Source organism: Ahaetulla prasina, chromosome 1 (genome assembly GCF_028640845.1).
Source record: "Ahaetulla prasina isolate Xishuangbanna chromosome 1, ASM2864084v1, whole genome shotgun sequence".
Taxonomy (NCBI): Eukaryota; Metazoa; Chordata; class Lepidosauria; order Squamata; family Colubridae; genus Ahaetulla; species Ahaetulla prasina.
Genome location: NC_080539.1, coordinates 156,548,795 through 156,806,735, shown reverse-complemented (window position 1 = coordinate 156,806,735; position 257,941 = coordinate 156,548,795). Strand labels below are relative to the sequence as shown.

At 37.1% G+C, this 257,941-nt stretch overlaps 2 protein-coding genes across 2 annotated transcripts; one reads left to right on the top strand and one right to left on the bottom strand.

Annotated features, from left to right (window-relative positions):
* Window positions 1-15,786: 15,786 nt before the first annotated feature.
* DDX1 (DEAD-box helicase 1) lies at window positions 15,787-39,082 on the bottom strand. Its single transcript, XM_058178809.1, has 26 exons — window positions 38,996-39,082; window positions 35,978-36,029; window positions 35,177-35,240; window positions 34,627-34,656; window positions 34,163-34,259; window positions 32,541-32,588; window positions 31,868-31,951; window positions 31,504-31,587; window positions 30,549-30,625; window positions 29,654-29,726; window positions 29,491-29,567; window positions 28,695-28,809; window positions 28,204-28,342; window positions 28,006-28,066; window positions 27,492-27,590; window positions 26,428-26,517; window positions 25,172-25,360; window positions 24,425-24,476; window positions 23,992-24,138; window positions 23,121-23,212; window positions 21,855-21,927; window positions 20,913-20,985; window positions 20,775-20,817; window positions 20,249-20,344; window positions 17,415-17,535; window positions 15,787-16,072 (listed from the first exon to the last, which is right to left on the bottom strand). The coding sequence occupies exons 1-26, from the start codon at window positions 39,009-39,011 to the stop codon at window positions 15,942-15,944; spliced, it is 2,223 nt and encodes a 740-aa protein (XP_058034792.1). The 5' UTR covers window positions 39,012-39,082; the 3' UTR covers window positions 15,787-15,941.
* A 3,167-nt stretch (window positions 39,083-42,249) lies between these two features.
* Window positions 42,250-210,039, top strand: NBAS (NBAS subunit of NRZ tethering complex). Its single transcript, XM_058178795.1, has 52 exons — window positions 42,250-42,421; window positions 44,821-44,875; window positions 46,134-46,167; window positions 48,049-48,126; window positions 49,034-49,081; window positions 51,130-51,173; window positions 52,942-53,075; window positions 54,030-54,163; window positions 54,248-54,346; window positions 58,670-58,814; window positions 60,140-60,205; window positions 63,201-63,329; window positions 68,849-68,912; window positions 71,331-71,524; window positions 74,945-75,202; window positions 76,180-76,305; window positions 78,131-78,282; window positions 82,493-82,630; window positions 83,208-83,286; window positions 83,492-83,596; window positions 85,003-85,139; window positions 99,231-99,314; window positions 102,460-102,613; window positions 104,553-104,738; window positions 106,746-106,919; window positions 108,038-108,171; window positions 108,994-109,056; window positions 110,117-110,239; window positions 110,546-110,648; window positions 123,045-123,265; window positions 126,249-126,361; window positions 128,369-128,482; window positions 138,715-138,828; window positions 139,675-139,832; window positions 141,221-141,325; window positions 147,262-147,429; window positions 147,737-147,850; window positions 148,063-148,186; window positions 153,457-153,533; window positions 155,239-155,376; window positions 157,325-157,554; window positions 164,432-164,542; window positions 168,356-168,606; window positions 170,693-171,027; window positions 176,465-176,686; window positions 178,211-178,413; window positions 181,032-181,121; window positions 187,303-187,498; window positions 192,626-192,765; window positions 195,294-195,438; window positions 201,132-201,260; window positions 209,464-210,039. Exons 1-52 carry the CDS (start codon window positions 42,284-42,286, stop codon window positions 209,737-209,739), a joined length of 7,152 nt encoding a protein of 2,383 aa, XP_058034778.1. The 5' UTR covers window positions 42,250-42,283; the 3' UTR covers window positions 209,740-210,039.
* The last annotated feature ends 47,902 nt before the right edge of the window (window positions 210,040-257,941 follow it).

Below are 257,941 nucleotides of genomic sequence, written 5' to 3'. Positions count from 1 at the left end.
GGAATGAAATGGAATGGAATGAAATAGAATAGAATATATGGAATGGAATGGAATGGAATGGAATGGAATGGAATGGAATGGAATGGAATAGAATAGAATAGAATAGAATAGAATAGAATAGAATATATGGAATGGAATGGAATGGAATGGAATGGAATGGAATGGAATGGAATAGAATAGAATAGAATAGAATAGAATAGAATAGAATAGAATAGAATAGAATAGAATAGAATAGAATAGAATCTGGAAGGGATCTTGGAGGTCTTCTAATCCAGCCCCCTGCTGAAGCAGGATTTACTCCAGCCCTAATGCTGTTGAGAGCAGAAATTATGCTGATCAGGTTTTTGTTTCTCTGGGACTGGAGCAGAGTTAGCTATGGAGCTGTTAACCATTTAGAGAAGTTTTTTGTTATTCATTTGGAAAGTTGAGTCTGACTCTTTGGGACCCCATGGACCATAGCATCCCCCCCACACCACAGACCACTATCTCCTGGAGTTTGCCCAAATTCATGTTCATTGCGTCAATGACACTACCTAACCCTCTGTCTTCCCCTTCTCCTTTTGCCTTCCATCTTTCCCAACCTCAGGGTCTTTTCCAAGGAGTCCTCTCTTCTCAATAGGTGGCCAAAGTATTTGAGCTTCAGCTTCAGTATCTGCCCTTCCAAAGAACAGTCAGGGTTCATTGAGGAGATTAGAGGAGAGCTAAATGAAGGTGGAGAATATAAGCCAAAGAATATAATTTATAATCTCATTTTTGACATTTACCTCTAAAGGTAAAGGTTCCCTCGCACATATGTGCTAGTCGTTCCCAACTCTAGGGGGCGGTGCTCATCTCCATTTCAAAGCCAGTGTTGCCCGAAGATGTCTCCATGGTCATGACTAAATGCCAAAGGTGCACGGAACGCTGGTACCTACCCACCAAAGATGGTTCCTATTTTTCTACTTGCATTTTTATGTGCTTTCGAACTGCTAGGTTGGCAGAAGCTGGGACAAGTAACGGGCACTCACCCCATTATGCGGCATTAGGGATTCAAACTGCTGAACTGCCAACCTTTCGACTGACAAGCGTCTTAGCCACAGAGCCACCGCATCCCATATTTACATTTATCTCTAGATGTTCATTAATCTGAAACCCAATTTAATCCCATAGGAGAGGAGAGCATAAACTGCATTCCTACAATCTCATTAATCTCAAGCTTTGCACAGGCCCCCCCAAATACCCGCACCAGTTTCTGCCCAATTGTAAACAGAAAGAGAATAGACTGTAAAGAATACTCATCCTTGCTGTGTTACATTAAGGGTAATTTAATTTTACAGGGAAGCACTGTTGGCTTTTTCTCTACTATTATTCTGTTTCACCATGGCTCCACCGTCTTTTCTGAGTTCACCTTCCCAGCACACTATTTGGATGCTAAATTTTTTACCAACAAAAACGAGAATGCACTATATTAAAGATTCAGAGGGGTGCAGCAACATCAGGCACTGTTCCCCCCACCCCAAAATGACCAGAAGATGGATTAATGTCCTGAAGATTTATAGGAAGAAGGGGGGAAAGAAAGCAGAGCAATGACAGCATTCAAAGCTACTTAAAATGGTTGGTTAGAAATGCAGTTATTTTAAGAGGCACTCCATTGTTATTTTATTTTTATCTGAGAAAGGAAAATGGTCTTATTAATCAAATCATTAGAATGGTTTATTCGGGAGGTTAAGTTAATGCTTTCCCTGCAAAGGCGGAAAGGGAAGAAGAATATAGAACTCTAATAAAAGTTGGGCATTGTTTTATCCTTTATGAAAAGAACATTGAGAAGGGGAATGTTTATTCTGTGCCCAAATATTTCACAGCAGTTTGCTGGGAAATGAAATCAAACTGTACTTTGAGATCTATCCAGGCATATGCAGTAACAAAAAAAAAGAACAAACTACCTAACAGTAAAGTTGCCGGAGTAGGTGGTGAATGAGCAACAATATATATATATATTGTTCAATATATATATTGAACAAGGTATGTTCCTTCCCACATTGGGACAAACCAGGTGCTTCGACAGAAAAACACTTAATCTCTCCCCCGGCTCAGCTGATAAAGGGAGGAGAACTTGTGGCTCAGAGGTTAATACAACTGCCTAATATGCAGGCAGCTGGAGTTCAAATCGGTGTAAGGGTATGGCTAGCTGATAAAAGCTTGAAATAGATCTATGCTATTCTCCCTTTATTTCTTTATCAGCAATATATATTTGATATATAAATAATTACTTATATATATAATAAAATAATAAATTAAAATAAATAATATATAATAAAATAAATATTATATATATATATATATATATATCGGTCTTTGGTTGTTCAGGTTTTCTCCCGTGTAAAATTGGAAGTGTCTTGGCAACGTTTCGACGAAGTCTCATTCGTCATCTTCAGGCTTCAGCTTCGTGCTTCTGGGAGCAATGTGTGATCGCAGCTGTTTCTTCCTTTTAACTGCTAGTGGGGGTTTGAACTGATTGGGTGGGAGCTTGGCTGTGCTCTGATTGGATGAAGGTTTTTTTGTGCTCTGATTGGCTGGGGGTGTGTCCTGTTTGGGTGGGGGCTTGGTTGTGCTCAATTTAGTCTGTGTTGCAGGGGGATTTGAGCTGGTGAGCTGCATAGCTGTTGTTTGGCTTTGTGGTGGTGCTACATCTTCATAGTGGGTGTCAGTCTGCTGCATGTATGGATTGGAGGGGTTTGAAATGGCTAATGTTGCAGCTGCGGTCTGGCTTCTGGTCCTTGGTCGTGCTTCTTGATCAGTGTGGGTTTGGGTCTGCTTTCTGGGTGGATGTGCGGTGGTGACATCCTGTGTGGACCTCGTGAGTGTGGGTCTGGTGTCATTCCTCGTGTTAGGGACTCGTTTGTCAATAAGGGCGGGTTTAACTCTAGCAGTTAAAAAGGAAGAAACAGCTGCAGTCACACATAGCTCCCAGAAGCACGAAGCTGAAGCCTGAAGATGACGAATGAGACTTCGTCGAAACGTCGCCAAGACACTTCCAATTTTACGCGGGAGAAAACCCGAATAACCAAAGACCTACATACCCGCGAAAACCTCAGAAAACAAATATATATATATATATATATATATATATATATATATATATATATATATATATATCTCGCTTAGCAAACCGGTTGTTAAACCGGTAGGATCCCACCCCTGACTTAAGGCCATTGCAACATCCCCATGGTCATGTGATCAAAATTTAGACACTTGGCAACCGACTCATATTAATGATGGTTGCAGGCTCCTGTGATCACCTTTTGTAATCTTCTGACAAACCAAGGCAATGGGGAAATCAGATTCACTTAAAGGTTACTAATTTAACAACTGCAGTAATTCACTTAATATCTGTGGCAAGAAAGGTCATAAAATGGGGCAAAACTCACTTAACAAATATCTCACTTAGCAACATAAATGTTAGGGTCAGTTGTGGCTGTAAATTGTGGATTACCTGTAACATGTTTTGAGAGTTCTATAAATATATTAGGCTATTAGCAATTGTTACTAGTAAGCAGCTATGTGTCTTTTAAATAATTGAGTATTTTCTTATAGACTTACAAATTCATACAGCAGTGCATGGAATATTAGTTCTATTCCACAGAAAACAATAAAACTCCATTTTTATGACCCTGTAGTCCTTTGTTTAAGGGTAGAGTCTGGGTGACTGGATGAAGCTGACCGTTTGCTGGCCAGAAGCCCTTCCTGACGCCTACATGGAGTTCGCAGCAGATATTTTTTCTTTGCACTTTAGGAGAAAAACATCTGCTGCTACCAAGGATTGAACTCTCAACCTTCCAAGTGAAAGCTGAGCATCTCTACCACTAGATCACCAAGACCCTCATGCCGTGGAAAAAATAATGTAATAAAGCATTGTAATATAATATTTAAAGTATGGCTGGTTCAGATCCAGCCTCAGCTAAGGAGATTTACTGAAATAGCCCAAACTACTACAGAACATTGCTGTGAGATATCTTCAGCTCCTGGAGGAAACGTAAAATATTAATTTAATGAAAAAGATGCTTCAAAGATATATATAATCCTCATTAATAATTGAAACTTAACTTCCGCTGATTCGAGGCCAAAATCTTTAATTCTATTTCCTCTATTTAGAGAATTTGAAAATCAAGAAACTCTAAACTAGATTCCTAATCTGAAAGGAAAAACAGCAAGCGTCTTTGTGTTGTTGTTGTTGTTGTTGTTTTAAAAAAATCCATGGTCAAAGCAAAAGAAAACCTTCTCTCAAGAACTGCCATGCAGTTATAAAACGTTTAGTTTACAGAAGAAAATACCTGGTCATGCTAAAAACAAGCGGCTTGTCCAGTTACTTTGAGCACAAGGCAGAGCTTTGAGACATCTTCTTCAACAAGTCACTCATGTTGTAGAATGAAATATTGGGAGAGAGGGAGAGGAAGAGAGGGAGGGAGAGAGGGAGGGAGAGAGAGGGAGAAGTCATTCACTTTATGGAAATAGAGGAAGGGAGGGGTGCTGGCCTATAAACCAGGAGACTATGATGTATAGTCCTATCTTAGATATGACTTTGAACCAGTCACTCTTTCTCAGCCCAGTTGTTCTTGTGATAAAAATAGGAAGCAGGAGGATTAAGTATGTTCACCATCTTGAGTTATTTATAAAAAAGAAGAAGAATAATAAATCCAGGATATAAATAAATAACTAAATAAAATCACTTCTCTCCGCCTAGATACACAAAGCACCTCCTAATTTTTTTTTTGAGGAAAAAGAATATAGCAAAATGTTGTTCACCATTCATGGAGCCCAAAAACGGATTGAATAAATGTTTTCTTTTTTTCTTTTTTAAAGCAGACTGGAGCCTGGAGGTTTCTTCCTGTGCCTTTCCTTCCTTCTTAATCTGCAGCCTGGGGAAAGAAAGAATCATGAACTTTATTGAAGGTGAAGACTGAACCCAAGATGATCAGAGATGAAATGTTTGAGTCAAGTCATACACATGGTTACATAAGCCAAGATTCAGTTGATGGAACATGGTTATGTAAGCCAAGACTCGTTTTGATGAAACATGGTTACGTAAGCCAAGACTCATTTTGATGGAACATGGTTACATAAGCCAAGACTGTTTTGATGGAACATGGTTACGTAAGCCAAGATTCAGTTGATGGAACATGGTTACACAAGCCAAGATTCAGTTGATGGAACATGGTTACATAAGCCAAGACTCGTTTTGATGGAACATGGTTACGTAAGTCAAGACTGTTTTGATGGAACATGGTTACGTAAGCCAAGATTCAGTTGATGGAACATGGTTACATAAGCCAAGATTCAGTTGATGGAACATGGTTACGTAAGCCAAGACTTGGTTTGATGGAACATGGTTATGTAAGCCAAGACTGTTTTGATGGAACATGGTTACGTAAGCCAAGATTCAGTTGATGGAACATGGTTACATAAGCCAAGATTCAGTTGATGGAACATGGTTACGTAAGCCAAGACTTGGTTTGATGGAACATGGTTATGTAAGCCAAGACTTGCTTTGATGGAACATGGTTACGTAAGCCAAGACACGTTTTGATGGAACATGGTTACGTAAGCCAAGACTCATTTTGATGAACATGGTTACGTAAGCCAAGACGCATTTTGATGGAACATGGTTACGTAAGCCAAGACGCGGTTTGATGGAACATGGTTACGTAAGCCAAGACTCGTTTTGATGGAACATGGTTACGTAAGCCAAGACTGTTTTGATGGAACATGGTTACGTAAGCCAAGACTGTTTTGATGGAACATGGTTACGTAAGCCAAGATTCAGTTGATGGAACATGGTTACATAAGCCAAGATTCAGTTGATGGAACATGGTTACGTAAGCCAAGACTTGGTTTGATGGAACATGGTTATGTAAGCCAAGACTTGCTTTGATGGAACATGGTTACGTAAGCCAAGACTCGTTTTGATGGAACATGGTTACGTAAGCCAAGACGCATTTTGATGGAACATGGTTACGTAAGCCAAGACGCGTTTTGATGGAACATGGTTACGTAAGCCAAGATTTGGTTTGATGGAACATGGTTACATAAGCCAAGACTGTTTTGATGGAACATGGTTACGTAAGCCAAGATTCAGTTGATGGAACATGGTTACATAAGCCAAGATTCAGTTGATGGAACATGGTTACGTAAGCCAAGACTTGGTTTGATGGAACATGGTTATGTAAGCCAAGACTGTTTTGATGGAACATGGTTACGTAAGCCAAGATTCAGTTGATGGAACATGGTTACATAAGCCAAGATTCAGTTGATGGAACATGGTTACGTAAGCCAAGACTTGGTTTGATGGAACATGGTTATGTAAGCCAAGACTTGCTTTGATGGAACATGGTTACGTAAGCCAAGACACGTTTTGATGGAACATGGTTACGTAAGCCAAGACTCATTTTGATGAACATGGTTACGTAAGCCAAGACGCATTTTGATGGAACATGGTTACGTAAGCCAAGACGCGGTTTGATGGAACATGGTTACGTAAGCCAAGACTCGTTTTGATGGAACATGGTTACGTAAGCCAAGACTGTTTTGATGGAACATGGTTACGTAAGCCAAGACTGTTTTGATGGAACATGGTTACGTAAGCCAAGATTCAGTTGATGGAACATGGTTACATAAGCCAAGATTCAGTTGATGGAACATGGTTACGTAAGCCAAGACTTGGTTTGATGGAACATGGTTATGTAAGCCAAGACTTGCTTTGATGGAACATGGTTACGTAAGCCAAGACTCGTTTTGATGGAACATGGTTACGTAAGCCAAGACGCATTTTGATGGAACATGGTTACGTAAGCCAAGACGCGTTTTGATGGAACATGGTTACGTAAGCCAAGATTTGGTTTGATGGAACATGGTTACATAAGCCAAGACTGTTTTGATGGAACATGGTTAGTTTAGCCAAGACGTAGTTAGATGGAACATGGTTACATAAGCCAAGACTTGGTTTGATGGAACATGGTTAGTTTAGCCAAGACTTGGTTTGATGGAACATGGTTATGTAAGCCAAAACTCGCACCTCACTTGGTTCTTCTGTTTACATCTTGCTGCAGCATTTTCATTTAATTATGGAAATTTCCTGGGAGGCTGGCAAAAAATGTTTTTGTCCTGCCAATAGAATTGATATTAATCGCACAATGAGGGCTTCCATGGCATTATTCAAGGGTTGATATTTCTGTCAAACACAACCAGAGGTTTCGCCTCCTTTTAGGTTACAGGTAGTCCTCGATTTACAAATGTTTATTTAGTGACCGAAGTTACAACGGCACTAAAAAAAGTGACTTAAGACCATTTTTCATACTTATGACTGTTGCAGCATCCCCATGGTCATGTGATTTACACTCGGATATTCATATTTGTGACAGTTGCATTATACCCAGTGACATATGATCCCCTTTTAGGGACCTTTTGAGAAATAAAGTCAACGGGGAAGCCTGTTTCACTTAATAACCTTGTTACTGGCTTGAAAGCGGCAGAGATTCATTTAACGAATGTGGCAAGAAAAGTCAAAAAATGGGACAAAACTCAGTTTAACAAATGCCGTACTTAACAACATAAATTTTTGACTCAGTTGTGGTCGTAAGCTGAAAACTACCTCTCCTGATAAAAAATAGATCTAACCTAATAGTGAAATCCAATTTTTTTTACTACCGGTTCTGTGGGAGTGGCTTTGTGGGCATGGTGTAGCTTGGTGGGTATGGCAGGGGAAAGATACTGCAAAATATCCATTCCCACCCCACTCCAGGGGAAGGATACTGCAAAATCCCCATTCCCTCCCCACTCCTGGGGGAAGGATATTGCAAAATCACCATTCCCACCCCACTCTGGGACCAGCCAGAGGTGGTATTTGCCAGTTCTCCGAACTACTCAAAATTTCCACTACCGGTTCTTCAGAACCTGTCAAAACCTGCTGGATTTCATCCCTGATCTAACCCATTTCCTTAGCCAAAAATGTCCACTTACAGTAACTCTTTTTCAAAATAAAAGCAGGGGAGAGCCCTCCGCTTCAACGTGCTTTCTGCAGAGAATTATGTAAACTTCCATTGTCAACACAAACTACAGAACATCGCCCGTAGACTTAACAAGCAGGGGTGACGAACAGCAGCATCTTTTGACAACTGAGTTGCAGGCATGTGAGCAAAGTTATGCCTTTGCTCTTGACAGAAGGAGATGCACATAGTGAAGTGGCCTGAACTAAAATTACACTTTGAAGTTCAGCAGGCATCTCTATTTGCATGCAAGATTCCATGAACATGAGAACATTGAAGTCATGTGCGGTATTGCCAGAAGCAAACATTCATGTATAGGCGCTTTTCCTCCCCCTTGCATAGCTTAAAACAAACCATACTTGAAACAAGGGAGATGACTGAACTCTTACTCCTGGAGTACATGAAAATCGACCCCCTCCCTACGGTTGAACAACCGAGTAGCAAACACCATCTGTATCCTTTTCCCGTTCATAAAGGCAGCCTTTGTTTCCCACTCGGAGAGAAAGCTAGTGGTAGTTGTCTCACGACTCAACGGGGTTGTTCTTCACGACCATCATTCTGCTCCTGTGCACGGGCGAAGTTTTTATTACATTCGTTCTTGTACTTTTGTCTTCACGTTTGTCCAATCAAGACTTGAGAGGAAACCGACTCCTTTTATTGCGTTGATCATCCTCGTGGCCATTGTCCTTTGCGTGGAGACAAACAATTATTCTGACCGGGATGTTTTAAAAGAACTCCTAAGTTACAGTGTGGTTAAGAATGGGGGGGGGAAATAATTTTTAAGACAGGACACAAATATATTGCACCCAGATGAATTTACATTTGCTTCCTGCAAAAAAGGGAACAAAGATGGTAAACCGGTTTGACAAGCATAGAGACCCATGAAATTTTTATTTCAGAATCACTCACCCACATGGACGCACACAGAGCTTTAGCAGCCCTGAGAAGTGACAGAGATAGATTCCTAGGATTTCCACTTATGATGTATGGTCAAGAGGAATGTAACCGGAGTCTCTTGCTCCCTGCAATGCTAAAAACCGCCTTATACCACGAATAGGAAAGCAAATTTCCTGAATATCTTCTTTCCTTTCGTATTTGCTGAAATGCCTTCAATCTTTTCAACTTTTGACTCCCAATGGGTTTTGCAATGAACCTTGCGATGGACAGGCCGTTCTTCTCTCATTGGGTGAGATAGGGACAGCTGTTCTACTGGTCCTCACTGTTAGGAAGTTTCTCCTTAACTCCAGGTTGCTTCTGTCCTTGATTAGTTTCCATCCATTGTTTCTTGTCTTGCCTTTCGGAAAATAAGTTGATCCCCTCCTCTTAATGGCAGCCCTTCAAATATTGGAACACTGATATGTCACCCCTAGTCCTTCTTTTCTCCAGAATAGCTATACCCAAATCCTGGAACCGTTCTTCATATGTTTTAGTCTCTAGGCCTTTAATCATCTTAGTTGTTGCATTTCTTCCAAAGTCTGGAAAACAACAACAATGGGGATGAGTAAGCGTGGAGAAGCAAATTTGGGGAAAGGAATCTGCAGATTCTGAGCATTCCCAGTTATTTTTTTTCAACCTCTACCATTCTTACCTTCCTTACAGAATCACAGACAAGTTAGTTCACACTGCCTAAACCAGTGGTTCTCAACCTTTATAGTGCTGTGACCCCTTTAATACAATTCCCCACGATGTGGAGACCCCTTTAATACAATTCCCCACGATGTGGAGACCCCTTTAATACAATTCTCCATGATGTGGCGACCCCAACCGTAAAATTATTTTCATTTTGAATTTATCGCGCCTGAAGCCATATTGGCTAGCGATCTGAACTGCTTGCGATTGCCTTGAGGACAGAGGCATTAAAGCGGAGACTCCTCCCCTATTAAGTTTATCGCGCCTGAAGCCAGATTAGGTTAGCGATTGGGAGTGATTGCAGCTGGCTTGAGAGGGAGACATCAGAGTAAAGATTTCTCTCTTTTTTAATTCATCGCGCCTGAAGCCGAATTCGGCTAGCGATTTGAAGAGCCTGCAGCTGGCTTGTGGAGTCAACCATTGGAGCACGATTCTTCGACTCGCAAGTATACTTCCCATATTTCTGATGGTCTTAGGCGACCCCTGGCAAATCGTCATTCGACCCCCAACGGGGTCCCGACCCACAGGTTAAAAACCGCTGGCCTAAACCAAGCTCTGCTGTACTACTGGTCTGTCGCAAAACTTTTCACTGCAAATGTCAGTCAATTCATACTGCTGGGATTTCTCTCTCCTTCTCTCCTTCTCTTCTGTAGCTCTTTATTTAATTAAGGTAAAAGAAAAACAGAAGAAAGTAAATATTATATACCTGTTGATTGCTATAGATATTAAAATCCTAGCCACTCTTTTAACTGACAGACTTCAGCAAGTGATTTTGTCCATGATCAAGAATGAGCAAAGCAGGATTATTAAAAACTAGAGCTGTTTTAGGTAATGTTTGGTTGATAGTGGATTTTATTGTCTGAATAAAGAGGGAAAAAAACAAGACATAATTCTGTCACTGGATGTGGAAAAAACTTCTCATAAAATCTCTAGGCCATGTACATCACCTTATCTAAATTCTGATTTCCCAAAGGATTTATAAAATGGGTCTAGATTCATTTATGCAGCCTCTAAATCTAAAGTCAGGATCAGTGTTTTTTCCTTCACCTTTCCCACTCTATAAAAGTACCACGCAAGGATGTTCACTTTCTTCTTTGGTTTTTATTTAGAACCTTTAGCCTATGCTGTTAAACGATGTCAGAATATATTTGATTCTTTATTACTGAACCATTATCCTCTGGACTTGAGGCATTTGATCAAAGTACTTCAGCTTCAATTGCAACAATACACGAGCACACAATAGATTTAAGCTTAATGTGAACCACTCCAATCTTGATTGCAGAAAATATGACTTCAGTAACAGAGTTGTTAATGCTTGGAACACACTACCTGACTCTGTGGTCTCTTCCCAAAATCCCCAAAGCTTCAACCAAAAACTGTCTACTATTGGCCTCACCCCATTCCTAAGAGGTCTGTAAGGGGCGTGCATAAGAGCACAAGCATACCTACCGTTCCTGTCCTATTGTTTCCTTTCATTATATCCAATTAATATAGTTATTACATACTCATACTCATATATATGCTTATATATTGTATAGTTATTTCATGCTTATGCTCATATATACTGTGTGACAAAATAAATAAATAAATAAATAAATAATAAATAAATAAATAAATAAAATAAAATAAAGTGCTTAGGTGAGCTACGGGTCACTTTTAACTGGTCTACATCAGAATGCATGTCAATAGGCAATGTTTATGTATCAGTGCATATTTGTTTTTCTCTATTTATTGAATTAACTTTTAAATACAGAAAGTTCTCAACTTACAGTTTGAAGCTCTAATGGTTTCAAAAAAGTTTTTCACACTTACGACCATTGCATCATTCCCATGGTCATGTGATCAAAATTCAGATGCTTGGCAACTGTCTCCTATTTATGACGGTTGCAGTCTCCCAGGGTCATGTGATCACCTTTTGGGACCTTCCAACAAGCAAAGTCAATGGGGAAGTCAGATTCACTTAACAACCGTGTTACTAATTTAGCAACTGTAGTGATTCACTGAACAATTGTGGCAAGCACGGTCGTAAGATGGGGCAAAACTCACTTAGCGACATAAATTTTGGGTTCAGTTGTGGTCATAAGTACCTGCAAAGTACCTTGAAAGTACCTTTCAAAGGAAATACCTGCATTTCCTTTGATATTTATCAAATGATTATATTAAATATCAATAAGAAATATGAAGAGATTCCCTTAGATCTTGACAGATTTGAGTCTTTACACATTATCTGGAATAGGCTGTATAATCTCGACATGAGTACAATTGCCAGAATAATTTTCTATGGAATTTCCATATATCTAGGGGAGACACTAAATAGTTTTGGAGATTTTCCTGAGGTTCTTCATTTCTGAAGATATACTTGAAATGATGCCTGTTTTCTAAGATTGGAGCTTTGGTTTTCCAGATCTTGAAGTATAATACTATGCATATTTTGTGATTACCCACAAATTTTCAAAGGTTTCACTTACTGTAAGTTTTCTTCCCGAGGCTCTTTCTTGCTATATTCAAATATAGTACTTTCGATTCATTGGAATGTTTTGAGCTCATAATATAAAGTACACTATATATAATTCATGTCACTATTAAATCAACTAGGGAATTGTGGCATAATATTTCCAAAAAATTCCAATTCAATCCATTCATTTCATGCTACACTGACTTTATGGAATAAACCGGATCTTACCACTGATGAAAGGCATGTTACATGGTAGATCTGGAAACATACAGGGATTTTTATTGTGGACCAGTTATAGTGATGAATTTGCTTACATTAAAGCATGAATATTCTTTTGCCATTCACTCCTATCTTATGATGTATCTCATAACATCTTGATTTGGATCAGTGGCATTTTCAACTTCACTCAGATGAAAATATAATTAGATACAATTATAAAAATCTTACTGGCAAAACATCAGTATGTGAGAGTTCATGAATTGGGATAGACATGGTAACAAGTCAGCCAATGGGGCAGTGGTGAAATCCAAATTTTTTTACTACCAGTTCTATGGGCGTGTCTTGGTGGGTGTGGAGTGCTTGGTGGGTGTGGCAGGGGAAGGATATTGCAAAATCCCCATTCCCACCCCACTCTGGGGCCAGCCAGAGGTGGTATTTGTCAGTTTTCCGAACTACTCAAAATTTCCGCTACCGGTTCTCCAGAACCTGTCAGAACCTGCTGGATTTGAACGGAGACTGTTTGATAACCCAGACGGACCAGAGCCTGGGTGTGGCTTAGGTTCTGATTTTAATATAGTTTTATCTGTTATTATTTTATTCTAGAATTTTTAACTAGATATTCCTTGAGTATTTTTATTTATTCTGGTCTCTGGTCTTTCACTGTAATAAACTTGATTTGATTTAATTTGATTTGAGCCAGCAGTGTGCAGCAGCAGCCAAAAAAGCTAATATAATCCTTGGTTGTATAAGCAGAGGTATAGAATCAAATCACTTGAAGTATTACTACCACTTTATAAATCCTTAGTAAGACCACACCTAGAATACTACACGCAGCTTTGGTTACCACATTACAAAAAAGATACTGAGACTTTGGAAAAAGTGCAAAGAACAGCAACTGAGATGATCTGGAGACAAAATCACGAACGGTTGCAGGAATTGGGTATGGCTAGTCTGGAGAAAAGGAGGACTAGGGGTGACATATTTGAAGGGTTGCCACAAAGAAGAGGGGATCAACTTATTTTCCAAAGTACTAGAAGGCAAGACAAGAAATCAAGGAGAGAAGCAACCTGGAATTAAGGAGAAACTTCCTAACAGAGAGGACAATTAACCAGTAGAACAGTTTGCCTTCAGAAGGTGTAGGTGCTTCATCACTGGAGGTTTTTAAGAAGAGACTGGACAGCCACCTATCTGAAATAGTATAGGAACTCCTGCTTGAGCAGGGAGTTGAACTAGAAGACCTCCCTTCCAGCTCTATTCTGATTAAGATTAATCCATTTTGTGGTTTCTCCTCCTCCACTTAAAAAATACATCCCTTATATGTCACTCTTGATACTCTATAATTTGTTATTATTGTTTTTTATTATAAAGAATCCTTATGGCCAATCTGTTACTTTCTCTCACAATCTATAAATTTGGATGGCGTAATTATGATGGAGTATTTTAAAGGTAGCTGCAAAGCAGCAATAACAATGGAAACTTTTGACACTAAGTGCAGCGATCAGCCAAGACATGTATGTTAATGTAACTATGTAAATGTTGAGAAAACATATCCAAAACAAATAAGCCAAGATACAGCTCTCACAAGAAAAATTGATTACAAAGATTGTGGTAGGTAGCTGTATTAGTTTTCAAGATTAAATTGCAGGCAACGACGACATGATTCAACATGTCAGTTATTAAATCCAAATTTTATTGTTAACATTGCGAATTTTTGCTTCATACATACAGGAACCTTTTTAATTAAAAAAATAGCTTGGAGCTACAATTTTAATATACATGGAAAAGCACCACACCACATGAGAAACTGCTACTAAATATAAGTAATCTCTCCCAACTAGAGAATGAACTCTTAGGGGGAGGAAAATGAAACACTTCCGCCACCAAGAGGCAGCCGATAGATTGCAAGATGACAGAAAATGGAAACTCATCAGATTGTGTGTAATTACCCCCCTACGGTAGGTTCTGACCATGGAACCAGCTCAAAAACATCAGATGACATATATTTTGATAAAATATTTTATTTAAAAAAGAACCATTTGAATTTTGGATAGTTTTCCTTTTGCTTTTATTCCAAATAGCTGTGACTGTCTGTAGTTATTATCAGTCATCACTGTTTTATTTTCTGAAGTTATATACGTGCATTTATGTTACCATGTTTAAAAAAACGATCATTCTTTTTTGTTCTTTTCTCCTTAAAGTTCTATTGCTTCCCCCCCAAACAGCTTAACAGCAATGAGAGTGCTACTCTTTGTTTTCCTCTCATTTTAAAATCACAATTCTTTTAAATTGTCCTGTTAAAGCTTGATCGTGTACCACTTTTGTTATATTTATTTATACCTTGCCTTGCTCCCAAAAGGGAGGGGGAAATGTGTTCACAGGAGCTAGGAATGGAAAAACAGAACAAATCAAACCTTATAAAAATGTACTCATGACCTCAAGCTTTAAAATTAAAAAAATTCTCTTCAGAGTTAAGTGTAAAAATAAAATTTATAATATTAAATAATTGCAAATTATAATTGAGAAGCTAATTTGGGTGCGCTTTCCAAAAGCAGGAAGAATAGGATCAAGTGAAGGTTCAGTCTGAAAGCATCTCTAGAGCAACCTATTTTGCAGGAACGCAACCAGGCTACAAGCTGATTTGGCCTTTAAAAGTTAAACTCAAGCACTTTGAACTGAATTAGAAAACAATTGGTAAGTAATGCAATTCCTTCAGTATAAATATGATCATCATGATAGTGTATTTCTTAGCTGTGTGACTTTATGAAATTTATATGTTGCCCATATCACATTATCAAATTGCTTTATTTGTCATAAACTGTAGAAAAAATGAGCAGGGTCGGTAGCAAAATTATGAATTTTAAACTTTATCTGTAACCTTAAAATGAGTAAGGAGTTGTCTTCTATTTTTTCTCTATTGGAGGATGGATGATTGAGAATTTAGGTCAATATAATCAATTGCCCCATAATTCATTTTTTGCTATTTCATACTGTTCTTCAATTTCACTTACAAAGTAAAAGCAAAAGTATGCTGGAACTATTCCGTTTGGGATCTCATGACTGCTGAAATATTTATGTAGTTGGATCACTGTGAGATTAGCATGTTAAAAAAAGCATCCAGAGATTGAAATGCTATTAATCGATTTGATTAATTTTATTATAAACTCAAAGTTTGTTATTAATATTGCTTGCCTTTTCAATACAGGTGTCTTCATTTTTTTTTCTACATGCATGTAGTGTTTATAACGTGAGTTGCCTTGTGTAGAATTTGAATCTCCCTGAATGTTTAGAATCAAGCTCATTTTAAAAACTCTCTGAAACACTGGGCAAACGTTTAATTTTTTCCCATCCCTCAAAGCCCAAATTTGATGATGACTGAAACAAATTCCGAAGTTTTAAACAATGTGTTAAGTGAGAATCACTATCCTTCTGACACATCTAAGGAAAAGAAAATATAAAACACCAATGTGATTATGAGCAACTCACTTTTATTGGGTCAATACTAGTAGCTAATTCATCAAAGTTTGTAAGGTTGGTGAACATGCAAGATTGACATAAAGTCAGCACAGCCGTAGCATCTTCTTCATACAGGCAGAACACCCAAGTTTCACCTGAGGCACAACTCAAAATGTTCTAAACAGCTGATTAGGAAGGTAACCAAGATGCAAGAAAGACGTCTGAGCTTCCTTCTCGAGGGTAGCCAGCTCTTGCACTGTGGGTGCCAGAATGTCCACGTGGCCTTTGTATGTTCCACCTGCAAAGATCCAAAGTCTGTTATCCATTTTCTCTATGGAAATACAATCATTCAGAACACTGATTATTCTTCTATATGGAATCTCTAATAAGAATTTGCCCCATCAAACATTACTAGTCAAAGATGAAGTGAGCCTCTTGTGGCCTGCATGTGGATCTCGGTCTATTTTTAAGCCTTGCCCAAAATAATATTCTCAAATTCAGCAGCAAATTATTGAACTATGGCAGATAATTGTCCATTTTAAAGATGTAGTTGTTTTTTTTTAAGGTATATTAAGCCTCTGATAAGTTCACTAAAGAAACTGCCCCAATAATCCATGTACTGTCCTCACAAAAGGACGCCAAATTTGGGGCCTTGCAACGGATGGCATTGCTATACCTGTGTGATTCAGGGGTGTTTGAAAACAAGCAAGCAAGCAAGAACATAAATGCCGTATTTATTTTTCTGGATTAAAAAAATGTGTTTTTGATCTAAAGAGCTATCTTAGATTTAAAATCTTTTTAAATAGCAAATATCCAATAACTGTATCAAAATTTCCATTCTGAATATGCAATCATTTTGACTGTAATTATACTGTATCCAGACCTAACAGATAATATTCTTTTAAAATATCATCATAATAAGTAAATCTTCTTTGTTTACAAAATAGATCCCCCCCCTTTTTTTTAGTTTGTAGAAAGAATTCCAGTCCTAGGGAGGCAAAGTTTAATTACAAGTATTTTAATTACAAAATACTTCATATAAGAAATTACATGCTAGATAGTATAATAGATATATTATCTAGATATAATTAAAATTAGCCTAACAGTCAAAATGATAATATTTTAAGGAATACTTACATACCTACTTTTCTATTTTGTTTCCATATTAATTTGCTATTTAAAAATATTTAACCAAAATAGGGGTTTATATTAACATATAATTCTTAGACAGAAAATGCACATGGAATGCCAAGTTAGTGAGAAAATAGCTGAGGAATGCTTTATTAAAAAATATAAGATCTGTTTGATAATTACATTTCTACACATTAAGTGGGGAGTTAAAATAAGCAATAGGCAGAAACTTCATTTTTCAAGCATCTTGAAGTATTTTACATGGAGGAATTTCCTTTCATAAAAAGAAGCCAACAAAAGAACACTAAACTGGTTTTGAAAGGAATCCTAATTTGTACTTTTAACCAGGAATTTCAGGGGAACTGAAATTGGAGAACAACACTGAAATTCCTGAAAAGTATTTTGCCTTGTTGAGTCATTTAGATAAGATATAATTATCAGATATAATAAAATTATCATTCACCAGAAAATTCAATTCTCTATTCCAAAATGTAGGCTTGTCCACTTACCACCAGCAGCTTTTCTTTTCCCATAGGCGACCTTGCCATCAAAATCATCTACTGGAACTTTAATATCTGGCTCAACCTGAGTAATGGTGCAATTCAGATGCTCTTCTATTTCACCTAAAAGCTGAATGCCATAAAATGAAAGAAACCCAGGCTGTAAAGTGATCTCTAATTCTCCATGTCAGACAACACAATGGATGGATTTAAATCGCAATAGCAATAGCACTTAAGACTTATATACCACTTTAAAGTACTTTACAGCATTCTCTAAGCAGTTTACAGTCAGCCTATTGCCCCCAACAATCTGGGTCCCCATTTTACCCACCCCGGAAGGATGGAAGGCTGAGTCAACCTTGAGCCCGGTGGGAATCGAACTGCCAAACTGCTGGCAGTCGGTGATCAGCAGAAGTAGCCTGCAGTACTGCATTCTAAGCCACATTGGCTTATTTATAAATAATACACTTTGCTTTTAGCTGTGGTTAGTTGAATAACACACACTGCCAAAGTTTATACATCTCACTAAGCATCAGCACCAAACAAACCATGATACTGTTTAGCACACTAAACTGGTCTCAGGAATTACTGAAATCAATGAATGAATAAACTTGAGAGATGTCAGTAATGTCTTAAGAGCAAACAGTATGATGAAGAAAGCAGATTTTATGGCTAGGCTGTATATATGACATATGCATGTATCTCCACAGTGCTGTAATTTATTTAAGGCAAACACAATATTCTGAAACAAATTAAAAACTTTGCAAATTATAAACTTTGCCATCAATGAGATTTAGAAGGTTAGTGTACTCATGATCTTCTAGGAGTCGCTAGGATTAAGAAATTTAGCAGAATTTTAACACTGAATTTGCAAAATAATAAATTTTTATCTGAAATTGAATTAATTTATACCAATTGTCATTTTGTTTGTGATACTTGGTCAAAAAAACCAAAATCTATTTTAGCATTACAGGCAATTAATGAGAAAAGAGATGAAATTCAATATTGTATTTCTGTGAAACGAAGATTTTTCTGCTTAAAAATCGTTTTCTGCAGAAATGTGGAGACTATCTCTCCAAAACCCTCCTAATCCAATTCCCCAAATTCCTCAACTCTCCTCAACCATTTTAAGGACATTCAGACAAAATATCACCTAGTTAGCCTGTAGTAATATGGGCGGCCAATAAATTTATATAACAACAGTTTAGTGCAAGAAGTAGGTATCTATATTTGAAACCATATCAGAAGTATAAAGCTAACAAATTGTTTAAAGGTATGTGGTTTAATTTTATTAACTTGAGGGTCAAACAACTATCTGGGAATTGTCAGTTGAAATCATCTAACATCCTCAGGTTTATGACTGGTTTACACATAACGGATACCACATAGTAATATAAAATATTTATTCCTCAATATTATATTTCATATCGATATAGCATAGTAATATAAACATATTTATGCCTCAATGTTATATTTCTCTTTAGAGTTATCTTGAAAACTTGCTTGATTAGCTTAAGGGGGGAAAGCTAGACTACCATAATTCTCCATAAGGGAAAGGTAACCCAATCTGTAAAATAGGTAATGAGACCATTATATATGAGAGAAATGCTGGATTATATTAGTATGTGTTCTTTGTTCTTTGCCCAAGTGAAATCAAATGTCAAGACTTTTTCTTCTGGTTTTAGGTTAGGGCTTGTTACTGGTAAGCACCACTCCAGCATACCTTAGCACAGTCATGAAAATATTGCTGGCTCGAAACAAATCTAAAGAGTTCCCAAAAATCACTACGTGTTTTCTACTGTAAATTTCTACTGAAAATGGACACAGTAACTGCATATCCATATCTCAAAGACCTCCCGAAATGGTTAATGCATCAATTCCTCTTCCTAAATCCATCAAGCAAGATGTGAGTCTATTCCTTGCTGTTAGCACAGAAGCTACAGCAGTTTTACCCAGGGGTGGGCTGTTGGGAGTTCGGGAGAACCTCTAGCTAAGATTCTGTGCAGTTCGGAGACCCCCCAAATCCCACTCCTGGCTGGCCCCGCTCACCCCGCCCAGAAGTCCCACGCGGACCATTTTGGATGCAAGTAAGTGCAGGGCACACACGGTGGCTTGGGGAGGATGAAAAATGGGCCTACTGGAAGTTCTGGAGCCTTGGGAGGCCTGTTTTGCCCTCCTGGAGGCTCGAGGAAAGCCTCCAGAGCCCGGGGAGCACAAAAACACCCCTCCCTCATGGTGTTGGGGGCTATCTAGGCCACACCCACCCAGCAACCAGGCAGAGAACCCCTTGCTAAAATTTTTGAAACCCACCCCTGGGTTTACTCCAGGTGTAGTGCTGTTCCCATGGTCATCATCTCCACAGTCAGCACAACTTCATCACTAAGAAGGTTCTTGTATACAATTTTTTTTCATTAAAGTTATAGATTACAAATAACATGTCCTAAAACATTAAACGTTAAATGATATTAGATATGAAGTTAAATGATATTAGATATGAAGTGCATTGTAGAAAAGACTGTGGACTTTAAAGAAAAGGCCTAACCTTTATTGAGTAATATGGGTAATCTTAACATGAATTACAACTTCAGTTTCACATCTTTACTGACTTACCCTTGGGAATTCTACTAGTTTCCAAGAAATTGCAAAATGGTCTAGCTATGAAAAAGTAGCTAGTCTTATGCCAGAACACCAGAACATTTTAATTAGAACCTTCCAGTGGATCAATGATTAGGGCTTGAATATTTTATATCCACTTTGAAAAACTGCATCCAAAAGGACCAGTCCGGCTCTTGAAATGCAAAGTTACATAGGACAGATTTTACTGGAACCAGTAAAAAGGTTACCTGCATCTCATTGTACCAAATAGTGCAACCACCTTCATCCTTCAGTCTAGTATTGTAGCAGTTCTTCCCACGACTGGGGCATGAATGATACCAAACCTAGAAGGAAATCTGAAGGTTAGAAGAAGAAAAAACACCAAACACTGGAATATAGTTAAAAGATTTATTTAGGGAGGAAAATTAAAATGCATAGCATTTTTGATGTACAAAAGCTAATTGTCATAACACTGAATTAAGTTCAAACTCTTAATGGTTATATGCAGAGATGTAGTCACATATTTTCCCCTATGTATTCTAAATGGTCTGTGGTTTATATACATACATACATATGCGTGTACATATATGTATGTATATGTACCCACACACACTTTTGAGAATGGGCATTTTTTTAAATGTGTGCTAGTGTGTTCACAGAAAAAAGTGGCAATAAATATTACTTTTTTTAAATAGACAGCAAACAACATGATTCTCAAGCAAAAGGTATCTTATTCTGCTGAATATCTTCATGTTTTAAGGAAACCGAACTTACTTTTTCCTTCTCTGCTGCCACCAGGGAAATTGCCAGGCCCATGCTGAAAAAAGCAAAACAAAACAAAATGGGAGATGATTCATTTCATCATCTCAAAAGTGATATAAGATGAAGGGCAAATAAGAGTTTCCGACATACCGTTCAGCTCGTCCCACTCTGCCAATCCGATGAACATAATTCTGTTTTTCATCCGGAAGTGTGACATTGATAACTGTTAAAAAAGAAAGGGTATTTATAGGTGTATCTCAATTAGTGGTTAAAACATTCCCCTCAAAGTGGTCACATTATTTGAATCTGAACTCTTCAAAGTGATATTTCTGGGGAAAATACGGTAATTTATTTCACCTTGACAGGATTAGGCAATGGAAAATATTAACCATAAAGTTTTATATGTATATTAATGAAGTATTACAGTAAAAGATTAAAAGAATGTATTTATTATTTAAATTTACGGGTTAACAAAATCACAAAGTAGTTATAAAAGCAAAATAAAACAAAAACATATATAGATTCAAGCATTTCAACATCTTATCCTACTAAAATATTGTTATGAACAAGTTCGTGTCATTCAATTTTATCATTTTTTCCTTTAATATAATAACGAGCCTCTTCTTTTTTTAATCTTGTACAGTTATCTCCTGTGCCAGAATCTTCCTTTCCTCCACTTTGCACAAAGATTAGCAGTGTCTAAAACCCCAATCGCATCTGCATATATTCTTAAGTCTCAACTGCAGACTTGCTAGCTTCACATTAACTGAATTTGGAAGTCACACTGAACACAACCTTGTTATCAATTTACAATTCACACTAAATTCAATGTTTCATTACTTGAACCCCCCCCCCACTAGTTCCAACCTAAGTGTATAATATACACTTAGCATGAGCATTTGCCAGGGCTAACGGGGACCTCAACAAAGTTCACTGGAATTGATATTTTATCTATCCCATCCTGGTTTCATATGTGCAGCTTACTTGATTCCCCAGCAACAGCATTTCTATTGCAACTGCCAACTCAACAACTTCATGCCTTCAGCTAAGGGTAGACTTTCTTGATGGTGGTAAAGTATTGACAATTCTTACCGTAAGGCACACCAGTGATATCAATTCCTCTGGCTGCTACATCTGTGCAGATCAAAAATCTGACCTCTCCTTTCTAAACAGAAAAGATGGATAAATTTAGATGTCTTCTAATTTCATTTTTATGTAATTGTTATAATTTAAATATAAGATATTAACTATAATTAAAGAAAGTTATAAAGCTGAATCCAGAGATAGCTTACCATAAAATGCCTTTGACCTATTCTTTTACTAATTCCTCCTACTCCTACATGCTTCACTTTCCCAAACATTTTATAGGAGGCTCACAATCTAAATGCTGCTGTTGACAAAATTCTCCTCATTCTTTTGCAGTGGCTACCACTGAGCAACTGGCTATCAGAGTAAGAGTGCTGCAGGACTGAAGATCCTGGATACAAGCTCAGATCAGCTGCAGAATTTTTTATTTATTTGATTTTTATCGCTTCTTTATTATTTTGATAAATAACTCAGGGTGGTGAACATATCCAATACTCCTTTCTCCTACTATTTAACCCACAACAACCACCCTGTGGGGTGGGTTGGATTGGATTTAGAGACAGTGACTGGCCCAAAATCACCCAGCAGGCTTTCATGGCCAAGTTGGAATTAGAACTCCAGTCTCCCAATTTCTAGGCCAGCCCCTTAACCCTTTTTTGTTAAGATATTCTTCTGTTTTACAGGTTTATTGTATAGATTTCAGTAGAATTTGGCTTCCTGTACCGGTAGGTAAGTTATATGCAGTCCCTTCTCTTAATATACTGGCTATGAAGAGTGGTGGTTTCAGTCCAGATAAGTCTGTGGGTCTAGCCCAGAGCTTGGTTATTTCATTCAAAAGGAAAATATCTTGGACTGGATGCAGATGTGTATTATATTTTAGGAATGATGCAAGAATGGCAAGAAGTTTATCCATTCTGCAACATCTCCACTCTCCATTGCTGTTCTGGACCCTCCAGAAGAATGTGGGCTCACATATGGTACTCCTGAGCTTGCATGAGGAATGGTGAATTGATGAAAAGGGCTATTCCTGCCTCTTCATCCACTGTTGGATTCCTGGTCACTCTGAGTGGGCTTAGAAAATAAGTGCCTCACCATTTGTGGAAGACTGTCTGGAGACATCTCCCTGACTCCTCAACAGACAAGGAAAATAGGGCACAATATTTTGATTTGGGCAATTATTAACGATTCATCAATTAAACTGAACTAAACGTCCAATTCTCAGCTCTCAATATGGAGGCCATTGACCTATTAATACATCAAAGTCATAATTACCTTAAAGCGCTCCAAATTCTGCTTTCTCTCATGAGGCTTTCGGTCTCCATGAAGGCACACACATGAGAATTGATGTCCCTTCCTATCTGGACCTTAAAAACAATCAGAAAGTATTAGAAACACCATATATTATGTTACTATATTCTCACAATCAGTGTGCATACGTGTGTTTGCATGTATCTCTCTGTGTGTATAATACATTAAAAATCCCTGCAGATGTGTACCCAGTGTCCATCAGTGGATGATGTAGCTCTCTTTACCCTTTCACTTCCTTGCTCAACTGCATTTGAAGAGAGACAATGTGTCAAAGCCCATCAACACAGTTTTGCAGTTAAAAACACTGAATTCAAATTTAGTTTCACATTGGGAAAAGTAGAGCGAGACTGAAACATTTGAATTGGGAGAGACCAACATTTAAGTAACTGATAAATGAGAAATGTGTGTATGTGAGATGCACACATGTGTGTACACAATTACTTTGAACATGTCCAATTTCTGCTTTCACCACAGCCCACAAGGTTGCATGCCCATGTCACTGGCCTTTGTAACCCTTGATATTTGCTTTACCGCCACAGAAGCTAAAGGAGGAGATTGTTTCACTTGTGGGATAGACAGCGGGACTAAAAAAAAATCAAAAATCAAAAGAGGATCCTTGAATTGCTGAAAAGAAATATTTTTTTTGTAGCAGTAATGCCTATGTGGATGCCAATTCCACCCTTTAAAATAGTGAAAAAAAGAACAATCCTACCAATTTGGAAAGTATCTTTTGTGAAAAGTTATCCTTTGTAAACAAAAAACAAACAAACAAAACCTATGGAAAAAAATAAATTCATAAAAGAAAGGAGTGAAGCAGTAACAGACACAGAAATACCTCCTCCTTGCTGTATAAAGTATTGTTCCATATTGTCACAATCTATCTTAGTTCTGCAGAAGACTATTGCTTGATCCATCTTGTGTTCCTTGATGGCACGAATAGCATATTCTCCTTTTAAAATCTTAATTGCTTCTGACCACATTTCTGTAAAAAAGAAAAGGATATTATTCCTACACGATACTTCAAATACATTACACACAGAAAACCCAGCAATTTATTCTGAAACTACCTTAATAAAGTATTATAGCAATTGTTTGGGAATAATATTGATAAGTTTTAACAATTTTTTTTGGTTTTATAAACCTCTTCTGATCAAGGAAAAAAACATGGATCTGAATTTTAAAGCAAAATATAATAAATTGGTTTAGACAAACTTTTCAGCATTATATCTATGACTAATATATAGCAGCTTGATCAATGCAGTCATTACCTGCAGAATTTGTACCAGGTCTTGTATTATCCTTTGCATGCACCTCATCCGTCTGCAAAGTTAAATTAAAACATAATTAAAACTGTGACTAAAGGTATTTCATAGCAAAATGACCTACAAGATGTCTTAAATCATGACACTGCCTTAAAATATAACAAATACTTTTATTGGGCAGAGTTCTGGGGATAATGCAGCACACAACAACAAATATACAAATATATATATTTATCCTTTCAGTCTAATGAATAATTCCCATCAACCAAAAGGTGTTAGTCTTTTTTTTTAAAAAAAAAAATCCAGATCTAAAAAATAAAAGTAAAATTGACAAGTTAGTTACTTCCACTAATATCTTTGGATAAATATGCCAACCCATACCTTCTAGAGTGCAACAGAATGATCATGAATTCTCCCATTCAATTATTTATTTAAGTAAATAAAATTATTTTGCTTTGTTCTCAGTTCAGCCCTGCAACCATCTAAGTGGAGATAAGGTTCTGCTCACTTTTCATGAATTAAATCAAGTCAGCTTGTAGGACACTGTAGCTATTTTTACGCATTAACATGTACAGACTGCCCTGCTTTAACTTTTTAGCCAATTATGATAAGTTAGACCAGTCTTTAAACCCCCCTCCACTCCATTTGAGATTTGAAATCTAACTTCACAACATTCCACTCTGACTTAAGCCATGTCTTGTTTGCCTTGAATTTTCAGCAAACTGAAAACCAAACACTCTGGTTTACACTTACTCTGATGTGATTTTTACCAAGCCTCTCCCAGAGTTTGTCAGTTTTGGGGTTCACAGGTACAACAACATGGTGCACAGTATCTGGGACAGAATCCTCGCCTTTCAAATCTACCCAAGTGGGGAAGTGCATAATCTTCTCAGATAACTTCTTTACATCAAAAGAATGCAGAGTGGCAGAACACACAATGACCTTAAAACACAAATAAATTCCGGTTAAGGCTGAAGTTTTAGAATGAGGGTGTCTGTTCCGAGTGCGCATTGTTATATACTTCATATCAGCCATTGAGCCTTTTATAACTGGCAATGATGAATGAAAGCATAGTCACATCTCAGTATTAAAATCTGAGTTGTAGTACAATTTGCTGAAAAACTCTATGCCTCTTGGACAGTTATTTATGAGAAATCAAGATGGGGAGATGGCACTGTTTTGCTAACAGAAACAAGGGTTGTGTGGGAGATATCTGATCTGAACCTCTAATTAAATTTCTTCCTGTTTCCCCCCACCCCCCCCTTGCTGATAGCATAAAATCCCACAAAGGCGTGGCTCAGAGGAAACTCTGGATTTTCCAGATTCAACCCCCATTTATTTTCCTTCAAAAATCTCCAGGATCAGGGCCTTTGTCCACATCCTTGAAGCAGAAGGAAAATGGTAGAGCTGCCCTCTCTCCTTTTGCTTTGGGAAACTGGCAGGATTCTGAAAATATCTGTCCCATCAGCCTTTCCTCCATTCCTCTTATTAGGACTGCTCTCTTTAATTGTAACAGTATGGCCCTAGAGCCCTGAGCATTTTGTTCTCTCAAAATGCCTTTAAAGAAATGGTTAAGTAGAAAACTCTTCTTATTGAATATGTACAATTTGTCACACATATAGTTTGAAATATTCTGTGATGTTAGATGTGCACACATAAAACAAAAACAAAAGAGCAGCCGGCCTCTTTCTTTGGTTAGCATGGCCAGTTCTCTCTAGTCTAGTGTCATTTTCACTTGCAAAAGAAATAACTATTACAGGTAGTTGGAAACACTGTTTTGGGAGATATAGAAGGCAAAGGTTTTTATTATTTTTCAGACCAATTTATAATGCAACTATCCCAATCAACAGATACAGAATAAAGTGTATCTGCCTATGATTTGCTAAAGCTCCACTGTCTAAAATTTACTTTCCCTTAAATAGAGTCAGATAACAGATCAACATTTGCTAGATTATTATATTAGCAAATTTTGGAAACATCGACGCAGAAATAGTAAGCAAACTTCATACCTGCAGCCTTTTCCCATCAGAAGTTATCTGGGGAATTTGAGAATGAATACGGTTGATGAAATCTGAATAACCTTGACTAAGGAGGCCATCCTGTGCGGGGAACAGAGATGTTAACAGTCTCATTAGATTGCCTAGATTCTAAAGTTAAGATGTGTGGCTATTAGTCGGATGATTCCATCAAATCCGGTTAACAAATTAGGACATGCCGTGAAAAAATCAGACAGATGAAAATGAGGACAGATGGCAGCCACTCTGAATAGTTATAATTTGTCTTGCTTATCTTACATTCGTGTCACGTCAGTGGGCCTGGAGACCCCAAAGGGAAATGGAGCCGATCAAGAGGTTAATTTGATTGGGTTGCTGCTGTCATGGGGGATGGGGGGTGTCAGATGGAGTTTTTAAAATGGATTTTGTTGTTGATTTTTTTCATATTGTAAGATGCGCGGAGTCACTTACGTGTGACTTAAGCAGCCATATAAATTGTTTAATAAATGAATTCAGGGTGAATTTGGGAAGTACACAAGAAGCTAACAAGAGAGTAGTAAGAGAGAAGAAGTTGGTCTAGTAGTTAAGGCACCAGGCTTCTGGCCAGGAGATTGTAAGTTTTAGTCCCATCTTAGGTACAAAAGTTGGCTGGGTGAACTTGGACCAGTTACTCTGTCTCATCCCAACCCACTTCAGAGGTTTGTTATGGTGTGGAACATAGAAACAAGAAAGAGTATTATATATGTCTGTCACCTTGAGTAATTTATAAAAATAATAAAAGTTGGATAAAAAATCTAATGAAGATTTTTTTAAAAATGGGGTGATACTTAAAACTTCAATGCAACCACTCTTCTGAGTCACCTTTCTGAAAAGACATTTGCTGATCATTTCTAACTGCAAAACCTAGCCAGGATTTGAGCAGCTCTTGCATGTCTCTTTTAGCTTCAGATCAAAGCAAAATCTCTGGCCATGCAATGCATGTCTGGGTCATGCATGGTACAGAATCAAGGGAATCATCACCAAAGCACTAATATGTATATTCATGTTATAGATCGCTTTAAAAAGTGCTTGATACTCACAGCCTCATCAAGAACTAGAAACCTGATTTGAGATAAAGCCAATTTTCCAGTCGAAACAAGATCATCCAGTCTTCCTGGAGTTCCAACAACTATGTCCACCTGTAAAATTAAAAATATATTTGACAAAATAAAATGGAAGCAGCAACACCATTTTTATGCCTTTCTTTAAAGAAGCTCTCTTTAAATATTTTTAAAGAGATGCTTAAAATGGGGTAAGAAAAAGCAATATTCAAAAAGCATTAACTGTACATACTGCTTTATAATCCTTTTTCTTTTTGATCTCAATTTGCATCCATACACATGCAAATTATTGAAGAATAATTTAAATTGTTATAAATTCATATTGTAGGCTTCACCCATCCCAGTGTTACTGGGGCAGGGGGAGGGATTGTATTTGCCTTTTTTTTGGGTTACAGTTATCTTTATAATTTAAAAGAAAAAAAGCTTTTCATCTGACTTGAACAACTAAATAAACCTGTATATTTAAAAATAAAATTAAGCAACTCTCACTTACCCCTTGCTCCAATACGGAGAGCTGCTCTCTCGCAGCAACACCACCAATAATCAGGAGTTCTCTAGAAGTAGAGCAGCAGATCACATATTGTGCTATTCAGTCATTCTCTCCAGAACGGAAGAAAAATGTGATGAATTCACACGGAAAAATGCAACTCTCCATTCATTCTCCCCTCTCAATTCACTCATTTGACCTTACCTTAATTTAGGATTTTCAACGTATTTTTTGAATTGTTTCACATTGTTCAGAGTTTGCTCTGCTAACTCTCTGGATGGCTCCACAATCAAAGCTTTGGGAGCGTTTGGTAAATTCTTGGACTGCGCTACTTGTGCACTTCCTTAAATAAAACAGGACAGAAGTGTTGGTTTTGATAGCCAAAAATAATTTTAAATACATTCACTTATAACGTAGGAAAGTCTAAAAGACAGTACTCTGGATTCACATAAAGCAGCAAGAAAAAAAAAAGATTCATAGAAATAAATGTGATTTATGCATTGGCCATTTGAGTTCATTTGATTTCAATGGGTCTGTTATAACTATGACTTATCTAAGATTCACATTCTTAATTCTTTTGCACTGATTTATTTATTTATTAAGAACATTTATATGGCTGTCCAACTCACATATGGTAACTCCAGGTGGCTTACAGAAATGGGTAATTCTTAAATTTGATGAGACTCCTAACATACCTGTGTGCTGGGACTTCGTAACATTACCCTCAGGAGCTTTATCAATAGCAATGAAACCATCTTTGGGTGGAAACTTAAAGTCCTCTTCACCAAAATTGAATTTTAATTCAGCATTCTGAGAAGGATGTGTAAAAGAAAAAAAAATATGTGAAGATTACCAAAACAGGAAAGACTAAATACTCAAAACATTTTTATCAATTGCTGCTGGTGCGCTAAAATCTGCATTCAAAAACCATTTTCAGAGTGAGGAAGACATTTTTTTAAACTGCTATTTCCCATACAACTTGGCATCTGATTTCCCCCTTGCAGCAACATTAAATTCTCTTGTTTTTATCTTAATTAGCATAATCTGCAACCAGAGGGTATTTGCGTGACTGATTTTTGAAGTGAATTGTGATACAGGATGATATCTTGCCATTTGAAAAGAACACAAATTCTAAAATAACATTACTAATGTCTTAAATGATTTTTGAGATTTACCCTATAAATTACCTTATTAGTATTCCTTTAGGGATAAAGCTGATTAATCATTTTTTTAATGCTATTACTCATGTCTCCAATTATTTATAAGATATACCCTTCAAACAACTCTATTAGTGTTTCCTTACAATAAAGCTGATTAACTATTTTCTTGGTTACGCTGTAACTAGGCACAGAAGTAAAATTACAACACTTGCTTGTCCTCCACTATCCCTATAAGACACAGCAGTTTTAATAATCATAAAAGAGGGACCGTGATGTGTTTTTAAATCTGATTAGCATAGCTCTTAACCCTTGTGAAGGAGAAAAAGATTACCTTTAGGACACAAGCTGGAAAGAGGGCCTGGTTTTTTAGGTGCTGTGGAATTTCAAATGCAAGTCCAAGATCTTTTCCTAGAAGAAAAGGAAAGGGTGGAAATATTTATCTCAACAGTACAATTAATTAATTGCTTAGTGGGGAAAAAACACAGACCACTTACCGTTTTTTGAAAATGAGATTTGACTTTTATCAGCATCTATATAACAACCTATTGTGTCGTGCATGGTGAATTCCTTGAAAAACAAAAGGGAGTTGTTATATCCTTGAAACTTGTCATATGAAGGCAAAAGATGAAAATCAAAGTTGACCTGACAGGAGGTCAAAGAACATTTTACAGACAAAATCACTTCTATCTGCTCAGAGTTGGATGCTAGATGGAAGAAGCATACAAGATGATGACAGATGTCTGCCCTTTGAGGTAGTCCAGATAAGAAAGAAAAAATCTGAATGCTAACACTACTTTTATTGTAAGGTTACCATAACAGAATCTGTTGAAAGGACTTCTCTCCTTCCTTGTCCACCATCCAGGGAATCAGGGAGGGTCTTTTCTGAGAAGCTTTCTCTGTTCCCATCCATTCTGTGGGCTGAGATATCTTTTATCTGACACTTGACCTAGTTACAGTTCTCCTTTCTTCTGTCTTTGATATTCTCATCCACTATTACTAGTAACATCCTCTAAATCTAATCCTGACATTATTTTTATTTATAAACTTCGAAGAATTTATGCTCACTTTAAATATTTTCTTTGGCTATATCATGATTCTCTCTTAACAAAATGCTGAAGCTCAAATCACCATAAATTAAAAAAAATGTGATTCTGACAAAAAAATGCAAGCATAGACCTCCAGAGAACACAATATTAAACCTAAACTTTTCCTGATGCTGAAGAAATATTTAATTTGGGTTTTTTAAAAAATAACTCTTTAAACTAATCCTACTTCCATACCCCTTCCTTTATGAGACCTCTGAAGCTGAATTATAAACTGAATTTACTTCCTCAGAATCAGTCTCAATTCCCTATAATATTTTGCTTAAAAATGGGAAAGAAAACTTACCTCCCCATAACTATCAAACTGTTTGTTATGAGATTTCTTTCCGGTTCCACCATAGCCAAAGCCAAATTTATCAGTACCTAAAGAATAATTAAGAAATCACAATTAAAAACCACACAGTTTTTGATTAAGATATGGAAGAAGAAAAGAGGGTAGTGATTTTGGTACTTTTTTTTCATCACTCTGCCTTTGTATCAGCCCAAAAAACTAACTGGAGGATTCAGGAAGAATATGAGAATTTATGCTGGCCTGTAGGGGAAGGAGAAATTCAATAAAAACGCCAATTTTCTCGATTATATACTCTCACTTGGACTTTCACTCTGTAAAAAGAGCAAGATCTTCCACTGGGTATAGGAAAAAATCGTGTATTTTAGTTTCTTAAACTTTTGAGACAAGAATGCCATATATTTTCATTCAGTAGAATGCTCATTAACTCTGCACTAAACCAATATGAGATTTGTGAGTATGTTGCCTCTGTGCAGAAATTGTTCTTCTCCATTGACATTCTGTACTCCTTCACATGGATGGATATTGACATAAGGAAAAGAATATACCTATTTTGGTGACATCATAATCAGTCCAGTTGCGTACTGTTAACCATTTGGAGAAGCATGAAGACGGAATATAAACTATTGTTCTAATACAATTAATCATTGTTAAGGCCAAAGTCTTGCCATGAAGTGCTGACACAAACAAAATTCTCAGTTGAGTGATTCAACTGCAAAGTCTTTATCTCAGTGGCTGATGGAGGCTATTATACATTATTAAAAACAGTTGCATATCAGATTTGCTGAAAATACACACACACACACACACACAAACCAATGCCTAGTTTTTCATGTTAGAACACTCTTAACAATCTTTAGCATTATGAACTTTCTTTAAAATGTGTGTCTTAACAATCCACAGTCGTCATTAAGGGTCAGTACTTAATCCTGATTGTAATGAAACTACTTACCCAAATCTAATGAAGCTTGCGAAGAGGACCATCCAACTCTGCACAAACCCTGGTCACGACAGGATACTTCATAATAATATTTTCCTAAAACAATTAAGAATACACACAACTGTTTTTGTCTTCAATACACTATGATCAAATCAACTGATACATTTAATCTGAATACAAAATATGGTAGTAAATAATTGTTATAGACTCCAAAATAGTAAGGTCATTCTCAGTTATACTGACCTATACTCACGGTGTGAATTGCTACCTTGTCTAAATCTTTAACCATTGGTTTGAAAGTAGAGAAAAACCTGAATATTTTGGCTCAAGTATTCCTAATTTTTTGCACATAAGCATAACCCCTGAAGTTTAGTACCTTTAGTTACACCTTTAGTTGATCGACATCCATGCCATTCTTTTATTTCTCTGCTTTGGCAACACAGACCATCAGCTCCAATAGCTAAAAAAGCAAAAGGAATTAAAAATACAAAGAACTCTTACAATTATTTTTGCAATGTCACCTCATATTCAAGCAACAAAATATATATGTAGTGCACATTGTTTTGTAAAAGATTTTTTAAAAAATAATTTACAATAGGCAAATGGGATTTATCTATGGAATAACAGCTCTTATAAAGAGTTATCACTTTCCCATGATTTTTGAGCAACACTAAAAACACAGTGGAAATAGTGAATTAAGCTAGTATTTATCTTAGTTCTGGATAAAAAAAATCTCAATAGACATTAGAGCCAATAGCCAGAGATGAGGTGATATGTTGTTCCAAAGGTTTTGCAGATCAGGCTGGGCCAAGCTGTATTAAACTATTATGGCTTCCCCAATTTCAATTCACATTAAAATAATAATACTCAATTTTATCCAGCGATATTAACAGGGGAAAAAACCCTGCTGGCATATTTATACTGTTTTCTTCATTTATGAAACTCAGCCTCCTGTTCGATCTCTCACCAAAGCCCAGGATTTCACATACATATATACAGTAGTTACCAAGTTACTGTATGATCTATAGAAAGATTTATAGAAGGCTTACCAAATGCATTTCCTCTGTCATAGGGATTCATTTGCCATTTGTTCAGCACTTGAGAAAAAAAGCAGAAAAAAGACCCTTTTCATCTGTAGAATGATAAGTTCCCACTTTCAAAAGTAGAAAATGATAATATTCTAACCAGTCGTTCTTTTTTTTTTCATCATGGACCCTCTTGAAATATATTTTGTGGCCACGGACCTCCAAGATTTAATCCAAGATTTAAATCATAACATTTCTTTAAGCCTTTGCGGAACCCCCTAACAACATCGCAGCCCCCCCAGGGATCCACGGACCACAGGTTGAGAATCACTGCTCTAGACAGCTAAAGTTCGATATACCAATGTAGATATATAAAGAAATCCACATCTAATTTAGAAATAAAAAATTTGAAGAAATATTCACAAAATTTGTGACTGCATATGTTCAGGTTCTTACACTTACATAACTTTTATAATTTTATTTTTAATATGTTTTGTAACTTTTGTAACTATTTTGTACCATTATATATACAGTACTTATATACTGAGATACAATGATATAATACATTTTACATCAGAAATCAGATGTAATACACTGAAATATATTTATATTTTAAATGCTTTTTTTAAAAAGAAAGCTGCAAAGTGTCATTTTTAGCAATAACCAATGTTTCTGAAAGGTATTTTATATTCTAGTTTTTAGGACATTTTATATTCCAGTGTACTATTAGATAGTATAAATAATAATACACCATGGCAGAAAATTGGAAAACTATAAAAACCCTGCCCATGCTGAATTTTAAGATAAGGCAAAACTGAAAAAAAAAATCAGCTTTAATATTGACAACCATCATCCTTCCACTTGTAGTCCCATGATCTAATGTTGTACATGATCCATCACTTTTTTTTTTTTTTGGTTATAAACCTTTCCCCCTTTGTTTCTCCTTACTGCATCACATCCTGACAGGAGAGGCATGTTACCAGTCACATCCATTATGGAATGTCAAATGGATGTTAGTCTTTTCTGCCATTGCATCTATCTTTTGGCATATCATTTCCCCAAGGGATCAGATTGACTGTGGCTTTCCTGGCCTTTTGCAAAGTCTAGAAGTAGCTGCATTCCTGGGCTTGGGGATTGGACTGTCAGAACTGATGAGATAGTCATATTCACTGTAATTGTATTGGGTCTTTCACCTGGGTTACCAGTTACGTATTTGATTTTCTTTGCTGGTTGTGTCTTTAACTATTGCCCAGACTCACCATGGCGAGATGGGTGGCCATATAAATTGATTAAAAATGTACAGAGTAACTATGAAGTAACCAACAGTTCTAAAAGCTATCAGACAGGTAAAAATAAAACCCTAAACCCTTAAAGTCAGTTATTCAGCTTATAAAATGATTGACATCACAAAATTATTTCACAATACCATAAGTCAAGTATGACACTAATGTCACACTTCCTTTTAGCCCAAGCTGAGTATATAACAGCTGCTTTTTATTAGATAATAGTTGAATTATTCTTAAGCATGTTATTTATGGACAGAGATTTGTAATTATAAATAAGCTATATATAGAAATTTCAATTCACATTAGGTTCCAGATAGACAGAATATATACATTTTAGCAAATCCTGGAGAAAAATCTTACCTCCTCCACCAGTTTTAATAGTAGTTTTACCCTTTTTTCCTTCCTGTTGATCTTTTAGTGTTTCATAAACAATTTGAATAACTGGGATGCTGAATGCCTGAAGTATAAAGTTATCTATTTTACTAATAATGTTATTCAAAGCCCGAGTTACAAAATAAATTTGACTAAAAAGAAATAAGACCAGAGTTTCTTTTTAAAATTAATAACTCAGCAATGTTGATACATTTATATAACATATTCTCACCTATGGAGAGAATATTTACCGATAAGATATCCGTGATTAAGTCTCTTGGAGTCACCCAGATCAAAACATGGGTATACTTTACCTATAGGCTAAACTTATTTATAGTACAAGAGGTTGAATAAACATGCTATCGCTTATTACTACTTTATATTTCCATAGAACTGCATACATTATGAGTATATAATTGCACATTACTTTGCAAAATACTAATTTTACTTACACCAGTTTTTCCACTCCCAGTTTCTGCAGCCTGTGCAAAAAATTTAATAAAACATGAAGATATAAATTATTTTTGGTAATGCAAGATTAAATAGTTTTGTGTTAACAGTATAAAAATTGTAAAGTCCAAGAACACCGATATCTTAGCTATTGATAACTATTTTATACTATCATTTGTAATAATTTCAAAACAAAAAAATTCAAAACAAAATTAGCTACGTTATTCTATTTTAAAAAGTCATTTAGAAAACATATATTAGAGTCTAGCTAGTCTTAGATGAATAAGGCATCAAAGATGCAGAATTACTGAATTTTTTTAAAAAAATATTAACTTACTCAATTTCATTGTGTGAATTACCTATTCAATTCATCCTGTCACAATCTCTAAATTGTGATTTTCCAATACATATGTAAGCAACTTTACCACAGTATACTAAAATGCTATATAAAATTTGAACTAACAGTGGAAATACAGTCTGACACAAAGCAAAATGAATAAACCACTATATCATGCAACATTATTCTATAAGACAGATTAGTGTAATATATACCATGAGTACATCGCCTCCTCCCAAAATCAATGGAATGGACTCCGCCTGGATATCTGTAGGCAGACTAATGGAAAACCATAATGAGTCTCTCACACTTTATTGAAAAACCAAAATCCAAACATCTTCAAGATATATTTTCAGATTATTTTGTTTATAAAATAATACACCCCACCGCATTTAGAGCAACCATTTGAAAATATGATAATAACAATAAATTCATTTTCCAGCCAATGCATGCTTATTTATTTTACTTTTTATTTATTAAATTAGTTTGTCACCCATCTCACTGCAATCATGGGCCTGACAACTAAAGCCTTAAGTGTGAAAATGATTAAGGTTTGATTTTCAGGCAGCAGGGGAAAACAGGCCTAGGGTTCTAATCAACTAATTAAGGTCACAGAGCTGAATTTATTAATTTGCAGTTAACACTTTTTAGGTAATAGTGTTTTCTTTGTCCTACTGAAGCTGAAGAAATAAGCAGGAAGCTTATTTAAGCAATCTCTCTGCCTTGTGCAGAGGATCATGCACAGGACATTGTACAAGAGAAATTTATCTGAATGAGATAGTGATCCTTTTGGATAAAATTTACTATACTGTAAAATCTAAATTGATTATAAGCTTAATTATTTTGCATACTTAGTTTTGAGAGGAGCCAAGTTTTTCTCCTAAATAAATGGTTAAATCACTGCCTTAAGTATCTTGCACTGAGTTGAAGCAAGATTTATAGAATCCTCAGTATCAGTGAACATTCCTTCCATCCCACAAGGAAAACTGGGGATAAAAGGAAATAATCATACTTACAGCCAGTCCATTTCTTCTACAGCTTGAGCGATTTCTGGCATAACTCCCATTTCTGCAACCAAAGAAGCAATAGGATTAACAAACTATACTACTACATTTGGAGGAAGAAAAACAAGTTTGCAAAAAATATGTTACAAATTTTAATACTGTAGTATTATACGCATGCTAGAATGCTGTATGAAGCACTAAAATCTGCATGAACCAAAAACATATATGCTCTCAGGGTTCATGGCTTCTGAACCTTCATATAATCAATTAATTCTTTGTTGTATTTCCCAACTCATTGACAATCAACCTTCTCAAAGAATCACCTAACTGCTTTTAAATAGTAAATAGACAGGTTATTTAGATATATGGTTAGAAGTTTTGTTTTCTTTTTTAGTTTTGGGATTCTACAAAGCAACAGCTCAGGCTATGATATTTCATTCCAGTACAATCAATATATCGTTTTTGGGTTGTAGAAACACTTACATCTCAGAGACGTAATGAATTAAAACCAAAGGTTTAATGAAAACAAATTTTGAGATCTGATTCGGCGCTCCTTTATTAAGTAAATAACTATAAGTTTCCTTTGGGCAAAATCTCCTGAATAAAATCATTGGTGCTGTAGTAGAGAAAGCCCTCTCCTACATATCCACCAATCTCATCTCTGATGGTAGAGCATAAAATAGTCAATTTTCAATAACATACTTAGGTTGGCAAGGCTGTGGGAGAAAAGACAAACCACCTTTAACCTTTCTGTTCTGGCAAGTATAAAACTAGTTTTAGAATTATTATATCTTGATAATCATACCTTGATGAATGTATCTTTTCTTTTATGTACACTGAGAGCATATGCACCAAGACAAATTCCTTGTGTGTCCAATCACACTTGGCCAATAAAAATTCTATTCTATTCTATTCTATTCTATTCTATTCTATTCTATTCTATTCTATTCTATTCTATTCTATTCTATTCTAGCATAATTCAAGCTGACAATGAGATTAGAATTAAATAAAGTAAATTTCTAATCTGGCTGTAATCCAGGGGTCAGCAACCTGCGGCTCTGCAGCCACATGTGGCTCTTTCATTGCTCTACTATGGCTCCCTGTCACACAAAATATGCGTCATAACCACCAATGTGCGATACCCGCCGGCATACGATTTATTGCGCTTTTCGACTCCCGGTAGGCCAACCATGGATAAATCCAAGAAAAGAAAAGTTTCAGAAGAAAACAATGTTTAATTCAACTACATATCTAGTTTTGTGGCCACTCAGGAAATAGTCAGGCACAGGAAAGGTTTTGTGGCTCCCGGTGTTTTCTTTTCTTTGGGAAAGGGGTTCAAATGGCTCTTTGAGTGTTTAAGGTTGCCAACCCCTGCTCTAATTTATCCATAGAGTGATATTTGAGCACATTACTATGTTCATGTAAACAAGGCATTTATTTCTGAGCCTTGCAAGATTTTCCTCCTGTGCCCGATGCATTCGATGCAGCAGCATAAGCATTCCAAAGAATCTCTGACTATATGCACAAACTACAAACCTTCCTCAAAAATGCAAATCCACTCAGATACGATTGATTCATATGACTCAAATTTGATTCGATTCAAATCAACACTGCTGTCCTGCCTAAGCTAAGCCGGTTCTCATTCTGAAAATCAATTTCTCTGATTCTCTTATTCCACTGCATACAAAATTATGAAATATTTCCACGTTCACAGATAGAACTCTGAAAAGACAAAGCCCATCCCTATACCAAACATAAAAAGGTCAAAATGTAAGATTGAATTGAATATATATATATCTTAATTTTAACAAGGGAAAAGCACTTTCCCAATGCTCAGAAACACTCTTTCCAGGTGAGGATGGGTGCTTGCCATTATGGGTGCTTGCCATTACCCAACATGGTACTATAAAACATAACATAGGCATAGTTCCAGAGCATTCCTAGATTCTCTGGTGTCAATTACATTATAATAAATTAGTCTTGCAGTCTGCAAACATCCAAAGAATTTGGAAAGTGAATTCTCTAATAAACTGGCTCCCGGAGTTTGATGACTGATCAGCTGAGCCACACATGGAACTGGCCTTTAAAAAGGAACTGGCTTCCCCTTTGAGAGCCCCTTCCTAAAGATTTCCAGGTATTTCTTGAGTTATGACCACAACTGAGCCCAACATTTATGAAACATTTGTTGAGCTTGTCCCATTTTATGACTTTTCTTGTCATGGTTGCTAAGCGAATCTTTGCATTTGTTAAGTTAGTGACACGGTTGTTAAGTGTCGGAGCTCCGACGCTCTGGAACGAACTTCCCCCTGGCTTACGCCAAGTGCCTGATCTTCGGACCTTTCGCTGTGAGCTAAAAACACACTTATTTATTCAAGCGGGACTGGCTTAATAGTTTTATTAAATTTTAAATTGGGTTTTTATTGTTTTAGGGTTTTAAATTTTCAAATTTTTTAATGTCGGCCTTTTTTGTAATTTGCTCTGTTTTAAATTTTGGTTTTAATTGTATATATATTGAGTTTTTATCCTTGGCTGTACACCGCCCTGAGTCCTTCGGGAAAAGGGCGGTATAAAAATCTAATAAATAAATAAAAATAAAATAAATAAAAATAAATAAATAAAAAGTGAATCGGGATTCCCCATTGATTTTGCTGGCTGGAAGATAAACAACAGATCATCACATGACCTCGGGACACAGCAACCATTAATAAATCGGAACCAGTTGCCAACCAAGGGAAATTTGATCATGTGACCATGGGAATGCTGCAATGGCTGTTAAGTGTGAAAAACGGTCATAAGTCGCTTTTTTTTCGGTGCCGTTGGAACTTGGAACGGTGACTAAAGGGACCGTCGTAAGTCGAGGACCACCCGTACTGGCACAGCTGGAGCACTGGCCGAAACTCGCCTTTACCTAAAATCTCGACACAAACCCTCTTCGCCAAAAGCGCACACTTGCAATACCCAGAATCACAGTTTAACGCCGTTGCTCCTTCCTCCGCCTCCATCCTAGGCGGCTTGGCAGGAGCCACGTACCTGAAAACGCCGCCATGCTTCCACTCTCCCAGACAACCGGGCCGACAATCCGTTAAGCCTCCTGCTCACGACCTTACAGCGCCTGCGCATTTGAAAGTCCTCTTCCCTTAATTCGCCGGTCTATAACAGCGGCCGTTTAGTTAAGGTTCCGGCGATTGCAATAAGCTCGGTCGATAGTCAGATGCGCTTCAGAATTCATTATTAAACCGCAGCGTTGTCTGATCAGCGCTGCAACAATCCGGACAAAGCTAAACTTTGCTGGAATCAGTTGCTAATTCGAATTTCTGTAGCTATAAGGGAAGAATTAATGTAGCTTTTCCAAACTAATGGTCTTCAGATTTGGTTCGGAATTTCTAATAATACCGAGACGGAACTAATTGGCAATTGCCATGCAAACACATCTGGAAGATTGAACTGACACGTGTAATGACCCATCTTCTAATATTAAGCATATTACGCTTTGATTCAGTGTGGGTATGTGTATACCTCTGCCAGCTAAAGCAAGGCTATCCTTTTTTAAATTCATTTTTCAAATATTAAAATTGCGAACTAAAAATAAAAACGAAGAAAAAGGAAAAAAAACCCAGTCTTACATTTTATACTTATCAATATCACTGGTTTACTAATGAACTCATTATAACATGAGTAATACAAGATGTTATAAGATATCACAAATCCTCTTCTATAGTATTGCTGGATTCTTTGATTTGTAGAAAATATTGCCTTTTGCAAAAGAGTAAGTGTATCCTAGTCTATTCTAAAGTGAACAAAATACATAACATGGATTTAGAATTGCTTATTATACTTCATACACTTGCCTTGAGTGTGGATTCAGTAGGACTTATTCAGTGGAATTTATTTCAGGCTTGGGGGGACATATACAGGATTTCACTGTTAAAAGTGCAATCACAATTACCATATTCATTCAATACCTAAAAGTTTAGTTGCTAAACCACAGATTTGCATTCTGCGCAGTAGAAAGCCACAAAAAAGAAAGCCTATTTTAATCTAATATGTTGCATGAATACAGAATGATTAATTACCTAATATTCCAAAATTAAACTCTACAAAAACAATGGAAACTTCCTGAAAATTATATATAAAATTCAAATCCTTTTTTTAAAAAAAGAGGTACATTTTTATAATGTATTTTCTTTCCAGGTGGTTATTACGGTAGATAAATCATTCGTAGATGTTTGAACTACATACAATGCTTTTTTTTCAGTTACAGAATTTGCTTGATTTGCAATCTAAGTTTTAGTTCAAATAACCTTTTGTTTCTTTAACACAGTTATTATTTGAGCTCTATATCTATTCAGACGATGCATTAAGGGACGCAGTGGCTATTAAGGGACACAGTGGCTCAGGGGCTAAGACAGCTGAGCTTGTCGATCGAAAGGTTGGCAGTTTAGTGGTTTGAATCCCTAGTGCTGCCTTGTAACGGGGTGAGTTCCCGTTACTAGTCCCAGCTTCTGCCAACCTAGCAGTTTTGAAAGCACTAAAAAATGCAAGTAGAAAAAATAGGGACCACCTTTGGTGGGAGGGTAGTGTGCCTGTGGTGTTGATTCATGCTGGCCACATGACCATGGAGACGTCTTCGGACAGCGCTGGCTCTTCGGCTTTGAAACGGAGATGAGCACCACCCCCTAGAATCAGCAACGACTAGCACATATGTGCGAGGGGAACCTTTACCTATCTATTCAGGAGTAACACCCACTGCTGTCATCACATAGAGGTCTGTGCTAAGCCTTTAAAATGTTTTACGTATTCCGAATATAAAACCTACTGAGAAATGTAGATTTTCCGGAAAGTTTTACCTTGATACCAGGTAGCTGTTTCAAGTCTACTACTTAAATCTGTACCTTTATCTGATCAATGACAATGGCATATAAGAGTTACTGATCCCTGTAACTGCAATACTTTTCCCCAGTGCTGCTTCTTTGTATTTGGAATAGCTTTCTCCTTGAAATTATTTCAGTTGGGTAGCACTGAACCAGGGCTATGATCGTGGGTGTTGACGATGAAAAATTTTCTTTGCAATATATTTCTTGGAATACTATATTTATTGCTGAATAATGATTTCCACCTATTTATAAAAGGTTACCAAAAATATCTTTCATAGCTTCTATAAGTGGATGATCATTAAACATGTGGGAAAAGCTTTATGTAAAACCCCCAATAAACAAGAACGAAGGCATGTCTGATTTTGTTTTGGTCCAATTATTCAGCTTCAGTCAAAGCATGTTTTTTAGGGGAAAAAACATTAGTTTATCCAAGAAAAACGTTGTTCCTCCCAGTCATGCTAAAAACGGACCTCTTGTTACTGCTCTACTGAAGAAATTCAGAGGGCCCCTAGAGGGCAGCAGAGATGGAGAACCTTCAATTTTCTATCTCCTAGAGCAGGGTTCTCCAACATTGGCAACTTTAAGACTTGTGGACTTCAGCTCCCAGAATTCCTCAGCCAGCAAAGCTTGCTGAGGAAAACAGGTAGTCCTCGATTTATAACCACAATTGAGCCTAATATTTGTTGTTATGTGAGACGTGTTGAGTTTTGACCCATTTTATGACCTTACTTGCCACAATTGTTAAATGAACCACTGCAGTTGATAACTTAGTAACTGAGCAGTTAAGTGAATCTGGCTTCTGGCTTCCCCATTGACTTTGCTTGTCAGAAAATCGCAAAAAAGTGATCACAAAACCCACCAGGACACAGCAGCAATCAAAAACATGAACCAGTTGCCAAACATCTGAACTTTGATCATGGTCAAAGGTCGTAATCGTAAAAAAAAACCCGGTCATAACAGTGCCGCTGTAACTTTGAACAGTTACTAAATGAACTGTTGTAAATTGAGGACTCCCTGTCTTACTACAGCGCTACATAATCTGATTCCAGAGGCACAAAATGACAGGCTGGATATCTGTTCTTAAGAGCCGTTGAGCATTTATATGCAACAGCAACTTCTGAGTTCTATCTATCTATCTATCTATCTATCTATCTATCTATCTATCTATCTATCTATCTATCTATCTATCTATCTATCTAGTCACACAGTATATAGAAGCATAAGCATGAAATAATTATACAATATATAAGTTCTTGATGACTTTCTGATCCACGTTGACCCTGGATTGCGCGATAATTGCGCTCGTGGATTTGAGAATCCCAGGATCGCGAGCATAGCCCAGAACAGTTCTGGGCAGGGAATGTAAAGCGTTAAGATAGGCGTCTTCGCTAAGCCTGGTTTGTCCGCTATAGGCCGCCGTAGCGGGGCCGGCTGCTGTACAGTCATGGCTGCTGCCCGGGGAAAAAAGGAGGAAAGCAGCGGCAGTAAGATGAGAGAGGAGGAGGAAGAGGAGGATGGAGAGGAGAACATCCTCTACGACTTGCTGATCAACACCGAGTGGCCGCCGGAGTTTGAGGTGCAGGTGAGTCTTTTCGCCGTTGTCGCACAGGCGTTGCTCGCCTGGTGGGCTGCGAGAGCAACCAGAGCAGCCGCCACGTAGGAAGGGAGAGGTCGGGTCGTGAGAAATGACCGCGTGTCATTGACTTTCTTATTTTTAAGGGCTGCCGCTTGTTTATGCCCGAATCTTGACTCTGTGGCCCTGTGGGACTTGGAGCAAGAATGCCCGCGTTGCAAAAACGTTTGGATCGCCTGATCTGATGGTAGAGAATAAGCCACCTTCTGTCCTTAACGATCATGTCAATCAAAAGTCTTTCAGACATCAGGATAAAGAGCCATTGTAGTATGGCAGACGCGTCAGTCGATTAATTATATTTTATTGGTGTCATACAAAAAAAAACTCTTAAAAAATCTGTGCATTGACAAAAATTTCCATTCGGTCAATTACAAAAAGCTAACGATGTTTCGATCCACACTTTACTCTGCCAATGCATTACAGCATTCTAGGTTCTTGGGAAGAACCTAATGACAGCTGTGACTTCATATGCTGGGGAACAGATGAAATACTTATTACATTTATATACCTCCAGCAGTTCTGGGTGGTTGTTGGATTGGTGTTGATTGGAACAACCAGCCACACAAAGGAATAGCCCACCTTTAAAGAGATGGTAAGGTGAGGGTGATCTTATCTAATTTTGGAAAAGATAGGTAGTTGCTTAGATGGGAGACCACCAGGGCTGTAGGCTAGAAGTTGGAAAAACATCCTGGAAAACAGTATATTTATCTATATAGAAGTATAAATAATATTAAAACGAAGTCTATGTGGTCAGTGCAAAAAGTTTTATTTGGAGCAGAAAAGTTATAATGTAATTTGTGATTAACTTTATAAGGTTTGTATATGTAGTAAGTATACAAACCTTATAAAGTTAATCATAAATTACATTATAACTTACATTATAAATCACATAACAGTAAGTGAGGGGGCGCAGTGGCTAAGACACTGAGCTTGTTGATCAAAAGGTCGGCAGTTCAGCAATTCGAATCCCTAGTGCCGTGTAACGGGGTGAGCTCCTGTTAGTTGTCCCAGCTTCTGCCAACCTAGCAGTTTGAAAGCACGTAAAAAATGCAAGTAGAAAAATAGGGACCACCTTTGGTGGGAAGTAAACAGCGTTCCGTGCACCTTTGGCATTTAGTCATGCCAACCTCATGACCATGGAGACGTCTTCAAACAGCGCTGGCTTTTCGGGTTTGAAACAGAGATGAGCACTGCCCCCTAGAGTCGGGAACAACTAGCACGTATGTGTGAGGGAACCTTTACCTATACCTATATGTAGTAAGTGTAGTACACACAGTCCTAGAAATGCATTGAATTGTGCAGATGTGGGCAGCAGGATAACGTTTGCTTCCAAAGTGGTTAAAAATTGTATTAGACATTAGATGGGCAGCAATGTGGCAGAAGGAATGAGATATTTATGTTACTGGCTGAAGAGCATATTCTTTTTGTTGCAGCTTATTGGTTTTTGGATTTTTTTATATTTCTGACGGACCCTGTCAAGTTTCCTTTCTGAGGTGTTGTCTAGGCATAGTACTACAAGGACATATTGTTTCTTATTGAAAAGAGGGATAATAATTTATGCCCTGTTTGTGGCATTATTAAAATGATAATTGTTTGCTATGAGACTGCACCTGATTTCTTTTTTGTTTATTCCTTCTTTTTATTTTTCTATAACTGGTATATCATTGCAGGGAATCATTGTTACTGGTTATTAGCTAGAGATTGTCTATGGCTTTTTATTTTCAATCATTCTGTCTTTATCAAAGTTTGTGATGTTAACTGATGATTTTACGGTTAGTGGCATTAGTAGAACCTTTCTGTCCTGAATCACATAACTTTTTACAAGAATAAGAATGTGAAGTGTTTTGAGCAGTGGAGCTTAATCAGCCTCTTAACTGATATTTATTAATCATTTTTAAAAATTCTTTGCTTGATTAAGGTAACTTACTGCATCTGCCCAATGACTCTTGCTAACTGAAGTTATCAATGTTCTTTTTATTTTCTTTTTGTTACATTGAAGACTACATAGCTAATTTATGCCATTAGGATTGCTTTTGTAATTTCCACTTAGTGACTGTAATATTATGTTTCTTATAGAAGAATATTCGCAAGAAAGAGATCCTTAACAGATAAAAAGGGGGCCTATTGCATGCATGGATTAATATGCAGCATTGCATTGTTTTGTGTCTTCTTACCTGGCTCTGGAGTTGAAGTAGTTCCTGAACATCTATCTTTCACAATTCTCTAAAAGAACATAGAAAGTAGCATTTTAAAGAGTTGCTTATACCAACAGTTAATTTACAATCTGCAACAGCTTAATGGCCTTGCAAATAAAGAACTTACTGAAAACTATCTTTTTGGTCTTACAGCCAAGAGGCAACCAGAAGCATTATGCATCATTTATCATCACAAGAGTGATTATGGGTAAATATCCATAGCTTCATTATTGAGTAGATTTTATGTGGCTAAAATTAATATAATGTGAACTAATTAATTAAATTAGTTAATTAACTGCTAGGTTGCCAGTATTTGTGGACTTAGCAGTTCGAAAGCATGTAAAAAATACAAGTAGTAAAATAGGGACCACCTTTGGTGGGAAGGTAACAGCGTTCCATACACCTTTAGCATTTAATTATGCCACATGACCACGGAGACATCTTTGGACAGCGCTGGCTCTTTGGCTTTGAAATGGAGATGAGCACCACCCCCTAGAGTCAGGAACAACTAGCACATATGTGCGAGGGGAACCTTTACCTTTTTATTAATTAATTAAAATAATGGATATGGCTGCCCATTTCATAGCTGGGGCTCTGAACAGCATGAAAAGATTTAAAAACGGTTACAAATTGTTCACTAAAGTTATAAACTTGTTATCTGATATTCTTATACTGCATTTAGAGCCTAGTGTAATAGGAATTGCATAATATTTAGAAATGACTGCCCTGCTTAACGATTGTTCAAAGTTATAACAATACTGAAAAAGGTAACTTTATAATCAGTCCTAGTATTTACACTCATTGCAATATCTCTGTGTGTTCACGTTATCAACATTTGGTCATTTCATAACCAGTAGGCATTTATGACTGTTCTACCATGTCACATGATCACAGTTTCTGTGCTTTGTAACCAGCTTCTGACAGAGTCAATGAAGAAGCCTGCAGTAAAATAGAAAGTTATGATCGTATGGACCTCACTTAATGACTGGGAAGTGACATCATAAATCCATTGTGGTCTATTGGCATTAATTTATTCATTATGAAAGTGTAGCATAGGCTTCTCAGGATATTTTTCCTATATTTGGATGCATTTCTGCATAGGTGCATGTATATGCCTGATTAGTTGTTTCTTGATTATGTTAAATAATCAAGTATGCAACACACTGTTAAGGATAGAAACTATTGCCACAGATTAATGTGTTACCATTAGCAGCCTTTTGCTTCTACCTCCAGGTACCAAGGTATTAGTGAGTAAGAATGTTAAGGATATGAGAATAATGAAAAAAAATGAACATCATGTTATTGTTTCCATGCCTAACCCCAAATACAGAGTTAAGTTTTGCAGACATTTTTTGGGGGGGGGACCCCCCCAAAATGTAACTTTTTTGTCTATTGACAGTTACAGAAAACAGCATCTTCTATTGGTCTTGCTTTCTTTCAAAGATAATTATATCCTTCTCTTTTAGGCCCTGCCTTATTTCTGCGTCACTTTTGGAGCAGGTAAGCCTCCTGCTGTAAACTCATGTTTACAGTTAAACACAATTGATTAAAGTTCTGTCTTAAGCTACTGCGAGCATGTGGCATTTTAAAAGTATTGTTTTATGCAGGGGTGAAATCTAAAAAATTTCCCTACTGGTTCTGTGGGCGTCGCTTAATTGGTGGGTGTAGCTTGGTGGTCAGATGACTGGGTGGGCGTGGCCGATAACAATATTGATACCAAAAACCAACTTTCACACTTTACACACACACACACCACAACAGATTCACACACAATGTAAAAGCAGCCAAAATTCACCCAAAATGGCCCCTGCAACAAGCAGGAATCTCACACAGCCACAAAAAGCTCAAAAACCAATTTTCACACTTTATACACACACAACACAACTGACTCTTCTCTCTCACACACAATGCCACATACAGCTTTGTGAGATTGTGTGTGTTTGTGTAGTTAGAGTGAAACACTACAGAAAAACACCAAATCTCAGAAAGCTGCACAAATATTTTATTATTTTATTTTATTTATATTTTTTAGATCAAGGGTCTCCAACCTTAGTAACTTTAAGGTTTGTGGACTTCAACTCAACTTCAAGCAAAGCTGGCTGAGGAACCCTGGGAGTTGAAGTCCACAAGCCTTAAAGTTGCTAAGGTTGGAGACCCCTGTTTTAGATAAAAGCAGCTAAATTTAAAACTTCCTTAACTTTAAATTGCTGTCTAAAAAAAACCACAACTGTTGTAAGCTGTTGTAAGAGGTTGTAAAAAAGTGATTTTAAAAGCCTGTGATGATCAGGCAACTCAGCTGGGATTGCCAGAGGAAAAAAATATTTTAAAAGGCTCCTATGACTATCCTAGCTGAAGTTGCCTGATCAACAGAACCTCTTAAAAGGATTGTTTTAACAACCTCCTCGGCCAAAGAGCTTGCAGAAAACATGTTTTTTAAAGGTTCTAGTGATCAGGCAACTCAGCTGGGATCTCCAAAGGAGCCTTTTAGTATCTTTTTTTTTTTTTTACAATTTCTTTGGCCAAGAGGTTGTTAAAAAAAAACTTTTAAAGCGTTCTGATGATCCCAGCTGAGCAGCACAATCATCAAAGCCTTTTTTTTTACTTTTAAAAGCATTTTTTCGGCTGAAGAAAAAATGCTTTTGAAAGTTAAAAAAAAAAACCCTCATGGCTTGGCTCAGCAGCGGCAGGGGCGGGGGCAGGGATTTTTGCTACCGGTTCTCTGAACCACCAGCCTCCATCGCTACCGGATCAGGCGATCTGGTCCGAATCGGGAGCATTTCACCCCTGGTTTTATGTCTTATAATAGCATTTGGAAGATGTTATGATTTTTGGTTCTGAAATGGTAATTTTCTATTCAATAAGATTCATCTTCTAAAAGGCACTTTTATTTTTTCAGGATACTGAATGTAAATTGTGTATGTGTGCACGCGCACTGTGCCTGTGTGTATGTACAGGTATATACTGTATACACACACATGCACACACAGCTCTTGAGAGCAAATATCTCTTGACAGCTTGTTTTTCATCAGTTTTTTTTTACACTTTGCTTTTGATCTTATTAATATTATAGTGATTTAGATCCTGCTTGCAAGAATATAAATCTTTGTCTTATACCAGCATAATATTAAATGTCAACAAAACATATGTATAAAAATAGGAAACCAAATAGCAATAACGGTAGTTCAGCTTCTTTTAATGTTTTAGATATTATGTTTGTTCTGTATTTAACAGAGCTATGTGAAAAAGTACAGGAGAAGTCTTTGGGGAGGAATTTGTAAACATTCCTACTTGCAGTTCATCTGTTTTCTAGCAACTGTCATGTAATTAAAATTCATAAGCATCACCTTTCTTGCTCTGACATAAACATATTTCTGCTTCCAGTAGCGCAACATTATCTCTCCCGGTTGAATTTGTCCGCCTGGTCAGTAAACAGATGAATTGGCATCTAGAACTTGCAAGGTTGGTGGCGAGGTTCCTTTTCCTTTGAAAATGGGACTTCACAATAATTGACTTTGGACTGCTTGCATTCAGATTAAATGCTTTAATATGTAATGTGCAACAAGGTAATTTTAACTTAATTAATTTGTTGTAAAATAACAGCCAGTGCAGAAATTGACATCCAGAGTTCAATTTATCACTTTTGAAATGAGATGGGAAATTTGAAGTATTTTTGCCTGAGTCCAGATTTGATAAAACCAATAGGGAATTTGAGTTTGTGAATAGTGGCAAAGAGAGCAGTAAGAATCCTGGTTTTGGTTTTTTATGTAGAGAGTTGTTTTTAAGCCATAGTTTTAGCCCCCAGGTTTTTCTCCCCAAATCCTGCTTCTGGCTGTTTATGTTTCTTTGCAGTTTCTGATTTGGGAGAAGTGTTTGAAATGGATGTGTTTTAGCAGTAGAAATGAATTTTGTGTTTTATGACAGCCATAGGATTTCTCGTCTTACCTGTGTTCTCAGTTTTTATTATATGCAATACGAAGATAGTATTAGATCCAGATTTAATCAGATTTACACTTGAGTTAACAACAGCTAACCCAAGTCCTACTATTTCCATTGTTAAACTCTTGATTAAATCCAGAACCAACTCAGCTTATATATTTACTAGAGATACTGTATATTCTCAGGGTAGTTTCATGTTCCTAATACTTCCTAAAACATCATATTCACCACAATTTAGTGGCATGTCTACAATTTAACCTCTGAATATAATTTGTTTACCCAAAAATAGAAAGGATTTGGGATGCTGTAAAATAATAAGACTACCTCACATTTGCCATGTATTTAAGACTCGACTATATAAAATGATTCCTGAGATGCCTTGGAAGCAATGATCGCCTATGATTTTCATTCAAACTTTTTATTTTTGTAGCAATGGAAAACTGTTAGCAGTTGTTCAAGACCAGGCTATAGAAATAAGGTAAGTGAAGAATAGCACAATTGTATACCTCAATTCAAATGAATTTAGTAAGGCTTATATTAACACAAATTGTCAAGCGTAGGAAATTAGGCAGTTCAAGTGAATATAGCACATATATATACTTTGATATATAGTTAGATATACTTAGATACACACACACACACACACACACACATGGTTTCAGGGTGCTTTACAACTCTCTTTACGCAGTTTACAGAGTCAGCCTATTGGCCTCAACAATCTGGGTCCTCATTTTTCTGACCTTGGAGGGATGGAAGGCTGAGTCAACCTTGAGCAGGACAAGATTGAACTGCTTGCAGTCAGCAGAATTAGCCTGCAATACTGCATTCTAACCACTGCACCACAACAGCTCTCTATATAGATTTATTGTATGCTAAAGTTCCCTACAAGAATCTGAACTACTAATGGTCAAAGCAAATTGGCGGCAGATAATAATCAAAGGAATTCAAGGTGGCCTGGATTTAGATCTCTTGTGAGTGGGAAGGGATTCGAGACTGGTAATGCATTTGACCCCTCCCTTGGGCTCAACCTGGTCAACCTCCTACACAAATACATTTATAGAATTGCAACCAAGATATAGAAGAAAATGTGTATCTTTTATCTCTTTTTACTCTCTTATCTGTTTGCCATGTATTTAAGTGTTGCTTTAGGAATAAGATAAATTCTGAATATGGACAGAGACTTTAATTTTCTTTCATTTTAAAAAGTCTTTCGTCTGAATAACTTTATATGTTAAACTAAATTAAAAAGTTAATATTTCTTCTACACAAAATGGGCTATAATTTATGAACATGATCATATCATCCTGTGGCAACTCTCAAAAGAAGCAGTGATTTGCATTGTTTATCTTGTAAGACAGTTGATCCAAAAATGATACAAACCCTCTCTTGCTGCTAAGTGTATATGCAGCCAGAGTAATATTATAGATGTCAGATGGGAAAATTTAGATAAAAGTTACTTTAAGCAACTGAATTCAGAGCTACCTTTTGCAGCTTCTGAAGCCACCTTTGATCGTACTATTAAAATGTGTTTATTTTTTTTCTTAGTACAAGCTTTCTGCCATTTAAAGTTAAAAATGCACAAAAGCTAAAATGTAAAGTTTAAATAGGTTTATTCATTTTTATAAACATTTTGATGAGTTATCTTTAAACCACCCAAATCCCAGTTCTTGCATCTGAGTGACGCAATTTCACCCATCATTCCACTCTTTATACAGCCCGTGGCCATCAAAATATAGCCTAACACAAACCAGCTTCCAAACTTGTCCATGGTCACATGATTGCCATTCACAATCTTTTCTGCTTACTTCCTAAGAAAGTCAATGAAGAAGCCAGCAAGGAAGGTCACAAATGACTGGAATAAGTCTCCCCCAGCCACCACCCCCTTCCCCAGTTCTTCTGTGCTTGCGGTAGCCAGTAGTGCATCCCCACACAACCCTGTGCATCTTCCCTGACCTGTGTCTCTGTCATCTCCTTGTACACTCTCCCCCATACTCTATTCCCCATACTCCCTTGCTTCCTTTCCCCACCTGGCAACAACCACTTACCTGTGTGTGGGCCTGGGACTTGCAACTTCCTCCTGGTTGCCCCATTGATTTTGGTTGTGGGAAGCTGGCAGGAAGTTTTTTCACTTCAAACTGAGGGATTCAGTGCTTAGTAATGGACATTCTAGTTCCAATTGCCTTTGTAAGTCAAGGACTGTCAATATAAGAGGCGGTTATTGAGAGCCTATTGTAGCATTCTTTTTTCTTTGTTAAACAGAGCTTCAAGTGACATATGAGGAGATGTGAATTATGGAAAGTGTGTCCATATTTTAAATTTTAATAGTGAAATACATTAGTTTAAAATGATGCTTATTGTTCACTTCCACTTACTTTGAAACCTTTTTAAAGGACCTACCTCCTTTTACAATGCACAATTTTTAAAGTGACATTCAAAGATTGTTGTAATGTCAGGCCTTGACAAAATAGTGTAGACAACAATCAAGATATTTGCAAAGAGTAAAATAATGCATTTTGAATGCTGCAGGTCTGCTAAGGATGAATTTGGGTCTGTCATTGGGAAATGTCAAGGTAAGTAATTTTTCACTTTTCAGTAAATTACAACTTATCCAGAAAAAAATACATAACAAGCCCTATCAAATGCAGTTCTAACCAAAAGTTCCAGTTTGGTTTCTAGCTACTGCATCCTATTTTCTCTTTGTTTCTTTACATTTCTCCTTTTCTACAAAAAGGTGATTAATGTTTTGGCTCCACTGAGCTTGCCATGACTTGATTCCCCCTTCTGTATAGTATTGGTCCCTTTCCACAAGGCTCTAGGATAATTCGCCACTGCCATTTTTTCACAGTTAGTTCATCACGGCCAACTTGGTATGGCCAATTCTCCATGGGACAAGAGTTACACTAATATCAAAGAAATAATAGAACAGAAACATTAAAGAAAGGATGCCAGAGGAGGGAGAAAATGAAATGTGAATGACAAAAATTAAAATGTTTTCATTATTTTAAATAATTAAATTGAATGGTTGAATTGTCCTGTGGTGAGTTGTCGCTTGGTGAATTGGCCGTGGCGAATTGGCTGTGGCAAGATGGCTGTGGCGAGTTGTTCCACAAAGCTTATGCTGCCAAGTTTACTTGAAGAACTAAAGCTACATTGGTTCAGTGAAGGTGATCATTTGGCGAAGGAGTGAATCGCTAGTCAGAATGATGTGGTTATTCCTTGGAAGGGTAGAGGACTTATATATCCTGTTTCCCCCCAAATAAGGCATCCCCTGATAATAAGCCCAATTGGGCTTCTGAGCGCATAGCAATAAGGCCAAGCGCTTATTTCAGGGTTCAGAAAAATATAAGACAAGGTCTTATTTTCAGGGAAACACGGTAATTGAGAGTATTTGTTTGCATTTATTCTTCAAACAGAGTTATTCTTCAAACAGAAGTTTGAACTTATTCTTCAAACAGAGTGTCTAAAACAGGAGGTCAGAATTAGTACAATCCCTAAAATAAGTTAGTCTAAGGTTTTGCCAGAGTTCACATAATTAGATCTGGACATGTCCTTTGATGAGAGAAGCACTTCCTGGATCCACAATCTGAACAAACCATAGCAATTCAAAAGCTCAGTGTGGCTGTTTCATGGTCCACCCAAGGTCTTCCTGGCAGGATATCTGGGCAACAACCATGCCAAGCCATTGAATGGTTGCTTGATGCTTTTGTACTATGAGATCAGAGTAAATGGCTTGTTTGTTGAGGAACCTACATTTGCAGGATTTTATCTCTGATTTTTAGGCAGACAGACCCAAAGAAATAGAAGAGAAACAGGTTGTATGAGCCCTGAAAAAAGGGAAGCCCAAATCAACAGGTAGAACATGTAATTGCTCTGTCCTACAGAAAGTAATCAATCAATCAATCAATCACACTTGCCCCTTAAAACATTTATGGATGTAAAATAGGCAGATGAAATAACATTGTCTCTTCCTCTTTTTTTTTTTAAACATAGTTTTCAGAGTGATTGTGGAGATGCCCTTATATAAGTGCAGCCCTGGTTTTTTTTCCTCCTTTCCCATAACTTTCAAGGGCTTTCATTATCATTCAGAGCGCTTGGTCTGTGATTGTGATTCATGAGGCCACTTCCACTCCATGGTTCATAGATTATCAAAACAACATTACGCTGTCCTTCAATGCAGAGATGCTATAAAACAAAGCGCAGTTATTTTTAGAATAAGCTTTGTCATAGGGAACATCGGAACATGTATCTGCTATGCAACTGTTTCAAAGTTGTAGTTTGGAAAAAGAGATTTTTTTTTTGCAATTTGGAGTTGATCTGCTCATCTTCTTTTCCATGTAGTCCCCAAAGATCCGAATCCCCAATGGAGATGCGTTGCATGGAGTCATGATTGCACTTTGCTTGCCTACGGTGAAAGCACAGGAACTGTTCGAGTATTTGACTTGGTTGGCAGCGAACTCTTCCTCATCCAACCGGTATTTTCTTTTCCTTTTTTACAAGCTTCACAGATCAGATTACCATGCAATGGAACCACCTTAGCCATTGCAGTTTTAATGTTTTAAGTTGAGAACTTGCATTGTTATATCCTTTATTGCTCATTTTGGTGGAGTAGCAATTTTGCCTGTGTGTTGGTAAACTTGCATTCTTTCTTTGCAGATATTTGAACAAGGTATATTTAATTTTATTTATGTCAAAAAGGCTGCTAGCGTTAGCCTAAAATTGTAGCTGCTCTCTAAAATAATACTTCTAAACAAAACATCATTTAGCACCAGTATTTTCATACTGGAAGACAGGCATCTGTCTGTCTGTCTAAGTAATTTAAGGTAGTGAATATACCTAATCCTCATTCTTCCTTTCATTTTCCTCACAACAAGTCTGAGGTGAATTAGGCTGAGAGAGAGAGTGACTGGCCCAATGTCACCCAGCTGCCTTTGTTGCCTAACATGGAACTAGAACTCACATCTCCTTGTGAGACAGCTAGCACATAAATCACCATACCATACTGGCTTTTTGTGGATTAGGAATCTAAATTGCCACAATATAATTTTAGAGAATTATAAATACGCTAACTTGTCTTTTCTAATAGGCCTGTTATCAAACACTGAAAAATGCAGGAAGGGATGGATTTTGAAAAAAAAAAAATCTAATTCAAAGAATTTTCACTTCTTTTTACTTTATTAAGGTACTATTAATAAGCGTTAATAATACTACATGATGAAATTTCTTCGTAGTCAGTAATAGTAAGGAATGCATATTTTCTATAAAAAATTCAGATTACTTTTAATAATATACTATTGAGAGATTTAATTTCTGGGTTTTTTTTTAAAAAAAAGTTTGGTTTCAATTAGAAGATATTTTCTAGTGCTTGAAGCCTTTTTAAACTTGTTTGCTAAAAAAAACCCCATTTTTTTAATCTTTATTTTAAATAGGATGCTAGTTTCCCAGGGGACTTGACTTATGCCATTGCAGGATTGATCTTTCTGGAATACAAAGCCAGTGCTCAGTGGTCAGCTGAATTGTTAGTCATCAATTATCGTGGTGAGCTGAAAAGCTACCTTGTGAGGTAAATATGATGCGATGTGTCTACCAATAATTTATCGGAAATCGTATTTCATAAAATAAGTCCTTGTATTTTTTCTTGATGTAGTGTTGGAACAAATCAGAGCTACCAAGAGAGCCATGTTTTCAACTTTAGCAAGCATTATATTAATGGAATAACTGGAGTAATTTATCATCCTGCACATCGGTAAGATTGGGTAATTTAAATAACTCTTTTAATGAAGTAGCCGGGGGGCTTGAAATCATTTAGTTTGTCATCCCCCCCTCCTGAAATGTTTAACTGCAGTGAGGTAATTAATAACAGCAATCACTGGCACTTAGCAAACATTAGTAGTAATGTTTCATTTAGATTGGGGAGGGCATAGATGGTCTGTTGCTATGTTAATTCTAAATACTCTGGGATCTTCTGGAACTACTGCACCAATGCAAGAAGATTTAGATAAAAATTAGTGTACGTCAGGCATGAGATATGTGGTAGCCAAGTGGTGCAGATGCTCGCCTCCCACTCGGAAGGTTGGGAGTTCAATCCTAAGTAGCGGCAGATATTCCCCTCCTGGATGCAAAGAAAAAAAAATCTGCTGCGAACTCCATGTAGAGTCAGGAAGAGCTCAGGTCCATTCAGCTGTTCCAACTCTATCCCAAATTAAGAGGTTAGAGAGCCGTAAAAAGGGAGTTTTTTTAGTGTATGTCAGGCATGTGCAATTGTCACCTTTGCAAGGTAGTTGTGACAAGAAGCACGCTCAAGAAGTACAGCTCTAACTTTTTATAATATTTTAAGCTTACATGAGTAGATCTTGTAGTTTTGAAAGTATCTTTCTCTCCTCCTTCACCTTTAAAGTTTAAGAAACTAGGGAAGACCCCTTCTGAGACATTTGTGCAGGCTAAGCTGCCATTTGTCTGACCATTGTCTAGTCTGTAGCTTTTGTTCTTGCCTCCCAAGGTCATTCCCACATACCATTACAACAATTTCCATTGGGTGAGGGGTTGTGGCAAATTTTGCACAGTATGTGAGGGCCAACGAGGGCGTGATCAGGGACAAAGCAACAGGTCATTATGGAGGCTATACTGGTAGTCCTTGACTTACAGTGCTTAACGTTTCAGTTTTTGACTCCAATTATGATAATTAAGTAAGGACTACTAATATACCCTCTGGACGGTTGAAAGCAGTTTCTTTGAAGAAAGTATCTGAACATGCGTAGCTGGCATTCCTAGAGCAGTACCCATGCATACAACTGGGGAAAACCTTTGACATAGTCAAATCAAGTCTGTTGACTTTGTTGCTTAAGGAGGACTGCTTTCTCTTGCATCAGAATGCTTTGCAAGATATCCTTTGGAATGTTTTGCTCAACTCTATTCTTTCTCTTTGTCCTCCTCCTCTTCCTTCTCTTCCTCTTCTTCTTCCTCCTCGCCTCCATTTTTATTCTGCCTTTTATATGTTTTTGGTCAATTCACACCGGCAAACATGCCTAATCCTCCTGCCTCCTACCTTCCCCATAACAACAACCCCGTGAGGTGAGGTGGGCTGAGAGAGAGTGACCGCGTCAAAGTCACCCAGTTGGCTTTCATACCTAAGACAGGAGTAGAACTCATCATCTCCTGGTTTCTAACCCAGCACCTTTATCACTACGCAAAACTGATTCTCTTCAGCTATTTTATAACTTATTGTTTATCTTGCACAAATATTCCTGATTACTACTTCAGTGCATGGCTTATATAGTTTCCCAGGGTATTATGCTTAATTTCCTTGCTTCTTCTCATAAGGGAGAACTATTATATTTGTTACATTGCACATTTTCTCCCACTGCTCCCTGATAAGTCTTAACTCATTAACGATGTAATTCAAATATTTCTGTGGTTGATCTCCTTCCCCTGTGCTTTCTTTCAATTACAATTGCATGCATGTCTGGGTTGAAATCATTTCTGAATTAGCGAGCAGTGAAATTTTCCTTTCATGCCATCTCTTTTAAATTGTTGCTTCTGTTTTGCGTTTTGTCAGTTCTGTGAATAATTGTTTAAATTTTAAGATTGTGCTGCAGTGCTTTTTTTAGTTCATATATAACTTAATCTAGTAGCTTTCTTTGCTGTCATTATGTTTCAAATACTTTATGGAGTAAGGAACTAGTTTAGAAAGCAGGAGGCAGTGAGTTCTAGTCCTGCTTTAGCCATGAACGCCAGCTGGATGACTTTGGGTCAGTCACATTATCTCACCCCAACTCTAGAGGTGTGGGGAAAATGAGAGAAGGAAGAAAATAGTATGTTTGTTGCTTCAAATTATTTATAAAAACAATAAAAGCTGGCTAAAAATAAATGAATACATGCTTAAATTATGAACAATATCAGTTTTCTCAATTAAAGTGTATCAAATGTAAGGCTTTCTCTAAGCATGTAATAAAAACTCCACTTTTAAGCCTCTTGATGTATGGGAAATTAGTCCCTTTGCAAGGTTGTTGTGTATGGATTAGCAAAATAATCCATCCCTGAGATTACTGAAAACGAGGTAACATCTCAGTATTACTTCTGAAGCCCGCTAGGCCTGATAGGATGCGGAAGAAAGTAATAAGAAACTCGGATATATTCTCCCATCTAATATTTGTAGAAGCAGTTACAACGTTTTTTTCCCTTTTGTTACCACCGAATGTAAAATTTGAATAAGTCAACCAACAGCATAGACCTGAAGCAGAAATCTTTAGGTCAGATAAAGCTTGTTCTGTAAAACAAGCTGCCAGTGTAGTTAAGCATTGAAGATGGAATATTGCCATTTCTAACATTGCAGACATAGTATTTTTATTTATTTATTTATTTATTGGATTTTTATACCACCCTTCTCCCGAAGGACTCAGGGCGGTTAACAGCCATTTAAAAAACGCATATAATACAAGTTAAAAATCATTTAAAAAACTAATTCAATTTAAGGCCTAAAAAGTTAAAATAAATAAAACCTCATTATTATTATTATTATTATTATTTATTAAATTTTTATACCGCCCTTCTCCCGAAGGACTCAGGCTAGCCCTGCGCGATGGAATAAAAGAGTCTTCAGCTCGCGGCGGAAGGTCCGGAGGTCGGGGAGTTGACGAAGCCCCGGAGGCAGCTCGTTCCAGAGCTGCCAGTAGTAGACCACAAAATCCTACTGAATTGATGACTATATCTCTTTTTTATACTGCAGAATTCATTTTCTTTTTTATATTGCCCTGGAATCTGGTGACACGTTTCTTTTTTTTCAGGCAGAGAAGAGTAGTGCAGTTTACAAATGATTTATTTAAATAGTGTTTGATTATTTCTCTTAGATGTAAGGTACCGTATATACTCGAGTATAAGCCGAGTTTTTCAGCACATTTTTTGTGCTGAAAAACGTCCCCTCGGCTTATACTCGGGTCTATACGGCTTATACTTGAGGTTTTTTTTTTTTAAGCCCCTCGGCTTATACTCGAGTATATACGGCTTATACTCGAGTTTTTTTTTTTTTCTTTTTTTCACATTTTACCGGACTGAAGCCCTGCCGGTGCAGTGAGAGGGCGGGGCGGGGGAGCCGCCAGCCTTCTCAGCTGAGGGAGGGAGGGTTTCCCCAACCGGTAGGTGCCTCATTTCCCACCCTCGGCTTATACTCGAGTCCCCAGTTTACCCCAGTTTTTGGGGTAAAATTGGGGACCTCGGCTTATACTCGGATCGGCTTATATTCGAGTATATACGGTAATTTGTTTATTGCGACCTAGCTACTGAGCACAGTTATGACTGGAAGATGATTGGTTACATAAATTGATACAGTAAATAAAACATTTTTTTAATAAAATCATGGTTACCTGAATTGTCAGGAAAAAAAAAATCATTGCCAGCAAATCTAAAAGCAGAATTGAATAAAATCTCTCGGCTGTTGAAAAATTATTAGAAAATTGCTGAAGAATTTAAATAGACATTTTTTTCCCCCTGCGGGGATGAATTTGATAAGTTTTATTACTCTGTACTTGATAACTAGCCAATGAATGTGTGAAGTAAATGACAGAACGTGTTGTCTGTTCATCTACCACTAGGTGGTAATATTTTACTACTTGCAAGAAAACAAAAGCGTAAAATGCTTTTTCATTGCTTTATTTGGGTAAATGATGCCATATCTCCTCACTACATATTTTTAATTTACAGCGAGTTCTGAAAAATTGAAAGACATAATTACTTTGGAAATTAGCTTGCTAGATTAATTACTTTACAATCTCATACACTTAGTGGCAAATAAAGCTGAATTCAGGGAGGCTTAGTTCTTGATTTTCTTTCTCTCTTTCTAAGTAATAGTTTTAAATAGAAATTGGGATTTGGGATTTGGGATTTTTTACTCCCCAGAATGATACAAATAATGGTTTTAAAGGCTGAAATCAGTAAATCGGTAATTATTAAATTATTATTATTATTGTTAAATTAAATTATGACAATTGAAAATGCGTTTTTTTTTTGCCACGGCACAAATTCTCCAGGAACTGGAGAATGCCAAACTAAATTGTGTGCCATCTTCTTGTGATAGAATCTTGATTATTGGTGGCTATGAAATGGATGATGATGGAGCTGGGATGTCTAAAGCAAGTAGTTGTGGTTTGTCGATATGGAGAGTTCTTTCTGGAGCACCCTATTATAAGCAGGTTACTAGTTATGAAGACGATGTTGGGATCGTAAGTATAAATAAAGTGCATTTGGACTATTTACATTTATTTTCTGTCATTTGATCTCCCATCAAAAGCATTGGAGTAAAATTCCCAAAATTCATTAACAGGAGGCAGACCCTGCATTTGAGATTAATAAGCCATAATAAATATATAGTAATCCCTGTGGAGCCAACACCTCACTTTGTTAAGTAATTATTCAGAGATTGTGACTATATAATATTCATGCCCTTAAATTTTAGGTAGACATTGCTCTAGTTGGGTACTCAGAGGGAGAAGACCGCAGTAAGAAGTGATCATCATCTAAGTATATTTACATTGACAATTACGTTTTAGAGAAGGAATGGGCAACATTTGCAGTCATGATCTACATTTAAGCTCTTTTTCTATTGATATATTAAGTCCAGCAGACATCAAATACAGCTCTTTTCAAAATTGGGGTATTTGGGGGGTGTATTATTTTATAAAAAGACAAAATCATACTGTCCCAAATGTATACATTTATTGAATCAAGATCCTAGATCATTATTTACTGTGTAATTGGCTTGACTTGTTATTGAAATCCAAGTACTGGGTACTGTTGAATTTCCCACCATACCACCAAATTCACTTTCTGTCAGTCACTGCCAACTCAGGTCCCATTAAATTCTGCTATTATTGAATGATTTATTATTGAACTATGTAAGTGGCCTTTTTCACCAAATCTCCTTGGGAAAAATACCCTAGGTTTGGGGTGCTTGTAACTATTAGCAAGTTTTAAAATAATAAAATTGGAGGAAAAAAGCTCTTACTATGCAGACTTGGTACAAGGGTTACAAATTAGGGATAATTCTGTTTATTGGCTTTACAAAAACAACTAAAGGATTAAATCTGGTTACATTAAAGTGCTAAATGTGCCAAAAGTGTCATTGTGATATGTATTGGAAATAGCCATCTGGAACCCGCTGTTAATATACAGTTAATGTTAAGTGTCTTGATTTTTCCCAGTGCTTGGGATTTTACATCCATTAGGGTGAGCCATTATAGTTAACAGAAAGATTGGGGGAATGGTAGACCTAAATATCTTGAGAACATTAAGTTTCCTGTATGTGTTGCAAAAACAGCACAGTAAGAAGTCAATCCATATTCTTTTCTAGTTATTGACTGAGTCTAGAATATTCTAGGCAGGCCTACATTATGAATGCTCGGAATTCCTACTACTATAATGTATATTTTATAGGAACCTTCAGAAGTCTACATATGTACTTTATGTATATTTTAATTCAACTTGATTCCTTTTGCTCTTAGCTTCTGACAGAAAGAAAGTGAATTTAATACAAGTTTGTTTTTAACAGGTGAAGAAAAGTTCATTGTTCAAGATCTTTCATCTTTCATCTTACAATAGGCAAGGAAGGGAAAAGGTAATGGAGAATATACAGAGCTGTTGATTGTTAAGATTCCTGTGTTTTTAAGGAAGCTCCAGTTACTCCTCAACGTATGACTGTAATTGACCCAAAATTTCTGTTGCTGAGCAAGGCAATTGTTGACTGAATTTTTCCCCATTTTATGACCTTTTCTTGGCACAGTTGTTACGTGAATCACTGTAGTAGTGAAGTTAGTAATATGGTTAAGTGAATCTGGCTTCCCCATTGACTTTGCTTGTTAGGTGATCACATGACCCCCCGGACTCTGCAACCGTCATAAATATGAGTCAGTTGCTAAGTTCACAGGACTATGGGGATGCTGCAATGGTTGTAAGTGTGAAAAATGGTCCTAAATCATTTTTTTCAGTGTTGCCATAACTTTGAACTGTTTTAAGTTGAGGTCCACCTATACATTGTCAGATATATTCTTGGTTAGGATTGCCATCTGGCTGTTCAAAAACAATATAAGGGTGATAAAAGTGACTTCATCAAATAAAGCTGAAATTAATCATTTTGGGGTCCTTGAGTGTAAGGGAAATTCTTTAAAACTCTTACTGTTTCAAACTTGTACAGATTTAGTGGAACCTATTCATCATCCTGCAGTTTATGAACCAGAAGTCATTTCCAGCTTCAAGGTTGACCATTTGGATCTGACGAAAGTTATAGAATAGAATAGAATAGAATTTTATTGGCCAAGTGTGATTGGACACACAAGGAATTTGTCTTGGTGCATATGCTCTCAGTGTACATAAAAGAAAAGATACGTTCATCAAGGTACAACATTTACAACACAATTGATGATCAATATATCAATATAAATCATAAGGATTGCCAGCAACAAGTTATAGTCATACAGTCATAAGTGGAAAGAGATTGGTGATGGGAACTATGAAACGATTAATAGTAGTGCAGATTCAGTAAATAGTCTGACAGTGTTGAGGGAATTATTTGTTTAGCAGAGTGATGGCCTTCGGGAAAAAACTGTTCTTGTGTCTAGTTGTTCTGGTGTGCAGTGCTCTATACGGTCGTTTTGAGGGTAGGAGTTGAAACAGTTTATGTCCAGGATGCGAGGGATCTGCAAATATTTTCACGGCCCTCTTCTTGATTCGTGCAGTATACAGGTCCTCAATGGAAGGCAAGTTGGTAGCAATTATTTTTTCTGCAGTTCTAATTATCCTCTGAAGTCTGTGTTTTTCTTGTTGGGTTGCAGAACCGAACCAGACAGTTATAGAGGTGCAAATGACAGACTCAATAATTCCTCTGTAGAATTGGATCAGCAGCTCCTTGGGCAGTTTGAGCTTACTGAGTTGGCGCAGAAAGAACATTCTTTGTTGTCCTTTTTAATGATGTTTTGATGTTAGCTGTCCATTTGAGATCTTGCGATATGATAGAACCCAGAAATTTGAAGGTTTCTACTGTTGATACTGTGTTGTCAAGTATTGTGAGAGGTGGAAGTATGGAAGGGTTTTTCCTAAAGTCTACCACCATTTCTACGGTTTTGAGTGTGTTCAGTTCCAGATTGTTTTGGTTGCACCACAAGGCTAGTCGTTCGACCTCTTGTCTATATGCGGATTCGTCATTGTCTCGAATGAGACCAATCACTGTTGTGTCATCTGCGAACTTCAGTAGCTTAACAAATGGATCATTGGAGATGCAGTCATTGGTATACAGAGAGAAGAGAAGTGGGGAGAGCACACAGCCTTGGGGGGGCCCTGTGCTAATTGTACAGGTATTTGATGTGATCTTGCTTAGCTTCACCTGCTGCTTCCTGTTTGTTAGGAAGCTTGTGATCCACTTACAAGTCTGTTCCGGTACCTGTAGCTGGTTTAGCTTAGTTAGAAGAATGTCTGGAATGATGGTATTGAATGCTGAACTAAAGTCTACAAAAGGACCCTTGCATAGGTCTTTGGAGACTCAAGATGTTGTAGGATGTAGTGCAGAGCCATATTAACAGCATCATCTGTTGATCTATTTGCTCGGTATGCAAATTGCAAGGGGTCTAAGAGCGGATTCGTGATGGTTTTCAGGTAGGAAAGCACTAGCCTTTCAAAGGTTTTCATGACTACAGATGTTAGAGCAACTGGTCTGTAGTCATTCAGTTCCTTGATGGTGGGCTTCTTCGGCACTGGGATGATGGTAGAGCGTTTGAAGCAAGAAGGAACATAGCACATCTCTAGTGATTTATTGAAAATATGGGTGAAGATGGGGGCCAATTGGTCAGCACAGACTTTTAAGCAAGAAGGAGTTATCTTGTCTGGGCCTGGAGCTTTTCCTGGCTTTTGTCTGTGAAATAGGTCCTGCACTTCCTTTTCTGTGATCACTAGGGGTTGTGAACCCAATGAAATGGGGTCAGTTGTAGGAGGCTTGGCTGTTGTTGGTGTGTCTGAGATGGGGGTTATGGAGATAGGTGGCTGTAGTTTCCTTTCAAACCTGCAGTAAAACTCATTCAGGTCATCTGCCAGTTGTTGATTACCTTCAGCCTGGGAAGGAGGTTTGCCATAGCCGGTGATATTTTTAAGAATTTTCCACATGTTTGCTGGATCATTTGCTGAAAATTGATTCTTTAGCTTTTCAGAGTAGCTTCTTTTTGCTGCTCTTATCTCCCTTGTTAGTGCATTTCTGGCCTGATTGTACAGCATTTTATCACCTTTTCTGTAGGCTTCCTCTTTGGACACAGGGTGTCCTCAGGGTGTCCTCAGAATAATAGCCTTTAATGGTACTTGGAAGTTTTTACTTCATTTTACTTGGCCTTTCTATGGAAATATGGTACGCTGAACTCAGTATTTCTTGCTTTCCAGTAGACATGCCTGGGAGTATGTTGCTATTGACATACTCCTCTCATGAAGAACCATTTCAGATCTTATACTCTGGAATCTCTTGAATGAGAAATATATCTACTTTGGAAGTGGCAGAAAAATGTGAATTGTGAGGTTAATGTTTTTTCTAATGTTCTTCTTTCTGTTTTCATTGGTCACTAAAATCATGGTGATAGGATGGCGTCTTCAAAATGAGATTTTCTCCAGACAACACTCGCCTAGCAGTTATACATTTCTCTGGAAGACTGACCATATGGAGCATTCCTTCTCTGAAACAACTAAGAGAATGGGAACAAAATGACCAGGTAAGTGGCCAGACCCTGTGACTTGTATGGGGTTTCTTCTTCTTGGAGGGAAGGGAGGTTTGGGATGGGAAGGAGATAGCTAAAATGAAATGACCTTTCAAAATTACTTTATAAGTTCAATATTGGGAAAAAAGGCTCATTAGAGCTAATATCTATGCAGAAACATAAAGAGCTTTAATACAGTAATTGGGCTTGGCTATTTTAAGTTCCTTTGAATTTGGTAGGATTTGCTTATGTTTAGGTGAAATAGATGATCAAGTGTTCTTCCAGATATTTTGGGCTTATTAGACCCTAGGAGCCTGACCAGTGGTTGGGAATTTAAAAAAAAGGTAAAGGTTCCCCTCGCACATACCTGCTAGTTGTTGCCGACTGTAGGGGGCAGTGCTCATCTCCGTTTCAAAGCCAAAGAGCCAGCGCTGTCCGAAGAAGTCTCCATGGTCATGTGGCCAGCATGACTCAATGCCAAAGGCGCACGGAATGCTGTTACCTTCCCACCACAGGTGTTCCCTATTTTTTCTACTTGCATTTTTACGTGCTTTCGAAACTGCTAGGTTGGCAGAAGCTGGGAGAAGTAACGGGAGGTCACCCCGTTACACAGCATCTGGAAGAATCAGGTTGCCTGTGTGCACCATATAGGCTTGAAGCTTAAAATTCAGTGAAGAATCAGGTTGCCTGTGTGCACCATATAGGCTTGAAGCTTAAAATTCAGTGTGATTAATGAAACAATTATTTTAATGTAATGACACCAATACAGTTTGAGGGAGAAATAGCTTAATGCATTTAACTGCAGCACTTAAAAACTTTTGTTTCCTACCTACATGTTATAATTTCTAGAGATTAATAATAATAAAAAAACTAGTCAAACTTATCTACCTAGCTTTGCTTCAGTCAAATGTATGTCATAATAACAAAGTTAATATATAGAAAATTGAATTGTAATCTAGAATCTGGAAAGATGCTATACAGGCGCAACCTTTTTTTTTCAGTATGGAAGAAATTGCTTAAAAGATAGGTGAAATAATATCTCACCCATAAAACATTTTCACATCTCAAAAAATAAACTTTGTTTTATTTTATTTTATTTAGGCAAAATCAGCTAGTTCGTATATATAGGTAGTCCTTGCTTAGCAATGGTAATTGGGACCACAACTCCATTGCTAAGTGAGGCAGTCATAAGGATGACGTCACGTGATCACATTGATTTATAACAGCAGATTTGGGATTTGTAGTTGCCATTGTTAAGGGAAACCACATACCGGTAGTCCTTTACTTATGACCACAACTGAGCCCAAAGTTTCTGTTGCTAAGTGAAATATTTGTTAAGTGAGTTTTGTCCCATTTTATGACCTTTCTTGCCTCAGTTGTTAAGTGAATCACTGTGGTTGTTAAGTTAGTAACACAGTTGTTAAGTGAATTGGGTTTGTCCGATTGACTTTGCTTGTTAGAATGTTGCAAAAGGTGATGAGATGATCTGGGACACTACAGCTGTCATAAATATGAGTCAATTGCCAAGCACCTGAATTCTGATCACATGACCATGGGGATGCCACCACAGGTGTAAATATGAAAAATGGTCATAAATCCCTTTTTTCAGTGCCGTTGTAATGTGAACAGTCACTAAATTGTTGTAAGTCAAGGACTGCTTGTATTAAATGTGATGTCATGTGATAAACCACCAGCTTCCCCATTGACTTTGTTTGTCAGAAGCTAGCAGTGAAGGTTACAAATGGTGATCACGTGATTGGGGGACACTGTAGCCACTGCAATTGTGAGCCAGTTACCAAGGGCCCAAATGATGATCACATGACAGTGGGGACACTTCGACAGCTGAAACTATGAGAATCAGTCATAAGTCTCCTTGCTCAGTGCCATTGTAACTTTGAATGTTTGCTGAACGAGTGGTCATTAAGTGAGGACTAAAATTATACTTGCTCATTTATTGAGCAATAAATCATTTACCTGAATAAATGAACAAGTATAATGTTTTTGACTAATTTGTTAATTGGGTTCTCTTTATCTAGTTTTAGGACTTTGTCGAGAACAGATTGTGTTTTATATCATATTTATACAGGAATACTGAATATTCAAAAGGGGTCAAAAATTTTTAAGCACCAATTTTCAATGAAGAAATCAATAGAAGTTGGGTTTCGTCATCATATAGTCGGCTGCTATGGTTAGGGATTAGGGTTAGTGTCTATCATTGCCTATAAATTTGCATGTTCTCTCCTGTATTTAAAAGAAGATTTATACTATTATTTCAGAAGTCACAGGCTTCTGGAGTTATCCTACTTTAGCTTAACAGAAAAATCTATGAAGGGATAATGTATCCGTACAATTCTGCAGATTTAGCACTGCAGTCATTGGCAGTTTCTGAGCTTAATGCTCTATTTGAAGGGATAATAGTACATTCTTTATAGAATCAAATCTTAATATTTGCAAATCCTTATTTATATATTAAATAATATATTATTTATATTAAATAATATATTACATAAGGGATGCGGTGGCTCAGGGGCTAGGACGTTGAGCTTGTCAATCGAAAGGTTGGCAGCTCAGCAGTTTGAATCCCTAGTGCTGCCGTGTAACCGGGTGAGCTCCTGTTACTTGTCCCAGCTTCTACCAACCTAGCAGTTTCGAAAGCACATAAAAATGCAAGTAGAAAAAATAGGGACCACCTTTGGTGGGAAGGTAACAGCGTTCCATGCGCCTTTGCCAGCCACATGACCACGGAGACGTCTTCGGACAGTGCTGGCTCTTTGGCTTTGAAACGGAGATGAGCACCACACCCTAGATTCGGGAACGACTAGCACCTATGTGCGAGGGAAACCTTTACCTTTTACCTTTATTTGCAGCCCCAGTGCAAATACTGGCACTGACATGGCATGTTGCAGACCCTTGCAGAATAAAGAAAATAAGTTTTAAGTAAACCAGGTTTAGATAACTGTTTGAAAGGTATGCAATAATTTTCAAGCAAGGCTTGGAAAAGAAAAGGAAAAAATACTATGGCTACCAGTCAGCTTTATCTATTCAAAATCAGTGCTTTCAACATCCTGTTTTTAATGAAGATTAAGGACACTATAGTCTGCCTGCCTTGTCTGTAGATGAAGAGATAAAGAATAAGAGTAAGCATTGTGCGGTGAATTAGTCAAAATACAAATAGACAGGTGACTAGTACAGTAGTCTGATAGTAATGTTGTTTGTAAAGTAATGTGACTGGAAGAACATTTATTTATATAAAAACTGAATAAACAATTTTTGGTGATGATGATGATATTGCTATCCTGTCTTTTTTAGTCCACTCAAGGCAACAAATATAGCTACAATTCTCATTTGTAATTAGAATTAAATGTATTGGCTACATATAAAAGTCGAAGTAGTGTAGTGTATTTATTCTTTCCCCTATCCCCCACCGCCAATAATTAAATAATGAAGTTTCCTTAATAATTAACCTGGAAGTGTTAGTTTCATTCCAGCTAAAATCTCTTTAATTTTTTTTTCAACAGTGGTATACTAGCATCCTTTGAAGAATGCTTAATCATTGGTAACAGTTCAGGCATGATATAGCTAAACCTCTTCATAAATTGAGAAGTGCCATATTTCTGGAATATAATTTAATGGCACTTTAATCTCCTTGACCCTTAACTTCTCACCAAGAATTTGTTCACCAAAATATTATCTTATCAGTGAGATGGACATGTTCATGTATTTACATGTGCAATAAATTTCCTTCAACGGGTTATATCTTCAGGACAGAGGAAATAATGGCTAATCTTATAAAAATATTATTTAAAAGGGCCAATAAGCCTGAAAAGCAACTGTTTGGTGGTGGGTTTTTTTTTCTGAACTGACCAATACCTGAAAGTTCTCACACCCTTTTCCTTTTTTTATATATCTTTTCTTTTTTGCTAAAAATTATCACATCTCCACAGGAATCTTGCCAGAGGAACTTGGAAATATAGCATTTGTGGTTATATTATTAAACTAAATTCATCTTCCAAGTTCAAATATTATTTATGAAGAGCAGCTGTACAAGCTTAGAAAAAGATGTAGCTACTTTAAGGTGTTCTGAGGTATTTTAAGGTGTTTTTCATGCTTGCACATACAAGGTATATATCACATTATGCCTTGGAATCCAGATCTAGTTCTTATCCACCTCTAATGTGGAGAACATACCTTGACTCTTAATAGCAATTCAAAAATTTCATTTGAACTGCTTGATCAGTTCCCAGGCCTCATCAAATCCATCTCATCTAACTAATCTTTAGAATACCGAATAACAGAGTTGGAAGGGACCTTGGATATCTTCTAGTCCAACCTCCTGCCTAGGCTGGAAACCCTACAACACTTTAGATAAATGTTTATCACTTTAGATAAAAAGTTGTTCCACAGATTAATTGTTCTAACTGTCAGGAAATTTCTCCTTAGTTCTAGGTTGCTTCTCTCCTTGATTAGTTTCCACCCATTGCTTCCTGCCCTCAGGTGCTTTGAAGAATAGCTTGACTCCCTCTTCTTTGTGGCAGCCCCTGAGATATTGGAACACTGCTATCATGTCGCCCCGATCCTTCTTTTTCTTAAATTAGACATACCCAGTTCCTGCAACTGTTCTTCATATGTTTTAGCCTCCAATTCCCTAATCATCTTTGCTGCTCTTTGCACTCTTTCTAGGGTCTCCACATCTTTTTTACATCGTGGCGACCAAAACTGGATGCAGTATTCCAAGTGTGGCCTTACCAAGGCATTATAAAGTGGTATTAACACTTCACATGATCTTGATTCTGACACTCTGTTTATGCAGCCTAAAACTGTGTTGGCTTTTCTGGCAGCTGCTGCACACTGCTGGCTTATATTTAAATGGTTGTCCACTAGGACTTCAAGATCCCTCTCACAGTTACTATTGTTGAGTGAGGTACCACATATTCTGTACCTATGCATTTTGTTTTTCTTGCCTAAATGTAGAACCTTACTTTTTTCACCATTGAATTTCATTTTGTTATAGCATTTGTGTAAGAGCCACCCTCTTTTCTACCGTAAATAACTCTGCTCTTGCTGATGACTGTTCCAGCGCTTGGTTTCGAACTACATTTTAGTATTGAGATTGGAGTATTTATTGGGGGTAGGGATAGGAAGAACAGTATTTGTGGGGGGAGGGGTTAACAAAGGAAAAATATAACACTCCGTTTTGGTCATCATCTTGCTAAAGAAAATGAGATTAATCAAATTAACCAACCTTTGATGAAAGAGGTCATCAGTCACTGAGATTCAAGTGTCTTCAACTAACCATGATTAAAGAAAGGCTTGGATTTAATATAATTTTTGAAATATATTTACAATAGGGGCTTTTCCCATCCTATCCAGTCATGTATTGCTTTTGAGATTCTTTCATTTCATCATGTAACAGTGATAAGATAGAATTTATCGAAATATTTACTTTTCTTTCTTCCCCCTAAGTATTTCTTTAGTACAAGGAAATAGTATCTAAAGAGAGAGATACCCAAAAACTTTTATTCTTGTCATTTTAGCCAGGATATGATGAAATCAAACTGGAATGGAAACTGTCTCTGGAAAAGCGGAAGAAAATTAAAGGTTGGTGTTCAAATCTTAATATTGTATTTGACAAAGAGCTACAGTGGCGCAGTGGTTAAAATGAATTACTGTAGGCTACTTCTGCTAACTGCCGGCTATTCGAGTCTCACCAGGCTCAAGGTTGACTTGGCCCTGCCATCCTTCCGAGGTTGGTAAAATGAGGACCCAGTTTGTTGGGGGCAATATGCTGACTCCATAAACCACTTAGAGAGGGCTGTAAAGCACTGTGAAGTGGTATATATATAAGTCTGCTATTGCTATTTGCTTAAATGCCTTTAATGAATCTATTTACAAAATATAAACAGTGGCATAATGTTGTTTTCCAAAATGATTTAAATTATGCATTTTAAGATTACTTTCTACATGCACGCTTTTGAGCTGTAGAGCTGTTATGTATTACCAGGTTCAGGGAGAGCTTGTCTCTGAGCATACTTGCTAGAGACCCGCAATGGGGAAAATCTGTTTTTTCATATTTGCTTTGTGAGCCTCTCCCAGGCATAGCACAAACAAGGATGCTGAAGTAGATAAACTTTTTCATCTGATTCTGAATGGATCTTCTCACATTCTTTTCCATTTTGATAATCCCTTCTTTCTATATTTTTCCCCCAGATAAACGTATTTTAAATCACAGGAATGGCTGCAGATATTTTACTGCCAATAGTTGCCATTAAATTGTGCTTCTGATTGTTTTCAAATTGTTTTTGTTGCAGTGTTAGAGAGTTGGAGCAAGTGAGATGTGGGTAAAAATGGTGCAGTATTACTGCAGTCCTTTTTTAAGAGATCTCTGGGATTTATGTCCAGCTCTAATAAATCATACTTCTTTTATTGTGTGCGCCTGAACTAAGAGATACATTTGTCTTAAATATTACACCTAAGCAAAAGAAAACTAGGCAATTTTCCTAAATATTTTAAAAGGAACAATGTGAAATAATGTAATTGTGCATTTTCATAAATGTCCAGAAAAGAGCATAGATGATACTATCTTATATTATTTCAGCTTGTCAGAGGTAATTACAGTTTCAGCTGGATTCCATTTGCCATTTCTGAAAAATATGTGTCTCATTGTTACTCTGAGGGACAGCATGACCATGTTTCTGAACAGTTTTAAAAATTCTATTCTGCTTTGTATGAATAGATGTTCCCTAATACTTAGCTGCATTCTTTTGAAAGGATTCTTTAACATTTATTATTCAGAAAATGTATACTGTATAGCCACCCATCTTAAATATATACTGCATTTTTCGGACTATAAGACACACTGGACTATAAGACGCACCTAAATGTACAGGAGGAAAACAAGAAAAAAATAGTTTTTGGCCCCTGTGTGTCAGATTTTTGCCCTTCCAGACCCCCAGAAGCATTCTGCAGTGCTCCGTATTGCCCATTTTTGCCAAAATTGGGCCCATTTTTGCCAAAAACGCACTTGGTTTTGGCTTGCAGAGTGCTTCTGGGGGCAGGGGAAGGTGAAAACGCAACGCGCGGAGGGCTTGTGGCCCAAATGGCGGGGAGGTCAAGCTCTAGGGCTATGCAGAGCACTGCAGAGTGCTTCTGGAGCCCTGGGAGGGGGAAAATGTGACACGGCGAAGGTTCAGGAGGCCAAAAACGCCCACATTCAGTCTATAAGACACAACTACATTTTCACCCACTTTTGCGGGGTGGGGAAGTGTCTTACACGCCAAAAAATACTGTAACTCTGGGTAGCTAGCAAGACATGAAAAAAGAATTAAAAATGCAATGACCTCACCCAGCAGTTTTATGTAGATATTCAATAGAAGTGGGGAGTGATTTGAGCCCTGAGGTACCTCTCATAAGAGGGCCCTAGGGCTTGACCTCCCCACCCCCACCAGTGCCCCACCCCCTCCAGTGCCTGGAGAATGGAGGAGAAGCACTAAAAGGCAGTTTCCCCTCTCCCTGCCCTGATGCCTGTTGATGGTTTTGAAGGCTACTGAGAGATGTAGGAGGACAAAGACAGATGGATTACTGCTGTCTTGAGACCTCTAGAATATAAGTAATGTTATACCTGGCTTAAATCAGAACTAGAAAAGGTCCAGATAATCAGCTTCCTCGAACGTCTATGTAGCTATATATATATAGATTCTACCACCTTCTTTACAATCTTCTCTAAAAGGTGAAGGGTAGAACCTGAATGAAAATTGTCCAGTATTGTTGGACTGGAGAATGTTCTTTATTTAAGGAAGTTACTTATGGAAAATTTCTTATTTAGGGATAATACATTTAATGCAAGTCTTAATTTAAATACTTCCCTTAGAATAGGGAGAAGTTGGTCTCTGTGCTTTGTTGATATTTGGCTATTCAAATGATGCTCTGAAGTAATTTATTGTAACTGAAGTTGCTTTGTGCAAATGTTTGAAAAGTTAAAGGTTTTTTCCCCCCTCTCTTATCTTCTGTCATCCCCAGACAAAGAATCCTTTTATCCATTGATAGATATAAACTGGTGGGGGGAGAATTCTGTCATTTTGGCTCGCTGTTCAGGTGCTCTGACAGTGTCATCAGTGAAGAACTTGAAAAACCTGTTGGGGAAATCCTGTGAATGGTTTGAAAGCGCACCTCAGGTCACCTCGGCTCATGAAGGAGGATTTCTATGTTTGGAGGTAGGAAGAATTTGCAAAACCAAAGAAGGTTATTAATTGTACACGTATGACAATATCACCTTGCAAAAATATTCTTATGTCATTTAAAACGAAATTTAAAAGCAGGATTTCCTGTATTAGAAGAAAACAGAATATATTTGGGAGAAGAGCTGTGGCCCTGCCATAAAGATCCTAGAGTTTCTTCTGCATATAGGGAATCTTTGATGTGCATAGACCCTTGTTCTCTCATACCCAGCAGTAGGAGATTAAAATGTTCTTCCATGCTTGAGCATAATGGCCATGCCCTAAGACATAGTTAATGTTAACTGCAGTTCGTTTGAGATAAACCAGTGTTATAATTTTGCATTGTGAAGATGCAAGACACAGACGACTAGCCAGAAGAATAGGAATAAAAACAGCTTTTATCCATGGCTGTCAGACTCCTAAATTCAACTACAATCACTCCATGCATACATGGAAACATGTGACTGGTTTCTCCCTACTTACTTGTGTAAGGACCATTTTCTATGTTATTCATGTTGTTTTGTATTTTGTTATGGATTGCACCAGTAGAGGCTAAATCCATTTTGTTGTATATATGTACAATGACAATAAAGGTCATTATTATTATTATCATTGAAGATGAAAGTAAAATCTTTAAATCTTCTTGGTGTGTGCTTGCAGGATGAAATGATAGCATACAGCTTTGAGGTTTGATGTGGTAAGGTTTCATTACAATATTCATTTTGTATTTTGGTAATATCTTAATTAGATCAATTAATAAATAACTCAGTAACATGCAGGCTTTTAAGTATTGTAGAATGCTTCATCAAGCAAAAGGAAAAAGCAAAGCAGATAGAAAAGAAAATTATATTAAAGGGATGACATTTGCATCTTTCAGATGCACTTCTGTTGCAGATACTCAAATTAGGAATTGTTAGGTGTTCCGATAGCTAATCCTAGACTAGTTGGGATGAAGAAGCAGTTATTTACATTTTGAATATTTGTTGGTCAAAACATTCTCTATCTTAGTTGAACACATTCTATGTTTAGTAGAAAACAGGTATGAAAAGAGTCTAGCTTTTATGTGCCACAGTTAGATGTAATTTTAGAAGTTGTGCTAAATGTAAATAAAAATAAAAGAAAGCCAGATTTGGAAGTTTAAGATAGTAAATAGATTGTACCAAATAAATCTGGAACTTTGTTTTCTGGGGCTATATCTTCTTCAGCTCCTAAGTAAAGTAGCTGATTTGATTTTGGTTGAATTGCTTTACCTGTTTTTGAATACAATGGACTAGTCTTCAAATGTCATGGATCATTTGGCACTTTTTAAAGAGAAAATGAAAACTAAAACTCAGGTAAAGGAAGGAAATCATTTCTGTGATACTCAAGAATGTGCAGAAATGCAATCATGCTCATTTCTTAATAGGGAGGTTAAATCAAAAGTCAACAGTGTTTACTGTCTTTATTAATCATGAATATTTTTAAGACTTACTTTTTTGATGAGCAGTGGTATCCTTGATTAAAGAAATACTTTCCATTTTGAAAAAAACCTCACACATCTTGCAAGCTATGGCCATAACATTACCGTGTTTTCTTTAAATAATCCTAAGGAAATATACTTGCATACAAAGGTACCAATAATAAGCACCCATATAATGAGACATTTATCATACTTACAACTTTATGATAAAACCTGTCTAAATAGGTGGTAAATGAAACTGTGTTTAAATGCTAAACTCTTTATCTTCATTCTTGGGTGGTCTCTCTATTAGACTTCCCTTTTGATTAAATGTCATCATTTCTATGCTTCCTATACTCAAGTAGTCTTATCTATAACACTGATAAATCTTCTTTGGAACCTTTCACTTCTCTTTGTGCCAGATCCTGATGGCTGTTTGCATGTACTTTGAGGCCTGGTCTTTTAAAGATGGATTGTTTTTTCTTCCTTTTTAATTTTTTATTTCAATGTCTTCTGCTTCTTTGTGTGTTGACGATATTACTTTTTCTCTTTTTGTCAGTTGTCAGCTTTATACTTTCTCTTTAGATGTTATCACTGTTGGATGTTTTTTTTTTTATTTTCTGTTGTGAAATAATGCAAATGAAGTTTTCATTCTACTCATCCTGCCTTTATTTCATTCTTTGCGTATAATCCAGTGGATCTTTTTTAGGCTAAGGCTTATATTTAGCCACCTGGGACTAAGGTATTTTGAATTCTGAGTAGATATTTTACTTCTGAGTAGATATATAGAAGATTTTATTGTTAGCTTTCTCTTTTCTAATTTAACTTTCTTCTTTCCTTTGGTATTTTGCCTTGTTTCATCCTTCTCTGGCATCTGCTTACTGTTATCTCCAAATTCTAAATATTAAAAAAATATTATTTTTCAGGTCATTTTGGTCATTACAGGTAATCCTCGACTTACGACCACAATTGAGCCCAAAATTTCTGTTGCTAAGTTAGACAGTTGTTAAGTGAATTTTGCCCCATTTTATGACCTTTATTGCCACCGTTTTTAAAATGAATCACTGTAGCTGTTAGTAACACAGTTGTGAAGTGAATCTGGCTTTCCCATTGGTTTTGCTTTTCAAAAGGTCGCAAAAGGTAATCACATGACCTTGGGACACAGCAATGGACATAAATATGAGTTAGTTGCCAAGCATCCAGATTTTGATCACGTGACCACAGAGATGCTGCAATGGTCATAATTGTGAAAGATGGTCATAAGTCCCTTCTTTTCAGTAATACTGTAACTTCAAACAGTCACAAAATGAACTATTGTAAGTTGAGGACTACGTGTATTAGTGCAAATCTGTTTTCATTTCCTTGAGCTTTAGGTTTAACAAGGTGTTAGCTAATTATTTTTAGGGCTCTCCATATGCGTGGATGTACATTCACACCTTTGTGTATGGGCATGTTTACAGTGCACTGCTGGGTAGTTCTAATTATTTTAACTTTTTCTTTCTTCAGAAGTAAGATAGTTAACAGCCACAGTCACATGCAGAACTGGAGATAAACCCTTTAAGAATAATTTTTAATATTCAGTAGGCGTAATTACTGATGCAGGAATATGCTGCATAGGGATACATCATTTCCTTCTCCCCAATTTAATACCAGAATTTTATTTGTTACCCAAAAAAATCATGTGCAGAATTCAAATGCCTCTTCCACCTCCCCTCTCCCTAAGACATACCCTTATTGAGCATATTCTAATCTATTGGGATGTACATATCTTTATGGAGTGAGAATTATGCTGATGTCCCATCCAGTGAAATAACCTGGTTGCTTTAGAGGGAAATCATTTTCTAGTGGTTGTTTGTTTGCTTGCTTTTCTTTGCTTCCAGCAGCTTTGTGGCAGCTTATTGCCTCTTTGGGTGCTGAAGCCTGACAGACTTGTAAGTGTGATACATTGTGCTGTTTAGTAAGAATTGCTTTCTTTGCAGTGCGAGGTAAAGTTTGCTCCAAAGAGATTGCGCTCAGAGAGCAGACCCGGTGATGAAGATGAAGGAGAAGATGACTCGGATTCAGACGATGAAATGTCTGCAAAGGCCCGCTATTTTGGTTACCTCAAGCAAGGGCTTTATTTTGTAACCGAAATGGAGCGTTTTGCTCCTTCAAGGAAACGTCCTCGCACAATTATAAAGAATTACCGGCTTGTGAATCTGAGATCCACAACCCCTGAAGAATTGTACCAAAGGAAGGTACGTGTGAAACATAGCCCTAAGGGTGATTAAAAAAAAAAATCCTTAAAATACTGTAGAACCTGAAATTATTTGTCCGTTTTAGATGGTTCAGTTTATTTGTTTGCTTATATGCTGCCTGTATTATTTTTACAAATAACTCAAGGTGGCCAACATATCCAAACACACCTTCCTCCTCCTATTTTCCCCACCACAACAACAACCCTGTGAGATGAGTTGGGCTCAGAGAAAGTGGTCATCTGACTGACTTTCAAGCCCAAGGCGGGACTAGAATTCACACTCTCCTGGTTTCTAGCCAGGTGCCTTTACCAGTAGACCAAACTGGCCCCGTTTTCATTGGATTTGATTAGGCTAATTTTGTTTGATTTGCCTTCCAGGTAAAGTGTTAGGATAGGAACTGTGGAGAAGACTATTCATTTGTTTTCACATGCCATAAAAAAGTGATGGTTGTTTGATTTTCTTATGGAAAGACTGATGGAAATGGCCTTTTTTTTTCATAGTTTTCTTCCACTTAATAAATGTTTAATGCCTTTCCTCAGCACAAAATGTCTGCCGTGAGGAGATTTCTTTTCCTTGCTTAGCATTTAAAAGTTGCAGTACCTTAGGAAAAATTCTCACTCTGGTGGCATAGCAATTGTCATGTGACTGGTGTATAAAATTGAATGTCACTGGCACCTGTTGTTATGTATCGTTTGCAAATTCCTTAGGTTGGCTGCATTACTGAATTGCAAACTTAGAGATCTTTCACCATTAGTGTATGATTGCTAGGTGTTCAGCATGTATAAAAAATCTCCATTGCTTTGATCTCAGAACTATATTGGAGAGGAATATATGTGAAAATAGTACATGTGTTTACAGATTCACTGAATGAAAATAAATGCTAATTGTTAAAATAATAAATGTTTTGTATCAGAGAAGCTGACCCTTGTAATGGAGGCCAGGTGAACTGCTTTAATTCCTATATGCTTTGTTTTTAGATTGATAATGAAGAATACGGGGAAGCTTTGTCACTAGCTCAGACATATGAACTTGATTCTGACCTTGTTTATCAGAGGCAATGGAGGAAATCTGCTGTCAGCGTGGCTTCTATTCAAGATTATTTGGTAGGTTTTATTATTGAAATACCCGAATGGGAGAACTCGCCATAGCGTGCTTGCGATGGCCAATTCGCCACACTCAACACGCCATGGCCAATTCATCACGGTCAACTCACTGTGGGAGAACTTGCCATGGCCAACGCGCCTCAGGGAACTCTCTGTGGGACAATTCAACAATTCAATTTAATTATTTAAAATAATTAAAATTTTATTTTAATTTTTGTCGTTCACATTTTATTTTGTCCCTCCTTTGACATCCTTTTTTTAATGATTCTATTTGACTGTTTCTTCGATCCAATAGTGAGTTGGTCATGGCAAGTTGTCCCATGGCGAGTTGACTGTAACCAGTTGATTGTAGTCAGTTGGCTATGGCAAATTGGCCACAGTGAGGTGTCATAGACCCTGGAAAAACAGTATGTATATGGATCTTTCCAGATTCTGTATCTACATAGAGCTTTGCAAATAAATTTAATAAGTATGTAAGTAAGTACAGGTAATCATCAACTTGCAACAGTTGATTTAATGACTGTTCAAAGTTACAGTGGTACTGAAAAAAGTGACTTATGACCATTTTTCACACTTATAACTGCTGCAGCATCCCCATGGCCACCTGATCAAAATTCAGACAGTTGGCAATTGACTCATATTTATAGCGGTTGCAGTGTCCCAGGGTCACGTGATCCCCTTTTCTGACCTTCTGACAAGCAAAGTTAATGGGGAAGCCTGTTTCACTTAACAAACAACTGGGACAAGAAAGGTTGTAAAATGGGGCAAAATTCACCGAACAAATGTCTCACTTAGCAACAGGAATTTGGGTTCAATTGTGGTCATAAGTTGAGGACTACCTGTAAATAGGGTTATCTCCCTGTTCACTCTTATTCTATTCCTCAAAAGCCATTCCTAAGGATTAAAGAGATTTTCTGCAGTGTTATAGGGAGGAGTTATATTGAAAAATTGAATGTGTTTAGCCAGGCTTACCTGCATAGAAGAGTGTGTGTGCTTGATGATTTTGATTACAAGTTTTGGCAATATATTAGGGAGTATTATTATTTAGCCAAGGAAGCTAATGTTTTCTATCATGTGTACAAAAGTAGAATTGAACCACGAGTTAATGAAGTACCGTATATACTCGAGTATAAGCCGAGTTTTTCAGCACGTTTTTTGTGCTGAAAAACTTCCCCTCGGCTTATACTCGGGTCTATACGGCTTATACTCGAGTTTTTTTTTTTTAAAGCTCCTCGGCTTATACTCGAGTATATACGGCTTATACTCGAGGTTTTTTTTTTTCTTTTTTTCACATTTTACCGGACGGAAGCCCTGCCGGTGCAGTGAGAGGGCGGGGCGGGGGAGCCGCCAGCCTTCTCAGCTGGGGGAGGGAGGGTTTCCCCAACCGGTAGGTGCCTCATTTCCCACCCTCGGCTTATACTCGAGTCCCCAGTTTACCCCAGTTTTTGGGGTAAAATTGGGGACCTCGGCTTATACTCGGATCGGCTTATATTCGAGTATATACGGTATGTTAAAGCCTGCCAATGAATTGAATGTAGCTTACTGGCTTTAATTTCCAAATTCTGCATTAGATGGGAATAGTAAAGTGCTTTCCATGCGGAAAAACTCAGGATCAGCTCATAGTATCTTTTCAGGCTGTATAAGATTTTTGTCCAAAATATTGAAGAGAATATTTATTGGGGAGGCTGCATAGATCATAAAGTCCTAGATGGACACATGGATTAATTAGATGTAGTGAAGCATTCAAAATGTCCCTTTCTTACTTTATCAAAACGTTCTAAAAATGTCAATGTACTATTTTCCCTTGTTATTTTTTGTGGGGCAGAGCAAAATTAAGAAGCGTTCTTGGGTACTTCATGAATGCCTGGAAAGAGTTCCTGAAAATGTGGATGCTGCTAAAGAATTGCTGCAATATGGTTTAAAGGGGACAGACTTGGAGACTCTTATAGCTACAGGGAAAAGAGAAGATAGTGGCAGGTTTGTTGGAATGGTTTATTGATTCTGCTGTCTTCTTTTGCGGTCTGCTTTAAGAAAATCTCATAGCCCTTGCTTAGAAATAACTTGTGAAGGATGCATAATCTTCTCTGGTTCCTTTTGAATACCACAATCTTACAGGAAAATGAAATGCACGAACCTGGCTTCTTATTACAAAACAATTTTCAAAAGAATAAAATTTGATTCAAAGATGAATTACAGTAGATACATGCAAAAACATTTTTTTTTTCACAATAGGAGTAATGCTCTTGGAATCTTTCATGCCTGTAATCCTCCTGGGTACAAGTTTGATTCTGTTCTGCTAAATAAGGAGCAGGCATCTAAATGTACTTGGGACGTTAGAGCAGCTATTTATTTATAGATTTGTATCCCACTCTAAAACCTAGCCAGGTTGGCTGGCCTGGGGGGTCCTGAAGGAGAAGCTGTTAGCTGGAGGTGGCTGGTTCACTAACAGAGAAGACACCCCACGTTTTCCCTCCAAATGCTTCTTTTTTTTAGTGTGCTTTAATTTTTCTTATCACCTTAGTCCATTTTCATATTTATAATCACTCAAGGCTTGTCTTATCCTGATGGAAGCCACTCAGAGTTGCCTGAACCGTGGAATGAGTGATAGAGAAATAGATGGATAGGATAGGATTAGTGATGAGTTGTCCCCGGTTCGGACCGGTTCACAAGAACCGGTAGTAAAACCAGCAGGAGGCTCCGCCCACCGACCCAGATGTCATCAGGAAGGTTCTGTGCAGAAGCGTGTGCGAGCAAAGCAAGAGATTGCACACGGTCCCTTTGCAAATCAGTAGTAAAGGTAAATAGAACCCACCACAGGACAGGACAGGACAGGACAGGACAGGACAGGATAGGATAGGATTCTTTATTGGCCTTGTGTGATTGGACACACAAGGAATTTGTCTTGGGTGTATATGCTCTCAGTGTACATAAGGAGAATAAAATACATTCATCAAGAATAAAAAGATACAACACTTAGTGATAATCTGTAGTCATGAAAACCTTTGAAAGGCTAGTGCTTTCCTACCTGAAAACCACCACGGATCCGCTGTTAGACCCCTTGCAATTTGCATACCGAGCAAATAGATCAACAGATGATGCTGTTAATATGGCTCTGCACTACATCCTACAACATCTTGAGTCTCCAAAGACCTATGCAAGGGTCCTTTTTGTAGACTTTAGTTCAGCATTCAATACCATCATTCCAGACATTCTTCTAACTAAGCTAAACCAGCTACAGGTACCGGAACAGACTTGTAAGTGGATCACAAGCTTCCTAACAAACAGGAAGCAGCAGGTGAAGCTAAGCAAGATCACATCAAATACCTGTACAATTAGCACAGGGCCCCCCCAAGGCTGTGTGCTCTCCCCACTTCTCTTCTCTCTGTATACCAATGACTGCATCTCCAATGATCCATCTGTTAAGCTACTGAAGTTCGCAGATGACACAACAGTGATTGGTCTCATTCGAGACAATGACGAATCCACATATAGACAAGAGGTCGAACGACTAGCCTTGTGGTGCAACCAAAACAATCTGGAACTGAACACACTCAAAACCGTAGAAATGGTGGTAGACTTTAGGAGAAACCCTTCCATACTTCCACCTCTCACAATACTTGACAACACAGTATCAACAGTAGAAACCTTCAAATTTCTGGGTTCTATCATATCGCAAGATCTCAAATGGACAGCTAACATCAAAACATCATTAAAAAAGGACAACAAAGAATGTTCTTTCTGCGCCAACTCAGTAAGCTCAAACTGCCCAAGGAGCTGCTGATCCAATTCTACAGAGGAATTATTGAGTCTGTCATTTGCACCTCTATAACTGTCTGGTTCGGTTCTGCAACCCAACAAGAAAAACACAGACTTCAGAGGATAATTAGAACTGCAGAAAAAATAATTGCTACCAACCTGCCTTCCATTGAGGACCTGTATACTGCACGAATCAAGAAGAGGGCCGTGAAAATATTTGCAGATCCCTCGCATCCTGGACATAAACTGTTTCAACTCCTACCCTCAAAACGACGCTATAGAGCACTGCACATCAGAACAACTAGACACAAGAACAGTTTTTTCCCGAAGGCCATCACTCTGCTAAACAAATAATTCCCTCAACACTGTCAGACTATTTACTGAATCTGCACTACTATTAATCGTTTCATAGTTCCCATCGCCAATCTCTTTCCACTTATGACTGTATGACTATAACTTGTTGCTGGCAATCCTTATGATTTATATTGACATATTGACCATCAATTGTGTTGTAAATGTTGTACCTTGATGAACGTATCTTTTCTTTTATGTACACTGAGAGCATATGCACCAAGACAAATTCCTTGTGTGTCCAATCACACTTGGCCAATAAAAATTCTAATTCTAATTCTAATTCTAATCAAGATTACTGATATGCTATCAAATCATACTAGGAAACAAATAAAAACAATATAATTGAAAGATACAAGCTACATGGTTATAGTCATAAGTGGAAGGAGATAGGTAATAGGAAGGATGAGAATAATAATAGTAATATAGTCTTAGTAAATTATTAGTTAAGTGTTGTGGGAATTAGTTGCTTAGCAGAGTGATGGTGTTCTGGAAAAAACTGTCCTTGTGTCTAGTTGTTTTGGTGTGCAGTGCCCTATATCGTCTTTTTGAGGGTAGAAGTTGAAATAATTTATGTCCAGGATGTGAGGGGTCTGTAGATATTTTCACAGCCATCTTTTTGACTCGTGTAGTATACAGGTCCTCAATGGAAGGCAGGTTAGTAGCAATTGTTTTTTCTGCAGTTCTAATTATCCGTTGAAGTCTTTGTTTGTATTGTTTAGTTGCAGAGCCAAACCAGACAGTTTTGGAGGTGCAGATGACAGACTCAATAATTCCTCTGTAGAACTGAATCAGCAGTTAGATAGATAGATATCATATCAGATAGATAGATAGATAGATAGATAGATAGATAGATAGATAGATACATAGATAGATACATAGATAGATACATAGATAGATACATAGATAGATACATAGATAGATAGATGTAGATAAAGATTATTTTTACAAATAACTTAAGATGGTGAACATGTCCAATACACCTTCCTCCTATTTTCCTTATAACAAACAACCTGGGTTGGGATTAGAGAGCCCAAAGTCATCAGCTCAAAGCCACCCAGTTGACTTTCATGTCTAAGGCGAGACTTGAACTCACACTCTCCCACTTTCTAGCCTGGTGCCTTAAACACTAGACCAAATTTTTCATAGGCACACTGTTTTCTATGTATAAGTGCCAAATAGCATGATGCATTTTCCACTTGTAACCCCTGGACTGTGAGTCAGTCCTTAAATCCTACTTGGGACAATTTTATCAAGTGATCTAGAAATGTTATAAATAAAACATACTATGTTTTGCTGAAAATGACAGTTGCAACTGTTCTGTTAAACATCTCTTAACAAAATTTTCACAAAAGGCAAGATAAAGTTTTTAGCCAGTTGTTTCTCACTTAGTTGTCTTTCAGAGAACAGAACCATATTGCTGTCTGCAATTTTATAAGCATTTCTTTTAAATGTGATTTTTGCATCTAAGTATATCTGGACATTTTAAAATTGTAGTCTTAGTAAGTTATACATACCCAAGCCTATTTTGCTAAAATAAAAAAATACATAAATAGCAATACTTTTTAATAAAGTGTTCCCTGATACTTTATTGTATAGAGTATGAGCCGCGGTGGCGCATTGGTTAGAGTGCAGTAGTGTAGACTACTTCTGCTGATCAGTGGCTGCCAGCAGTTTGGCAGATTGAATCTTACCACGCTCTAGGTTGACTCAGCCTTCCATCCTTCCAAGGTCGGTAAAATGAGGGCCCAGATTGTTGGGGGCAATCTGTAAACTGCTTAGAGAAGGCTGGAAAGCACTATGAAGCAGTATATAAGTATAAGTGTTATTGCTATTGTATCAGTGTAAACCCATTATATTGAAATATTTAAGATGTTTCATTTACTAAATAAACAATAAAATATTTTATCTACTGAAAAGGGCAAAAACCTCATGGATTTGTTTTTGCTGAGTATGCCTTTAATTTTTTTTAAACATATATTGTAATCTAAAAGTTCAAAAACTGTAAATTGAACAAAAAAGTTGGTTATTGATTAAATAACCAGTTTTTTAATTATTTCATTATTGTTATTCTCTCCAGATTTATTTTGCCGGGCGACATAGACATTGATGAACTACTTTATGAAGAATTTTTAACACCAGAGGAAGAAGCAGAGTATAGAAAGGAGCAGGAAGCCATAAAGCATCAAGAACTACTAGAATCAGTAGACTTCTCAAAGTAAATGAATTTGTCAAGTTCAGTCACTTCTTACTGTTTTGTAACGTTCACATACATGTTTGTGAATAGTTAAATACATTCTATTTCCAATTGTATTAATATACAATTTGACTAAACAGTAATATTTGACTAAACAATAATCTTTGAACAGTCCAATTTATTGAATTTCCTGTTGAGGTTTAAAATGTGAAAACAGGTACATCAATCAAACGCTAATTTTTTTAGTTAGGTTGTCTAATGCACAACTGATGGCTTTAAAACAGCTTTTCTCTACCTGAGGTTCTCAAGTTGTATTAGACTTCAACTCCCTGAGTTCCTATCCAGCATGTGAATGGTTCCTCTAGAGCACCACTATCTAATATAAGATATTTAGTTGGATTCCAGGGGTATTGTATGGGACATCCAGGTGATCAAATAATACTGCTAGTCATACTTAAAGCTAGATTGAAATTACTTTTAAGAGGCATATTTCTTGCTTAAAACTGGATCTCAATATGTATGATTTTATTTGGATTATTTTTTTCTTACTATTATTTGAAAAGATATAAAACCCTCTCCATCATTTATTAAAACACAGATTAACTCTGGAACAGAAAGAATTATGTCGCTGCAGGTTGAAACTACTAACCTATTTGGATCGGCTTGCAACATATGAGGTACACCAAATTTAAACTGTGGGTTGTATTGGTTGACTTGCACCTTATCATACAAAATTTTTGAGATTTTTCATTTGATCTTGCTTTATATTTTCAACCTGTTATTTAGATTTTCATTATCACAAGTAATGAACATCAAGACTTAATTTAAGCCACATGTAAACTAAGAACTAATATCTTTACTTAAATATTTCTTTTTCTTTAGGAAATCCTTGGAGGACCACATGCTGCTGAGCAAAATTATGATGCAGAATTTTTCAGGAAGTTCCGCAATCAAAATATTGTGCTTTCTGCAAGAACATATGCTCGGGTATAACCTCTCTTAACTTCTATGAAGCTTTTCCTATATATTAGAAGTTTTTTTTAATTGGTATTTAATGACGCCAGCATAAAATGCAGCACAACGGTTCTCAGGTCAATATGGAAGTAAATCATGTTGAGTGCCAGCAGCTTATTCTCAACCAAAGTATGGTTGTACCCTTGGAATCCGATTGAAATATGATTCTTATTTGGTATACACAGTAATTAATGTGGTTTCCTACTTGTGTGATTGTCATCTGGTATGGGATAGAGAGTAAAGGGCCCTTTTGTTCCTTTTTCCCCATGGCTTGATTGCATACTATGAAAGAAATTGTGTCTATCAGACACTTTCTGTTGGAAGGTAACAAGTGAGTCCTCTTTTAAGTGATCATACTTCCCCTTCTGGGGGAAAACAGTCTTTTCTATCTAAATATTAATGATGTGCTACTTGCTGATGAAAAGAATTCTGAGAGATTACTCTCAGTTTATTGATCATAATTAATGGATACTTAACATGCAATATGATAATTACCTGAAAGGAAGATATCTCCCACCAAGGACAAATCGACCACCCCATAAAGAATACAGACAAGGAAACCTTGCAGTACCCATCTTTTCTGCTAGTATTGCTAACTTTATCTGAAATCTACTCCGAAGCAATTTCTAAGTAAATGTGTGCATGTGACACACACACACGTTAATGTGCATTTGTGTGTGCGCACATATACCACCAGGAGTCACAAAAAAGGCAGACTCTGGTTAAAAAAAAATAGTAAATGAATTTAATGCTACCAATTCAAATTAATTGCTTGTAAAAAGCATACTCTGTTAGTAAAATTAATTTAGTTTCATCTTAGTACTTATCCATGTTTTGTCTCATATATAAGTCACTTCCACACATAGGAACACATAAATACCTCCCCCTCCCTTTTTTTTTTTCCCCCAGGAGGATCGGGGGTGGGAGGAAGGAAAACAAGAAAAAGAATAGAATGGAAATTGCGTCAGAAAAAGCTGTACTGTGAAAAAGAAACTATTTAGCTATAGAGAAACTATAGGATAATTATTTAACGGTAACAAAAAGAGTAAATAGTGGGCAAGCAGCCGTGCCCAAGCACCAATTAATCATCAAGACCACTCCTGCATTTCAGCAGTATTTTCTGTAGTCGTTCACCTTCATGTCATTGTTTCTTTATTTTCAACAGTGTCTTTTATTCTCAGAAAATGTGGAACAGCACCCTTTACCCCCAATTTACAAGTAATTCAAAGAAAATTCTTCCCATCAGTAAATACTTCTAAAGACTGACTTACATTTTTCAAAAAAAGAAAATTACTTGACTTCCCATTAATTTCGTGTTCAGTTTTTTTAAGCAGAATGTATAATTTTTTCTGAATATTAAAGCAGAACTTTATGTCTAGGAAAGTAATGTAAGAGGCTTGGAGATTTTATTTACATATCATGGATCAGATCTGCTTCCGTATCGGCTGCCAGTTCTCTCCAATTTTCCTGAAACTACCTCCCCACATGAATATTCTTTTTTGCTGCCTGAAGCTTGGTGAGTGTATACTTGCTGTCTACACATCAATGGAAAATTATACATTTCACTTTTGAAACTCAGAGATTTCAGTTTAATAAAACGAGCAGAATTCCTGAGTAGTAACTTAATTTAAAATATAAGCTGCATGTGCTGTTTAGGAGAGATTCCTAACACATACATTTGTAGCAAAACTTTGCTCATTTTGTTGCTTTTTTTCTAGAATTGATTAGTATCTAATTTAGGTACAAGATGTATACCTTAAGGATGCCCCTTTTTCAGAAGTGCTTTTTCCTCTTCCCACTTCAATAGTCATTGATCATCAGCAACATTTTCATTCTTTATTAAAATTACGTGTGTGTTTGCAGTTTGGGATTACCTATCATTTTCTTTACACATGTTCTTTGTTGAAGAGTGGATGAATTCCCTTCAACTATTTGAAGTCTGTTGTTATCTAAGTGCATGCCTGATTTAGTAATCAAACCATGAGACGCTGCTTTGTCCCATGTTGGATTACTGATTCATCCACTTCAGTATCCTTTATAATACTAACTAGCCATTAGCTCCTCTGGGTTTCGCCTAGTGGGGAAAGAACTTGGTATCTTTTTCTTTAGAACATATACTGTATCACTGACTACATTTTTGCTGTTTGTGGAAGAATAGATTGCTGTAGACATCATCTTAAGGCTGACCAATCTGGTATTTATTCACCCTTATCTGGAAATATAAGTGATGATGCAATATCCCAAAGGTGTTTTTTCAAGAGGCAATTGGACTTTCTCGTTTTTCTTTGAAGACATTTTGCTTCTCATCCAAGAAGCTTCTTCAGCTCCGACTGGATGGTGGGGAATGGAAGGATTTATTTTCCTTGCAGACAGCTGGTCATTTGCATTCTCTAAGAGAGTCTTTGTGACCATTTGGAGGTTTTGTCTGTGTGCTCAGGGGTCACCTGAGTAGTGCAAAAGTATGTGGATCCTTCTTGGAACTGCTGAAAGGACCGTGTTGTGGAGCTGTGCTTTCTGCAGGATGTTTTCTGCCTTGTGTCCCTTCACTGTTGAACACAGGCACAGGCTGTTGGGGATGAGTCTGTGTTTTCTGCACCTCAAATTGAAGCACAAATGGTTCCTGTAGTCTGCCATTTTTCTGGAAATCTGTTCATACTCCTGCACCATTCGAAGGGTTTTCATCCCAAAATCCATAGCTGAATGTCTATGGAGATTATCAGTCATCCAGGTCATAGTTGTCCCAAAGGTGCTTCTTCAAGAGGCAACTGGACTTTCTTTTTTTTTCTTTTTTTCTTTGAAAACATTTCGCTTCTCATCCAAGAAGCTTCTTCAGCTCTGACTGGATGGTGGGGAATAGAAGGATTTATTTTCCTTGCAGACAGCTAGTCATTTGCAAGGAATATAAATCCTTCCATTCCACACCATTCAGAGCTGAAGAAGCTTCTCAGATGAGAAGTGAAATGTCTTCAAAGAAAAACCAGAAAGTCCAGTTGCCCCTTGAAGAAGCACCTTTGGGAAATCCATGACCTGGATGACTGAGAATCTCCATTGACACTGATAATGCATAATACTTGATTCCTTTCCACTTTTTGATTCCTTTGTCTAAAAAGAATAGTTAAGGTAGCTTACCTGAAAGAAAGCTATTTTTTTTATGCAGACAGTTTCTAATTAAGTATTAGCATCAAAATCTGATAAATTTGCAAGATCCGAAACAAGCATATTCTACTAGTATCAGCATTTGTGAGAGCTTGCAGTAATGAGGAAAAGTCACTTTCAAGTGTGTTCTGGATTCTTACATTCAACAGTTTGGGGTATTTAATAGTTTTACTCATTGAGTTAGCTTCATTTAAAAGAAAGCAACTTTTGTTCAGACAGGGCCTTAAAGGAATGAATACATCTGAAGTTGGCATGATGTATTTACATTTTAGATAAAATACGTTGTAATTTTTGGTGCTTGTCAAAATAAAAGCTGTCTTTCTACTCTTTTCTTTCAATTTTTAAAAAAAGATAAAGGAAACGGCATTTGCTAGTCTAAATTATAGGACTTTTTTATAGTACCCAAGTCATATTGTGACTATTTTGAATGTGTTGAAATATTTTAAAATTTGAGACATTTTAAAAACATTTTAAAAATCTCCCTCCCTCCCTCTCTCTCTCTCTTTCTCTCTCTTTTTACACACACACACACACACACACACACACACACACACACACACACACGGTGACTTAACTTTTTTCTTAGCAAAGTGAAAAGCCTATTAGCAACCTAATCAAATCATCATTTTATATAGTTCATTTCTCAGATAAACCATCTGGCTGTTTCTGGGGTGATAATGTTGCTGCTATTGTGCCATGTTAAGGAAGCCTTTTCAAATTTTAGTGCAGTGTGAAAATGCTTCTCATGCATAAAATAATAGTTCTGCTTTTAGATGTGACATGACTTTTTTCCCATTAATCCTTTCTCTTGAGATCCTCTCTGTTCCAGAAAATACTGTTATAGAGATACAGGTGAGAGTTGGACTCTCATAAACTAAATGCAGAGGAAGAGATAAATATAGCAGATCTTGGTTTGGGCACCATGGGCTTTTCTTAATTTAGGGTCTTGTCCAATTCCAGAAGCTGTGTTTAGAAACCAACTCACTGTTGTTTGTCAGAAAATTCAATTTCAAACTGATCCAATCAGAGTCACTGTATTAGTGAGATGGATGGCACAGAAATTTAATAAATAAAGAAATTTGTAAGTATTCTCGATTTAGGACTTGATGACAGTTTGAAGTTATAATGGACTTTCAAAAAGCTACTTATTATTCATCATTGAAATCACATGATCACATTTTGGGCATTTGGCAACTGGCTTGCATTTATGACCAGTTGCAGTGTGCTGTGGTCACATGGCCATGCAATATGGGCAAAAATGTCCATTGGATATGCTGGATTTGTTTAACAACCATTTGGTTATTGAATGACTATGCAGTTCTCTTAATGATTCTGTTGACACATTTAACCATTGTGAAAACAGTTTTAAAATTGAGTCCAGTCAGATGGAGCATCAACATACAACCTCAATGACTTACCCATTGTAAGTCGGGCCCATTGTAGCTGTAAGTTGAGGGCATCCTGTAGAAGAGAGTTCTGCAGTTCACCCAAAAGCCTGTGGAGGGCCATGTGTGACTTATGGGTTGTCTACATTAGTTGCCACTAATTTCTATCTGCAGCATAGAAAAGACTACTCTTGTAGTATTGAGAATGGTACTAAGAGGATGGACAGAGAGGGTAATAATAAAATCTATCCAAATTTTCCTTCATGCCTTTTTAGTCTAGTGAAAGGAGTAATGTAATTTTCAGAGATAATTCTTCGTACAGTTTTCTAATAAGCCTCCTTTAGAAATCTGGAAAATCTTCAGAAAAGCATAGGAGATAATATAGAGTGGTTAATTTTCTGTTCCCTTAATATAAGCCTCTGATGGATGAAAAAGCCTTCTGCCACTTGGTTTACCACCCTTTAGTTCAAAACACAAATCAGCATTCATAAATGTGAGAGTGAGAAGATGGGAAAAATGGTCTGACAGGATGGGACATTAATATTTTGGGGTAAAATGTCTTTGCTTTTTAATATCTACAGATGACATATTTGTCTATTTCACCCTGTCAACTTTTTGTCATTGTGTTTTCTTCTATCACTGTTAGCTTTTAGTTCTAATTTTCAATTATTTAGTCTACAGGCAGCAATTCTAATGATATGATCTTAATAGAAGTCAAAAACAGTGATTTTCCCTCCTTTCAAATCTAGTCTCTTTTTAAAAGCTGTGGTAGGATTGAAAAAACTGATAAAACAGTGTACAGTGTTTAGATACTCAGACTGAAGGGACATTCTTTGTAATTTAAAAAAATATTAAAACTTCGATGTATTCTGAGGAGTGTAGCATCTCCTTTAGAGATGTTTTAGAACATCTCTAAAAAATCATGCCCTTCATCAGCAATAAAACTGCATATAGCAGGGGTCTCCAACCTTGGCAACTTTAAGATTTGTGGACTTCAACTCCCAGAGTTATTTGGGAGGTGAAATCCACAAGTCTTAAAGTTGCCAAGGTTGGAGATCCCTGGCATATAATTTAAGCCTTGTAATTTTTTGTTTCTGTTTTCAATGCACTAAAAATAATATTTCAATGTTTTAGTCGAGATATTAGTTATACAGAGGAATCTCAGGTAAATGATTTCCTCATCAGCTGTAATTTTTCTGAAAAGCCATTTAGGGCTGCCATGAAAGGTGGTGAAAGAGAACTATATTTTTAAAGCAACGGTTCATAAATATGCTCCCTTGTCTGCACTAAATTTCTTTCAAATGTTTTTTCTAAGTTATATCTTTTGATGTTTGACTGATAACAGCTCCCATAATACAGTGTCTTATTAAATTAATTCAGCTAATTATGAAATGAAGGGAGAAGTAAAGTAATTGATAGCCAATTGGCATCCTGTGTATTTGAGAGAGCTGAAGACTATTTTCAGTTGGACTGGTATGCTATTAACCTGTGTTTCTTTCACTTTTAGTATCAGATCCCTGTATTGAACCTATTGACAAAGAGACCAGATTATTTGCAGATAATCAAGTTGTTTGTTTCAATCTTTGCTGAGCATTTACAATGCATTGATTGAATTACTTGATGTGAGATAGCAGGTTTCTGACAACTTGAAGCTGTTAATTATGCCATATTTTGTTAGAGGCAATTTTCAATATTGAGGTGTCTATCCACTATCTACAAAGAATTGTGATGGCACTGTGGATAGAATTGCAGTGGGTGGGGGCGTGTCAGCTGAGGAGAAAAGCAAAAGGAGATTCTCCGGAGGCGGAAGCCTGGTGGAGAAGCAGGCGTGGCCAAGGGTAGGAGGCAAAAAGTCCTAAAACCCCTTGTGAAAGTTTGCACAGCAGGGATTATTGAAACAAGCAGCAGCTGAACCTTTCAAGTATATCTTTATCTTTATTATGGCCTTATTGCCAGAAGACGCAAGATACATCAAATATGTATCTCAAATAAGTGCAGAGACACACATACCTAAAATCAATAGATATAATCAAAAGTAAGCATAAATTGGGGGAAAAATGAACTTAGAAAATAAAAGAGATGGTAGTGGCAATCACCAAGATTAACAAACATCTGCTGAAAACCCTTGACAAGAAAACTTCAGGGACTTGTCCAGGCAATCTCTAATAATTAGTCATAATTGAAGAAAAAAGAAAAACAGTAGGGAAAAAAAATAAGTAGAACCACAAAGTTGAGCAGCCCAGGAGGAAACATTGGAATCCTGATCAGACAGAAGAAACAATAAATAAGGTTCTGACTTACTGCAGAATATTGCTTCAGGATGAGATAAATAAATGTCATTCAATATTTCCTGTAAAGAGAGCAACAGAGGCTCAAGATTTCCTCAGAACTCTCCCTGTAGGGACAAATAGACTAATGTAGAGGAATCTATTTCTGGTAAAATTGTTTAAAGTGTCTGGGTTATTTCATTTAAAGAAATGAAATGACATATACCATCTATCATTCCAAAATAACTAGAAAAATGAATTATGTTGCCTTAAATTGTGCTTGTCAGCAAACAGTTTCCAAAACTAGATTATTCCTCTCCCTCCTACACAAACATACACACATATCTTTTTTGTAGCATCCAAGTCTACTATGAGGGATTGGAAGATTTTTCCAAGCAAAAGGGGAATTGGCACGGAAAACTAAGGAAAAAAAATGTTGTATAATCAGAAAAACAACATATTTTCTGAAGAAGGGGTGATAATTAAATTCAGTTTATTATATTTTAGGGTGGTTTCAAGAAAAATGTAGAAATTAAAGGACGTTTTTCAAATTCTGTTGTAGAAACTAGCCAATAAAGTTTGAAGGAAAGGAGGAAATTATCGCAAAATTAAGGCCACTTCTTCATTAGTCTACTGGGGCATATTTTTATGATATTTTATGATATTATTATATTTCTCAGGAATCTTAATCAAACATTATTTATTTTATTTCTATTTCACATTTCTAAACTGCCCATCTCCCTCAAAAAAATGCATGGAAAAGCATACATGGAAATAAATGTAATTAAAGGTTATTGGGTTTATGTGTAAGTAAAAAGCATTAGGACTGAGCTTTAAGTGCAGTTCATTTATTAGCATAAATTGAATACATATTTTAAAGATAACTTGGACTAGTCTGAAAAGAAATCTAAAGCAGGATCGGCTTGTTTAGTAATTTGATAGAAGACTGTATTAACAAATCCCAGGATGGTTGGCTAACCTCTAAGACATTAAAAACCATCCTAGAAGAAGACAGTGAAATCCCTTCTCTATTGTGGCAAGAAAACTGGGCCTGTTCATATGGATTCAACTTTGGTTCGAGGTCTTTTACTATTTGATTCTAAAGACAAGCAGTGGAGAAGTCCAATTTTTTTTTACTACCGGTTCTGTGGGCTTGGTGGGCATGGCTTGGTGGATGTGGCAGGGGAAGGATACTGCAAAATCTCCATTCCCACCCCACTCTGGGGCCAGCCAGAGGTGGTATTTGCCAGTTCTCTGAACTATTCAAAATTTCCGCTACCGGTTCTCCAGAATTTGACAGAACCTGCTGGATTTCACCCCTAATACAAAGGTTTTTATGCATTGTATTAGGAACAGAACATGCAGAGTATGCATTGCTTATTATATTTGTTGATTTGGCTCAAAATGTTTATTTTTAGCAGAACACATTACTACAGGTAGTCTTCGACTTACAATAGTTCATTTAGTGACTGTTCAAAATTACAAGGGCACTGAAAAAAGTGACTTATGACCGTTTTCCATGGTTAGAAGCTTTGCAGCATCCCCATGATCATGTGATCAAAATTCAGATGCTTGGCAACTGTTTCATATTTATGACTAGTGCACACAAGGTCATGTGATTACCTTTTGCAACCTTTTGACTAACAAACTCAATGGGGAAGCCAGATTCATTTAACAACTGGGTTACTAACTTATCAATTGCAGCAATTCACTTAACAGCTGTGGCAAGAAGGGTTGTAAAAGGGGGCAAAACTCATTTAACAATTTTTTTCACTTAACAACAGAAATTTTGGGCTCAATTGTGGTTGTAAGTCGAGGACTTCCTGAACTTCTAAATAGTCTGCTTCTGACCTAATTAACTTTCATGAGAAATGAGTGACAACCAACTTTAGTGAAAGAGAAATTTGTATGATCTCTTTCAAGACTTTGTAGCAAACACATTTTAACAGACCTATCTTTTTTTTTTTCATTTATTTTATCTCCCACTGTAGAACACAGCTAACATTTATTTTTGTGTTAAGCAGTTATCAAAGTTTTCTCCTGTTGGATCCAGGCCATCACATCTATATTTTATTTTCTATCCCTCGAATGCATTATCTATTTAATTTTTACATAGTATGAATGTGTACCTTCATGTCTTGATTTTATATGTTGAATGTAAAATAAGACATATAAGACTATTTTATTCATAAAAGTACAAAAGCTTGTTATAATAGGGTTGCTTTCTCTTCTATGTTGAAGGCTCAAAAATGTTTGCAAGTTCTTGCCATTGGTGTGACAATATATCTAGTTTATAGGAACCAGTTGTAAGCATTCAGTCTTTACTGCCAAGGAGTTCTTTACCCCAATGATGTCATTTAAAAAAAAAACTTTACAAAATATCTAATGGAAACAATAAATAAATAGTCACGATGAAAGATGTTCCGGTGTCTTGGAGACTTTTTCTAGCATTCAAATGCCTGAGGTGCATTTAATCTACTCTTTGAAATACTCCCTAGATAGCATTTTGCACTTAATTTTAGGTAGCATAATTTTCTCTTTACTGGCAGAGTGCTGATATGAATTCCCTGGCTATTTGAAGCTTGAAACCCTCTAGGAGAGGCTATAAAATTATCTCTTTACAGGGAGGAGAAAACATATTATAAATGGTTCATTTTAAAAGACTTCACTTACTTACAGAGAACGAAGAACTTGGCATCTGTTGGTTTATAAATGTAATGGTCAATAATGTGAGTTTACTTTGGCCAGATGGTCTCTTGCCTTGGTTAAAAGATGAACTCTGGATAATTTTATTACAGAAAAGGCTTTTTTCTGCCTTAAGCATTGTGCTTAAATGGCAAACCATCTCTTATGTAGATTCAAATACAGGTTTCATTTTTCTTATTTCTTTATGCAAAATCTTAGCAGCTTAAAATAATTCAAAGGAGTATCCTACAAAACACTGAATTGTGATATAAGGATGCTAAGCAGATATTAACTGCTTATTACATTGCATTCAATACCCTTTCTTTAATAGAATCTTTAAGAGAATAAGCTATGTTTTTCAATGTCTTTAATTAAACATTATTTGTACAAGAACCAGAGATGTCATTGTTATAAACAATAGGGCCTTTGCTGTTAATTACATCTTGGACCCAACTTTTCGGTGTTCCCCCCTCAACCAGTATTGTGGATTCACTAAGCTTATCTAGTACTGGGTCCCTTACCTCTGTTTGCTTGCTTCCCTCTCTCTCTGTTTAACTTTGTATCCCAATGAAAATCTATGTCTGAAAAGTTAACCAAGATTCATTTTCTAAAACTTGATGGATCTCAGTGTATGATTTAGCAAAATGAGGCAAAACGAGACACGCTTGGCCTGCCTCATATTATTTTTAATTTAATGTCCTTCAACTTTCCTACAATGAGATATCTTAACTTTGAATTACTATCTTCCTTCTTTAAGTTTGTAATTTTCATCACTTTTTTTGCAATTGTATATTTATAAACATGCATTGCCATTTTAATTTTAGCACATATTATGTGCTTCAGATACTCTTCCAACATACATTTAATTTTTGAGATGATAGAAATACAATTCTTGTGTTACATGTTTGATGAGGAAATGTTTCTGGTGCAGTATCCAACCACAAGATGATGCTTTTAGCTTCCTTAATGATATACTATTGAAATAATCTAAAGGATTACCTGTTTGAATGTGTATCCATTGCCATGGCTAGCTTTGTGATATTTGCCACAGTCTTAAAAGAAAGAAACATTTACAAAAACTGTTCATTGACATTTAATGACATAGTGAAACATAGATTTATTTGTTCTTGCGCATTATAAAGCTTTGTCTTACTGCTTTGTGATTCCTAGGGCTCTATATATTAAGGTTTATTTATTAAGAGTAAAAGGAAACACACCAATTTTAATTTCTAAATTCCAAAATGGTTTTTTACGCTTCATCTGTTCTGTAATAGTATTCAAAAGGTACTTAACCTTGTTCTTTTAGCTTATTCATGTTAACAGTATAATCATCCTCTATCTGTTATATCCAATCAGTTCCAGATAAAGCCAAAATAAGTACATCATATTAGCAGAAAGGATTAAAACTCTTTATAGAAGTGCCTGATTAGGATTAACATTAATGTACAACATTAATATGTGTTGTATATTACATTGGGATGGATCAGTTCGAGAAATGAAGGCCACATAACATAGACATACTTTGCTCAAGTTACTATATTATTTGATAAAGCTGATGGCTGTATAAAGGGATTGGACATAAGCCAGAGGATTGGCCCTGTGTTTCCTTCTTATAGGAGAATATGAGTATATTGAAATATGAATAATTTATTTTTTATAAATAGGTAAAATGTAAAATTTTACAGCACGTTATGTAAATCTGTCTCCACCCCAATGTGTTGCCATGGTGCAAAAGAGAAACAAGAATTTCCCTGTTTACTTCAACCCTTCATTGCCCTGCCAGGATTGAGACAAATATGTTTTGACAAATAGGTTAGGTTTTCAAGCCCTAGTCTTTTCAGAACCCTAACTTGTGCATGAAGTCTTCAAATATGAAGAAATCCAAATCAGGGGTGTCAAACTCGCGGATGCATCCCACGCGGGCCAAACCCATCCCCACTTTTCGGAAGGGCAAAAAAGTCGTAATACGTCACATGATGACAATGTATCATCACGAGTTTGACAGCCCAGTTCTAAGCTAAAGAGGTACATCATATAAAGCATGTGAAGAGCAGTAGGGAACAGGTCAAGGGTATTATGGAAGAGGCATGCAGAAGCCCCTAAAATGGCCTAGCATTTCATGAGCTGCACCTCAATCATATGTGAGAGATGCTGTTTGGGGAGAGCAGGAGAAAGTACTGAAGAGAGGGGACACTTTTATTTATTTTTTATTTTTTATTTTTTGTCACAATATATGTAAGTATCATACAAAAAGATTATATAGTATATAAACATATATATGAGTAAATATTAGGAGGTATAAGCATATATATATATATATAGGAAGAAGAAAAGAAAATAGGACAGGAATGGTAGGCACATTTGTGCGCTTATGCACGCCCCTTATGGTCCTCTTAGGAATGGGGTGAGGTCAATGGTAGAGAGTTTTTGGTTAAAGCTTTTGGGATTATGGGAAGAGACCACAGAGTCAGGTAAAGTGTTCCAAGCACTGATGATTCTGTTACAGAAGTCATATTTTCTGCAATCTAGATTAAAGCGGTTGACATTAAGTTTAAATCTATTGGTTGCTCTTGTATTGCAATTAAAGCTGAAGTAGTCTTTAACAGGAAGGACATTACAATAGATGATTCTATGAGTTAAACTTAGGTCTTGTCGAAGGCGACGGAGTTCCAAGTTTTCTAAGCCTAGGATTTCAAGTCTAGTGGGATAAGGTATTTTGTTGTTTACAGAGGAATGGAGAACTCTTACTTACTTACTTACTTACAGTTACTTACTTACTTACAGTTACCTGGCAATGTTGATTAGTCTTCTCTCTCTCAACTAACTGGGTTCCAGAAGAATAGTAGGAAAAAGAAGCAACAGAAATGGGCTCTATTTTTCCAAGCCACCAAGTGAAGATTTTCCATGCCTTTTTCCCCCACTGTCTGTGATTGGAAACCATCTTATTAACAGATTGGAAACATGCCTCCGGGAAGGGTCCCAAAGGCACAGAGCTAATGAGCTTTACATGAGAAACTGACTTAAATATCAAATAGATCAAATGTCATTAAATATCATTAAATCTCTGAAGCAGGAGTCCAGGTAACTGTTTCTTCATTTTTGGGGCTCTGTGTTATTTTGAATAGAGGCTGTGGCAAGACCTTGACTTAAAAGCTTAGCTATAACTTATTAGGAACAGATTATCATTCTGCAATAGCTTCTCTCTTAGGGTGTCTGTGTCATCTTTTCAAAAAACAGAAATCAGGAATCAGGAATTTAAATCCCACACCCAATAGGTTTTCTTTAATTGGACTGTAATAAGCATAACACTCAATAGTTACTGTGTTTGTTACAAATGGTGCTAAGTAATAACTGTGTACTATACAGAAATGCAGAGATAGTCTTTGTATAGGAATCCTAAGAACTTAAACATAGAGACGATAATGCACGAGATAATGCCAAAGAATAGTTCTCAAGAAAATGTGCTCACTAACCTTGAAAACTTTTTTTTCCTTTTTTTAGTGTCAAGATTTTGCTTGACACTAAGCTAGTGTATTGTTCTTTTAAAAAGCAAATTAATTAAAGAAAGTTTGGTGGGAAAATTTAATACCCAGAGGCTATTCACAAAGCAAAAAAAATTCTCAGCTTTCCTTAAGCAAGGAAAAGGTTAAATTCTCCCTTGATGCCAGTTTTGATTTAATTATTTTAATATGCCATCTCTACTGGCATATTAAAATCTTTGCAGATTAAATGCAAATACCCATTCAATGCAGGGATGCACATCTTTAGACCCTAGGGCTATTTGCTTTCTCAACCAAAGCCTTGCTGCCGAATAATCATTTTTAATCCAGCAGCAGGAGGAGTTTATTAATTATATGGGAAATATTCGTTTTGAGTTAATTTAATTTTCTTTTACTTAATTCAAATTTAGGTTTTATTCCAGCCTGCTCCACCCTTGCATGCCATTGCTGTCCCTTTTGTGCCTGATTTAATTGTACTTTTGGCCTTTAATCCAAAAGGAAAATTCTAATAATAATTCAGTGCTTAAGGAAAACTAACCTGCATATTCAAAGACCGGCCCCTTCACAATTCATCTAGTTCTGTCATGAACACTAAATTGAAAACAAGTTCTACAGTTTAGATTTTGTGATAGATACAGAGGTAGACACCCAATGATTCCCAGGCTAGGAAGGAGATTTTTTTATATATATAAAATACGTATATTCATAAAGACTAAGGATTTTCCTATTGACTGATCTTGAATGTGCTCTATATTTGGCTTAATGACAGGGAATTGCAAAATGGACAAAATCTTCTCTTGGAAACCTAGATTTTCCTAGGATTGGATAAATACATCTAACTAGTAGGACCTATTAAGGAATCCTTCTCAAATAGTAGCATAAGAATCTAGTCTTGCCCATCTAGTCTAGCATCAGTATAGCGTAGTGGTCAACAGGTTACATTTGGTAAGCTCCCAGCAATAGCTCCATTATATAATTGTTCCATAGAAATAGGATTTAAGACAGGCTGCTTGTAATTGAGAAGGTAATAAATTGCTCTCAAACCTTTCCAACTAGTTGCCAATAGCAAGACTTCTGGTAGCAAGTCCCACAATTTAAACATGGTTAACATTACTTCCTGTCTGTCTGTCCTGAAGGTCCCTGTATTTAATTTCAGTCGATGATGTAAAGTTCTAACATTGCCAGAGAGGAGGAACAGAAAATGGTCTCTCCATGTTATCTGATATAAGCATGATTTTATATATTTCTAATATGTCTCTCCATACTGCAGTCTTTCCTCTTCTCCTTTTTTCCCCTTTTGGATGGTGGTGGTTTTATATTTATTTATTTTTGTAATAAAAAAAAGTTTTCCAGCTGCCATAGTGTGATTAAGGCTAGAAACTAGGAGATGTGAATTCTAGTCCCATCTGAGACATAAAGCCAGCTGGATGGCCTTAAGGCAGTCACTCTTTCTCAGCCCTAGGAAGGAGACAAGGACAAGGACACTTCTGAAAAACTTTGCCATGAAAACAGCAAGGATGTTTGCCAGTCAAACAGTCCAGACATTTTCACATCAAAAACTGACTAGAAAACACAATTTTTCTTAATATTCTTAAGGTGTGGTCACAAGAATTGTAGACCGTATTCTAACCATAGATTTGCAAAAGGGCATAATTATATTGACAGTTTTCTTTTCAATCCCCTTTCTAATTATTTCAAAGAGAGAATTTGCCTTTCTCATAAGAACTGCACCCTGCTTACATTTTCACTTAGTTGTCCATTGTAATTACAAGATTAATTTTCTGGTCACTCACTGCCAGCTTAGATCTCATTAATGAACAGGCAAGGTACACTGTACATTTTATGCCATCCTGCATCACTATACTTTTGATTAGTGAAGAACGATGACTATTGGAAGTAATAATGTAATGGAGAGCATTGCTGGTGATCAACCATGATCATCTACTCCAAATGTTGATCTGTGCATTTCATTAGATTAGATTTTTCACACATTGCATATAGGTAGTCCTCAACTTAACAACCACAGTTGAGCCCAAAATTTCTAAGTGAGACATTTGTTAAGTGAGTTTTGCCCCATTTTATGACCTTTCTTGCCACAATTGGTAAGTGAATCACTGCACCTGTTAAGTTAGTAACATGATTGTTAAATGAATCCGCCTTTCCCATTGACTTTGCTTTTCAGAAGGTTGCACCTGATCCCGGGACACTGTAATCGTCATAAATATGAGTCCGATGCTAAGCGCACAAATTTTGATCACATGACCATTCAAGCCATTGGGCCAGGCTTGAAGGGACCATTCAAGCCCGGCCCAAGGTTGACTCAGCCTTCCATCCTTTATAAGGTAGGTAAAATGAGGACCCAGATTGTTGGTGGGGCAATAAGTTGACTTTGTAAAAATATACAAATAGAATGAGACTATTGCCTTATACACTGTAAGCCGCCCTGAGTCTTCGGAGAAGGGCGGGATATAAATGTAAACAAAAACAAAACAAAACAATAGTATGTGTGAAAAACAAACATCAGACACTTTTTTCATGGCCATTGTGACTTTGAACGGTCACTAAATGAACTGCTGTAAGTTTGAAGTCTATTTTGTTTCTATATTTGCCACAGCTACAGAGAAAATGCGCTTGAGATTGTTCCTTGGAGTGAAAGAAAACACAGAGAAGAAGATTGGTGTGAAGGACCATCATGCAAGTAAGTATATGTTAATTTACTGTAATTTGATATTTGCTTTGCTGACTCAGTCTTTTTCTTTAAGTTCAGTAGGACCAACTATCCATGGGAAATCATCTGCAATCTCCTTTGAAAGCAAAATGCCAGTTGCATCATCTCTCTCTCTCTCTTTTAAAATATATCTATATTCTGTTAGGTTTTTTTGATACAATAAAAATATTCAAAAGAAGCAAATAAAAACAATAAAAAGTAAGAAACATTTGCTGATCTTATAATTATCAACCAATTATTTTCCCCATCCTCTTTATCCCTTTTTAATCCCCAAAATTTAATTCAGTCTTGTTTTTTTCAACCAAAAGTCCACATAAAGTTTCTAATTTATTTTTTTTTAAGGTCATTTTTTTTCCATGATCAAACTGGTCAATTTCTCTATTTCTGCAAGTTTAGTCAACTTTATAACCCAATCTTCCACTGTAGATACTACATTATTTTCCCATATTTTCCCATACAATAAGCTTTCTGCAGTTGTTTCATCTCTTTCTCGTGAGAACGGGCTATCCTAAAGAGATGAAGAACACTTCAAAGCTTTGAGTACGCTATGATAAAACGACGTTTATTAATCAAAGCTGGGATGCTTCCTTCAGAGTTTATCTTGGGATATATATAGTTTAATTTTTGGGAGTGGTGCGGTGGCCTAGAGGCGGAGCTCTCTTCTCAAAATTAGAAGGCTTTGAGTTCGATTCTAGGTAGAGACAGATTTATTTATTTATTTATTTATTTTTCGTACTTTTATACCGCCCTTCTCCGAAGACTCAGGGCGGTGTACAGCAGAAATAAACATAAATATAGAAAAAATTTAAAATACAATAAACAATTAAAAATCTGATTCAATAAGCTGAAGAATTAAAAATTTCAAAGTAAAAAATTAATAAAATAGAATTAATTCCCTTAAAACCCCATTAAAACACTCAATTAAAAACTGTATCGTTAGGCCAGCCCTGCTTGGTGAAAAAAGAAGGTTTTGAGCTTAAAGGTCTGAAGATCAGGGAGAAGACTGTAGCCCCACAGGTAGTTCATTCCACAGGGCCGGAGCTCCCACAGAGAACGCTCTCCCCCTGGGGGTCGCCAGCCGACATTGTCTGGCCGACGGCACCCTGAGGAGGCCCTCTCTGTGGGAGCGCACCGGTCAATGGGAGGTTATTTCTGTCTCTAAGCACAATGAGAATATATCTGCTGAACAAAACTGCATTGGCGACCGAAAGGGCATCAGGCCAGTAAACAGGCTAGCTAAACAGGCTAGCTCCGTTCAGTTTCCTAGACTTCACCCCGCAAAGGATTATGGGTTGTTAAAAGAGGAAGATGATGATATAGTTTAATATTTTGTTCCCATGACCCTAATAACCATAGATTTCTTATATGGAGGCTACTTCCACTTCTCTGAGTTTCCCCCCCTAATAATACCATGTCTTGGGGGCATTATATTAGGTCTTCTACTCATAACTAACTAGATTCTAGTTGCACTAATATTTGCTCAGAGAACTAGCTTTTTATATGACAAGATAATGGGGATTAAATTGTTTCTTTTTAGAAGTACAGAACTTCCCAATTCTGTACTTGGTAAGTAATTGATATTAGTTTTTGGAAGCCATCCAGAGTTGATGTAAGATGGGTGGCTATGTTTTAAATAATAAAATAAATGAAATAATTATTTACAATATTTTTATCACATTTCATTTCTTTTCCTCTTTTCCTGCCTTTTTTCTCATAAAATTTATTTTTTATCTTTCTACTCCAGTCTCGTTCTAAGAAAGTGGCGCTGAACACTTTACTTTTTGTAATGCAAGTAATTCATCTATCTCATCACATGCTCAGAAATCTGTATACATGCACAAAGCTGTACTGTAGCTACATACTTCTTGCTGTTGAATGATGGTGAAGGTTACTCTGTGGAGTCAAATAATTAATTTTGTTGCTTAGTAGACACATTTAATAGAATTCCTACCATGGTGACAAGGATAGAAGACAATATCCATTCTCAATGCTCTTACCATCGTGAATTGCAGTCAGGAGTTAATCACAATGCCCTTAACTTGTACTTGGACAAACTGTTGCACCCCAGTTAGAATTGAAGAGGCCAGAGAACAATTTCTGAACACAAGGGAAACCCATTTGTACATTAGATATACTTTTATGTTTACATACAGAGACTAATTTATTCACTTCCAGTAGTGTAATAAAAATGTGTACGAACATAAACTCCTGTTGATGCAGCAATAAAGTTTAATTACATAGTAATGAATGGAAATGCAGTAGGTGTAATCAACTTGTTTGTGTATGGATATTTCTTCAATGAAAATCCCTTTATGTGCTAGAAATATCAATGTAATTATTAAATTAGATGCTTTCTATGGCTTTTTTTTAATATACGAGTTTCTCAGAATAAAATGTTTAAAGGAGAAATGAATCTTCGGAGAAGGGCGGGATATAAATGTAAAAAATATTAATCTGATTATCTATCTATCTATCTATCTATCTATCTATCTATCTATCTATCTATCTATCTATCTTTCATTCATTCATTCATCCAGTTCTCAATTACTCTAGTGTAAGGGTGTCAAACTTGTCATGTGACGTATCATGTATTGATGTATCGACTTTTTCCCCCTTCACTAAACTGGGCATGGGCGTGGCCAGTGCATAACGCTTCCGTCTCACCCGCCACGAGTTTTACATCCCAGCTCTAGTGGTTTGCAACAACTAAAACAAGAGAAATACAATTAATTTAAAGACTGACATGTCAGTATTTTAAAACCTTATTTGGAAAGCATTTGTAATAGTAATAACATTTGGTTTTGGACATTGGCCAATCAGAAGTAATGTACCCAAGTACAATGAAATTAAAAATGAAAGTAAAATTAGGAATAAAAATAGCTGAATCCCTAAAGGAGGAGATAAAAGTAACGTGAACTTGTTCATATGGCATACAAGACGGATATGACTTTGTTTTTGGGGGGGAAGTCCTTTTTTCTTTTTGACAATGATTCTTTGAAATTAATCATATTGAGTTTTATAGCCACTAGTTGTTAAACTCATGAATTCAGTTCCTTTTCCACATAAACATATGATTTCTGGATTCTACATTAATATTTTTGTTTGTAATGCTCAGGTTAATTATTGATCCAGTTCTTCAAGATGAAAGTGAAATTGTGTTCGACTCTCAACCTGAATTGTTGAAATTCAGAGCAACTAACCTTTCAATAAATTTAGTCACAGACTGGTACTGGAAACGAGCAGAGGAGATAGAAAATTACTCTATGCAGGTAAACACAGGACTAGATGGGTTTTTTTAAGACTTCATATACTCTGTTTTGTGGAATTAAACCATACAGTTTCATAAAGATTAAATCTGATTATGTTTCATATGCTGTACTTCCCTTTGGATATTATCCCAAAGGTGCTATTCAGTGGTGAAATTCAAATTTTTTTTACTACTGGTTTTGTGGGCGTGGCTTGATGGGTGTGGTGGGCGTGGCTTGGTGGGCATGGCAGGGGAAGGATACTGCAAAATCCTCATTCCCTCCCCACTCCTGGGAGAATGATATTGCAAAATCTCCATTCCCACCCCACTCTGGGGCCAGCCAGAAGTGGTATTTGCCGGTTCTCCGAACTACTCAAAATTTCCACTACCGGTTCTCCAGAACTTGTCAGAACCTGCTGGATTTCACCCCTGGTGATATTTCAGAAGGCAACTGGACTTTCTTTGTTTTTCCTTGAAGACATTTTGCTTCTCATGCAAGAAGCTTCTTCAGTTCTAACTGGATGAGAAGCGAAACATCTTCAAGGAAAAACAAAGGAAGTTAGTTTTGAAAAAGCACCTTTGGGATAACCGTGACCTGGATGACTGAGAATCTCCATAGACTTTGTATTATATATATAGTGAATATACAACATATAAAGGAATATTTTAACATGTAATCTACCATATCATGCTGGCCACGTGACCACAGATGTTTTCGGACAGCACTGGCTTTTCGGCTTTGAAACGGAGATGAGAACCGCCCCCTAGAGTCGGGAACGACTTGCACATATGTGTGAGGGGAACCTTTACCTTGCCATATCAGAGTTAGGTTACTAGTTTTATTATAGAATTTTAATAGTGTTTTTTCAGCAACAAAGGTGGGTGAGTGGGAAATGTCAGTTAATTTTTTAGATATTCTGTTGAGCTACATTCAGTACATTTAAAATAAGCTTCCTGTTTTAAAATGTCCACCAAACTATAGAAGTGGGCTTCTGCCTATTTCAAAGGACTCATTTGAAAAGTGCTTGTAAAAGACCAAGATCTTTAAAGTTCTGTTTGCTTTCAAAAAAGCCAGCCTTACTTTTAGTTCAGTGTCTTTTAAAAAGAGGATTATATGTACAGCTCCATTAGGCTCAGTCAGCATGAGTATTCATTTAGAAATTCTTAAAATAATATAGCAGCTATCTTTTACTTGTGTTTTCATTCATAAGTTCAGAGGAAAGCTTTGTGAAAGTGGTTTTTCTTCAGTGATAGCCACCTCAATATCCTCACAAGTGTTCAAGGCATTAGTTATTAATTATTATAAGCTGTGACAGTTGTTCTTCTGAAACTAAGAAAGGTGCCTAACAGCATGTTCTATCTCATCGATGTGGAGATGTTAATTCTTCTTTGCCACGCCAATTTTAGAGAGTAGTAATGTCAGACACAAGTAACATTTTTGCGAGAAAATTACTAATTTCACATGCACTTTCTTGAAATCTCTTACATGTATGGCATGTGAAGCTGGTGGTATATTTTCAAATTGCATTGAGGTTTACAAAATCCTCACTTGTCATAACTATTTGTTTCTGCTTTTTAGATTATTTTTCACTTCACGTAGAATTCTCTATCCTAGTGCTTCTGTAGTGAAGAGAGGGACAAATGATTTAGATCAGGCTGGAAGAGAAATAAAAGCTAGCCATTCTTCATCCCAGATAAGATACTATATGCTAAGTGTATAAGAAAATTTGGGGATTAAATCTGTTCAGCCTGACATCTGTTACGACTGAATTTTAAAGTTTAGTATTAATGATTCAATCTAAAATATCATTATAACATGGCATTGCAACCAGATCAGAGTTGTGAATTGTGTTTGAAACAACTTTCTTCCATTTTGAAAACCTTGCTATGTAGAAGATGAGTAAGTCATTAATGGCTTGACATTTTTGTTTCATTCTGTTCTCTGCTTGTGATTTAAATAGGTAGATTGTGCTCTCTCACTGGTTCGCCTTGGCATGGAAAGGAATATTCCTGGTCTTCGCGCTCTCTGTGATGATCTGGTTACATTGGAGACACTCGTTTATGAGACTGGATGTGACATTACTTTGAAGCTAAAAGAGTTACAGCAAATGGAAAACATTGAGAAGCTAAGGCTGTTAATGTCAAAAGTATGTGCATTACATTTTGCCCCATGGTGGGTCAAATGTTTTTTTCAAAAAGTTATTTTGTTTTGCAATGAAATTTTGCCTTATACAAAATTGGCAGTCCTTTTGTCTTGCCTGAAATCATCTTATTTTTATCTACATCTACAAAAATGTACTCTTAGGACTTCAGAAGATCGGATTTAAGCCCGAATGATGTGCTAATAAACATCATCTATTTTAGATAGCATGGGTGTGCTGCTTTCTCAAAGACAATTAATATTTTCTGAATGAGGGGGAAATGGGAGTAACTCATTGTCAACAATATAAAAAGTTCACATTTTAAGCCTCCATAATGAGTAAAGTGGATACTTGTAGAATCCAAAAGAAAAGCTGAAGTATAAGAAAGTTTCCACTTTGCTGTCTTTTGTGTTGCTGATGTGTTTGCTTATCAGTACAATATTGAGAGCATTACTTCAGAAAAAACTTTTGGCAAATTGTCAGCATAATCTAGTGGTATTTATATGGGGGAAAAATTCCTAAGAATGGACTAAATGCTTTTCTTTTCCATAATGATTTACCTTACCTATGCTGTAAAGCAGTACATATGAGGTTTCACTTCATATTGTTCTTCTTTAGAATGATCTGCAAATATTCATATAACAATGTTAATTCATTTTTAATAAAAGAGATTTGCATCAGTATAATGTGCAACATAAAATATGTTTTTACAGTGACATTGAGCACCAAGAGGCAGTAAAGGACCAGTTTCATCCTTATTGTGACTTGTCAGACATCTGTAGCAAAGCTTTTCCTGTGGAGTTAAAATCCTCTACCAAGATTTGGACCGGAACTGGTCTGCAGCCCATTGGGAAATGGGGCACACAAGCAGCGGGCGAGCGCGCAAAGCTTCATTTGCTAATGTGTGATGATCCAGGGCACAGCACAGAGATAACACAAACAGCTGGCAGTTCAAACCGCCCCTTTATTGCTCCAAATCTCTCCAAACGCTCTCACGTTTCTGGCTAGTCCCAGAGCAGAGCCCCACACAAACTTCAAGTAGCCTCTGGCTGCAATTTGTCCAGCCCAGCGCTGTCTACACCAAGACTGCATGGCAATAAATCCCAAATCTATTTGGCAAAACAAGAGCCAAGCAATCAGTTCATGGAGCAAAATATCCAGATAATTAGCCAGAACACCAAAAAGGAATGCAAGGATTCTTGGCAAGTTCAAACGTGGGCACACAACACTTCAGGAACTCAGCCATTTCCCAACAAATGCCCCTCCCCATGAAGTCTCCTTAAGTCTCATTCCCCAGATGTACCTGGTGAAGCTGGGCAGGGCACTCTCCTTGCATGTGGTCTGCTGCACACCTTCTCTGCACTCTCGGAGCCACTCAGGAGTGGGTGGTTCTTGCTGCTCGACTGAGCTCTGTCTCTCCCCCCTGCCTGCAGGCCTTACTAATTCGGAACAGCCTTGCCTGGACTGACTCTGCCCTTCCCCAGTTTCCTCCAAGGCTAATGGAACTGCCATCTCACTCGCTGTCAGTTCTTGTTCCAGCTCATCTTCCGCCGCAGATTAAGACTCTGACAGGGGCATGACACTTATGTATGGAATTAGGTTGTGTACCATAAAACCATCTTCCCTCCCCGCCCGCCACCACTGCCACTGCTGCCGTTATCGGTCCATGGAGCCAAAAAGGTTGGGGACCTCTGCCAGAATGCCTCCTGGTGGTCAGTATCACTGAAAATACCATCCAGGATACACCTTTTATATAAACAGATAAATTTCTCCCTCTACTATAGATGGGAGATAAGGTGAAAGTCAGGTAAAATTTATGTGGGGACATGACGTAATTTAACATTAGTGGCACTCTGAAATTTTTTACACTATCATTAGAAAAGAAGGCTTAAAGATCAGGAAAAGGAAACAAGTTGAGCTACATTGATGGGCTTCCTTTACCTTAATTTGGTATAGTTCTGCCTTTATTTTATGTTGTAACTCTGATTAATGAAAAGATATTTCATTTTTCAGTCATCAGAAGACAAATATGTCAAAAATGCTTACCAGTGGATGGTCCCCTTCCTGCACCGGTGTGAAAATGAGTCTCCAGGCACTGCTAATGAGCTTCTCAGAGAGTACTTGGTAACATTGGCAAAGGAAGATGTAACATTCCCTTTGAAAATACTTGAACATTCAAAACCATTAGTAAGTTCAATTTATTGTTTAGGGATAAAGGAAACTATTTAATGAGCTACTATGGAAGAATGGGTATCCAAATATTTGTTAAATAGCTAATGGCTTTTTAAAAAAAAAAGCTTCCTGGAACTTGGAATTAGGCATTGCCACTGAGGCAACTCTTTAGATGAAGCAGATTTTATCACTAAAATCCAAAGTCCCCCAAAATGAGATTTTCTGAGTGACAAAAAAGTCTTCTGAGCATGTGGACCCTTGCCCAGAAGATTTCAAGAAGTCTCAAGCACCCATAATAAACTTCCATTAGTATCAGCTTCTCTTGTAAGTGAAGTGCCATTTCAGACAATTTGTGCAGTCCTAAATTTTAAATAGCCTTGTGATTGATCCTAATGAGCACAAAGGAATCCAATGAGAGTGTCAGGGCTGCAACCTTCTATCAGCTAACCTGGTAGAAAATTCAATTGAACTTGGTGGGACTTAGTTCTCAATAGATTACATTGTCAGTCTTAATTATTTTACATCAGGCACTTGTTCTGAATGTAATTGCTGAATTGTGAAATACAGAGACCGGACAAATAAAAGAGATTAATGGGATCTTTATAGTAACTTTCTTCTTGGTACAGTGCTTTATAATTCTCCGTTTTGAATGGCTTCTTCTTATGATTTTTTTTTAATTTTGTGGGCAATATACAGTTATAGAATAGCTGCAAGCAGTAGTGGAAGGAAACTAAAACTATAGTACATGTTGATGCTATTTACGTAAGAAATTAACACAGTTAACTAACACAGTTAAGTTAAAAGCTTTATAATTTGAAATACTTTCTTTTTATAAATTGCCTGATGAAAACACAATTTAGAAGGCTTTCAAAACGAAATAAATTTAACATACTCTCCTGATTCCCGTGTTCATTACTGAGCTTCCATTATAGGTAGCACGATTTTCTAAAACCCTAAACTGAAATTCAGAATTTTTAAAATAAAGATCTTACTAAGTTGACTACACAACTGTAATGACACTGCACAGAGTATTGTGCAGAGTATTAAGAGTACAGAGATACTAGAGCCATTAACAGCAAATAGACAAACACTCTGGGTCATAGCAGTGGACATTACTTTTCTTTTTCTCTTAGTGTCAGCAAAAAATCATTTCAGATCAGCTTTTGTTGATGACGATTGCTTTAGAATGTATCTACAGCTGCAAACGTGATGACCAGCTCTCTCTGTGCTATGACATCTTGGAATGTCTCCCCCAAAGAGGTCTGAGGTAAGTATTGTCATGATTCAAACTTTGAATATTGTGGGATGAATTTTTTTAAAAAATACTTTCTCTGTCATTAATATCTATGAGATATCTACAGTTATTTATGTAAATCTCATTATCTGAAAGATGATGTGACTTATTTTTTCATAATCATCATCTGACAAGGCTTTATTTTAATGCCATCTCTTTTGTCTATAAAGCTTCAGATTGGCAGGTGACAAACTGCTTGTTTTAATTCTATTTGTAAAAGACCAGACGAGAGCTTGCTTTGTAGAAAGATTGAGAAATAAAATATTGAAAATTCAGTTTGGATTTGCTAAACTCGGTTTAAATGCATATTGCCTGGAACATCCAGTGGTCCCAGGGAGTAGTGGAATAGTAATGCTACATGTACAACCTTCTTTTGAGAGAAGGCTCTACAGAAACTTTATTTCAATGGCAAAGCCTGTACTTTTTAGGTCAAACGATCTTAATTTCTTCACCATCACCAGCAAGGATGAGAAAGATTCCCACATTGAGGCTAAGTAGAATTGATGTTAGCCACTCATAAATGGATTGATGGCCTAACTCTATTTAAGGCAACAATTTGAACATTCAGAGAACTAGACTCTCAGGACTCTTATATAGGTAGTGTAATTTGGTGATGGACAGAAGTACTTCCAGTGTCGTGAAAAAAAAATATCTGTCAGCAGTGAATTTAATAATTAAATAAACTATGATTATTTTAGTCCCAGCAAATCTGAACAATGCTGGTTCTGGGTTTTTAGTTCTATTTCTTCATTGTGAGATTTTTTTTATTGTGATAATTTCGTATGCCTTTTCCAGCCTTGAAACAGACATTACCAATAATCTTCACAATAAAGTTGATGAATTGGAACAAATTCTTAGGTAAGAAGATCCTTTCTTAACTTATATCTCTTACTGCTTTAAATTTCTTAGCTCAGTGTTTTATTGGATAGTTCTGGATTCTAGGTTTTGAGGATAAAAGTGGCCCGTAGGGCAAGTATTACTGTAATCATCACTGAAATTACTCTTTGGGCCATGGTTTTTCTGTAAATAGATGAAAATTTAGCATTGTTACATAGACAAATACGATGTAGCTATGTGAGAGAAAATGAAGTGCTTGGGAGGAAGAATGTCTACAATTGAGTAATTTTTTCTGTGTTGATCAGAGCAAGAACATTTCCAAGTTTTAGATTTATTAGGAGCCTATGGCAGAGCATTTTATTATTCCAATTAAAAGTCTCAGTGGTTGACAGTTTTAATCTGCATGGAAAGTAATCTATTCAAGATAGAGGAATTGTACAGAACCCTCCCTCCTTCTTTTCAGAATGCCAGGTCTAGTGTATGTTGTGCTTAGTACCAAGAACAAATTTGCACAGAGCATTCACTTCCATATCATACATTAAATCTGATCTTATTCTTGATTGACCAGCCCTAGCAGAGAAGTTATTATCAACTTGAAAAATAATTGTCTAGATTGCCTTATCTGGTTAACAAAAAAAAGTAGCTGATTAGTTAATCTATTCATCATGAGAATTCATCCACTATCGTTTCTACACTCTAAACTGAGAGATGGCAAAATAAAAATGTATATGAATTGTGTTCATTATGGTGTTCTAATGCCATTCATGCTTAGGGAATCCTAATCATTTACAATGCAACTGCCTTTAATAAATTTATGCAAATATATTCAGAGAAAGTCAGGTTTGCAGCACATATCGTAGGTCAATAGTGTACAGATTATTCATTTTGTACATGTTCCATTTAATTTCTGCCAAAAAAAGGGGGGGGTGTTCTTATGTGTCACAACCATTGAACCATAAACAAAACATTGAATGTGTTTTTCTTTTAAGAGAAAATCTTTTTGTTTTGTTTGGTTCTCTTACTGATAGGATTGGGAAGAACTTTGTGGTTCAATTGATGATACTTTTGACAATTATTGCAGTGTATCAGAACTTTTGGAAAAGCATGGACTCCAGAAACCTGTATCCTTTGTAAAAGACACAAAGAACAGTCCAGAAGAAGCACGGAAACTGATGATAAGATTGACTCGGCACACAGCCAAAAAGTGAGTACAGTGTAATGTAAGGCAACTGTAATAGTGAATCTGTGTTCACTAAGTTTATAGTTTCCACTTGTAAATTTGAAATAAATACGTTTCAGCATTTGGAATAAGAAATGTTGAATTATTAATATTAGTGTATTAAGAAAATTGGTAATAAACCTCACTCTTAATTTATACTATCAATCTTCTTCTTGTAATACAGATACAAAAGAGACAAGAGATTGTATCATAATGTCATAGTCCCCCTTAATTTTGCAATTTAATTATAATGTGCTTTATAAATATTGATATTTTTATATCTTTTAAAAGGCAGCCTTCTGTTAATGAAAAGCACTGGATGGGATTATTGCAAGATATGCTGGCTATGCAGAAAAATGTTTATACTTGTTTAGGAACAGACACATGCTATGAGGTAATTCTTTCTCCTTTTTTTAGTATTCAGTAAAAGATACTTTACAACTTTATACTTCTTTGTACTTACTCTGTTTATACACTCCTAAATCTGAATAATGGAAGGTGAATCTTAGTCTAGAGTTGTCTCAGTATTTATTTTATCCGTTTAAATCATACCAGTATTAAGCTTAACAATTTTAGCAATAAGGAAAAATTGTAAAGCTAGAATTTATGATATAAGTAACTTGGATTTTAAAAGGAACATCTTTTATGATTGGCCTCCTTTTAAGCAGAAGTTTGAGTCAATTTGCTACTGGAATCTGCTAGGAATGAGGAATTCCTAACTGAATATTATTTAGTTATTTTCAGAAAGCTATAATCAAGTAAATAGCTATGGTTATAGTGGTTGTAAAGAGTGGAACCTACATTTTAAGGATATTAAAATAAACATAGATAAACCTATTGGCTCTTTCTCTGTAAACATATGCAAGACATTCGTTCTCTTGAAGCAAACTGAAGAGGAAGAATTTTTTAGTAGATGATGCTAAATAAATAAGGATGCTATCTTTATTTGGGATAATGCGCTTTACTGTTCTTGATAAAAATATGTTTCTCAGACTTCTAAGAAAAGCCAATATTTTAGCTTATCCAAAGCAAGGGGATTCTCCCCCCCAGTTAAGAGGATAAAAACAGCTTTAGCAAAGATTCTCCAAGACTTTATAATGCTTTTTCTGACTGAAAATCTGAAAAAAGAATAGGGAATAGACAGTGGCTTTAGACCTGAAAAGCACATTTCAAATACTGTATTTTTCGGCATATAAGACGCACCGGATTATAAGACGCACCTTAATTTGGGGGGCGGGGGAAACAAGAAAAAAAGAATTCTGCCTCTGCCTACCAGCATCAGGATCATCGGCATCCTCACTTCCAACGCCTTAATATTAATATTATTATTAATAATTATTTTGCAAATTGCTTCGGAGAATTGAGAAAAAAAACACCGGAAAACGCCATGCAGGGAGGCGACATTCTTTTCCCTCCCCCATTGCCCGAAGCAATTCCCGCAGTAACGCAACAGCCAAGCCGGCTCCTGAAGTCCGCCTCCCCTTTGCACCCTCAATTCCCGACCCATGGCAGCGACTCCCCAAGCAGCAAAGAAGGATGCTTTCTCTTCCGCCTCTGCTCCTAAAGCCAAGCGGCACCTGCAAGCCTTTTCGAGAAGCAAGCGAAGTGGAAATGCATCAACAACGCCAAAATGGGGAGAAGAAGAAGAAGAGAGTCCGGATCATGTCCTACAGCCGACCCACTTTCCACACAGAGGTTTATCGTCCGACAACCTCCGAAGGGTGGGGGGCAGTGGGTGGCCGGGGCTACATTCAGCGTATAAGACGCACCCAGATGTTCACCCTCTTTTTGGGGGTAAAAAAGTGTGTCTTATATGCTGAAAAATACGGTACCAACTTTGAAGTTTGTTGCTACTGATAGACCTGGCTATCGGTGTCCTGTAGCAATATTGGAAGCTTATGTCTGCATTCCAATAAAATCTAAATAAATAAATAACACAAAACCTCTTATAACTCTGCATTATTACAAATGCTTCTAGTAGAGACCGCTCATATGCCCAGTTACCTAGAAATGTATCTGAGATATAGAAGTCATCTTTTAGTCTATTTGGACTAAATAAATTTGAGGCGTTGTAATGGGAGTCTCTTAACTATTTTAGACTAGTAACTGCACTTGGACTAGCTAGAGTCTGTTGTCTGTACACTGCCACAAATGGCATAGTGGGAGAGAGCAGTTCTGAATAATGGGGATAATAATAATAATAATTCCTGGGAAAACATTCATTTCCCAGGAAGCTACTGTAGTGAGATTTGTATCTGTCATTTCTTTTAGCTTTCTCAAAATATTTTCATTCTATTTTCAAAGGAGGGGAATGCCTTTACAAAACAATGGTTTACAGTAGTCTTATTTTGTAAAAATACTTACTGGATTATTATACAAGAGGCTGGTACAATTCATTGCAGTATTTCAGTTTCCTAGTTAAATTAAAGCATCTTAAAATAGGGATTACAGGTAGTCCTCGATTTACACCATTGAGCTCAACATTTCTGTCGCTAATCAAGGCACTTGTTAAGTGGATCACGATCCATTTTACAATCTTTTTGCCACAGTTGTTAAGCGAATCTTGTGGCCATTAAATGAATCTGGCTTTCCCCCATTGACTTTGCTTGTCAGAAGTTGGCCGGGAAGGTTTCAAATGGTGATCATGTGACCCTGGAAAGGTGCAATGATCATAAATATATGCCAGTTGCCAAGTACCCAAACTTTGGTCATGTGATCATAGGGATGCTACAACAGTATGTAAAAACTGGTCATGTCATTTTTTTTAATGACCATTAAATCATTAGTGGCAAGTTGAGGACTACCTGTATTGTGACAATGGGGGAAATATTTGTAGGCACTCTAAGGGTACAACATCTGATATCCTGGTGAATTTATAAAGAATATTCACAGCCCTAATGGTCTGACCCGGCAGAAACCTTCCTGTTTTCTTCCCAGAGGTCCTGCCTGCTTCCTTGATTTCTGGGGTTTGGTTCTGCAATTGGGAATTATAAAAGCTAGACTTTCTGTCTTAAGTAGAGTGACGTACTTTTTTCTTTACCATTTTCACTAGGGTGAAAAAAAAACAGTTTTGTCTGTGAGAAAGAGATTATGCTCTATGTTAAAGTGCTTTCTCTTAGAAGCCTTAGAGTATAGATCCCGTTGAAGTGAGACTCAGTAATAAGTGATGCTTATCTAGGTGTGGATTTCAAAACGCTTGTTGACTGCAGTTCCAAGATGCGAAATGTGGTTGAGATCTGTGTTAACACAAGCCTTAACAGCATGATTCAATGGGGTTATGTTGTGCATGTAGATAATGGAATAGAATTCATGCTAGAGAGAAGGATTGATGGAGGAAGCAAAATATCTCTTCCTTAAATATAGATGGGGGTTGTATTATTTCACCAAATCTTCCCATCCCTCAGTATTTTGGTCAACTTCTCCACGCTCTGGTAAAACTTTGAAGCTGTGTATCTTTTTAAAAAAATTTTTTTAAAAAACACCATTGCCTACCTTAGTCTATTTGGGAAAATGTTGTTTGAGGAACACTTTATTAGGAGATAACCAGTTCTGTCTTTAAGAAATGCTTGTCTTTGTAAAGCTCTGCATTTCTATATTAAGGATGCATTCTTATAAACCATTGTGGAATTAGCAAAGAGATGAAAAATTGCAATTTCTTAACTTACAGAAAGTCTGAAAGGAAATTTCTACTAAACAAAAGAAAGATAAATAGCTTTTTGCATCAGTGTTATGTATGTTAAATGGTTTACTGAACAGAAGGTTCATTTTTAATAATGTCACTCAGAGTGTGTATAAAATTTTGATAGATGCTTTCCTGTTTGCATTTAAAGTGATATGCAAAATACAGTTTGTACAGAAAATTGTGTTGTATATTCAAGAGGAAATTAGAATGAACTGAATTATAGCAGAGCGCAGGGTTTTAAATATCTCTAATTTGCCAGCATGCTTTCTTGTTTATTATATTATACAATACTTGCATTATCTTTTGTATAACTTATATTTAAGAAATTAAGAACATTTACATTTTCATATTATAGTCAGTCTTCTTTAGATTATAGCCTTTATTGTGTGAGATTGTTAATCTCTATGGCTCTTAAAAAAGATTAAAATTGTATAAAAATTGTAAGAGTGAAATAGAATCTGTATTTCAATCCAAAATTAGATTTTGTGGGGATGCATACACACATATCTAAATAGATACATAAAGGTAAAGGTTCCCCTCGCACATACGTGCTAGTCGTTGCCGACTCTATACATACATCTAAATGTATCAAGAAAAACAATGCTACATTTGTGTCTCTTATTCCAAGATAAAGCCTAGACTTTTTATAGGGATGCCATGCTGAAATGCTTATAAAGTGCATTTTTATTATTATAGTTCATAAAAAAACTATGTAGCTTTTTTTCTTTCGAAAGTTGCTTCTAGGCTTATCCGAAATGCAAAACAAATTTTCTTGTTCACCAAAATTAAATTTGTACTACATATGGATTCCTTATGAAAACGTTTGGTGAAGAGAGAGGAGAGAGAAGGGAGGTGTTTTGCTGGGCCATTTCATGGGCAAACCTTTTTAATCGTAGTCGATGCCTTTTCAAAATGGTTAGAGATTATCCTAATGAAATCCACAACGGCAGAAGCCGTTATCTCAGTCCTGAGACACCTATTCGTCACCCATGGGTTGCCCGACACCCTGGTATCCGATAACGGCCCGCAATTCACGGCAACACAGTTTGAGGGGTACCTAGCGGAGGAGGGCATCAGACATGTCCTCTCGGCGCCTTTCCACCCGGCGACGAACGGACTTGCAGAACGTTTCGTTCGGAGCGCCAAAGAGGCGCTCTCTAGAATAAGGCCGGGCGACTGGCAATTAAAGATAGACACTTTCCTTGCAGTCCAACACAGAACCCCCTGTGTAGCAACTGGCCGTAGCCCAGCGGAACTATTAATGGGACGGAAACTCAGGTGCCAACTAGACTGACTAAACCCCACATACACCCCAGACGGGTACAAGGGAACACAAGGAAAACGAGGAAATGACAGTGGGGACCAGGTGTGGGCACACAACTATAGCGAAGGCCCAACCTGGTTAAAAGGAACGATTATAGGGTAACTGGTCCGAAATCATATATTGTGGATATGGAGGATGGCGGGTATGGAGACGCCACATAGATCAAATACGCAAAAGACTAGCAAGTAACAGAGACAAAAATCAGCCAGGCCCTGACTATCCAATGTTTGAATTCACAGCTGACTCAAACCCGGGGAAAACGAGGGACTTATCTGAGTTCGACGAAGTCCAGCGACGCCAACCGGGCCCTCAGGAGGACTGCAGGGATAACTCTGCAAATAATCCAGGGCTGGATAGCCCAGAGGAGGAGCTTGGAGGAACTCACAGTCCCTCCGGACAGCTCGACTCACTCCCCAAGAATGAAGTGCGCAGGTCTGAGCGAGTTAGGAAACGCCCAGCCTACCTGCGTGACTACGTAGAGAAATAATATGTTAATGTTATGTAAATATGGTTACAATGCGTTCTGGGAGGGGAGGAGTGTAATGTATCTTTAAGAGTTTTGGAGGGAAATTTTGGAGGGAAACTTGCACGTTCCTGATTGGTTAATGCACCGGAGAAAACTGTATATAAATAGGGGTTTTGCCGGACGTTCTTTGCTGGGTTCACTATAAACTAAAGAGCTGTTGTCACTCATCTGGTCTCCTGTCTCGTCATTGCCCGAATCTAACAATTAGTGTATTAAGAAAATTGGTAATAAACCTCACTCTTAATTTATACTATCAATCTTCTTCTCGTAATACAGATACAAAAGAGACAAGAGATTGTATCATAATGTCATAGTCCCCCTTAATTTTGCAATTTAATTATAATGTGCTTTATAAATATTGATATTTTTATATCTTTTAAAAGGCAGCCTTCTGTTAATGAAAAGCACTGGATGGGATTATTGCAAGATATGCTGGCTATGCAGAAAAATGTTTATACTTGTTTAGGAACAGACACATGCTATGAGGTAATTCTTTCTCCTTTTTTTAGTATTCAGTAAAAGATACTTTACAACTTTATACTTCTTTGTACTTACTCTGTTTATACACTCCTAAATCTGAATAATGGAAGGTGAATCTTAGTCTAGAGTTGTCTCAGTATTTATTTTATCCGTTTAAATCATACCAGTATTAAGCTTAACAATTTTAGCAATAAGGAAAAATTGTAAAGCTAGAATTTATGATATAAGTAACTTGGATTTTAAAAGGAACATCTTTTATGATTGGCCTCCTTTTAAGCAGAAGTTTGAGTCAATTTGCTACTGGAATCTGCTAGGAATGAGGAATTCCTAACTGAATATTATTTAGTTTATTTTCAGAAAACTGTAATCAAGTAAATAGCTATGGTTATAGTGGTTGTAAAGAGTGGAACCTACATTTTAAGGATATTAAAATAAACATAGATAAACCTATTGGCTCTTTCTCTGTAAACATATGCAAGACATTCGTTCTCTTGAAGCAAACTGAAGAGGAAGAATTTTTTAGTAGATGATGCTAAATAAATAAGGATGCTATCCTTATTTGGGATAATACGCTTTACTGTTCTTGATAAAAATATGTTTCTCAGACTTCTAAGAAAAGCCAATATTTTAGCTTATCCAAAGCAAGGGGATTCTCCCCCCAGTTAAGAGGATAAAAACAGCTTTAGCAAAGATTCTCCAAGACTTTATATTGCTTTTTCTGAGTGAAAATCTGAAAAAAGAATAGGGAATAGATAGTGGCTTTAGACCTGAAAAGCACATTTCAAATACTGTATTTTTCGGCATATAAGACGCACCGGAGTATAAGACGCACCTTAATTTTGGGGGCGGGGGAAACAAGAAAAAAAGAATTCTGCCTCTGCCTACCAGCATCAGGATCATCGGCGTCCTCACTTCCAATGCCTTAATATTAATATTATTATTAATAATTATTTTGCAAATTGCTTCGGAGAATTGAGAAAAAAAACACCGGAAAACGCCATGCAGGAAGGCGACATTCTTTTTCCTCCCCCATTGCCCGAAGCAATTCCCGCAGTAACGCAACAGCCAAGCCGGCTCCTGAAGTCCGCCTCCCCTTTGCACCCTCAATTCCCGACCCATGGCAGCGACTCCCCAAGCAGCAAAGAAGGATGCTTTCTCTTCCGCCTCTGCTCCTAAAGCCAAGCGGCACCTGCAAGCCTTTCCGAGAAGCAAGCGAAGTGGAAATGCATCAACAACGCCAAAATGGGGAGAAGAAGAAGAAGAGGGTCCGGATGATGTCCTACAGCCGACCTGCTTTCCACACAGAGGATTATCGTCCGACAACCTCCAAAGGGTGGGTGGCGGTGGGTGGCCGGGGCTACATTTGGCGTATAAGACGCACCCAGATGTTCACCCTCTTTTTGGGGGTAAAAAAGTGCGTCTTATATGCTGAAAAATACGGTACCAACTTTGAAGTTTGTTGCTACTGATAGACCTGGCTATCGGTGTCCTGTAGCAATATTGGAAGCTTATGTCTGCATTCCAATAAAATCTAAATAAATAAATAACACAAAACCTCTTATAACTCTGCATTATTACAAATGCTTCTAGTAGAGACCGCTCATATGCCCAATTACCTAGTAATGTATCTGAGATATAGAAATCACCTTTTAGTCTATTTGGACTAAATAAATTTGAGGAGTTGTAATGGGAGTCTCTTAACTATTTTAGACTAGTAACTGCACTTGGACTAGCTAGAGTCTGTTGTCTGTACACTGCCACAAATGGCATAGTGGGAGAGAGCAGTTCTGAATAATGGGGATAATAATAATAATAATTCCTGGGAAAACATTCATTTCCCAGGAAGCTACTGTAGTGAGATTTGTATCTGTCATTTCTTTTAGCTTTCTCAAAATATTTTCATTCTATTTTCAAAGGAGGGGAATGCCTTTACAAAACAATGGTTTACAGTATTCTTATTTTGTAAAAATTCTTACTGGATTATTATACAAGAGGCTGGTACAATTCATTGCAATATTTCAGTTTCCTAGTTAAATTAAAGCATCTTAAAATAGGGATTACAGGTAGTCCTCGATTTACACCATTGAGCTCAACATTTCTGTCGCTAACCAAGGCACTTGTTAAGTGGATCACGATCCATTTTACAATCTTTTTGCCACAGTTGTTAAGCGAATCTTGTGGCCATTAAATGAATCTGGCTTTCCCCCATTGACTTTGCTTGTCAGAAGTTGGCCGGGAAGGTTTCAAATGGTGATCATGTGACCCTGGAAAGGTGCAATGATCATAAATATATGCCAGTTGCCAAGTACCCAAACTTTGGTCATGTGATCATAGGGATGCTACAACAGTATGTAAAAACTGGTCATGTCATTTTTTTTAATGACCATTAAATCATTAGTGGCAAGTTGAGGACTACCTGTATTGTGACAATGGGGGAAATATTTGTAGGCACTCTAAGGGTACAACATCTGATATCCTGGTGAATTTATATTCACAGCCCTAATGGTCTGACCCGGCAGAAACCTTCCTGTTTTCTTCCCAGAGGTCCAGCCTGCTTCCTTGATTTCTGGGGTTTGGTTCTGCAATTGGGAATTATAAAAGCTAGACTTTCTGTCTTAAGTAGAGTGACGTACTTTTTCTTTACCATTTTCACAAGGGTGAAAAAAAATCAGTTTTGTCTGTGAGAAAGAGATTATGCTCTATGTTAAAGTGCTTTCTCTTAGAAGCCTTAGAGTATAGATCCCGTTCAAGTGAGACTCAGTAATAAGTGATGCTTATCTAGGTGTGGATTTCAAAACGCTTGTTGACTGCAGTTCCAAGATGTGAAATGTGGTTGAGATCTGTGTTAACACAAGCCTTAACAGCATGATTCAGTGGGGTTATGTTGTGCATGTAGATAATGGAATATTCATGCTAGAGAGAAGGATTGATGGAGGAAGCAAAATATCTCTTCCTTAAATATAGATGGGGGTTGTATTATTTCACCAAGTCTTCCCATCCCTCAGTATTTTGGTCAACTTCTCCACGCTCTGGTAAAACTTTGAAGCTGTGTATCTTTTTAAAAAAATTTTTTTTAAAAAACACCATTGCCTACCTTAGTCTATTTGGGAAAATGTTGTTTGAGGAACACTTTATTAGGAGATAACCAGTTCTGTCTTTAAGAAATGCTTGTCTTTGTAAAGCTCTGCATTTCTATATTAAGGATGCATTCTTATAAACCATTGTGGAATTAGCAAAGAGATGAAAAATTGCAATTTCTTAACTTACAGAAAGTCTGAAAGGAAATTTCTACTAAACAAAAGAAAGATAAATAGCTTTTTGCATCAGTGTTATGTATGTTAAATGGTTTACTGAACAGAAGGTTCATTTTTAATAATGTCACTCAGTGTGTATATAAAATTTTGATAGATGCTTTCCTGTTTGCATTTAAAGTGAAATGCAAAATACAGTTTGTACAGAAAATTGTGTTGTATATTCAAGAGGAAATTAGAATGAACTGAATTATAGCAGAGCGCAGGGTTTTAAATATCTCTAGTTTGCCAGCATGCTTTCTTGTTTATTATATTATACAGTACTTGCATTATCTTTTGTATAACTTATATTTAAGAAATTAAGAACATTTACATTTTCATATTATAGTCAGTCTTCTTTAGATTATAGCCTTTATTGTGTGAGATTGTTAATCTCTATGGCTCTTAAAAAAGATTAAAATTGTATAAAAATTGTAAGAGTGAAATAGAATCTGTATTTCAATCCAAAATTAGATTTTGTGGGGATGCATACACACATATCTAAATAGATACATAAAGGTAAAGGTTCCCCTCGCACATACGTGCTAGTCGTTGCCGACTCTATACATACATCTAAATGTATCAAGAAAAACAATGCTACATTTGTGTCTCTTATTCCAAGATAAAGCCTAGACTTTTTATAGGGATGCCATGCTGAAATGCTTATAAAGTGCATTTTTATTATTATAGTTCATAAAAAAACTATGTAGCTTTTTTTCTTTCGAAAGTTGCTTCTAGGCTTATCCGAAATGCAAAAACAAATTTTCTTGTTCACCAAAATTAAATTTGTACTACATATGGATTCCTTATGAAAACGTTTGGTGAAGAGAGAGGGAGAGAGAAGGGAGGTGAGAGGAGACTATAATCTCCAAATATACTTGACAGTTTCTATAATGGTAGATGGAACTTTGAGAAATAGGAGGAAGAGTCACCACCAAGTTAACAGTCAGACAAAAGAAATCTGACTCCAGAAATGTAGAAATGAAATTTGAGAAAGTATCTTACACTTGACTTACCCTAGTTTTCATGAAGATAAAGAGACAGAGGGTTATCAGTAAGTTTTCCGCAGGTTCCCATTATTTAGAGGAACTAGACAAGGATATCCACTTTCACCCTTGCTTTTTAATATTTGTGTGGAACCCTCAACTTGTGCTATTAGGCGGTGTAGAGAGATTTATAGAATAGTACATAATTCAGTTGAATATAGATTGGTTTTATTTGCAGATGACATTCTTCTTTTTAGAAATAAAAAGTGGATGCAAATGATAGATGTCGTTGGTTAAAAAAAATAAGATATTTTATTAACTGGTCAAAAGTCTGTGGAGATCCTTAGTCTGAAGGAGGATGTGGTTTTCTGAATCATCAAACTTACATTTTGTCAGGGATTAAATACTGGTAGCCAAAAAATTGGTGTTATTTTTCCAATTTGGGCAAATTTGGAATATACCTCTATAGCACCTTTGTAGGGTGAATAATATTAGGATATAAATACAGCCAACTCTAGTATCTCTGAAAAAACTTACATTAATTAGAAAGCAATGGAAAGTATAATAAAAATGATCCTTTTTCTCGTGCTAAATTGACTTTTTTGGAAAATCCAACATATGAAAAATTGGTTGAGAACAGGGATATTGATTTTAGACCAATTGATAAGATTATGATGATGAATTTTTAACATCTGCTAAAAACATTATTTGGACCTTTTTAGCTTCAAGACACCTGAGATATTAGAACAGCTGGTTAAATCCTTTAATTAAAAAAACTACTATTAGTTTCTATAGAATTTGTTATTAAATATAGATCTAGTTTGGTCTAGTGGTTAAGCATCAGACTAGAAACTGGAAAACGGAATTGTAGTCCCTCCTTAGGCATGAAAAAGCTGATTGGGTAACCTTGGGCCAATCGCTCTCTCTCAGCCCAACTCACCTTACAGAGTTGTTGTTTTGGGGGAAATAGGAGGAAGGAGTATTGTTTGTGTTTACCACCTTGAGTTATTTATAAAAATAACAAAGGTGGATGTAAATAAATACATTTTAAAAATTAATACAAATCAATTAATCACTTTGATATGCAGATACTTAGAGATGTATTGCTTAGACAATGGCAGAATGTCTTAACTTCTATACCTAGAGTGCCAATGGACTTTTAACTCTTAAAACTCAAAAAACAAATGTCTAGAATTTTCTTGACTTCATTACATCTGTATTATATGAAAAGGATTCTTCAGGACAGCATTTTCTTGGGATACAATAAGGATAATGCTTCTTTAAAACATGATTTTAGAATGTCCCATATTTACTGTGCTTGGAGACAAAGTAGTGGGCTACCTAAATGTGGCTGTGCAATGAAAATGAAAATTTTCAGATGATAATATTCTGTTGAGTTACATACCTAATATGTGAAACTTAACAACTAGACATCATAAATGGATTTGTGTCCCTACTATAGATAAAAGGCAACATTGCAACATTGGAAATATAAATGTACAGTATGATCCCATTTACTCACTTACTCAATTTATTCAGTGGGTTGAAGACATGATTGTATTTGCTGTTTATGAGCAGATTGCCTTTAGATTTTGTATGGAGAAGTAAAATAAAATGGGGGACACCTTTATACAAAATATGTTAAAAATGGGATTGTTATATTAGTGTAATATATTAATATTTGCACCGGATAATTATATAATTATATATAGAATTGAAATGTATTCTTTTGTAACAACATATAGATTGATTGATAGATGATAGATAGATAGATAGATAGATAGATAGATAGATAGATAGATAGATAGATAGATAGATAGATAGATAGATGGATTTAATTTTATATTTTCTTTCAGTTACATATTTTTACTTATATTTTAACAACACTTGTTATGGGTTTTTTTTTTTTAGATAATATATATCTCTTTGTGTTTTGTTCCTTTTGATTTTCTTCTTTTTTATTTTAAAAGCAATAAAATATATATGAAAAGAAAGATAAAGGGGAGGAGGGGCACATTCTTACTTGCAAAATTATGTTACTATAACCCTATAAGAAAGGTAATATTATTTTGTGTGTCCTTGGATTCCAAGTTTGGTCTGCCTTGGGATTCTGACAATAATCTTGCTAGCTCTTCCCCAGGCACTGGGGGTGGGGAGGGGGAGTGAAATGGGAATTCTATGATGGGAATTAAATTCAGTATATGTATATTTGGGGTAGGAGTGTTATGGCGCCTTGTTTTAATCTTCTTATATTTTGTTATTTTTCTCTGTTGCTGCTCTGAGCTTGCCATTATTCATATAAAATGGGCAGTCATATAAATCTTTTAAATGCACAATATACAAATTAGATTGAGGTTTGTTTTTAAAAGATTTCTTAAAACATAATTATATTGATGTACATGTATCTGAAAGCTGTCCTATGCTGTCTATTTCAATCTCTACATTTAAGAGTTTAGCAAGCATAAAAACACTCTATGATATTGACTGTGTTTTATTTTGTAGATTTTTACTGAAAGTCTTCTATGTTCAAGCCTGCTGGAGAATATCCGTTTAGCTGGGCAAATGATGCACTGCAGTGTTTGGTCAATAGATCCCCCCGTTTCTAAAGGAAAAATGCAATACAGAATCAGCTATGAGAAAAGCATTGAATTAGTTTTGGCTGCTAGCAGAGAGTATTTCAATTCTTCAACCAGTCTGACTGATACTTGCATGGATTTGGCCAGGTGATCATATATTTATTCTAATTCTCCCATCTCTGCATTTAAAGTTTTGGTATTTCTTTGTAAAAATCTTTTATACTCTTTTTAGTTCTGTGCACTTCATGTTTTCTTTGCATTTCTAAGACTAGTTGTCTTTATAGTATTGTTATTAGTAGGTGCCGGGAACAAAACTAAATCGGAGAGTGATGACATAAAAATGCCATAATTTTTAACCATTTTTTTAAAATGCTAACTCAGCAGCTTTTAGGTGATCTCCTCTTTAGAAGATAGGAGAGGCTATCTAGAAAACAATGTAGTCCTTGTCTAACAGTGTGGTCTTTTTTCAGCTGGGCTTGTTCTAAGGATTGAGGTTGATCTTCCTTGTTTCTAACACTTCTCCCAATTCGGAATGGAAATTTGTTACAAAGTCTTTGTAACTTTTGTTACAAAGGACACATTTCCTAAGGTAAAGGTAAAGTTTCCCCTCACACATACGTGCTAGTCCTTGCCGATTCTAGGGGGCGGTGTTCATCTCGTTTCAAAGCCGAAGAGCCAGCGCTGTCCGAAGATGTCTCCATGGTCATGTGGCCAGCATGACTCAACGCGAAAGGCGCACAGAACGCTGTTACCTTCCCACCAAAGGTGGTCCCTATTTTTTCTACTTGCATTTTTTAACGTGCTTTCAAAACTGCTAGGTTGGCAGAAGCTGGGACAAATAATGGGAGCTCACCCCATTACATGGCAGCACTAGGGATTCGAACCGCTGAGCTGGCGACTTTTCGATCGACAAGCTCAACGTCCTAGCCCCTGAGCCACCGCGTCCCTAGAGTCACACTTCCTAGTATTCCTAGGAATATTCCTAGTATTCCTAGTATTGAGCTAAAGAGACTAGAACAGAGCTGTCAAACTCCTGGATGCAGGCCGGGTGCATCAGGTGCTGGCCATGCCCATGCCTGGTTTAGCGAAGGGGGGGAAAGCCCCGATACGTCATCTGGCGCAGCCAAGGTGACATGAGTTTGACACCTCTGAACTAGAATATATTGACTGAGCTAAATGGTGAAAGGTTTATATGATTAGAAGAGATCCCAGAACACTGGAAGAATCTAGTGATAGACAGAAATCTAGTGATTTTATTATTTGGGGGCGGTGGTGCCAGATTAATTGAGTAACACACAATAGTTTTCTATTTGATAATATTTCATAATAATAGACCATCATGAAAAAAAAGCTATAATATCTCAATATAAGAATGTGCCTTTCTGGATGCTTAAAAGAGGGAACCTAAAACAGTATTCTTAGTTTTTATAATCACTTCTTAGGTGGTTTTAAAAAATATTTTCCATGTTACCAGTACTAGAATTTGAATCCTTTCTTTTCTGTATTTGGTTAACTACAAGCACTGAGACTACTATGAAGCATGCATGCATTAGGACCTACCCCATTTTAATTTTTAGTGCATTTTGAAATGCTTCAAAGAAACCTAGAAATATTTATTTATGTTCATTTCTATTGTTAATACTTGTTCCCCTCTCTTTGTTTCTGCAGTTTTTCTTTGTACTAAATATTTTATATCTTTGTCCTTTTATATTTGTTTAGGATGGTATGATTTTTAAGTGTTATAAAAAATAACTTTCCTCTTTGTGTTAGAATACAATGCAAATTCTTTTTCAGCCTTTTGTTGCACAATATTGGTTAACTCTACAAAGAATAGGAAGACTGTAAAATGCTTCCATTTGCTGGGTAGAAAATTAATTTTGCCTCAATTACTTTTAACATTTTAACAGCCATGTTAAATATCTGCTTTATTTTCCAGGGTTGAAATTCCTAATCTAGTGCTATTATTTAAATGCATTTTTCTCTGAAATAATAACTTGTATTAAATAAGTTTAAAACACAATAAAATATGTTTATATCCTTTAAAATGTAAACAGTGAAAAAGAGTACATAATTACAGGTGCAATAAAAAAAATTAGCTTTTCTGCCACTCAAGCACATTTTTCATAACATACAAAATAAAATTTATATTCATTAATTTTAATATCGGGAACCTACTTGCTTTTTTGATATAATTATTACAATTTTTCAATTTCAACTGGATTTAAGAGAATGCTTCCCTTTTCAATATATACTCTCAAAAATGCTAAACTATGCCTATTGGTAAATGAATCATATTTCCAAAAAAACCTGTGTTCCCATAAGAAAAGGATTGTGCAAATAATTTGAAGTATGGTAGAGTTTTTTAGTGTACAGAAAACGATGCAGCGAAGTAAAAAGCTTGCATGTTCATACAGGTAGAGATTGTGAGAGCAGAAAAATGATACTGAGCTGAATTTTGCACATTGCTACATGTTGCAAAGTACCTCTTTTTAAGGTTTTGTTGAGTAACGGGCATTATTAGTCAGCTATACTGTATACAAAGATAAAGGTTTCCCCCTTCCTGTCGTATCCGACTCTTAAGGGGTGGTGCTCATCTCCGTTTCTTAGCCGAAGGAGCCAACGTTATCCAAAGATGCTTCCATGATCATGTGACCAGCATGACTAGATGCCAAGTCACGTGGAATGCTATTTCATGCCCACTGAAGTGATGCCTATTTATCTACTTGCATCTGCATGCTTGCAGAGCCCAGCATCTTAACTGCTAGGCCATTGCATTCCCACATGCTATATTGCATAGGATAACATAGGATAACTATGTTATCAAGAGATAACATTTTAGGAAGTTCCTGCAAGAGGTTCATCTTGCCCATCAGACTATATTGTCTCCTGCATCCCTTCTCCTTTATTAACTTCAGGATTTAGATATAGAATTGGACAGTTGGGACGTGAAATGATGCTTTCCTACACAAAAAATAAAATATATAGTTTAATATACTGTAAACTAAGTGTTTCTTTTCAATATTCTAGTCATTTATGTCTCTTATTTAATTTTTTTAAAAAAATGAGTTAACTTTCTGTTAAATTAATTTTATTTGGAGAGAAATTCTTAAATTTCTCTCTTTTTTTTAAGGTCCTGCTTACAGCTCATTACAGACTGTCCACCTGTTATTCAAGAAGAACTAGATCTTATTCGTTCTCTTAGTTACTTTGAAGAATTTGGTGTAAAAATTTTACCATTACAAGGTACAGTTTTGCTCTATCATTTCTATCTCGTATGTGGTTCTTAGCAATTTTTGAGTATTAGCCTTAAGGATTCATACTTGTGCAAGTAGTAGGTACAATCATTGCATTTCAGTACTCTTGTATAAATAAATCTGATTGGCTTAGTTATTTGCAAAAAGGATATATTTTTGCAGTCTCATTAAATATAACTGTCGTATATGCCTTATTTACATCCAATTTATTTTGGTTGGATTTTACCAACATTTTCCTTTTTAGGATATATTCCTTTTAGGATATATTGCTCAATGTCCCTCTAACCTTTACATTAAAACATTTAGGTTATATTATTAAAACCTAATAAAACAAAACAAAGCTAAAGAATATGCACTGTTCTCCATGCCTTATTCTCAGTCTGACCATAGCTTGCTGTATAGTGCAATTTGTTATTTAATCCTAATATTATAGTTGCATCTGCTTTTCCCAGACACTTTAGAATCTAAAAACCCACATTTTTTAAAATCCAAAGTGTTTCTCATATTAATTAGCATAGCTCACAAGAAACTTACTACCGTAATATGACTAAATCTAGTTTATACAAAAATAAATTACTACTATATCTCCTTCAAAATATCCATACATTACTTATAAATTCTTATCCTTACCATAGCCATACCACTTATATCATAACTTTGATTCCTTAAACCTGTCAATCCTCTGTCTTGGAGGATCTCAACAGCTTCATGTAACCATTGGTGTCATCTTCATCATCTCAGCTGATATCATTCTTGCTTCATATACTTGTTTTATGATTCTTTCATTCTTTCTGTATGACCAAAGCAGCTCTACCTCTTTCATGCTGTTTATTTACTTTTGTATTTAATCCGCATTTATCATTTCTAAATTATTCTTGCCCCTATTGCTTCTTGTTTATATTTTTAAATAATGAATTCATGCTGCATTCAACTTACTTCCAGTTTTCTCTTGACATACATAGCCCTGCATTTTACCTGCCTTGATATTATCAGATATTGTCATATATCATCAGTCATACTTAATGATACATTTTTGTTATTGTTGTTTTGTATTTATTTGCAAAAAAACAACAACCCCAAAACTTTTCAGGAATTTTTGATGCTTCTGTTATTTGAAATGACTAATGTTATTATTGCTTTAAAAATCTGTTTAGTTTAATAAGTACAGAAGGTTATTAATTACAGAGTCAGCTGTAGTGTTTGCAAAAACATTTTAAAAACTCTAGATTGCATATCATTATGTTTTTATTTTTACACTTTAAAAACAGGGCACCATACAAAAGAAAGATGCTGCCTGCAGGCTGATAAAGTAAACATAGAATATGAAAATCCAAAATTATTTATTGTGGAAAGCCAGAGTTAACTCCGGATTAACAGAGTGGAAACTAAGATGTCCCTCCTGGATTGGGCTGTAATATCTCATATTTCATGTTTTCATATTTTCAACGTTTGGAAAAGAAATAAAGGTTCCAAACTGTTAACGTGATGATTTTATCCTCCAAAGATGGAAAAGGCCTATTTATAAGTTATTTCCTAGAGTAAATTTTTTTTTGCCACATGAATGAAGATGTTCAATTGTGCTTTAAATTTGGGTTCCTCACAGCATTTGAAAAGGGTACTTTGCAATGCACATCAGTGTGAAAGAGGCAGTTTTTGAAGTAGCCAAAAAGCTGTGTCCTCCGGAAGGCTCAGCTGCTCCTCACATTTCTCCACATGCATATATGTATATAACTGATCCGCTTCTGGTTCAGAGTCCCAGCTAACGTGTTGTCTGTGCCTTCAAAGCAGTCACACTGAATCTCCCTGAGGATGTTGAAGCTTTAGCACTTCACAGAGAGATGCTTCATTTGCACCAGCAAGGTTTATGAAACGCCAGTTGGAATGCTTTGCATAGGCCTACTTTAAATATACATTTACATTTATAGCGCTCATGAACACTTTACAAGTATCTGCCTCAAATACAATTTTGTTGCATTTCTTGATATTTTCTCTCCAGTGCGCTTGTGTTCTGATCGACTCAGCCTTATCAAGGAATGCCTGTCTCGGCTGCCCACAAACTATAAGCAATCTGCCAAGCTTTTGGGACTTGCAAATTTGCTGAAGGTTGAAGGTAAAATCAAATATGGTTTCCTAATTTGTGTTGGTTTTTTGTCACAGGCTCTTTTATCTATATCCAATGTCAGTGGGCACCCAAAGCTCCAGAGGACAAACACAAGCCCCCTGAGCCTTCAGGCAATCCACACATGAGTACACACAGGTACTCTCAGTTCCTTCTCACTCACTTCCCCAGGTCTACTATTACTCCTACTACTATTATTAGGCTATTACAATTTGTGAGCCCTACTGCTAAAGAACCTTATGTCTGTCTGTTAGCCCTAGGCTGCTTCCAGTGGCTCTATTCACATTAAGTAACAGAAATCATTTCCTCTGTCACTCCCAGAACAACTCTGATGCACCAGTTATTTCACCACAAACAACAACACTCATCATCCCCAGCTGCTTTTCTGCTCAGCTCCTCGCTTGCCAGCTGGACTGGCTAGGGAGAGGTCTTAAAGGGGGAGAGCACAATAAGCCCAGGTGCTAGCTAACTTTCAGGCAGCCTGTGCTCTCACATATAGTTTAAGGGCTTGTTCAAAGATTCTAAATTGTCTTCAAAAATGCTTAAATTATATTCAAAGATTATATCATTGTAAACCATTGTAACGTTTTTTACCTAAAATATCAATTAATTGATTTCAGTTGAGATTTAATTAGACAGCCCTCCATCACCAACAGAATGTAAAGCAGCTAAAATACATTTGCTACCTACAGTCAGTCTATAAATCTATCTGTTACTTAAGAAATTACAATTATTTATTTTGTGCAAAGACAATCTAATTTGCCGTATTTAAAATGTAAGTTCATTTTAATACTCTTGTGGTGTTATCAATAAGCTGTTTATGCAAGGGTTTGTTTAATCAGTTTCAGAAAACTCTTTGATATATATTGCTCTTCTTTTTTCCCCCCTCTCATTTCCAAGTTGAAGGGAAGAATGATATATCTGTATTATTCTCAAATTGCTCTGTTACCGCTCTCACAGTGGTTGCTAATTAACATACAGGAAACACAAGTTCCTGCCCTGCAAAGTATACACTCTTCTGCCATTATGAAGAAGAAATACTTAATCTCTACAGTTGTAAATTTTAATGTGCAAAGCCAAGGAGGCTTTTAAAATTGGAAAATGATAGAATGTAGTATATGTTTGGTCTGTAGTTGTGAGAGGGAAAGTATGAGTGTATTAAACTTAAGTTTTGAATTAGCCTTATTGATCAAAGAAAAGTTCCAGTGTCTCAGAATATCATTTCATACTGTTTGCTGATAAATTTAGAGACGTCCCAAGTCACAATTTCAATTTTGGGCACTGTGCAAACATCTTACGTTTAACTAAAAATGTAAGGGCTTTTTGCAAACACTTTCTTAGTATCTCATACCTGTATGTATATTTATTAAATTATAGGCTGCCCAATCCCTTTGTTAATTATTTATTTATTTTTATTTGTTAATCAAATTTATACAGCCATGCATCTCACCAAAAGATTTTCTCTATTTAAAGAAAAAAATCCATAATCAACAAATGTTAGTTTTAATGGCATGGCTTTCTATTAAGGCTTTCTATTAAGAAAAAGAAGGCTTTCTCCTTCTCCTTCTCCTTCTCCTCCTCCTTCTCCTCCTCCTCCTTCAAAACCTGAGATGGGAAAAGCTCACTCTGCCCCTGAATGACAGTGCCTCAGCTATCTTGCATTATCACCCTCTTTTTCCTCTTCCAAATTTGCTTATCATTGGCCCTGGTGACCAAAGGTTTGTTCATCATTTTGTTAAGCATAGTTAAGCATAGTACTTACATGATAATTCGTGAAGTTTCAGATGTTTTTCAAATCTAGTGCAAATGAGATCTTGGGCAGTAGATATGATGGATTTGTGGATAACCGAATAACTGTATTAAAATAATCTTTTGAAGTACACTGAAGTGGTATGAGTAATGAAGAATACAGAGATTCTGAGAATAGACATTTCTCTTCTGCCAGAAGTGAACAAATTAATTCACTGCTGTGATAAACATTAGTGTCAAAGTATGAGCGTACTCCTTTTATTTAATACAGAATTCAAGCCAGGTTTTTTATTATAAAAAAATAATCATTCAAGTGCCCCCAGCCACTTCAGAACCCCTGCATGTCTTCATTACTTGATTTCATTTTATAAGGTTCTTTATCTCCCTGAGAGAGCATGCTAACTCATTGTAATGTCTACATATTTATTTTGAATACCTCCCTAACTCTTACAAAAGATAACTCCGGATGCAAAGCACATTGTTAACTCTGAGCACCAGTAATCTTTTGCTAATTCCAAAAGACTGTAATGACTCTTCTCCTCTTACAATTATAGCAATGTTTCATCTTAAATTGAAAGTATAGATAAACTGTGTTGTTTTGATTTTTTTTTTTAAAAATCTGCTCTTACTGATTAGTTTGGCGCTCTTATTTGAATTATAGTTTGCAGTCATCCTTAAATTAATAAGTTTCTTTAAAAAAACAAAACAGGAAACCATTATTTTAAATTTCACTGAAAAATAATCTAAAACATTAAAGATGCACTTTATTCTTGTCTTGGAGATGGAAAATAACATGGGGGGGGGGCGCTGTCCTCAGGGATTATAGTGCAAGATTTTTTTCCCCAAGCAGCCAAGTACAGTAAGTCAGACTGATATCCATTAAATTCATATCCATTAAAGAAGATGTTTCGTCCATCTTCTATGTTTCAGAAAGTTTTTGAGTTCATTTGGGGGCCAGACCTATTTTAGAAATCTAATTATACTGTAAAGAGTTCCATTTTTAATTGAGAGGGGGGTCAGCCCTTGGGAAATTTACAAGAAAGATAGAAATCTATGAAACATTAGAAAAAGACTTTAACAGCTAAACTTCATGATTAGTTTATATAAGCAAAGCGATTTACGGGACAAAGAACAATGCAAGTTAAAATGGAAATAACAGTCTGCAATTATTTACAAAGAGCTAAAAAAAAAAAGAAGGATAAATAAATTATGTTCTCCTAGAAGACAACATAGAAGATGTTGGATCAAATTTAAGAACACTAGCTGTGTGTTGCAGAAACTTGGAAACCACTATCTCGAGTTGCACACTAGAAATAAACTAGATGTGGTACAACACCAGAATAATAATTTTTCATAAACATAATCCCATGCCAGTTTACTGTATTACCTTCAAGATTTCTGTTTCATCTGTTTACGAAAAATAAGGCCAAGAACTATTTGCTTTACTGTCTTCGCTAGCTTTCTACAATGTGGTACCCTGCAGAGATGTTCAATTGCAGTTGTCAACAACCATGGCTATTGCTGCCAAGGAATGATATAGAAGCCGAGTTTAACATCACCAGAGACCATCATGTTAAGGAAGAGTGGGTTATATTCTCATTATTTTTTACTGACGGAAGTTAAGAGAGACAGGAATTATTCTTCAAAATAAATTTTCATAGATTAATTCTATAATAGGTTTTTAAAGACAGCGTTTCATGACAGTTTCACAGATGCTTGGCATCTAGCCTTCATGGAACAATCCTCAAAAGTGACCTGCCATTCATTTATTGCATTTTAACCTTGAAAGGACCTGGCACAAATATTGCTCGCATCTGTTTGTTATTAGATGCAGGAATTGCTCCTGGAATCATTAATTACGAAAGTGCTTTTAAAATATTTTTTGTTTCAAAATGATTGTCAGCCCAGATAGGCCAGACAGGAAACATGACCAGAAGAGCTAATTCTACCTTATTGTCATGCTACATTAGCAAAATCTGGCAAGTATAAGTTTCCCACTGTCTCCTTTACAGTCTAAGAAGTTAGGGAAGGTCCCTTCTTATTCTTTTTGTTCGCATTATGCATCTGCAGTAGTGGTGAAATTCAGCCAGTTCTATCTGGATCGCGTGATCTGGTAGTGCCAGCGGTGGGAGGCTCCGTCCACCCACCTGGACATCATCTCTTCCCATTTTTTACCCTCTGCGCAAGCACAGAAGGTTCTGTGCATTTGTGGAGGAGGCACGTATGCTCACATTTGCGAAACAGTAGCGAAGGTAAGTGAATACTACTCCTGATCTGCAGGCTGTGCCCTCTCCTGTTGGACCATTCCCTAGGAAGCATCTCTCCGGCTCCTTCCTCAAGGTCTTTCTTACATACCATTATAATGACAATGACAATCATGGGATTATTTTTTTTATATAATTAGTGATTATGTATAGGTATTTTTTTCTCTGGAGGATGAAAAGAGGTTTCTATTTTGAATGGTAAGGGGAAAAAAATGATCTTATTATTGAGGAAAATCTGAAGTCTGTATAGATGTTAGTTAGGTTTTGCTATTTGTACAGTACTTGTACCTTGCATGTCATCAAAAGAGGACGTTTCCAAAGCACAAGATCTATGTGTCAAAGCACAGAAGATCATAAAAGAATCTATCTATGGTAACAATAAAAGTAATAAATTGTGAAGAAGTTTCTGTCCATTTATCGATTGTATTTTGGTGTTTATCAGTTGTAATAGCATGACTTTTGTCCTGTATTCATCAATTGTATTAGAATTTACAAAATGTTTTTTTTTCCTGATTTCTATGGTGGGCTATAATAATAGTACATCCAGAATTTTCTAGAAATCATTGGATGCATTGGTTGTCCCGGTATCAAGACTACAATGTTTATACCTTACAGTATTCCCCTTCCCCAGCTGGTATATTGTTACAATATTCTGGGAATATATTTCCATATATATCTAGTGATTAATAACTTTGTGATAAGTGATACAGCTTGCTTCCTTTGTTCTTAATAAATAAACTAGTTACCTTATTTTTTGTGGCAATTTTTCAGAGGAAATATATCTTTCAACTTTGTTGCTTCTGTTTTTCCAGAGTTAACTAAGATTATTTGCTGTGATGTAACTTCTTGGAGTTGTTCTCTAATGCCTAAATTTACATTTTTATTTTACTTACAGAATTTATATCCCAAGTTTTTTTATGTCAAAAAACTTGCTCAAATGGTAGATGCCAATTTTAGAAATTAACTTTGAAAACAAATTCCAATTCAGAATAAACAAATCAGCTAAACATGCAATAAAGGTATAATTAAAAATACATTGTTGGTTTCCACTAAAGCTTAGATTCAGACAATACTTATTTATTTATTTATTTATTTATTTATTTATTTATTTATTTTGTCACAACAATATATGTAGGTATCATACAAAAAGATTATATAGTATATAAATACATATATGAGTAAATATAAGGAGGTATAAGCATATATATAGGAAGAAGAAAAGAAAAAACAATAGGACAGGAACGGTAGGCACGTTTGTGCACTTATGCACGCCCCTTATGGTCCTCTTAGGAATGGGGTGAGGTCAATAGTAGAAAGTTTTTAGATAAAACTTTTAGGATTATGGGAAGAGACCACAGAGTCAGGTAAAGTATTCCAAGCACTGATGATTCTGTTACAGAAGTCATATTTTCTGCAATCTAAATTAAAGCGGCTGACATTAAGTTTAAATCTATTAGTTGCTCTAGTATTATTGCAATTAAAGCTGAAGTAGTCTTTAACAGGAAGGACATTACAATAGATGATTCTGTGAGTTAAACTTAGGTCTTGTCGAAGGCGATGGAGTTCCAAGTTTTCTAAGCCTAGGATTTCAAGTCTGGTGGGATAAGGTATTTTATTGTTTTCAGAGGAATGGAGAACTCTTCTTGTAAAATATTTCTGGACACGTTCAATTGTATTGATGTCAGAGATGTGGTGAGGGTTCCAAACAGGTGAGCTGTATTCTAGAATTGGTCTAGCAAATGTTTTATATGCTCTGGTTAGTAGTGTGGTGTTTTGGAAAAGAAGCTACGCAAAATTAGGTTTACAACTCTTAGAGCTTTTTTTGCTATGTAGTTGCAGTGGGCTTTGGCACTTAGATCATTTGACATGAAAACTCCAAGGTCTTTAACGGGATGGGGGTCGTCTGTAAGGTAATGTCCATCTAGTATGTACTTAGTGTTTGGTTCTTTTTTCCTATATGTAAGACTGAGCATTTGCTGGTTGAAATTTGGAGCTGCCAATTTTTAGACCAAGCGGTTAGATGATCAAGGTCGTTTTGAATGATATAAGTATTGTCTGTGGTGTTAAATAGTTTGACATCATCAGCAAAGAGAACACAATTACTTGAGATATGGTCACAAAGATTAATGTATAGTATAAAGAGTGTTGGTCCAAGGACGCTGCCTTGAGGAACGCCACTCTTGACAGGAACAGGATTTGATAAAGCATTGCCAATTTTGACCACTTGTTGTCTGTTAGACAGAAAAGCAGATATCCATTTGTGGAGGGGTCCTGAGATGCCATAGGATGTTAGTTTTAGGAGAAGTTTATCGTGTACTACTGAGTCAAAAGCTTTGCAGAAGTCTATGTAGATTGCATCTATTGATTTGCCTTGATCTAGATTTAAAGTCCATATGTTTTGCAGTGGAGAAGTTGTAAGTAACATGATAATTTTTTTCTGAAACCAAATTGTTTGTTGGAGAGTAGGTTGTTAGTTTCTAAGTATGAGGTAATGAGGCAAAGGGAGATCGGTCTGTAGTTTTCGACTAAGCTGGGGTCTCCTTTTTTGAAGATAGGGATGACTGTGGCTAGTGACCAAAGTTTGGGAAGAGAACTGGTAGTGAAAGCTTTATCAAAGATAATACTTAGGGGTTCTGCTATATTAATGGAAAGTTTTTTTAAGAAGTATGCACATAGTCCATCGGGTCCAATAGAAAGCGATGGTTTTAAGTTGTGAAGAGCTTTACCAACGTTGTCTTCTGTGAAATCTATATGAGTTAAATCATCATAGTCATTGCTGGTTCGTTTGTGGAATGTCGGATATGTGTTATCGGAGTTAACAAAAACTGAGCCAAAGAAAATGTTGAAGAGGTTTGCTTTGACTGTTTTGTCATTGCATTCTTTGTTGTTAGAATCCTTTAGTGGTGGGATGGATCTTGAGTCTTTAAGTTTATTGTTGACAAAATTATAAAAGGCACGATTGGAATTTGTGCGCAGAAGGTTCTCTTCTTGCTTGGTGTGGTAATTTGTGCATTCAGTTTTATTTGGTTGCATATGTTTCTGTAGCGGTTTTGAAATTTGTAACATAGCCTTTTTTGTTTCTTTTCCAGAGGGATTTTTTTTTTGATTGAAGCTTTTTTATTGATATGGGTAGTTTGTTTTTCTTGGTCATGGTAGTCATTTGTGGTACATATAGTTTAATGACTCTATTGATTTCAAGTAGGAAGACTCTATAGTGGTCATCAGCGGTTATGCAGGTTGCAAACAGATTTTGCCAGTCCAGAAATGAAAGATCGTTGTTTATAAGGTCGTAATTGGCTTTTTTGAAGTTGTAGTTGGGAGTACTGTTGTTATGACGATTTAAGTATGGACGTATATTGAGACGAAAATCAATCATGCAGTGGTCACTGTTGGAAAAAGGTTCTTTAATTTGTAGTCCGTAAATTGAGTTTGAATTGTTGCAGAAGATGAGGTCAAGGCAGTTGTTGAGTCTTGTATTGTTAGTTACAAGTTGTTCAAGACCTAGGTTTGTAACAGCGTTGTATAGTGTAGTATGGATTGGGTCAGTTGAACATTCATTAGTTGTCCAGTTAATGAGAGGTAGATTTAGGTCACCCAGGAAGATGAGAGGATATGGGCAAGAGGTAGCCCATGTTAGCATTGAGGTTAGCATATTTGCATGGGTAATGTCATAGTCGGGGGCTCTGTAGCATAGTAAGAATCAAAGAATAGTGTCAAGGGATAGGTCGCATACTATAGTTTCAGGAAGAGAGAGTTTATGTGCTACTTGGATATTTTTTAGATTCAGTGACTTTTTGTAAAAGATAGCCACTCCACCACCTCTTCGGTTTTCACGATCTGATCGATAGACTTGATATTCTTTGTTTGAGATAATGGAGTCAGGAAGGGATGAGTTCAGCCATGTTTCACAAACAAAAATGATATCAAATGTGCCACTGTTTAATAAGAGGATAAATTCAGGTAATTTATTGACTATGCTTCTTGCATTTATCAATTTGCATTTGAGATCTGAAGTGATTGGTGTTGAAGAGGTAAGGGGCGTGCATACCTAGTTTTGGATGTTAGTAGGTTGGGGGTTGTATACAACAGATGGTTGTATAGATGGTTGGATGGTAGTTTGGTTGTTTGGATGGATGGTTGTTTGGATGGCTGGTTGGGTGGATTGTTGGGTGGCTGTTTGGATGGCTGTTTGGATGGCTGGTTGGATGGCTGGTTGGATGGCTGATTGATTTCTTATGTGACTTTTTTTTTTTTACTTCTTAATATATAGCACTTGCTCCTTCCACTGCACTGTTCAATTTTTAATGGTTCTATGCACCTGTATTTGAAAAAGGGCAACATCTAAATATTCACTTGGCCAGTTATTTAAACTGCTATTGGTGCATATGGTGTTCTTTAAACACTAGACAAGACAGAATTTTCAGTAGTAAATGTCACTGGGTATTTTGGATAAAGCAGTTGTTCTGTATTTAAATGTCTGGCAACAAAGATGAGAAAACTACTGTATTGTTGAAGTTGAATATATTTTATTATATTCCTTAAATCTAGTAGTTTGACTTCCTGAAATATACATATCAAGTAGCATAAGTATAAAACTTATCATTAGAAATTGATTTCACTTGAATAATTCCTTAATGTTTTAAATTTTTGAGGCCCAAGTAGTATGGTGAATATGTCTGATTAGAAGAATAAGAGCCAGTTAATAAATGTACAAAGGATAAGAATTGGAGGACTCCATGATTAGCCTATAAAATTGTGTATGAATATATACAATATAATCACACTGAATGATAAAATACCTACTTGCCATCCTGTCAGGATCAAGAGTTACCATTAATCAATCAGTGAGCATTTGTATAACGAGGATGTGCAGAGAATGAAGAATTATCACAGAACAATTCAAGTTTGTCTAGTACTTTACTTCTTGTAAGACACAAGGTAGAAGAATAAAAAATAAGATGTCAGTTTTGTTTTGTTTTGCTGTATTATCTTGATCTGTCACTCAAACGCAATTAAGAAAAAGCAATTTCTGTCACATCTGAATGTGTCTACTTTCCTATAAATTAGAAGTAATTGATAAATTTACTGTGTTGGTAAGTTTTGAATTAATTATATCAATTTGAGTTGTCTTGAGTGGCATGCTGGCCTAAAAGTGGAGCTCTCGCCTTACAATCAGGAGGCTGTGAGTTTGATCCTAGATAGCGGCAGATATTTGTCTATCTGGGCACCAAGAGGAAATATCTGCTGTGACCTCCACTTAGGCATCAGGAAAGGCATCCAGCCAGTAAATACTCAGCTCCATTCAGTCACCCCGACTCTACCCAGAAGCAAGGGATTATAGAGTTGTTAAAAGAAAAAATAATAATTTTGGGTTGTCTTGAAAAGTGGGTAATGTCATTTGTTTGTAATGTTGTAAAATATTGTCTGATTTTCGTAGATGGGGAAAGTTGCTTAGTGCTTTCTGAGCTTGGTTGTTTTTTTGTAGACATTTCAATACCCACCTGGTAACATTATCAAAGCATGCCTATTTTTGGTATGCTGTATACATTTTATTTTATTTTATTATTATATTCAAGAAACCCATGGCTGCATCTTGTATGCCATTAGCCAATTACTTTTGTATCTGTCTATTCCACTTTTAATTATTGTGAGGCAAACCACTAAGTATATAAATTGTTGTTGTTAGTTGCGAAGTCGTGTCCGACCCATCGCAACCCCATAGACAACATTCCTCCAAGCCTTCCTGTCCTCTACCATCCTCTGGAGTCCATTTAAGCTCACGCCTACTGCTTCAGTGACTCCAACCGCCACCTCGTTCTCTGTTGTCCCCTTCTTCTTTTGCCCTCAGTCTTTCACAGCATTAGGCTCTTCTCCAGTGAGTCCTTCCTTCTCATTAGGTGGCCAAAGTGAGTTTCATCTTCAGGATCTGGCCTTCTAAAGAGCAGTCAGGGTTGATCTCCTCTAGGACTGATTGGTTTGATCGTCTTGCAGTCCAAGGCACTCACAGGAGTCTTTTCCAGCATCATAGTTCAAAGGCCTCAATTCTTTGGCGCTCAGCCTTTCCTATGAACCAACTTTCACAGTCATACATTGCAATTAGGAAAACCATAGCCTTGACCATACGCACTTTTGTTTGGCAGGGTGATGTCTCTGCTTTTTAGTATGCTGTCTAGTTTTTCCATATAAATATATATATATATTATTTTGTAGGTGATGACCAGATGGAGAGAAAAGGACAGGTTTTGATACTTTTAGTGGAACAAGCACTCAAATATCAGGATTACAAAGCTGCAAATATGCACTGTCAAGAACTTATGGCTTCAGGTAGAGTATATCTGTACCCCATCCATAGGTAAAAATGATGATAAAAACGATCTTGGGAATTTTCTAGAATCTAAATTGTATAAAATACCATGTTGCTTTTCTCCTGAAACTTGATTAGTGCCTATTATTTGTTATTTCTGAGGTATCTGTAGATAATATGCTATGACATCCTTCATACTTCATACATCCTTCAGTTTTTTCCTCACTCTGCTAAACAAATAATTCCCTCAACACTGTCAAGCTATTTACTAAATCTACACTACTATTAATCTTCTCATCGTTTTCATCATCAATCTCTTTCCACTTATGACTGCATGACTGTAACTTTTTGTTGCTATCATTAAGAGTTAAATTGCAACCTATGACCATCATTTGTGTTGTAAATGTTGTACCTTTGATGAAGGTATTTTTTTTCTTTTTCTTTTATGTACACTGAGAGCATATGCACCAAAATAAATTCCTTGTGTGTCCAATCACACTTGGCCAATAAATTCAATTCTATTCTATTCTATTCTATTCTATTCTATTCTATTCTATTCTATTCTATTCTATTCTATTCTAATCTGGAAGATTCTTGTTTTCTAGTGCAGAAGCTTCAAAACCAGTTATTGTCTTTTTTTTTAATGGAAAACAGCATTTGTATGTTGAGTGAAAGAAGATGATTGTGATGAGATAGAGTTGGATATTACATCTCATGGGACAGCAAGATGGGCAACATATAAATTTAGCAAATAAATTAATAATACTGTATAGAAAGAATTATTGAGGATGGAATGATGAGTGAAGAATATAGTTAATACATTATCTATTTCCATTCTGTGTTCCTTTTTGTAATATCCATGGCAGGATACTCTAAAAGCTGGGAGGTTTGTAGCCAGCTAGGACAATCAGAAGGATATCAAGACATGGTGGTTCGGCAGCAGCTCCTGGCCTATGCTTTGACGCACTGTCCCCCAAGTGCCATAGAAATGCTATTGGCAGCAAGCAATATTCTACAAACCGAGGTATCTCACAATTTTCTAAAGCCCTATTTACTGCCTGACTAAAGAATAACAAGTTTCAACTTTATGCTGGTAGAGTATGGTACTGGACGATTGATTTGAATAAAATACCTAAATAGCAAAACAAAGCCAAAATGGTATACATGGGTTTGTTTTGCTCCTTGCATAAAATTCTATTTTCAGTCAATAATACTAAAAAAAGACAGTTTGTTATATTGTATACTAGATGTTAAAAGCACATTCTTATTTGACTAATCAGTAAATGGAATGGGAAAATACCTAATATTACTAATTAGAATGGTGTGTGTGTGTGTGGGTATGGGTGTGGGTGTGTGTGGGTGTTTTAAAAAGTATACATATCTTTAGGAATTGATTGGGGGAGAATGGAGTAACAGGAATAAAACTTGATAATTTTGGGTGTTGACACACCCTTAGCTTTTTGCTATGCATAAATGTATCATCTACACTTCTTCAAAAACCACTGCTGGTTTGTGGATGACTTGTAGGGTTTGCTGATAACATTCATCATTTCAAAAAAAGAGGCAAAACATCTAAAATAGTCCCCTTTTTGTATTCCTGCATAAGTTTGTAGTAGTGGATGCAAAAGAGTGAGAGGAGAAAACTAACTGGTCAAGGGCATTTATGGTTTACAAAGAACCATAAGTAAGGCTTTGTTTAATATTCATTCAAAGTGTTATTGCATTGTAATTTGCTTTGTATTATCCATACAAGATTTCCACTTAACTTTACCCTTTCTTTGTTTATTCCCATTTGTTCTAATATGAAGAGTAAATGTAGCCATTAGTCATAGGAATTACATTTTATTATTCCAGTCTTTCCTAAAAGGAAATTTATTAAATGATGATGGTGAAGATGAAGATATGTGAACCCAATAAAAATGTAGAGTTTCTAAAGCTTTCTGTTGCCATGAAAATAGTAATCTGGAGAGGTCTTAAAGTAAATGCAGTTTTATTTCTGTTTCTTATTATAGATTCTGCAGCTCTATATGTATTTATGTTCTTTCTAAGTTAACGTAATCACCTGTAAAATTCTTGCTTCTTGTACAGTTTGTTTTTCACTTTCTTTTTTTACTTATATGCATTGCTTCCCATGATGTGCATAGAATACATAGAATATATTACACAGGCTTCTCCCCCCCCCGCCCCCTCCTATTATTTTAGATGATTACAGGAAAGGCATAGATTCTGATTTTTAATCAGAATTTCATCTGATGAAATGAAATGAAATCCGTTCATCTGGAAAACAATTTAAATTATTTTTGGGAGGAGGGGGGTGCAAAATGTTCACTACCATATTCAGTCTTGATTTGGCCTGAATGATTTTTTTAAATTTCACCAACGGGTACTTTAAATTTGTAATTTTATTTGTAGGTTCTTTATAACACAGTCAACTACAAAATACGACCTTCTGAAAAGGGAGAAAATGTAAATATTTCCAGATCATCAGTTGGAATGAAATTAGAGTGTCCTCCAGAGGTAAAAAAAATATATATAATACTGTTTTCTCCCCTAATTTCATTTCCTTCGGAATTAACATTAGTTTCTCAAAAATAGCTTTTCATTTATTTCTTTTGTCTTGCATCCTTTTCACTTAAGTCTTTCATACTTCTCATCTTGACTTTGACTCATTTTGCTTCTCGAGTTTTTTTTCCTCTTTTTTTCTCTTAGCTTTTCTGTGCTCAAAGCCTGGCTCTGAAGTTCTCCATTAAACTGCTTAAATGTCATGCAGTTTGTATAACTTAATATAATTTCACTGAGCCAATCAGTAAGCCCAAGTATTGCAATACAAAGAGAACACTTTGGGAGTTCATTATGGATTTCTTATTTATTTCTGTCTAAGGGATCGGACATATGACTGAAGGGGAGAGTAAGAAAATTGCAGAAACGAAGTACAGAGACTGCCCCATCTGAAAATGAAAGGGATAGTTCTGAAATGAGAGAGCATAGAATAGAAATACTCTCCCACTTTTTTTGCTGCCTCTATTCAGAAGAGGCAAATGAAAAAGAGGGTGTGTGGGTGGGTGTTAGTTTTTAATGAGGAAGAAATGGAAATGGAAGCTGCCCCAATTAGGAAGTGGAAAGAATGAAGACATGGGAATTTTTAACAAGAAAGAATTGGAAGGAGAAGTGGCAACCTACTCCAGTTTCTCAAACTAAATCTGGAGGGCAAGGTGAGACAGAAAATAGAAAAGATAGGTAATAGAAGGGTTCAAGTAGGCAAGATAGAAATCAGTAGTTCCCAGGCCAGAAGTTGCTATCTAATAATACAATAACTAATTGGCTTTAAAGCTACAAAACATCATGCCAAGTATCCATTAATACCTGCTGTCTTTGAGCTAGTAGCTTAAGCCTTAAGTCATTTCACAAATTTTCACAAATTTGTCAGGCAAGGAGGCAGGCAAGGAGGCAGCTACACAGATGCTGCGGGATCTTGCTTAAGGAGTGGTATGAGGACCAGTGGTGCTAGCAGATTCTGTCTCATTTGTTAGGTAAGCTAGTTCATCATCTGAGCTAAGTGATGCGTTTGAGTTGACTTGAAAAACAAAATGTTATTGACTTGGTCACTAGATAGTGGTTTTTGCCAGGAGGTCAACACCAATCAGTTAATCCTTGAACCATAATCGATGTCTCTCCTTCCATGGAAATAGAAATAAAGATTTGGCCTCAAACTGTAAGTCTTCCTGATTGGGCCTGGCGGTAAATTAAAGAACTTCTGATGTTTCATGGCTTAACTTAACTTCTCAGCTTGATCAAACCTGGCAAGGAGGCAGGGGGTAGAAACTGATGCATACGCTATTAGATCTGAAAAGATCTTTTAAGAACCTGCAGAAAAAGAAAACAATTTTTCTCTTGAATTACCTCTTCCCTAGCCTAAGCTTGGCTGCTGTCATACCGATAAATAATTTATGCTATTACTGTAATGTATTCAAGAGATACTTGACAAAAACCAAGAAGCAATGTTTTAAAGCATTAAGTGATTAAAACATAGTGCTTAAGTATAAGTTGGTATTTATTGTTTGTTAATGCTAAAGGTAATAATTGAGGAAATTTTTTGAACATGAAGTGAAGGAGGCAACTTCATTTTAATCTACTTAATACTTACATCTCTTTTTTTAAAATAAGCATGGGTTTTTAATTTATCTGTTCTATTGCACTTCATTGTATGGAAATGAAATTATTGTGCATAGGAGGTGTAGAATATAGTTGCTGTCTTTAAATACCCATTTGTTTTTTTAAATGTTTCTTGAAATACATATAGAAATGACCACTTGTTTTCTGTATAGATTCTGTTGCAATTAATGTAATATAGAGTAAAAGCCACCTGTAACACCCAGCTTCAAATAAATTCCCATAAAATCTTGGATACAGTTAGATTTTACACTGTAATAGGAAAGGGAAAAAATGAAATGCATGATAAAGAATCATATTTATTACATTTAAATTAAATTTAAATTAAATTTAAAATAAATGCAATGCGGTTTCTTTTCCTGACTCCACTAACATTTTGAACAGCAAATGTGGCTTCTGGCCTGCAGAAGTTCCTGCTCCCCAATAAAGCACCAGCAAATATGAAGCAAACAAAATGTTAAAAAGTTACGATATTTATGTAGATACTTACCAAGCACATCTAAATTATATTAAAGTAACCAAAATATCTTTACAATCCCCAAGGCCTGTCACAACTTTTGAACATCCCTAATGTTTGGAAATTGAAAGTTGAAAAATTTGACACGCCCTAAATGAAAGTCAATAAAAGTGTGTGTTTATGGGATTTATCTACCATCTGAACCTAAATGGATTTTAGGTGATAAACATATACAGGGCAGGGGTGAAATGCTCCCAGTTCAGGCCAGATTGGCCAATCCGGTAGCGATGGTGGCGAGTGGTTTGGAGAACCGGTAGGAAAAATCCCTGGGCCCCCCGCCCATGCTCACCCAATCGCCTGGTCGCCCGCTTGCCGCTTCTTTTAAAAAAATACTTTTAAAAGGTTAAAAAAGGGCTCTGACAATCACAGTTGAGCTGCCTGATCGTCAGAGTCTTTTTTTTACTTTTAAAAGCATTTTTTTACAACCTAATATTGTACATTACTTTTAAATGCTTTTAAAAGTAAAAAAAAAGATTGCGTGCCATAGCTGATCAGCACCCTCCCCCCCCCCGGCGCTGTTCTACTTATCCCATGCCTCCCTTTGGCATGCACTGCACACACCCACATGCGCACCTCACATTTGGTGCATGGCACGCACTGCACATGCGTGCGCCCAGTGCACATGCACAGCCAGAAAACTGGTAGTATGGTTCAGATTTTACCACTAATACAGGGAATAATAGCATGTACGTGGAGAAGGTGATTTTATTCTTGTTTTGTTGAATAAATCCATGGGTTATCTAGAATTATTGTGAATTTTATAAATATAGTTTTGAATGGTTTAAGATGCTGTAAGAGTCTCTCCATGATGCAAAAAATAATTCTGTTAATTAATTAATCAAACACTACAATTCTGTCACTTTGGGAGATCTTTGGTACCAACAATATGTACTTGCTGAAGGTTTCTTCCATTTGAGTGAAACAGATAAAAGGAAGCATTGGGATCATGAAAATTGTCAAAGAGGCAAATCTATGTTCACAGAATGGGATTATAGAGCAAGCATAAGAAATCTACTATAGAAGATGAGTAGGCTGAGGCCAAAGGAGAGGTCAAGGGCATCATCAATCTCAAGTCCCTTCACGCATACAAGAAATCTGGGTCCAGCCCACCTTGAATTCCATTGACTCTTATATACCACCAATTTGATCGTTAGTAGTTCTGATTCTTCTAGTGAGTGTTACATGCAATAAACCTGGATTCATTTGAACCATATTGACTGGAAGCTGGAAGAAAAAGTGTAGGTGTAAAACACATCTTTAATTCATAACTGCATTTAAGAGAAAAGCTCTTATTTTTGTTTGTTGCTTTTCTTAAAAAAAAAAGAGCTTTAAATGGTTTTACAGAAATAAAATCAGTTAAACCAGCAAAGAACTAGATAATATGTGTCATCAGCTATGGATTTTCAGTTGCTCCTACTTATCATAATTATCGATGTCACATATTTCAGTGGGTCTACTTTAAGTAACAATAGGTTTGAAATTTTTAATCAAGGCTTCTTTGAGCTATAATTAAAATACATTTTGCAAAGCAATTAGAAATATGGTTAAAAGATAATATCTTAACTCAACAATATTCTCTCACACACACTCTCTTTCTCTGTAACAACTATGTAATCTAGATGTAACAACCATGTAATCTGACAAAGCAAGAAATCAGGTTTTAATTAAAAAAAAAACTTAATAAAGCTATCTGATTCCATTACAATTCAGATCTGCATACAATATTTAAATGAGAAAAGTAATGTTTAAAAGGCTCTTTGGATTGATGTTAGAGAAGTGGGGAAGACAAATCTTGGTGGAGGAATAGTTCCAAAGAGCCAGGAATACTTCCTAGGTCCCATTAGATGACACTGTTCAATAAATGGGACTCCAATTCTTCCTTATCATACAGAAATAATGGAAAACGGTTTTCCCTTGGATAACTAGATCCTACGTCACAGAGGGCTTTATTCATAAAACTACCAGCACCTTGAATTGCATCATGAACCCTACCAGTAACAAGGCTGCTCATGAAGCAGAAGGTTTACATGGCCATGCTGTGCATGGCAATAGCTGCCTGTCTCCAGATGAAACTTCCAAGTGGTTGTCAAAAACAACTCCATATAGAACACATTGGAATAATTCATGAAAGAGGTGACCAAGACACGAGTAATTGTCCAAAGGACAATCCAGGTCTAAGGTCATAATGAGCAATAAGAAAAATTTGTGCAAAGGTTTTCCTGGCCACAGCTGCCACCTGCTGTTTGAGCAGGAGGAAACCTCCCAAAATTGCATGCCAGTCCCAAAAGAAGTCCTATTCAGTTCTAACATTTCCAGTCCTGGGTATTCCAAATACACACAGCCATTTAGTCTTATAGTGTAAATCTAACCAAATCTTGTTATAAATCAGGCAGATCCCTAGATGGCATCCAGCTTGCCTACCAAATATATAGCTTATACAGGATCATGATCTCAAATGAGATGTGTGATTTTTTTTTATCCACATAGTGTTAGGGTTCCAAGTAAAGTCCATAGGAAATCAAAACTCCAAGGCAGGGTTCCTCCAAGTGTAGATTTATTAGGCATGTCATATTGGCACAGCTGGTGAAAACCCGAATCTGAAGTCTCCCCGGGTTTTCCTCTCCCAGTTCAAATCCAAAGTTCTTCCCCACATTACACAGAACCATCACATGCCCCAATCAGGTCTCTCTCCCCATCCCAGATGCCTCCTATCTGGTGAGAGTATCCTTGGTTCCCAAAAGAAAGAATGTTATTTTGGCTGCATATTCTCCTCAGCTATCTCTACTCCCCACTCCCTTTCCCACTGTGGCAACCCTGAAGATGCTTAAAGATGGTTCCAGGGTTGACACATAGGATATCCTCAATCTTACATGATTAATTTCCAGGATGAAATCAGGTATTCTGTGATAGAATAAAGATATGAAAGACAATGCTGGATGTCTGATCAGTTGAGAAATCCATTCTTCTGTGGTTTTCGTGCTTCCCTAAGTGTATACTTAGATGTGATATAGTTTTTCATGTCATTAGAATGTTATAGAAAAGAACACATTTTAACAAAAATGTACATCAAGAAAAAATGCTTTATGGATATTAATAGGCACTATTATGATCAGCCTTCATTCTAAGAATCAATAATTGATTCTAAGCTAAGCTAAACTTACTAGACAAGCTGTTCTACTATGTGGAAATATCATGCTTATTTTAGAAAAGCACTCTGCCAAACAACTAAATATATTATTTATAGTTTTTTCTTTTACAACTTTCAGCAAAGCTTTGTTTATTTGTTTACTGTTGTGTCTATTTGAAGTTTGTAATGTCAACCACGATAATCTTAATGAGACTGAAATGCTTCTAATTTTGTAATGTATAATTAGATATTCAAACTCTTCCTTCCAAACATTTGGAATAAAGCAAAAATATTGTTTTATCAGCTGTCAAGATTCATTAACAGGCTTCTAATCAATAGCTGATTATTGTAAAACACATTTTGAAATGTTATAGTTAAATAAAGAGTAATCACAAAACTGTTTTACTCATGTTGGAAATTGCAGTACTGTATTAAAATATGCATATATAACCGAGAATGAAATGGGCTTTTGTTACCCCATATTCACATGACACTTGCAGGAAATGCAACGGTTGAAATTGGCTAACCTTTGGAAGATGCTTTATGCTTTTTTTTTTTTGGCATGTCTTGATTTAAAAAATGTTTTCTTTGGCAGATAACATTTAATGCTTACGTGTTGTTTATTGCATAAATTCACAGGCTGATAACAGCTTTTCCTCTAGTCAGTCTGCTGATCTCCTGCAGTGGACCACAGCTAAAACCATGAAGGTCCTTTCTAACACAACTCTGACCACGAAGGCTGTGTTGCATGCTGTCAGTGATAGACAGTGGTGGAAGAAGTCAATAGCTTATCTTCGACCGTTGCATGTAAGAAGAAACCATATGTTAGTTTTCCGGTTGTTACGCTTTGGTTTGTTAAGTGCATCATTACTTTGTGTTCCATAGGGGATTATGTTATGGGCTTTCATAGGATTCAACAGAAAATACACAGAAATATTATATGTACCTCAAAAGTCCTGGAGTATGCATTTTCATCTTGGTGTGTGGCTGTTCAGATTTTCCCTTAACTTTATTGCTGGAGTGAAATGGAGAATTAAAGTATAAGTCCCGATAAGTTATGATATCTTCACATCTGATGTGGTTTTAATAATGGCTCTCCTTCTGTTTCTGAAAGGGTCAAGAATTTGGAGATGTATTAAAAAACACCTCTGGAGCAAATGCAACAATTGAAAAACAAGGGTGTCATCCATTTTACGAAACTCTGATTGACAATCCATATCTTTCAGATGTAAGTTTAAAGCCTACTAGTACTTTTTAAACATTTCTAATAACCTGACTTACACTATGTTCTGGAGCTAGATAATAGATGAGATCTTATCCAGTTAGCATTGGGAAGAATTAACGTATTGAATATTAAGTGCATTTCTAGCTATAATAATTATTTTAGGAGTAGTTGAAATATTTAAATACTCTGCTATGCTTCAAACTCCTGTTCTACAGAATGAAATAACTTATACCATGTATGAACATGCTCCTTTGGAAAGCTTTGCAGAAGTATTGTTGAGAACAGGAAAGCTTGCAGAAACTAAAAGTGAAGGACATGATCTGTTTCCTGCTACAGAAGGTAAAATATATACATGTTTATCTGGACATACAGTGTGTTCTATTAATATATTAATTATTTTTTATATATTAACATATATACACAACAATGTGAAATCACAGCTGACAGTTCTTTAGCTGGTATTGGCCTTCATACACATTGACTTCTTCCCAAGCACCTGGGATGTCATAACATATCGGTATCCTGTATGTGCTGTATCATCATGGTTCGTTGCACAGTCAGCCAAATGTGGCTGACTTAGTCTGGATTTGGCATTTTTATCCACCATCAATTCCTTCCCCAAGACCTCCTGAGATGGGGAGATGTTGTTTGATGGTGTTAAAAGTATCATTGCAGGATGTAAGCTATAAAGCTGTCTTTTGCAATTGACTGAACATGATTTTATCAATGTCAATGGTGTCATTTTACCCATGTCCCAAGCCATGGACAATACTCATGGAAAATACATACAATCATAGTTTGTAATATGGTTAAACATTTGGTCAATTTAGGTGAATATATGGCAAAGGAATAAAGGTAAAAACATGATTGATTTGATTGTTTATAGTAGATTGAGATAGAAGGGTGATGAGAAGTTTTGAATGAGGGACAGCCATTATTGGATAGTCTTCAAAAGGAAAGAAAGGAAAGAGGAAAAAACAATAAGAGAGAAAGAAATCCTATATGAAAAATAGAAAATGGACATAGGATGAAGATCCTATGTAATACATTTAGAGGAGGAAAGTTTTCAAAGAATATAGTCAAAGGGAACAAGGAAAAATTAGAAAGACTAAGAAAATGCAGGATGAGTTTGATAAAACTAAAAATGGTTTTGGAAGTGGATAAGCAGTCTAAAGAATTACAAATAAAACTGATCAAATGAAATGGGATGAAGCTGAAATGGGGGAATGCTGGAAAGAATATACTAGAAATTTATACGGTATACTGATCTATAATGACAACAACGTAATGAAAGTTGTGAAAATTTTGAAAAAGTTGTAAGACTGCAGATGGAGATGGTGTAACAAGAGAATTGTTGAAATATCAGCGTGGTTTGCTTTATGGATTAGTTGTGGAGTTTGTTTAATTCATATATAAAATTCCACTATGTCTGACATTTGGAGGGTTGCCATTTTAGTGTATACAAAAACTCCAGAGGATTAGCTTGCTCACTGTGCCTGGGAAGCTGTTTGACCTTAATGGGCAGTATATTGTTTGTTGCAAAGGATGTATGCTTGTCAAAAGACGCTTCAGTGGCTGTCTATAAGAATATGCTTTTGCTCTCTTAGTTATATGGAAGTGAGAGTTGGCTGTCAGGAGAAACATAAACATAAATTGAACACGCTCCCGAAGAAGAAAAACGGGAGAAGACAAGGTCAGGAATGAATGCATGTTGAATGGATGTGGAGTGAATATAAAAAAGGGTAACTGAGACAAAAGCAGTTGAGTTGGTTTAGTCATATAGGCAGTGTAGACATTTATATAATGGAAACATGGGTATTTGGACGGACAGATACAGAGGATAATGGTGGACTAAATTATAGTTATATTTCCTTTCCTTTTTAACTTATTTATTTACTTCTTATTCTTTTTCCGTGCTTTGTATAACATCGATTACTCCAAAAGGGAATGGCATGATGAAAAATCACACTAATTAATTTTGTTTACATGTTTCTTCCCACATGGACATTCATACAAGGTTGCTCATTTATAACTGACTTGCTTTAATGTAGATAAATGTTATTTGACATTGTTGGCCTAAGAAAATCTATCACTGTCAAAGTTTCCAGGGAAACTGCTGAACATGAATGTACAGGATGATGCCCTATGACTCCGCGTGTGTATGATACTTCAGAGAAAAAAAGATCTAGTTCAGAATCTTATTAATTCCTTTTAGTAGAAATCAGATTCTTTTTTGGAGGACTTTTAGGAGATTTTAGTGCTAGCTCTTAGATTTATATACTGCTTCATAGTTCGTTACAGCCCTGTCTAAGTGGTTTACAGAGTCAGCATATTCCCCCAACAATCTAAATCCTCATTTTATTGACCTCAGAAGAAGGGAAGGCTGAGTCAACCTTGAGCCGGTCAGGATCAAACTTCCGAACAGCAGTCGACAGTCAGCAGAATTAGCCTGCAGTACAGCATTCTAACCACTGTACCACCATGCAGTATATTAATGGTGTATGTATGTATGTATGTATGTAATCTCCACACATTTTGTTTTATGATATAGGATGCTTTACATGCTTAGACAGTGCATAGACCTTGCAGGTTTTTCACATGTATCCTAGCTATAATGCCATATTGTTAGGTCAGCAAGCAAAATAAATGTGGAGACTTTAAAAATATATAACATAAATCCACCAAACGTTTCCTTTGGTTTTCAAAACTGTCTTTTGACGTTATTTGTAAGATTCTTTCCCTGTATTTTCGACAATTCTGAACATTTGCTAAATATAAAACTAAACAAAACATTTTAAAAAGGGAAAAAAAGAATCAGTTTTTTTTTCTAGCTGAAGTTCCATAACAGTTTTCCTCAATCCTCATCATAATCTTTATGTTTTTATTTGTTGATTCTGTGATTTCTCTGAACACCTGATCAGCTTGAGTCTAGATTTTGTGTTCAGATTTTACTTTCTTCTTCTTGATACTGAATAGCATAACTGATGTACAATATTATGTTTGTATTTGCATAGAGTGAAGTGGGGGAGAGGATCTAAATGAGAATTTGAAGGCTTTAAAATTACATTGATCCCGAACTTCTCTCATTTATAGTCTCTGCAAGCCATTCTCTGATTCATAGTTTTTCTGTAATATATATTTCTTAATCTTTATCTTTGAAGAAAATTATGCAATTGTGATTGGACAAAATCTTATCAGAAGTTGTATTGTACTGGATTAGGCTGTTCATTTAATCTGAATTAGTATTTCATGAAGGGATCTTTTTCCAGCCTCTCTTGTAAATCCTAAGGATTGAATCCTTGACCTTGGATCTGCCACATAATAACAATAAACAAAATGACAGTTCATGTATAGTCCTCTACTGCTTTCTTAACAACAGTTTTGGAATATTCACAGCTTCCTAACTTAGTTCAGCGTCCATTGGATCAGAATTCTAATAACAGGATAAAAAAAAGATTTACATCTTTTGTTTTTCTTTTTTTACTTAGCACACTTAAAAAGTTCTGCATAATTCCACTAATAATATTATAATTATTATAATTAACCCCCAGTGAGGCATTACCTTGGCATGGTTGTGGGGCTTGTGTGCTGTGAGGAAGATCAGAGCTATGTCAGAGGTTTTATTATACTGCATAGATCTCATCAGAGGACTCCAACAAAGAGTGTCTCTTCTGCAAAACATATGGTGAGACCTAAATTACTGAAACCCAAACTGACTCAGTCGTCACCTGGGTCAACAAGAACTGCTCTAGGCGTTGGAATTTCTGGACATCTGGTGAAAAAATAGGCTACAGAACTCAGCACTATTGGCTGAGTAATCAGGGCCAGTGTTGTGTCTGCGCCCCCCCGAGCTGGGCCCCCTGCCAGAAAGTGACTCGGAAAGTGAGGGGGAAGGGCCATCAGGACTTACCTCTGGAGCACCGGCTTCCCTGGCTCAGCTCCAGGAGCCAGAGGCAGGCCAGGTGGAGGAGATAACGAGGCCTCCGTCCCCTGACTCTTCCCCCCCCAGGCCACGCCTCTAGACCCGGCTGATGGCAATCAGGCCTGGCTGGACCCTAGGTTTTGTAGGCAGGAGAGGCGGGAACAACAGAAACAGGGGTGGGGCAGGCCTAGGAAGTGCTGAGTCATGGGGCCACACCCCACAGAGTATAAAAGCAGTCCTGGCTGCTCTTCTGCTCCATGATGAGCAAAAATTGAGCTGAACTCTTTGACTCGGAGAAGTGAGCTGAACATTCGACCTGGACTGCTGACTTCCTGGTTGCCTGGCAACCCCAAGATAAAACGGAGACTTTGGCAGGCAGATGTAGATTCCTTGCCAGGACTGATAGCAGCCGTTTAACCAGCTCGCGTGGCTGAGGCCGGGAGGGGACAGAACAGCCAGGAGTTGCAGAACTGCTGGAAGAAAAACTGCTTACCCATCACAAATACACAACAATTGAAAAAAAAAGAAAAAGAAATAATGATTATTACAGATCAAGTCCAAATTGGATACAATCCGAAGATAATTGTAGCACCATTTGAACACTATCGGCATTGACAAAATCACTATCAGTCAATTGCAAAAGACAACTGTACTTGGAACAGCTTACATCCTGTGACAGTATCTGTAACACCATCGAGAACCACATCTGGCCATCATGTGGTCCTTGGTAAGGACTCAATAGGTAAACAAAAATGTCAAATCCGGTCTGAACATCAGGGTGTCTGTAGGACAAATTATAATTATTATTATTATATATTATATACATTGTTTTTGAACACCACAATATTGTTGAGATGGGCAGCTATATAATTTTAATTAAGTCAGTCAGTCAGTCAATCATACATACATACATATATACACAGGTCATTAGGGTATTTAAATATATTGGCTCTGCACTTGAGAAAGTCCATGTTGCTTTGGGAGAATATGTGCTTTCTTGTAAAATATCCCATATCCAGTCCCAGACAGAAATCCTAGCATGTCATTTCCAGTTTGGGTAGGCTGTACTTATTTTGATGGCCCAGCAGTCTGGCTTGGAGAAAGACAACTGAGTTCAGTATTGCTCAGAAATCATTATCAGTGCTACTTGTATCTTTCCTCGCACTGGGAATACTTACCAGCTGGAGTACTGAATTATAGATTTCAGCTATTTCCATAACGCTTTCATTGCAGTAATGGTTTGTAAAATGGTAATATGTTTGCTGCATTCTTTCCCATGATAAATGCTTGATTAATGGTTGAGTCTTGTGTTACATAAGGAGTGATAAATACAGATGTGCTGACTGAGAGAAGCAACTTATTTCAGGGATCATACTGCTTGTTTTTCTAAATGTTCATAACTTTCATATCATTGCTTTAGTTTTAAAGCCAGCAGATTTAGTAATGTAAATCAGCCTGAAAAATGTTTCAACTCTTCAGTTTAACATCTGCCCTATCACCCTGACTGGAAAATAAACCAAAGCATTCTCTCAGGCTAATTATACATTAATTAAACTGATTAACATTAATTGAATGTATACATGACCCTTATATCTGGAGCCAAATGAAAAAAAAAAAAAGAACTTAATACGTTCAAAAGTTGGAGATGTCACCATTTGAACTTTTTATGTCTCTTTCTCTATTGCAGTCCTGTTACAGTTGGCCAGCGAAGCTTTGCCAAATGACATGACATTATCTCTTGCTTACCTGCTTGCTTTACCCCAGGTATGTCCATGGATGAGACATGCTTCTTTGCTGCTCTAATCTCTTACTTGCTCCTTGTACTATTATATGAATTTAATTTCCTTTATAGGATGAACATACAGTATGCTTCGGCTCAATAAAAAGCAAGCTTCTGTTATATTAGGCTCTGAAGAAATTTCAACACATAATCTGATGTGCGGTTGCTGGGGGAAGAAATCATACTTCCGCTTCAGTCTTGTGCAGCAGCCTTTCAGTGCTGCGGTTTTGATTCAATTGACACTAAACCACAAAAATCAAGCCATCACATCAGCGATAACCAAATCCTAAACCATGCTACTTTAAAAGGCCCGACATTAAAAAGATACTTTTTTTAAAATTCACATGAACAAGTTATCAGGCATACGCAATTGTTTTTCACCTCTAAAATGTTGATCTTTTGAGTAGACTAACATTATAGGCAAAGACTATATAAATTCATGAAATAAACCTTCTAAACCAATTCAGTGCACATTGCAGAGCCGCAAGCCTTCCTCCTCCTTAATTAGTTGTAATTTCTGAATATCAGACAGAAATAAAGTGTAACACTGCATAACTTGCCTGGTCATTATTTATTTATTTTATTGTCACATTCACATCTCAGACCAATCCCATCTAGCCAGGCTAATCTGAGCTTCCCCTACCACTTCTGGTACTCAGAGTTGGCACTTATTATTATTTTTATTATTTGCATTTATATCCCGCCCTTCTCTGAAGACTTAGGGCGGCTTACACTATGTCAAGCAATAGTCTTCATCCTTTTGTATATTATATACAAAGTCAACTTATTGCCCACAACAATCTGGGTCCTTACAAATCATTCCAAAATCATTGTTTTTTATTGTCTTATTTCAGACTGTTTCCCCCCCCCCCCGCCTCCCCCAAAGTTATAGGATAGCCAAAATAGAGTTAGGATTTGCAGCTGCCTCCAGCTGTCAGAACTTTAAAATACTACTGCTTTTGGATTTTGTGCTTGAGGCAGAAAAAATAAATAAAAGTTTGACTTTGCGATTTGCTGATTAGATACGTTCGTTGTTATAGAAATGGCTCGTATATATTAAGTATGCAAAAGCAAAAAGTTGAAGCTGTAATGTTGTTATTTTTATTGTGCTGCCCCAAAAAGAATTAGAAGTTAATGCTTTTTCCCCCCTTTTCTTTCCTTTATCTCACACTTCTTTCTCTCCCTTTTCCCTTCCCCACTATCTTTATTTTCACTTGTATTTTATATTTTAATAAATTTAATAAAAATAATAATTATAAGAAGAATTTAGAAGTACTGGATTTTCTTTTCTAAATTTAAATGAGGCTGTAGGCCTCCAGTCAAGCAGAAGAAAAGATGTTTGGGAGTTGGGGGCAGGAGAACATCAATTCATCTGAAGTTCTGCATAACACATGTGCAGATCCAGGCAGAATGGCCTTTGTAATTGACCAATGGAAATTTTATCAATGTACAGATTTTTATAAGTGCCATCCAAGATTTTTTTTGTATAGTAGCCAATATGCTGATAACCATTGGAACCTCCACCGCCCTTTTATGTCATAATTTTATTTATTTTATGTTGTAAAATTTTATATTATTTACGCCATACTCTTTTGATTATTATTATTCTAGAGTAGTAATTAAAGACATGATATGCTTATCAGTATAATTTTGTGTTGGCTACATTAATTCTTTTCTTTAAATCTCTAGGTGGTGGATGCCAACAAGTGCTTTGAAAAACAGTCTCCTTCTGCTCTCTCACTCCAGCTGGCAAGTTATTATTATAGTCTACAAATCTACGCTCATTTGGCACCATGTTTCAAGGATGAATGCCACCCCCTTTACAGGGTTAGTTTATATTTATTTATTTATTTCAACAAATACACACTAAAACTAAGCTATAAATCCAATGTGCAAGTTAAATCAAAATCAGGAGCAACCTACTTATCTTAGCCGACTTGAATATTGACCTTTTATCTTGAATCCTGTAGAAGAACAAAATCCCCAGTGTAGTTTTTCCAAAATAGACTTCAGGCTGGACATGATTACGAATCTGAATTTTCCATATGCTTAAACCCATATTCTGGAAGTTGTTTGTACCACAAGCTGACAAGTACTATATAGTCAGATAAGTTCTTTATTTTGCAGATGTAAGCCAACGCAATATATACCATAGTCAGCTGTGGAGTTTACTTTTTCAGACAAATGAGTATACCTAAGAGTATCAGTCATCTCTAAGTATGAGAGTGACACATTCCAAAAATATTTTCTACGAGGTGTTGATATTAAAACTTCCAGAATTGCTAATTTTAATTCTAAAAGCAGTCATTTTAGCTTATTCAAAAAGAGGTAAAGCTAGTATGTGAATATACTATATATTCCAAATAATTAACTTGCTTATTTTTCAGAATTCTTACATTTGTATTTCCTATCTTGGTCTGTTATTTAAAAAGAGGAAAAATAAAGAAATCCAATTTAGTTCATGTAAAGAGCTGGATTTGAAAAAAGAGGGAGAGGTATACATTTTTTTTTAATATAGGCACAGTCCTGCCAATTGCTACAATAATGCTGATATATAGGACTGTTTTAAAAATAGTCTGTCAAGTCCAAAACATTGATTTAACTTTTGAAGTGGTGGTTCTTAAGAGAGATTTTGAGAAAAATTACTATAATTAAAGGGAAGGATACAGCAACTCACCCTTCTTTATATCAATTGAGGAGAAAGAGACCTGTGCATTAAAACATGTATTTGTTGCCAGCATGTATAGTTAAATCTTCAACTTCAAAAACTGGCAAGACAGCAATATAGGTGAAATGATCATATTTTGTAGATTGATAAGCTTTTAAAATTTCAATATAAGTAGAACACACTTTCTGGAATGCAGTTATATGGTATCAAACAAGTAAATGGTGTTTTAGTTATTGATAACTTAAAAGAAACCTTTATCAGGTGTCTGTGAAGAGCAACCAGTAATATTTTATAAAAATAGAATGGGATGTAGTGAAAGTGGTAAAGTCATAGTTATATAAAGTAATATTGTAAAATGCACGAGTTTTTATTAGGTATTTGCACTCATGATATTTAATTTGAACTACAATTTGGAAAACTTTTAAGCTCATTTCAGATCCATCCAGAAGTAAAATCTAAATCTTTGTTTGAAAATAAGAGACTTGTAAATTGACAAGGAATTAACAAGGAAATTAACAAGGAAAAATAAATTATACTTGCTTTTGAAAAATTGAACAAAATTTGTTCATGTAGTAGTTCCTTATAAAGAGATAAAGCTGTCTAATTTAAAACAAAATAAAGTCTTTAAAAAGAAAAAGAACTCACTGATCACTTTTATTTCCTGGCAAAATTGAAAGAAATGTTAAATAGGTTTAAGAATTTGGTCCTGGAATAATTTTTAAGAGTTTGAGTGTTTCCCCACTTAAAAAAGAATACATTTATTCCCTGTCAATTTTTGTGTTCAATTGTAATTTAAGAAATGAATATATTGCAAAAGTTTGCTAGTGGAGGAATCTGCAAAATTTGAGAAACTAAGGTGGTTTTTGATTGTTGCTGTTAGCAGTTTGTTTTAAAGAGAAGAGTTTTGTTTGTTTGTTTGTTTGCTTGCTTGCTGTCTTGCTTTTCTTTGGAAATGATTAAAAGGTATGAAGGTAAGATGTTTTCTCCCACCCTCTGCCCCCAATGTGCCCCCATATTTTGAAGACAATTAAAAAATATCATCACAACATTCAAACATGATTAATTGGACAAATGTAAATCTCATTGTGTTGTGAATTAATTCTACAGGCTGACCCCAAAGATTTAATTCAGATGGTCACAAAGCATGTTACCAACTCCAGCTATGCAGACTGGCCAGAAGAAATAGAAACTCTGATTAAACATCTTCAGTACTATAATGAACGACTCTTGGATTTCACCCAGGCTCAAATTCTTCAAGGGCTTGGCAAAGGAGTGGATGTCCAAAGGTTTACAGCAGATGGTCAATACAAGAGGGAAACCATATTAGGTTTGGCAGAGTAAGTGATGTGTACTTTTAACCTGTCATATGTAAAGTGCAGAGCAGAATATATTTTCAACTGCACTTAGTCAAGAGATGTTTGTATTATTATTACTTTTTTTAAACAAGTTTTTATTGATTTTTTAGTTCCCCCCCCCTACACACATACATGGTTTATGAACAGAGTATTGGCCATACCATGTCTTATACAATTCAATATATTCAAATATATTTTACTTAGTTACAGTTTTTGCCAAAATATATTTTTTTCGTAATTTTTATTCATATCCTAATATTTCCTTGCTCATTTCACTAAGTCACATCTTTCGCCCACGAGTTCTAATTTCTCCATTTTTATTAGTATGCATTCTCTTTAATTCCTTTTTTTTTAACTGTTTCAATTTTTATCCTAATATATTCAAATATATTTGGGGTTGCCTTTCTTCCATTTCATCTTTTCCTCTTCACAGCAATCCTTTCTTCTCATCATTCCTCTTCCTCCCTTCTTTCATCCTACCTACTTTCTTCTCTCCTCTCCTGTTCCTTCTCTACTTCCCCTTCCTTTCTCCCCCTCCTCCCTACTTCCACCCTATCTAACATTCTCTCCTACTCTTATTTCCCCTATCTTTCCTCCTCTCCTCTTCCCTTTCTTCTCAATGCTCCAACACTGAAAAAATTTAAGAAAATATTGGATAACTATTTGTCTGAAATGGTGAAGGGTTTCCTGCCTGGGCAGGGGGTTGGACTAGAAAGCCTCCAAGGTCCCTTCCAACTCTGTTATTATTATTATTATTTCTCTCTCCCTCCTTCTCCCTTTCCATCTCTCTCCTTCTTCTTATCTCTCTCCATTGCTGTATTTATTTTCATTTCAATATTTCTGGTGTCCAGGCAACCCCGATTTTCTCATTTATTGAGTATATTTCTCAAACCTCCCCTCATATATTTTAGTTATTAACATTGTCTTCATCTTATTCCATTTGTATTTTACAATCAATTAATACAACCGTCCACCCATTATTTTCTTAGAGTTTTTGTTCACAATTTCAATAATTATTATTCTCTTCCAATATTATACATCATTTACTAACATTTCAATTTCATATCCTTTTACATCTTAATAACAATCATTTTCACTTATAAACCATACTATATTTCACATTCCACCTGCTGGACTATTTATTATTATTATTTTTTAAAAAACAATATACTTCTTTTTAACCTTCTTTACAATTTTATATCTTAACTTCAATTAATTTTTCCATTCTTTTATATATTTAAATTTTATTTCCTTACCATCAACTATAATTCTCTCTCATTCCATGCTTTCTCAGACACAAAAAGAAAAAAAAACATATATCCCATTATATCTTCCACATTTCATTTACTTCTCCATTTTACATTAAACAATATATTCTTTCTTTTTTAATCCCTTCATTCACTTCATTTCATCCTTTTTTACTACTCTTTTACAATAATCTATATATTTCTTCTAATTTCCATCATTGCTAAGAATTTCTAACGCTCTTTTAATTTCTTTTCTACTATTCATTTTTCCCTACTTTTAACCATTTTTCTTCTGTCTCTTCAAAGTCCCATCTCTTTAATATTTTTCTCCCATTCTTTTATCTTCTTTTTTCTCTCTTTCTTATATCTTCTTTTCCACCTCCTTTCTCTAACTTTTACTCTTTTAATTTTCTCCAATTTTTCTCCACTTCCTCCTCTTCTCTTTATTCTGTCACTGCTAATCCCAGTGTATCTATTTTTTTTTTCACGCTTTTAGTTTTTCCCTTCAATCTTTTCTTCTTTTCTTTTTTCCCTTTCTTTTTCAAGGTATCCTTCCCCCTCTTCATTTCTATTTTTCCACTGTCAATCCCAATATCATCATCTGTATTTTTATCCTCACTCATTTCTTTTTCAACATTATATTTTTGTTGCTCTTGTTTCCCATAATTTCTTCGTTTCTTTTTTTATTTTTAAGCCAGCTCTGCTTGTTTATTCCCTTTAGTTATTTATTTTAACTTATGTATAGTCCACATTCAAGTCCAAAATATTGTCTCTCCCCTCCTTTTTTTTTCCTATTTCCAAATGCAAGCCAGTTCAGATGTTTTTTTTTTCTTTTATTTTTCCGGGTCGCCCTAATTCCAATTAAGATCTTTCCAGTCTTTTGAAGGTATTCCACAGCTGTTTAAACAAGTACTCCTTCGGTGTTCCTTTTTCTCTTAATAGTCTAAACAATGCAATGTTGTTTTTTCCCCTCTCCAGTGATGTTTCTCTCCAATCCAAAACTCCCAGCAACAAAGTGTCACTTGTTAATTCACAAAACCAATTCCTTTGTCGTCTTCTCTTTAATCCTTTTGTTAGCAAAAGATGCTTTCTCTCAATTTTCTTCTCCTTTTAATATTTATTTTTTCTTCCAAAACCAATTTTAAGTCCAGATGGAACGTTAGTTCTTTTCAGGCTTTTGTCTTAAAAATCCTCTTTGCTGTTTGTTTCCTCTCACTTTAAATTTCGTGTGCCAATTAGCTACTAAATTCAAGCCGGAAAATCTCTTGAGCTTTTTTTTTTCTTTAAAAAAAATTCTTCTTACCTGCAAGTTGGCCAATCACTCCCCCGGTAACAATACTCTGCTCTGATCTTCCCTCCTGCTCAATCTTCTTGTGTGGCCATCCCGACTTTGGCAGCTCCTAATGGCTGCCTTTCCTTGTCATTGGGTCAAAGGCTGGGTGCCCTGTTCGCGCCGGCCAGTGCCTTCTTTCTTCGCTGTCCCTCCAGGACAGCTATGGTCCATTACAGGACCCCCAAATCGACTGGAATTTCAACGCTCTTCCAGGAGCTCCCAGGGTTCATGTCGTCTCGTCGTGATGCTGGCCACGCTTCCTTTTATTATTATTACTTTTTTATTATTTCAATTTATATAGATACCCATCCCAAATCCATGACTCTGGGTGGCTCAGAGCAATTTAAGTAATATGAAGAAAAAAAAGTAACACATAAAACAGTATAAAAAGCCATTTAACAACCCAGTCATTAGCCAAGGTATACCAAGAACTGCTAAGAACAACCACAATTGTACAAAAGCAATTGTACAAGCTTCATTGCATAGCTATAGCACTTAGGCTTATATACCACTTCACAGTGCTTTAAAGACCCCTCTAAGCAGTTTTCAGAGTCAGCCTATTGCCCCCAACAATCTGGGTCCTCAATTTATTGACTTTGGAAGGATGGAAGGCTTGAGCCAGTGCGGATCAAACCCCTGGCACTGAGCGGAATTAACCTGCAATACTGCATTCTAACCATTGCACCATCATGGCACATTCCTGGTTCCCCAAAGCCACTAGCAAAACCAAGTCTTTAAGATCTTACAAAAAGCCAGTAGGATCAGGGTCAATTTGATCTCCAGAGATACTGCATTCTAAAGGGTGAGTTCCATGACAAAAAAGGCTCTCTTTCTAGGGCCTGCCTGATGGCATCCCCTAATAGCCAGCACCTAGAGAATGCTTTTTTGCAATAATAATAGTGATATTACTTATGCTATCATTGCAGATTTGTTCATTTTCATTAAATAAAAGTGTTGGATTATCTAGTGGTATTTTAAAAGGTATAATAAAAAACACGTGATTGTTAATGCAATGCGCATCACATTTTACAAAGGAGAGGACTCCAGTCTAAAAATATAGGCACCAGAAAAGGTGCAATGTATTGGTAATTTTTTCCTATTTATTTCTTTTATTTATGGTTGAATACTGTTACTTAATTTATGAGGATCAGGAGGAGGTTACTTACATTAGAAAAAGGTTCATTGTACTTCAGCTTGCTGTAATATTAAGCGCTGAATGTGAACAGTAACTCTGCAATCCTGTGAATGCTTAATGTATCATCTCTAAGCATGTGCCATGCAGATCACTATATACAGGATAACCATCAGTGACATCATGGTGTTCCTTATTTTCACATACCGTATATTTTGCTTTTCATAGTATCACTTTCACAGGTTAAAGTAGATTAAAACACAAAAACACATGTAGTAGCTGGTTCCATCATTGCTTTAACTGCCAAACCATAGGAAGATTGCCTGGCAACCGTGAAATCCTTCTCTGGGGGAATTTTTTGCAAAAGAGGATATTCGACCATATTTTCTAAGATGTCTTATTGTGTGGATCTGGAATATATGTATATATACTTGACACATAATGGAGGTAGTTATTGAAATACGATTTCTCGTTCAGCGATTGATCAGAATTATAACAGCACTGACTGAAGGGGACTTATGACCCAACTGTGAAGTTGTGGCTGCTGCAGCATTCCTGCAATCATGTAATTGTGATCCAGGTATTAGGTGCCCAGCTTGTGATTATGATGTCATAGTCAAGCTGTGGTCACATGATCACCATTGTGACTTTTCCTATCGGGTTCCTATAAGCAAAGTCAATGGGGAAGCCAGCAGGGAAGATTAGAAGTTGTTCCCATAAGTCATTCCCACTATTTTTTTTTCCTAAGAACCCCATTATGGAATAAGAGATTACAGGAATGTCATACTCCATAGCACCTTCATGCTTGCCAATCTATCCATGCTCCATAGCAGCTTCCCTTGGTCCTTGCCAACCTGCTTGTGTTCAGAGGTGCCCGCTGCCAGCCCCTGTTGGCTTGTCCATGATCAAATATGCCTGCTCCAACTCAGAGGTTCCCACCTGTGCCCCTGCCAACCTGCCTATGGCCAGAAGCACCTGCCTGTAGTATCTTCTCACCGAACCATGGCACTTGTGTACTTCCCATGCTCCTTTTCTGGGGCTTTTGCCTCTTCCTGCTTAATGACCCACACCATCCTGAGGTTATGACAGCAACCTGGACTACTGGGATTGCTGTTGTTAAACAATACAGATATGTGATATTGCATTTCATATCTGCATTGCTTAGTGATGGAAATTTTGGGCCCAATTGCCATTGGGACTACCTGTATATATGGAGGACTACCTGTATATATGGAGAGGGAGAGAAATGCCGCTGCTTTGATTGAATCTTTGCGTGGTGTTTCTGAGACTTGATAATAAAAGCTCCTTGAGTATGAACCTTACAAAATTATTTATCTTATTTGTCTCAAAGTACTGTATCAGGAGCATATCAAGAAACCTTCACATTGCCTTCAAAGGAATGTGGATTGCTACTTCTTATCCCTACTTATAGATACTTGTGAGAAAGTAAATTCCCCATTCATAAAAGGTCTTCCTTGGTTTCAACTTTCATTGGCAAAATATACAGCTCTTGGACTCAATAGTAATTCCCCCAGTGCTTTGCTACAAGTTATATATGCCCCTGTATGATATTCAACTTTCCTAAATAAATTTACACAGCTAGATTGGCTTTTCAGGGTCTTGGTAAAACTTTATATTTTTTATATTCTTCAGCAAAATATGCAGCTCTTGGACCTAATAGTAATTCCCCAAATGCTTTGCTACGAGTTATATATGCCCCTGTATGATATTCAACTTTCCTAAATAAATTTACGCAGCTAGATTGGCTTTTCAGGGTCTTGGTCAAACTTTATATTTTTTATATTCTTCAGCAAAATATGCAGCTCTTGGACCTAATAGTAATTCCCCAAATGCTTTGCTACAAGTTATATATGCTTCTGTATGATATTCAACTTTATGTGGTTAGGTTGGCTTTTCAGAGGCTTGGTCAAACTTTATATTTTTTATATTCTTCAGCTTTTTTACTGTCAACATCAAGAACGAGATTTATAAGGATGTGAATAGAAAATATTGGTTTCTATCCAGGAGAGTGGGGGTTAGTTAATCCCTACTAGTAATGCACACTGCAGCTTGAGAAGTTTCATATCTAATGAAAGCCTTTTTGCTTGACTTCAAATACATAAATAATGTTCCTGGGACCCAAACTGTAGCCTCTGCTGATTCCACATTAATAAAGAAATTATTGAAATGTGAATAATACTTTCATCCTTCTTCTTCTTCTTCTTCTTTTTTTTTTTTGAAAACCAGACTTTAGAGTCTAGTCTCTTTCACTCAAGTTATATGTTTTTTATAATATTTTTAGAGAAAAATAAAAAGGGATGAAAGTTTAGTTTCTGAATAATTTTATTGCAGCAGGATGTTCCAAACTTACCAGGCCATAGAACCTGTTACTTGATGGGGAAAAAAATCCTGAAACCTCTGAACAAGAGGCAAAGCTCTAGCAGTGTTAAATAGGCTGTGTTCAAGTTAACTTTGTGGAGGGGAGGCTTTAGACCAGCGGTTCTCAACCTGTGGGTCGCAACCCCGTTGGGGGTTGAATGACGATTTGCCAGGGGTCACCTAAGACCATCGGAAATATGGGAAGTATACTTGCGAGTCAAAGAATCACAAATTTGGCTTCAGGCGCGATGAATTAAAAAAGAGAGAAATCTTTGCTCTGATGTCTTCCTCTCAAGCCAGCTGCAATCACTCCCAATCGCTAGCCTAATCTGGCTTCAGGCGCGATAAACTTAATAGGGGAGGAGTCTCCGCTTTAATCCTCCGTCCTCAAGGCAATCACAAGCAGTTCAGATCGCTAGACAATACGGCTTCAGGCGCGATAAGTTCAAAAAAACAGTTTGCCGCTTTTTTCCCCTTCTGCGACTGCTGAGGCGCGCTGAGATAGCTGCCTAAAAAAAAATAATTTTACGGTTGGGGTCGCCACATTGTGGGGAATTGTATTAAAGGGGTCACAGCACTATAAAGGTTGAGAACCACTGCTTTAGACTGTCATGGAACTTAGAGTTCCATTGAAATACCCTGGCTTAGAGGAATAGATCCTATAGATCCTGTTCTGTTTTGTAGTTAAGCATTTTTTCCAATTGATTTTTTACTTAATAGCTATTAAACCTTTTTTTCACATGTGCATTATGATTTCTCATTAACCAGAACACTTGAAGAAAATGTGTACAGTATAGCTCTCTCCTTGGCTCAGCGTTATAATGTCCCACTCTGGGAAGTTCATATGACACACTTGGAATTTCTTTTCAGCGACAGTGGGTAAGTACAGAAGCTCAGTCGTTTTGTTTATTTTAAAGGCAAGTATCCAGAAGGTGGAGCTCAAGTGAACATTCTCAACTTGATTAGCTGAGACAGTATCTATAGTTTTGTGCAGAAATACTCAACTCCTTTTGGTTTTTCTGAATGTTTGCATGTTTGAGTTTCATGTGGCTCCTATCAAAGGAAGTCTGAATAAATAATATATGAATAAGACTTTCTCCATTTTTTTCATAAACAAAATAACCCAACATGCAATTTCAGTATGCTAGGGCCACTTGTATGAATATTTTATTAAGCATTTAAGGCTAATTTGTCCTATATAAATTCCATGAACTTTCTTTGGTCTCATCGCAGTAAGTTCTTATTACAGTTTAAGAGACTCAGCATAACCACATAACATAAATGTCTGAAGACCTCCAATTTTTATTTTAAAAATGTGTTTATCAGTCAGGAGAAGTTTCCAAACCCATTTTTAAAGCTCTGGGGCTTTATCATTCCACAGTCAGAAACTTGACAAAATAACTGAAGAGCAGAGTATAAAATTACCCAGAAAATCACAAAACTCCAAAATAACATCCAGTGATCTATAGGCCTCTCTTCCCTGAGTCCATCTTCAGAAAAGTGTAGTAAAAGTGAGATTGATAGGAGAGTTACAAGACAGAACATAGAAAACTAAGCAGAAGATTGATGCTGACATTAAGTTTGCCAAAAAACAAAACCATGTAGCTGAACACCCAGAACTCTCTGGACAAAAACTTGGAAATTTTCAAGCTGCATTGATGTTATTAGATCTATTTTGGGGTTATTGGAACCAAACACCACTTTCTACTATAACAGCCTCATACTTATATGGATGTGTCATTGTTTGGGGATGTTTACTGCCTCGGGACATGGATGACTTGCCATCACTTAAAAAAGCAAGAATACTGCTTTGTATTATAGAACTCTATGAGAGAATATCAAGCCATCTACCCATCATCTGCAACCATAGCACGAGTGGGCAATGATGCAAGGCAGCAATTCAAAATATACAAGTACATCTGCAAGAAATGGGGACTATCAGATGAATAGTCAAGACAACCATTTGTTAATACATAATGCGTTGTATATATTTTTATTGTTATATATTTCTTATTGTTTAATACAGGTAGTCCTGAATTTACAACCATAACTCAGCCTAGATTTAAGGTTGTAACTTGTGCCAATTGATACATGGGTTACCATGTGACCAGGCCCAATTTTACAACTTTTTTTGCTCTGGTCATTAAGGGAACCCATTTTACTCAATGGCTGTTTTTTGCCAGAAATGGAAGTAAACACTGGTTTCCGGTAAAAATCTTCATAAATTGAGGTTAAATGGCTATGAGGTGCTGCAAATAGCCATAACTGTGGGCTGTGGCCAAAATGTAATCTGGGACGGGGGAGTTATATAAACTATGTAAATTGAGGGGAGCATCATCAGAACTTTGAAACCAAGTTACAAGGGATCATGGAGTGTTATGTGGTAGGTGCTTGCTTATCTGCTTGAATTGTATACTAGCTTTATTATTAATATTAGGATGTTATGAATGTGCCTTTTAAGTGATTTTATAAAAATGAAATGATAAAAATTAAAAATCAATTTAAGGTTAGATACGTAACCTGGTGCCTTCCGTATGTTAATAATAATAATAATAATAACAGAGTTGGAAGGGACCTTGGAAGCCTTCTAGTCCAACCCCCTGCCCAGGCAGGAAACCCTACACCATCTCAGTCAGATGGTTATCCAACATTTTCTTAAAAATTTCCAGTGTTGGAGCATTCGCAACTTCTGCAGGCAAGTTGTTCCACTTACTAATTGTTCTAACTGTCAGGAAATTTCTCCTTAGTTCTAAGTTGTTAGAGTGCAGTTTCCCTATCAGAAATTACCACCCTAATGACAAAGCCTGGTGACACCTGTAGTCTAAAACATGTAGAGAAGAGAAATTTGCTTAACCTCTTCTTGAGTTTTCTGATATTTCTTTCTGGCACATCATTCAGAACCTTTCTTCCTTCTCTTGAAACTATTTGTTCCAGGGTAAAAAAATTACACCTGGAAATTTAGGGGAAAGAGAAATAGATTATGACATAGTTTTCATATCATTCCTCATTGCAATGTGCCTTGGTTAACAATTTATCTATTTAGGCATATAGCTTGTAAAAATTGTATGAGATGAGAATGAGCCATTTTCAGCTGCATATGGGAAAAAATGGCAGGATAAAATATTTGTAATAATTGTTGGCAGACTAGGTTACTAGGTATGAATCCAGTCTGTGTTCGTCCATCCTTGCCTCATTCATCATTCCACTGATATGTAAGTTACCTTTGCAATGACACAAAGTAGAAAGCTACAGACAGGTTGGCTGAGTGCTTAATTTTCAGTATCTTTAGAAAATCATTAGTTAATACATAGGTTCTACTGCTGTTGCATATAATTCTAGGAGAAATTTAGCTACAGCAACATATACATGTTGCTAAGCAACCACCCAGTTTAGATAAAAAGAAGTCTGCTGAACGTTGAATAAATTTTATATCAATAAGAAAGCCATCTAATAACATGGACCTAAGATAAATACTTAACTGATTCGCCTTTGAACAGAGGGCTATGAGACAAGGAAGCATAGTGAGTGGAAACAGATGGTACCTCTTAGAAATACAAGTAGAAACCTAAATGATGTAGGGGTAGAAGCAAAAGGTAACCAGTACCATACTGTTTATACTGAATATTCAGTGTATCATTATACTGAATCAAAATCATGTTAAGTACTAATACCCCATTATAAAACCTTAGTAAGACCACACCTGGAATTTTGTATCCAGTTTTAGTCATCACATTATAAAAAAGATGTTGAGACTTTGGAAAATGTGCAGAGAAGACTTGCAATAAAGATGATTAGGGGACTGGAGACTAAAATATATGAAAAAACGGTTGCAGGAATTGGGTATGGCTAATCTAGAAGGACTAAGGGTGACATGATAGTAGTGTTCCAATATTTGAGGAACTGCCACAAAGAAGAGGGGGTTCAACTTATTTTCCAAAGCATCTGAAGGCAAGGCAAGAAACAGATGGAAATTAATCCAACCTAGAACTAAAGATAAATTTCTGACAGTGAGAACAATCAACCTTGCCTTCAGAAGTTGTGGGTACTCCATCGCTGGAGGCTTTTAAGATGATATATGACAGCTACCTATCTGAAATGGTATAGTGTATCCTGTTTGAGCAGGGGGTTGGACTAGAAGAAGACCTCCAATGTCCCTTCCAACTCTGATATTCTATTTCTATTCTATTCTAAACATTAAACTGCAGCATTATTAGAAAAGCTCACAATTTTGATTCATTTGGACAAAATCCACACCAAAGCAAGAAATTATACTTAGGATTTTTTCTTTTTTCTATTGTTTAAAATCAAAATTAACTTTTAATAAATGTTGTCCTGCACCATTTTCATTGTTTCTTTTTATTTATTTTTTTTGCTATGAAGCACTGTTCTAAATTACAAATAAAAGCTTATAATTATTACATTATTAGAGTATCATGTTTACATACTGGATTTTTTTTATTATTATTATGTCCTTGCTGAGTTTTTAGAACTGTAGATAGTTGTGCTTATGAGCTAGGCAATTGGTTTGAAGATGATAGTTTAGGATTTAATGCAAAAAAAACCCCTCTCTTTTTGAAAAGATCATCATACTTAATATTGATAACATCGTCCAGTATTTAGCAAAAATTAAACTGGTAAATTGATGAAATGGGTGATTTCATTTATTACATTTTTCCTTTGTTTTCTGTGCAGTTTGTCCACAGCTGCAATAGAAGACCGGGCAAAAAGTCTCGGCCTGTTTGAGACTCTGAAAACTGTTCCAAAAGCCTTTCATGAGCATATGACCAAATACGTATATCCTATCATTGAAGGAAAGGATCACCAGCGCTTACTCTACTATTTCACACTTCTTGAGAACTGTGCTTGCTCTGAATTTGTGAAAGATACCATCAAACTTGAAACTCACATACGACTACTGAAAAAATTCAAGGCAGTTGCACCAGGTACAAGTTGTTAAGGTTCATAATTACTTAACAAAGCTGTATGTCTTTAAAGATTAGGCTGCAGTTCAGCACTTGTTTGATGAATTGAATCTTCTGTGCAGTTGCTTGTTTCTGCCCGAGGTTAGTTTGTGAGTCTCTGAGAAAGAAAGCTGCTTATGGAGATCAATTAATTTGGTAATTAATATACATTACTTTAAAGACTGGCATTGATACTTACTAATTGATATAAAGGTATGTTCTTATCATGGCCTGGTGCTTTAAAGTGATGGCTTCTTACAGGTGACCACAGACACCGATATTCATTCTCAGACAGAGAGCAGACAGACAGATCCATGATTGACCACCTTGACAGAACAGATAAAGGAGGAAAATGTGAAATGCACAAGATTGTTGTGTATTTTTTTTTTAACAATCTAGTCCTCCTATAGGAGAACATTGGCTTAAATTCATGGTAATGGTACATATGTTGACTTCATTCATATTATATATGAGTTAAGATGATATTCTGGAGGGGATGCCTATATTTTACATTGAGATAGCAACGGTTGCCTCAGTTTGAGCATTAGACTGATATCCCAAGACTTTAATACCTACCACCATTTCTCAAAAAATGGATTTGGAGACCTTGTGACATCTTTGTCATTTTTTTATTCTTATTTTTTTAAAAAAATAGTTCCAAGGCAATGGAGTTATCATGTGCGTCGTGGCCCTGCAGGTATTGTTGGATGCAACCTTTGGCTTTACACAGTAGTCTTTTTTATTTTAGTTTAGTTGCCTATACAAAGAAAGGGCTGGGAGCTGCTGCTTTAAAACAGGGTTGGAAAATCTGCCTTCCCTGGGCTATTCCACCCTATTAGACTGACCTGTCCAATATGATGGAGAGCAAAGTCGCCATCTATTTTTTGACCTGTGCCTTTGCACTACCTTTCAGATGCAAATGGTGAGGCAACAGAATAGATCCACTTTTCCTGACCTGCTTCTTTCCCCATTGTAGATGGATTGCAGGATTCACTTCACCTACACTATTCTTTTTTCTTAGCTGAGGAAAGATCAGGCCAGCGGACTATCAACCAGAGAAGACATAATCAAATCTTGATTCTTTCTAGCTTGCCCAATGGAGAAAATAAATAATGAAATATTTTCTTTGTGAAAAGAGTTTAGAAAATCATGGCTGCTCACATCATCCTAAGCCTCGGTGGTGTGGTGGTTAGAGTGCAGTACTTCTGCTGATTGCTGGCTGTCTGCAATTTGGTAGTTCAAATCCCACCAGGCTCAAGGTTGACTCAGCCTTCCATCCTTCCGAGGTGGGTAAAATGAGGACCCGATGGTTGGGGAAAATATGCTGACTCTGTAAACCACTTAGAAAGGACTGTAAAGCTATTGCTATCCCTGGAAAAATCGGCAACACTAGGAGTGGTGCACAATTGAGGTCATGAAGTGGTTTTAATGAAGTTTTGGCTCCGTTCCCATGCCCGCTCCAAGTTCTAGCCAAAACTTACAAAAATATAGTGAAGCTATGGTCATTTTTATTCAGGATTCTACCATGGGATTTATTTCTAAATAAACATGTATAGGAATATGCCATTTAAGAGAGAACAATTAGAACAGAATTCACCCATATCTATACCATTGGTAAACTCATCCATCCAGAGGTGTTTTAAACACAACATTTAGTACACATGAAAATGCTTTTTAGTGCCCTTTGAACATAGTGATGGCTGGTAAAAATATCATCATGTGTAATTTTGATCTAGGAGTGGTAGGAAAAGTGACAAATTTATATCACTTTATCCTGCTGTAACAACTTTAAAACTCATGAAGTGGGAGGTTAAATGAGTCTCCTCTTTGAGGCTTTGATATGCCTCCCTCGTTTTCTCTGCCTACTTGTTTCTCTGTTAAAACCTTGCATAACATAATAACATAATATTCCATTCCCTAAATTGGAGAAAAGTATTTACTGTAGTACGATGAAAATTACACACTAGTAATAGGATCCCAACACCCATAAATAGTGCTTCGCATTTTATTTCAGTTTCTACATAGTTGATCCATAAGGACTTCTGCTCATATTTTTTTCTGCTAACAGGTCTTAATTATAAAAAACTAACAGAAGAAAATGCAGATCCTTTGGAAGCTTTGGATCCTATCCTTACAAGTCAAAATATTCTGCCGATTTCCAAACTTGCTCCTAAAATCCCAGGAAAAGATGGAAGGTTGCTTTCTCCTAGCTCTGTCTATGCTGCCTGGATTAAAAAAGCGTTCTGGAATGGGGATTCCCATCTGATTAAAAGGATTCCAGAAACCCCACCAGAATGGCTTCATTCTTATGACATTTGTGCCAAATACTTTGATAGACTTTACCCAGGAGATATTATCAGTTGTCTGGATGAAATTACTTTTTCTTCAAAGGCTGTCACCAAAGTAAGTATTATTTTATAACAGCATTATGTGTATGACTTCATTAGTGTAAAAAAAGTGTCAGACATCAACAAAAATTGGGGTTTCTAAATAGTTGGACAAAGCATAGAAGAAAATATATGGAAAGTACCAAAGCAAACTATCATTTTAAAAAAATCAGCATTTGAATGTTGTCAGGAAGAGGCTCCAATAATGGAAGCTATTGGATCTATCCAAGTTGGCAAAAAAAATAAGCTACTTATTTTCAAGAAGTTCTGATTCCCAGGGAGCTTTTCCAAGCAAGTTGGCACTGCTCTCCTCTCTCCTTGCTCATTGGCTCTCTGCGTTATGATAATGGCCATCATCTGGTGGGTGGCCAAATCCCTGTGTGAGAGTCAGAATTTCTCAATGGTTCTTTCATGTATTTCTTTCTAATGTGGATCCCCAAAAAGCAAGGCTGGTCAGTGCTACATCTGACCTATTATCTTGTACCTATGGTTTAATTGCATCTGAGACAGCTATGTCAAACTCCCATCATCTAACCTAGGTGTCAGCAACCTGTGGCTCCGGAGCCGCATGCGACTCTTTGGGCCCTCTGCTCTGGTTCCCTGTCAAGTGATCCCATCACTGGCTACCCCCCCCCTCCTCGCCCTCCCCTCCCAATCACTCCTCGCCTGGCCTGAGAAGATAAGGGCGACAGTGGGGGATGGAGAAGCGGCTGGGGCAAATAAAGAGAGACAGGGAGAGAGAGATACAGAGAGAGGGGGGGAGAGATGGCAAAAGGTTTTTGTGGTTCCCAGTGTTTTTTAACAACCGGTTCTCTGCCCTAATGACCTTCTGGGTAGGCATGGCTGGGGGGGGTGTCATGTGACCGGTGGAAGTGAGTGATGTTGAGTTAGCCATGCCCACCCAGGTTTTGTGGCTCCCGGTGTTTTCTTTTCTGTGGGAAACGGGTCCAAATGGCTCTTTGAGTATTTAAGGTTGCAGACCCCTGATTTAACCAATAGCCATGTTGCTTTTGGTTTATGGGAACTAGGCTCCAATATATCTGAAAGATGTCTGGTTTAGGGGTCCTGATCTAGAGAAAGTACAGGTAGTCCTCCACTTAAGACCACACAACTGAGCCCAAAATTTCCAAGTGAGACAAAAGTTGCCAAGTGAGACATTTGTCAAGTTAAATTTGCCCCATTTTATGACTTTTCTTGCCAGAGTTGTTAAGTGACTCACTGCAGCTCTTAAGTTAGTGACACAGTTGTTGAGTGAATCTGGCTTCCCCATTGACTTTGCTTGTCAGAAAGTCGCAAAGGGTGATTGCATGACCCCAGGACATTGCAGCCGTCCTAAATATAAGTCAGTTGCCAAGCATCTTGAGTTTTGATCACATAACCATGGGGATACTGCAGTGGTTGTAAAGTGAAAACAGTGATAAGTCATTTTTTTTTCACTGCCATTGTAACTTTGAATGATTGCTAAATGAACTGTTGTCAGTCAAGGGCTACCTGTATAAAGTGCTAATGGAAAGAATAGATTGGGAATTAATTTGCTTCTACAATACTGAATTGTACTTTGTTCAGTTAGAACTTAAATTCACTAGTACTAGCTTTCTAATGAATAATATTACATTATTAAACTTCTTTAATTTCATATGGACCTTAAAGACAAGAAATTTCTGCTCCTAGCAGCAACACATGCCAGATTGAGAGTAACAATGATGTAGCTGGGCAAGAGAACTTTATCTGAGTCAGGCAATAGCAACCAGTTATCTTCATAGTATTTCTTTCTGTCCCTAAGTCACATGTTAACTTAGCAACTATTTTGCTTAACAATCTAGTCATTGGAAAGGAACTTTGTCACTAAACGAGGAGTGGGTGTATTTGGCATCAACATCATTGTGCAAAATCATATGATAGCGTTTGCAACTTAAAAAACACGTGGCCCCTGTATTAAATAATATAAATAGCTTATATTGTTATATTTGTACAGCAAATGGCATTTTGAAAAAAATTATTCAAAAGGGACTTAGTGAAAATCCATACATATGTACACTGAAAACAATTATTTTTTTGGAAGAAAATCAATCTATTTTTCCATAAAAGAATTGGTTACTTCAGTGCAGAAATTAGAACACACTTTTAGAACATAAGTAAGGCAGATAGATAAATGTAGATAGAAGAAAGTGAACTATTACTCAATATGTGGATTACTGAACAATTGAAAGTCTGGATTGCAATTATATTGGATTTAAAAGACTGGAGATTACTTGCAAACTGTTTTCCGTCTGAGCTTTTGAAAAAGGATAACATCTCAAAAATGCATTCAGCCATTATACAAAATTGTGATAAAAGATTTTGAAGAAGATCTCTTCCTTTAAACAAATTAAACAATTAAACAAAACAGTAGGATAAGGATCAGGAAAATTGCAGGGATTTATGTCAGACTTGGATAGCAAGGCTGGGTTAGGCAATTTGTGGCTTTGTGAGTGTTGAAACGGATAACTCAAGAGTATATGGCATACCTCCTACCGATTGCAAAGATTTACATTTTAGAATAATTTGGAAGAAAGGGTCGCACTGTGTCCCTAAATTTTGACATCTTTAGTTTAAAAGCTAGCCCTGAGTCTCACAGGTTGTGTTAGCTTTAAGTGCTTGGAGTTTTGGTTTTGCAAAATCTGGAAGACTATAGAACTCTGATTATGGTTTAGCCCAAGATCCTAAATCTGAGGTAGCATTTCAGGCAAGGATTATCACAGTTCAGGCTACTGCTTGATCAAATTACAGCATATCGGACCAGTTAATACATTTGAAGGATTAAATAGCTCCTTTCTATAAAATTTAACTACTTTTCATCTTTATCAAATTCAATTAACCTATAGCTGAGTAGGTGTGTTTTTATTAATTTAGTTTATGCTGAAACATTCAAAATAAATTAGACTACAAAATGTCTTTGTTGGAGTTTTATTTGCTATGAAGAGTTAGACCTTAATTAGATATACAAATTTAACATAATTACAAAAGATGTTTTTGGTGTAGTTTCTCATGGGGACAATGCAAAATGCAATATATTTTTTCTAAATGAATTATGTTAGACAGATACTCTTAGATAATACACTCCTCTCAGTTTTAGAGAGTCTATAGTTTTCATTCTTTCAGAGAAAAAACAGGAAATACAAATATCAAGCAAGGAACATACATAAAGATGATTATCTATATACACTTCTCTACAATACTTGGAAATATTTTGTGTTTTAATTTTACAGTAAAAAATAAAGGTTGATATTCACTATACCGTAGATATAATGACTAAATTTACACTTTACAGTAACCCATAATTTGTGTGAACATTTAATGGTTTAGTATGTTATGTGGATCCATCTAATTATAACCATAGCTAAACAAACCATGGCTTGCATGATACGTGAACTTAGATTGTTTACATTGAGAATTCTGAACTGTAAAAATTTACCTGTGGATTAGTGAGGAAAAACTTTCTGGTTGTTTTTTTTTTTTAAATCATCTGGAAGAGTTCCTTGAGTGAGATACAGTTCATTTTTTCCCCTGAGAAATTATTAATTGTCTGAGGTAGAGGAATCGGCAGCAACCAGACATTGTAATATTATGCAAATCCCAATATGTAGGTGCTTGAAAACTCATTTGGAGAAAGAATGGGATTGCTCAGTTCTACTGCCTTCCTGTTTACTTGTTAATCCTTTTGAGCTCTTGATTCAAAATACTACTTTAAGTGGAATACTTCAACTGATAGCTTCAGAGGCATTTGTCAAACCTGTTGAAGAATGAAGATTTCCACAGGCTATTATAAGGAAGGAAGTAGTTTCGTCTCTGTGTGTTTTTTAATGTTTTTAAAAATTAGATAATGGAATCATTCAAGAGAAACATAGGCATGAAAAAAGAAATAGCATGGGATTAGACTTTGAGGGCAAAAGCTCTTTTCAGAAACAATTTTTTTTCTTGCTCATGTTCTGTTAGCTTTAAGTGCTTGGAGTTTTGGTTTTGCAAAATCTGGAAGACTATAGAACTCTGATTATGGTTTAGCCCAAGATCCTAAATCTGAGGTAGCATTTCAGGCAAGGATTATCACAGTTCAGGCTACTGCTTGATCAAGTTACAGCATATCGGACCAGTTAATACATCTGAAGGATTAAATAGCCCCTTTCTATAAAATTTAACTACTTTTCATCTTTATCAAATTCAATTAACCTATAAGCTGAGTAGGTGTGTTTTTATTAATTTAGTTTATGCTGTAACATTCGAAATAAATCAGACTACAAAATGTCTTCTGTTGGAGTTTTATTTGCTATGAAGAGTTAGACCTTAATTAGATATACAAATTTAACATAATTACAAAAGATGTTTTTGGTGCCAATGCAAAATGCAATATATTTTTTCTAAATGAATTATGTTAGACAGATACTCTTAGATAATACACTCCTCTCAGTTTTGGAGTGTCTATAGTTTTCATTCTTTCAGAGAAAAAACAGGAAATGCAAATATCAAGCAAGGAACATACATAAAGATGATTATCTATATACACTTCTCTACAATACTTGGAAATATTTTGTGTTTTAATTTTACAGTAAAAAATAAAGGTTGATATAATGACTAAATTTACACTTTACAGTAACCCATAATTTGTGTGAACATTTAATGGTTTAGTATGTTATGTGGATCCATCTAATTATAACTATAGCTAAACAAACCATGGCTTGCATGATACATGAACTTAGATTGTTTACATTGAGAATTCTGAACTGTAAAAGTTTACCTGTGGATTAGTGAGAAAAAACTTTCTGGTTGTTTTTTTTTTTAAGTCATCTGGAAGAGTTCCTTGAGTGAGATACAGTTCATTTTTTCCCCTGAGAAATTATTAATTGTCTGAGGTAGAGGAATCGGCAGCAACCAGACATTGTAATATTATGCAAATCCCAATATGTAGGTGCTTGAAAACTCATTTAGAGAAAGAATGGGATTGCTCAGTTCTACTGCCTTCCTGTTTACTTGTTAATCCTTTTGAGCTCTTGATTCAAAATACTACTTTAAGTGGAATACTTCAACTGATAGCTTCAGAGGCATTTGTCAAACCTGTTGAAGAATGAAGATTTCCACAGGCTATTATAAGGAAGGAAGTAGTTTTGTCTCTGTGTGTTTTTTAATGTTTTTAAAAATTAGATAATGGAATCATTCAAGAGAAACATAGGCATGAAAAAAGAAATAGCATGGGATTAGACTTTGAGGGCAAAAGCTCTTTTCAGAAACAATTTTTTTTCTTGCTCATGTTCTGTTAGATTTAACACATTCTGGTTCTTTACTAAAAAAAAAAGGGGGAAATATTTTAATCAATGTATATTATTCAGTTTCAGTATCCCCGATTCATGTGCATTCAAGCACCACTTGTACTATAAATGCTAGTGACAATTTATGCTGAATTGAGCATTATCTTTTCTCAGCTGTCAGTCGACTCCCGGGTAGAGATGACAAAGAAAGCCATAAAGTCGATGAAACATTCAGCTGAAAAAGCTGGGAAAAGAGCTTCTGAGGGGGACCTCACAGAAGGTGCAGTTCACAGGCAAATCACTTATGAAGATGTTTTGAATTATCTGCAGCAGTCCCTTGCACATCTGGAAACCCTTAGTCATAGTTTTATTTCTTATCTAAAAACCAGTGACAAGGTAGGTGAAAAAGATTTAACAAAACCAAATCAAGATTATCATCAGTAGAAACTCTGGGCGCTAGTTTTCTAAATTCATTTTCCCATCCGCCTTCATCTAGGTTTGTTTCACTCTGTAAAACATACCATAAAAGTAGCCAGATTTAATTTCACGCTGAAATAATTCAGGTGACAGAATCACAGTTTTTCATTTCTTTTTAAAACTTGGAAAGGTACTCCTCACTATAGTAATTGGGACCGGAATGTTGATCATTACGTGATAGTATCATAAAGCTCAACATAATGTGACTGCATTGCTTACTGGCAGTCCCTGGTTGCCATCTTTAAGTGGGTCCACATGGGTCATTAAGGAAGGATTGTAACACTCAGCTTCCTGTTGGCTCCCCTGTTGAATTTGCTTGTGGGAAGCCAGCAGGGAAGGTTGCACATTGCAATTACATGACTGTAGGATATTGCAATTGTTGGAAATCCAGGCTCATTGCCAAGTTCCCAGATCATGATCATGTGTCCAGTGGTGGTTTTCAACCGGTGTTACCACCGGTTCGTTTTACACACACATTTTGGCGCGCCTTGCTCACTTCACTCCCACGCATGCCGAACTTGCGCTTCACACAAGCGCATTGGATTTCAGAACAGCTGAGGCACGGCAATTCGCTCTGCCGCACCTATCAGCTGGGCTAAAAATGAACAAATATAGGTATAGCGCAGGGGCAGGAGGGCCCAACTGACAATCAGGGCGAACCAGTTCGTTCTCACCTCACCATCTCCGCTACCATCTCACCCGAACTGGGGAGAACTGGTAGCAACCCACCACTGAATGTGTCCCTCAGGGTGCTGTGATAGATAGAACTTCAAGAACCAATTGCAACTATCACTCATTCAGCTTTCTCAAGTTTTAGTGGTTACTGAAAGAGTGATCGTTAAAAGAGGATCACCTGTGAATGCAAATATACATGTCTCAGGACAATGTTGCAAGATCCATTCTAGGTGTGTGTGTGTGTTCATTCCAGTAGAGGGAAGTTCCTTGAAAATTGGCTCCAGCAGAGTCTGAAAGCTCAGAAAAGTAAACCTCTATTCCCAGTGACCGACCCAGATTAGATCTTGCAGGATCACCTGCATTTATCTTTATTAGCTGCCTGGTAGAAAGGACAATGTTACGATAGATTTGGACTCGGCAATAGTTTTGCTTGATGGTAATTTTTGTATTATTAATAAAATCATAAAAGTAAGGTGGAAAAGGAAGTTGTGGGTTTTTTTTTTACATACACAGATACACATACACATATTTATAATACTATAAATATCCCTAAGGTAACCGTTCAGAGATTAATTCCACAAATTCCTTTGTGCAGTGGTGGGAATAATGATTTCTGTCATAATTTATTGGAATAAAGTTTGGAGTTTTTTGTTTTTATTGTTTCTGAAAAGGTTATTTCTAGGTTAGAAATGAAATCTGAATTTCAGAAATAAATATTGAGTTATTGTGACTTAAACTTATTTACACTTAAATGGTTTCCCCTTATAGAAAATTCTGCGAGAATATGGCTATCAATATGATATATCCCGGTCAGAAAAGAAAAAAATCCATGAACAAGTTGTAACAATGTGCTTGGATGGACAACCTTTGAACATGATAAAAACATTACTGGATGTTGCTGTTGGAGATTTAGGACTTTCACCCAGGGATGTTGTTGAGACAGCTCTAATCAGAGTGATAACTGCTTTGAGGCAAGTGAAATTATGCATTTCAGAACTTTTAAGGGTGTATTGTTAAATATAATTGAGATGGTATAATATTTTTTTTTTTAAAAAGAAGACATATATAAAATAGGACCCTAGGTTCCTTGATTTTGCTTTTGAAGAAAATCCATGTTTGTAAGCAAATAGGCCCTTACTGCCAGGCTTTTACATATATCAGTTTCATGGGTTTGTTTTGAAGTTTTGTGCTCTAATTATTTCATTAAAATATCTTACACTGTGTTTCAACCAATGGGTCTTTACAAAAGTGCCCATTATTCTTTTTAAAAAGCACATTAAAAGAAAAGGCTGGGAGTTAGTATCTAATAAAAAGATCAACCATAGGATTAGCCGTGAGTTTCTCATAACAATTCTATTTGAGTATTAGTTTTAATGAAAAGTGATCTAAATTATTATACTGATATTTTTGTAAGAACAAACTAACGCCATCTCTGCAGGTTCCTTGTGTGTCCTTATATTTTATAAAGTGGAATTGCCACACAATAGGCTTGTTTTATCTTTTTATAAAGGAATTTAATAAACTAATGTACAGCTTTAAGAAGCTCTTTATCTCCTTAGTTTTTAGTTTCAAATGTGTTAATATTTGCTAGTGGTGAGATTGCATATTTAAACTAAGACCACAAATTTTAAAGAACCTCTGAATAATGCCATGCAAGATAGTGAATATATGCTATATTTTGCCAGCTGTGGTGCTGGTTTCTTTAGAGCAAATCTGAAAGTGAAGTTGGCAGCAGATGTCAATTCCTTATATACTGACTGCATTTAGTGGAGCAGGATGCCCACAACCAGCCACTAATGGCTAAGTAGATGACAGTTGATAACACTTCTCCTCATTTAAATTATTTGGATGTTTATGAATACTTATTAGAGAGGCAATTATTAGAGAGGCAATAGAAACGTCAACACATATTCACTCTCTTACACAGCATTACCCACAAGTCATTTCATAAATAAATAGCAGCCATGAAAACTTGCACTTGATTAATAATACCAACTACTTATAAGTTATACTTTTTGCTATATTTTTCAGACTATAAATTGGCATTAGCTGTGGCATGACCACACATAGATCAACCATTTGATGGGCTTCTAACTATTTCACTGAATGTTAATACGAAAACGACTTAACCGTCTAGATACTGTCTCACATAACACTTTTTAAGAGTGAACTGAAATATATTACTTTCTTTTTAACAGTAAATAAGTCTTGCCTTTTTGTTTAATGATCTTTTCTATCTCAGATAGCTAAGCAATGTGAGAGCGGGAAATTAATCAAGTAGCATCTTTGAAAAGCATAAGAGAAAATATTGGTAGAGAAAATTTAAAAACTAACCTGCAGCAGTAAAACGCTTAATATCTCAAATGTTTCTTAAACATTGATAGAAGTATATATAAGTTACTACACTCTAGTAAATGCAGAAGTAGAGCTTATGTAATACAAAGTAACAAATTAATTGGTGAAATTACTTTAAGCATAGAATACTGAAGTCCACTCATGAAATATTGAACTTTTAAGTGGACAGTAATATTTAAATCTGTACATGTTAAACTGGGGTTAGCATGACCCTATCAATAGCTTACTTTGCAAAGATCATATTGTCGTGAATTTTTCCCTTTTCCCAAGAAGCTAGTTAATTATTCAATAGAAGCAGTTCAGAAACCTTGGTACAGCTTGTTTCTATGCTTGAAATGAGAAAATTATACTCTGAATGTATTTTTTGCCAGAAAAAATCCTAACAGAGTTGAGACCTAGAATCTTGCTTAGATCTCAGTGTTATTACTGTTGTGGCTCTTGGGAGACAAGCCTTAATAACCCTTTAGTTGCTTAATTACTCAGGAATGTGAACCAACAAAGCAACTTCAGTACATGTCAGATAGTTCTTTAACATGCTTTCATATTAGGGCCTTTATATGTGTGGTTTGTTAATACTGATTAATGTGACAACTTTCCTGGCAAATGAAATAAAATACTTTTTTATTATTAATTAGAGGGATCTTGTATCTTAATTTCTCTTTTAAAAAACTATTCTGATAGTTATAAAAGCCAGTTATGAAAGTTGAACTCATAATAGCACTAAATCAGGACTTGTTTAAACGAGATTTGTTGGACAAGCTCAAATGGATTCATTCCAGTGATGGGTTGCTATCAGTTCGCCCGGTTCAAGCAAACTGGTAGCAGCAGCGGTGGGAGGCCTGACTTACCGCCTGGACGTCATTAAATATGATCTGCGCGTGTGCAAACGCTTTTGTGCATGTGCAGAAATGGTGCACAAGCGAAGCAAGTGTGCGCGAGCGAAGCAAGTGCGCGCAAGTGAACCGGTAGCAAAGGTAAGTAAAATCCACGCCTGGTTCATTCAGTTTACTAAGCCATAAATTATTTGCAAATCCACAAATGGTTAGATTCACATATTACATTGAATCAAAGCAAAGCAAAGCAAATAAGGATAAACTCAGTCAGCGTATCTTTCATGTAATTTTTACTTGTTTAGTGTTTGATAAGCAGCACAGAATGTTTAAACATGTAGAACTTAAAGACTTCTGAAACATTGATTCCAAATAAACATCTTTCTCTTTTACTCATTTGACAGTGAAGAAAGTGATCGGCATTCTTTTCAGAAAGATCATTTTCAAATACTGGAAGACATTGTCTCTGCTGTCCACACAAGTGCTGAAAATGGGTAAGAGTTTTGAAAGCATAACTTGAAAAATTGATTACAGTTGGTAAATAAGAGTATGCATCAAATTTGAATTAATTGTAAAAATCTGGATTAAATCTAACAATTTAGAAATGATGCTGTGGATCTGTCTCTTTCCCCCCACACACACACAAACCAGAAATGTGTTGTGGCAGAGTAAATGCAACCAGCTTAAGAGCAGGACTGGCAACCCATGCCCAAAAATATTTTATTTTTTGTTTTTTTCTTTATTTTTGTTCCTATTTTGTATGCTATATTCAACTATGTTTTTACTCGTGCAGGTAGTCAGCGGATTTGAGATACTTTCTGGTTTTGTTGTCCATACTAATTTCCTATCAAATTTGAAATGCTTTCTTCACACTTCCATATCTTTAATTTCAGATTCCTATTCTGTAACCTATTCAGAAACATGCCGCTTTATAGCTTTTTCTCAGGAATCTGTCCTTTTCACAGTACATATGTCCTACTATCCTTTCTCATTTCTCTAACTCTGTTTGAGATTTTTTTTTAACCTCCTCAAATATTTTTTTTTTATTCTCTCCCCCCCCCCCCCCCGCCCCTGCTATCTTTCTTTCTTATGCAGTCCCACATCTTTTGATGGAATCAGATATTTCCATACTCAGCAGTGGATCTGTAGCCTTTAAACTTCCACTTTGTATGTTTGGCAGCAAACTTCCTGCATCTATCTATTTGCTATAACTTGTCAAGTTATTAGTTCCAAAAGAACCACTACACTGTTTGTTGTGCATACTATTATTTTCCCCAGGGAAAAGCCCAATGAACATAGTCACAAATCCATATAAAATTCTAGTAGGAAGATAAATTTTGAAATACCAATATTACTACAATAAGGTCTTAGACTTGTATTCCATGAAACATTATTTACCTTTGTACCCTTCAGATGTTGTAGGAACTAAATATAAATGGTTCCCTTCAGGAAGATATAGTTATCTGAAAAATGAGCTTGCCAAACTTTTGAAGCCAAGGCCTCAACTGCTTTCTTTTTAATTTATCAACTTTTTAATTTACATTCCAAATGTCACTTCCTCCAAAAACTCATTTCTAATTTAGCACCAGTTCTTTGAGAGATGGAATGTAAAAAGAGTACATAGGCTAAATAAATTCTGAAGTTTTTATGAAATGATAACTTAAACTGTCATCTTATATTACTTCAGCACTTTCAGACAGGTTGAATTGGTGTCTTCTAGCTGGTATTATGTTCTCATCTGTCTTGTTACAATGACTACAGCAGTATTACTTCAAATATAAATCACATGCTACCTACTGCTTCTTTTTCGTTTGAAAAAAAAACCAGTGTCAAGTTGAAATATTATCAGTGAATATAACAAGCATTATTTATACAAATAAAGATATATAGTCTTTTAGAGCTAGCAGAATGGGCGGTGGTTGCCTGAGATGGACAGTGGTGGTTTTCCTGATAACTTGAATATTGTAAGGCCTATAGCATCTTATTAAGATTGTTTGATTGTGTGCTTCATCAAATCACAGATTTGTCATTCAATATATAGTCTGTGTATTAGATCAATAAAATTTTGCCTGTATCTGTTACAGCTTATGTAACAGATTTCTTATTTAATGAAATAGCACAGTTTTTTTTTACTTCAATAGGTAGCAAACGCAACTATTATTAGTCTATTATTATTATTTAGTCAATTATTTCTAGGGAACTTCCTTTTCTAATTTGTTTCCTTGCGTACTTTGAAAATTAACAGAAAGTGCTTTTTATCTTTAGTCTGCTGCAATATTGCTATTCATCTGACGTTTTGAAGGAACAGATCAGACTCAAATAGATTAACTCTAGCACAGGAGAATAAGAGCAGCTGTTTGGAGAAAATAGGAAAGGTTAAATTAAAGACAGCTCCACAGCCTTCCCTCTCCAAAAAAAAAAAAAAATTGAGAAGGAAGATATTAAAAGACTATTCCTAAAGGATTTGTAGGTGAATAAAATGTATTAAAAAAAAGCAGTGCCTCATGTGTAGAAAGAGTTATTGCTGAAGACAGGAGAGAGTAAACTATTTTCTGTTCAATATGGCTTGGTTCCAGGTTTGGGCAGGTAAAAGGCAACAGTATGAAGCATATCTAGGAGAACAGATGGGAAAAGCATGCTACTTCAACAGCTTACACATTCTAGTATGAATTAAGTACTGTATTTCCATCTTATTTTCAGATAAAGATTGTGAACCAAAGAGGTTCATGCAAGAAAAGTGCAGATATACGTTGTAATGCTAAAAACCAAAAGTGGACTAGATGTTTGAGGGAAAGAGAGTGGAAGTTAATTTCTCCCAATTTTTTCTCCAAGTATATAGTTACTTTTAAGGAATCTGAGGTGGGGTAGAGATGCAACCTAAATTGACTTTAAAGTAGAACATTAGGCTTGCTGGAAATAAATCTAGAGTCTTGGACTTTAAGAGAGCTAATTTCAATAAACTTAGAGAGAGCTTGAGAAGGATTCAATGGATGAGAATCCTCAGAGGGAAAACAACTCAAGAAGCTTGGGAAATTTTGAAAAGTGAGATTATAAAAGCGCAGTCTAGCACAATACCAATGAAGAAGAAAAATAATAGATCTCAAAAGAAACCAGCATGGATGCATAAAGAACTATCTGACAAATTGAAAGACAAAAAGGACAAATATAAAAAGTGGAAAGAGGGGCAAATAACTAAGGCAGAATATCAGCAAATAGCCCGAGCCTGTAAAGATGAAGTGAGGAAAGCTAAGGCTCACAATGAACAAAGGCTAGCGACAAAAGTAAAAATAACAAAAAGCTTCTTCCAACATGTTAAAAACAAGAAAAAAGTCAAGGAAACAATTGGCCCATTGCTGGGAGAAAGTGGCAAGAAGATGACAAGCAACATGGAAAAAGCAGATCTACTTAACTCATATTTTGCATCTGTCTTTACACAAAAGGAAAAAACAATCCAACCTATCAAAAACAGCACTACAAAAAACAGATTAGAAACACAAGTTAAAATAGGGAAGAAAATGGTAAGTGAACACCTGTCTACCCTAGACGAGTTCAAATCACCAGGACCGGATGGATTACACCCCAAGGTTCTGAAGGAACTGGCAGACGTGATTTCAGAACCACTGAACTATATCTTTCAAAGATCCTGGAGCACAGGGGAGCTGCCAAAGGACTGGAAAAGAGCAGATGTAGTTCCCATCTTCAAAAAAGGGAAAAAAACAGATCCAGGAAACTACAGACCTATCAGCCTGACCGCAATACCAGGGAAGATTCTGGAAAAGATGATCAAGCAACAAATCCCCAAACACCTAGAAGCAAACAAAGTAATAACCAAAAGCCAACCTGGGTTTGTCAAAACAGATCATGCCAGACTAATCGTATCGCATTCTTTGACAAAATGACAAAATTAGTAGACCAGAGGAATGCTGTCGATATAATTTACTTGGACTTCAGTAAAGCATTTGATAAAGTAGACCATAACCTACTACTAGATAAAGTAGAAAAATGTGGGTTAGACAGCACCACCACCTGATGGATTCGTAACTGGCTGACCAACCGCACTCAACGTGTAGTCCTCAATGGAACTACATCCACATGGAGGGAAGTATGCAGTGGAGTACCCCAAGGCTCTGTTTTAGGCCCAGTACTCTTCAACATCTTCATCAATGACTTGGATGAGGAGATAGATGGGGAACTCATCAAATTTGCAGATGACACCAAGCTGGCAGGAATAGCCAACACTCCAGAAGATAGGCTCAAGTTACAGAAAGATCTTGACAGACTTGAACATTGGGCGCTATCTAACAAAATGAATTTCAACAGTGAAAAAAGTAAGGTTCTACATTTAGGCAAAAAACAAAATGCACCAGTACCGTATATGTGGTACCTTGCTCAATAGTAGTACCTGTGAGAGGGATCTTGGAGTCCTAGTGGATAACCATTTAGATATGAGCCAGCAGTGCAGCAGCTGCTAAAAAGCCAACACAGTTCTGGGCTGCATAAACAGAGGATAGAATCAAGATCACGTGAAGTGTTAGTGCCACTTTATAATGCCTTGGTAAGGCCACACTTGGAATATTGCATCCAGTTTTGGTCTCCACGATGTAAAAAGATGTTGAGACTCTAGAAAGAGTGCAGAGAAGAGCAACAAAGATGATTAGGGACTGGAGGCTAAAACATATGAAGAACGGTTGCAGGAACTGGGTATGTCTAGTTTAATAAAAGAAGGACTAGGGAGACATGATAGCAGTATTCCAACATCTAGGGGGTTGCCACAAAGAAGAGGGAGTCGGGCTGTTCTCCAAAGCACCTGAGGGTAGAACAAGAAGCAATGGGTGGAAACTGATCAAAGAAAGAAGCAACTTAGAACTAAGGAGAAATTTCCTGACAGTTAGAACAATTAATAAGTGGAACGACTTGCCTGCAGAAGTTGTGAATGCTCCAACACTGGAAATTTTAAGAAAATGTTGGATAACAATCTGACTGAGGTGGTGTAGGGTTCCTGCGTAGGCAGGGGGTTGGACTAGAAGTCCTCCAAGGTCCCTTCCAACTCTGTTGTTATGTTATGTTATGTTATGTTATGTTACCTGCTCCCCAACACTGAGGAATGTATGCCTTCCGGCCCAAGTCCTGGCTCCATGCCCCCACAAACTGTAGAAGAAGGAGCATCTCCTGCCCCAGCCCTGACTCCATGCCCAGGCAAGCGGAGCAGCTAGACCCTCCCCTCCTCCACAGCAGGTGAGCCTGAGGAGGTTTACTCCCAAGAACAGCTGATTGGAGTGACCCTCGCATCAGAAGATTGGAGAGGCGGATGCAACAGAGGGAAGGGAGGGGCAGGCCTTAATGAGTGCTGAGTCATGGAGCCACACCCCATGGCCTATATAAAGGAGCTACTTTCTGGCAGTCTCTGAGTCAGGCAAAAGTCAAACTTATCTTGCTGAAGTCACTTACTGGTCTCCTGCCTGCTCTGAGGACTTTGCTAGGACTTTGGGCAGAGCTGCAGAGGCAAGCCTGATTCGGATTTCCCGGACCCAGCCGTCAGCGGAGGAGTGGGACACGACAGTTATGTTATGTTATGTTATGTTAAATATAAACCAACAAGTTGACTATTTTTGTGGACTAAGATCCTGGTTTCTCCCACAAGCATACCTTGAATCACAGATTGCCAGCAACATGATCTAAAACTTGTTAGAAAGAAGCATTGCAAAATAAACTAAATCAAGAACATAACAAATGGGAGTCGTGGTAGAAAATGACACAATTTAGCAGGAGGAACTTTCAAAGTTTTGCTTTCTGAATGAATAAATAATAATTTAAAGAAAGATAGACGTGAGAGGCCTTGAGAAGGCTAGATGTGCATATAGATAATTACTATGGCTTTTTCCATTCTTTTATTCTAATTGTCTATTTTACTTCTTCCAAAATTCAGTTTTGTTTCATTTTCTGTTTTTGTCAATCAGCAAAAAATTAGCAGATACCTCCTTTTTAAATTCTGCCGCTTTCGGCATTTGATTATATAAATATTGTTGTTTGAAGAGCTGAGCAGGCATTAGAGTTCAGATTTTATCTAGTGACAAGAAACACATAGTCTCCTTTTGTTGGGTAGTCAGAATGCTACTTAATTTTCCTGACCAATAGTTAACATTGATCGTGTTCTATGAAAAATTGCCATATGAAGATGTTAAAATAATTTCCTTGGAAATGAATTTGTTTAAAAACACCCAAAACTGACAAAACAAAAGTGTATAGTAATGCACATTTCTGGTAGTATGTAACAATAAATTTGCTGAAAATGTTGAACAGGAAATCATCTGTTGTTCCTGACGAATCAATTGGTTTCTGGGAAATACTTTGCTTCTGTTAGGATATTCTGCTTTCTCAACTTAAGTTTTCAACTTATTTATCAACTGCTTATAAATAAATGTTAAAAATAATTTTTAAATAGATATAAGGATTTCTGCTATCTATTGATAGTTTTAGGTTAGCTATTTCAATGTTTAATTCCTGCATATTCTCACCCGCTGCTGGCGCAAAACCATCCCCCCCTCCTTTCTCGCTGGTTTCCAAAGTTGGAAAGGTCACTTTCTTAATTCAAGAAAGACTTGAATGGAATTTGTTAATGGAATACGATTAGATGAAAACCAATAATAACAGATGTGTATCTTGATTTGATTGTAGCGAGAATCTGGTGTCTTCAGATGATTTGTTAGCTTGGCTTAGGCCCTACTGTGGAGATGATTCTTTACCAGTGAAGCCTCGCATAAGAGTGCTACAGATTTTGGAGCAAGCTTTTCACCTAAGCGACGAGGACAGCAAGCTGCTTATACTATTTAGAACACAAGCTGTTCTCAGAGCCTATTGGCCCCAGACTCAGGTAGGCAATCTCATATGGCAAAGTTTCTTCTTTACAGATAAGCAAGTTATTTATAAAACAGTTGTTGCTGTTATAAGCAACACAAGACCCAATGAACACTCTAGACATTGATCATTTAGACATACAGAGGACTTATGGGTTTCTTCTCAAATCTGTTAAATAGGAGCTTTTTGTACTAATTATTTTTTTTCCCCTTAAATCAATAAATATCTGGGGTGATTTTTCATTTTCTAATTTCTGCTTTTTTGTTAATGGGTTTTAATAAAATTAAAATTAAAACTGTAAATTAAAAGACATAGCTCTTGAGCACATAGCATGAAAATAAGTCAAAATCAAGTATACATTATTAAAACTGCATATGGTTCTCAGAAAGCAGGAAAAGTTAACGAGTACAAGGGTTTTCTGATCAACTGAATTATATTTCCTTTTTCTCTTGTCTTTCATAATACTTAAAACTATTCCTCTTAAGTAGCTCAGTTCCAGGTTATTACATGGATACATTCACATAGGGTTCCTGATAACAAGAATATTGTTTTTCATTGCTTTCTTCCTAAATATCTTTCTTTAAAAATTATGTGACTCTAGACAGTAATTATTCTACTGTCTAGAGTGTTCATTGGGTCTTGTGTTGCTTATGTTTTTTGTGATCAGCCAAAGTTGGTTAAAACCATATGCTGGCCTTTCTTCAGTTACCCTATTACTGTAGGATGACAGCTGAAGCATTCAGTGATAATGTCATTTTTCAACATAACGTTCTTACCATGTTTTATGTAGCCCCTGGTTTTATTTTGAATTATAAAATGGTATTTGTGTTTCCCCCTTGAATTAACTGGATTTGTTTTCAGTGACACTATTCTGTTGGCAAATAAGCGCCTATGCAAAGTTTATATTGTTTTATTGCATTTCTAATTCTTATGTGATCTAAACAGCATAGACACACAACAAACTATATATTTAAAAAAAACAAATTAGCAATCCGATGAGATAAGAGTGGCAGTAAATAGGAATGAAATAAACTGAATGAAATAAACTTCATGATGGCTGAATCATGAAGTATGTTGAGATCCTACCCAACATTTCTTTCCTCCTCCATCCCCAAGGGAAATATTTAGACAGTTCAGAGGAGAATAATAGAATAAGAGAGTTGGAAGGGACCTTGGAAGTCTTCTAGTTCAACCCCCTGCACAAGCAGAAGACCTTATAGCATTTCAGACAAATGGCTGTCCAATCTCTTCTTAAAAGCCATCAGTGATGCAATGTACAGTCTATGGGTGATTCTGGATCTGTAAACACAATTGTTCACATATCTTATCTAGAGGAGATTTTAGGTCATCTGTTTAGCTTATATTCGCTAAACAGCAGGGTAGGGGAAAAGAAAAGTTGCTTAAAAGAAGTAGTGAGAAAGGTAGCAAATGGCAGATTTTGGTTATTTTCCCCTGCTTGTTGTAGACATTGGTTTACTCTCTTGAAGAAAATAGGATTACACCATAATTTTTATATATTTATTTATTTATTTATTTATTTTATTAGATTTCTAGACCGCCCTTCTCCCGAAGGACTCAGGGCGGTGTACAGCCAAGATAAAAATAAACAATATACAATTAAAAATAGATTAAAAAACTTATTATACAGTTAGGCCGATAAATTAAAATATATAATCTAAAAAACCACAATTTAAAACTAAAAAATTAAATTTAAAATCTCCCCAATTTAAGAAAGCCCCGCGCGAACAAACAAATATGTTTTCAGTTTGCGGCGAAAGGTCGAAGGTCAGATATTTGGCGTAAACCGGGGGGAAGTTCATTCCAGAGAGTAGGAGCCCCCACAGAGAAGGATCTTCCCCTGGGGGCCGCCAGCCGACATTGTTTGGCGGACGGCACCCTGAGAAGTCCCTCTCTGTGTGAGCGTACGGATCGGTGGGAGGCATGAGGTAACAGCAGGCGGTCCCGTAAGTACCCAGGCCCCAAGCCATGGAGCGCTTTAAAGGTGGTAACCAGAACCTTGAAATGCACCCGAAAGGCAACAGGTAGCCAGTGCAGTCTGCGCAGGAGAGGTGTTACATGGGAGCTACGTGGAGCTCCCTCTATCACCCGCGCAGCTGCATTCTGGACCAACTGAAGCCTCCGAGTGCATCTCAAGGGGAGCCCCATGTAGAGAGCATTGCAATAATCCAGGCGAGAGGTAACGAGAGCATGAGTGACTGTGCATAGGGCATCCCGATCAAGGAAGGGGCGCAACTGTCGAACCAGGCGAACCTGGTGAAAGGCTCTCCTGGAGACGGCCGCCAAATGATCTTCCAGCGACAGCCGTGCATCCAGGAGAACACCCAAGTTGCGCACTCCCTCCTTTGGGGCCAATAACTCGCCCCCAACAGTCAGCTGCGGCTGCAGCTGACTGTATCGGGGTGCCGGCATCCACAATCACTCGGTCTTGGAGGGATTGAGCTTGAGCCTTTTTCTCCCCATCCAGACCCGTACGGCCTCCAAACACCGGGACAGCACCTCGACAGCTTCGTTGGGGTGGCCCGGGGTGGAAAAGTACAGCTGAGTATCATCAGCGTACAGTTGGTATCTCGCCCCGAAGCCACATTATATATGTAATAGCATACACTGAATTTCGTATTTTGAAGCCATTACAAGGAAAACTACTGTGCTCCAGCTAAGATGCTTAGAACATTGATCTGTAATTTATCTAAGTTACAGTACAGGAATATGAGCTAAGTCAAGAAGAACAAGTAATTTATCCTATTCTGAGTTTCTTCTCGGAAAAAAATGGCATAATCATTTATCAATCAGTATCTTCTATTTCAAGATCATTTTTGATGAAGCAATAGAGCCACTGCTTTTCTATGAGTTCCTAATGACACATATATAATTATGTGTAAAATTCAAGGAAATCTCAGTGGGAGAACAAAATATATTAAATTAGTGGAGGAATTTCATACCATTTTCATCTTTCTTTTGATTGTCACACAGTACCTGAAGATAAAAGCATATGTTATCTTTGACTTGTTTTCAAGAAGCCTTCTCTTGTGAATAGATAGGAATTTAAGAGATTTTTACTAGAATTTCATTGGGCTTGAGAATGTATTGTAGCAATTAGAATCTTCTCTCAAGTGCCTTGTTTGTAATTCTGCTTTTAATGCTGTAGTAATTTAGATTCATGTTGCAGTGAAGAACTGAATAATAGAAATACATTTACAAATTGAATTAATCAACATGGGTTTTGCTAGGATACAAATAAATCTGCCATTGATTTAAGGTTTGGCTGGTATGAACAGATAATTTTATGGTGTTTAACAAATGCATATGGTTAATTTAAATTTCCAGAAAAGAAAATGGTTGGCTTCCTCATGTCATATACTTCAGCAGCCCTGTTTCTGAAACTCATTCAAAACTTATTCTTTTAAATGCTGATACTGCTTATGGAATTAGTATTTCAATAGTATTGTTATGGACAAAGTCCTGTAGAATCAAATCTGCTATCAAGTATTACAGAATTTACATTGAGAAGAAAAACAATGTAAATGAGAAATAACATTGTGTCAACATTTGAGTCTTTTTCAGTTTGAATTTTTATTATAAGACATTTGTTGATAACTTTTATGTATTCCTGTATTAATTATTGCAGTGTATGTTCAACAATAATCAAATAACTGACAAATCAGTATTTAGTATTTGCTTTTTGTACAAAAGTCTTATAACATAGTCTCACACCAATAATATTCAGATTTCCAGCTTTTTAAATAAGTTATTTTTGAATTAATTATCAGTTCTTTCCTGTCAAATTTCACTTTTTAACAGCTTTTTTTCCCTAAAGTATAATTTATATTATATAGTTGAGGTTTATTTTGCTATGTACCTTGATGATTTTCAAAAAAAACCCTTTTTATGTATAAATCAAAAGATCCTTTTAGCATGCTTTCTATTAATATGAGCTTTCTTAAGGGAAATAGTTGATTTGAGTTTTTATATATTAATTGAAGTTCAGCTTCTAATAAATGCAAATCCAAAAAGAGCTATGGAATTGGACTTCATTTTTATTTACTTTGCCTCATTTTTCCTATACAATCACTTTGCTAATAAGGATGAGAAGGCCCCTTCCCTTATCTGAAGCCCCTTCCAGTCTTCCTTATAAAATCCCTTCAAAATCAAAAGCTGGGAATGGTCTTGTTTGCTATCAGAATGGGACAACATGTTTTAAGGCATGGGTGTCAAACTCAGTTGCATTATGTGTATTGCAACATATCACAATTTTTTTGCCTTTGCGGAGCTGGAGTGGGCGTGGCCTGCACATGATGCATCCAGCCCATGGGCCGCCAGTTTGACTAGCTTGTTTAAGGAAAGTTAGATGCTATTGTACTCAGAAGAATAAAATTTCTTATGCTAAAAAAAACAGAATTCTACACCTTGGGAAATCTATTCACATCAAATGATGAGCAGTTTTATAAAATTGATTGATAAATAAAACAGACATAACCATTTTGAATTAAAAGCATCTCTCATACCCGAAATGAGAGAATAAAGCATGAAGGATACTCTAGGTGAAATTAACTGTTGAATCAGTATTATAAATACTATAGAAACATATTACTGGACTCTATTACCCAATTCCTCTAGAGCAGGAATTTTGGTGGCATGAAGCAGATAAATTGCCTTGTGACTACTAAACCAAGCAAGAAGAAACAAGAATTCAGTTATCCCCTGGGTGCTAGAGAAAGTCCCATTATACAAAGCTTCTGCTTGTCACCAATCTCTTCAAGTTAATTCCATTATTCTTGTGGCTTTGCTCTGTCCTCCTTCATGTTTGCTTCTGTTACTGAAACCAGGGAATCTTGCAGGAGATACTGGAACTATGAAAGTATGTGCGTGATATTCCTATTTCAATTTGTAAGAAAATGTGTAAAAACTAAAGCAAACCACTTCCTAAAATGTTGCCAAGAAAACTACAGGAACTAGTCCATGTAGTTGCGGGATTAAACATTGACTTAAAGGGAACAAACAAACAAACCCGATTTAACACAAGAATATCTCGTTTGGTTTTTTGTTTGTTTACTGTGTCACCAATTTAACTCTCTACTCTGATACCTGTATTTATTGTGAGATGCTACTTTTCCCAATTTATTAGGTGGAAATAACAGAGATTGAAAATGAAGAAAAAAGGTACCTCCTCTTCATGAAACTTCTGGAAAATAGTGAGAAACATGAAGAATTCCAGCACTTAGTTATGCTTCTGCAAGCTTGGCCTCCGATGAAAAGCCCAAATATGTAAGTTTTTTGTTTTGTACTTTACCTTAAGTTTAAAATACCTTTGCGGATTTTAAAGTAGATCTTCTCCTAGTGTTAATTCTGAGTGTACTTTCCATTTGATAAGAAATAAATGATTGTAGAAATCCCTTGTTATTTTTAAGTGGTAAGAAACTGCCGCTTTAATTGAGTAAGTTTTTGAAGTGCAAAAAATCATATATTTTCTCATAGAGTCCATAAACCTATTCATCATGATGATCACTGACCAACAAAATTCAAATTAAAATGCGTAGGGATTTTCTGAAAGATTAATAGAAGTTAATAAAATGGTGCAGACTTTTAAAAATTATACATACATACATACATACATACATACATACATGTGTGTGTATACACATATACATATACACGCCCTATGTAACTACCCCCATTGTAACATAATGTGTTTTCTCACTGAACTGATTTGGCAGACTGGAGACTTAACATTCCACAATGTTAATTCAGTCATGCATTCAACTATTTATCTGGTCTCTTTATTGAGTTGTTACAATCCAGATTACCTCTGGATTTTTTCAAAGAAAAACTATCACTTTATCAAAGACATCATCCTTGACCAGAATGTACCCAGTAGTGTAAATTTGCATAGTTTTACATATGAATAAAACATTTCTGACAAGGAAAAATACTTTGTTTCCATATGGTGCATTCATTAGTCACAGCATCCATAGATTTTCCTGAAGCATTAAAAACATGGTGAATGTCGTGACTTCTTATATATTTCATAGTTTTTATAAATTAGATGCTTGTATTAAAATCCTTTTCTTGGATTATTTGAAAGTCCTTTTCAAATAATTAGAATAGCACTTTCCTAATGTAAGCTGTTTTAGTTTATTAATTAATAGTTCACAATCCAATTAAAGAGAAAAATAAGTATGTCTAATGCCACCTATGATTCTCCCTCTTCATCATTCTATTAATCTTGATCCAGAAAAAAATACAACTTCATTATTAATTTCCAATAATAATCGCATAATGTCTGAAATTCAAAACCCTATCCCTAGTTGGATCTATAGACAAATTGATGTGAAGTGTGAGGCAGAAAATGAACAAAATGTTAAGCTTTAACTTTATAGATAAATTGTATGGATTCTTACATTAATTTAGTTTTGAGGATAACATTTGCGAGTAACACTAGTCTTGACAAGTTTATAATTTATGAGTATTATTCCATTTTTACCTTATGAATTTTACTGTAATGCACAGTACCTTTGTTATATCTGGTAATTCAAGTATGATAATTGTGCCTAAACTCAGTATCTCTGACCAAGTCATAAAGCATGCAAATTGTGATTAGTCTAGATTAGAAAATTAATTCTGGCTAATATTTCATAATTGACTTTAAATAATTTTTGTTATTACTAGTATTGATATTATTACTAGCATATGGTGTTGTTGTAGTAGCCAGGAGACCACAGTGTTATTGCAAAATAGTAGTTTGGCTTGCAAAGGTACAAGTCCTGTTATAGGACATGCGCGCCTCCCACTGTGAACCACAGGAGAGTGAGCTGCTTTCGCACCAGAGAGAAAGATGAGTGACTCTTCCTGCAGTGTCATGCAAGGCCCCCTCCCTTCCCAGAGCTGCCTCACAAGCGGGCGCCACAACCGACAAAATTCACAGCCATCAGGAACCTAACTGCCTGCACAGAGCACCAGCTCATCTCCCCATGAAGTGGAGCCTATTTATCGGGTGGCACAGTGGTTAGAATGCAATACTGCAGGCTACCTCACTGCTCACCCCAGGAGTTCGATTCTGACCGACTCAAGGTTGACTCAGCCTTCCATCCTTCCGAGGTTGGTAAAATGAGGACCCAGATTGTTGCGGGGGAGGGGGGGGCAATATGCGGACTCTGTAAACTGTGGTATATAAATCCAAGTGCTATTGCTACTTGCATAGAACATGCTTTCAAACTGTTCGGTGGACAGAAGCTGAAGTGAGTGACAGGAGCTCCCCCTGGCACACAGTGCTTTGGCTCAAACTGCTGGAACTGAAACCATCTCTAGCGTCATTAAGCCACTGTGCCTCTCTTATTATTAGCTTTTAAGTGATTAACAAATATTTATCTGAATGTTTTTAAAAAAAGAATATTTTTCTTATTTGCCTCTGATATCAGTTTTTATTCTATTATCACGTTTTATTTAATATTACAGAAAACACATATCAGTCTTCACAACTTATTTGCTTATCCTGTCTACCCTAATAAGCAGCTTCTCCTAATAAAGTTCTCTCTCTCTTGGCCATAGGCTTTTTTTTTAATTAAAATAATTTATCCTGTTAATCTTTTTTTTCATATTTGTTTCTAAAAAGTCACAGACTACATGGACTTGAAAAGCAGTTCAGTTGAGTTCATTGTAAAAGTTACACAAAGCAATCGCATTCAATATATGTTGTTTTAAAAATCACTTTTTAAAAATACATGTAGGTAGCTACACACAATAGAGATCAGATTGCTTTTAGTGCTCACAAGAAAACTTATTTTCTTTTCTTTTAGAACATGTTCAAGTAATAATCTTTGGGTTAAACTGGGAACAATGATGCTTATGAAGTGCCTACAGGAACAAAAGAAGAGTGTGGGAGATGAGATTCTGAAGATCTGCCGCTCTTTATACGAGACAAAGCAGAGGCTCTCTGCAGAGGTAAGTCTACCTGACCAGAGTTCTTGTTAGACATGACCCAGTTTACATGGACAGTAAACTCATTGATATATGTAATTTCTTCGTTAAACATAGAATGATAATAGTGAGGAAGCTTTGAAATATTTTTGCAACCATTAGTAATGCCTTAGTTACAGGTGCAGTGATATTCCTTTTGTTCTTCAATCCTATTTGCACTAGGTTTTGCTCTCATCCAAATCTCTCAGAGAGCCTGAAGTCCTGAAACAGTTGCATTTCTGAATAGTTAGTCACTACTGACAACAAATGGGTCCCAAATGTCCATTCATTTCCATGTCACTAGTTCAACCAAAGCTCCTGCCACGATCCTTCCTAATGAAATTCTGTTTCATCTGTTAGTAGATCAGGGCATTCAAGATGCTAACCAACACCAAGGGCTTCTTGGATTTACAGAATTTGTCACTTAAGCTTTTATTAAAAATGAACACTCTGAATGGTGTGGGAGTAGGAATGGATTTCCAGAGGGAAAAAAACCGCAGACTACAGGAACCAAGAGCACTACTCAAGTTATCCTCAAGGCACAGATAAAACTCCAAGTGCTTCAATGACCCTTTAAAAGGATGCAAATGACCATCTGTATATAAATCCTTCCATTCCCCACCATCCAGCCACAGCTGAAGAAGCTTCTTGGATGAGAAGCGAAACATCTTCAAAGAAAAAACAAGAAAGTCCAGTTGCCTCCTGAAAAAAGCATCTTTGGGTTAAACTTTTATTGATTCAGGATTTTATTTTTTTTGAGTTTGCTAAAAATATTGAAACTTCTAAAGTGCTTAAAGTCTCCTTCCCTCCAGACGTGGCAGTACAAACACCGTATGGTAAACTGCTAGCTTCAGACCCTTCTGTGCTTCTTTTTGTAAGTTCACTTTTGTCCCAACCACATCCATAAAACTTTCCATTGTTACAGGACCCTTAAATGCTGTGAATATGTTTGAGATTGGACCAGTCAGGTTTCATGGTGGAGAAACTGAAAACGTATCTCAGAAATGTATTGGAAGGAAGGGTTGCAAAGTAAACCTATTTAGGATTTATTTATTTATTTATTGAGGGTAATGATTTTTATCGTTACAGATAACATGCCAATATAAAAAAAGTATAACCAAATGAATTGTTTCAAAATAAAGCAAGTTAACGCAATAAAAACAAAACTATTGAGTAAATTAAATATAGAGTCACAGGATCAGATGCCTACCTTATATTGTTTATATATTATAATTGCTGTTAGACCAAGAACTTTATTTTAATTGCATTGTAATCCTCAGTCTTTTTAAAACTTTTTAAAACTTGGTATGTCAGGAACTGCTTCTGGGACTTTCTGTTGTGGCCTGCCTGAGTCGGACAGTGAGGAGGTTGGGGAGGAACTTGAGCCAGTCCTGGGGCTTGGGGAAAGCTCGGACGAGGGCTCTGCATCGGAGGCAGAGAGGGAGCTAGACAGCAGCGAGGTAGAGGAACAGCTGGATCCTGTTCCCAGTGTGCGTATGCGCAGAGCTGCCAGAAGACAAGAACAACTCAGAAAGCAGGGTCGACTTGGGAGTAAAGCCATACCTTGGAGGTGATTGGCCCCTCGCATAGGAAATAAAAGAGGAACGAACGGGGAGTGGGTTTTTGCAGGAAACAATTCGTTCATTCAGTGACTCTGAGAGGCTCTGTGCCAAGGTTTGCCTTGTCCTGCGGTTGAGAACAAGTTACGTGGCAGCTTGCCAAACAAGATAAGGTGTGTTGAGGACCCAGATTGTTGGGGGGGCAATAAGTTGACTTTGTAAAAATATACAAATAGAATGAGACTATTGCCTTATACACTGTAAGCCGCCCTGAGTCTTCGGAGAAGGGCGGGGTATAAATGTAAACAAAAAAAATATATATATATTCCTTTGAAAAACTGTTTGGACAAACCTTGCTGACTGTGAATGAAGATAATTCACAGTCGTATAAATAAAAGAGGTTTTGCTGGGATCAATTCCTGCCTCCCGCTTGTTAAAGGAGCCTAGGTCAGAACCCTTTCTTATATGAAGAACATATCCTAGATGGAAACATTCATGGGAGGAAGCATGGCAAATATGGGCAGCAAAACGCTCATGCTTCACCCTATTTAAAGATGCCCAAGAGTGAGCAACAGGAGCTGATCATGATGACCTATGAACTCCACTACATAAGACTTAGATACGTGCCTTTCCTGGCACTTTGAGTGGAGGCAGTGAATAGCTGGGTTCAAGAAGTAAGTGATACTTTAGAGGAGAGTATTGTGCTGGTTGCCTTTAACAAGTCACTGGCATAACCCCTTCTGAAGATACCTTCTAGCTACACTAGATGATTACTCTTTTACCTCTAACTTTTCTTTTGTAGGGAAAAGTATTTGTTTTTACTATATTAAATCAATTTATCTAGGTACCCTATCAACATGTGATTGGAGCAAAATACACAATTTTTTAAAAAAATATATAGAATAATTAAACAGCAATCCTGGCATTTTTGAAAAGACCTTTGAAAACTAATGTCACTTACTTTGGGGTTAGCATTAATAGTTTTCTATAATTGTATGTTTCATATTTATATCATCGGCTTATTGCTTTGTTGTGATTTAATTTATGGCTTTTAATTGTATTTTGGTTTTTAAATTATTATTGTAACTTGCTGTGAATCTAAAGATTTTGGAGATTTACCAGTATAATAAATATTTACAAATGTGATCTGTAACACAACACTGCAGTAAAGCTTCACCCCCAATAAGAGATATGATTGGTGTGGTTGTCATCATCGTCATCCCATTTTTCCTGCAGGAACTCAAAATAGGGAATATGGTATTCCTTTCTCCATTTTTCTCCTAAAACTTGAACCCTGTGCAGTTTTGTTGGATTGAAAGTAAATGGTTAGTGAGTTTTTTGGCTGAGGATGGACTTGGATCTGGATCTCCCCTGAGTCGGATCCAACATCTTAAGCATTATCCTACATTGGTAGTTAAGGATTCTCATTATTGTTGAATTTTATCTATTGCTAACTAAAAATAACAGCTGTTCACTATTCAAACAGCACATAAAGGAGTCACAGTTGGCTGTGGTTGAAGTTAAAGATGGATTTTGTGATTGTATTAACTATTTAAACAGATTTATACTATTTTTTGAGTGATTGCATGAGAAAAAAAAGAACCAATAAGTTAAATGTATTGTGGATGAGGTAGTAAAATTAGAAATATTGAACTTTCTACCATCTCTTACAATTTTGTATTGGGGGGCTTATTTCTCATAAACTATAACAAAAGACTTGTAGAGCACAATATGAAATACTGATCATATATTTCTGCACATTTTTCGTGCATCTGGAAAGCACAATTTATTGCTATGTGTACAAGGCTTGCAAAAAAAAACAAAAAAACAGCTGATGGCTCTTAGGTTTAACAGTTGGGTGAAGCAGCAATTTTATAGTGCCAGTAGCATTTTATATCTGCAAACCCATCAAAACCTTAAGTGAAGAAGCTGAATTATAAGAGGCTTGACAGAACTATAAAACTTCTTTCTAAAGAAGTCGAAATGACATTTTTATTCCTAGAGACTAGGAGCGGGAAAGAAAAGATAAAGATATATCGAACTGCAATAGCCAACCTCTAAGGTACATCATCTATACAACTTCTGTTGAACCTTTAATTCAAAAAAGTGTCTTAACATGGTGGCAACTTTTCTACATGTTCAGTTGAACCAGCTTGCTCTTAATAGTAGAAGCATGCTTCAGTTGAACCATGCTTGCTCTTAATAGTAGAAGCATAGTAAGAGCAAGCTGTTATCCTGTTGTTAACAGTTATATAGACTAATTAGCATATATCCTGATTTGAATTTGGATAAGAAACTAATTCCACTTTATAGTGCCCAGTATCCATTTGGAAGTCTGCCAATCAACCAATAAACAGATATGCTTGTTGGATTTCTTCTAAGCCCCCTAAAATTGTTTTGGATAGTGAGATAGGCAGCATATAAATTTCTTAAATAAATAAAAATTATCAATTATGCTACAGTCACATGCCAGTTATGGATATTTGGATTCTTTTTAGCTTCCCTCCTCTCTTGAAAGCTTGTTTGTTCTGAACTAATTTTTCAAATATTTTCTGTTCAGTATGACCATTTTCCAGAGGTTGTGATTTTAAGGGAGGTTCCTGACAAATCATTAATGACGATCATGTCTAATAGGATAAGAAAACATAATTTGAAACTATGAAGCTGTTCAGACAGTATTATGCTGTTGGAAGAAATTTCTCTGGTTTGTTCCCAGCTGGGAAGCAGTCACCGATGCTGAGAAGAAATAGACATGGAAGCAGCTGCCAGAAAAGGGATCCTTTAATTCAGGAAGGCAAGAAAAGTAGTGACACAGCTCAAGAGTTCCTAGCTTGCAAGCTGTCTTGGAAGTGTGACTCTGAGCCTTTTATGCTCCTGCAGCTTGATGGGTTTATTTGTGTGCCTCTAGTTAAAGTGATTGCCCTGGATCCTGTCTTCCGGCCTTAATGGGTTAATCCTGTTCCTGGAGCTTTGTCTTTCCTATCCTGGGGTTAATTCTGCCAGGAAAGAGGAAAAGGGAAGTTCCAGGTGAGTTATTTTTAGCCTGATTCCCCTTATCTTAATGGCTGCATTTAAATATTCCTTTCGGCTGGTGCTTTTGCCTGGGGTTTTCTTAAAGGGGGAAGGGCTGGCTTAAGTCTCTTGGCACTGTTTTCTGAAGTTTCTGGTGCTATGAGGTCCCTTACACTGTTCCCCTGGGGTACACTTCACACAATGCTAAGTGACTGCAGGTCAGAGGTGGTATTCAGCAGGTTCTGACCAGCTTTGGAGAACCGCTAGTGGAAATTTTGAGCAGTTTGGAGAACCGGTAGTAAAAATTCTGACTGGCCCCACCCCCATCTATTCTCTGCCTCCCGAGTCCCAGCTGATAGGAAAGAAATGAGGATTTTACAGTATCCTTCCCCTAGAGTGGGGAGGGAATGGAGATTTTACAGTATCTTTCCCCTGCCACACCCACATAACCAATAGTAAAAAAATTTGAATCCCACGACTGCTGCAGGTGGAATTGGATATTGCTATTAAAACATTTTTTTTAATTAAAATGAACATACGAAAATGTTCTGGAATGAAGGTCTGTTTTGTATTGTTGAAAATCCTTTGGTATGCCAAATCTCAGTTGTACCTCAGGTTTTGTATATATCTCTGTGAGAAAGAGAGTACCATTAGATGGATGGATGGATGGCTACAACTTACATGCAGCTTCGTTTCCTGGGACTTTTCGAACATTAATTGTTCAATGAATGTGTAGGGATAAAATAAGGGGACACAATACAAAGCTTGGTTCCTGAAACTCTTTCCTCCCCCTTTATCAGCAGTGGCCGTAGGTGACACTTCTTCAGGGACAGAAGGCGTCTCTTCAAAATGTTTATACTTTAATTCTTCTCTATGCAGTTCTTATAAAATGGATTCTCAAGTCACTGGAACAGTTCAGTCTTTTGCTCCATTCACTCTTTACATTTCCTGAAAGGCCGAATTTTCACTAGAGGTTTTTGATTACTTGCTTGCTTTAAAAAGGAATCAGGTTTCCACTGTGGACTTGATAAAAGGATTTTCTGAGGAGAGTGCAAGTTGTGGCCTTCCAGTTGACTATTTACAGCGAGGTTTTCTATTTGTTTTCAGTGCATAAGAAGCCTGTCTTTGCTGCTCCTGAAGGAATCTCTTCTGCTGCCCTCCCTGAAGCTACTTCTGGAAAGTAGAGATCAAGATCTACACTCCATGGCACTGGAACAGATAACAGCAATTGCTAAGGTAATTGATTTAGCCATTCTTCCTCATTGGAGGTAATAAATTAGTAGTTCTGTCATTATGTAAGAAGCTAGGCCTTTTGAGTGTAATATAGCTATTATTTCTTTCCAAAGCTTTTATGCCTGTAATCTATAGAACTGTATAGGATAGCGATCCCCAACCTTTGCAGCTTGGGGGGGGGAGGAACTGGGCCAAGTGAATGGCAGGCCAATGTGCCAGCTTTCAGGGGATCCTTTGTGTATCCTTCATGTGGAAGCTCCAGGTTCACTTGAGCAAACCAACTTCTGGCTTCTAACATTTGAAGAATTATAAAGCTAAACAATTTGCTTCTTCCTGGCCAGATCACTATGTCTTCATATGAATACTGTGTTTCCTCGAAATTAAGACCCTGTCTTATATTTTTCTGAACCCTGAAATAAGTGTTTGGCCTTATTGCCATGCACTCAAAAGCCCAATTGGGCTTCTTATCAGGGGATGTCTTATTTGGGGGGAAACAGGGTATATGGCATATAAGGAGACATCTGTAAACCAGCCACTTGATCATAGTATTTAACTATTTTTAAGGTGAGAACCTATTGCTGTAAACTACCACTTTAACCCTGCCGGCTAGGGTTGTAGAAGTTACAGTTAATTAACCTTAAGGAATCTCAGATTCTGTATACTATTTATATTTATGCTGTGTGTCTACAATGGAGACTGTGTGTATGTATAAAAGCTCCATTGTAGATACACAGCATAAATATAAATGGTATACAGAATCTGAGATCTCATATATATATATATATATATATATATATATTGCTGCAGATAATGTACATTGCCCATAATTCTTTTATGGGTTACTGTTTTATACATCCCCATTCTCAAGTAGTGCCAGGAAGGGGGAGCGGGATTTTGTTCTCTTTCCCTCTTAAAAACGCAGAGCCAAGGAAAAGAATGAATGGTTGTCTGGCAGAAGGACTAACCTGATGTTCCATGTCTCTGATGAGAAATGAATGTAGAAACATTCTTAGGCTACTTAAATAATTGGCATAAACTTAGCAGCTCATAACATTTCAAGAATCTCATTGGGTGGATTTTTCTTTCTCTTTCGAGGCTCCCCCCTCGCCCTGTTCAGGTGTTAACCATTTTCTTACAATTCAGTTCTTGCCTAGTTTAAGCTACATTGTATGGTGCTTGAATAATAGATGCTGTCGCCAGGCAAGTTTTTTGAGTTAGCTCGTTTTTTCCATTTAAGCATGGCTCTTTTGTTTTCTAAAGCTCTCTCCTTTGCTTATATTACACCCGAGAATCATAACCAGCATCTGGAAAGCACAATCACAGCCTATTGATTTTCCTAGCAAGGCTCACAGCCACAGATATGCAAGAGGAAATGTAGTGCTCGCTTGCTGATCAGATATATTATTTAGCCATTTGTTGTCTAATACTGACAGCTTTATGGATGTTTACATTTAAAGAGATAATGGTGGGGGAAGTGCTGATACAGGATTTCAGCTGCTTCTGCCTGCAGTAAAAAGCCTGGCTTCTTTCCCTAGCTTTTCTGAAATTGCAGTACCCTTGTATTTGCTGCTTTATCCACCTCTGGATTACTGTTTCTGTATATTTCCCTGATCAGAAATAACTGGTTCATCTTTGACAACAACAACAACTATTATCATCATTATTATTATTATTATTTAATTTTTATACCGCCCTTCTCCCGAAGGACTCAGGGCGGTTCACAGCCAGATAAAATCAACAATAAATAGGTACAATACAAGTAAAAACACTAATAAAAAACTTATTAAATTTGGCACATAATTTAAAATACATAAAACCATAAAACCCCATTTAAAATTACAAATAATAAAACTAATTCTATCTCAAGTATAAATAATTGACAGAATATTAGGTTTGCCAGGGGTGTCATGCGCTGGCCCACGCCCGGTTTAGGTAAGGAGCAAAAAAGTCCCGATACGTCATGTGATGCCGCCGTAACAGCCTGTGTTTGACACCCCTGCACTAGGCTATAGCATTTAGTTTGTCTCAAACAATAGAACAACAAAATTCTGCTAAGGTTGTTTTGAGTTTTAAATTTTGTTCATAATTCTAGGCAATGTTGAAGATTAATAATATTTAGTTTCTGGCTTCCAAATTGCACATTTAACATGTGAACTGGTAAGCCTCAGCTCATCAGTTTTTTCCCGAAGGCCATCACTCTGCTAAACAAATAATTCCATCAACACTGTCAAACTATTTACTGAATCTGCACTACTATTAAACTTCTCATAGTTCCCATCACCAATCTCTTTCCATTTATGACTGTATGACTATAACTTGTTGCTGGCAATCCTTATGATTTATATTGATATATTGACCATCAATTGTGTTGTAAATGTTGTACCTTGATGAAGGTATCTTTTCTTTTATGTACACTGAGAGCATATGCACCAAGACAAATTCCTTGTGTGTCCAATCACACTTGGCCAATAAAAAATTCTATTCTATTCTATTCTATCACCAGGGACCCTAGCCAAAAATGCTGTTATCAAAGAAATATATTTTATCCAAAAAAAAATTTTTTTTAGAAAAAATGCATGTCAAACATTGATAATGTATAAATATATTTTTATAAAACTACTCTAAAATTCTATTTATTTAAAATATTAACAGAACATTTGACAGTTAGCATCTCACTGACAAAAAACTAATCTCCATTGGTTATTTTCATCAGTTTTTATCAGTTTTTGGAATCTTTTATTTGTTGAATCAATAAGATTGGTCATAAATTAGGATTATTTCTTTTCATATTCAGGAAGGGGTTATTGTGGTAAACTCAAAAAGAAACCAAGATTGAAATACTGAAATTGAATCATTTACTTCACAAATTTGGTGGTATTCATGGTGAAGTCAACATCTATAAACTCATATATATTCATTTTCACATATTAATTTTATCTGTTTTGCATTGTATAAACAATTTCAAACTCCTGAACTCTAATGTGTATTTGTTGGATAGGAAAACACCTGTTGAACTGAAAGCGTCACTGACTTAAAAATGCATTATTTCAGCTGACATTGTGTACTTCATCAATGCCTCTTCATAGCTGCAGTAACATCCTGGGTCCATTAGTTGATTAAATAAAGACAAAAGCAGCCTATCCTGCTGTGTGACTGTTAGTCAACACAATTCCCAAAATTTGCATGTTACTCTGATACATACTTTTTTTAACTAGCTATCATGTGTTTGGCATAACAAATATATGTAGATAAACTAATTTTCATTCCTTATGTTTGCTATGAAAGGAGGCTGTGCTTAGTCTTTATTATTCTCTCTGATGCTCATAACTATATTTATACTTTCTGGAAATTTTGTGTAAGAAATATTTTGTCTTAATCTAACATTGTTCTTAGTGGCCTCTTTATATAGTACTACTTACTAATTTCCAGAGTTTGGTAAGTTTGGTTGTTTTTCAGATAAATTGTTAAAATAGAACACTTTAAGCAGAATGTTGCAGAAATGAAAATGGATTTAGTTTCATTTGATCTGTTTGTTGCAAGCTAATACGCTCAAGTAGCAATTGCATAGTTCCAGTATTTAAATGGTTTTCTTCCCCTTCAGTTATGATCCAAAAGCAGTCTATTTTCTTCTTTGGCGATTTGTTTGATTTTTCTATAACTGTTTGGTTCAAGCTTTGTGTTTACATTTCAGAAACAGTTACTGTCCTGTTTTAACATTAAATTGGTTAAATTAATAAATGTCCTGAGTATTTTTCTTTCCCAGTGGCATTCTCCGTAAATGTATGCCTTATGCCATCATTCCAGATCGCCAGCATTCTCCTGTTGAGCTAAGGTTATTAGCAGTTGTGTCTCAGCGTTCCCATCGCCCATCTCCTTCCACTTATGACTGTAACTTTGTGGTATCCTTACAATTTATATTGATATTGATTGTTTCCTGATTGCTTATTTGTACCCTCTGACTATCATTAAGTGTTGTGCCTTAGAATTCTTGATGAACATGTCTTTTCTTTTATGTACACTGAGAGCATATGCACCAAGACAAATTCCTTGTGTGTCCAAACACACTTGGCCAATAAAAAATTCAATTCAATTCTATTCTATTCTATTCTATTCTCTCCTGCTCTTGTTCTGAATCTGCTTCCATTTGTCTCTCTGCTTAAGCCTGGGGTCACTTTTGCAAAAGCAGAAAGTTTTCTTCATTAATTAAACAAAGCAAATGGGTATTTAATGCTAAAAATGTTGAGTTGTCTGCACACCCATAATGCTAACCACTCACTTTTCATGGTTCTCCTGTACCTTCTGGTTTTCACAGTTGTTTTATGGTGTGATTTTTAAAATCTTGTGTATATAAATCTGTCATCTAAACGACCTAAAGGTAAAAGTCTGTCTTTTTGCTCCACCTTAGTGAGCAACACTTCTCCCACCTCTGGATTTGTTGGACTACCGAGATCAGAGAAATCTAAGCATCAGCCTTTAAAATCCTAAAAAAAAAAGAAGAAAAAAACCCAGTAGCAGCATTTGACGTCATTTCAGTTTAGACATAATCAGAGCACTAATTTAACATTTGAAACATATTAAACACTTAGGAAGAAATTTGTTAGCTTCTCTTGCCATTTTGGAGGACCATATTTGCTTGGGGGGAAAAGCTCACTTTGAAGTTAAAAACAACCATCTAAAAAGAATATTCAACAGAAGAGAAACACCAACCCAGTGTTTTTCAAACTTGGCAACTTTAAGATGAGTGAACTGCAGAGCTCCCAGAATTCCACAGTCAGTATGCCCAGCTGGTTTGACTTAGCACAGTTGGCCTGCTCCAGTCCCATCAATTAAACAATCCACTTGTATAGATACTGGAAGTTTGCCCACTCTATAGCAACGCCTGCCCTGTGAAATGAAATTGTAATGGCTCCCACCCTACTCATATTTCAAAGAGCCCCAAACACTAAACTCACACTAAGCCTGTCCTGGAGTGTCTTCCCACGCTTTCCCTGCCAATAAACATTTATACCTGATACTTTTGTTTCCATATGTGTATTTGCAGGCTGGCAGAGACTACACTCCAAACAGACAAGGCCAGAGCAAAAGAATAATAATTGAATAAATGCTTCTTGATTAAGTTTAAAATATTATCAGCTAAGGGTTTTTTAAAATATTTTTTTAGATTAGGGGTTTTTTTTAAGTTGAATGCAGAAAGCCTTAATTATTATTTGTCAACTAGTGAGCATTTTCAAAGTCTTATCGGAAGCTAAAAAGATTTCAGTTTTGGATACAGGGAAGGAGAAGCTGTTGTTGAGCTTTGGCAATTGACTACTCTGTGAGGTGAAAGAGAGGTGTTGATGGGAAGGAAGGTGCAGAAATTAACAAGTGACCAGTCAAAAGAGTGTAGAGATTCTCAGTCGTCCAGGTCATGGTCTTTCCAAAGGTGCTTTTTCAGGAGGCAACTGGACTTTCTCTTTTTTTTCTTATGAAGACATTTCGCTTCTCATCCAAGAAGCTTCTTCAGCTTTGTCAGGATAGTGAGAGAGGGAAGGATTTATATTCGTGGCAGACAGTTGGCAACCTGCATCCTTTTAGACCAGGGGTGTCAAAGTCAAGTCGTCATGTTATGGTCACATATCACAACCTTTTTCCCCTTTGCTAAAATGGCGGTGGCCGTGGCCCTCAGGTCATGAGTTTGACACCCCTGTTTTAGAGGGTCATTGAAGCACTTGGAGGTTTATCTGTGTCACCTCAGGGTCACCCGAGTAGTGCTCCTGGTTCCTGTAGACTGCAATTTTTTCCTCTGGAAATCTATTCCTACTCCCACACCATTCAAAGGGTCTTCATCCCAAATTGTATAGCTAAAAAGCCTGTAGAGATTCTCAGTCATCCCAAAGGTTCCTGAAAAAGCACCTTTGGGACAAGTGGCCAGCCACTTTGCCAAACAGCAAAGACAGACAGTAGCCAGAGAATAAGATGATAGGTTTGGAGATTCACCCATATTTCAAAAACCTATTAGAAAAAAATTTCTTCAAATAAGTGTCAGTACAGAATGTTACTGACTTTACAGCACAAAATTGGGAATTCTTGCCCTCCACTTAACATGTTTTAATGGAAAGAAAATTAGTGTAGCAGAGGATTAATTCTTATGTTTTTTAAATATACAGAGAGAGAATAAAGGAAAGCAGCAGCACAATTAAAAGCAGAAGCAGCCTGTTTCTTTGTAACAAAGAAATCATAATTAAATATTGCTAGCACGTTGCTTCCTTCTCCAAATCATAGGTAGTTTCCTTCAGATATATCCCAAAATTGGGGTTTAGAGCAGGCAGTGAAATTGTGTATGCTGCCTTCTTTGCTTTCCATTAAATTCCCTCCTAATCCACTTTGGGGTGTTAATAGATGAGTGATAAAATGAGTTAATAAAGTGCTCAAAGTAAAATGAAAGAAAGACTTGATTTGTGTTTTGTTGTGGGCTAATAGCTGCCACATGTAATTCCCATTTGGGAAGGAGATAAGAGATTGCATATTTTGTCCAAACTGGTCTTAAATCATAACCTTTGTTTTAGCTGTACTATGATATTGATCTGAATAAACCAGTTGTCAGATAATTACACACACCTGCAAGCATCAAGAGAAAATGCCTTGCAATATCTACTCTACCCATCGAGGAGTTTTTATAGCATAATGCAAGCTGTGAAATCCATCTCTCCCATTTTTACACATTGATTGCCTTAAAACTCAATTTTCTAATAAAATCTATGGTTTAACCCTTTGTCTTTTTCCTTAGTCCATTTTGGTCAACTGAAACTCTCTTTTTTTCAGCCATGTAGGGTGCAGGATATTTTGGTTGCTATGGTATTGTGTGTGTGTGTGTGTGTGTGTGTGTGTGTGTGTGGTAGCTGTTATATTTCAGAAGTATCAACATGCTGAGAAACAACAATTCATTGTCTTTTTTATTTCTCAAACACCATAAACAAACTGGGCAAATATCATTTGTCTTACTCAGTGCACTCATATACTTAGAATTTAATGTTCCGGAATTGCATTTGTGGAACAGGCAATTTGTATATAGCACTTAGAGTACTTTAATTGCCTATTTATTAGGGGCTTTTAAAATCTGGATTTGAAACTTGAAGGTTTTTTGTGCTATTAAAACAGCTTAACTTTCTGCAAAAGTGCTTTTAAATGAAGTATATAGATTGCTTATATTGGAACATGGCCATCTTGTTTTTAATATGAACTGCAATTTGCAAATCACTCAAGCCTGCTGTTCTTGTTCTCAAAGCCTCTGCATCAGTTGGAAGCCAGTTTTACCCCTGTAATCTAAAGGTGAAGAGTTGATTGTGGGATTCAACTTAATGAGCCATTCTGGTAGTACAACAGCTCAAAATCTGAATGAAAAGATATTATTCCTGATGCCAAGTGCACACGAGGAACAATACTTGCTATCTAGTAAATATGCATGAATCTCGGAAGTTGTGTGCAATCATATGAAACTGTGGTTTGTATTAATTCATAACATCAAGCAGAGAAGCTTGCATATCTTCTTACCAGCATAATAGCTAGTGGATATGATAGAAAGTTGCTCAGATCACATTCAGAGCATTAGATCAAAACTTTTCCATAGAAGCAGGAACCATGATCAAGTAGAGCAGGGATGTCAAAATTGTAGCCAGTGGGCCAGATACATTACGCGCTGGCCACGCCCACCCCCGGTTTAGCGAAGGGGGAAGTCACGATACATCATGTGACAACATGACGATGTGAGATTGACACCCCGGAAGTAGAGGCTTCCATTCAAATGAGGAGGAGGAGGAAGGCAAGTGTTTATTAATTTTAACCTGCTCTCCTTTACACTAACAGATTCTGTACAACCTCTCATGCTGTGTGTAACCTCACACACCCATTTTATTCACTTTATAAATGATTGAAAATACCCCAAACCTGAATTTTCAAATGGCTCTACCCTCTATGGTTCCTATTGGGTAACAAAGTAAGGCATACTTCACTAATTATCAGCTTTTATCCAGTTGACTAAAGTAGGCTACAGCACTTTCAGAATATAGGATGGATTCTTACCCAACAGAGGTGGAAAGGCAGTGATGGTGAAAGAGAAGTAGGGAAATCGAGCGGCTTATCATTCCATCTGTGATTCAAATATACCACTCTATATTCATTTTTTTCAAAAATAATGTTATCTGTATGCTTTTTTTCTTTTTTTGTCCAGGTTGATGATTCCAACTGTGACTCTGAATTTCTTTCTTTGCTCCTGGATGAGAAATTAGTAGTGAAATGCCTTCCCACAGTTTATTATTCTCACCTTGTTAACTATATGATCACCAATCAAGAGGAAAGACGCTGGGATGTGACCGAAATAGCAAAACAACTGCAGGAAAAAGGCTTTGTTGCTGAGGCAGGTTCACTCCTTATGGCCTTCAAAGGAACACATCCTGCACTCCAGACCTATGGTGCATCTCTGACTTCTCTTAGGCACTGGGTTTAAATGGGAAGACTCTTCAAGTTGCAATTGATGCCTCGAATATGATTACTCAATTAGAAATTGTGGAAAAGGCTGTTGTACATTCAGTGTGACTCCTAAACAATGTTCTGTAAATATATATTTTCCAGTTTTTTTGCATAATAAATAATCATATAACACACGATCATATAACTAAAATATAACAAAATTAAGTTAGATAGATTTTCTGTAACATGGAAATTCCAGAAAAAGATATTTAATATGTGATGCTGTTTAGAAGGTAATTAATCTCTCTATCGTCATTAAAGGTTTACTTTTCAACCAGTTTGAGTTTATTTTTAGTGTGGTTCCATTTTCTGTATGTATGAGTAATCTACAGTCAGATTACAGTCTAAGACTGGTGGAAACTTAATAATTCAAGTCCTAATCAAGGATCTAAAATTATTAAGGTAATTGTAGAAGAAGACCAGAGATCTAATGTTAGTAATTCAGATTCTTGTAGAGGGTGTTAACATGCAATAAATCTGTAGTTATTTGAACAGCCTTGCTTCTTGATTTTTTGTGCTGACAATAATGTCTAATAATAATACTAGGCAGAAGGTTTTTTGGTTTTCCTGTGAACTATCAGGTTGATAGTAGGTATTACACTGAGGGTTCCAATGATATAACAACAGATTTCTTTTTCTATAAACATTGAACTTGAATCTTCAAGTCACTATATTTTTGTATTTTTTAATTGTTTTATTATTATTATTATTATTGTGAGGTGCAAGAAATCAAGAACCAGGGTTGTTCAGGTGAGTGCAAGTTTATTCCATGCTACCTCTAAACAAGAATCTATACTGCTAATGGTGAAGGCAAATTGGCAGTAGATAAAAGTCAACAGAAATTAAGAAGGGCTGGACTTAGATTTCTTGAGGGCACAAAGGGACTCATGACTAATGATGCATTTGACCCCTCCCTTGGGCTCAGCCTGGCCATTGTCTACAATTATTATTTCGTTAAACTTATATTCCACCAAGAAATACTGAATGGTGGAGATGAGGTAGGAAATTGGAAAGTATAATCTATTTAGAAAAGTATTATTATTTTATACATTGTTGATGAATTTACATTTTTACATTTTTGCTTAAAATATAACTATAAGCTGTTAAGCATACCATAATTTTTGCCTGTTTAGGAGAAGCAGACTGACAAAATAACAGGAAAGGAATCATAAACATGATAAAGTTTACATATTACGGATTTTACTCTCTACTGTATCAGGTTTAGAAAAACACTGATTTTCATAGAAAACTGAGAAAAGAGGGAAGGAAGGTTCAAAATATATGAAATATATTTATATGAAATATATATTTCATATAAATATATATTTTGTTCTTACTTTCTGATTCTGGGTACTATTCTTCTAAAACTTCAAAAAACAAGATTTGCCTGAAAGTAAAACCAGCTTCTTTGTTCTTCTGTGCATAGATTTTATATTTTGTATTTTCCAACCAAACAATAGTTTCTTTCATGTTTCAACCATGTCTTCACAACTAACGTTTGCAAAGGTATTCTATTATGTAGTGGTCATTATAAAATGCAATTGCTCTAGCTTTGCTTTAAATTGGAAGCTAATCACCCTTCAAGAGTCTTCAAAATACTCATTTCAAGGACATTTTGTGCAACACATAGAAAAAAATACAAATACCAGGCAAGGCAAGATTGTTCTGAAGAATATGCAATATTTTTCGGAGTATAAGATACACTTTCTTCCCCCCACCCCCAAAAAAGTAGGTGAAAATTGCAGTGCGTCTTATACACCAAATGTTGCTGAAACCCCGCCCAGCCCCCACCCTTGAGCCGTTTTTAGCCTCCATGTGTTGTGTTTTCGGCTTCCGCACGCCCTGTTTTAGAGCTGTTTCAAGCTGCTGGGATCGCCACAGCACATCACCACCGATTGCTGCCTCCATGCATTGCTTTTTCGGCCTCTGCACCCCATTTTTGGCCTCCACGCGTCGCATTTTCAGCCAGTTCCAGGCGGCAGGGATCAGCGGTAGCTGCAATCCCCACCGCCTGGAACCATCCGAAAATGTGATGCATGGAAGCCAAAAACAGGGCGTGTGGAGGCCAAAAACGGGGCATGCGGAGGCCAAAAACGCGATGCGCAGAGGCTGAAAATGCAACGTGCGGAGGTGGCGATGGGCTGTGACAATCCCCGCAGCCTGGAACAGCTGATTGATGATACTCCAGGATGCCGATCCAACCACCAATCAGCTGCTCGTGCTGAATCAGGCTGCAATAACGTGCTGAAGCTGATCTTTGCTGTTTGCTGCAAGGATGCTAGCCAGATGAATATCGATGGATCGATAGGCAGAGGCAGATTATTTATTTATTTGAATTTATATCCCGCCCTTCTCTGAAGACTCAGGGCGGCTTACACTATGTTAAGCAATAGTCTTCATCCATTTGTATATTATATACAAAGTCAACTTTTATTGCCCCCAACAATCTGGGTCCTCATTTTACCTACCTTATAAAAAAATGGAAGGCTGAGTCAACCTTTGGCCTGGTGGGACTTGAACTTGCAGTAACTGCAAGCAGCTGTGTTAATAACAGACTACTTAGTCTGTTGAGCCACCAGAGGCCCTGTTTTTCTTGTTTTCCTCCTCATGAATTAATGTGCGTCTTATATTCTGGAGCATCTTATACTCCAGAAAATACGGTAAGCATGTGATTTAGACTATTTTTTAAATCTTCCTTCTGTAGTGTAGTTTGTTAAGAAATGCAGTGATTATTCTGTCAGCTCAACAAAATCATAAGCAGATTGTCAAACCTGTTTATTCCTTCCCTGACAAAAGTATTTCAGAAATTAATGGCATAGGCCTATTTGAAGTTTGCTACAGAGAATGGTCAGAGACATATCCTATTAGTTTTCACATTATATATTGTATTTTTTTTATCAATGTATAACTGTCAGTCATATCACGAAAGATGCAGTAATTCAGTATAAATTCAAAGTATTTATAATAGGAAAGATAGCAGTAAACTTTCTAGATCACTGTAGTATAGAATATGGTAAATATAATATCCATATCTGAATATAATCTCACAAATCACTTGTAAAGATCTGAGAAGCTACTATTAACAGACCATTAAGGTGTATTCTATTGATATTCTTCTGCTGAATTGGATATTATATAAAGTATTTCCCTTGAGATAAAGCAAAGAATTTTCTGAGCTACTAGTTGAGATACTCAGTTGAATTCATTGCAAAGCCTTTTTCCTGTCTGTGCAATATAATTTTCATTGCAGCACTGTACATATTGGACAAGTATCTATAACATCTTTAATTCACATCCAACTGATGATTCCCAAGAAAAGCCTGAATTTTATATCCCGCCCTTCTCTGAAGACTCAGGGCGGCTTACACTATGTTAAGCAATAGTCTTCATCCATTTGTATATTATATACAAAGTCAACTTTTATTGCCCCCAACAATCTGGGTCCTCATTTTACCTACCTTATAAAAAAATGGAAGGCTGAGTCAACCTTGGGCCTGGTGGGACTTGAACTTGCAGTAACTGAAAGCAGCTGTGTTAATAACAGACTACTTAGTCTGTTGAGCCACCAGAGGCCCTGTTTTTTTTGTTTTCCTCCTCATGAATTAATGTGCGTCTTATATTCTGGAGCATCTTATACTCCAGAAAATACGGTAAGCATGTGATTTAGACTATTTTTTAAATCTTCCTTCTGTAGTGTAGTTTGTTAAGAAATGCAGTGATTATTCTGTCAGCTCAACAAAATCATAAGCAGATTGTCAAACCTGTTTATTCCTTCCCTGACAAAAGTATTTCAGAAATTAATGGCATAGGCCTATTTGAAGTTTGCTACAGAGAATGGTCAGAGACATATCCTATTAGTTTTCACATTATATATTGTATTTTTTTTATCAATGTATAACTGTCAGTCATATGCGAAAGATGCAGTAATTCAGTATAAATTCAAAGTATTTATAATAGGAAAGATAGCAGTAAACTTTCTAGATCACTGTAGTATAGAATATGGTAAATATAATATCCATATCTGAATATAATCTCACAAATCACTTGTAAAGATCTGAGAAGCTACTATTAACAGACCATTAAGGTGTATTCTATTGATATTCTTCTGCTGAATTGGATATTATATAAAGTATTTCCCTTGAGATAAAGCAAAGAATTTTCTGAGCTACTAGTTGAGATACTCAGTTGAATTCATTGCAAAGCCTTTTTCCTGTCTGTGCAATATAATTTTCATTGCAGCACTGTACATATTGGACAAGTATCTATAACATCTTTAATTCACATCCAACTGATGATTCCCAAGAAAAAGCCTGAATTTTATATCATTATAATTCAGATGTCAAATACTATAGATAGGTTCCTTAGTATTCCATATTTATTGTGTACTAAAGATCTACCTACTGTTCTAGGTAAAGCCTATTTTTGAATGTGGTCTTTTTCCTACACTATAATTGTGGACTACAGAAATCATAATTCCTCCCTCTTCCCTACTCCATTCTAATTTTTATAATATTTTGCCAGATTAAGAAATCTCAAAAGCATGCAGTTTTAGGACCTTTGAATTGGCATCATTTAACATGATTTTTGTGATAGACACAGGACTCCATGAATTATTGAAAGTGGCTTCTTCAGTCTGTATAATACTTTGGGGTATTAAGACCTAGGTCTTTACGGCTAAACTCTGAAATTATAGTACTTTTCCTAAACTAAAAAATATTCAACAAAACATTTGTCATAAAACATTCTGTACTGCAACTAGGTTTTAAAAACTCAGACTGTATCTGTTTAATTCTGATGCTTTTTCACTTGGCATGAATGTATTTCTACTGTACCAGTATTCCCTCATCAGCCCTAAAGAATTGCTTGATTCCACATGAGGCTATGAATTTTAGAATTGCTCCCAATGTTTAACAAAGTGTAGCAGACCTTGTTATCTTGTGTGTCAGGCTTCGCTTCAGAGGGTAGCTGTAAGTCTCCGCTCTCTAGACACATAGCCCCTTAGTCAAAAATAAGCTTACTTAGCAGAAGACTTTCAGACACAATATGGCTCAATTAATCCCCTCCAAGAATAGCTTTGTGGGTTAAATGAACTTAGAATGGCTTTAAATATCTGCTAAAGGAGGGTCAGTGACTAAGACGCTGAGCTTGTCAATCAAAAGGTCAGCAGTTCAGCGGTTCGAATCCCTAGTGCTGTGTAACGGGGTGAGTTCCCGTTACTTGTCCCAGCTTCTGCCAACTTAGCAGTTCGAAAGCACATTAAAAATGCAAGTAAAAAAATAGGGACCACCTTTGGTGGGAAGGTAACAACATTCCGTCCGCCTTTGGCATTTAGTCATGCTGGCCACATGACTATGGAGATGTCTTCGGACAGTGCAGGCTCTTCGGCTTTGAAACGGAGATGAGCACCGCCCCTTAGAGTCAGGAACGACTAGCACATATGTGTGAGGGGAACCTTTACCTTTACCTTAAAGGCCCTGGAACAGGGAAAAAGAGAGGGAGTGACCTCTGAAGACTTATTTCATAGTCTATTTCAGTGGAAAACTCCACTGAAACTCAGCTCCTATGGAACATCTTCCTTTCTTGTTACAAACTCCAAATGATGTTTTAGCATTGGTTCATTATTCCTTTTTTTTTCTTTTGCAGTATTGTTTGGTGATCCTAATTTTATTCAGATATACAGTATTTCCATTCCTTTTGAATATTAGAGATATATTTCAATTATCAAAAACAGGAAGGCTTTTGATTTGATAACACTTCAGATGAAGTATCCCCTTGAAAGAAACCCTGGTCATCTTCATTTTGACCCACCAAATCATCTCTGCTTGAGAAACCATAACATAAATTTGGTTTAGTTCTGCAACCCAACAAGACAGACACAGACTTCAGAGGATAATTAAAACTGCAGAAAAAACAAAGGCTACCAACCTGCCTTCCATTGAGGACCTGTATACTGCACGAATCAAAAAGAGGACTGTGAAAATATTTACAGATCCCTCACATCCTGGACATAAACTGTTTCAAGTCCTACCCTCAAAATGACACTATAGAGCACTGCACATCAGAAAAACTAGACACAAGAACAATTTTTTCCCGAATGCCATCACTCTGCTAAACAAATAATTCCCTCAACACTGTCAAACTATTACTAAATCTGCATTACTATTAATCTTCTCATCGTTCCCATCTCCTTCCACTTATGACTGCATGACTGTAACTTTGTTGCTTGTATCCTTACGATTTATACTGATACTGTTTCCTGATTACTTAATTGTAGCCTATGACTATCATTAAGTGTTGTACCTTATGATTCTTGATGAATGTATCTTTTCTTTTATGTACACGGAGAGCATATGCACCAAGACAAATTCCTTGTGTGTCCAATCACACTTGGCCATTAAAGAATTCTATTCTATTCTATTCTATAAATTAAGTGTCTTCTGATTTCAGTTATATGCATCTAAGCATACCTTTGGATCGCAGTAAGCAATTTATGTATACATTTTCAGATGTCCCTTTCACAGTTATAATTTCATTTGAATTGTGCACAAAGATATAATTTAAAGCAGGATTTATTTTCACTCTTTTTTTATGCCAAAGGAAGAACATAGGTGTTCGTGCAAATGTAAATATATGCTGTTTTTCAAATGCACGATTTTCCTCCCATTCCCAGGTACATTCAAATTTCAGTAACAGATTCTAGTTCAATATCTGTTTTGTAGCATGACTGTGTAGTTCTTGCTTCTTGATCTTCAGTTTAGAAGGTCTTCCTTGGCCACCTAAATAGGAACTATTATCTGTAGATTGTTTTGGCATGTATGTTGGTATGTTGATATATGCTTTACCCAACAGCCTAGTCAAGAAAGTCTCCTTGTTATCGATATTACTTGCTGCAGTGATCCTATTTGATGACATTTCAGTAATTCTAATGTGATATACCTGCAATTTTATTTTATTTTTGTTTGGATTGACTCTTTTGCTATTTGTTCTGGCAATTCTATAATTTTGTTTTGATATGATCTGAAAGACTACACTGATGGTTCTTTTTTGATTCAGAACAGGGGTGGCTTCTACTTATCTTTACTACCAGTTTGCAAGGGGATCGCAGACATTCTCAATTTGTTGTCTTTCAAGATATTAGAACTACAGCTCCCAGAAGCCTGGCCAAGAGCTAGGCCTTTGGAGAGCCATAACCCAAACCATACCTAGCCTGTGATGATCTGTAATTGAGCCAGAGATATCATTGTAAGCCTGCAGACACAGATTTGTAGTGTACAGTTCCTTGTTAAGTTTTTTTAAAAAAAAAATACAAATTAAACATACAGAAGAGTATACAAAATCATTGTAACCGCGATTAGCATAATGGCGTACAACAATTATGCCTGTTTCTTAGCATGGCAATTTGTGCCCGTAGGCCTTCTCTTCTTGGCAAGACTTCTCCCCTAAACATGCACAATAAAACCAATCTTTATTAGTTTCTGAGCCTCATACCTGCAATTGTTTCCATGGTGACAGTTTGGTAGCCCCCATCAGTTTTGTTCTCAGTTCTTATTACAGTATAAATTACAGTTAGCTGGGAAAGGCAACAACTGGTATCTGAAAGAGTCTTTCAAATCACTTGGGATTTGCCAGAAGATCATCATTACCAGATTTAACTTAACATAACATAACAACAGAGTTGGAAGGGATCTTGGAGGCCTTCTAGTCCAACCCCCTGCCCAGGCAGGAAACCCTACACCATCTCAGTCAGATGGTTATCCAACATTTTCTTAAAAATTTCCAGTGTTGGAGCATTCACAACTTCTGAAGGCAAGTCGTTCCACTTATTAATTGTTCTAACTGTCAGGAAATTTCTCCTTAGTTCTAAGTTGCTTCTCTCCTTGATCAGTTTCCACCCATTGCTTCTTGTTCTACCCTCAGGTGCTTTGGAGAACAGCCCGACTCCCTCTTCTTTGTGGCAACCCCTGAGATATTGGAACACAGCTATCATGTCTCCCCTAGTCCTTCTTTTCATTAAACCAGACATACCCAGTTCCTGCAACCGTTCTTCATATGTTTTAGCCTCCAGTCCTCTAATCATCTTTGTTGCTCTTCTCTGCACTCTTTCTAGAGTCTCAACATCTTTTTTACATCGTGGCGACCAAAACTGGATGCAATATTCCAAGTGTGGCCTTACCAAGGCATTATAAAGTGGTACTAACACTTCACGTGATCTTGATTCGTGAGTAGATGCTATTGCTCCTAGCCCTTGGTTAACAAGAGATCTGTTCTTCACATCCCAGAGCATTGGAGCAGGGAAGCACAAAAAGCACGGTCATGCTTTGAATCTGACTGGGAAGAGGCACTTTGGAAGATTCAGTCAACAACACTCATGTATGACTGCCACACTCACGTATGACTGCCACGCACAAACAGCCACACTGTTTTTCAGGACCAGAATGCATGTCTAGAAGCAGAAAAGTGAGTTAATGGGTAGGTGCAATGCTTGCACTCCTAGGCATTCAAAGCACCTCTTTCTAGCTGTATTCAAAGCATGGTAGAACCATAGGACGTGATCCGTGGTCAAGCAAAGCTATGGATGCCCCTTCCTTAGAGGCCTCCAAAGCAGCATTCAAACCTTTTGGGAAACAGAAGAGGATCCTCATTAAATCCAGAGACATAAATAATGTTAGATGTAGTTACGTCGATTTTTTTTTTAATTTGCATTTATATCCCGCCCTTCTCCGAAGACTCAGGGCGGCTTACACTATGTTAAGCAATAGTCTTCATCCATTTGTATATTATATACAAAGTCAACTTATTGCCCCCAACAATCTAGGTCCTCATTTTACCTACCTTATAAAGGATGGAAGGCTGAGTCAACCTTGGGCCTGGTGGGACTTGAACCTGCAGTAATTGCAAGCAGCTGTGTTACTAACAGACTGTCTTAGCAGTCTGAGCCACCAGAGGCTCAAATTGTCCTTCGGTTTGAAGGTGAAACATGTTTCTATTTTTTGTTCTGGTATTCTCCCCTTTTTGGAATGTGTCGCGAAAGGCCAAATAAAGTCCTTGACTAAAAAAAGTTTGGGTGTCTCTGGTATAAATGGTTGGTAAATTAGAGAAAAAGAGTGAGGGGTAAAAAAAATGAATCTTGTCATAGTTTTACAGAAGGCTCCTAGTTTCAGTACCAGGAAGTAGCAGCAGGTTGTCTCAATGAAACTTACCCTGCCTTAATTTGCATAAGCAGTGGCTTTTGGGAAGCAATCCACATATGCACATACGCAGAAGTTGTGGTTGCTAGGGAAGTGAAGTCTTGTGGCTATTTCCCAAACTTGGAAGGGCCTCTGCTCAAAGCAAAGCAAACATCTTGCGGGGGATCTGCACACTTCCACTACTTTCTTGACCATCAGTTAGGAACACCGCCATTGATTGATCGTGTTATTACATACCAACGTATCTCAATATATTTGAGAGCCTGAGCTGAATTAGATTTATCCAGAAGTTGACTGCCAGAGAGAGAAATTCACAAACGGCCCAGAAGCTCAATCACAACCCCTTGATCTTTGAAGAAGCAAATCAAAGGGTTCCGTTTTGTCTTTTTGCTGTTCAATGGCAAATTGACATTTTTCTTCTGGAATTTCTAATCGCCATTCCTATGGCAGCCCGATCGCTAGGAAGCAAGAATTATATTCACATTTCTCTTTATAAAGCTCCTTCAGGCTGAGCCAATATAGACGTCGTGGTTGCTTTGGATGAGAGAAGGAAAGATAATGCGGTGTTCTTCCCAAGAAGTATCCCTTCAGTTACGTTCCCGTTCTCTTTTATACATATTTGAATCCATATTTCCCAGCTACTTACACAGCTGATATCCATATGATATAATAATGTCTATTACATAAAACATGAGCGCTTTAGAAAGATTGATCGCAGTTTAATCCTGTCTTCTGGAACTTGGTATTGTTTTATACACTGATCATAATAGGCTTTTCTCTCTCCCTCCTTTTTATGTTAGGCTGATATGACTACATATTTTTTCATATAAAACAACACTAATATGTCACATGGTCCACCAACTTCTTTTCATATTGCCTTGCTTTACAAGTCCTATCTATCTTTGAAATTTCTGGAAACTGGGTTTCTTGGGGCATTCTTTTTGTTTCTGAGACATGCATAAAAATGTACTGCTTTTTGATAGATTTTTCCTAGAGGAAGCATATGAAAGCTACAGGACTAATGCTCTGTCTTACAGATTGGCAAAAAAAATCAGAACACAAAATACAAGCTGGATGGATACGACCTAACAGACGACCCTCACTCTGTCAAAAACCTTGGAGTACTCATCTCAAATGATCTAAGTGCCAGAGCTCACTGTAACAACATTGCTAAAAAAAGCATTAAGAGTTGTTAACCTAATTTTGTATAGTTTCTTCTCCAGTAATATTGAACTGCAAACTAGGGCATACAAAACTTTTGACAGACCAATTCTTGAATACAGCTCATCTGTCTGGAACCCACACTGCATATCAGACATTAATACAATTGAATGAGTCCAGAGATATTTCACAAGAAGAGTCCTCCATTCCTCTGCTCACAACAAAATACCTTATGCCACCAGACTTGCAATTTTGGGCTTAGACAATTTAGAACTTCGCCATCTTTGGTCTGGACCTAAACATAGTACATAAAATCATCTGCTACAATGTCCTACCTGTCAATGACTACTTCAGCTTCAACCAAAACAATACAAGAGCACACAATAGATACAAACTCAAGGTAAACCGATCCAAACTAGACTGCAGAAAATACGACTTCAGTAACAGAGTTGTCAACACCTGGAATGCACTACCTGATTCTATGGTTTCTTCCCCAAATCCCCAAAACTTTTACCTTAGACTGTCTACTGTAGATCTCACCCGATTCCTAGGAGGTCTTTAAGGGGTGTGCACAAGCGCACCAGCATACCTACCGTCCCTGTCCTAATGTTTTCTTTTATTCATACCCTTTACATGTATTTATAATTATGTTTACACTTGTATCTGTCATAAAATACATGCTTGACGAAATAAATAAAATTAATAAAAAATATAAGGAAAGTAATCTTGAATCTGCATGACAGATCCTTCTGCATAAGATTTTCACCAAGACATTAAGCAGCTTCTCCTTACGGTGCCACTCAGTAAAAGGGTAAAAGTACTGTTACTTTTACATAGGACTTTATTTTCCTAGAAATTTGATTTCTCAGAAACAATGAGCGTCTTTTCTTCCCTTACATGTATCACGGTAGTGTACATGTACACACTTTTACCTAGGACACTGAAGATGCATAACATGACTCATGTACTGTAATTCGGAAAAGTAATGGCAGGTGCCAATTAATGATCAAACATGGGAGAGAGATCAATAGTCATCGGTGCCGAAGAAGCAGGACATTCCTGGGTGGTGTTATCAAAAATCTTTAGGTGATACTTTCTGCACCTCCATTGGGGACAATTGTAGATAGGGGATTGATAGCTGGAACCAAAATCTCCATATTTATTCTTTGAAATTTGTTTCCCTTTCTGAAAGCTACTGCATATGTCATATTTTCCCCTGTGGCATGCTGGAGCTAATCAGCATCAAGTTTCTGTCAGCTTGGCCATTTTTTAAAAAGTCTGATAGCCATTTTCTTGGTGAGAGAAAGGGGAATTGCAGTGACAGTGACTTAAAGACAGCCTAAAAGATTGGGATCATGGGCTTGTAATCAGTGGCATGGTAAATTAAGCAGGGAGGCCCTTGCTCTCTTTTCTCATAGATAAGTTGCAGCATCGATGGCTGTTTCTGAGGGAAGAAAATACAACCCAAAGGCTTATGCCTAACGTGATAACTTAAAGGTGAAGAGATGGCAGCATGGCACGGTTTTATCTGCCTTCTGTTCATTAATAATCAGAATCCCATTGCGCTTTCCCTGTGTTTGTGTACACAGCTCCTTTCTCAGTTTTTTATTTCAAGAAGCTGATAAAATATTCCACAGCCCACAAAAGACATAGACAATAATGAATCCCTATACTTTTTAAGTTTTCAGAAGACTCTCTGGTTTATGTTCCATTGATTAATATATGTAATGTCACACTGGAAATGGGGAAGAATTGGATTTTTTTTATCCTTTCTATAACTATCTTTGTTATTGTTAGTTGCGAAGTCATGTCCAACCCATCGCAACCCCATGGACAGCGTTCCTTCAGGCCTTCCTGTCCTCTACCATCCTCTGGAGTCGATTTAAGCTCATGCCTACTGCTTCAGTGACTCCATCCAGCCACCTTATTCTCTGCCATCCCCTCCTTCTTTTGCCCTCAATCTTTCCCAGCATTAGGCTCTTCTCCAGTGAGTCCTTCCTTTTCATTAGGTGGCCAAAGTATTTGAGTTCCATCTTCAGGATCTGGCCTTCTAAAGAGCAGTCAGGGTTGATCTCCTCTAGGACTGACCAGTTTGATTGCCTTGCAGTCCAAGGGACTCGCAAATGAGTTTTGGCATATTTTGGACAATATGTCACAGGAACAACCACAGACAAAATTCTATTCCAAATAATGCACACACTGTTCTGTGTAAACTAGGATCTCTAATTTAGAGACTATCTTGTAAACCAATAATTTGTTGGCTGGTTTATTAGTACTCTGATACATATAATACCAATTATAACATTGAACAATAGTGAAGTATCAATAGTAGAATGTCTTAGGCTATCCCACAGTCTGTTCCTTATATTGGGTCAAAAGCTAACAAGAGTTGGAAAAAGGAAAACTTGAGAATATTTTTCAGAATATTTTTCTGCCAAATGATGGAGACCCAACAATGATTTAATAGTGTTACTATTAGATATTTTATTGCATCTAGCCTTATGGCTGCAATAAACTGAATAGGGTAGGGTAGGGTAGGGTAGAGTAGAGTAGAGTAGAGTAGAGTAGAGTAGAGTAGAGTAGAGTAGAGTAGAGTAGACTGGACAGGACTGGACTGGACTGGACTGGACTAGATAAGACAAAACCCGGATTTAAACTAACAACTTAAACTGAGCATAAACATCAACTGGCCAACAATGCTATGTATGTCTTTCAGTAGAGGTAGGATGGATTTATGATATCATAACCAAGCTTTTATTTGATTATATAAGCAGATAAAGTCCACCCTCTTGCCACCTTTGGTGATATAATTTCCTTATACTTTCAAACCCATTATTTAGGCTCTAGGCTAGGGTTCCCAAATCCAGGTCTCTGGACTGGCACCAGTCCATGGCATGTGAGAAATTAGACTGCATAAACAAGTAAACCAGTCCATGGCATGTGAGAAATTAGACTGCATAAACAAGTAAATCCCCATTCATGGGATGCAGGCAGCATGCAAAACCATGTCCCCTCCAGTCTGCGATAAAACCTTTCTCTGTGGAACCGGTCCCTGGTAGCCAAAAGTTGGTGCCTACTGCCCTAGGCCCTTACTTATCCAAATGAAAATTCAGGTATTATAAAAATGATTTCTATATTGAAATTCCTGAATGTGTATGATGCAGGCATCTTCAACCTTTTCTGAGCTGGTGGGCAGATCAAGCAATTTGAGAATGTGTTTTGACTCTCTCACAACATGGCTGTCATGGTGGTCATTGCCAATCACAAAACAACCTTTTTTTCAGAAAGTGAATGAAGGTGTCCCCCCACCCCCCCAGCTTACCTGGATGCTATCCAGGTAAGGTTAGGTTTTTGTTTTAATGTGTTTTGTTTTGTTAGGCTTTCTGGATCCCCTTCCTAGTCACACATGACTAGGGGTAGTGATAGAAAAAGAATAAGACCATCTAGCCAATGAAGTTTGAATCCGTAACAATATTTACATTGTAAACATGGGGGCCGGAAAAGGAGGAGAATCTTCTGAGTAGTTAATTTTACAGCATTGAAAAGTAATTGTGTGGGTTGTTGGAAGAAGTTAACTTACCTCTCTGTCTTTGTTTTGTTTGAAATCGGATACCTCTTCAAAATATCACGTAAAAGGAATCCCTCAGCATCCTTCCTGAAGGAGAATTTGACTGAGTGGAGCTAATATTTCAGAATCATAAAGGGTGGCCAGATTAGAACTATAGGCAGGTGTTTGCATAATTTCAGGCTTTGGGATTTTTATTTTTTTTATGTTTGTCACCTCTCACCGAAAGAAATGGGATGGGAACCAGAACAGATTCATGGAATGCCTTTCAAATGAAAGCAGTCTGAAAAGTGGGATTCAAAATGTACAGAGGTTTCTCTAAATGCTACCAAACAGCTGCCATAATTTGATACACACTTGACCGCTCATTTTCATTTAGGATTGGAGGTGAAACAAGGAAAAGAAGAAAAGACCAAATCTGTTGCAAAAACATCTCTAAGAGGAAAGCCAAGGAATGCCATAGTACCTGGTCTTGTAATGTTGTACAGTTCTTCTACCTTTTCTCTCCTTCCAGTATGGATGGTTCCAACCTGAGGAGTATTTACTCCTGAGGATTGACAATTTAGTGAAGATTAGCCCAAGCTGCAATCACATTCTATCAATCAATCAATCAATCAATCAATCAATCAATCAGAATAGAGCTAGAAGGGACCTTGGAGGTCTTCTAGCCCAGCCCCCTGCTCAAGCAGGAGACCCTATACCATTTTAGTCAAGTGACTGTCCAGTCTCTTCTTAAATCCCTCAGTGATGAAGCACCCGCAACTTCTGAAGGCAAGCTGGTCCACGGCTTGATTGTCCTCACGGTTAGGAAGTTTCTCTTTAATTCCAGGTTGCTTCTCTCCTTGATTAGTTCTGACGCTATTGAAAATAACTTTACTCCCTCCTCTGTGTGGCAGCCTCTTAAATATTGGAATTCTGCTGTCATGTCCCCACTAGTCCTTCTTTTCCCTAGACTAGCCAAACCCAAATTCTGCAATCGTTCTTCGTATGTTTTTGTCTCCGGCCCTTTAATCATCTTAGTTGCTCTACTTTGCACTTTTTCCAAAGTCTCAACATCTTTTTTGTAACGTGGTGACCAAAACTGGATACAGTATTCCAGGTATGGCCTTACTATATATATCCTTTATAAGGTAGATAAAATGAGGACCCAGATTGTTGGGGGCAATAAGTTGACTTTGTATATAATATACAAATGGATGAAGACTATTGCTGACATAGTGTAAGCCGCCCTGAGTCTTCAGAGAAGGGCGGGATATAAATGCAAATTAAAAAACAAAAAACTAAGGCTTTATGAAATGGTACTAATACTTTACGTGACATTCACAGAAGAAAACTGAGGACAAAATTAAATGGTTAATTTCTGTTTGTGGATGTTATGGACATGTATTTCTCCATAGAAATGTAAGGCCTAGTATACCTCTTCTGAGGTTTGTTAGATTCACTCAATGTTAGAACTGAACAGCAACAATTCTGAGCAAACGTTGTTGATCAGGCTCTTCTTTAAATCAAACAAAGTTAAATTAGGGGGGAATGGTGCCTTGATGCCCAACATACTTTTCCAAGACTATTATTTTTTAAAAAAAATAAATTATTCCAGAAGCTGTAGCTGTACAATGGAACATATAGACAGACTAAAACTATTAAAAGTTCCTTCAGTATAGACAGAAAGGAATGGGGGCGGGGGGAACACTATAGCAATTGCGCACTCTTAACTTTTGTATTCTTCAATATGTCCAATGTTAAAATGTTTTGCTTCATTCTGTAATTGTAAATTGTAAATTGTAAATTCTGTAATTGTAAATAAATAAATAAAATAAATGTAAATTGGGTTGAAGTATTTTTCTCCTTTAATTGTAATGTTTAGTTTCCTATAGGATCAAATTTTAAAATGTTATGTTATTGGGTTTTGTTGTTTTTTTAAGATTCAAAACAAAAACATTTCCCCATGGGAAAGATTCTTTATAATTCCAAGATCTTATTTCAAGTTTATGTGTCAGACTTAGTCAGTTTATAACTTTTTAAAATCAAAAGCTTTAATCATCTTTTTTTCATCTTTATTTAAAAAAAATCCTGTTCAAAGTTCTTAAACGTGTAATTAAAACTTCTTTTACTGAGGGTTGAAGGAAACTTGTCCAGTGCTGTAAAACTTATCAAACGAAAGGTTTCTAATAGCTGAAAAGCAGTTAACTAGCCGTTTCTAAATGTGATTAGAAAAGGAAATAGACAGACTTGGTGTCATTTCAAAGGAACTATCTACGGTTTGGACATGATAGTTATTCCCTTGACTCCCAAAACTTTAAATCCTCTGGAGACTTCTATTTTGTGGTCTCCTCATAAGGACCAATCATGTGGAGCACTTGTGGGTGATCTCAAGTCCTCGCTTTGCACAGAGAGGAATTATTAAAGAGCCTGTCTATTCACCAGCTCTTCAATATGCTACAGTGGGTTGAAAGGATCTTGCCTGGGCACATGATCTCATTAAAGCATCCCATTTTTTCCTGAGTTGCTGTGTGAAGCTGAAAAAAAGGTAGGGGTCATATTAAATGTAGTAAGTGGTGTGCTTTTTGAGATGTGTGTGCTTTTTCAGCAAAGAACTTTTTCTGAATCTGTGTTGGACTATGCACTTCAAAACATATATTAATATATCATCATCATTATCATGTTTCATTTTTGAAATTTCAAATCACTCCTTAAACCCAAGAATTCTTTCTTCTCACTCGGAGTAAACAACCTGTTATAAAAATTGTTTTGCCGTTGGTATCTCTGATCTATTAATTCAGTCTCACAGCACACAACATAGCAATAAGAGAGGGTTACTATTCCAGGCTGTACAATTCAGAGCTATTTTTGAAAGAACTGAAGAGTTTTGAAGAGCCATTAAAAGATGGGGGGAGCCTCTTAATATTCTGGGTCCTCTAGTAGTTTAATGTTTTGCTGTAGGGTTGATGCTTATACAATGTGTCTGCCTAATTAAGAGCAATATCTGTCAGAACCTGCAACTAATTAAAGCAAAAAGACCATTTCTTGTTTGAAACCTGATTTCATCCAGTGATCTGAAAAAATCATCCATCGTGTTTGTTTCACTACGTATTATTACAAAACAACCTCATTTGCTCTATCAATTTTTCCCCCTAATTGAATTGCTTAAAATATTAACTGTAATTCATATGACTTATACTCTCCAAGAGAGCCAATGGTTTCCCAGATATAATTCCCCTTGGAAAAAGATGACCAAAAACGGATGGCCTAAGATTGATTTATCAATATATATTAAAGATTCACAGCATTAGTATTTTCATACATTATATTTTATACTTATGATCTCATGGACAGTCCAGGAAGTGCCCAGAAAACTTTTTTCTATAAACCCACCTGCTTTTATTATTACCTTTTAAAGATAAGGACAGACCTTTGACTACCTTTTAATACCTACAGAGCAGGCAAAAACTTGATCCACTTTTCAGGTTTCTGGTAAAAATTAAACATGTTTATCTCCCATGGGTCCACTTTACAGAAACGATCAAATTCACTTCCAGCAGTATCCATAGTAGAAGGGCCATTGTGAAAGGCAACATTTGGGCTACTGTTCAGGGGTTGGTTCCAAATTTTTTTACTACTGGTTCTGTGGGTGTGGCTTATTTGGTGGGCGTGGCTTGGTGGTCATGTGACTGAGTGGGCGTGGCCAACTTGAAGTCACTCAGGGCAAGGTGGGGTGGCACCTTGCTGTGAGTGACATCAAGTTGGCCATGCCCTCTCAGTCACATGACCAATGCTGAAGAGACAGATTTCTCCCGGGGGACAGCCAGAGCTTTTACTGCCTCCAAGTCCTTGCGAAGGGACACACACACACACACACACACACACACACAAAACACAGCAGACTCACACACAATGTAAAAGCAGCTGCACTTCACTCAAAATGAAGGGCGGGAGAAGGGCGGTATAAAAATTTAATAAATAAATAATAATAATAATAATAAAATGGCCCCTGCAACAAGCAGGAACTTCACACAGGCCACAAAAAGCTCAAAAACCAACTTTCACACTTTATACACACACAACACAACACAACACAACTGACTCTTTCTCACACACACACACAAAATGCCACATACAGCTTTGTGAGATTTTGTGTGTTTGTGTAGTTCAAGTGAAACACTACAGAAACACACCAAATCTCAGAAAGCTGAACAAATATTTTATTTTATTATTTTATTTTATTTATATTTTTTAGATAAGGAGTCTCCAAGCTTAGTAACTTTAAGGTTTGTGGACTTCAATTCCCAGAGTTCCTCAGCCAGCAAAGCAGTTGCTGACTGAGCAGATGGATTCCAGGCAGGCAGATTCAGTTGCTAGCTGATGCAACTGATGTAAAGCATGGCTTTGCCAGCCCGAAAGAAGCTGTAATCAGGTAAGTGAAGAGGGGGGGAGTGGGTGGGCCAGAGGAAAAAAAAAATTTAAAAGGCTCCTCTGAGGATCCAGCTGAAGTTGCCTAATAGCAGCCCAGAAGCTCTTAACTCAGCTGGGATCACCAGAGGAGCCTTTTAAAACCTTTTGTTTTAACAAAAGTCTTTTTAACAACAACCCTTTTTAAAGGGTTCTGATGATCCCTGCTCAGCCACACGATCATCAGAGAGTTTTTTACTGTTAAAAGCCTTTTTTTGGCTGAAGAAAAGATACTTTTAAAAGTAAAAAAAACCCAAACCTCTGATGATCAGGGAACCGGTTTGGGGGCGTGGCCAGCCAGCCATTAATACCGGTTCTCCGAACGCCAGCAGTTTTTTACTACCGGCTCTACAGAACCGGAGCGAACTGGGAGCAACCCACCACTGCTACTGCTACTGTGGGAGAGGCCTTCTAGAGTAACACTTCAGATTCATGGACACCCAAGAATAGAGCATCCTGGAAATTGTCTTCAAATCTTTTTCTTTCTCAAAGTGAGAAAGTGGAGTGAGAAGTGTATCAAGGAGCTTAGCAGTTGAAGATAACTTTAACTTTTATTTATTTATTTTATTTACATTTATATCCCGCCCTTCTCCGAAGACTCAGGGCGGCTTACATTGTGTCTCATCCTATTTGTATATTTATATACAAAGTCAACTTATTGCCCCCCCAAACAATCTGGGTCCTCATTTTACCTACCTTATAAAGGATGGAAGGCTGAGTCAACCTTGGGCCTGGTGGGACTCGAGCCTGCAGTAATTGCAAGCAGCTGTGTTTAATAACAGGCTATCTTACAGCCTGAGCCACCCACGGCCCTTTGATCACTTATGCAATAGACAAACTGATGGCCTCCACAAGTTTTGGCCTAAAATTGTAGTTTTTCTTGCCTGCAGTTTATGACTAGGCAGCCCATACCGGTAGTATCCAGAAGGTCGCCAGTTGCCTATCCCTGATACTTACATCTAATGTTTCCTTGCTTCTTTTAGAGACCAGATAAAAGTCAAGAAACAAGACTGATATAATAAATTACATACTAGACCAAGAAGACATGCTATTGCTCCATGCAGTTTTCAGAGCTGCTGTCCTCATTGACCTCACAGTACTAAGCCAGTAATGTTTCAGTTTCTTCGTATTATTTTCCCTTTCTTTTCTGTCTTTTCATTAAAACATTGATTAAAAAAATATATCAAATACATGTATAGTGGTTTTTTTAAAAAAAAAAAAATTCTCCAAAATTCAAAAGATTGCATGTTTGTTTTGTTTTTTACTAAGACAAACTGAATACTCAAATAAAAATATTGAGTACGACTGTATTAAAAATGCAGCTAACAATTGCATCCAGGAATAGAAGTATACAAAAAAGCACCATAATGTATTCATAGCTTAATCTTGATGCATGACTTACTCAATAGATGTACTTTTAATTATTTTCCACAAAGACCTATCTTTCAAAAGCTTGGACATCATGACAAGTCTGTTTACAGAGACACAGAGGAAAAGGAGGCTGCAAAATGTTGATTCTTTTTGATCTCTTTGTGACCTCGGATTTTATTTCTTTTGAATGAATTCTGAGGATAGGAGTTATGATGATTCCACTTTTATCTGTTAGTCATCTTCAGAAGATAACAGTGGGTAATCAAACTTTCATATTCTTTTAATATTCTTATTTTGCCCAAAACATTGTTTTATATCCACGCAAAATTATTGGTGTGAGGCAGCCGTAGGTTTCAAAACCCTAGTGGTTCACTTGTGCGTGCGTGCGATGCTTCTGTGCATGTGCAAAAGCTTCTGTGCATGTGCAGAAGAGTCTGGGCAGGTGGGCGGAGGGTGGAGCCTCCTGCTGCCACCGCTACCAGTTTGTCTGACCCAGGGCGAACCGGTAGCAACCCACCACTGGTGTGAGAGAAGAAATTTAAGACAATAAAGTGAGGATCCCAAACTCAGTTTCTGATATGATCTGTGTCACTACAGGCTTTGTGACACTAAGAACAAGCAGAGATGGGCTGCTGCCGGTTCAGACCGGTTTGGGTGAACCAGTAGTTCCGACCAGTGGCGGGGCCTGCCCACTCACCCTTGTACTATCCCTTCCTATATAAGCACTGACTTTTCGATGCTGCGTGCATGTGCGGAAGTGCGCACTCACATTTTCAGTTCTGGGTGAACCGGTTGTTACAGTATATGACGGCCACCTCTGAGAACTAGTGTCTGGATACGATGCTGGGCTGGTTTTGTCCATAACATAAAGCTGAATCCAAGCAAGACAAAAAAGCTGTGGCTACATGATGTCTTTATACCTAATTCTATAAAGTCTTGTTAGGATCATTGCTATCGATAAAAACTTTTGTAAGAAGCTATAACATAGACTGGTATAGGCTAGCTACATCATTCATGTGCTACCATGGGCAAAAGAGTGTAGATTTATTCTCCACAGTCTTGCAGGGTAGGACAAGAACCAGTGGGTGGAAATTTGACAAACAGAAATCAGGAGGTAATTCTTGACTATAAGCGGAGAACAATCTGCCTCCTTGAATCAGTGAATACTCTATCATTGGAGGTTGGATAATCATTTCTCTGGAATGGTTGAGGATTTCTGTCCTGGACAGGGAACTCAGAAGTTTCAGCTCATGCAAGAGATCATAGTCAGGATATTAAAGGGAGACATCTTCTGGGAACGTACTGTGATGATTATGTGTCCCAGAGTTCCTCAGCTTTGCTGGCTGAGGAACTCTGGGAGTTGAAGTCCACAAGTCTTAAAGTTGCTAAGGTTGGAGACCCCTGCTCTAGTGGGTGCCACATTGATACACTGTATGCCTTCCCAGGTCAGGGCATTCTAAATATAAGTGCCCAGTTCAGCTACAATTGGTGCTGAGCCTTGCCACCTTTTATACAATTGAAAATGTATCTGTACCCTCCCCCCCTCACCTCCCATCTGTCAATTAAACTTTGGGGTTGTGCTAGATATGCCTCAACATTCTGCACCTTGACAGCAAGGAGTCAAGGCTTTGATTACAAGCTTCAAGCATAATAAACAATCCGCCTCAATCACCCACATTGCCTCGCCATAATGGTTTCTACGCACATTTTTTTTCTTCCATTCAATCATGTTCGATTCTTGTCACGAGACCCTGCAGGGTTTTTCTGGCAAGGTTTGAAACAAAAGCAGAGAAAAAAAAATAATAACATGAAAGGAACATCTGTAGGAAAATGATGATGAGAGTAAAATGGCATACCCTAGATATTTAAATAGCTCCCCCCTCCACAAACATACAGATACAAATATATGCATGATGTCGTGTCCCACTCCTCTGCTGACGACCGGGTCAGGGAAATCCGAATCAGGCGTGCCTCTGCAGCTCTGCCAAAGTCCTAGCAAAGTTCTCAAGGCAGGCAGGAGACTTCAGCAAGATATGTTAGACTTTGCCTGACTCAAAAAATGCCAGAAGGCAGATCCTTTATATAGGCCATGGGGTGTGTCTCCATGACTCAGCACTTATCCAGGCCTGCCCCTCCCTTCCTTCTGTCGCCGCCGCCTATCAATTCTTCTGAAGCGAGGGTCACTCCAGTCTGCAGCTGTTGGTAATTGACCTTCCTCAGGCTCACATGCTGTGGGGGAGGGGGAGGGGTCTAGTTGCTCCGTTTGCCTGGGCATGGAGCCAGAGCTGGGGGCTGGAGGTACTTCTTCCTCCTCAGCCTGTCTGGGCATGGAGCCAGGGCTGGGGCCAGGAGGCATACTAGGACATTCCTCAGCGTTCGGAAGCAGATAAGAAGGCCCCGGCTGCAGTGAAAGCGGGCGAGACACAACACATATATACAAGTCAGGGGTGGGATTCACTTACCTTCGCTACCTGTTCGCAAATGTGAGTGCGCGAATGTGTGCAAGAACCTTCCACGCATGCTCAGAGCATCAGAAATGGGACGTGATGACGTCCATGCAGGTGGGCAGAGCCCTCCACAGCGCCGCTACCAGTTCGCCTGAACCAGATAGAACCAGCTGAATACCACCATTGGTACAAGTGAGTTCTATCGAAACAATTCTTTAAGGGAGACAAAAGATAGTCCTTGTCTCTCCAAGGGGAAGGGAGAAAGATGGCTATTATCTGTTCACTGTGCAGTAGCATCATATAAATCTCTCCTTCCAAGCAAGTTTGAAATCACCACAGACCATCAGAGGGCAAGTTTGGTCTACTGGTTAAGGCACCAGGCTAGAAAGCTGGGGATTGTGAGTTCTAGTCCCACTTTAGCTGTGAAAGCTTGCTTGGTGATCTTACGCCAGTCACTCTCTTTCAGCCTAACCCACCTTTTAAGGTTGTTGTTGTTGTGGGAAAAATAGCAGGAGGAAGGTGTGTTGAGTATGTTTACCGCCTTGAGTTTAGTTGTAAAAATAATAAATGCAGGATATAAATAATAAATAAATAAGGAATGTTTCCAAGTAACACTTCAATAGCCCTGGATTAACCATTAAGTAAAATAAATATGTGCTAAAGGCACAATGGGAAGGAAGGCATCAGAGGGTTTTGCCCCTACTTCTCGTGCCTTTAACTCTTTCCCTGCCACACTCATCTTTAGCTTTCAGCACTTGCTGAATCTTAATGTTTTGTCAGGTAAGCAAAGAAAGGACCAAAAGGCATTGTATTGTGTTTAGGACAGTGTTTCTCAGCTTCAGCAATTTTAATCCAGCATGGGTTAGTCTTAGTATTCCCCTGATGCTTTTACCATGTTGGCTGGGGAATTCTAGGAGTTGAAGTCCACACATCTTAAAATCGCTGAGGTTGAGCAACACTGGTTTAAGGCAACAGTTGGCCTTAATCTGGCCTTGGGCCATGATCTGGTGACTCGAGATTTTGAGGTTTTTGAGGTAAATTCCAGCAGAATTAACATTTCCCCCAATGAAATTCTGAGTCACATACTATCCTAGAAGAATTAGAATAGAATAGAATAGAATAGAATAGAATAGAATAGAATAGAATAGAATTTTTTGGTGAGGTTTTATTATGTGGTTTATGATCCATTGTGGCTGTTCAAATGAAAGTTTAAAAATAATGGTGATTAGTGTGTCCCTGAATCTGAATCCTGATTTTGGAAATACAAATCTCCACAACTCCCATTATCTACATCGCTGGAAATCAATACATAGCAATAGGTTGTTTTCCCATTCCCCAAGTTTTCAGGAATTATCTGTTCTGAAAGCATGAAATGTACACAAATCCTGACAGATAAAGCCCCTCTGCTAATGCAGATTTTTAAAAAGAAAACTGAGGATACTGTTTTCATTTCTTGGTTCAGTTGGATGACACTTCTAAAGGAATAACTACTGGCAAATTTCATATGAATAGGCTCTAAGAGCACCTTTTCTACTCTGAGGCTTTTAAAAAGATGTATTTTCCCTTAAGCTTTTTTAAATAAGCAGTTATTATGAAAAATGATACAGCATTGTAGTGAGTTGATAGGGAGAGTGGAAAAAAGTGGCCAACAATATCTTTTGAGGCAAAGTGTAACCACTAAGAAATAATAATTGAAGATATATGGTGTATATTTTTTGTGTCACTTTTCTTTATAGAATTCTTACTATTCACATTTCTTTACTACTATTAATCTTCTCATTGTTCCCATCACCCATCTCCTTCCACTTATGACTGTATTGCTTGTATCCTTACGATTTATATTGATGTTGATTGTTTCCAGATTGCTTATTTGTACCTTATGACTATAATTAAGTGTTGTGCCTGATGATTCTTGATGAACATATCTTTTCTTTTAAGTACACTGAGAGCATATGCACCAAGACAAATTCCTTGTGTGTCCAATCACACTTGGTCAATAAAAAATCTATTCTATTCTATTCTATTCTATTCTATTCTATTCTATTCTATTCTATTCTGTGTTCTTAACACTGTTAGCCACCCAGAGATGCTGACCAATGGGGGCCATGTAAATTGAATAAAAGAAATAAATAAGACCACTTGCTGAGACATAGCAATATGAAGAGGCTTGACTTCCTGGAGACATATAGCAAGCCATTATTTGATGCTGGTCTAGAAGAGATTTTGGATTGCCTACTGAAGAGCTGTCATTTTCCCATCACCTATCTCCCATCTCATTTTGTATCATGTATTTTCCAACCCTTTGAATACAGAAATGTATTTCAGTTTAGGTTAATTAGAAGAATAAGTAAAAAAAATATAGAAAAAAATACCATAATAAAGAAGATTGCTCTTTAAAAAGTGGTCCATTAAAGGCTATGATACATTATTTAGTAGATCAATATGCACAAGTACTCCTCAATTTACCATCACAATGGAGCCCAAAATTTCTGTTGATAAGCGGGACAGTTGTTAAGTGAGTTAAATGAATCCCTGCAGTTGTTAGGTTAGTTTCACATTTGCTAAGTGAATCTGGCTTCCCCATTGACCTTGCTGGTCACAAGGTCGCAAAAAGTGATCACATGACCCTGGGGCATGCAACTGTCATAAATAGGAGTCAGTTGCCAAGCGTCTGGACTTTGATGACATGCCCTTGGGAATCCTGTAGCAGATGTAAGTTGTTGTGTCTTGCCCGCTTTCACCGCAGCCGGGGCCTTCTTATCTGCTTCCGAACGCTGAAGAATGTCCTAGTATGCCTCCCGGCCCCAGCCCTGGCTCCATGCCCAGACAGGCTGAGGAGGAAGAAGTACCTCCAGCCCCCAGCTCTGGCTCCATGCCCAGGCAAACGGAGCAACTAGGCCCCTCCCCCTCCCCCACAGCATGTGAGCCTGAGGGAGGTCAATTACCAACAGCTGCAGACTGGAGTGACCCTCGCTTCAGAAGAATTGATAGGCGGCGGCGACAGAAGGAAGGGAGGGGCAGGCCTGGATAAGTGCTGAGTCATGGAGCCACACCCCATGGCCTATATAAAGGATCTGCTTTCTGGCATTCTCTGAGTCAGGCAAAGTCTAAACATATCTTGCTGAAGTCACTTTCTGGTCTCCTGCCTGCCTTGAGAACTTTGCTAGGACTTTGGCAGAGCTGCAGAGGCACGCCTGATTCGGATTTCCCTGACCCGGCCGTCAGCGGAGGAGTGGGACACGACATCAGTATGAAAATCGGTGATAAGTCACTTTTTTTCAGTGCCATTGTAACTTTGAACAGCCACTTTGAACAGCCACTAAATGAACTGTTGTAATTAGTTTTTCCAACCCTTTTTCCTGTGGGAGAACTTTAGAGAAAAAGATGGAGGCTTCTTACAGTTCTATAACTGCAATAGTGCGTAGTATACGTGCACTTCTGGGCAGGACATTAGAGATAGTTCTTAAAATGATTATTCTTATTAGAAAGGTGAGAGCCCAGTGTAGCATAACTGATCGGGAAGTGAACAGCCTTCTCAGTTCCATTTGCAAGAACCATTAAATTTATGGTAAGTCGTTAAGTATTGCCCTGCAGACTTGTCAAGAAATGGTCAGAATAAAGACCCAGCTGAAACAGCCAAGAGAAAATAATTCCACATTCAATATAGAAATAAGTCCATTGTTAAGCCCTTAATATCTGCTTGTCCTCATGGCCCAATCTGTTGACAATCAATGGGTTAAGGCTAAGCCTTAAAGTGATTCTTCCAATATTAAGCCTGTAATTGGTTAAGAACTAAAGAAGGCTGCACTTGTTTTGCACATGAAATAATCAAAGTGGGGGGGGGATCCAAAGAGAGTTACATAATACGTACATTGATGAAGGTATCTTTTCTTTTATGTACACGGAGAGCATATGCACCAAGACAAATTCCTTGTGTGTCCAATCACACTTGGCCAATAAAATTCTATTCTATTCTATTCTATTCATAACATTTCAGCTTCACCTACTGTAATGTAGAATTTCTTATCTAATATGTAATCACAGGAATATTTCCAAATGTAACTGTCATTACAAGGTGACACTTTAGAAAAGTAATGTTCAGTTCCAGTAATGCTGGATACCCATTATGATATCCTATAACGGTTGTGTTCAGTGTGTCAGTTTACTTGGGCATGAAGTACAGTTTCATAGCTACCCTTATATATTTCATAGTCCTGGGAAATATGCCTCTGGGCTCTAATATGTACAGTGGAGATTGGTAGGGCGTCTCAGAAGTTGGCAGTGCCCAATGATGCCTCAGTAAGCATTTGATTTTGATTTTGATTTTTTTTCTTCCATTGATTCATGTTTGATTCTTGGCGACTGCTTGAATAAGTTTCTGCAGTCTTCTTGGCAACATTTTTCACAAGTGGTTTATCCTTGTCTCCTTCCTAGGGTTGAGGGAAAGGGACTGGCCCAGGGGTGAAATCCAGCAGGTTCTGACAGGTTCTGGAGAACTGGTAGCGGAAATTTTGTGCTGTTTGGAGAACCGGCAAATACCACTTCTGGCTGGCCCCAGAGTGGGGAGGGAATGGGGATTTTGCAATATCCTTCCCCTGCCAGGCCCACCAAGCCACGCCCACTAAGCCACGCCCGCCAAGCCACATCACACCCACCAAGCCATGCCCATAGAACCAATAGTTTAAAAAAATGGATTTCACCACTGAACTGGCCAAAGGTCCCAGCAGGCTTTGTGCCTGAGGTGGGACTAGAAACCACAGTCTCCCAGTTTCTAGTCAGAATACTCCAAAATAGAAGGCCTTAAAAAGCATTTTGTGGTATTTTTAACCCTTATAAAGGCACTGAAAAAAAGTGTCTTATGACCATTTTTCACTCTTACGACGTTGCAGCATTCCCATGGTCGTGTGATCAAAATTCAGACAGCTTGGCAACTGACTCGTATTTATGACGGTTGCAGTGTCCTAAGATCATGTGATCATTTTTTTGTGACTTTTTGACAAGCAAAGTCAATGAGGAAACCAGATGCACTTAATAACCGTGTTACTAACTTAACAACTGCAGTGATTCACTTAACAACTCCAGTCATAAAATTTTGTGGGGCAAAATTCAGTTAACTGTCTCGCTTATCAACAGAAATTTTAGGCTCAATTGTGGTCAGAAATTGAGAATAGAATAGAATAGAATAGAATAACAGAGTTGGAAGGACCTTGGAGGTCTCCTAGCTCAACCCCCTGCTTAGGCAGGAAACCCTACATCATCTCAGTCAGATGGTTATCCAACATTTTCTTAAAAATTTCCAGTGTTGGAGCATTCACAACTTCTGCAGGCAAGTTGTTCCACTGATTAATTGTTCTAATTGTCAGGAAATTTCTCCTTAGTTCTAGGTTGCTTCTCTCCTTGATTAGTTTCCACCCATTGCTTCTTGTTCTACCCTCAGGTGCTTTGGAGAATAGTTTGACTCCCTCTTCTTTGTGGCAACCCCTGAGATATTGGAACACAGCTATCATGTCTCCCCTAGTCCTTCTTTTTATTAATCTAGACATACCCAGTTCCTGCAACCGTTCTTCATATGTTTTAGCCTCCAGTCCTCTAATCATCTTTGTTGCTCTTCTCTGCACTCTTTCTAGAGTCTCAGCATCTTTTTTATGTCATGGTGACCAAAACTCAATGCAGTATTCCAAGTGTGGCCTTACCAAGAGTACTAGAGTATTATATATTGTGACATGTTTGTGACCTTTATGTTATCTTTCTGCAGTCTTGGAAACTGGATGGCATTTGAGCCAGTATAGCATACAGATCTGTCATTTTCCTGGCCATGCCATGTCCTGATGCTAAATACAATATCAGGATGTTTTATTTGCAATTAACGTTAAACTTAATTAATTAAACATTAATTAATTAAATTTAATTAAATATTAAACAGACTCTCCCACCTGGGATAAATCTGACTGGCTGTATATAGCAAGTGCAAACTTTGTCAATTTGTGTTTAAAACAATGCATCTTTTACTGCTTCCTTTCTGCCACACTTCAATTTTCCAATATTTCAACTTCTTTAAACTTTTCTTTGAGACTTGGAAACCATTCGTGGACTATGCGCTTGGAAAATTGGATGCTTCGGTACCTGTACCTCGAGAACGTGGATTTTGGCAATCATGAGGACATATCCGAAGACCCAAATCTTCCTTTTTTTTATGTATAGCACAAAGGTGTAATGATGTATTTTCTTTTTTGTTTGTTGGAAAAAAGTAATAAAAAATTAAAAAAAAAATAAACTTTTCTTTGAAGAAATAATATATTGGAGGTTGCTTTTTTTTTTAAAGTTTCTTAAAGAGACGGATCTCCTAATTGAACTCTTAAGTCATTAAACAAGTTAGACATTAAAGTTTTGCAGTTTGAAGCAATGAAGTGAATTTAATTGTGCTGTCTTTTAACTTAATACTTGAATAAGCATCTTCCAGGTAATAAAGCACTGAAATCAATGTACTTTTTAAAAGCACACTTTGACCATTTCTCTTATGAAGTGCCATATTAAACAGCTCTCATCTGATGCTGGTACAGTAAGATTTATTATATTGAAAATTGCAGAATTAAACATTGGAATGAAGAAGCAGCCCATGTATCCTAGGATATTTTCATTTTTAGATAACTCCAAATTTTCTGGCCTTCCCCCTTTGTTCCTCTTCTCTCACTCTCCTATTTACTCTACCTACAGCTGTGACTTTGTTTCCCTGCCTCTTCTCACTCCTATTCCATTTGCAGATTCTAGTGATAATTATGTTCCTAACAAGGGAGGGAGGGAGGGAGGGAGGGAGAGAGAGAGAGAGAGAGAGAGAGAGAGAGGGAGAGAGAGATGGGGATATGCCAGCCATAATTGAGCAATAATGTTCCTTGGTTAAATGTTCTAGACCCATGATAGCGAACCTACGGCACGCATGCCACAGGTGACATATGGAGCCATATCAGTGGGCACAGGAGCTCAGCTCCAGTGTGCATGCGCGCATCGGCCAGCTGATTTTTGGGCCTTTTGCGCCCACCAGAAGTAGGGAAACGGGCTGTTTCCGGCCCCTGGAGTGCTTCTGGGGGGGGTCGGATGGCCATTTTTGTCCTCCCCAGGCTCCCCAGGCTCCTAGAGAGGTTCTGGAGGCCTGGCAAAGAGCAAAAAACAGGCCCACTGTGCCATCATGTGCCAAAAGCAGGGGGAGCAGGGGGGGGGTGTCGCGTGTGCATGCTCGGGGGGTGTATTATGATACACGCACGTGACCCCCCTGCACTCCCCCTGCTTTTGGCACAGGATGACAAAAAGGTTAGCCATCACTGTTCTACACCACGTGTGTCAAGCTACCTGCATCATGTTGCCATCATGTGACATTTTGCGATGTTTTTCCCCTTTGCGGAGCTGGGGTATGCATGGCCTGCACATGACATATCCAGCCTGTAGGCCCCCAGTTTGACACCCCTCTTCTAGACCATTCATAGCAATCCAGATGACCAAGCCAACATTATGCATTGATCTGAAGAAAGGACTGCACTGTGACTGACAGTTGTCACTTATGTATCTATGGATGGGACAAACCACTATCTGGCTTGTTTCACCATGATCACATCTTTTTACAATCTTTCCATTGAGAATAAAATTACTGGAAGGTTCCCTGCACCAAGGCAAAGAAAACTATCTTTCAGTTCTAGATCAGCCTGCCCCCCCCCTTTCCTTTGGCCTTACTGGAGATCTGTGAATTGGCATTTAGGAAGTTAGGAAGGGCTGCGGGTTTCCTATTCCTGTTTTATGTGTTTGGGAGCCTCAGTTATCTGAGTGGAGAAATCATGATCAGCCCAGAATCTCCATCAAAACTCTGCCCTGCAGAGATGGGTTTCAGCAGGTTCTGACCAGTTCTGGAGAACCGGTAGCGGAAATTTTGAGTAGTTCGGAGAACCGGTAGTAAAAAATTCTGACTGGCCCTGCCCCCATCTATTCTTTGCCTCCCGAGTCCCAGCTGATCAGGATGAAATGGGGATTTTGCAGTAACCTTTCCTTGGATTGGGGAGGGAATGGAGATTTTACAGTATCCTTCCCCTGCCACGCCCACCAAGCCACGCCCACCAAGCTATGCCACACCCACCAAGCCATGCCATGCCTACCAAGCCACACTCACAGAACCAGTAGTAAAATATTTTGAAACTCAGCACTGCTGGGTGCACACAGTGATCTTGAGTAGATTTGGGGCCTGGAGCCCAATATTATGAATGACATATAGATAGTTAAAGCATTAAGAAGAATTTAGTTCTGATAGATGATGTTTACAGGTTCCTATGCTCAAAAATGGGAAGGTCATGATTTGTCTAGGCAAAAATACACAACATTAAGTTGAGAGGAGGCTATGAGAAAACTTTATAGGGCCTATTGTGGAGATAATACAACCTTGCTCTGAAGTAGCCACAAAGAATCAGGACCACACATTAAGTTTCAGCTAAGATTATTTATTGCTCATGCCTAGACACAAGAACTTAGTCAACTAATCATCAGCACTAAAATGGTGCTTGATAAGACCTAATGGAATTCAAAGTGGGGTGGGGGAGAGAGGGAGGCTAGACTTCTTGCTGGAATTCATAACCATTCTAGGCTGATTTCTCTCTTAACTCTACCCCCAAGCGCTGCTTCTTCTCCTCCTACAGATAGGTGATGCAAATAAATCTGAAGGAGGAAGCAAAAAATAATGGGAACAATTAAGAAAAAAGACCCTGGGGCAGGGGTGAAATCCAGCAGGTTCTGACAGATTCTGGAGAACCGGTAGCGGAAATTTTTGAGTAGTTAGGAGAACTGGCAAATACCACCTCTGGGGTGGGGTGGGAATGGAGATTCCTACCCCAGAGTGGGGTGGGAATGGAGATTTTGTAGTATCCTTCCCCTGCCACGCCCACAAAGCCATGCCCACAGTATGGGGTATGTAAAAAATTTTGGATTTCAGCACTGCCCAGGAGGTATGAAAGGCATAGCAGGATCTTCTGTTAACGCTGTAGTGTTGTGATTTGGAGACAGCTAAAACTGAATTTCAGGCACCGATTGGCAATGAATTCTCTATCCTTCAGTCTCTTGCTAGATATTATTTACAACTTCTTCACTGCAGAAACATATGGATTACAAATCTTGATCAGGGCAAAGCAATAGATGCAATCTACATAGACTTCTCTAAAGCTTTTGACTCAGTAGTACATGATAAACTTCTCCTAAAACTAAAATCCTATGGCATCTCAGGACCCCTCCACAATTGGATAACAGCGTTCCTGTCAAACAGACAACAAGTGGTCAAAATAGGCAAAGCTCTATCAAATCCTGTTCCTGTTAAAAGTGGCATTCCTCAAGGCAGCGTCCTTGGACCAACACTCTTCATACTATACATAAATGATCTCTGTGACCTTATCTCAAGTTATTGTGTTCTCTTTACTGACGATGTCAAACTATTTAACACCACCAACAATACTTCTACCCTTCAAAAAGACCTTGACTTTGTATCCGAATGGTCTAAAACTTGGCAACTCCAAATCTCAACCAGCAAATGCTCAGTCTTACATATTGGGAAAAAGAACCCTAACAATAAATACAAGCTTGATGGTCATTACCTTACAGATGACCCCCACCCTGTTAAAGACCTTGGAGTTTTCATATCAAATGATCTAAGTGCCAAAGCCCACTGTAACTACATTGCAAAAAAAGCCTTAAGAGTTGTAAACCTAATCTTGCATAGCTTCTTCTCCAAAAACACTACACTACTAACCAGAGCATATAAAACATTTGCTAGACCAATTCTTGAATCCAGCTCGACTGTCTGGAACCCATACCACATTTTAGACATCAATACAATTGAACGTGTCCAGAAATATGTTACAAGAAGAGTTCTCCACTCCTCTGAATACAACAAAATACCTTATGCAACCAGACTTGAAATCTTGAATTTAGAAAACTTAGAACTCCGCTGCCTTCGACAAGATCTGTGTTTAACTCATAGAATCATCTATTGCAATGTCCTTCCTGTTGAAAACTACTTCAGCTTCAGTCATAACAATACAAGAGCAAACAACAGATTTAAGCTTAATGTGAACCGCTCCAATCTTGATTGCAGAAAATATGACTTCAGTAACAGAGTTGTTAATGCTTGGAACTCATTACCTGACTCTGTGGTCTCTTCTCAAAATCCCCAAAGCTTCAACCAAAAACTCTCTACCATTGATCTCACCCCATTCCTAAGAGGTCTGTAAGGGGCATGCATAAGAGCACAAATGTGCCTACCGTTCCTGTCCTATTGTTCCTTTCGTTATATCTAATTAATATAGTTATTATATACTCATACTCATATATATCCTTATATATTGTATAATTATTTCATGCTTATGCTTATATATACTGTGTGACAAAATAAATAAATAAAAATAAATAAATTATTCAGGGACCCAACTATATTGTGAAGAAAACTAGGTGGGAATTTTCTGAAGTAATCCTATAGTTTTATTGAATAAAAGGACTGTGTGTTAAGCAATTTTTGTATGTTTTTTCCCAGTTTCCACCCCTCTCAACCCATTCAACAATATCTCCATGAGGTACATTAGAGACTGCATTGTGCTTTTAGCATTACTTTTGAAGCTTTGGTTAAACTTAATTAGGTATTTCTATTTCAATAGCTTGCTCTCTTTTTTTATACTTAAAATGAAAAGCTCGGTGTACCATTCAGTATCTTACATGGTCCAGACTCTTCCCACTCCCCCTTCATACTTTCTTTATGTGGTTGAAATAATTGTGCTAATATTATCTTAAAACTGAAAGCGATGGTAAATTTTCCTGTTACTTAAGACAGTGCATGTGAATTTAGTACGACTGCTTTTATCTTATGACTTAAAGTTCTTCCTGCTTCATTGAAGCAGAGAAAACATAAAATGAAAGTATTCTGGAAGTCAGAAGGGAAAGAAAAAGAAAAAAAAGAGGAGAAAGCCAGAAGAAAAAAACTTTTTGGAATTAAGAAATCAGAGAACCAAAAGATAAGTGACATCCTCTTTATGAATGCAAAGGCCCTGTGCCCCTTCCTGTCTCCTTTTATCCTCTCTCCTTAAATGGGTGGCTGGGAGTCACCTCCATTAATTTCTGACCAGTATATTTCATACTTAGATCTCCAACCGTATTTTTTTTTTAATTTGCATTTATATCCCGCCCTTCTCCGAAGACTCAGGGCGGTTTACACTATGTTAAGCAAGTATTCTAACCATAGAACTAAGTATCAAATATGAGGGCCTCTGGTGGCTCAACGGACTAAGTCTGTCTGTTATTAACACAGCTGCTTGCAATTACTGCAAGTTCAAGTCCCACCAGGCCCAAGGTTGACTCAGCCTTCCATCCTTTATAAGGTAGGTAAAATGAGGAGCCAGATTGTTGAGGGCAATTAAGTTGACTTTGTATATAATATACAAATGGATGAAGACTATTGCTTGATGTAGTGTAAGTTGCCCTGAGTCTGCGGAGAAGGGCGGGATATAAATTCAAATTTTAAAAAAAATGGACCGTGGCAAATAAAGGGAGAAAAAATTATTATGTACGGTAAATCTGGGGTGGGTGGGAGTGGAATTAGTTCCAAATCCACTGTTTGTAGCTAATCTTGCTCCAAGTGAGTCTGTGGTCCATGAATTCATTACACAGTGTGTCGTGTCCCCCTCCCCTTCTGACGACCGTACATTCTTATATCTGTTGGTTCTATGGTGGTCCAAACATATAGGGGATGGGAGGGTCACTTCCCAATCCCAGTTTCAATCTTATTTAGCACACTTCGTTGTTGTTTTTCTTTCCTTGAGTGTGCTTTGCCTGGGTATTTATTTATTTAGAAAATATTGATGGCCACTCAACTCACTCATGGTGACTCCAGGCAGCTGACAGAAAGGAAGCCCCAATACAAGCCTCAATAAACCTCCACCTCCCTGGAAACAACAATCAAACCAACCACTTGATGGGTTTTATAGAGTATAACCATGGCAATCCCCACTGGCAAAAACATGTCTTCGGGGATATCAAGGAAGGGGACAATATTATCTCTGCAGGGATGATGTTCCACAGGGAGGGAGCTACCAGAGAGAAGGACCTCCTTCTTAGTCCCATCAGAAGGACTCTCCTTAGGAGAGGGGACCTCTGCCATTCCACTCTTGTGAGCCAGGTAGATGGAACTAGGAAAATAGTCCTTCAAATAAGTGTGTGTGTGTGTGTGTTAGAATAACTGAATTTTTAAATCATGATCTCTCAATATTCTGGACTATAATCACCAGTTATCTTCTTTCTTTCGACTCATAATCAATCATATCTAAAAGGCAGAAGACTTGGGCAGATGGCATCATCCATTGGAGGCAGTGATGAAATCCAATTTTTTTTTTGCTACCCATTTTGTGGCCATGGCTTGGTGGGTGTGGTGTGGCTTGGTGGGCTTGGCAAGGGAAGGATATTGCAAAATCCCCATTCCCTCCTCACTCCTGGAGGAAGGATATTGCAAAATCCCCAGTCAGGGCCAGCCAGAGGTGGTATTTACCAGTTCTCCGAACTACTCAAAATTTCCACTACCGGTTCTCCAGAACCTGTCAGAACCTACTAGATTTCACCCCTGAGTGGAGGGAATAATAATAATGTAATAATAATTTACTGAACTTGTTTCCTCCTGATTCCAGGAAAATATTATTTTAGCTCATGGTAACAGTGTTGTTTCATGAGAACTGAACTACTTCTGCTGCACATGGCCATTTGAAATTTTAAGACTACAATCCAGTCTTTAAGAACATCCAGAAATATCTTCCAGACGAAAAGGCAAGAAGCAATTATATGATGATCAGCATCATACTCAGCAGTACAAATAATTAACTGGGAACTTAACTTCAACTCTGAAATGGTGTTGCAGTTCTGAAGTTGAAAAAAAAATAACCTTCCTGACTGAACTGCATAGCAAATATCGCTTTTTTTATTTTAGCACCTTGGATGTTAGTACAAAATAGCCAGGAGAAACACAAAATTACAAGAGAAATCATGAAAATCAATTAACTTTTCCACTAAGTCTTCCTTGAACAAAACAAATATCTGTCTGTATGGGTCATTTAACATTTCTCACACTTAATTAATTTACACTGAGCATAAGGCTACTCCTCTAGAGGGGCACCTCTATCATTTTGTGATGAATCTGGGCATAATACAGACAAACATAAGCATGCATGTATATGAGGACACAGATACTTACAGGTTTTAGATAGATTTATAAAGGCAAATATGGCAAGCAAGTGGAGCAGCCTTATTAAACTGGTGTCAGTCTAGGCCTAAGCTCTGAGTTTTGCAACATCCTTGAAGAACTCTTCCCAGTTCCTGTGCATGTTGCTTTTTAAATAAATTTAAATTCCTTTTAAAATAAATTTGGTGGCAAGTATTGCCTTCACTCAGATAGTAGACTCCAATGGATCAGTTTATGGACCCACCCCTCATGTTGAAATCTGGTAAGAAACAACAACAGGGTTATATTAATGTTCCTCAAATTTACAACAGCTTCTTTTTTTCAGCTTCTTTTTTGCCGTGACACCTATTCACTTTTCTGCCTAGATCAGGGACGACGAACATGACATGCACGTGTTAAAAGTGACACGCCACAATGTTTTGGGTGACATGCAGCATTTGCCAACAGCCAGTGGTGGGATTCAGCCAGTTCGCACCACTTCGGGAAAACCGGTTGTTAACTTTCTGAGCAGCTGGGCAAACTGGTTGTTTGAAGAAATCATTAGGGCAGAGAACCGGTTGTTAAATTATTTGAATCCCATTACTGCCAACAGCTGACAACAACTGTTCCTGAAAGTACACCCTGTCCTTGTGTGATTTTTGGAGGCCGCCTGAGAACCAGATGATTCTTGCATGTTCTCCTAACTTTCAAAATCATGCAAGAGGGCTGTGATTTTGCATAGCCTCTGGAGCCACAGAAAATCATGTGAGGCGTGCTTTTGTGCAATTTTTGAAGGCTTCAGAGACTGTGAAAGAGCATTCTTTGAAACTGCTTCAAGAACAAAGGACTCATGCTACCCAGGTAGGCTGCAGGGAACTGTGAACAGAACACTGCCTGAAGGTAAGCAGCGAGTAGCACAGCCCTGGGGAGCCCTGGGTTGTGAGGGCAATGGTACCATTCCCCAAAACTCATGTATTTGAGGGAATGAAACAAGGTGACCTTTTTTGAGTGGCAGTGGGTGGCACTAGAGCTGAAGTTGAAGCCCAGGCTTCTATTTTGGGCTCAACTTGGCAATACCACCAAGTGCCACTATTCAAGGGGGTCTAAATGTCAGGGAGGGAGATAGAGTTGTTTGCCTTTTGTTCAGTGTGTGTGTGTGTTTGTGACATACTAGCAGAGTCAAGTTAGTCATTTTCTAAATATTTTTTGAAATGGTTCACCATCAATGGCCTAGATCTGTGATGTCGAACCTATGGCACGCGTGCCAGAGGTGGCACACAGAGCCCTCTCTGTGGGCACATGTGCTGTCGCCAGCTGCTCTTCTGGTTTCCATGATGCACATGCACGTCAGCCAGCTGATCTTCGTGGGCACCGGATCGCCTGAAAATGGCCAAAAACCAGGCTGTTTTTCGAGCCATTTTCCAGGCCGTTTTCAGGCTGTATTCCAGCAATTTTTCAGTCTGTTGTCGGGTCATTTTTTTTGGCCAAAAATGGCCTGAAAACAGCCCTGAAAACGGTGAGAAAATGGCCCCAAAACAGCCAAAAAACAGGCATGCGCGCCGGCCAGCTGGTCTTCGGGTTTCCAACGCTCCAGCATACACATTTGCACCTCACGTGCACACACATTCTGGTTTGGGCACCTGGTGCCAAAAAGGTTCGCCATCACTGGCCTAGATCTTTGCTCTCGGCCCTGTATTGCATCAAGCCTTTTTGACTCTGTTCCATTTATATTTCACGACACGCTTTCCTCTTGCTGTTTTCACCCATTACTCTAGTTTCTTTCCTTTGTGACTCTTTTTCCCTAAGTTGCAGTCCCATCTGCCATTAACTTTTTGTATTCTTAATCTTAAATTTATCTCCTGTCGTGTCCCCCTCCCCATCTGACAACCGGGTCTGGGAAGTCTGTATCAAGTGTGGCCACGAAGCCTCTGCAGCTTTGCCAAATTCCTGTCAGAGTTCTCAGGGCAGGCAGGAATCCAAGATGTGACTTCAGCAACCAGATGAGACTTTGCTTGACTCAAGGAATGCCAAAAAGCAGATCCTTTATATAGGCCATGGGGTGTGGCTCCATGACTCAGCACTTATTCAGGCCTGCCCCTCCCTTCCTGCTGACATCGCCTCTCAGATCTCTGGAAGCGGGGATCCGTCCACTGTGAATTCCCTTCTTCCGGATCTGCTGCCGGCAATTCTAGCACGTGGCTGGCTTCGTGCTCACACGCTGTAGGAGTGAGGTTTGTTTGTTCATTCCTGACATTCTGTCCGGGCATGGTGCCAGGGCTGGGGGCTGGAGGCATGCCAGGCCGTTCCTCTTCATTATCAGACTCTGAATCTGATAGCAGGCCCGGCAGGAGGAGGGAGGGGCCCGGCTGAGGAGAGTATGGAGGACAAGGCACAACATCTCCTCTCCTACTGGTCTCAAACAACCTATGGGTCTCTCCTCTTATTTTTGTTTCTTTTTTCTTTCCCTTTCTGATTATTCTCCTCATTTTCTATTCCCTCAACAAACTAACCCCCCTATAGATTCTTTTTGCACCAAATTTTAACTCAGGTGACTACTCCCCAAAGCTAATCCCAACTGGAGCCTGCAAGACCGAATTGTAGCTTTATTTTTCATAGGAGAATGTAGAACATAATATTGTACTTACTAGCCCAAAGGAAATGTGTCCCTTGGGAATCCTAAAAATCAAGAGGTATTCATAGTGGAGCCCTTTTAAAGGCATACACTTTATGAAATTTTATGAAAAGACATAAGCTTTTATGAATTGCAATTCACTTCCTGCAAAGCTTGCTATGATAATCCTAATGTTTACACTAAGAAATAAAGTCTGCTTCCTGAGCTTTTAATGTCTGGGCTGAACTCTTTGTATTAGACATTAGATTTCCTATTCTATGCACACAGTAGCATTTTTTTATATATATTATAAAGCATTTTGCATTTTGTGTATGCTGGCCAGAGACCTAAGGTAGGTGGGACACCTAATTGCTATGTTATAATAGGAAAGAATACAATAAATAATTGTATTGCTATTAAAACATTGCAGTAGGTGGTGCATTTCTAACAGATAGCTTGGTTTGGAGGGAGACATAGTGATTCATAATTGGCAATAGCATGCTAATTTATGACATTGAAATGTCCAGTAGTTGTTCAGTGTGTTGGCAGATTGTTCTAGGAGATGGTACATGAAACACAGTGGATGAAAATCCACATTTTTTTAATTTTGATTACAGTTCTAGAGATGACATGTCACTTAGAACACTAAAACAATACCTTCATTATGCTTTCTATTTAAACCATTTTAAACCCAATTTAAAAATAAAGATGCCCATAAAGGTAAAGGTAAAGGTTCTCCTCACACATATGTGCCAGTCAGTGGTGGGTTTCAAATTTTTTTACTACCGGTTCTGTGGTGGGCATGGCATGGCATGGCATGGCTTGGTGGGAGTGGCTTGGTGGGCATGGCAGGGGAAGGATACTGTAAAATCTCCATTCCCTCCTCACTCCAGGGGAAGGTTACTGCAAAATTCCCATTTCTTCCCAATCAGCTGGGACTTGGGAGGCAGAGAATAGATGGGGGTGGGACCAGTCAGAATTTTTACTACCGGTTCTCCGAACTACTCAAAATTTCCACTACTGGTTCTCCAGAACCTGCTGAAACCCACCTCTGGTGCTAGTCGTTCCTGACTCTAGGGGGCGGTGCTCATCTCCGTTTCAAAGCCGAAGAGCCAGCTCTTCATGTGGCCGGCATGACTAAATGCCAAAGGTGCACGGAATGTTGTTACCTTCCCACCAAAGGTGGTCCCTATTTTTCTACTTGCATTTTTTTACGTGCTTTTGAATTGCTAAAGTGGCAGAAGCTGTGACAAGTAACGGGAGCTCACCCCGTTATGCTGCACTAGGTATGTATGTGTGTGTGTGTATCTCTCGTTTAGCCTTTTTTCATTTTAATGTGCCATTCTCACAAACTGAAAAGTGAGTTATTTTCTAACATAAAAAAGTACAAGCTAAGGTAACTTTACTTTATCAATTATCAAGAATTTGTCATGAAGATTCCTCTCTATCCAAAGAGAGTTTTATGATCTCGGTGAAATGTTTCTTTTGTCCTTCCAAAAGAGTAGCTTTCTGCTTTACCAGTCTACTTTTTAGCAGCTGTTCTCTGAGCTTAAAACGACAGAGGCATGTTCTTATTTCACAGTTTCTTTTTCATCTTTATTCATCTCATGAGTTAAATCCACTCTTATTCACTCTTTCTTTGTCTATACCATTTATACCCTGGTATTGCTTATAATGCACGATGAGAGGCAAATCAGATCTAAAACATTTAGATTGATGGAAGAACCGTAGCTGTGGAGCCATCATTAACTTCAGCACATGTGTACTGCAAATCTGATGATCTTCCAGAAAATCTCCCAGAAAAATAGTGAAGGGCACTAAGCAAATATGTTTGTTCTTAGTCTTTCTGATATGGTATATTAGGGCAGAAAGGAGTTTTTTCACACACATCAGGTTCATTCTGTTAGAGATCCATTTCTGTACACATTGCTGTATTGTACTATCTTCTCAATCTATTGAGTTCTCCCTCCTGGAGAGAAATATCCCACCGAGAAAATGTATAGCTTTTTATTTGCAAGAAGCCATTGTTGTGAGTATAGACACCCAAAGAATTTTAAGTCCTCTTGCAGCTTAAATAGAAGTTCTAGGAACTATGGATAGTTGTTCCATCTGCTTTTCTGTGTTTACAAAAGATTCCTGTGAGATAGAATAGGGTTTACACATCAATATAAACAATCAATTTAATGATTTAGGACAGAAACAGATTTAAGTGACTCTACTATGAGGTTGACTGAAGAGGTTCAGCTGGGTTTACTCAATCTTGGTCTGACACTTTAAACCCTGAAGATGCAGATTAAAAAAAATGGGAAGCCACAAAACTTAATTTACAAAGAAGAGGAGAGAAAGAGAGAGAGAGAGAGGGAAGGAGGGGGAGAGTGTGTGTATTCCACCGAGCAATTTTAGATTATTTGAGTCATTTTTCTATATTAATTTCTTCTTTTGCATTTTTCCCTTTGTTTATGTTACTCCATAACGTGAGTAAAAATTAAAACTCTTTAAATCTTGTGGACTCTGAGAAATGGATAGGGTTTTTTGCAGCATGAATTCGTCCACTCCCCTTGTGTATTGGATCCTTGCATAATTCCTTGCATTATGGTAGCTGCAACTGCTAAGGGAGGAGGTACTACTTTCTGCCCTGAGATAGAAGCATCTCATCTGGAGAGGTTATCTTTCAACCCAACAATGTTGGAAAATTTCTGCCAAGTCTCAAATCTTCACTTTTCAGGAAAGATTCCAGAATAGGCTGCAGTTGCAAAGGACCCTGAATAAATTGGAATATCTAGAACTTTTTAGTGAGGATTTAAACCCTCACTACAGGGTGATGTCTGGTGATTGACCTCTGTAAAAATTAGATCCCTCAGGAATATTTGGAATCATCAACTATTAGTATTTTTTTAGATTGCCTGCAAGAGTTGGAAGATGTTGCTCTGCAGTTGAACTTCTTCCTGAATCAGCAGTTCCAGTAAGAAATGGGGAGAATGTGTGGGGGGAATAAGTGACTGAGTCTATGATGATTAAACATGGTGTCAACCCTGCAAGGTAGACCAGATCAGAAAATCAATTACATAGGAACACTAGAACTACACTTGAGATTGGCTATAACAACAGAATGTTGTAGGTCTGTTTGTGCTGTACCTCCGTCCTTTCTTATACTTCAGGGAATCAGAGCGGCTTCTGCCTGATCTGCTTCCAGATATTATCTTGTTTTTCAAAGCTTAAAAACTGTTTCATCTCCCTTTGCCTAGGCGACAATTCTTGTATCTTTCTAGCAAGGTTATCTTCCTTAACTCTCTAGGCATGGGTGCCATAAAATTCCCCCAGCCTCCTTTGATATTTGAGTATTTGAGTATGAAACTACTGGTGGAGTATATCCATCAATTTTGGGTGAGCTATACCTTTAGAATGCATAACTACCAAGTGGTGGGTTCTAACCAGTTTTACCACTGGTTCGCATCACGCAGTACTTTGCTCGCTACGCTCGCACGCGTACCAAACTTGCATTTCATGCAAGCACATTGAGTAAAAAAATAGCTGAGATATGGCAACCCACTCTGCCATACCTTACAGCTGAGCTAAAAACAAAGGAATAAAGGTAGGCATAGTGCGGGGCCAGGTGGGAGGGCCCAGCTGACGTTAGAAGCGAACCGGTTTGCTCTCATATCAAGATTTCTGCTACCGGCTCTCCCGAACCGGGGAGAACCGGTAGCAACCCACCACTGTATCTATCCCAAAATGGGCAAGAGATAGAGGGAAGATTCTTTCTTGGCATCTGAACGCCGTAAGGTTTGGATGGGATGAAACAAGTTGAAATTGCATTGCAGTTGCTGTTCGGACACAAATCATTAATAGAGAGGTTGTAGGGAGTTGGGGGCCGTGGAAGAAGCAGACTCATGACTTGGGTTGCTTTTGAACTCATGGCTTTAACTGGATCATCAGATAGTCAGAGATGTCTTTGCCCAGGGTCAGTTGTGTCTACCAGTTGTGGTGCTTTTTGGAGCAAGTGGCAATAATTGAGACCTTCATTAGGTATCAAGACTAGATTTTTGCAATAAACAGTTAAATCACTTAACCATTCTATTTTGAATATTGCTTGGATTGATTTGAACGTTCGCTATTTTAATAAGCTGAATATATTTATGCTACTGTGAATTGTCTAGAGATTTTTTCTCTTATATTGTTATAAAGATGCACATTCAGTACAGTGAATATGATTAGAGATTATTAACATTCTATTTATTTAGATTTTTTTTTAAAAAAACAAATCTATTACTTAGCTTAAAGTATTAAAAATAGAGGGAAAAAATTCAATATTAAATACAGTTTAGGATGTCAATATTACAAGCATGAAATTATTGGGCTTTCTCATCAAAAGTTAAATACGGCATTACAAAAGAACTGCTGCAACTCACATCAAAATATTGGCTTTATGATAATGGTTTTGATCTTAAGCCAATTACTGTACTTAATATTAAAACCTTCATTATGCAGTTGGTTTAGAGATAGACAGATGATAGAGAAAGAGATAAACGAAGCAAATTTAACAATAGTTATAATTTTTAAAAAGTAGAAAGTCTAGAGACTTTTGATGAGCAGGCAGCATAAAGTATTGTGGAATAAATAAATAAAACGTAAGGAGGATAGGAGGTTAAAAAGATCTTCTGAGTTAAATGCTGAAGATAATGAGAACTGACTCAGCCCAGAACTGATAGCTAAACCAAGGATAAAGGGAGGAAAATAAATGTATATGTGTGGGAGAAAAGAAGCCTAAATTAATTATGAAGGCACTTTTTCTCCAAGGTGCCTTAATAAAAATAATTGCTTTATGAGGAAAATTGGAAGAGTTTACACACACACACACACACACACACACACACACACACACACACACACACACATATATATATATATAGGCCCCCCCCAAAAAATAAATATATAAAACTGTTCAAAGTCCTACTTATAAAGCAATGCTGTAAAACCCAATAGGGTTTCACCAGGGGTGAAACGCTACCAGTTCGCACTGGTTTGGGCAAACTGGGAGTAATAAAAGCTACCAGTTCGAGTGAACCGGTAGTAAAAAAAAAAGCAACTGATTCAGGCAAACTGGTAGTTAAAAAGCCACCAGTTCACATGAACTGGTAGTTAAGAAAAACTACCGGTTCATCTGAACCGGTATTTCCAACAATTAGCTGTGCCGCGCAATTTAAATCTGCTAGGAAGCAGGATATCTAGCGAATCTAAATTGCGCGGTACAGCTGTTCTCCTCCTTGCTGTTCTACTTACTTTCTTTTTCCACATGCAGCTTGTCTTTGGCGTGTACTGTGCATTTGTGTGTGCAACATGCATTTGGCACGCACCGCACATGCGCCGGCAGAGAACTGGTGGCAAACTGCAGAGGATTTCACCACTGGGTTTCATAGATACAAAATCATTGATTTAATAATACACTTATTAATAAGCAAAAATGATGGATCAGAACATGTTTTGTTCACCTGAAAATGACAGGAACTGTCAGGCACGAAAGATCTGGTTCATATGTGAAGGTTCGATTAAGCTGATTTATTGCTAAAAGGCTGTGCACAAGAAGCTTCTCAATTAAAGTTCAGCACCTGAGTTAGGCTCTTATTTATATTATTGTATAAGCATCGCACAAAAGCAGGAGGTCAAAAACAGAGATGCAAGCAGTAAAATATAGTGCATTAAAAATGCATTTTAAAAAGGAGCATTCAGTAGTGAACTTGCCTGTTCCTTCATTTTCCCCCCAAACACTGCTACTTAAATATTTATTCTTTGCTTTAAACTTTTACAGTTGATGCTTATTTTTGGTTTGTTTCTTTTACTCAATTTCTGTTCTTCGAGTGCTGTATTCTTAGCTGGCCTTGTTAAGTTAGGGAGCCATCCCTTCTTGCATTTGGTTTGGATTTTGTTATGAATATACAGTCAATTTCTCTATTGCTGTATAGTCTCCCATTTTGGTTTTCCAATCTTGCATTGTCGGCAAGGTTTCTCAACCAAATCTCTCATCATAAGCATCTGCGTACAATCTCTGTTTATTGCCATGAAATCCACAGAACTGCATAGCTCTGGATCTTTCCCAAGATAGTTATAAAATGGATGGGTTAGTTTGAAAGTGAAGAGCATTACGGTTATAACTGGGCAATGAGGACTGTAAAAACGAAAGCAAGCAAGAAGATTATTGAGCAAAAATTGGCGGAAGGTTCTTATTGAGAAGAATAACTCATTTTCCCAGTGGATACAATTTAAAAATTAGTGAGGTTAGAAAAGTTAGGTATAATGGGATCTGCAAAAGGAAAAATTGGGGGGAAAATGCTACTTATGAGAAGTTTTCCCATTTTGAATGAGATTCAGATGCTCTTAAAATACACTAGATTCATGCCCTGGTTGCTACACTTCCTGTCTTTTCCAATTTCTGCTGAAAACCCTTTACCTGGGAAGAAGGTACAGGGCAGCAAGTATCACACAAGAAACCAGTCCACAAACTGACTTCTTCAGCCAGTTTTAGAAGATTGCCTTTGACGTAGTTACAAAACATGTTGTTTACCAATAGAGATGCATGGCTTTTCTTTAAAGAATTGGAGAAAATTGCATGACTTTCATCTCAGTTCAAGCAGTAATCCTGCTTATTATAAAAAGAAATATTTGATTTTTAAGTTTTGCTGCAGTGTTTGAAGCTGCCTAATGACGATACATTTTCGGAGATGCCTCTTCCTGCAATCTGCCTCTAATTTAGAAGTGAAAAAATTGGCCTCAATAGATATGTGCCTTGTAAAGATTAGAGGAGTATGCGCTTGAAGAGCATAATATCCATGGTGGCGCTGTGGTTAGAATGCAGTATTGCAGTCTAACTCTGCCCACAGCCTGGAGTTTGATCCTGACTAACTCAAGGCCAACTTAGCCTTCCATCCTTCCAAGTTGGTAAAATGAGGACCCAGATTATTGGGGCAATAGGCTGACTCTGTAAACTGCTTAGAGAGAGCTGTAAAGCACTGTGAAATGATAAATATTGCAACGTGCTCTACATGGGGCTGCCCTTGAAGAGCATCCGGAAGCTCCAGTTGGTGCAAAATGCAGCAGCCTGCATGGTTTTGTGCAGACCCTGGTGTGCACATATATCACCTCTCCTGCGGGAATTGCATTGGCTGCTGATTTGCTTCCGGGTACAATTCAAGGTGCTGGTTGTCACCTTCATGGCTTGGGACCAGGGTATCTGAGGGACCATCTCTTGCTGGTCACATCTACCCAACTCATCAGAGCAGGGAGGCAAGGAATATTGCTGGGCCCATCCCCTAGGGAGATAGACATGGTGGGACCCAGAAGAAGGGCCATCTTCGTGGTGGCCAGCCTCTCTCTGGAACATCATCTCCACAGAGATTAGAATGGCCTCCACTCTTGCACTCTTCTGGAAGGCGCTTGAAGACCTGGTTCTGCCTGCGGGTCTGGGGAACCCAGAGTGGGATGGTGCCCATTAAATGGCTTGTGTGAGGTGCTGTCGCTGAGGCAGGGGGTGGGGGTGGGTGATTTTAGTATATTAATTTATTATATGACTCTTCTTTTATTAGTTTTATTGTTTTTATATTCTGTAAGCCACTTTGAGTCGCCATGTGCGAATAGGAGGCAATATAAATTCCCTAAATAAATAAATAAGTGCTATTGCTATTATATCTATGTTTTATTCTGCACATCCCTTGTGAAAGGATAGTAACGAATATATACTTTAGTGTACAGTAGTGGTAGTCAACCTGGTCCCTACCGCCCACTAGTGGGCATTCCAGCTTTCATGGTGAGCGGTAGAGATTTTGTCCGATACTGAAGCACTTTCCTTTTTTTTTATTTAATTGACTTTTTAAAAAATTTTCATAGCATTACTTAAAAACATTTTCATTAGATTTTCATAAAATTCCCCATGGCAATTTAAATTTCTGAAAATATACTATTTGTATCGCCTGCGCATAAGTTTAGTTCATGTTACATAAGTGAAACTAAATGGCGCTATAGTGCGACCGCAAACAAAAGAGTCTCATCCCCAAATAACTCGCACATCTCCCCCCACACCACCCAGCTGTAACAGACAAGCAGAGCTGGTAGCTGGCGCCCCCCCAACCCAATCCATGATATGCGAGAGGCATGCGCAGATGACGATACACGGCGCATTACTGTGGAACCGGTGGGTGGTTAGAAAATTTTACTACTAACAGAGATACAAAAGTGGGCAGTAGGTATAAAAAGGTTGACTACCCCTGGTGTACAGTATATTAGGCCAAACATGACTGATTTCCAAGAAGTTAGTCCTGGTTAATACTTGATAAGGAATTGCTTGGGAAGTCCAAGGCAGCAGACTAGCCTGTGATGTTGAAGAAATCAAGGGCAAACCAGTTCTACAAAGCTACCAAGAAAATTATCTGGATTCTAACACTAAGAAGGAATCTTGACTTGAGTGAGCAGGCTTGTCCTGTTAATTGGGAAGTATAATGATGCAAAATAGTGCAGATATATTCCCCATAACTGCTCCATTTGTACAAGTATATAGCAACCAACAGTTCTGCAATCCAATGACCTTCAGATTTGCTGCAACTATATCTGCAGAATTCCTGCCTAGCACAGCAGGGTGAAGAAAGCTATAATAAACAAACACAAAGTACTGAAATATAATCAGCAGGGACCAGACATTATGTTTCCCCTCGTTTTTAGTGTGTACCAGGCTGATAATATACAGTATGAAGCAAATATCTGGGAAAGATTTTATAACACAATCTTACTGATCAGTCATCCAAAATTATGAGATGAATATTTTTCTTTATGCTTATGAGTTAATAATATATTTTGTTTTACATTAATTTTAAGTTAATACTACAAGAATATCTAAAGGAAAAAAAGCAGTTTCTGTTTAATAAATATACACTAGAGATAAATCATACCTCTGCTTAGAACTGATTATATCATTGTGTAATTTTCCTTCCAGAAATAAATGAGATGTAAACAGTAATCATTCATATTGTCACATACACACCTACTTGTGAGAGTTAAGCTGCCATTTAATTTGCTTTGCATAAAGATTTCCACAATTTGTCAAGGCCTTGGGAACATGGGAAAGAGCTGAAATGTTATTTTGTTTTATTTCACATTACTTGTTTCTTGCCCAATACAAGATGAATCTACTAGTTAAATTCCTAAGCCCGGAGCTCTTGAAGTGATTGAAAAAAGTTACCATGAATTTTTGAAATGCTTGGCTTTTTAAAAAAAAATTAAGATGTTAACATTTAATCATGTAAATTAATAGATTAATCTCTTAACTGCCCTTGGTAACATTCTCCAGATTTTGGTGAAGAGAAGAGCCTGAAGAATTGTTTTGGGGGATTTCTGAGAGTTTTAATATGATGAAACTAGAACAGGCGCAAAGAAGGGCAGTAAAAGTTATCTAGGGTGCTGGAAAATAATCTTCCAAGGAGAAATGGAGGGAAGTGGATGTGTTCAGCTTTCAGAAAGGAGAAGGGGATGCACAAGTAGACTTTGCAAATAATTAAAAAGCTGCTACAGTGAAGCAGACCAAGATATTATAGCCACTGCTTCCAAGAGTCTGACATAGAATCATATTTTTAGTTACAAAAAGACAAATTCTGGTTGAGCGTTAAGAAGACTTTTTGCCAAATATGAGTAGTTTATCAGAAGCAGTTACTGAGGAAGAATGGAGGGAGGCAGTGGTGCGTTTCAAATTTTTTTACTACCAGTTCTGTGGGCATGACTTGGTGGGCGTAGCATGGGTTGGTGGGTGTGGCTTGGTGGGCATGGCAGGGGAAGGATACTGTAAAATCTCTATTCTCTCCCCACTCCAGGGGAAGAATACTGCAAAATCCCCATTTCCTGCCGATCAGATGGGACTCAGGAGGCAGAGAATAGATGGGGGTGGGGCCAGTCAGAATTTTTACTACCGGTTCTCCAAACTACTCAAAATTTCCGCTACTCGTTCTTCAGAACTGGTCAGAACCTACTGAACCCTACCTTGGGGGAGATGGAAATGAGCTTTTATTTTTTTTTGAAGGGTTCAGTCTGAGGTTGAAGAGTCATCTTTCGTGCATATGTTTTAAGTTAGAATCCTGCACTGAGTGCAGAGTTGGACTGATTGATGCCTTTCAGTTTTATGGTTTCTATTTCTTGCTTC

Coding starts and splice junctions, on each gene's coding strand:
- DDX1 (XM_058178809.1), bottom strand. Junction 31,952..32,540: donor TGACAGAGGAAATGCATTTG/GTAAGCCTTCTA, acceptor TTGCTTTTTTAG/CTATTGGAGCTGATGGTCTG. Junction 21,928..23,120: donor AGAATTTGGAGCGCTTTAAG/GTAATTATGACT, acceptor TTTTCTGTTTAG/AAAGGAGAGGTCAGATTTTT.
- NBAS (XM_058178795.1), top strand. CDS start 42,284: ATGGCTGCTGCCCGGGGAAAAAAGGAGGAAAGCAGCGGCAGTAAGATG. Junction 48,127..49,033: donor TGGCATCTAGAACTTGCAAG/GTTGGTGGCGAG, acceptor TTATTTTTGTAG/CAATGGAAAACTGTTAGCAG. Junction 75,203..76,179: donor AAGAATTGTACCAAAGGAAG/GTACGTGTGAAA, acceptor CTTTGTTTTTAG/ATTGATAATGAAGAATACGG.